This window comes from Odontesthes bonariensis, chromosome 13, assembly GCF_027942865.1.
Source record: "Odontesthes bonariensis isolate fOdoBon6 chromosome 13, fOdoBon6.hap1, whole genome shotgun sequence".
NCBI lineage: Eukaryota > Metazoa > Chordata > Actinopteri > Atheriniformes > Atherinopsidae > Odontesthes > Odontesthes bonariensis.
In genome coordinates, this window is record NC_134518.1 from 20,795,529 (window position 1) to 21,083,886 (window position 288,358).

Here is a 288,358-nt window from a genome sequence, read left to right on the forward strand (position 1 = left end):
GTCATTAAAGGAAACAACAACCAAATTATATTAAACCTAATTCAGAAAAGAGAGTGAAACTGCCATTCAGAAACAATAGCCTCTCACTCAACATGCTTCCAAAGTTCTTCAACGACTCAAATTTACCAGAATTATAAAAGGAGCAGTCATATGACAGTAGGTTAACCCTTACCACTGTTTATAAAAGTTTACCCGCAACTCAGGATTAGATTTTTTTATTTCCTTTTTAGAACTTAACTTCAAGAAAGGTTTTGCTCTTTTCTACCATCCTGTCAAATCAAATTTTAATGGGACTAACAGGACAGAATTGGTGCCAGCACTCTTATAACGAGACACTGTTTGTTTAAAATTCACTTTGTTGTGGACTCAAGGACAGACAGGGCCCTAACATAGAAAAAAATATATGATCCTCACATTGCCGATGCACAGTTAAGGAGAACAGGATGAATCCTTTCTGTTTAAATACACAGCAGATTTTTACCAATAACACATAAACAGTATACATTTATAAGATTTGCCTTTAGAATGAGACGAGTAGGGATGCAGGACACCTGGCTGCTGGATAGATTTGTCTGAGGTAGTGCCCAGCTTGTTTTTCTGCTCACACAACTCACTGTGCTGACTTAAATAGACTGATCAAATATATTCCAATACATTTTTGTCAAAAATCTGCTGTTGTGATGCTTAAAAGCACCATAAAGCTGTTGCGACCAAACACGTGTATTTGAAAAGTTTTTTTTTTTTTTGCTGTCAAAGCAGTTTGTCAGCATCCAACCAACTTGCAGCCATCACCAAGGAAACCAGCAACAATAATGATGAATTTAATATACGCTACTCCGGATCAAGCAGCCCGTCTTCGCACTGACGTTATGTTCTTTCATGTTGTATGCTTGATCATTGGAGTCTGTTCTAAGAGAAATGACTTGAAAATGTATCCAGTAATAATTTCTAAGGTGTGTAATAATTTGTCACTGTCATACTGCGCACGTCTGTCACTGCTGCTGATATTAACGGGGTAAAAGGTGACCTGTGCTGATGCAGCTGTATTATTTTCTTTCATCATTGTTGAATCAGTGGATGGCGGACTGAAACAGGCCTTCTCTTTTTCCTCCCACTGGTCAGTCATATTCCTTCACTTGTTGAGTTTTGTCCTATAGGAAGGAACTGTGATGGGACCTGATGTCTTCCAAAAAAATATCAATAAAGGGAAATGAGCGCAATAAACAGTTGTGATGAACTGCACGCTCATTCTTTGGTAATCCAATCCTGCAGCCTTTTATTCAACAATATAAACACTTTCTTTTGTATATAACCTGTTTCTGCAATAGTCTCTTTAGAGGCACTTCACCCTTGCTCTTATTTGGTCTACAGCAGCAGGTTTGTATGTGTATCACCTCGAGTAAAATGAGAGAGAAAAAAAGTTGAAAAGACTTTATATAGAAATTTCTGGAGAGCTGTGTATGTGCTTTTGTGCTTCTGTGTGGGTGAACTGTCTGAGTCTTAGTCAGCTGACTACAGATTCATTGGACAGTCTTGTATCCTCAGGACTTGAAGCCTCACCTTCTGTTAGTGTTAGAAGGCAGCAAGGCCTGCGTTATGATCCTTCCCCCTCTTTCTCGTATAGGCAGCTGCTTACTGAAATATGGCGTAAAAAAGACAGGGTGAACATCAGATGGAGCTTGCTGTTTGTTGGCTACATGCCACAGATGATCACATTTCACATGATTTAACTTGGAGCTTAACTTTCGACCTTAATTATTGTTTTCCTATTTGTAACAGTTATTTTTTTTAATCTTTTCATTATTTAGATACATAAGCAGTAGTAGGAATAATTAGGATTGAATCATAATTTAACACAATTTAAGTAATTACAGCTCCTGTAAGTGTTGGTATGGACATTTAAGGGTTGCTGATTATTTGGTCTTCTAAAACACAAGAAGCACATTTCTGATTGGCAGCAGCTTTTAAGGCTTTCAGCTGATGTATTACTGCATTACAATATTTTTTCCAGCAAACATAATGTCAGGCATACACACACACACACACACACACACACAGTTGTGTTACTACTTAGAAGCCCAAAACCTAATACCTATAACACATATTTGCTTAGACCCACTTTTTTTCCAAAAAGAATTGAATGGTTTTATGGTCGAGGGAATTTTAATTTTTTTCCCCCATAAGGAATATAAAACAAATGACTGACCCAAAAAACAACCTGATTCTACCCTGGACCTAAAACCAGGTCTAAACCCTCACGTGGCTCCTTGAAGCTGTATGGACCAGCCAAATCCCCTCACAATGCAGAGCAATCACTTAAAACAAAATTGCGAACACACATACAGAGATGGACCAACACACACAGTGACATAATCCTATCCATGTTGTGACAGCCATTTAACTGGAGCTGGGTTTAGCAATTATTGCTCATGCTTGTGCTCCAATCCTTGTCTTCAATGACACATGAATTAGATTTTTGACATCTTTATCAAAGTCCGCTAAGAGAGCGGCTGCATGTGTGTGAAGAGGGAAGGAGAGATTGAGGGCTGTGCTGAAGAGCCAGACACCAAACATCAATTTATTTTCTTTTTTTAAATTGTTTAACTTAATCAATTTTGTATAATTGTTGCCTTTCATTTTCTAATTAGTTTTATGTTATGAGGTGTGGGAGAGGGTCATAGGTTACTGCTTTTATTCATACTTAAAACCTTGACAAATATTGTGGTCCTGCATGAGAAATAATTGGTGAATGATTAAAGATCTATAATTAACATGTTTACGACATTTGCTGTTCAACGGCGATGTTCCTGCACGCACAACCTTTAATTTAGTCAATTTCAGGGTCTCTACAGCATCAGTTTGCTGCATCCTGCACTTAGCGATGCACGTTATGATTGTGAGTGGTTTAAAAAAAATTAGAATAAGCCAAATTAAACATTTTTTCCCCCAAAGTAAAAGTCATGACTGCAGCCAGATTATTTTCCAGCACTGACATTTGCACAATTTTACCTTTTGTGTGTCTAATATTTTTACCTCCTCAATTTAGTGTATTCCTAAAATTTTGCTGACAGTTTTTCTGATCTGTTTACCTTCCGTCTCCTGTGTGAATACAGTTATGTTTGTACTTTTTCACTTTGCTTTCTGTCTGCCCGGTGACTTACTGCACATCCCTTTTGGATTTTCTATTTTCTTTGTCATTACATTCGCTTTCGCTGGACAACTGCTCCATTTGGCTTGTCTGGTCACTGCAGCCAGTTTAGTTAAAGTTTTATTCACCCTCGGACAAATTCACACCTACCTAAATGGTCTAAAAAGATTTTAAATATTTCACCTTTTAATTGTCAATTTGAGGCTCTCATACTAAAAACAAAAGAGCTGCATGTACAAGTAGCGTGACAAAGGCATGATCCTCTCCTCTGCAGCACATTGGTCTTGCATAAAAAAAAACCCTTAAGCTAAAACAAAGCTGAAACGAGCAAAGCAAAGAGCCAGCAAGTGAAGCTTTCTCCAGTCTCATCTTAAATCCACCCCAGTTCTGCTACGTGACCTGGTAATTGTGCTGTTGTGGCTTACCTGTCTGAGCCAACAACTTAAAAAAATGGATTTCCAGCAGACCTCAGATTAAACCCACCTGCCTCTCCGACTTCATTCTGTAGCATCAGCACCCAACACAGCAGCATCTTAGATATGGTGAAGGTGTGTATGTGCACGTTTGTACTCCATTTGAAGGTGTACCCTTGAAAGATGGCACAGGTGCATACGAGCCCATTTTTCAGAGGCCAATCATTGACAAAGAGAGGCAGACAGAGCTGTTTTTTTTTTCCTGTGTAATCTCCAGATGTTATCATGAAGAGTGACCAAAGAGATGAAACTGGATAGGTGGAGGAAGAGAAGGGGGAGGGGGGAGCAGCAGACGTATGATAGAGGATAACAGAGATGATTAAGGTCAGTCATAAATAAGGTACACAAGACTTTTGCTGTCTGTTAAATCGGCAGAGGAAAATACTGTTAAAGACCATTTCAGGCTGCAGTTAGAAATCAATAAGCATTTCATCTGCTTTGCCAGACAAACCCAGATGAATGACTACTGTATTACGCCTACATGCATTGTCTGAGAACATACGCTACACATTACAACTGAAATATATTTGATTACATTTACTGTATTTGTAAAAAAAAAAAAAGAGAGAAAACATTCAGATTTATTTGGCTTTTGCTGCAAAAGAAAATGGAACCAGATTAGAAAAAACCTTGACAAATTTAAACACATACAATTCAACACAATACAGAAGAACAGCAGAAAAAAAACTGGCCATGAGTAGCTGACATTATCCGATCTAAATTTGATTCGATTCTATTTTCTATTCTTTTATATTTCAGCGCTATAATCAGCCTCTTGTTCCTCGATTCTTCTTGGTGAGTGTCAGCAGTTTGATCTGTTTCCTGTTGCCCTCCATCTCCCCATCATCCTCCGCAGGACATTCCTTTAGGATTTATACCTGCCATTTCAGCTCTGTGATCGATATTTATGAACTACATTAGTGCATTATAGAACGTGTAGCTGCCTTGCTGTTGAGTCAGGCTGCCATCAATCCTTTCCTCTGACCCTCTGAGCCTCTGAGACAGAGTTGAGGAACAGACACATAGACGTGGTCCAAACCCTTTAAAGGGATTTAAAGAGGGATCAGGGATCACTCTGCAATGTACCTGCTGGAGGAATAAATATCTCCTCAAGTCTGTTCCCTGCTGACAGATTAGAGTGCCTATTGCTGCTTGCTAGTGGCCAAAATAAGATACTGCATAGTTTTCCATCAGCAATTGTAGGGGTTCGAAGGTTCTGGACAAGCTGCTGGAGAAACGATTAATTTCAAAGTCTAAAATCTTCAATCATATGCAGACTTGCTTATTTCAAGGCCAAAGAGAAAAAATTGAATCGACATCTAATGAGGATATAATTACATCACTGTGATCATCAAGCAACAGTTTGTTCCAAAAATGTCACCAGATATCTGATAAGAGGGACATAACATGACGAGATAGAGCGTTTGGACATTTGCCTTAAGGATGCTAAGAAGACTTTCAAGGGATATTGATTAAAATCTTCCAAACACATTTGAAACTGATTAGAAATGCCTTGCAGCTATGGTGAGCACATCATCTCTGATGGCAAAAAGAAACATGGACAGCTGTGAGGATTTTATCTTTTTGACAAACATGAGTGGACCAGATGACAAGAAGGCTTTGCATGGAACAGTTCGACCCCCTCAGGCTGCAGCGGTCGAACCGAAAATGACACTGGTGTTCATTAAAAACAAGAAGAACAATAAAGTAAAGATAATAAAATTAAAGTAGATTGTAGCTGTAAGCAAATTGTTATGGTGTATCAAGTGCAAGATGTTCTCCATTTGTTTGTTAAAGGAATGGGCAGGAGCGTTCTTGGCAAAAAAACATGTCACAGAGAAATGGCTGTCTAATTAGTAGCAAGGGCTTTAATCAGATAGCTGTGATTCGAGCAGTGAAGGGATTTAATTAGTTGCTAGTGGCTGAAACCAACCACAGCATGACCAAGCAGACTGCTTAGTATAGTATGGTGGACACTGAAAGGGAAGCAAGCAGGAACTCTGTGGCGTTAATGGGTCTGGAGCAAGAGAGAAGAGGAAGGAGCATCTTAAACAGTGGTGATGATGAGGGAGAGATGCATTTGAGCACAAGTATGCTGAAGGGCTGTGTGGGGTCACAGAGTGTAGCGTGACTGGCATATCTGTACAAGCTGTGGGAGAAAAGGGGATGCTGAAAGCTTTTAAAAAGGGGTTATCGTAGGGGGTTGATGGTCGAGCAGCGTATTAGATAGAGCATAAGAAGAAGGGATTTATGGGAAGAAGGCTCTGTTGTTAGGTTTAAGGATAAGTAAAAAAAAAGATAACATTTGAGGTTTTATATATAAATATATGCATAGAAAATGTTTCTAAAAAATGCTTGACACATCCAAGCAGTTTTTAGCAGTATTATGAGGACAATCTTTCTCTTGCATTCACCAAGTGAAATAAACATGTCAACATAAGTGCATCAAAATCAGTATTGTTGTACTTGCTATGAATCTATTGTATTATTCTGTATTGCACTGCTAAATGACTGGGTAAAAAACAAATTTTGTAAAAATCAGTCAAAATTTTCAGCCATGTCAAGAGTGCTATATTGTTTTACTCAAGAAAATGTACCGTTACCATGATGAAATTGGGTCAAATAACAATAGTGGCATGTGTAGTTTGATTAAAAGCTACTTTTATGGTGGCAAATTGCAAACTAATGCTTCTGATTCAGTGGGGCAAGATAATGACACAAACATCCATCAATTTTCTATACCCGCTTAATTTGATTGGTCACAGAGGAGCTGGAGCCTATCCCAGCTGCCATTGGGCAAAAGGCGGGTACACCCTGAACAGGTCTTCCGTTCATAACAGGGCTAACATAGAGACAAACAAGACAAACAAATCATGCACGCTATGGAAAAACAAATACTCAAATTCAGTATCTTTAATTTGAAAAGCTTTTTCCTCTGGGCTTTTAGGGATAAAGTTATTATTCTGTAGCTACAGTTATTACCTGCATCTGTCTGTGTTTGTAAGATGAGTTTATATCAGTGTTTTGGAAAACAGAGCAAACACTTCATGTTGTGGTTGGTGTCTGTCTTGAACTTGTGGGTGAATTTGTCTCTTGAGCGTGACAAAATTCTTCCGAGCTCCCTCAGATGAATGTGAATCAAAGGATTAATCTGTACTGAGATGTCACCGTGTGTCTATTTTTCCAACTTGAGCGGTCGCTTCTCTTTGAATTAACAACTGACCTCGTTGTCTTTAAATAGAACATGTAACATACCAAAAAAAGCATATTTAAGTAAGAGTCGGATTACAGTAAGATAAAAAAGAAAAGAAAAAAATCTCATTGCACTTGGAGGACTGACTTTTCTATTTAATCAGAGCAGAAAACAGCAAATAGTTTCAGGTTGTTAAATCAAAAAACTGCATCAAAAAGCTTAGTTTAGTTAAGAGGAGATCAAAACCGTACCACATAGTTACTATTGCGGCTTTTAATACACTTACCAACCGCACTGTTTTACTTAAAACGTGTATGTGTGCCAAAGTAGTTAACCCTAATCCATGGTTTAAGATGGTACTAAATTTGCGTCTGACCAATAGCACTGACTAAGGATTACGCTTGCTGTAACATCAGACAACAGGTTGTTTATAAATGGACATCACATCAGTGTTGATGCTAAATAGGCTATATTGCAGCTGGAATTTTCATTTGTCATAGCAAAAAAAAGTTGATCTAATTGCATTAACGATAGCTCTGCAACAGCAATTTAGACAGTCAAGCAACAGTTTGTGTAATTGGTAACACATGGTAACACGTGTGTGGGGAAAAGAAACAAAGCAGAAGGGAGGCTGACATAAAACATGTAAACTTGAAAGGTACAGATGAGGGTGGCCTGCAACATAAAATAACAAGTTACATTCAGCCAAGAGGAAACAGAACGTTGATGTGGATGAGGCTGGACAGTCCCTTCTGACACACACTCAAGCTGCTTTGTCTTTTTCCTTTTGGCTGAAAGCAACTATCTGGATTTCACTGCACTTACAGACAAGCAGAATTGTATTTATTTCTGAAGACAGTTCCATTTTCTTTGATAACTTGGTGGTGAGTTGTATATTTCATATAGCTCATAGGCAACAGAAAACAATGGATTTATTATAAACTGCAAAACCGAATGGGCAAGGTTTTCCCATCTATACGGATGAATATTTTTACAGTCTTGTTTATCATTGGTAGCTGATGTAAAGGGAAATTTGCCTCTGAATTCTGATCACACATGAACGAACTGCAGGTGACCTGCATATCACGATTGAGTACCCAGTATTAACATGGAGGATGAGAAGCTGAATTTAGACATACAACCTGCTGTGTGCATACTATATGTACTCAAAAGTAATTACCTGCACTCACTTAAAACTTAAGCATCGACAAAAAATGTACTTTCATAGGAAACTTCTTTGAAATGGATGCTCACATTTCTGTAAAAGAGAGGGGTTCATTGTGCTTTGTACTTTATTTACAGGATTTAAAACAGTGCAAAGCCCGTGGTATTCTTCATAAATAAGATATACTTGATATTTTATAGACTGATCAGATGATCATCTGCAGAAGAGTCTAGAAAACATTTAATCCAGAGACATTATTTTGCCTGACGCTGACACTTGCTCTTGTCACTACAGTTTTTGTACCCATAAAGTCAGTATTCTTTTTTTTTTACTGATCAAAATCCTTTTCAATGTGAACTCAGCTCAAATAAAACATACTGCAGTTTAAAAACAGGAAAATATCTTTTCTCTTTGGCCATAAAATCTGAAAATTCTAAATAAAAAGCTACATATTAATCATTCCATCAGTTAAAACACAGTGATCAGTCATTTTAAGGAATCTAGTAAAAAATAATGAAAATTGAAGTTAAATGCTGGTTCTAAAATGCAACAGTCTACAACAGTCTCACATACAGCATATCTGGGAATATACTCACTGTTTTAAGCTGCTGGCGACAAACTGGAAGAGAAAAAGAAGAAGTTAGAAGAAGAAGATATATTCATATGAAAAAGAGAGCGAAACAACAAGAGAGGACGAGTAAAAGAAAAAGAATGATCTGTTTGTCCCCACTCCAGGCCGGTGGGTGGAGACTCCTCCTCAGCTTTTCTCTCCCTCATGCTAATTCAGAAAAATACATTTTTGAAAACAGATTCACTGGCTCTGCCACAATGAAGCACATCAAGCCAGAGTTTAGTCCTGCCCGTCTTTTCTTCTCTTCATGTCTTATCAACTGTGGAGCTTTTAAACACTTCATGGGTCAGCTGATCTGAGTGCACTATCTGTGCCACTTTAATTTCACTGATCACCGTCTCTCTGCATCCCTCTCACCCATCCCATCCCTACCTTGCCTTCTTTTTCTCCTTTATTCTTTCAGAGTCTCCTTTAAGACCACGAGGACACTTAATCATGACAGTTTCCACCCTGCAAACTCCAACAACCCTCCTGGTTGCCTTCACTGCCCTGTTATAAAACTAATTGAGCTTAAAATTGAGGGCTGAGCAGTTTAACTTATCATCAACCTCTTGGCTTCTGGCCTGGCCACTTCTAGCATGCAAGTGGGACGATTTCCACTCTTCCCAGGTGCACACACCAAAGCATGAGCACACAGTTCTTTGAGTGTTTACATGAAATAAGTCCATGTATTTTCTAAGTTCAGAAGCACGCATAATTGCAGTTTTTGCCAGGTAAGGGGCCGTAAGTTCTTGCAGAGCAGATACAAATATAACTAATCCTGCTAAAAAAAACAAAAACAAAATATGCTTTTGAATACAGTCGCGCAAGTGCATGTGCACATGAACACAGTTTCATAAAATATTTAGAGGCGAGTCAACGAAAAGCTTCTTTATGTACATTCTGTTCTTTGTTGGCTGTGGCATGTCTGACACAAGTTTTACAGAATACAAATTTAGGAAATTTGCTTGAATGTGGGTGCGATGTTGATTTCGCTGATAGATTAGAAATGTCCCCTGACATGAAGTAAAACAATCTTAAAACCAAAACTCAAGGCATTGTGCAAAGTAAAAACTAACAAATTAGTTCTCTTTTCTTCGGTCTAAAGCATCTACAGTAAATTTCCTTAAAAAAAACTATTCTAGATTCTCTTGTTCCAGATTGTTTTTAGTGCAACTCCATACAGTGCTGCAATGCATCAATAGCTTTCCATTATTTGAAATGGGCAGACACTGCGACTCTCAAAACTATCATGGAGCAGCTAATGCTTTAAACTGTCTGAGCATTGATATGCCTACAAAATCAATTAAGTGACTAAATGGGTCATACACAGCTCAGTACCTAAAATATAAGATCTTACTGTGTGTGGAGGTGTGTGTGCAGCTCATAACTGTGTGGAGCAGATGTGGGGATACTTCTTTGGAATTGAGTTCAACGTTTATTTTGTTCTTTTTCAGAGGATTGTTGGCAAATGCACACAAATCTACATAACTTGAAACTGCTTTCAGCCAGGAAAATCCAAAAGATGTTCTTGCTGTGGGACAGAGCCCCGAGAGTCCTGGAGCCATATTTTTGAAAATATCTTTATTTTACAAACTAATCGCCTCTGACTCATTGTGAGTCAGGTCGCTAGGTTTGGCCCGTGGGTGAGAGGGAGGGTGTGATGATGAACAGGAAGAGAGGTGGTTGGGAGAAGAGGAGAGGCGGGACGAGCAGAAGTTGTCCATGTCGGCAGGGCGCACCAACATCTCCATGCTCGGGAGCGCAAAGGGACATGTTTATCTAATCTTAAGGCTTCACAAACGTCTGCTGTGGGTCTCTGACGGCAATCCGCAGTTTTGCATCACCGTTTACTCACAAAAAGCACCACCAGGCGCCGATGTATAGATGAATTTCTCCGAGAAACTAACCGTACTCCTGCTGGTGGTCTTCGCCGCGCAAGGTAAGACACGGCGCGCATTGTGGATACGAAACGCCAAAAAAGTACTGTTTTAGCATTGTGTTTGGGACATGGTCAATTCATCTATTTAATTGCTTGTTATAAAGAGATGAATCTTAGCTGCCAATTTCACCTCAAGGCTCTTTCAAGCGCTTCTGGAGTCAAAACAAACTGCATTTACTCCCCTTGCAGAGACGAGGCTGGATAATTCCATTCAGAAAGCAATTAAACTTTACTTCATGAATTTACCTTCATGCTCTTTTTGCATTTTGATAATGATGAAAAGATGGAATGCCAGTAAGTGGAGGGCTAGAAATTTTGAGGTTATTCTGGGAGTTCACAAGCTTACATTACGTAGTAAAATAAGGGCTGGTCTTCTCATTTTAATGTAAGAATATGTTGTGCATTACTCTACAGAGATATACTGTCTTCTTCTCTACGTTTTTGTGCTCAACTAATAGCCCACTTTCCTGTGAAATCTAATACCATACATTCTTTTAAAACTTTTAAAGTCATTGTTTTGCTGTGGGAGGTTGCAGGAATAAGGAAATAATTCAGACATGATATTCCAACTCGGACATTGGGTGTAATTTTTGATTATCACGTGTTTACATGTTACAGTTACATGTGGCAGTAAAGTTGATACCTCAGCCTTTGGAGTTACTGTCAAGCAGCAGTCACTGAAAAGCGAGCAAACACATGGGTGACTTAAGTACTTCTCTACACCAAAAGCTCAATAACTGTCAGTTGCAATTTCCTCCCTGGATTTTTCAGATACAGTAGGCACGAAGGCTTCCATAGAGTCAGGGGTCATGGTTAGGAACTGTAAATCTTGCTCAAGGGTCATGGCAATCAAATGGATGCCAGCGGTAATTTGGGCACGTTGTTGACTATCTACTGGTGAGTCTTGAATGAACCACCATTTCCCTTGTGATTTACATCACAGCTTAATGAAACAATGGCTATATATGTTGACAATGTGCTTTTGTTCTGAGATTGTGCTTCTTTAAGCCTAAACATGCGGCAGTAAAACAATGTGAAATGTGCCTTAGCATCTTCTCATGCTTATATTTTCTGAAGATGAAGTTTCTATACTGCACATCAAAGACAGAGGGCAGTAACTATTGACAGCAAAGAGGTTTTTGGCAGAGAAACTACCGTATGTGACAAAATGTTGTAATTTCTTTATTTTATTAAACAAGAAGAAATATGTGTTAAGATTTCTCTGTGCTGTTTTATTTTTGCCAAAAGGTAACTGAAACAGTTAGATTAGTATTGTGTCAATCTGGGAACCAACTGATTATTGTCTCAGCCTCCGGAGTTATCGTCCAATATTTTGGGGGGTATTCCGGGGAAGCCCTTGGATATCGAGATCATGGTTATCTGAGCAATTACTTCCTGTTCCGCTTCTCATTCAGTGTTTGAATGCAACTCCTCACCTCCAAAAAAAGCCCCCCTGGTTGTTTGTTCCAGCAGGAATTATGAACTATGTTCATATTTTTTCAAAATATGCAACTTTTTGCGGCCGATCAATCAAGCTCAAGTGAAATCTCAAATTAATGTGTCAAATAGGCTACTAATGAAATTACGTTCTGTAACTTATTAGAGCTCTGAGAGGATGCATTCAGGCCCAAAGCGTGATCTTTATCTGACCCCAACAAAATAAATGTGAACAGGGAAATTAAAAAAGAGCAAAAAAAAAAGAGAAAATAAGTCCCATTGTGGAAAGTGTTGCATGTAACTTGCATTGGTTAGTTTTGCACTACATTAGTATATTAGAGATTTAGCAGGTGCTTTAATCCAAACAGACTTTACATGTGAAGAACACATTGGGTGACAATGTTGGGTTCAGTATCTTGCCCAAGGAACTAATGGAAGTTGGGGAGTGAATCAGCAATCTTTCGAACCTAAAGACGACCACTCTACGCCCTGACCTATGGCTGCCAATTTTTATATATGCACATAAACTTTAAAGAGCAGCTGCAAACTTCAATAGATGTATTTCTTTCTTACAAATATTAGTGAATGCAATTGTTTACAAGGTGCAAAACTGTGGTTGGTAGTCACAGGATTTTGATAAACTTTGTAAATTGTAAATTCTTGTTGACTCAGTAACTTAATGCAAATACATAATTTTATTGTTCAGTGTAAATAATATACACTTGGAAAATGTTAGTTTATAATATTTCTTTATAAACTTATGTGGTCGTTGGTTTTGGTTCCGTGTCCCTCCTTTTCTTATATAGCAATATTAGCTATTTGGTGGTAATGTTAGTTCACTGGGCTCACTAGTTCACTCCAAGGCTACTTTACACTGAACAGAAAGTACTAAACAGACTTAGCCAATAAAGTGATAGTCAAATAGGCTAAGAGATTACCAGATTCCACCACGTGACAGTAAATGGTTAAACATTTCCAAGTGATGGCTAATTATACATGCAGTATGTCATGACAAAGACAAAACTGTAATCCCCTCAGACTACTGATCAGTTTCCATTCTTTTTTTGGTGGTTGGTAGAGTTAATTTTTTTTTTCAGTGCTTAGGATCTTTTGGAGGGTGAAGTCTGTTTGAATCTTTCTTACCCTTTCTGCTAGCATATACTGTATTTTAACAAAGCTGAATTCCCAATACAGTGACTCTCATTGAGATATTGTCTTTATTTTTCTGTCAGGAGGCAAAATTAGTCTGAAATTCTGGCTGAAAAAAAGCCCATTTGGATGCTATGGTCAATAACAGAGCATTTCCAAACTACTGCTGTGCTCAGATAAAATCTTGATTTTAAAACCCCTGTCTTATTTGAAAGAATCAGGATCTACAGAAGTTAAAGATAGGTGTGTGAAAGGATTTTAGCTGTATTTACATGTACAGTGATCAAACAGACGAAAAGTTAAAAGAGTTTTTTGTGACACAGGCTAAATGTTCCCATCTAACCCTGAGGACAATATTGTGCATGCACAAGAACCTCACAGGCGCTGCTGTCCATGGAACTAGTTGCTGCCTTTTTAAAGGCGCAGAGGCAGAAATATGTGTTCCTGCAGTAGCAGGGAAGAGACTTTGCTCTTGCAGGGCAATACTGGTGACAAAAAGGCAAAACAATTTTAGGTTGCAACATCAACCTGGAGTGAGAGTCAGCTAAGCGTGAATTGTAAAAATCTCACACTCAGTCTGTGACACTTGAGGACGTTGGTTATTGAAAACAATGGCCTACTAAACTATGATGTTCAAAACTTGATCTAAACAACTCTTTGGTTTACTATGTTTGCGCTTCATTTCAGCATTTTCTTTTTATTCATTTCAAAAAAGTTTATGACTGTTTTTTTTATAGTCCAATTGAAGGTATTCCTGCCTTGTAGAATCACATGTACTCTTTTAATGTATTCTTTTTTTAAAATATGTAACAAGTTAGACAATCTGTAAATTAATTTAGCTATAGCTTCACCTGAGGTTGGCTTAGCTGACATTTATGTTTGTGCAGCAGCGAGTTTATGCTGCTTCTTCAAACAATGGCGACTGAAAACAGGTATACCTGACTTGATAACAGTGCAATTCTGAGTATGTTGGAAGCTAATAGATGTTATGCAACAGTCGGGTTTTCTGAAATTACTGAAACTCAGACATGAAGACGGATGTTATAGATGAAGGTGTGAACAGCTGTTGAATCAGTTCAAGTCTATGCATGGGCTGGAAGATCCTTGAACATGCAAACGGCATATAGCTTATATTTGAGCAAGCCAGTAGGCCATGCAAATATAGATATTAGAAAATTGTGGGAGCATTAAATAAATAGGCAGTAGGTTCAATCTAAATAAGGAATGAGTTCTTTCATTTCAAGCACCAATTGCAGGAGCGAGTTTGTTCGGGATGTGATTCCTTGAGGCCTCCCTTTGGGAACAGCATTAAGTGCCTTTATTTTGTCACACCCCAGTTGTCTTGTGAAAGATGCTGTCTTCACACATCCTGTAACCTGACCCAGACTCATAGCTGAGGTGATGGGATGTGTTCCTGTTTGACACGTGGGAAGAACTTCCTTAATCCTTTCTTTTATACCTCTCACCGCCATTCTCCTCAGCTGGAGAGATTTGCTACAGCTTTGCTGCTTTGCCCTTGAACTGAGGGAATTTAAAAAGAAAGCAGAGTTTGAAACGCTGTCAGTGCTCTCACGGCTGAACAGATTTTGCTCAACTCAGAGGAAATCCACTCTGTGTTTTCTAGCTAGTTAGAAGTGTTTAACTTGGCACTTTAAGGATAAAAAAAAAAAAAATTAGAAAAGAGAGGATTTTGTCCTCCCCTTCCCTTTTCCCCATTCTGTCATCTTCTTCTCATCAATCTTTCTTTTACTGTGTGGACTTTTGTATAAACAGGGACTGTGCATATAGATAAGAAAAACACACTGACACACACACATACATTCCCATTGGGGGCCTTATTGCAGAAGCTACAGAAGGTATTGTCAACTGCCATCCAGGATCTGGTGATTTGTCCCCAAAACAGAAGAAATGCTGATCCTGCAGTCCATTGGATTTGGGTATTTTAGTCAGAAATAGCACCAGCTGAACGAGCTTGGAGGTAAAGAATAAGAGATCAGTACAGCAGGGGGCTGTTTGTTGGACAAATGGCATTTTAAAATAAAGTCACAGCCTGTGGGATAGATTGTGGTGCACATTACCATATTATAGGATAGGATGGGCTCTTTCAGGTTGGAATGGTTAGACGAGTGAAATTGCATAACGCATTTCCCTGCAGCATCATGCCTGCAACATCTCCAGCAGAAAATAGCTGAGAGAGAAGTTCAGCCACGCCTGCATTATGCTCATCTGAATCGCATTGCATTTCAGGCTTGACCTCTTATCTCACTTTGTCGTGCATTTTAATGGGCTCTGACAGAGTAAAGAATTCCTGCCCCTGAACTAGCTCTGGCCAAGAGAGCAGCCAGCGCAGGTTGTTGATAATTTAAAAGATTGTTTGCATTTTAAATCTGCTGAAGAAACAGTGATACGACAATCAAACATAATGGGTACCTATCACCAGTTGTAGCAGGGATTTACGTAGGTCATGTCTCCGTCACACTTATCTGAATCTGCTCGCATGGCTGGATCATCAAGAACATTTACTTCTCAGACTTTTAAAGCCCATCTCAGCTTTGCTTGGAACTACAGAGCAGCTCTCTGGTTTTACTCCCAGAAGCAATATAGTTGTATTAAAGTCTGACAGGCAATCAGTGTATATGCGTGTGCCAGTGTGTGGCTTAAGGACTGTGAGGCAGCTTTAGGATCCTCTTAACGCGATTGTCATGTGATTATTGCTACCAAACTCTGGCGCACACATGCTGTATAACCACCAGAGGCGGAAGCCTTATTCCACCCTCTTATAGATTGGCTTAAAGCATCTCCCTTCCAACATACAGACACAAATACACCTCCTCCTCTAAACAGCCCCAGTGCCTGATTCCTTAGGGAGCACATCCTGGCTTCTTTGCTGGCTGTGATCTGAGTAACACTTCAGGATGGAAGGATAGAAGGTGAGAAATAGAAGAAGTTCAGTAATGGGCCCATGATGGAGCACAGGCATTTTTTTCCCCTCGCATTTCTGGCCCAGTTCCTCCTCTTAACCGCTTGTTATTTTTTATCGAATGGCCTTGGTTGCTCTTGTGAGTTGTTACCTTTTCTGTCATGGGTTTTTCTCAACAAGTCCTCCAGCTGGAACGGGTCATATAAGTTGTACGTTCATACCCTTCCATATGGCTCATAATCATGTCCTGTAAGCTACTGACCCTGCAAGTGGTCAGAAGGGAAATAGGACTCACATAACCATTTTCACAGTAAAGGAGATTTAATTCTCAAATCTTTTGTATGACAACCTACAAAGTTCTCGAGAGGAGGAGAGGGTTTGGGCGGGTTATGATGCAATTAGGTGCTGCAATTTCAACCATGGGCCTTTGTGTGATTGAGAACATTCTTTTTACAAATTACCATCACCTCCCCCATTATGTTGTTTATCTTAGTTATATGTAAACACAACATATTAGGATGAAACGTGTCATTTTCTGGAAAAAAAACATCACTTGGTTAGGGATAGAAATAGTGTTAGAAAACAAACATGCATGAACAAACACCATGCAGGCAGATGTACCAAAGTATTTCCCCAAGGTACTTCCCAGGGAGAATGACACTCATTTTTTCAATAGCCCCGGGATAAAGGTGAAGGTAGAAATACAAACACACACCCCAGGCTATTACAGTTCACAGCAATACTCGTATTAAATATCTGTTAGAGAACCTTAAAAGCTGATCTTCTTAAAAAGCGGAAAACCAAGCCTAGGTATACATTAGAGAAGAGCAAGATTAAAGTATATCATCAAGCTTTTCCCAAAGATGACAATCTCTTCTTACTATGAAAAATAAATTGTGGAAAAAGAAGATGATCATAAATGATAATGTAGCAGACATTTTTATCTCAAAGGGCTCGGAATCAGGAGGAAACGTTGTGTATTTAGGGCATAGATGTTTACAAAATTTTTGAATACTGATTCAGTCAGTGTTGCTGACATGGATGATAGACAAACCAGAACAAGCATCACTTCAAGAGAGATAAGCAAGCACTGGTAATGATTCCCTGTAGCTGTGTCTTTCAGATTTATCTCTCAAGGTAAGAGTGTTGCAGAAGCACACTGTTATAATTTCACTTTCTGCTGCAACATGTCTCATAGATATGTCTACCTGCAGGTACCTTTCAGGTAAACTTTTGACAGTCCCAGATGTAAATGGTTATTATTTCGTAAACTTACCGCTTTACAAACAACTGACTAATTCATTTAAAATTGGCATAGTTCACAGACACATTCATCCTTTACATTGAGTCCAGCTGCAGATGCAGTGTCCTGAATCAAATATCATGCAGTGAAAAGATGCTCTTTATGCACAAATCAGAGTACAGAGTTGGAAAAATGTTAAGCCATGAACTACAACAATTTCCAACACAGACAAAACAGTCCTGTGGCATTGTGTGTGCATGTTGATGCACTGACTTACGCAACCATTATTTCAGCATATGAACATGCTCTTTATGATTGTATATACATACTTACCAAAGGAGTTTTGAACCACTACATGTCCAGCTGCTAGGACGGGGGGGGGGGGTACCTGATGCCCCGATGTTGAGTGTGCTTCTTCAAAGGGATTCAGTGTCAAGGAGCTATTTCCAGGGGGAAGCAAACAAAAAGTTTTTGACTGTCAAGGGACACGCTGCTGCACCCAGACAGGCCAAACACACAGGCTCAACATCATTCAGCTCTACCTTCTTGTCAGAGACTTCAGCGCCTTGGAACAATAAAACAGAAGACAGTAACAGGCTGTCACAAAACATCATACCAGACATCCCTGAATTGTTCAAGCAAAAGACGACCATTAGTTTCGTCTGCGCCAAGCACCCTATGCACTTCCCAACAGCAAGCATGAGCGCAACATCAAGGTTTGCCAAAACATGTTCTTTCTATTTGTTTCCACTTATTTAAAAAGCACCATTTTGTAGGTTTTCTTGGCGTTTTCGCATGCCCTTGTTTGCAAGACTGCTCGAGACTGTCAGATATATTTGAAATGTAAACATACCTGTTTGAGAAATTATCTCATTATGTTTGGTTTTTTTGTCCTTTTATTAGTATTAATTCTTAATGTTATTGCATTGATTCTCTTAAAATATATTGTTGCCTAATTTGAATATTCTTCTACCTAAGAAAATGGGTTTACTTTATAAAATATGCATAGAAACACACAAACACCAATATACATGACAAGCTTTCATGCAATGACAATGCACATACTGTGGGTTAAGCACAATATGCTTCATGAAATGACCACAGCAAATGCAGTTACCACTATGGATCCTCTTGTGTGTCATTCATGTCAAAGTTGGGCCACCAAAACCCCCAGAGAGTAGGGACACAGTATCTTACTTTGCTCTACTTGTTCTTTCATCCTATCTCCCATCTCCCCTCCCCACTGCCTCTCTTCCTTTGTATCTTTTCTTGATGCACTCATATACACGGTCAGTGGTGTATTTTCAGAGGGTAATTAGTTCTTTCTGAGTGTCCACCATTGGCTCCCAGGCCCATCCTCTTAAGCACTTGCCTGATCAAAAAGTCTACCACAGGCCACTGGTTTTTCTACTGATTTAGGTTCCTGAACCCACAAGAGAAAAAGACACACTCACTGTTTGCCTTCCTAATTCGCAATCATTGTGGCTTTTTAAGGGGGAAATGCGTGACCTCTTGGCTTGGTTTAATGTGCATCAGTACAAAGGCTTATTACATTACAAAGGGAGGCTAAGAAAAAAGATACACATCTTGTAAAATGAAATATCATATCTCTATTCTGTTCTATGACCATCAGGCTTATTTCCAATGGTCCCGTTATCAGGGACAAAGATAGTCCAGACAAAGGTGATTAACATTTTTACTCTGAAGACATAGAAACCTGAGCTGATAAAAGAAAAGATTTTCATGGTGATGACTCCTGGAAATATTAAAATCTTTTAAATGCACATTTAGGTATAGTTATGATTAAAGCTCAAAGAGGTAATTTAGATTGGACTTCTCTCCTTATCCCATCATAAAAGCAAGCTAATTAATGACTGAAGTAGCTCTGACTCTGCTGCGATACATAGTGATAAATTGGCTTTCAGCTTGTTAGTGCTGGGCTTTTTCTGGTTGACCCATTATGTAACAGACAAAAACAATGGACAAAGAATTTAGCTGGTGGCAAATTGGTACCTTGTTCAGCTTTGAATTGGATGGCTTTACAGCTTTCTTCCATTTAGTATGTCATGTATACTTCACATTTCATACAACTGATATCCATGCTATCCATTGTGGTTATTCTCAGTTGTTTCTGGTTTCTTCTATTCTTCTATTTACCAGCTTCCTCTGGGTCAAATCCTGGGAAAGGAACTGTGGAGTAAGCGATTCTGAAAATTTGATTTCGTACGATACTAGCTGGACCAACATGTTTACATTTAATTTAAATTTCTGGTTTTAGTTGTCCTGCGATGGACTGCTACCCTGTCTCTCGTCCAATGGCTGCTGGGACAGGCTCCAGTTAATTTAGCTTGAGTTTAATGTGCCCTTTTTCTTGATTTTGATTAGAATGGTTTAAACACAATCTAAGTGTTGGATCAAAACTTTGCAAACTTAGTATATTAGGAATATAATTCTACAGATAGAGTTTTTAGCTTTAAATGTATTTATGTAAGAGGGACGTATTAACTCATGGAAGAGTAACTGCAAAACATGAACTCTTACAGATTAACTGCTGCAGTGCACATTAAATCCAGTGATGTGGTGAGCTGTAAAGGTATTGTATAATCGGCGGAGATGAAGGAGGGCAAAGGTTATAATTAGCCTAAAGGCTACTTGAGATCTTCATTGGCAGAACAAGTAAGGGGAATTGAGGGAGGGACTGTTCTGAGAGAGGAAGAATAAAGTATTAGCTTAATTTTTTTTTTTGTGGCAAAGAACAAAAGGTCCAATTAACTGACTGATTATAATTGCTCTGCTTTTCCCTCAGCCAATTAGAGGCTTAAGCAAGGTTATGGCAGCACAGCAAATCAGTGAACGGCAGGAAGTTTTAAGGTAGGTACCAAGAGCGTGAAATTACACAGGCGTCTCTAGAGGAAGGCCTTTTTATCAAGTTTTAAGACACAGCTCGCCTCAGCCAGTGACCTCAGAAAAGTTATGAGTTTTCAAACCCACTAAGCACTGGAAGTACAGTTGATTCAGTTTTCTTTTAACCTAACCTAACCTAACCCTGCTTTGTGATATTCATCAAATTCAAACTAAAATAATCAAGATCAAGGTGGTGAACCTGATGAAAGCAAAGCGGCTGAAAACATCTGAAGGATTTAATATGATTGCAAATGTACTTTTTAAGTCAGTGGACATAAATTACTTCTTTCTTCTTCTTTCACTAATATAACTATGACTCTCACCTCACCATGAACTGCAGGAAATGATTTAAAATCAGTGTTGCATGTAAAATATGGGGACAAATTTAGTCACTGCACATTCGACTGTTTTTCTGCAGAATGCTATTTGTGTTTTTCATTTTGACCTTAACATGGGACTGAATTTAAGCTGGATTCACATGCCTGTGTTCATTTTCTAATGTGCACTGCATGATGCCATTACATTAAGTGTTGCCTTAGTGATTGAAATCTAAGCTCAGTAACCCGAGTCTACCCGTGTGTTCGCCCTGTCGTAATGCATTTCTGTATTGTCATTATTAGACTCTTACATTTATAGGCAGGTATTGGATTCATACAGCACCACCAATAAAATAACTTTCATGTCTTGACAAGTTAGAATAGATTTAGCAAACATGAGCAAATGAAGCAGACTCTCAAAATGAGAGCTGAGACACGCTGTGAGCTGAGACGTCTGGAAAATATTCATCACAGTGTACTCCCCATGGCAATGAATGGAAGAACAGATTTATGACATTACTGTATAGATAGTGAATGTGACATATTTGTTTCAACGTAAAGTCTCTTAAAAAAAATTGCAAGCCTTTATTAACGCATCATCCCGACTGAAAGTCGATTGTTATCTGTGGGGAATGTGGTACAATTTTCTCATGTATAGAGGAGACATCGCACATGTGAAAAATAATAAAGATGCTAACACCTTTGGGAAAGGGAGCAAAGACTGCTGGAAAAAAAGGGATTTGTGGGAAACTCTGCTGCCAAATTTTTCAAACCAGCAAAAAAAATAAATTCACCTGGTGAAACAACGTCAACATCGGAGTGGGAAAAATGAAAGAACGCCTCTAAGAAGTCAGATTTTCCCAGATGGGATAGAAAACATTAAACCTTGTTCTGATAGAGCATTGGTACCTCATTTATTTTATAAAGTTACGTCAGCTATAGAACTGCTGATGATAATTTGCTCTTGATAGCAAAGCAAAGGAGTTTCAACTGTCCTCTGATTTTTTCAGAGTGATTCAGGGTGAAAAAAGTTCCTTTTTTCGTTATGTCTTTTTGATAGTCCTCTTAAGAAATGGCAAGATAAAATAGTAAATAGAAGAGTGTCAAAGTTAGGTTGTGAACTAGTTTTCTGTTCTTTATGGTTTGTTTAGGGTTAACTGACTTGGATTGAAAGTTAGCCATTAAATATCCATGTTTAATTTATTTTTTGTCAAGGAAACAAATCCTTTTAGGGAGTGTGGCTATATGGATTGTGCTCCACTTGCCCTTTTGGTGAGACACATTCACCTCCATCTCTGGGATGGTTCATGCAGCAGTTCACTAAGTGCCAGTTTGATGGCTTTGTGCTGTGTTAAATATGTGCATCGCTCTCTGACTTGAAAGCTGTGATGGAAGAGGTCAGTCTAAGCGCCTCAAAGCATTTGTTCTTATTTGCCTCAGTGATTATTCTGTCAGTTTGTAGAGCACGGAAATAGACATGGTCAATCTCTGTTGTCATGTGTTTGAGAGATGAATGTAACAAAGGAAACCTGGGATGAAGATTAGTTAAGTTAGAGTATTTGCATTTTAACAGCAATGCATAAAGGGTGTCAAGCTCATTGTAGCTACTAGACACTGGAGTAGCCTGTAGTGTTCCTTAGGGTTGTTCTGGTGGCGTGAGTGTGTGCTGTCTCAAGTGGGGCAACATTTTCTGCTTGGACAGGCTTTGGTCTATGTGCCATGCCAAGCACCATGTGTTACTAGTGCCAGTTTTCCACAATCTGACCTCCAGCACACACACCTCTGAAAACACTCAAAACCAAAGACCAATGGACACATCTTTTTTTATTTTTTTCGTAAAGCATTCTGTGTGGTTTTGAAATACCCGTCATAACGCACTTCATGCTAAGAAAGGCTGATTGAAAAACTTAAAATTTCTAAATACAGTCAAGTTGTTTTTTTTTTTTTAGATTTGAATGAGGTAGGTTTTCTTGTGCTTGTCTTTTTCTTTTGGTTTGAGAAAAATCCATTTTGTAAAATGAAGGTTGGAAACACCTTGTTCTTACCTTCTAAAACACAAGCTCTCAAAACTGTTCACATGGATTATCTGCTGTTCTCATGTCAAAAAAAGATGGTGATAGATGCTTACAATAAAGAATAATATATTTTTTTAATTTGCCAAAGACTTTTCTCTCGTATGGCAAGTGGAACCATTTTATTTCCTTTTTTATTTTTATTATGTTTTTCCACCCAATACTATACAGTCCAGGTTATTCTCTACAAATAGTTTCAAATTTTATTGCACTTTTATGTAACATTCGAAAAGATCACTTCAGATTTGCATGATACATGTAGGGCAAAATGGCTAATCACTGCACAGTTTGAATACAAATTTCCCAAAATCTAACTGAGACCCCCACTTCTGTGTTGACATGCAGAAAGGTTTGACTTTATTTGCTTCACAACTGCCATATTTACAAGTATAACTGAGGTGATTGAAATTTTTTTCTGTGTCATAGTAATCCAGTGGGACTGGGGTATCTCATAAGAGAACAAGTGTATTATGGCACAAAGAAAGATTTCTGTGGACCTCAGAAAAGACTGAGGTTCTGAAAGCACCCACTTGTGTGTATTACAGTCTAGTGTAACATAGCCTGTATTTTCACCTCCTGACAATACTATACGTATTTCTTTATTAGCTTCAAACCATTTAATGTGGCTTATTTGCTAAATATTAAGAGTTAAACCTGTTCTGTTTGTGGAATGAGCTATAATTCTTCGAGGTTGAGATGCAGGACTGATTAACCATCACTGCAAAAGTTTAGTTGCAGTTCTTGCTGCTCCACGGGCTCCCAGCAGACTTTGCATACGTAAACATTCTCTTTTCTATGAAAAATAACAAGTATTATCTCACATTTGTTAATTTGGGTTTTCTCTATCCTCTGCTATAACTCAAAGTAGAAATAGGAAAATCTTTTAAGGGTGAACCTTCAAGCATCACAATTTGCGCCTTGTAATTTCCTATGCTTCAGTTTGTGTGTCTTACTCTCTCTCTCACTGTTGTATTTTAGCCTTGATGTGACAAGGCATTAATATTTGAGTCTCTGTAATAACTTTTTTAGCAGACACTGACATTAAGTCCCTCTGAGTTACTGGCCTTTCAGAAACCGTGGAGCCGTTATCATCTTGGATGACTCCACAAAGCCACATATTAACACAGTCAGTGTAAAGTAACAGTGTTTTCACGTTTCTCAATCTGCTAATCTTCAATATCTTCATCCTCTTCCTCTTCTTCTGCTTCTTTAGGCTGTTCTTCATCCAAGGGAGAGGACAGATTATTTCGAAGGCTGTTCCGAAGGTACAACCAGTTCATCCGACCAGTAGAGAATGTATCTGATCCAGTTACTGTGGAGTTTGAGGTGTCCATATCACAGCTCGTCAAAGTGGTAAGAACACAGATCCACTGAAACAAACAGCCATTCTGAAATATACACTGTATCAAATGTTTCAAGTGATAATGTAACAGATCTGTTCACCAGACGTATATCCTTGTTTGCTCTTTTAGGATGAGGTGAATCAAATTATGGAAACCAACCTGTGGCTGAGACATGTTAGTACTGATTGTGTGTCATCTTTCATGAGATGTGTTGCGTAACGTGCACGCTCATATTAAAAGCTGGTTGTTTCTACTTTGTCCTTCTGTCAGGTGTGGAATGACTACAAATTGAAATGGATCCCCGTTGAGTATGATGGGATTGAGTTCATACGAGTTCCATCCAATAAGATTTGGAGGCCAGATATTGTCTTGTACAACAAGTAAGTTTTATTGCACAAAGGCTGAGAAGTGCAGGTTCCCATGCTCAGATTTCTAATGCAGATGTCTGAGAGACATAGCTGATTTCAAGTGATCATAGTGTTTTGATTTCCACGTGTACATTTTTTGTAAAAACTTTGAGGTGTGCAATGAGTGCTGTTTTCTGCCTTTTGTTTTGCTAGTGTGCCAGATAGTGCAAATACTTTTAAACACTAACCTTTCCTCAAAGGAAGTACGCATGTCCCACCTATTTGTATTACATCATTTATGTTACAGCTGGCCATCAAATAAAGTAGTGTCATGACATCAATGTAGCTTTTTATTTTTCTCTTTCATTTTTCTATTTCTTCATGGATCCAGTCTTAGATCAAAATGTGTTCGTCCACAGTGCAAAACTTAATACTTTTACCACAAAGGACGTCAGTTTATGAGATGGCATTTTGTTGGGATGGAACACGTCATCCTGGCATTGTTTGATCTCTTTGGACCAAAATCATGTTTTATTCTCTAAAATGAATCTGGTCATTTTTTAAGTGTATCTTTGCAGTACCGTAACAAAAGCAAGCCTTTACTGAAAATAGCAATATGTATGATAACAATAGGAAACTAAGTCTAAAAAAGCACCAAATACTTGGTACTGATAACAATGTTTGCTCTGAATCCTATGACCTCTTGAGTTTAAATGTAAACGCTCTCTCACAGTGCTGTAGGGGATTTCCTGGTGGAAGACAAGACCAAAGCTCTGCTGAAGTTTGATGGCACGATTACTTGGGTTCCTCCAGCTATATTCAAATCCTCCTGCCCAATGGACATCACATATTTCCCTTTTGACTATCAGAACTGCTCCATGAAGTTTGGCTCCTGGACCTATGACAAGGCAAAGATCGACTTGGTGCTCATTGGCTCAAAGGTCAGAGACTGTCGGGAATCCTGTCTGTCTAGAACTTTTTCACATTTTAAATTTTCCTGTTATTTTCTACCTTTATTGGATATTTCTTTCAAGTTTTTGAGAAGAGGTGATGAGTTATAAGCAAAAAAAACCTAAGGTTTTGTAACTGTTGTCAGAGCTCTTTTTCAGGCTCCCTTCATGAAATGCGTTAACCCATGGATTCCACTGTGGCGCATTTTAGAGCTTCTCAGAAGCAGATTGATGCTCTTCCGCATCAAGCCACTCTAAACAGAAAATCCGGGGAGGAAGTCATGCGCGGGAATAACACACAAAATCAGGCCAAAAAAAGCCAAAAACCCATGCAGATCACTGCATTAATGCATTTTTTAATGCAACTATGGTAAAAGCATAGCAACAAAACCATTCCCATAAAATACTAAATTTGGGGGTCCCAGCATCCTATTTTCTTTAGATAACCTTTAACACATATTTCAACTCCAAACCAGAACTGTGGGTTTTGCCTCTCATTACTTACAATGAAACTGATTTAGGAACCAATGTGTTCTCATTTTGCAAGGCAGTTGGACTTTCAGCTGATTCATGCAATCAGTCCTGAGAAAATCTATCTTGCCAAACCAAAGTTGTTCCAGACCAGTCAGTGTCTTATACTACCGGACACATGAAGGCATTATTTATGACAGTCAAGAATCAGCTCCTAAGGAGGTCAGCATAGGTTTGAAGCATAAGTGGAATTTTATTTCTTTTTCACATGAATCAAAAATAGACCCAGAAACTTTTTTGGGAAAATATTTCCATGCAAAATTTTTGCATTTTTAAGAACGGCAATCTAAACGAAGCTCCATTTCTCTTAAACCTGTCTTGATTTTAACCTTTTCATTTTCACCTCACCAGGTGAACCTGAAAGACTTCTGGGAAAGCGGCGAGTGGGAGATCATCGATGCACCTGGATACAAGCATGACATCAAGTATAACTGCTGTGAAGAGATCTACCCTGACATCACCTACTCCTTTTACATCCGTCGCCTGCCGCTCTTCTACACTATCAATCTCATCATCCCATGCCTCCTCATCTCCTTCCTGACGGTGCTGGTCTTCTACCTTCCTTCGGACTGTGGGGAGAAAGTTACCCTGTGCATCTCGGTCCTGCTCTCCCTCACTGTGTTCCTGCTGGTCATCACTGAGACCATCCCCTCAACCTCACTCGTCATCCCTCTGATTGGCGAATATCTTCTCTTTACAATGATTTTTGTAACTCTTAGCATTGTCATCACTGTCTTTGTTCTGAATGTCCATTACCGCACTCCCATGACTCACACAATGCCGGAGTGGGTAAGGTCAGTCTTCCTTGGGGTGCTGCCCAGAGTTATGCTGATGAGGAGGCCTATCGACCAGGGCTGCTCATCACCTGCCAGAATTACAGGAGGGACGGGAGGAGGAAGCACAGGAGGTAGCAAGAAGAGAAAGAACAGCATAGGAGGAGGAAGTAGCTCGGGAAGTGTAAGTGTTGGTGGCATAACTGGGGGAGTAGCATGTCCAGCACTGGATAGTGGCTCAGGAGGAGGAGGAACCTCCTCAGCTGGCGGCTCCATGAACTGCGTGGAGTATGGCGAGATGAACCGCGACTTAAACCGGGATATGAACAGGAGGTGTCCCTATAGAGGCAAGGAGGTACCGACTCCTGTTCCACCCCCGATGGTGCCGCCTCCTCCCCCGGCACCTCAAACCCAGGGCCCCCCAGAGTCAGAGCTGCCCAAGGTGCCAAGGCCCCTTAACGCATCGTCACCGGTCAATGCTGTCGTAGCCTTTTCTGTGGTGTCGCCGGAGATCAAGCAGGCCATTGAGAGCGTGAAGTACATCGCAGAGAACATGAGGACCCGCAACAAAGCCAAGGAGGTACAAAATGTAGCAAATAGTTTGAAGTGTTCGTGTGCGTGTGCGTGAGTGTGTGTTGTTTTTTGTGCTTTGTGTGCTTTGTCTATTTGGGGTGTCTCTAGAAAATAATTAATAATACTAAAAAAAATTTATTATGTATCTCACTGAAAATTCCAAAGTGTTGAGTGGGAGAAGAGTCTCACAACATTGTATGAAAATAGTTTTAGTTGCTACTTTAAAGTGAAGCTGTGCCTAGTTTTTCCTCAAATGTCAGTTTGGTCACAGCAAACCCAGTGATTTACAATAAAAGATGAAGGTTTAAGCTTTTAACTGGCTGTTATTATATAATCCAATAGGTTTAGGGTGGTTGGTATCAAACACTGCGTGGGCTTTAGAATACTTTTTAAGCAGCGTCTTATCTCTACAGTAAATGGGTTGCACCTTTATGGAACAATTCCACCATTTTTACAGATCAGTCTACAGGTCTTGTGGAGCACTAATGAAAAAAGTTGTGGCATCAGCCAGAGCTGCGCTTTAAGTGACATCACTTGAGAAAAAAATAGGTTTTGGGGTGGATTCAGGAAGAAGTGAGTTTACTTGAATGCTGTCGCTCGACTCTTCCTGCTTGACACAGAACAACTCCTAGCACAACAAACAATGTGAGGACTTTGATCAAAGATTAATACCAGATTAATACCAAAAGAGGCAAAGTATTTTAACAACGCATACGTAATTCTAAATCAGCAAATCAGTGGTCATTGCAGGTAAATGTGTGAGTATGTAGTGTTCTTTAGGTAAATAAAAGTTTTTCAAAGCTTAACAAAACAAGAAATATAGTAGAGTCAGTGACAGACTGATGCAAAACTAAATATAAAGGCTTTATACAACCTTAGAAAACCACTATGAGTACCCGGAAACTCATACAGCATAAATCTCCCTAACTTTGATAAAACTGGCCAGACAAAAATAAATCTTACATTCTTACTAGATTTATTTTTTTCCGTTGGTGTATTCAATGGAGGAAAGACTAAAACTACGTTTTCTCCCTCCCAAAAAACCACGTGCTTTATAGCCGGTGGCCCGGCGAGCATAAACTATGGGCTGTGTGCTTTGATCGGAATATCAATACATTGCTATATCTTGAAACAGCAAGTTGTTGTTTGCTACAGTATCAAGATTTAAAATATTGTACTGTATATTGGAAAAATTTAATGCATTCATGGCTGATCTGACCTAGTTTCACTGCTGTCTTCTCTGCCTACGGGAAACTAAAGAGTGATACGAACATACGTGCAAAATGAGGCAAAGACAGCACCTTCTGTCCACAACAAAGACCTATCCATACCTTTAACTGTAACTAGATGCTGACTGAACCCTCAAGGCTTATTCTAATCATAACTTAGTCCTAAGAGCAAGAACTTGATCTTGAAAAACATTCAATTTTGTGGGACCAGACTTAGTTTATTTAGTTTAATTGAGTGATCAGATGTTGTCCCCACAATATACACAGCATACCAATGAGCAGATACACATATAACAATGCTAACTGCATGTGTATTACATCTACATAATGGGTTAATTTCTACCTTGTTCAGTAAATAGTGTAGAAACTGTTTGAACATGTCTATTTAGGGAGTGTAAATCTGCTTGTTTGTCTCAGAACTGGGGCTTTGTGTACGCCTTCCTCACACACTGGACAGTTCTGATATGTTTGTTGTGTCAGCTCAATCTTTTCTTAGAACCACTGGAATGTTTCTTTCATGCCTGCAAATTAGCCACGCTTCCACCTCCAACTGCACAATAGCATTATGGTCACTGCAGTCATGATCTTATTCTCCACACCTGATTAACTATATACAGCACTGTGCAAATATTCAGAGCTCCAAAAAGGCAGGTTACACCTCATTATAACTATGCCTGTTTGCTTGCCTGTTCAGAAACACTTTAAATTTAATCACACACCCTTTCGATTGCGCTATGTGATATGAGGAATAGAAACATCTAAAGTATACTAAATGTTTTCACAGTAGTGCACGTGTACACGTAAGCTTCATTCCCGCAGCAGGAACTAAGAAGTTTGGGGAAACTGTGAATTTCTATTTCAGGAACCAGGGTCTAAATTAAGTTCCTGAGACATTGTTTTACTTCTAAAAATCCCCTGCTTCGGAGGTAGTGCTCTCTGAAAGTTCAGAAACATTGAGTGCATGTACATGTTATACATATTTAATTTCAGTATTTACTCAATGACCCCATTTGCAAAGAAAATCAGTCAAAAGCAGTGAAACTTGAATCTCTGCCCACCCAGTTGTTGTTGCAGGGTTGCTTGTCCCTTGCATTATATGCCATTGCTGTTGGTTTAGTCTTTTGCATTACGGCCATTTCAGTCTGGCCAGGAGTGGAGCAGGTTGTGGCAGTGGTGTGCACAAAAATTCAATGTAAAAATAGCCAACGCATTTTCATTTTCTTCAGCAGGCTATTTTGCCTAATTTACACAGGCCTTTAAACCGTGGGAGAGCCTCGTGGCTTATTTAAGACAGTCTTTGCCTTCTGGAAAGACACCAGACAGCAGCAGCTGGCAGATACTTTCCAGCAGTCTGCACAGGAAGACACAGAAACATCACATCCTGTTTGATCTGATTTGGATTTAATAAAGGTTTGCCACTACATGTCTATATTGGTGTGTACTCATCTCTTCATCTTGTAATATTTGTCGGCGTTGCCAAATAAAATTCTGTTTAGGATATTTTCGATCAATCTGTTCGTGGCTCATCTTCAGTTTTACATGGATTCTTATGTAACTAGTATTATCATCACTCTGCAGCTGCATGAAAGTCAGCTGAACAGGCTCATTTAAACACATATTGAACAAAATATTACACAGACTATTAAACAAATTAAAAACATTGATCATTTGTCAAATATAGAGGAACGAAATATAAAACAACTACTAACACTGTTGGTATGTTAGATATTGGAACTGCCAGGGTTCTATATATAAAAACACAAAGTTTTTGGTTTAAAAAGTTAAATAACTAAAATCAGTCCAACAGTAATATGCTGTGGACGAGAACTATAATGTATTGTATATAGTTCATGATCTGATATTGATGGATTTAACCTCTCTGACTAAACAGTCATCAAATACTCAACATTTTACTGTGCTGACCAAATGACATTTTGAAAATAAAACAAACATAGTAACTCAGACTAAAAACAAAAAAAGCCAGTCAATAGCAACTTGGTATTGTTGAGCCAAATAATCAGCTGTTTGATCAGAAGAGAGATGTTTGCCATAATGTCCCGAGGCTGTGCAGATGGTGGAGATCAGCTGTTGCCACAGTTGCTCTCCACCATCTGCGCAACATCCATCTGCCACCATCTGGAACTGCAGCACCTTGCTCCAAAAACCGCAGTTACCTTGATCTTTAGAGATTACTGTTGTCTGTGTTTGCATGACAACCCGGCCAGTCGGAACAGAAATATATCTGGTATGCATTATGTGGAAATGGCTACACTTGGCCTATATTTTTAATAAACCCACAGACAACCAACCATCTGAAGAAACCAATTGATTCCCTAAAATAAAGTTCCTGGGACTAAAGGTTTTCAGTACATTACGTGGAATTACTGTTACACTGTAGAAATATCTCCAATATTGAAAATAGAGACAATGATGATAAGCATTGTTGGTTTTCTTACACTATACCTTACAGAAATACAGAAACATGGACCACCCCACCCCCACCCTAAACAGCTAGAGTTAACAGGAAAATGCAGTGAACTATTGCAAATGAATTTGTGTGATTTGGATATTTTGTGTTCGCTTTGTTTATGTACACACTGAAATTCTCTCCTTGCCTCTCTTCAGGTGGAGGATGACTGGAAGTACGTTGCCATGGTCATTGACAGGATTTTCTTGTGGGTTTTTGTGACAGTATGTGTGCTGGGAACTCTGGGACTCTTCCTGCAGCCACTCATCAGCTTCTTTAAATGAGTCACTTTGTCCCGACTCTTTTACTCTCTTCCTGTTTACTTCTGTTTGTCTCTCTGTATGTCACTTGAATTACTCCGGGAATTATCCCCCTCGTATTTGTTTCACATGAAACACCAGTGTGTCGCTGTCCTCCTTTTCTGCCTTTTGTCACTCCTCTTTTGTCTCTTGTTCCTCTCTGGTAGTCCATCATTAGCTTTCCCTTTTTCATTCCTCATACATTTTGCCACTACAGCCTGATAGCAATGCTGTTATCTGGTCTCCTTCTTTCCGTCACCATTTTTTTCCAACCTGAAATAGCACATCTTCTTCCCTTTGTTTTTCTCCTCTCTTACATGCTTTGACCTGATGCTGCTGACATTCTTTCACTGTCATCTACTGTCTCTCAATATGGCTGCTTTTCCAATATTTGTGTTGTACTAAAAATGTAGAAGAACCTCTTAAATAGGTTTATCACTAAAATAGAAGAAACTGAATGACTTTGCAGTAGCAAGTACAATAAAAACATTATGTTGTTGAGGACCATGACACCAGTCTCTTTAAGTTTAAAAGTCATTGGCATATAATTGACTGATTTTTAATGTTCATGCGTTGTTGTCAAATAGCAGCAACAATGTCTTTCTTTGTACATATCTTTGTAGAATATAGAAAAGTGAGTCGTGCATGGCTTCTGAGAAGGACACTGGCTATGGCTGTACACCTTTAATGATGATATGTTTTCATGAATAATCATGCATCGCACATGCATTCAGAACATCAGTGAAAACTGACAGTATATAGAAGCACCTTGAATAGCACAATGTTGATTAAACTTCTAAAGAAACTTGAAACAACAAAACAGACTCTTATCTTTTCTTAAGGTCCCAGTGTTGTCTTGGGTTTTTATTTTGAAAATGTAACTTTTTTCTCTTAGTATTAAGTTGTTTTGCCATATCTGTGATTTTCTGTTCATTCCTAGTTGCTGCCATCTATGTCTCATCACCCCGTTTGTACACATAAACGGGATGTTTTATCTTACCTCCTCCCAGAAAGCGGGAATGAGATGTGAGAAAGGAACACTTTGATTGACAAACCAAAACTACCAAATGAGAAATCCTTGGATGCTTTTTGTCACTTTAAAGTGATTCCAAAATATGTTCTACATATGGACACACAGGGTTTACACCACTTGATAGACACTTCTACACAGGAGAACACCTGAGTTCCCTTACTCTCACTCCTTCAGAAGCTTTCTTGCCCCTCTTCCCCTTCTGAATGGTTATTGAGGACAATGGAGGGATAATGCTTTTCTTGTTGAGAGAAGTGAGCAGAATAGATGCAGACATCAGTAATATATTTAAACTTTCTTTTTGTTTAATACCTACGTGCTTGTAGGATGTTTCAATAGAAAGGCCTCTGGTAGCTTCTGCGCGGGGACTAAATGTGCAGGTTGCGTATTTTCTTATGCTCAGGACCACAGTACAAGCAAAAGGTAAGCAGAGTAAAATCAGGTTAATCTTGATCTTTTTGTTATTCCGCAGGCTGAGGAAGCCTCTATTTACATGTCACATTTTAAAATAAGAGGTTTTAATCTAGTGCTGATCACCCATTTGCCTTTTTCACAGATTTTCCTTTGACTGCCACCAAAAATGAATCAATTTTACGCATGCAACAAAAGTATTGATCATCTTTCCCCTTTTTATATTTACACAACATCCAATTATTTGGTTGAAAGTGGAATGAATGAAAATGAGTGAACAACTATAGATAATACACATTGCTGAGTCGCTCACTCAGTACTGACTTGAAGTTCATATACAGCTGTGTCTAACCACTGTGTTGCAGGTGGTCATGATTTTGCATCAGTTATGGCTCAGTGAGCTTGTAATTGGGGTGAGGTGTCAGGGGACGTAGCCAGCTGTTGACCTATCAGATGTGATCTGATATGATATGTTTTGTCATACATTAGAAACACATAATTTGCCTTTTGATAACAAAAGCTAAAAAGTAAAAAAAAAATGAGATGCAAAGAAAGCAAAGAAAAGGATCAAGGGCTTCTTCTCGATTATCAGAAGTATTAATGTCTACTTTTTTAGATTGAGTATTGCATACTGCTGCCTGTACTGCACATGAGTCTTTACCCCTGATATAGGAACTACAATCAACTGCATGTAGCAACTGTGAATGCTACATTTTCCCATTTCACCCATCGTGTTGTTTTTGTGGGGACAAGTTTTATAATGCTTGTCTGGAAATTTGATCTGCAATGGTATTTTTGAAAAGATGAAACAGTTTTCCCCAGCGGCATGCACACTGAAGTACACAGGTTACGCACGCTACGAAAGCATGTGGGTTGGCCAAATCACAGAATGTGCAACTTTTCAACTTGCATCACAATATGAATAACAGCCAAAGAATCAAAAAGCCAAATTATTTCTCAAGTACATTTATTTATTTCATCTGCGGTTTGGCCACAGACTGCTGGCAACCTAACACCATCATTCCTAAATTTGATACTTAAACATAGGGGAATGCATGTCCAAAAAAATATTAGATAGTCAGCTGGTTGTTATACCACATTCTCCACAATATCAACACAAAGATGAACCTATACTATACAATAGCTTTTGTTTTGATTAAAATTATACATATTCAACATTTGACAGAAGAATTATGAGTATTCCAGCAATCTTTTAGGGAATTCAGGCCAGTGTGGTAAATGGGTAAAAATGATCTGTCTGAAATGTGTGTATACAGTGTCATATAAATCAGTGAGTACTCACTATAAAACTGAGTGAGTAGAGGTAAATTTTGTACTTTGTATTTTTATCTCATTCCCATCTTAAAGGTCATGGATGAGTTTGAGAGTGCCCGTCAGCTCTAGCACACTGAAAATTCAGGACGAAGGCGCAACGTACAGTCCTCTCCCCCTCAAGTCACATCAGAGTGTGACTGTGGCTCTGAGTATCCCACCCAGTGGCTCCAAACAGCTCAACCGTTGAGACTAATCCCTTGTTGTGTGTACTCAGTGAGCATGTAGACATTGGTGCAAGTGTGTGTGTGTGTTGAACAGGATAGTTACACATGTCATCTCAGGACGTGAGAGGGGTTGAGACGGTGACAGAGTGTGCGTATGTGGGAGATCATTTGTGCAGTCGGCACCGGAGGTCTCACGACACGCAGATTATAGGATGGAGGGAGTCTAACCATGGAGATGCAGCCGATGCTTTATCACAGACACATATAGTAAACTATCTGGCTGCCACAGAATGAGGAGCTCAGTAGAATATCAACCAGCATCTCCAACTATAATTGAAAGCAGTTGTGTGCTGCATGCAGTTTTCCCAACAGGCTTACCCCCAACTTACTGCATTGCCCCTCAAACTAATAATGTTGATGATGAAATGGTGAACAAGTCTGGACAAAGATGTTCTTCTTTGACTTCGAAGTTATTTTGAGAAAGACACTGAAATTCTTCTGGAAACTACAGCCACTTTAATCTGAATCTGAAATAGTGTTATTTCAAAGCTGTGGATCATTGAATAATGGGTCTTCAAGAACTTGGTTGCAGTCAGAGCAAAGTAGAGAAGCTGTAAGGCTCTTAGTGGAAATTTGAGGGATAATGCATTATTAAGCCAGAAACATGGATGAATATTTCACCTGATTCATCACTGCTGACTACAACCCTTGACTCCTGCTATCCAGAAGTCATGGGTGATGGACCTGCCACAGCCTTTGGATCTGTAGGAACTAATTTCGTCTTATTCATTATTTAGCATCAAACTGTTTGACGAATCGAAATAAATTCTGTTTACATGCTTTGTTTTTCATCTTTTACACACAGCCATTTCCATCTCTACACAGGTCTTTCTCCATCTTTTATTCTTGTATTTCTCTTTCTATATTTTTGTCCTTTCTATCGTAGTTTTTGGAACCACAAAGAAGCAAGCATGCTCTGTAAAGTTAGGGTGGAGTTTTACGATGCGATGGGGTCATACTGCAGACTGCAGAGGGGCGAATGGTGAATTAGGCTGCTCTCTTGTGTCATTGGGAGCAGAACGGTACACGCCTGCAGCCAGTCAACCATGGATAAGCAAAGGAGACTCTCAGCTAAATAATTCATTCCAATGGGAGCCTTCTGAACGCATGCACACACAAATGCAGGATGCTCTCCTGTTCACAAGTGGCTGCTATTTGAGGCAGAAAGCTGCACACTCCCACTACACAAAAAACATACAGTCACACAGGAATGTAAAAAAACAAGCTTCTAATTTTACTCTTTTATGAATATTCATAGAAAGATGAAGAAACATTGTCTTGGAAGTACAACCCCCCCCCCAAAAAAAAGAAAAAAACATTCTGATGGAATAAATGTAGCATCAATCCCTGATAGAGAAGGACGACCTGAAGAGATCTGAGGCAATTAAGTACAGACAAGCAACTGCACACAGCTGTAGGCTACAATATTCATCACATATTTGAAGATTAGAATGACAAAATTACAAAAAGGAGAAAGACACAATGGAAAATCAGAACAACGATCCTTGAGAGAGAAGTTTGAAGATTTTTTTGGATTATTGCTTTCAGTCTGTGACTGTGGGTCACAACGCAGGACGCTGCTGTCACATAAGATCCGATGGCAAAAACTACAAACAAACAATGATGATGATGAGTATGGAACAAAAAAAGCCTAAATCATTCAACCATCCCACTTTGTTTAATTCAGGGTCACAGGGAAGCTGGAGCTTGTTCCAGCTGGAGGGAACACCCTAGACAGGTCACCAGTCCATCACAAAGACAAACAAACTAAACAATCATGCACGTACACGCTCACTCTGAGGGTTAATTTAGCATCCCTATTTAGCCTGACATGTATGTTTTTGGACTGTGAGAGGAAGCTGGAATACCCTGGGAGAACCCACACACACACAGCAAGCGCATTCAAACTACACAGAAAGGCTGAGATTTGAATCAGGTACCTTCTTGTTGTGAGGCGACAGCACCACAAACCAATTTGATCTGTTTTGTGCTTTACTGGTCTGTTTTTGTCAGCTAGAATTGCTGGTTCAAATTACTATATTGTCAAATTGATTTAATTATACTTTCTTAATATCTTGTATGCAATCAACCTGTCAGGGACAACAGCTTGAAATGAGCTTGTAAGGCTTTTATCTGGTTCATTTATTCTTCAGACTGATGCACTCATCCCCCTTTTGAATAAATAAACATAATCCTGTACATAAGTATCCATTCCAAAATAGAACAAGTTTAACTCTGCCACTGACATTTTAGCACACCAAACAACCGCAAACACAGAAAAGATGAGCTAAAAAACATGCCGGTTCATCTGATTGTTTTCTGTATCAAACTGTTTAGAGCTTTCTTGACTGGTTATTTTACTATAGCCAGCTCAAATTCAGGGTCAACTCAAACATTACATACACCATTATTTGTCATATTTCTTGCTTGAATACACCTCAGGATTGTGAGACAGGTGTGGCGAATGAGATGACAGCATGATTTGTGAGAACTCTTTCACATTTGTTGTTAATATCGTGGCATGAATTTTCGCAGTTTAGTTTAATTTGCTTGCAACAATTTGAATACAAATATGTGGATCTGCTTATAGACTGAATATGCCAGGATCTTGGGGTCATAGCTTTTCTAGTGCTGTCAGTTAGGATTTATGTGAATGTGACACGTATTGCACATGTGGGTACACAAGAGAAGAAGCCTTATTATTTATCTGACTTGTCTGAAGGCAATTGAAGGTTGCAAAACGTTCTTGCAACTATTGATAAAAAAAATTAAGAATTTCTTATCCCCAGAGCCGTAAAAGCAATGAAACACTTGTGGGCAGTGACACTCAAGGGCAAACATATGGAGACTAGACACAAACCCAGCCGTCCTCTCTGCTGAGACCCCAGGGTGCACATCCCTGAGGGTTTCTGCATCAGTGGAGCCCCCATACATACATGTATATTTGCAAATATGCAGGGCAGTCATAACCAGTGTGTGCAAGCTAAACACATACAAAAATATGCAAAAGCAAATTTGCATACATACATAGTGGCACATATTTAGGTAGGAAGACACAATGTTGCAAATGTGCACATGCATTCTCATTTAACAACACACCAAACACACACATACATAAAAACATACATTGGACTCATTCACAAACACACAAAGCGCAGCTGACTCAGTTCATTCCCCCTCTGCCAACTGGCTCTTGATGGAGGCACTCTGACACACTCACACACACACACACACACACGCACGCACGCACGCACGCACACACGTACACACACTCACATGCAGGTATATATCCTGTTGTAACACTGAAAATGTTACTGTCTTTCCAATTATTTCTTCAAAATGAGATCAATTACTGCATAAACATATTAGATGCCAGGAGAAACAATTAAATAATGTCCATCAGCACAGGGCCAAGTACATTTGTTGTCTATCCTAACAGGAATATTTAGCCAGGTGTTTTATTCATCCTAAAAGTTACGTCCAATGCCAAAACATTCCATATAAATTGCTGAAACCCTGAACACTGTGTTTACTGGGAAAGTTTATCCCAGTTCAAAGGTACATGTTCTTTTATTCAAGTATGTACATGGAAATTTTGCTCGTTCTGAGTTGCCAAATTTTGAAGGCATCAGCTTTAGCGGTATCTGTCATACTCAATAGTAATGTCTGTCCGGAATCCGCTCAACAAACAACTGGGACCAGTTTCATGAAGGAACTATTTTCTGTCTGTCTGGTTTTGGCTCAGCTGCAGGAGCAGAGCGGTTCAGGGAACAACACCATGTGACACAGATTAGTTGAGCTCCAAGGCATTTCGGATCTTCTCGTCCTCTTTCTTTATATTCTGTAGCATGCAGAGACCTGGGACAGCTGCAAGCCAGAAACACAGGTGAGGTCTCCGGCCTGAAAACACTAAATTGTTCATATTTAGGTTTGCCTGGGGCTTATGGCCCGCCTCTGGAAGGTAAATATAGGTTGTTGTGAGATAGTTGTGGTCAATTAAAATGTTTATGTGGAAAACCCAAAGGCTGTCTTGCGCTGAGAAAGAATCCAAAGAACCAAAGATTTTTGTTACAAAGCATTAACCATATCACTGCACAAAGAGATGTATGTATTTACTCATTGTTTGAGGCTCATACTCGTGTCAGTGGGAGTGAATGTCAACGTTAATGTCTTTCCTGAGCTGCAATTTTGGCTAACAGTAAAACCACCTACTTTGAATCAACACTAAATGCTTCATTGTTTTCTTTATTCTAATTTCACTTGTAAAATGGCAAAAATTATGAAATAATGCAGTAACAATACTAGAAATGGTTACTCATACAATGGATATTTGGTCATTTTGTCACATAAAAAAGTCTTCTTAACTGCTCAACTGAAAGGGCATAGAAGTCTCCGTGATTGGTTATGCAACTTCAATAAAATCACTATGATGCCTGAGACGTCTTCAACAGAGAGCATTAAGCTTAAAAGTTGAGCAAGAATGACTTGACATCAGATGGTATTTGTCGGTTTAGAGCTGATGGTTGTTTTGCAGGGAATGCTGTGCCAAGGTTGAATTCATTTAAAAGAGCAACACTGATATTTAGCCAACTACATGCCATTAAGATTCTTAGGTCAAAAATATCTCTGCTCACCTAATGTGCTGTGTATTTATCAGCAGCAACACACAAGCTCGCAAACTTGTGACCTGTCCAAGGTGCACACTGCTTTTTGCCAAATGGCAGCTGGGATAGGCTGGAATAGAGCTTTAACCTGCATTTGGGGATAGTATTGCAGACTTATGTTCACAGGGAATTATTTTCTAGGTTCCTGAGCCCATAAAACAGCCTGAATGCCGATATTGATTTTCAGCCGTATCCCTTGCATAATGAACTGTTTTCTCTGCATCTTTTGGGTGATATTATGATTATGTAGATTATGTAATATTCAAAGTCTTCAAAATTTTAGGCCGAGGAGCATCATTTAAAAATTTGTACACATCGTTTTTTTTTGCAGATTGTTGACCCTCTCCCTCTCTTTACCTCTGAGACTCTGCCTCTGTAAAGAACTTTTTTTTCAATATCCAAATATGTTTCTGACCTGTTGCCAATTAACACAGTTAGTTGCAACATGTTCCTTCAGTTGTTTCTGTTTAGTGCCATTTACTCTTCCAGCCTTTTTCGTTGCCAACTTTTTGGAGACATGTCTTTGCCATCAAATTCACGATGAGCTCATATAAACTGGCTCACGTTAAACATTTAAAATGTGTTTTCTATGTTCTATTGTGAACAGAGATTTAGAGATGATCATATTCTGTTCTTATTTACATTTTACACAGCGTTCCTTTGGGAATTTGGGTTGCTTTATGTATGTTCATAGGATTGAATTTTACACATTTATTTATTTTGAAGACAGCTTTTACATGTCTTGAGGTCAGCACCATATCTCAGCTGAGGTTCAGTGTGTGTTCTCTGCAATGACACAATACAAAGAAGTACACATGAAAGAAATAAATAAGAAATTAGACTGTGCACTTTGCGCACATTCACAGATTGCGCTGGCTTTAGCCTGCAGACTACGCTTTTAGAGGACAATGATTTGAAGTCTGGAAATTCGGTTCCAGCTCTGAACATCTCGCTCACGTCTCACTAAATGTAGAAAACTTGTATGTCTGTCTTTTTTTCAACAGCCATTTATCTGACCTACTTATTGGAAGGTGTTCCTGGGCACTCGAGTAAAAAGTAAAAACTTGCTGCTCTATTACAAGTGTTTCCGCTGCGCTCTCTTTTCCACTGCCAGGTGTGTTTGCACAGCATGAGAGCAGAGAGCAGAGGAGAGAGATGTAGAAACACATTTTCTCTTTTGTCGCGGTAGATGAGCTGTCGATAGTTTCTCATGTTGTCTGGATGAGCTGAGGAACATAAAGAGAGAAAAATCAAACTACACTTAGTGACGTCAGGCCTTGGGTGACTCATCAACATAATTAATGACATCGACAACACCGCCTGTGCTTCAACAAGGCATGGATCTCAAGTGAATTAGCGGCAACTAAATACCTTGCTCACAAGCATCTGAAGTGTGGAAACATTTTAGACTGAGACTCAGCAACATGGTGTTTTTAAGCCCTATAAACTGAAAATAGTTAGTTACAGCAACACAGGAACTTGAGGTGAACGCGTCGTGTGTAATTTTGTCAAGTATGCTTCAGACTTTTTTCTCGAGAGCTTAATTTGTAACAGCAGATGTTTTTATTAGATTTCCACAGTTCCAGCTGACTACATGGGTGTTAGACTAGTAGGGAGTCCCAGGTATCTAGCACCTTGACTGAGGTCACACGTGCATCACTGCCTGGTGAAGATGGGTAAATGATACACACTGATTGTTCAGTGATGGTCATGTGGGCCTTGGCCATCAGAGTAGAAATTAACCTAAAGCATTGGACCTCCTAACAAACAACATGCAACTGAAGATTCCTCTTGAAGAGGTGTAACATCTCCAGGAAGCTTTCCACTTCCTTTTGCTTTCTTTTGCTCTTTTGATAACCTTAGTCTGCCTGTCTGACAGCCTACACAGTCACCCTGAACAATTATTTTAAAGGCTGAATATTTCGTAACACTTGACAGTCACTGATCACTCTATTTGACCTTGACATTTAATCTTTTGCTTAGATTAAACAAAACCTTTTTTTGTTCAAAAGTCAGATATTAAAGCAGAGGCAGTCATGGGAGTCAGATTCCAACTCAACAGTTGAGGCTTTAGAATAAATTACTGACTTTATTCTACTCCATAAATGTTTGTGTGACCACTTTTAACTACTTTTGAGATATTTCAGTACAAAACAATGGATCAACTGACTGAACACCAAAATGCACCCAAATTGCATCCTTAATATCCATGGAACTAAATGAAGGTATCTCATATCTGTCAAAGATTCAAGTGTAACTTGTTTTGTTCTACTTATAACTCATTCAACCTAAGCTAGTGCTTCCGAAATTTTAACATAACCCCAATCTAGGGCTTTGATCATTTAATCAAAGGGACCTTCTTTTATGTTGTTCCCGAAAGCAGGTCTCCTTATAGTACCTTTATAAGAGTTGATTTCTCCACAGCAAGAATAGCAGAAGTAAACACACATACCCACAAACATACACATCACATTACTGTTTTGATTACTTAATTGGTCTTTATCCGTTGTACATTATCTTATGGAGACAGTATTATAACAGTGTCTCATGGGCTTGAGTTTTGCTGTCAGGTGCTTTTTTTGGTTTGTACCACGTCACTTAGACAAAGTCAAAGGGAAAATCAGTGTGAACTTTCTAAATGAAATATCATGTTCCAGTGAATAATAGGGAAGCCTTTTCTTCCCACACATCCCACATGCGTTAATACTGAGCTGATATCTGAGTTTAGAACACAAAAATCATCCATGACCTTTTGCCTCAAGAACTCTCTTGTTTTCTTTTTTGCTCCGTCTCTCTCTTTTTTTTTATGCTAGCAAAATATAAAGCCTTTTATTCCCCAGATCTGGCCAAAATCTTTACTACTAGCTTTCTCTGCTGTTCGTTGGTTCTTCTGAGAGTTGAAATATCAAATGTCTGAAATGAAACATTATTGATGATTGGGGGAATTTTTTTGATCAGACCATTTTGAAGTTTGGTTTAAGAAAAGAAGCCATCCTAAACTAACTGTGGGCTTCACTGATAAACTAAATCTCACAACATTATGAGGGATTAATTCAAAGTATTTGTGGATGCATAAAAAAGCTAATAGTATGGGCATGTGGGAGACCACTGACTTTGTGTTTCCTTTGAAGCACGAGTGAGATTTTAGTTTTCTTTTCCTGCATCCCCCTCTATCCTTTAAAATCCTTACAAAAACAAACAGATTAAGATGAAACCCCCAGGCCTGGAGAGACAGGGCTGTTTCTTCTTATCAATTAAATATTTCACACAAGCGAAATTATGCAGGCTTTAATTACAAGCTCAACAACGACGAAAACAACACCAAACGGAGCCGCAAAAAGAGCACACACATAAACATGCAGAAACATTTGATAACCTCACAGATGCAGAGACTGCCCACTGTCATCTGTGAAGGGACAGGCAGGTTTCCAGCTACCGAGAATTTCTGTTTCCGAATGATTAGAGGCGAGGCGGATGGGACGATCTTGGAGGCAGCAGCTGCCCGCCCCACGGCTCCAAGTGGAGCAGAAAATCAGGATAATTTCATTGTGATAATCAGCCTCCTGTTATCCCTGTCACTTTCACCCATGAAGAAAACTGAAAGGAGGAGCACAAGGGAAAGGGAGTGTGCGAGAGAAATGTGTATGCACAAGGAGACAAAGGGGGGAGGAGAAGAAATATAAATACAGCAGATAGAAAATATGTGCTTGGTGCCTGGCTAGCTGCAGCATATATGCGTGTGCCTGAGTGAGTTGTGATTCCATGTTTGCTATACTTGTGAAAATCTTCTTTCTTCCCTTCATTCCTCCCTCAGTCGCTTTACTTTCTTTTCAACCAAAAACACAAAATGTTACCGGGCAGTTACTTGAGCCTTGTCTTTTTTTGTCTTGGATTTCAGAGAACCGCTGCTGATATTTCTGCTTAGATTTTGATTTTAAGGTGTGAAACTCCAACTGGGAAACGTCATATCTCCACAACACCAATATGCGAGATTGTGTGAACATGTATATCTGCTTTAGGTGCTCAACTCAGCACAGTGAATATGGTTTTATTACAGCAGTCAAACTTGTTTGCGTACGCTTAAGCGACAAAACTGCAATGTTTCTATAAACCCACATAGAAATCAGGTGGTGTAGCTCAGTTCAGATTTCACACATTTCTTTATCGAAAGTGTTGTTGCCCGCAGCTGGGAATTATAAGCCATCTCAGTTTGGGGGAATGTTAATGAGTTTGTGTTGATATCAACTCTCTTTTTCTCTCAGAAAGACGGTTCTTTTTATTTCCCTTGCCGCAACTCTATGTGAATCAGATTATTTTTCATTGTTTGTTGTCCTTTGTGCTTGGATGAGTTGCACTGTCACTTCTCCTTAACCTGCTTTCATATAATCTTCCTTTCCTTTCCTTTCCTTTTCTTTCCAAATAACTTACAGATCACTATCTGATAATAGAGCATATCTTACACACTGGCAGCATTTATTGTTCAGACATTGACATTTTCCTATAAAGTAGTTCCTTACTAGATGTTTAGCAAATATTGTAACATCCCTCTGTACTTTTTTTTAAAATACTGGGCTCTGGAAAAGCATGAAAGCATGTTGACAGTGTAGTGTTCATTAAGGTAAAACAAACTGTTCACATCTTATAAAGCTAAATATTCCATAATATTCCATCAGTTTGATTTAGATGAGATAACCTTATTCACCCCACAACATAGGCCTACCTGGAAGATAATTTTCAAGAACATAAAATCGTTTTTTTCTGTATATTTAATCTCTACATCCCCGGTGTGCTTGTTGAGGCTTCTCAGTGGAGAGTACCGCAAATAAACTGTGGGCTGTGGAAGCTGTTGTAGCAACCCTTTCATCCTCACCACTATCTATAGAGCGTATGCCATTTCTATAGGCCTGTTCCTAAAAATGTAAATAACAGAAACGTTGTTAAAAAACCTATAATGATTGTTTTTTTTGTTTTTTTTTAGGACTTTAAGAAAATGTGCCGTGGACAGTTTAACGTGTGAGCTCTTGGCTTGCAACAGCCGGTGGTCTTCTTCATCCTGCCCTGGATGCGATATATGTAGGTTAATGTGTTACCTAACAAAACTTTTCACTGTGAAGCAAAGTAGCGCGTCAGAAGCTTTATGGTTTATGGTTCAGGGCGCCTTTAAAACTCGCATCATGCACTCACCCGCCCTCTCCCTCCCTCCCTCCTCCTCCTCCTCCTCCTCCCCCTCTTCTCCTACAGAGAGCATCCCCTCTGCTTCCCGTAGCGCTTCGTCCAGAATTACATTATATGGACACCGGCCACATGCACCTTCACTTCCCGCTGGAAAACAGCAGGAGCGCGGCTAGTTTCTGAACTGTGTGAAGCACTTTCACTGATGGGGACCTCGGTGTTTTTCACACCAGTGAGTTATCCGCTACAGCTGAGCAGCGGTTAGAGACAGAAGACTGCAAGCGTGCACATTAGGACCGGGACACCATGAAGTTGTCGTTCCTCCTCCTCCTCCTTTTGTCAGTGTGTCAGCTGTCCTTCGCCGCCATCGCCGGTGAGAAAACTCTTGAAATAGATCATGTTGAGCAATATTAGCTGATAAAGATGAAATGAACTCCGCGTAACCTTGGATGAAACCAATAAAAAAGTGAACTACTCACAATGTAATTTCCGTTTCTATCAAGCAGGCGATTGTTTGATGAGGCTATAGCAAATGTTTATATCTAATAGAAACTGATTGGGATTTAGAGAGTTCAGCAGCCTATTCAAGTTTAAATCCACTTTAAGAGAGTGCTTTATTAAATATTATATTCATTTTATTTAATTTACAATTACAAGTTCACTGTTTCATTGCAGTGAAATTCACTATTTAACATTGATGAAAATATTCAAATTTGCTGGATGAGTTGATTAACGAGCCTTTATTCTACTCCTACATCAAACAGATATGTTTTTAAGCAGCACAGTAGGGTGAAGCCTCTGCCATTAAAGTTGATATGTCAACAGACGAACAAGAGCACAGGAGTCAGGTATCAGTGTCCAGCTCTCTGCGACTGTCCTTGAAAGTACTGATGGAATTAAAGTGCTCAGCAGTGTGACTTTTTTTGCTTGGCCGATAATTTACATTTGTTCACAAACGGTCCAATCAGTTTATGTTTCTGAGGTGTGGTTACAGGTTAAAAGTGCTTCTTCTTTTGATCAGCACAGTCATTAAGTCTCTCACTTCATGCCCCCTGTGTCTGACATTACAGCTTTTGATTATCAGTTAGCACTTTGTTCCATGTAACTTCAGTCTGACTGATGTGTTGATTTCCCAGTTTCTGCACACAGTTATCTTAACCAATAATTTCACCCCTATTTGAAACCTCGGAGCTTCTTCTCTCCTTTATAAACATGTTCGTGTTGATCTTACTGCTACTCTTCCTGCTCATACTACCCTCCCCGTTGTCAGTATAACACATATTCACTCTGTTTTCCCTCCATTTGATTTACCTTATTAGTCATTTGTGTCTCAAGAGGGTCAACCTAAAATGTGCTTGAGTTTCTGCCTAATCTGCAGTCAGTTCAAGGTTCAAAACTTCTATTTAGTAGTATTGACAGTGGTACCACTAAGGTTGCATTGTTTAAAATATATTACAACATAGTGCACCGACCTTCATCTACAGTAATTGATGAGACAATAATTGGGTAAAATGGTCCAGTTTTCACCCCTGTCTACTGAAATGGCAGATTAAACCGATGAAGGTGAGGGACTGTTAAAGTGTGAGGAGAGCTGTGAACCCACCCTGTTCATTCTTGCAGCACAAAAGGAATTTGTGTCCTTGGCGGAGATGGAGGACGCTTTGCTGAAGAACCTTTTCCAAGGCTACCAGCGCTGGGTGAGGCCAATCCAGCATGCAAACGATACCATTAAAGTTCGCATTGGACTCAAGATCTCTCAGCTGGTTGATGTGGTGAGATTTGCTTGCAACTCCTTGCTATTTGTTAGAGTCACTAGTTGTTGCACAAGTACGTTTTCCCACAAAAATTAAGAAATGAACAGTCTTTGATGCTATATAAAATATAATGGTAGCTTTCAAGGCTTATTAATGCTGTTTATCGGAAATAACTCTGCTTTTTAATTTCAATGTCTTTAATTAAATGCAAACTACTGTTTGCCATAAAGAATACTTTTGTAAAAGACACCATTGCATTGAATGTCATGTCATTCAATAGTCCCCCAACAAACTAACTTTTTTTTCTGTTTTGCTAAATAATTTGACATTACTTTGAAAAAAAAAAAATAATAAATAAATTTTGGTGACCTACTTTTGGAAATCCAGTGTAGCGGTGTTTAACTGGGAACTGCAGCCGACTGCATGCCCTCCACCTACCCCCAAATTAAGGTGGCCATGAAAAATGCAAAATACCACCCACCCTAAAACCATATAAATAGCTTGTTTAGGTTCTCATTTTTATTGTACTCTCATGTGAATGGCAGAACCGATTGGTCATTTCAGGTAATTTGTTTTTAACTGAGAGCTTGACCAAGTCTTTCATTTTAGTCTCTCTTAGATTTGTTGAGAACAACAAATGTGTAGAATATTTCCCGACAAACCCTTAAACAAAGCAAACCTTAAGTTTTAAACAGAAAGATTTAAAAAAAAAAGTGTCCTACTAAAAAGAAAGGAATGCGTTCAAAGTTACATAAAAAGAACAAAAACAAAACAAAACTTTTTGAACTGAGAACAGCTGCAGAGTGAGATGTTTGCCCTTTTGGTTCAGCAGTATCGCTGTCCGTGGTCCTGAAGCCAAACACACCACTGGCACCGTCACAGTATAGAGCTTTCCATAGTCCTGAAATAGATTAGGAACACTCAAGTCATATCTGCAACTACACAGGCTCTCTCTGGAGTGTTTTTTTAATATTTCAGAGGCTGTCTGTGATAGGCGGAGATGGTTTAGGTGTTTAAAAATGAGAAAACTGAGAATGTTAATGGAGGAACCACTCTTCTTGGCTTGCAATATTTATCTCAACCAGTTAAGATTTTATTCTTTATTCTTCCTCTCTCTGCCAGAGAGAGCTAATACTGAATAAAACAAGGCCCCTGTGTTTGCACCAAACAGGCAGAAACATTTTTATCTGGTAGAGTTTAGATAGAGAAATGACAAGAGAGCTGACTGTAAACACAACATCTTGGTTAGGCTGACTCTCTCTGGGCTGCTGCATGGCTCTCTATTAGATTAGGATTCACCTCTGGTCCATGTGATTACCAAACCATCCAACTCACTCTGACAGCTGAGGCCTGGGTTGGATACAGCTAAATGATTCAGCTTTGGATACATCTCCTTTACTGTTGCAGCATTTATTTCTCAACTGTTATCTCTCCTCAGTCATCCCTTCCTACTTTTCAAACCTTTTCAAACCGAATCTTATGTCAGTGGAAATAAACCTGAGCTAGCTGCTCTCCATCTCTCTGTTCCTGTCTTCCTCTATTTACCACTTAGCTATTGGTCTCATGTTTCTATTTCTTGTTTGTTAACGAAATACAACAGATGGGTAAATTATATTTGATTTGATTTTCCAGAAAAGGAAAAGCAGCTGTAGTTCAATCAAACTGCTTATGCAGTATGCTGGTCAAATGAAGGGCCTTGGTGGACCACCACAATTCAGAGGATGTGAAATTGTTTGTGCTGTAAAAAGCCAATGTTATTAAATATAGAATCAAAACTATGGTTTAGATAATCTACACCATCAGGACTTCTGATTATTACATTTTCTTAAAACTACAATGTTGTTATTTTGCCTTTTGGAAATCCTCTTCTTTTAAATGTAAATATTTCTTTTTTCTGTTTCAGGATGAGAAAAATCAGCTAATGACAACAAATGTTTGGCTAAGTCAGGTAAGGCACACAAATCAAACAAAACAGATAAAGTCACAGTGAGTTATTTGCAAAAGGAATAGAAATCAAACAATCAACACTAAATGTTTGATATGGTGTACTTGCAACACATTGAGCTCATTTATGTAATTAATCAGTTCAGATGCATTTAATTGCAAACACTGTTGTTTATTGTTCTGTATTGGCCTGATCATATCGTGTGTATTGCATTCATGTCAAGCAGGAGTGGATCGATTTCAAGCTGCGATGGAATCCAGATAAATATGGTGGAATAACCTCAATCAGAGTTCCTTCAGAAAATCTCTGGCTCCCAGATATTGTCCTATATGAGAAGTGAGACTGCTTTGCTTTTCTGATAACGCTAACTAACCAATGCCTCATGTGAAAATCTCACATTTTGCCAGTTTGGGAAGTTCACTGATAAATATTGTGTATTTTTTACATGATTTTTGTAAATATTTTTAAGATGTAATCAAAGTTTGACACTTGAATGTCACACCGAAGGAAAGGCTATATAATTATGAGCTATAATCCTACACTCTACTGTCATACTGTCAACTCCTTTTCACCACGTTTTTGATTTTAAGTGAAGATCACCAAATACATAAACACGGTGTAATTATATTTCTGATTAGAAAAGCAGATATTTCCTGACTTTGATTTGGTATCTCTTCAGTGCTGATGGACGGTTTGAGGGCTCCCTGATGACTAAAGCCATTGTGAAGTTCAATGGCACCATCACCTGGACACCACCTGCAAGTTACAAATCTGCCTGCACCATGGATGTCACCTTTTTCCCCTTTGACCGCCAGAATTGCTCCATGAAGTTTGGTTCCTGGACCTACGATGGCAACATGGTGGACATGGCTCTGATGGACATCCAGGTTGATCGGAAAGACTTCTTTGATAACGGTGAATGGCAGATCCTCAGTGCTACTGGTGCCAAAGGAAACAGGAAGGATGGCTTGTATTCCTACCCCTTCATCACCTACTCCTTCATCCTGAAAAGGTTGCCGTTGTTCTACACCCTCTTCCTCATCATCCCCTGTTTGGGTTTGTCCTTTTTGACTGTCCTGGTGTTTTACCTCCCATCAGATGAAGGAGAGAAGCTGTCGCTCTCCACCTCTGTTCTCGTGTCGCTCACTGTGTTTCTCCTGGTCATCGAAGAAATCATTCCCTCTTCCTCGAAAGTGATCCCACTTATTGGAGAATACCTGCTCTTCATCATGATCTTTGTCACCCTGTCCATCATCGTCACTGTCTTTGTCATTAATGTGCACCACCGCTCATCAGCGACCTACCACCCGATGTCTCCGTGGGTTCGCAACCTCTTCCTGCAGAAACTCCCCAGACTGCTCTGCATGCGAGGACACACTGACCGGTACCACTACCCAGAGCTGGCCCCTGAAAGCCCTGAACTGAAGCCTCGCTCCGGAGGTCGGAGAGGGGGCCAGAGGACAAGTGACGGAGCCCATGGACAGACGACATCTGAGGGCAAAGAGGAAGAGGCCTGGGCCACCATGTTGGAAAAAGCCATCTTTTCAGTGCGCTACATCAGCAGGCATATTCGGAAAGAACATTTCATCCATGAGGTGTGTGTAGTGTTAATCAACAAAGAATAACGAGTAATAATTAAAACAGCCTTTGGATTTATATGTATGTGTGTCTCTGTCATGTCACCTCTAATTTCTGTTTTCTGCAGGTGGTGCAAGACTGGAAGTTTGTAGCCCAGGTGTTAGACAGGATCTTCCTGTGGGTTTTCCTCTCTGTTGCAATACTGGGCACCATCCTCATCTTCACTCCAGCTCTGCATATGTTCCTGAAAATTCCTCCACCGACTGCAAATGAGGATCCACCCTCAGACCACTAATAATAAAATTCCCCTTAACAGGCAACTGACGATTCACCTTCATGATCAATCAAGCAGCTGTACAAAGGGTGAACCGAGGAAAGCACTACAAGTGTATTTAAAGGAGTACTTTGACCTCTACTTCTCATCTGCTGTGTACAACGTTGTGTATTGAATCATCAAGTCAGCATATGTATGTTTTATGCACATATAATGCTTAAATTACAATGATATTAGTAAACTTTGGTTTTGTAGATGACAAAGATAATCTGAGAGAAAGTTAGAGCATCTTATCACAGTTAAAAGACATTCTAACACAAACTGGTATCCAGCCCTGTTTGTCACACATGCTAAAGAAATTTATTTCCACTTAACGTAAATAAAGCTTGAAAGCAAAGAGTTAAAACCCAGTCCAAGTCACGGAACGTACAACCTAATGAATGCGCTAAAAACGTTTTGGCTGACTTGATTTATGTATTCAACTCTCCTCCTCATAATTGTTCATCTTTAATTTGATGCTTTTTTTTTTAGACATATTCAGCTTCAATAAAAATAATTTGAAACCCAATGTCAAACTATTACTTCAATAATCTGATGATATGATAAAACATGATTTTATCAATATTGACTCAACTATATCCTGCCTAAGCCCAAAATACCTCTTGTTGTAGCTACTTCTTCGTAGCTTATCATCCAAAAACTAATTTGTTCTCTCAAGGCACCAACAACATGTAAACTACTTTTCTGTTCCGCGACACATGGAACAGGTGTTTCTCATCGTCATCGAGTGCAGAGTTTGTTTAATTTTTTTTTGCCATTTCCATTCTAAAAACTCAAATTATATTAAAAAAAATAGTAGTGGAGTACTGAACATTTGAATGATCTAGTCCTCACAGGTACAGAATTTAAGTTATCAAGGACTTTACCACATTAATAAAGATGGTTTAAATAAACAAGGCTTTAAATGTTGTGATTTATAACATTTTTATTCCTGTTCCATTCAGGACATTCATATTAGCGTTGCAGATGTTGGAACAAAAGCACAAGAAAATAAAGGTAAATGGTGAAAAATGTGTACAACTGATAGCGCCACCCGGTGGTAAAGCAAAATACATTCCTTGTCCTTTCGATCTGTAAGTTTGGCCTTCCCTTCGGAATCTACTTTATTTCTGTCCTCATTGTGAAGCCAAATCTCCTTCCTCTTTGTTTCCTATCTGTGTTGACTCGACTGGCTGTTCAGGTGAGCTTGTGTATTGCGCAGCATCTCCATATAAAGCCTGGTGTTATCACTGCAACATGGCCAGATAAAAGGAACAAAAAATAGACAAATAAATATTTAACAAAAATCTTTTTGGCATCATATTTGGTCACGATACAAACTTTGAGTTAAAACAAATTATTAGAAATACATTTTTGTATGCAAACATGTTTTAAATCAATATGCAGTTACTATGTGGTGAACCAGATGGATAATGTCCCATGTAAGCAAGCTCCAGTAAAGTATAAAAGAAAAATAGAATGAATGTGCCGCACTATGAGCAACAGTGGACAAAAGTTATCTCACTCACTCTGCCACAGAGCGATCAAACATCATGTTACTCATGTCCATGTAGTATTGAGCATTTGTTCGAAGGGCTGTCCACTGCTCATTGACCTGAGGAGGAAACACAAAAGTCTTGTTTGGTATCTCTTGTATGACATTATGTGACTTATTATATTTATTTATTACACAGCATAACGTTACCACTTCCTGAAGGGTGTAACCCCACTGGTTCTGAGAGTGGTGTGGATCCCAGTATCCCGCCTGCCTTTTCAGCCTGATGAACTGCTTTGCTGCCTCTTCCTTCATTAAAGGAGCAGCAAAAACCCCTGAATAAAAGAACATAGACTTGGATTTCCAAAAAAAGGAGGAAAACTGCCACTAAAAGTCATGATTTGAATGAAAAACATTCTGTAACATCTAAAATCTCACAGCTTTAGAACTGAAAATATAGAAAAAAACAAAGTTGGATGGGAAAAAAAATAGTTCAAAATGTGATCATCTCGAGTAGCTCTTAATGAAAATGTAGATGATGAGAGTAGGGTTTACGATGTGCTTTCTGACTGTTTGAATGCGTTTATCTTAAACTAAGATCTAGAACTTTAAGATCTAGAATATCAGTACCTATACTGAAACACATCTGAGATAGAAAATGAGTTTTGACTTACCACTCACAAAGGCCAACAGGATCGCACACTTCATGTCTATTAAATTTTAGATTCATCAAATAATTTAGAAGAAAGAAATAATCCTCTTTTCACTGAAACAAAAAGAAACAAGTCGCAGATAGTTATATTTACCTGCAGCATGAGCAGTGAGCTGCTGGTCTGAAGCTCTGACTCTCTCATATAAACGTGAAAGTGAACAACAGTTTCTTTCTCTGGTTCTTACCAGGAACCAGAGAGGAATGAATGAATGAACTCTATCATCTGGCTGGGCTGCTCCATCAAAGTGAACATTTATCTGGTGCCAGTGCTACACCAGCCCATCCAGACACACACAAGCACACACACGTCAATAAACAAGACACTGGCATTCACCGCCATGGGAACACGTCAGGCTGTGAAACTGAGCAGAAAGGCAGCACTGTGTGGACAAATGTCAGCAAATAAATACAGTGCTGAAGTCTTGGTTTGAGAAAATCCAAATTTGAGCATTTTCCTCTCTAGATTTTCAAGTCTTAAAAGAAAATATTTGATCAAAACCTTCATTCAGTGCAACTAAAAATCAGTTAGTGCACAAAGTTAGCTCATAAGTTCAGTTTGTTTCTGTTGGCTGATGATTCCCTGAGCTTTGTTGGCTGCATTTTAGAAGTGACCATTGATATTCAAAAGCATTTTTAATAGCAACAGGTTTTTACAGCAGCATTTTTAAGAGCTTTCTCCATCTTGTATTGTTAACGTACTGAAACTGTTTATTGAAATCCTCATGTTTTACAGTCCAGATGCAGGGCTGCAATTATTATCATCATTCATATTAAATAATTTGGTGTACATCAGCAGTGCTTCCACTGGATGGGGTCAGAGCCAAAGCTGAATGCACTATGCGTTAACTCTGAGTGTGACATGTGGGGGGTTAGAAATAGAACTTTGCTCAGCAAACTGAGATGGAGAAGACTACCTGTTATAAGAGTTATTCACAAAAAATACATAGAAAATATGTCTGAGCACATTAGACATATATCTAGCAAATTATAAATGTTAGGGATAAAAGTGAGAGAATTAAAGATATTATCTAAACTACAGGTTTTTGTGTGCTTTTAGGATAAGGGAAAGCTAACAACTTACAAAATATATGATCACCCAAGAGAGACAAACGCTGAGACTTCAAAAAAACAAAGCAAGTCCAAGAAGTGGTCATTTGTAATTCTTTCTCGTTGAAGTGCAGCATTAAGTCTCTCCTTCAAAGTATGTGCATTGGCTTTCATGTGAATTTCTTTGTGTGATGTAATATTTACACGCTTTTACAAATGCTGATGCAGTCACATGTAGACGAGCATAGAAAAGCTGAAGTGGGGGCCAATACAGTTAATTCACAGAGACAATAGCCAGAAGTTCAGAAGAACAAAAATCTTTAATAATTCAAACTACCTGTGAACCTAAGCATTTCTAAGCACATGTTTAGATGTGGGGTGGGACAGCTTTGTGCATATAAGTATGTTGGCCCTTCTTTGAAGATATATCTTTTTCATCCACCCACATAATGTGCTAACTCTTGTATGTATTGCTTCTGTTTTGTTTGTGTTTTCCAAACTGTGGGACTTTCTGTCTTCTTCATATATGACCTTTTCCACAGTAAATTCCAAAGTGGGTTCGAAAGGTCTGATCTTTTGTTGATATCCCATAATAATATGAGTCACCACCTGCACAGTGTAATGGAGACAAATGGCAGTAAGACAACAGAGGAGGAGCTGTTTCAAGAAGACCAAAGCGCACTTTCAGGCAGGTGAGATCTGCAGGTGAGATCTGCAGGCAGCAGAGACGCCATCTTGATTGAGCTTTTCAGGTTGAAAACATGTTCACATAGTTCTGAAAAAATTATAAAAGATCACACACACACACGCATCTACACAGAAATACAGATTCACAAATGCACATTCACACCTTTGTGTCTTTCGCATATCAAAGTGTAGCAACTCAAACCAGAACTGAAACTCATTTGACCCCATTCTATCAAGCACCTGCTCATACTGGCACCCCACAAGGACAGGCAAATATTTCAAATATTTCATTTAGAAACAATGGAATGAGTAGATTTAATCTTTAAAAACATGCAAATACAAGAGGGAAATGTTCAATTTTGACATTTCTTAAGGGGATCATCTGAGATAAAAAGAATATGCCTGTTACTATTAGTCCTAACCTCAGATTTTGCTGGTATTGTGCGGTTCACAGATGTCCTCAGAAGAACATACTGCAGCTCTGATTCTGTTGTCAGTAATTATGTACGCTAGATTTGTTTTATGTACGCCAGGTTGACTGTAGAAAAATACCACAGGGGTGTAGAGAAAAAAAAGACAGAGATGAGGGAGGGGAGGAAAGATGCAATTCCACAACATTAAGTGCATTAACAGAACATTTCTCATTTATGAAATATGGATAATCAACGGCTTGCCATTGTCTTCACACTGATTTATGTGCCTACCCTTTCTTCTGTGGTGCATTAAAAGAAACACACCTTGATGCATACTTCTGTTCTGCACCAGCTCAGAAGGTAGAGGCTGTTTTTTACTAAGGAAGTAAAAAAAACTATGAAAGGAATTTACAGTATTATACTTATCGTTTTGTGCTTTAAAGAATTTGCTAAATGAAACTGCATAAGTCTGTTAACCAGGCATTCAAGTACAACAATCTTCCTCTGCACTCCATTAAAGTCGTAGTTAAAGTTTAGTTTACCTGACTCGACAGCAGAACAATGTTCTAATTATATATGAAATAGTTTGAGGGGAAGGAGAGTCATCCTACCTTTGTCCCCAGAACCTTTCCTGCTGCCACATCATGAGCTGACCAACCAAAAGAACACCTAATGAAATCACTTTTAGCAGCTCCCTTCTCAAGTGTAAGATCTGTTATGTTTGCTGTGTGTTATTTAAGCAATAAGTTTGCTTTCCCTGATGAGAAAATTTTAAATTCAGAGATACTCGGTCTTTGCACACAGACAATTTGTAATGGGGAGAAAATCATGCTTTTCTTTTTGTTTTACTTGATAAAGATGTGTTTTAAAAAGATGTGGGGGTTAAGCTCGGTTTCCTTCCTTGTTTCTGCGTCTGTGATGTTTGGCTGAATAAGTTTCATCAGTTAGCAGTTTGCTGGTGGCCAGACACACTCCGAGAAGAGAGATGTTTTTGTTTGTGTGTTTGTGCCGTTGCAGTGTGTACAGCGAGCATTTGCTCACAAGCTCTCCCTCCAGGGGTTCGAAATTATGTATAGGAGGCAACAGACACAATCAGGCTGGAAAAATATTCCTGCGGTGTAATTCATCCTCAGACTCAGCCTGTATAAAGCCACCACAGTGCTTGAACACTGTATGCAACTCCTCCAAACATAGGAGTTGCTGTGATGAAACAAACCTGTAAATGAGATGCAACGTCAGACAAATCCACGTCACGCTTTCAGACTTTTGTAGTTCAAAGCCCTTCTTGAATTTTGACGATGGTTTGATATTGTTTATCTTTCATGTAGTTTTGTTGTACATGTCATGTTGTCACACATGCCAAACGAATCTGATCCTTGAAACCATGAGCTGCGAGATTAGGTTGTTGAACAACAAAGTATCACCTGAGTTTTTGTCAAGCTTACGAATGGAAATACTGTGATTTATTTTATTTTCTTCCATTTTTTGTTATTTTTCACATTTTGATACCTTGAAGCATCTGCACACTTCTTCTGGTGATGTTAGCACTCTGGACAGATCTTTCTTAAACTTCAGTAAGATGATTGAAGTAAGAACACTTAGGTTTTTTTTAGTTGGCAGTCAAAATACCCTCCGTGTCACTGCCTTTTAACAGACTAGAGGCTTGCCCAATGAGAAAGAAAACTTTCATAGAGCCCACTGTTTCTTTTGGTATAGATATGAAGATGTGGAAAGCTACACCAAATCAGATCTAAAACCATAAATGTCTTCGATTGAGCACCAAAACATTTCTCCACTTGTTGTGCAAAGAAGAACTGGTCAGCACAACTAGCACAAGACCCCTTTCTAGAAAATACTCCCTCTTTTCATTGGGAGGAGAGGGGAAACAGAGCCAGACGGTAAGAACATTTGGAGAAATATTTCCCCTCATTCCCTGTTGGATCCTATTTCCAAATGAAATTATTTATGGACTGGAATAAATAGGTCACTTGGTTATGAGCCTGCTTAGCACCAAAAGGAGACAAATACAACAAAATGCGTAACACTGGAAGCAGGAAATTGCTGTGCGACACATGGCACATTCATAAAAGCCAGTCGACAGCTGTGAGAAAAAGAGGGTTGACTGGTGATCTGTGCTCTCTTTATGGGCCAGAGAAGCTATTCCTGTCCTGCACTGAGATACACAGCTTGGTAAATGATGGGTGTCTTTCCTGTGTTTGGCCTTGACTTCAATTCATTCGTAGAGTGACTGTTTTTGTTTTATTTCTTGGAGGAGTTAACACATTTTTCTCATTATATTTAGCAACTTAATTGAAAAGCCATGAAACTGAACAGTTTTAATAGATAAGCATGCAGTGATACGCACTATATTTAAATGTAAATACACCCTGGATCATATGTGTTGCTCTCTGGTTGCAGTGTCATTTTTGTGTTTGAATCTGTTTTGAAAGGAAAACTCTTAAGTTTCTGGATTGCACTCATTCACAAGTGACCTGAAAATATTCACCCCAATATGTATATTAAAGTACACATCGCCAGCTGTTAGTCACCTAAACCTAATCAATACAATATAAGAGATTTTGTTCAACCTGTCCAGACATACTATGTAAAAAGATGCTTCACTTGGGGTTTTATCAGATTGTTTCTCAGCCAGGTGCAGAGATTATAAAGATACAGTTTGTTTTGTTCATGTAATTCGGTTTTCATGCTGAATAAACTCACAACACCTAACCAATTAGGGAAGAAACAAACTGAGCCACACAAGCTGTTCCCTCCTGCTTCCAGTCTGTAAATCATCCCCTGGCTAAAGCACACATTTTCTAACCATATTCTGCAAGCATGGAAATGAGAAGATCTCCCAAAATGTTTAACCACTCTTCCCTAGGAAAAACAGTCCTCTGGCATCACTGAATGAATCACAAAAGTATCTAACACTGCATGTAGGAAATTCTTATCGATATCCAGAAACTGACTGAGTTTTCTTCCTCTTCTAGTGTAATGGAAAGAAAGCATCCAACGCAAACATCTCTGTCTTTATTTTAGTTGTTCTGTTGGCTGTTTGTGTAAAACTTTTTATTAGATACGATTTCATTGGTTTATCAATTGTTAATTCAAGTTAATTTTTTTCAAAAGGCTCAGCTCATGGGACTGCAGCGTAAAATGGAAATCTTCCATTTGTTTTAATCCAAGCAAAACTCCCTTTTAATTCAAAGAGACCTCCAGTTGAATCAAACTCAGGGATGATGGCGATCTGCTTTGACTGATTTGATGGTTGAGAGGACAGAGCAGTGACTCAATCAAAGAAACACCAGGGAAGGAGTGCCTGCTGTGGAAGAGAAAGAAGGACAGGAACAAATTGACAGCAATTATGGCATGTATGGGTAATAAAGAGAGCAGAGTGAGGAGAGATGCTCAGCACATCATCAGAGATCAGCAATAAGCAAAAAGCAAAAAGGAACCAGCTCAGAAGAATGATTTCATTAGGTAACAGCTACACAAATAATTAAGTTTATCCAAAAGGAAAAGGTGTTAGTTTTAAATGGACTGAATGCACAAAAGCACATCATCACACTAGAAAACTATATAAAATTTATAAAAAAAGATTATATCAACTATCAATTTTTTTTAAACCAGAAGTCTGATGATGATTGTGACAACATATAATTCTATTGCAACAACTTGAAAATGTGTGTAGATTTTTTTTAACCAACTCTACACCATTTTGTTAAATGTAAAATAAAAACAGGTTCAAACAGTTGGCTACATGACCATAAATACTAAACCTGAGTTCACACAGTCGTTTGTGAAACCTGAACTTTTAATCAGTCATATATTCTTTTATTTTTTATTTTTTATTTCAGGCAGAACTCAGTCTGAGCATGTCTGTTAGCGCAGGACTGTGTGTACCTGAAGCTGCGTGAACGCGCCAATCTGAACTCCACACTGTCTGTCTGTCTCTGTTCTCCACACAGTGTCCCCCTCCTCTTTGTCTCTCCCCTGCTTCGCGTTCATTCCTCCGCTGAGCCGCAGTCGAATCCTTGCGTTGCCGACACGGAGATCCCACTGGCGGGTGGAGTTCACTGAGCTGCGCCAGCATGCGGTGCCACAAGTTTTGGGAAGCGTGTTCAGTTGGATTTTATATTTGGACATCCATCCTTTTCAGAGGTATGTTCGAAATAAAGTCGTTCTTGGTTATTATTGGAGGTTGATTAGGGTCTATCAGAAAGATATATTGTATTTTTCTATCATGGCACATTCGCAGATGGATAAGTGAGCTTTGATGCAGTTTTGCAGAAATTGTTCAGAATAATGAGAAGACGCAACCCTTCTCACGTCATCATAAACAAAATCAAGTTGGTTAAATGTTTCATTTTAGAAGACTTAAATGTAACTTTTACATTTACATTATTATTATTATTATTATTATTGTTATTATTATTATCATTATTAATAATTATGAAGGTCACAAAAGAGTTTGTGAAAGCCTGAATAACTGTAATTTGTTAGTTGCCACTTGTTCGACTGAACACTTGCTGTGAAACATTGCGTGTGATTTAGAAAATCTACTCCAGTCCGGTCTTTTGGACTTATTCATGGAAGAGCAATTCATCATCTAAATAGCTGTTTTCAAACACAACACATGTCTGCATGCATGTGTGGATGTGGATGGTAGAAATGTGCACATTAGTGTTTGTTTTTCATCTGTGAAGAAATGTACATGCATGGCTCTATAATTCTCCCCTAAGCCCTATCCCATCATCATCATTATCATCAGTAGCAGCAGCAGAATCAGCAGTAAAGGCATCATCTGTAACATCTGGCCTGTGTACTTATCAGTTTCTTACATTGAAGCTTTGCTGAAGCTATGCTTTCAAGCCTCAGACTTATGTACGAATGTGCATGCACACACAGTACTTTATAGCCACTGAGACCAAAAGTAGACCTGCAACCTTCCACTGACCTCACCTCACTTTGTTCAACCAGTCAGTGGTCATGCTGTGGGGGGGATGTGAGCGGGGAGGAGGGGCGTCGGTGACTGAAACAATGACACGGAAACCCATGACACGAGGCCTCTGCTGTCTGTTATTGCTTCCTCACAGTGGCACATTAATTGGTTCCAGTCTAGTGGCAGAAACACTGCAAAGGATGTATTGAAAGCTATACAAGTTGTATAATTTTTCAAGTCTTTTCTCTTTAGTAATTTCACCAGAAAAAATCTAACAAGGGGAGAATTCAGCAATCTTTAAGGGTAATATACTGACATCTATGTGAAAAGAAAAAAAGGAAAGCACAAATTGATCCAGAGATACATAGATAGATTTGTGGTTATAATTTGGTACCATGATGTTTCACTTTTGGAAGCTGAATAGAAGCTTGTGAGACTTTGAGCTTGGGGATTGAAGAACGAGCTTGCCTCTTGTAAATCTTGTGTGTGCACATTCATTGTACCATTGATAAGCAGCTTTAGTCTGTCAAGGAAAGCGCAAGACAATTCGTAAAACTGGAGATAAAGGATATGGCAGCTTTCTTGAAGCTGAAGTGGGATTCTTGTAACGACTTGTGCTCCACACTGCTCCACACATTTGTAAACTCTTGACAGGGTGACTTTCATTCACTAGTTTCTCACCATCTGCTGTTTCGATCATCACTGAATTCATTTACAGCTGAATGGCTTACCAATTTTAAAGAATTATCAGTGATTCTGTGTTTAAATGTTCAAACCAAAAATACAACCAGATTCGGCAACAATGAGCATCTAATTAGAGGGAATCTGCCTGGCACAGATGCTTCAATAATTTCTGCTTGAGTTAAAACCAACGCCTCATCTCCCTCAATGTCTTCCTCCGCCTGTCTTGTTGAAGCCTGTTTGTCTTATGCAATCTTCTACAGTTTAGTGCTTTTCTTGTGTTTTCAGCCATACACACACTGTTAACTCATGGACTTCATGTAAATTTGATATTGTCAAGCATTTCAGTCATTGTGTGTATGTGAGAGTAGACACAAGTTGTAATCATTATTATTATTTTTCAGATGGTACAAAATGGTTAAAGGCTTTGCTACCTTTAAGTCAACCCAAGCTTCAAACCATTTTTGGACACTAGAGACTGACATAAAAAGACACTGCTGAGAAATCGCAGGGCCTCCTTTGAGTTGAATTAGTTGTATATAGCTGAGATGTGGGAGTCATCCACTCAATGTTGCGAGGCTCTAGCTCCTGGATTAGGATTAAACATTTATTGGTTTTAGGACCATAGATTATAAACCTCTCCCATACAAATTCATCCATCCTAAACTCCATTAACACACAACGCCCTTCGCTCTCATCCCCACTCAGTACGGAGGCCACTCACATGATGCTGGAAATGATGTGTTAATGGATGAGACCATGGCTTGTCAGTTGATTTAAACATCTCACACAAAATGCATGTCTGTATGTGTTACACAGAGAGACATTACTAGTCAGTTCCTGAAAGTGTAGATGGTTAAAAGCCCTTCTGCTAATTGATGTTTTCAGTATTAATATTATCCCTGTGGTCTACTTTATTCCTGGTTTCACTCATCTGTCCCTTTTTTAAGACCATCGTTACTGATGTCACTATTACTTCTTGTCATTGACATACTGTCCTTGCCGTCATGCATTTGTCATGCAGCCTTACTCAGAGCTCAGTAGAAAAGGAGGGATTGTTGGGTAAGTAGAAAAGTACAAAGAGTGTTAAAGACATTGTACAAGTTGAGTATTGAACCAGCAATCGTCTGCGTGAAAATGTTCAGAGCATCACTAATGTCTTTGGATTAGTGCCCCCTGCCGTCACCTCCTCTCCTCATTATAAGTGTTTGTGGCCATATACACACTAGTGAGATGTGGAAACAGGATATCCTCACATAAAAACAGATATGGAGACATACAATGACAATGTGCTGAAGAATAAAAACTTTAATTAAATATGTATAGTGTACAAACTAAGCAAAATGTAGTACTCCTAAAGTTTTTAAGCCTTTATTGTGAACGTGCAAAGTTTGTGCTGTGGACCAAAGTGGATGGATCAATTGCTTACACCCCTTACTTCACTGTTTGGTACCCCTTAACACTTTTTTTTAATCAACACAGGTCAGACTGATTCATTTCTGGGACTGTTGTCTCCACTCTGTATCTCCATCTGTATTTTGAAACAGTTTATGTAAGAGACTAACCACCTGGACCAAGAATGGAGCATCTGGATTCTTTACTGCTGACCTCCCCTGACACACTCATTCCCCTTCCAAACGGCTGATGATGAAATAATGAGGTGTAACACCACTGCCAATGTAGATGTGACCTTAATTCAGATCACTGCATACTTTAATCTATCTAGAGTGTTTTTTTTAATTTTTTTTTACAAACACACAGTATATGTGTTTGTTGAGGCCCTTAGGACATAATAGCGTCAGGGTATTATCGTCTTTTCCTTTCACTATTGGGTTTCAAGATGAGCCATATTCCAACTGATATCACGACAGAATGTAAAACACCACAGAAGGACTATGTTTCCCTTACTCTGTTCCTGTTACAGGTGCAGCTTAAATTTGGGTTCATCAGTACGCTGATATCCTACCTCTCCATATATGTTTTGCTGTAATGATGTCCACATTTTCTGTTTTGGCAGTGTTGAACTGATCATGAATGCTGATAAAGAGGAAAGACAGAATTGTGGAAATATCTACTTTACGAGCTGTAAAGGTGCTCTATGTAGAAAACATCAAAATAGATACTGTATTAAAAAAAAGAAAAAAAACAACCAATAACTATGACTTCATGTAAAAAAAACATGTTTTTTATACGATTCAGCTGAATATACAGCTTTGAGACTTCGGGTATGGACTTGCATTTAATTGTAATATCACTTTGTACCACTAGATGGGATATGAGTCACCGGTTTATAGTATGCGATGGAGCTGATATAAGAATAAGAACTGCCATAACAGAGCAAAGAGCAGTGTTGCCAAATCAATTTATCATTAGATTTAGCTACTTTTCAGAGCTTTTTCTTTTTCACAAAAACTTGTTGGTCTTTCGACAAAAACCTTTGCTAGTTTGTTGAGAAAAAAGATGCTAATATTTATCCATTCAGGTAGGATCCAACTATAGGCTGTGTGTTTTTAAAATCAAGGTTTTGTAAGGGCAGAACTCCAGCCAAGTGACTATGTTCAAACACTTAGTATAAGTGGCTTAGTATAAAGAAATACCATAATCTAATGTATGGAAAAACATTTTTAAAAAAAATCACAAATATGTTAATCTTGAATCTTGAATAGAAATAGGAAAATACACCTAGTAAAACCCTTTACTACACTGTCCTTTTGTGGTGATAATTTCTGAAAACCACAACTGCAAAATTCACTATTAAGTCTTCATGCAAGACATCACTGGTTGGAGTAGGAGTTAACATTACATGGTTTGGGATAAAATAAATGTACATTGTTAGGTTTACATTTTATACTATATATGGCCATGATTACTGTTATGTCACCTGAATTCTACCTTACAGAAAACAACAACCTAATGGCATAAGTAGGATGGTGACACTTCTGCACCCTGGACCTGTCATAACTGTTCCATATTTTCTGGTGATAGATTATTAGACCAACCTTTTTGCTTTGCTCTGTTGTTCTGCCGAGACGGAAACAAAAGCAGATGTATGTGACAGAAGCAGCTTTTCTGTCTGTTAGCATGATTATCCAATAGCTACGGGGTCGGATTTCATATAAGCTAAAAGCTCATTAAAGCTGGTGGAGAGATGAGACATGGACAGTCAGAGAACCCTTTACATTTTGAATACAATTTGCTCAGACAAACAGTTATCTCATTCCACATCACAGTTTGATGTTGTGCATGCACAACAATTTTTTTTTTTTTTAGTCTTTTTTTCTTTTAACATTCACACTGACAGAGGACATTTGCATCAGAAAGGCTGAGAAAGGCTCTAGATATGTAGCATTTGTCATGGTGTTGACTGTGCAGGCTCTCATGGGCTGGTGTCTGTCAGTGAGGTCTTTGTGCTGCATTAGTGCCTACCCTCAGGTATATAACTCTGGTCCTTGTATCTCAGAGCATTCTGGAATCAGAGCCTTTTTTTATGTTCCAGACCACGCAATAGATTTAGCTTTTTGTTTAAATTTCTGACATGTCATGCATGCATCTTGTATAAAATAAGATTACTCGCTTGTAGTGAGGGAAGAGATTTGTTTTTTATGTATTGTTTTAGGGATATGCCTAAGAAAAGATCTTCTGGCAGAACATCCACAAATTTTGAGCTAAACCAAAGTGAACAAGCGTTTTACTCCTCACATCTTTACAGCTCTGCAGTGTTCCTAGGGTAATTACTCAGGATTCATGTTACATAACTTGGAACCTCATGGGTCCCATGTTAATCCTGTCTACAAAGTCTTACTAGCAGCAACAGTCGGTGAGGTCAGTTACACTTGAGGCATTAAATGTCTTACAGCCTGGTAACATTTTGTAGCCATTTTAAATTTCTAAATAACACCAATAATACATAATCAGTATGTTGGTACGTCCTATCACACAGTAGTTAAGCCTTATCGGCGCAAAAAAAAGGAGTCTTTGTTAAGCCACCCCTATAGCTGTCTGAGATTTCACATGGACGGATCCAAAGTGATCCAAAGTGCCTCAGTGGCACTGACTGTGTGCACACATATTGCAAGTTGACATCGTGAAAGTGACAAGGCAAGGCAAGGCAATTTTATTTGTGGAGCACAATTCGCACACAAGGCAATTCAAAGTGATTCAAGTGACAACAGCTGGTTGGTTAGAGAAGTGTGTTTACATAGATGCACAGGCCGTTTCATCAATGAAAAGAGCCAGAGAATATGTATGAGAACAACTTTAACCTCCCATTCCGTCTCTTTACTTTCACACAGGATGCTGATGTGCAACAGAGGCCTGTCTTGAAATGTACTGTGTGAAAAAGGCTTGTAACAGGACTTATCACAGTCAAAGACGTATAAGAAGAGGTGAATCTTTTTATATGCTTGCTTGAGTTTTGAATTTCCCCCATTGGGGGATAAATAAAGTATTTTTCTATTTCTATTCTATTCTTGAAGAGGTTTTTGCTTTTTAAAAAAAAGAAAAGAATTGATGTGTATGAATGGGAATCAAACATCTTTGCGATTTAAGTCTGATCTGGCAAAGAATAAACTGACATGACTTACCAGCTATTTCTGGTTTTAGCCTGAGAACAACAAACTCACATGACTGACCAGCGTCTGCCCATTTATGATCTAACATCCAAGATATTCCCAGAGATGGAAGAGATTTCCTGAGGAGAAAAAACTCGTCCTGAAGCTCTCTCACTGTTGTTGTAGTTTTTACTCAGCAAGGTTATTTTCTGATTAGGACAACTACTTCTTCGACTGAATTTCATGTCCCATGTGTTATCCCACCACCATCTAGCAGTACAACACAGCCAAGTTGATTAGTTTCAAACTAGTTAATTAAGATATGTGTGATTTACTTTTCTTTTTTTTACAGCTTTTAAAAGAGCACTTAAGATTTGCTCTCTGGTGAATGGAATAAAAACATGGTTACCCAGGGTAAAACAATAGCTCAAAAACAGTTTCCTTCAGAACTTCGTACTTGGATCTGTTGGGTCTGTCCTGGAATGAGCACTTGTTTGTTGATTGATGAAGATGACATGTGACAAAAGTTGTTCAAAATATGCTCCTAGCGACTGGGTTAAGGTTTCTCTTTCAGAGAAACCTGTCAATTAAAGGAAAATGTTTAAAACACTAAGTACTTTTGCAGGGATACAGAGAAGGAGTTTCTTCTTTTAAAGTTAATACCAAGAATAGACTAGACTGCTGAAGCTTAATGGGAGCTTAAATTCTATAAGCGCAATTCAAAGAGTAAGGTTTGTAGATTTTTTTTCCCTCCATACGTCTTGCATTGTACTTTAGGAATCTCTTTGTTGTTAGTCCAACGAGTTGGGATTTCTCAGTCTACATGTGTGCAAGTGACTGGATAAAGACTAGAATAATCCTACTTGTGAGAGCTTCTCCATATTGGCCTTCATCTTGAATTTCTCACTGAATTGTTTCTGTTAATCTGATGCTCAGACATTTATCTGTATTAGAAGTCTGGTGACATCATTTATGGATCTCCCCAAAGTGTAAGACAGACCCTAATGGATTAGCTAATTCACATAAGTGTGGCAGAAAGCCTTGGCACAAAGAGAGTTAGGAACCAATCCACTGTCATTTTTCTGCATCCCCTGTTTTTGTGTGTTCGAAAGCACCTCTGTTTGGATGGGTTCAACAGAGCCGCTTCGAGGGCACTAAAACACCATAATGTACAAGGTGGTCATTTCATGCTCTACCTAAAATAGCATTCCTGTTTTTTTGTTTTGTGTTTTTTGTTTTGGTGTATATCTATGATGTGTGGTGTGAGAAAAAGAGAGAAAGAGAACGAGCCCCTCAAGCTTTTTGTGTGTGGATAGGCCATCCGATGAGCATGTTTGGAAGACTCATCTGCATGGACTGACCCAGTATAAATAGGCCAGAATTGCATGCTCGAATTCCTTAGTATATGTTAATGTTATTCATTTTGGAATTAGAAACAGATCAATTTCGGTTGGTCGCCTTCTACCCATTATTTGGCTTCACATGCCCTCTTGATTAAGTGACTTTCTCTGCAGAGACAATGCGAAATCACTATGAACGTTTATAAATCATGACAATATCTTTATTTTTTTTATTTTTGCTTGATTCTTCGCAACCTAATCAGCTGTAGAACGTGCTCATTCAATGCAAATGAGAACTGAAAGGGAGGACAAAATCTTTTGACAAGATTGGAAATGCTTGTAAAGAAAAAAGGGCACTGGAAGAGGGGGACATGGGCAGTCCAAACAAAGAAGAATTAGGAATGTAGAGTAGAGCAGAGGGTAAAGGTGGGAGGCAATAAAGATGGATGTAATAAAAATTAGATGAGAGATGGAAAACTTAACAGGGAGTGAAGGACAAATGAAGGATGGGGATAATCTACTACTGATTTTTCCTTTATTAGTGCACCTAACATTTTAAAGTGCTTAAGAGTGCACTTATTTCACTGAGATGTGTATGTGTGAGCATTCATTTATCCATCCATCTACTACAAGCTAAACTATATCTCATTTTACCAATGAGTGAAGAGTCACACACACAGAGAAGTAACTGAGCAGTAGCTGTAAAAGAGTTGTATCCTTAACTTCGACTAGTCTTTACATTCAGGCTTTTGTCAAGTCAAACTGAACATTAAACTGGTGTGTGCTTTACAAGCTTACACCCATGACAAAACATTAACTTAAGGTCTACTTTTGGAGGTGTTGATGTATTTGTTGGTGCTTCAGAAAATAACTGCTGTGAAACAATTATCGTGCCCGACAGTTTGATTTTTCACATGTACTGCTTTGTTCTGCAATTGCTTGCAGTCTGTACTGTATGTTACTTATGTCTTAAACTCACTTGAACGCCACAGAAAGGCCAAGTTTCATTTCTGTGTTTGCAAACATTGATTAAAAAGAGTATCATATATTAATTTCAAAGCATCTAACTTCGTTGCTACTTTCAACAAACCACGTTCAGTGGACTCAAATGCAATATGAGTCTCCAGGAGTCTGCTCCTTTTCCCATCTGTTCTTTGTGTGAAATTTGATTCTATCATTTGTTTGCTCACACTCAGATCTCCTTTAAGCTGGTGATATATACAATTATATCACCAGTTATCACATCAGTTACCATTGCTACCTGCATCAATTTGTCGAACCATATCCCTCTGCCGCTGGTGCCAGATAAGCAGCCTCAATCTCACAGAGATATAAGAAATAAGCACAACTTCTGTAACAGTGCTTGTAATTGAGTTGTGGCATGTAGCATATTGAAATTGCATTCTGGCACCACAGGAACAAAGTCAATAGGAAGTCAGTTGGCAGATTAGTCCGGTGAGCACACAAATCTCGCTCGGTTGAGAAGTGATAAAGCCACAAAACATTAGCTTTCTGGGGGAAAGTGAGGACGACGGTGGTGCACAGGAAAGGACCCTGCTATATATTTAAAATGGAAACATTGTTCCAATTGGATCATTATTCTCATCTTTTTGTATTTGAAGAGCTGTAAAATGTTATATCTGGTGCTTTCAGAACAGATTTATTAAAAGATTGATTAAAGGAGCACAGGACTCAGAATGCAAATTGTCCAAATTCACACCTCTCTATGTCTCCGATTTTGAACGCTCACTTCCACTATTCGTCATTCAAATGTATATGTTCACAAAAGACACTTCATTAAAATTCAACTGGTATCAACGGAAAATTTTGTGAACATGTGGTAGGTTTTATTTTTTATCGTCTTGGATGTTGATACCTTCAGGGATCAGCGAGGGTAGTTAACATGCACAGAGGTGTATATGAGATTACAGATACATGTACAATATCAAAACCATGAATTACCTGTTTCTGTGGAATTTTCTGCAGAAGTAATTCTCTATGTGATACAGTGATGTACATACATTTAAAATACATGAAACTGTCACTTCAAGAATGTGTGCCACATTTAACATCCATCAGTACACTTGTTTGGTGAGTCGAAGAAAATGGCCTGTGACGTATAGCTCTAGACTGTTAAGTTCTTTCACCCTCTATGTTCGCTGTCACTTGTGATTGATTAGATTTTTGGTTAATGGTTGGAGTTTGTCCCATGAACGACATGTCCAAAACAAACGACAAAACTTTATCGTCTCTTAGTCTTAGAGATGTTATTGTAACACTACTATTCTTTCGCTATTCCGTTTTTTTTTTTTTTAAATGACATGTCTTTGCCACAGTTTTACTGAGAAAAACTGTCACAAAATCCACAATTAAGGCTTATTTAATGTTACTTATACTATGGTTTACATTTTTTCATCATCCTTCATAAAAAGTGAGTCAGCAGCAATCTGTCGGATCATTCTGTGCTACCCTTTGTTTAATACCCATCCCAGTCAGCAGTGCACTTTGTGAAACATGCAAGTTGAGCTGTTATGTTTCATGGTGCATGAGCTATGTAAATTTCATACGCGTTTAGCAACAGCGGGGGTGTGAAACACTAGGCTATTTGAAGGTAACTATGAACTGAAGGTAACATTTAACCTCAGTTGTTTCATTCATGCTTCACTGACTCATTTAGCAGTTAACTGTTAATGTCTAGTCATATTTATGCAGTTGAGAAGGTACCAACTAACTGTAGATTCCCTCACCCCTGCATGCATGTATAACATACCTAGCGTTTCCTATAAATAATCAATTCATTCAAGCTAATGGTTCTGACTGAGGTAAGTGTTAGGGTGAAGTAACTAAAGTCTGTCCGCTTCTTTTCAAAGATAAGCATACAACTAACTTTTAACGGGGACGAAATGACTTAAAAACTTCCCTTTTTTCACAGCAGTGCTCGGCAGCTCTGCTGTGATGTCTGGGTTATCAATAAGAAGGATTTGTGACCTTTCTCGGGGAGTCAGATAAAGCCATTTCTTTGCATTTTCTAGTAACACTGCTGGGCTCGACATTTAGAAACATTTACAAACTCAGCGTTTGGATGTAGACTGCGAAGATTGTTTCCTGGTCTTCTCTTTTTCTAATGATAACCACTTTGAACAGTTTGGCTTTCATATACTGAGATTTTAAAAGGCCATAAACACATTCTCTTGTGATTCACTCATTTTCAGTAATTTGGATTGAATTGCTGAGATTCTTATGGTCCTGATCTGGGCACGCAGGTATCCTGTGACATTTCCTGTAATGACTCAGATGAGGTTGAAAATAATCTGCACACAACATTTTCATTATCTTAATTTAGCAAGTAGACTCGCATGTATGTCATTAAATTTTTTTTCTTTTTAGAAGAAAAACGATTTTAATAGTTCTTGTAGACGTTGACCATCACATACTTCTTTATATTTTAATAAGACAAGCAAGACTTGTGACTGCTTAAGAGCATGTTTTCCATGTTTTCAAGATAAAAGTAAAAGAGTGGACAGAAAGATAAAGAGAGAAGGTTCCTATGTATGCCTCTGCTGGGGCTTTTTAATGACTCCTCTCTCGGTGTTCGGAAAGTGAAGTTCTCATGCCAACATGTAATATCAGCTTCATTAGTGAGATGATTAAAAATGAAACAAAAAGTACTCCTGGATATGTCCCTTCATCCTGACTTTACTCTACACGCAATATGTTTAGAAATTGAACCTGGTTCAGTGCTTTATTTCATGTGATTATTTAATTCCCACTGAATACATTTTCATGAAACAAGCAGCTGCAGAGAGTGAGCTTTCAATTCTTCTTCACTGCCTTTATTAGTTTAGTTGTGTTCACACCTCAGTTCAAATTTCACAGTAATGAAACATAAAAGACAGAGTTGGGATGTTGGCAGGATAGCAGCTGTTGATGAGGCTGCACTCTGAATTTGTGCACTCGCGTCTATAAAAATGTCATTGTGCATGTATGGGCAGAATTATGATTTTGCTTTTCTGTCTCTTGATTTCTTGATATTATGTATTTATTATGATATTATGCATTTATTTTCCTTTAACAGCTAAGTGACTGTAATAGAATATCTAATGTTCAATACCTTGGATGTCCTGGAAAATGTACCTATGCGGATTGAGAACTGAATAACATTCAAATGGATATAAGCTAATTCCATCTGTGGAGGAACATGACATTATGTTTAAAGCTCCAGAAATTGTTTTAGTAACATTACAAGTTAAATGCACCCACTTAGAAACATGTGACATGTGATTAAATCTTAAAAAAAGCTAAGTGTCATGTCTGTTAGTTTTGTTATGTTTTAAGTTCCTGGTTAGTCTTTAGTTTTTCCCATGTTTTTCCTCAGTATAGTTACAGTTCCTCATATCGGCTTCACTCACGTCACCTGTGTTTCTCAGCTGCACTCCATCACTAATCACCCTCCTCAGTATTTAGTCTCCAGGTTTTCTCATGCACATTGCCAGATCCTCACTGTCCCGGCAATCCTTGTCCATGTCAGGTTTCGTTACATAGTCAGGTTTTGTTTTTTCATAGTTAGGTTCTTTTGTATACCGGCTAAGCTGCACTTTTTGTTTGAATTGTTTATAATAAATCAAGTATTTTCATTTTAAATATTTGCATCTGGGTCCTCCTTCCCCATGCCACCACAACCAACGTGACAGTGAGGGAGTGAGTTAAGGTTTTTTTGAGTTTTAAAAAAAATAATATTTACAGTTTTCAGGGGTCCTTAGTGATTGTCCTGATGTTGCAGACCCCCCCCCCCTGGAAGGCCTAGTGTGACAGTTTTAAAATGTGACATCTCAGAGTCTCTTCTCTCATCTCGCTTCAGAGTTTTTTGATTTTGTCTGAATTTAGAAAATATAAAGTAACTGATAACTGATATTATCTACTATATTACCCCCCCCCCCCTTGTATTTTTAGTGTAAACTAAAAATACAAGATGTTGTTGAAATACTTCACAGACCCCACAGGATAAACAGTTTTTAGAACATTTGCCTCGTACATGATAGTTTATTCAAACGTGGTTACGGCCAGAAAAAGACCAAAAAGTAGCATGGTGCAAATACGTTTATCCTCCATGTCTAATGTGTGGAGTCATAAATCCAACATTACAACTTCCACAGAGCAATGTGTGGCTCCATAGAAGCACTGCAAAGAGTTTTGCTCTGTTGAGCAGCTTCTCAAAATGCTTCTGCCTCTGACCTTAGGCTCAGTTATACCATAACTCTCCTCATTACGGCATAAATGGCCGACATTCAGGCCGATGGCATACGCCTCACGTCTTCACGGCTGTATTTTTTATTTCCTCTACCCATATTTCTCATTCCTATTTCTGATAATCACCCCTCCCCCCCCTTTTTTACTGGTTCCCTCCATCCTTTATTTCTCAGGGAATTAACCACTGAATGTTACTATGTGAAAATCATTATGCTTTTCATGTCTGGATGTGACTTGCTTAGCTGTATCTGCCTGTCAGTTACAGTTTGTGTAGGTGTATAATTGTGAGTGGATCAGTGGCTGTCACCTCACAACTGGCTTTAAGTCCATTAACAATATTGTGCGTTTGTGTTACATGGAGTAGTAGTGTGTGTGTGTGTGTGTGTGTGTGTGTGTGTGTGTGTGTCTGCTTTTTTTTGGGACAAATGGATAGGGCTAAATGTATGTGAAAAAGGAGATAAAGAGGATCGATAACGGTGATGAAAAATGGGCCAAAAGACACATCATCCTAATCAAGATATTAAGACTACACCGATTCTCAAGTCCTGCCACCCTGTATGTGTCTGGGTATGTGTATGTGTGTGCTACAGTCAGCAGATATTAATGCAGATGTCAGCATGTGTTTATTTATTCATTATTCATAAAAACTTCTAGCTCAACAAATACACACCTCTTATACACTGTTCTTAAGTTTACAGTATAAGCTGCTGGAAACAAAGTCAAAGCCAGCTTGGCACAATCCCAACGGAGTGTTTGGGCACAGTATGTGGAAAGGTGCTTGCAACTCCTCCACCTAAATTATAAACTGGCTTCAGGCAGGTGCCAAGAAAGGAAGGGTAAAAGGTTAGATGGCCATTAAAGCTATTTTCTGGATTAGAATTCAGCCTCAGTGCTGTTCAAAGGAAATTAATGAGTCCAAGCCAAAACTCTTGTGGAGTTTTACATTTATTTAAAAATCATAAATTAAGGAATACATTAAATAACAAAATAAAATGAAAAACAATATTTTTTACTTTACCAGATTATTTGTTAGTTTGTGCTGAACATGCAACAGATGTTTCTCTGTATTCAGTATTTAATACCCTTCCTTTTGCTTGTTTCCTCCAGGATCCTTGCAGGGAGAGCACCAGAGGAGGCTGTACAAGGAGCTGATGGCTAACTATAATCGTTTAGAGAGACCTGTTGTCAATGATTCAGCTGGTATCCTGGTGGAGCTGGGCCTCACACTGCTGCAGATCATAGACGTGGTGAGGGAACTGCTTTCATTTGTATTCAATTTGTGGGACACAGTCAAGACACCTCAAGCAGACATGCATCGCATTTGTCTTAGCAGCTAAAGAAACTTTCTGACTATTCTCAGATCAAGCCAGATTGTATCAAAACCTTTTGTTACACTTCACAAACAGTATGTGCATTTGTGAGTCTGCCCCTCCACTGGAAGGAGACAGATGGAGGAAGTGCTCAGTGCACCGTGTTTTACACCAGCCAAACGTCTGGCCTCATCTATCAGAACAGTTTGTGTGTGTTTCGCCCACTTGGTTGCATGTTTTTCACAGGGAGGAAATGCCTTGAATGGCTTAATGTCATTGTTTCTTTTAGTTCTCTCATGAAATGGTTGAAAATACAAGAGTGGTAGTCAAATTCTTCCGAGCTTCTAAAAGACTCGATGTGACAACTAACTTTGTTTACAAGCTGGGGTCGTTACTCTGTTGGAGAAGGGTAGGTAAGACTGCGTTTGCACATCTCCTCAGTTGCTGGGAAGAGTATGGAGGGGAGTTTAAATAAAGAGTTTTCACACAAGATATTAAGAACATGTTGAGCCCTGCCTGTTTAATCGTGCTGTTGTCTGGTCCAACTTTACGAGAGTTCACCCAATTACAAGAGTGCAAGAGCTGTGTTTATCTCAACAATTAATCTCATTACATTTGTTGGGCCCCTGTGTGGATTTCTCCTGATAGAGACTTGTTGTGTGTTTTTTTTTTTTTTATCTCTTTGCATTTTCTTTACACTTTTTACGTTTTTAACTGACACACTGCTTTGATTTATATGCCGATCTTTGCCTGTTGCAGCAGTTTCTCCACCACTCACACGTTCTGTTTTCCAGAAGTCACTCTTCAGACATAAACCAAGAGCTCTTGTCCATACTGCACCCTCCAAACTAGGTCAGCATTCTTGAGTGGAGTTTTTTTTTTCAGTTGAACAGACTCATTTGGCCAGAATGTCCATCCTACTGCTGCAGTAGTAGGTGTAGTTGTCTGGATTACATTAGTGGATTCCAGAGGAATCATCTCTTACCTCACCAAATGCACAAATGCAAATCATTCTGCAACTGTAACTCTGAGTTTCAGGGATGCTACGTGATACAAATAGATACTCAGTCTCAGAGACCAAATAATAAAGGAACTGACTACCCTCTTTAGGTTTTGAACTGGAGAAACAGGAGTATCAAATCCAACCACATGGCAGTTTTTACTGTATTTGTTAATGACCTTGTGGACCTCAATGGTCTCTTTTCTTTTCATTTTGATAAAGTTTATGTCACTGTGATCTGCATCTTTCTACAGCCCCAGACTGTTTACGGGGTTATGGAAACATTTGAGGTCAGAGCCATAAAAGTCTACACTCATTCCTGAAAAAATCATTAAAACTACACATTCTTTTAATATTATTAGCCCTATATTTGTCCAGGTTTTTTTCTGTTTTGGAATATGTTTCAGGCCTTAAATGGATATATGTTAACAAATTAAATGAAGTTTGCCAGACAAAAAAATGAAAAATCTTGGCTTTATGCTGTCTGTAGTGAAACAAGTCAAGAATCACTTTGACTCAGCATGCAATTCTTTTTCTTATTTGAGATTGTATGTGTTGAGTATGCATATTCTGTTATTATGAATACCAGTTTATGTGGACAAAAAGCTTTTGCATGTTTTTTACCATAGACATCAGTCTTAAAAGTGTTCAGAGAAGTTCTTGCTTTAATTATATCGCTCCATTTAAAGCTTACTTTCAATTTATCTTCTTAGTTTACCAAAATGCCTGAAAAGAGCCAGTCAGAATAGGATTTTCATCACTTCTTGAAACAACCTAAATACGTGTGACTGGGAAAAACTCAGTGGTGACATCTAGGAAAAATAAAGAACCGTATACAGTATACCCATTTCTGTATGACACATTACATGATTTATAAGCTTGGACATTTGATGCCCAAATCTCCATCTCCTTGCATGGAATAATGATGGACTATAGAATATTTTGTTTCATGTGTGTTCCCTTTTCACAGAATGCCACAGGCTTTCTGGATCTCAATCAACAAGCAAAAGTCCTATTTTAGTTATGTATCTAAAACCTATAATTCCAATGTCATCATTTTATCTTTGATATACAAACAAACTGGACATTTCCAAATATTACTTTCACCTGTGACCTTTGCTCTTCTGGGTCCTCTCTTTCCAGAAAACACTGTAATGGAAAAGTATTTTCTAGATGTGCCCTCATCAGGTAAAGGTAAAAAAATGAAGAGAGATAGAGATAAATGGATACCCTGTGTGTTTCAAAAGGAAATATCCTTTGATCCAATACAATCCTTCCCTTTTCCCTTTTTTATCAGGGAATTCACTCGGGCTTTCCTGAATTTTTCCTCTGCACTGGAAGCAGAATTTCTGACCTGAACTTCTGGTTTCTTCCCACAGCTAGAAACAAAGCATTATAATTTCCTAAAGGCTTTTTCCATCCATCCATCCATTTTCTATACCTGGTTAATCCAATTTAGGGTTGCCGGGGGGCTGGAGCCTAGCCCAGCCGTCATTAGGCGAGAGGCAGGGTACACCCTGGACAGGTCGCCAGTCCATCACAGGGCCACACAGAGACAAACGTGACAAACGACCACACACACGCTCACACTCAATCTGACTGACTCACTTCTGAAATTTATGATTAATTTAAGACATAGACCTCAGTGTTCCAACTGCTTTTTTTTGTGTGTGTGTTTGTTAAAGGTGAATAATAATGAATTATTATATTCAATTTTAGTTTAACTTTCTCTAAATTCCAAACGTCACAAATCTGTCTCGAGAATAACGTTCCTGAATGACAAATTACAGGACTATTTTTAATTCAGCATAGCCGTTAGGAGCCAAATACATACTTCAAATGTGCAGTGGCAGGAATATCCTTAGTACACCATAATAAATGCCAGTTTGCTTTTTGACACTGAAACAAGAATCCATTGTGCTCATGGAAGTGCGTTTTCAATGTTTACTCTCTGTGCAGATGTTGGCATGTGTCTTAATGAAATCAATAAACAGACTAATGAACCTGCTTCAAATGTGACTGTTGTTGAGTGAACAAACAAAAATCCATGATTAAAACTTTCGTTTGATTGTGTTGCATTGTTTGATTTTTATAAGCACCAGCATGACATTTTATAGTTCATCCCCGCTGCTCAAACCTACAAGGATCTGCAGTATTTCTGTTGTTTTAAAAGGGCTTTTTAAAAGTGTTGCAAAACTGCGAAGCCCTTAAACAGAGCTTCACTTGGTTACACTGAACCAGTCCTTCTGCTGTTTTGCCTGATGTGTTCTTCTTTGGAAATTCAAAACAGCTGCACTTGCTTGCTGATGACAAAGGACTTTTCCACTTTATTAAATGTAAATTGGTTTGGTTTTCTTAAGAAAATAAAACGTCTGTATTTTACTCTCCCTCTTCTTTCCGTGTCAGGATGAGAAGAACCAAGTGCTGATGACCAATGCCTGGCTGCAGCTGGTGAGTCAAAGCTTTAGTGGGACACATTGTCACCACTCTACTGTGATTTTATTATTATATCTATATGATAACATTAAAATTACAGAGGCTTTGTTTGACTGTGTTTCTCAAATTATGACTGCCACAATATGAAGTGGATGTTGATGAATTAGAAGAAATATCTATTTCTCCATTAATTCTTTAAACTTACAAAAAAAATTCAAAAGCTCTGTTTCTAATCTAAGTCTAACCGTTTATACAGCTAGCTCACACATCTGGGCCATCTGAAATCATTTTGTCTTATGTCCCCTGCTTTTCTGCTACATATACGGATCTTTGCTGCACTTTGTTTCCCACATTTATTCTCTGAAAGTATCCAAAAAATGCAAGAAAAACCTTTTAAAAAGAGACCGAATGCATTTATGTGTGTGTGTGTGTGTGTGTGTGTGTGTGTGTGTGTGTGTGTGTGCGTGTGTGTGTGTGTGTGTTAAATGCAATCATTACCATACTCAAGACTCAGAATACACAATGACAACAAAATGCCAGAAAAGTTGGCACTCTTCGTGTTAGATGTGAGAAAAAGGAGACATTGGCAAGTCGGAGCACGCTTTTGATACCACAGGATGATACATTCCACAGACAGATTCACAGCCTCGAGACAATTTAGTCGGCGCATCAGTTTTTTCAACAGTTTTTGTTCTGCGCTCAAATGAGGCTTTGGGAAGTCAAGATGGCATTAAAAAATGGATGGGTTTTCATGAAGCAGAGAGAGACAACATCTCTAGCATAATAACCAACAGTGTTGTTGTTTTAAGGTGTTTCTGTTTAAGTTTGAAATGAAAGCCGCATGAGATAAACACAGCATGAGATAAACACAGCATGAGATAAACAGCAGCTGTTTTACTTTTAATGTAGCTTGGGGTCTGACAATGTGGACCACAATTTTATGAAACACAATTTTAATCAGTTGTCTTATAATTATGAAAACTTTGAAAATGTGCGGAACTGTTTCTTCTTGGAAAGATAAACGGCCATCTTTGTTTGTGACACTTGCATGGTGGCCCTTCAAAGATGTGGGTTTCGCACAATGAATTCCATTGTGTTGACACCGTATCCTCTCAGAGTCTTTTGTAAAAATATTCTCTTTTTTCTCAGTACTGGACAGACGTCTACCTGAGCTGGAATCCAGAAAACTACCCTGGTGTTCAGAACCTTCGGTTTCCCTCAAACCAGATTTGGACTCCTGACATCCTCCTTTACAACAGGTCAGAACTGCCTCCTCACACAAATCAAAGCCTTACTTAAGATAGAAGTATAACCTTGATCATTATTACATTGTCCGTCCTCGTTACCAAATAAACACACCTGTCAATACTTATTTTCCTGCAATGCATGTTTAGTTTTTACCAGAGTGAATAGAATATCAGTATAATCATTTATTTATAACACTATTTTTTTAATTAGATCTCTATCTTCAAAACCCAGTGCAGTATCAGGAATGCTTTGAGCCTAAAGTGATAATCGATCACACCAAATCAAATACAAATACAGTCACACAGACAACACTTTTCACTGCATTTGCTCATCCTGATGTACACATAGGATCCTCATTTAAAGAACTATACTCAATTTGCACAATCAAATTCAATTTGGAAATAAAGAAAGAAATATAAACTGCAGTAGTATTATTCAACACATCAGATATTACTTAACACCCCTTCCATCGTTGGTCATTGACTGAGAGCTGCTGTCCTTTTCACATTAAAATAAAACTAATCAAACATACCGAATAGAATAAATTCAATATGAATTATTAAGTCAAACAGTAAATAATGAGATCGAAATCTCAGTTTTTCTACACAAGACTGTGCGTACTGCATTGACTGACTGCATTTTGGAATTCAGGTCATGTTGGTGCTTTTCTTGAGGCTTCTTTGTGAGGTCAATTACAGATTCAGACTGGTTTTTCTCCAAAACAACTAATTGCACTGCATATGTATGCTTTATTGCGAGACAGATGTTTGGGTCTGAGTCTGTGGGACAAGATGAAACCGTCACAAAGACAGAGACCATTGCATGAATTCAATTTGAGCTAAACATTGTAAAAGTGGATGAAACAACTGATTTGAACTTTTCACATTGATCTGAGAAAGAGACAGCTTTTTAGGCAGGTCCACATTGATGTCAATGACGGATTGGCAGACAAGCTTTTCAGGTTTCTCTCTGTGTCTGATTTTACCTTAGATGACACACACCAACACACACTCTTACAAACATGTCAAATGGAACACATGGACAAAACAAAGGTTGGCGAGTATTAACCCAAATTTTAAAAGCTCAGCTTGCCAGGATTACCCATCTTAATCTCCATGCTCTCACCCCTCTTTTTTCTCGATCTCCGCCTTTCACCCTCAGCCTCCGCTCCTCTCTGTCCCTCCGCCCCACCCTGTTCCGCCATCACTCTTTTCTATTTTTGTCTCCCTGCACCTCTCTTTCATAACTCACCCTCTCACCATAATTCACTCTATTGAATCAGCTTTTTTTCCCCCTCCATATTATATAGTTCCCAGCCCTCTCCAACTTACCACTATAAATCAATCTACCTGTGTTCGTCAGAGTGTCAGCATTTCAGTCTCATGGTCTACCTGTCTTGTTTGACAGCTGGCTTCTCCACTACCTGCTCAAATGTGTAAAAAGAGCAATCTGATCTTTCCAGAAAACATAAAAACATTAGTAAACACACTGTTTTTTGTTCTTGTAATAAAAAGTGTCTACTTCCTTGAGGGCAAATTGTTAAGGTTGGTTGTTGTACACAACTAATTGAGCTATGTAGCAGTTATGTCATCAAGAGAACATAACTGCCAGTAATTCAGGTAATTGTTCCTCTGTTACTGCCAGAGCAGAAGACTTGCTCTTCCTCTGGTGCTTTTAGATGCTCACTCATGCAGATTACAGCAGTCCAAAACTGTTTCAAAATTTGCCTCAAACATACAATAATGCTTCTACAAAGCACTGAAGGATCCTGGTTTGCAGCATGCAACATGAATAAGTCCATATTCACAATCTTTTATATGTGGGATGAAAGGTGATTAAAACTCCATTTTTATGTTGATCTGATTTTACCTGCTGGTGCATGTTAGCTTTCTGAAAACGCAGTGATGGGGTGTCTTTCCCCCTGCAAGCATTAATCATAATGAAATGAGCCACGCTGAGTTTCAATGAAAAGAAGAAGACAATAGCATCTTTTTGCATATTTTCTCTTTTTTTTTTGTAAGTAAGTAAGTAATCTTTATTTGTACAGCCCCTTTCACAGTCCAGGGTCACAAAGCGCTTTACAGGTACAATAGAAACACACAGTTAAGAAGTACATAAAAGTATAAGTTTAAAAGGCCAAGGCAACTCAGTGAAAATAATAGCAGCCCTAAGACAAAAAAACCTGAACAAATAAATATGTCTTAAGTTCCCTTTTGAAGGCGTCAACAGACTCGATCGAGCACAGAGAGAGCGGAAGATCGTTCCAAAGCCTGGGAGCAACAGCCTGGAAGGATCGGTCTCCTCTGGTCCGGAAACGAGTGCGTGGCACCAATCAGAAGATTCTGATCCACAGACCTCAGATCCAGAGCTGGGGTGTAAGACTGGATCAGATCACTGATGTAGGGTGGAGCCTGACCATGCAATGCTCTGAAAGTTAAAACCAAAATTTTAAAATTTATCCAAGAGGAAACTGGCAGCCAATGAAGAGCTTTAAGAACAGGGATTAAGTGAGTCCTCCTATTAGAGCGGGTCAGAATTCTCGCTGCAGAGTTTTGCACCAACTGCAGGCGAGACAGCTCCTTCTTGTTCAGACATGAAAACAAACTATTACAATAGTCCAAACCACAAATGCATGAATAATCAGCTCAAAATAATTTTGTCTACATCAAATTTATGTAGCGTATATCAATCATTATAAGCTGTAATGCGGGCAAGATGTCACGATCTGATGAAAAGCGTGGACCCGGAGCGGAGACACAGAAACGGGTGAAGATGATAGTATTCCAAAAAAGTATGTTTTATTGAGGACTTGCACTCACAAACATCACCTGTGGAGTGGACTGAAGTAGGTAGGCAGCAAACTCATAGGTGCGCACAGGTAATCCAAATAAACACTTAAGGATATATCCAAAAGGTAAGGCGTAGTCCAAGACAATCCAAAAAACACAAGATAAGAAGTTTAACTATGAAGACCCAGAATAACCACTGTTAATGCTAACAATCTGGCAAAGAAATGGGGAAGCAAACCAAGTATTTATAGATGGACGATAATTAAGAAACAATAGAAAACTGGTGTGTCAGGGCAGCATGGCATGCCCTCCTCCAGCTGGTGAAAGGAAAAACCAGGAAAAGAAAATAAACATTAAGCAGGGCCTGGAGTAGCAGCTGTGGCTGTGACACAAGAATGACCTGCTGTAATGTTTTGTGTATGGATCCGTCTCAATAGACATCTGTGTGAGACATCAAAAGCCAAGAAGGTACAGTTAAATATTTCTTATAAGTTGTGCTGTCATGTTTGAGTATGAATGACGCACCTCCTGCACAACTCTGTCATTTTCTCAGTAGCACCACCTACTTTTTTAAAGTGAAGCATGCCATGAGCATGCCTCATGTGCCAGTATGAAGCCATACTTTTCAGTATCAATGGAAAATTTACAGTTTCAGCAGCACTATGGATTGTTCTTAGAAAATTACCCAACTGCGTATTGAACGCAATGGCGCACACTGTCAAAGTCACTTAGTGCATACGCGTGCTCTAAAGTTATAAGCAGAAGTGCCCAAATTGACTTGATTTAGGCGGCAAACTCTTTACCAACCCACCTCATGCGCGCACATTCAATATCATGCAATTACAGGGAGCAATGGTACAACACACATCATTACACAGTGAGTCATCAGTGTGCAGTTAATAACATGCGGTGTCACAGTGCTGAACAACAACAGATGTAGTCAGACTTATTATGCTGCTCGGGCACAAGTTCCAAATCCATTTTTCATTTCTACGGTTTTAATATAAAGTTAATGATGTTTAGGAGAGCTTAGGGTCTGTGCAGGAAGTAGTATTCATCTGCTGTTGTTCTCGTGTAATGGGAAAAATCCCAGATTAGGGGACATTGCCTTATTTCATTGTGTGAATGCATATTAATGTTGATGTCTTTGAGCATGTTCCACAGTAGTCGTGCTGCCTTGTTAACAGGTGTTGATTGACGATGTTCAATGCAGTTCAGCATTAAGTAAAAATGAAACGAGGATGAACTATGTAGTTTTGGGTCTTTTTTTTTCTGACCCCCTTCACTTTTACAGGAGAAACGTGGAACAATACAAAATACTGGGGGAGATATTAGACACTCAAAATGACCCTGGTTGGGAGGTAGTACTTTTAAGAGCACTGGCGTACTCAGTGTTTTATTTAAATCTGTCTGTTTCCTCATTTATACGTTTATGACTTATGTGCATGCAGAACATGTGCTGAGTGATAATCCTCCTGAAAGATTTTTATTTATTTATTTATTTTTATTCCTGTTGCCCATTTAAAAGAGAAGACGGTAAACTTGGAGTATTTTTTGACACATTGGAGAGCTTAGCAGAATAATTGCTGTGACAAGCTCGCCAGCAATACAGACAAAGTTGAATGTGGATTCAGTTATGAATCTTTTCTATTATTTAGTTGAGCTCACTTTAAATTGACTGCTGTTCCAGAACATGCAACTTTTACTTTCAGTGATAGCTTTCAGGTTCTTGACTTATTTTATGCGATTTACTAAGGATGACGATGGAATAAACTGGCTCTTTATGGTCCGCATATCTTTTTTCAGTGCATAATGTGGGCTAAGTTTTCATTTGGTCATAACCAACTGTTGAAGAACAATCTTACAGATGGCAGCATACTGTATGTTTACATTTGCACAAATAGCAAAATTATCCTAAATAACTATTTCACTTTTACATTCTACACCATGTAAAACTGCAGGTAAATTATACCCCATGTGGTGACCACTTCAGATGCCATCTCAAAAAAGAGGATGTAACGCTATTCTGGAAATATCATCACAATGGGAAAGCTCTTTCTTCCCCTATATATTTATATAAATCACTGACTCACAATGATGTTTCACGCAAGGCTGATCTATAATGTTAGTCATGCATTTACCATCCACACTGCGTCCCTGCATGTCGCCTGGGGAAAATATCTTGTTAATCACCATCTTTGCAGCACTTTTGCTTCGGGATTGGCAAACAAAAACTTCTAGATGGCTAATTACTGTGTGTCTAATAGCGTAACAGACTGACTCCGACAGATAAGAAGAGCATTACATTTTTTTTTTCTTTCTTTTTTTTTTTTTTAAACTTTCCCTATTAACCAAAAAATGGTCAATAGAGTATTGAGATTTTGATTTAGAGAAGTTTTACATGATGTTATTTAAAGAAGCATTTTTAGTAAAATACAAATATATTTGGCTCTTATTGTGACACGTCCTACCGTTCTTTTATGAGATCCAACTGTAAACTTTGTTGGCTCCTGCTCGTCTGCCATGATGTCTGAAAAAGGTGAATGTGTGTTTATAGACGTTTTGTGTATGCTTGTGTGTATATCAGACCAGCATGACAAGGAGTGTGTGTTTGTATACAGACTATTTATCTCTAAATCAACCTTACAAGCCAATGACCTCCGCTTTCGTTCAAGGGAAAAGTCAATGATCTCACTTGACTGGGGATCAATGAGTCACACAAAGGACACCCAGCTCAGGTAAACCCCAGACTGAATGTTAATCCTGTCAGAGGGTAAGGCAGATGGTGCATTGTGACAGGCTAAATAGATGAAGAGGAAACTAACGGAATGAATAAATCTGGGTTTTGAATGATTTCTTTGGATGGACAGACGATGGGATCATGGATGGACAGACGATGGGATCAGTCACAGCGAATGAAAACAAACTCTGTAAAATACTGAAATGAATCACATCTTCAGGGCTGATGCATGTTCACAAACGTTGGTTTCAAACATGATTAGTGAAGAACTCAAGAGGAGGACATTAAAATCGAGATTTTCTATGAGTTTGTGATTAAGGTCAAACCTGAATGTGTTTGTGAATTAAATGAACAAGTGAGCAGAATGACAGCATGGGTAGCAAGAAGCTGTTTGTGCATGTGTGTGGAAACATGCACTGAAGTGCAATTTTTGGATCAAGTGAGCGGACTGGAGTGCCTAATCACACCTGAAAACCTCACAGAAGTTCTGCTAATTAACATAAAGTTCTCATCATGCACAAGAAGTCACGTTTGATGAATAACATGTTTTCCTCTGTTTATTAAAATTGACATAAACAAACATGCAGTAATTTGTTTGTTTGTTTTTTTAGCCAAAAGAGGAAAATAAATGTGATTATGTAAGTTATCCTGACATTCCAAGTCTTCTTCTCCCCGTTTTTTCCCCCCCTTTTCTTAATGATGTGAAGATGAACACAGTCCATGAGGTTCTGCTCACATATGTTCATTTATATACGCCTCTGTTTTCCTAAAATAAATATATCCCACTGTAAATTGGAAACATGTTGAGGATATCGCGTGCAGTTTCCTTGTCCAGCTAGTTAGCTTTCGAGGCTTCAGGCTGAGAAACACATAACGCCTGATGTCAGCATTCTCTGAGGCTGTTTAGTCTGTGGGGTATGACATAATGCACATGGATGGTAGGTTTACTTGTTATGCAGTCTTGAGTCTGACGCTCTCTCCTGAAGTAGCTCTCAGCTGGGAACGGCTGAAAGCTTCAGAGAAGCTGTTAGCTTCCTCCTCTGGAGAAATACATATTCTTCGACACTCTTTTTTTCATCTTTCTGATTTGACAAAAGCAGAGAAATGAAAACAAGAAAAGACATATTGCTGAGAAAGTATACTTATGTGCGTGTTGTTGCTTTTTCACTCCCTTTAATCGAACGAGAGGCATTTATTTGTAAAAGTAGTGACGTGAAATCTGCATCATGGTTAACATACTGAAGTCCACGTGAAGTACATGCTTATATGCTTTTGACTGTAAGTTCTAACTTGTCACACTCCGCAGTTCTCTTATTGCCTCGTGTCCGAAACATTGTGACTTCCTTCTTATTATTGCTGTGTTTGTGTATGTGTGCTTGTGTAAGGATAGCTTCAGGTGTTGAGAGAGTGGTGACTCATGTCCCATGGTGCAGGAACCTGTCACTGCCACCATTGTCACTGTCGTTCAGTGTCTGGTTCTTTCTTGCTCCACTCCAACATGTCCACAGTGCCCTTTCTCCTGTATGTGTGCAAAGACAACCGTTTCCCATCCTCCCAGGGATATCACTTGCCCAGCTGCATTTTTAATAATCATGATGTGTACATTGCAAAAAGCACATTATGCACATGCACATGCCCTGTTCTGTAAATTTGCATTATGCAAGATGTGTTTGTTTTAAATTAATAATTCCACGAGAGCAGGAATGGGTGTATGGTGAAGGTGGGGAAAAATGTAGCAAAGCTCGTGTCTTGGACCAAATGTGCAATTACACATTGCATTAACCAGCCGGTCTTCCTTACATAAACTCTTACTTCGGGACATGTTCTGCTTAGAAGGGTGTAGCTCGCACATTCAGATAAAGTAAAGCCAAAGCCTGAATAATTTATTCATGGGTCTACGCACCTATCCAAACGCCAGCACCCGGAGACACAGCTGATAGCAGCACACAGGGTAGAGAAATAAATTTAATCACTTAACCCTCCAGAAAAAACATCAATCTGTCAATCTGAGAAAAGGCCCAGACAAATAAAATGTGTCCAGTCTACAAATTCTGTCAACATGCAGACTGCGTTTCTTTGTGAGAGCTGAATGAGACCCCGGGATGTTGCAGACATGTCAATGTTATCTCCCTCTTAGGGGACTGAGATGTGTGTGTGTGTTGATATATGTGGATGTATGGATGCATTGTGTGTGCCTTTTCATGAAAGTAGAATTTAGTGTGTGGTCTTGAGTTTGTGAGGACTATGAATCAAGGGAGTTAGATTGCAAATAGTCATTCATATTCCCTGCATTGACAAGACTTATGTACAGTACTTAGCAAAAGTTTATAGTTACCTTTCATTTCTGTATTTTTTTGCTTCCGTGGAATCAAACTCGGTCTTAAACAATAGTTTTCTAGACTTTTTTTTTCCAATAAATTTTTTGGCACGAGTGGCCTTTATTCAAAAGTTGCTTGATGGGAAAGGGGGTGGAGAAGGAAAGGGACAACATGTGGCACAGACCCCCAGCTTGGATTCAAACCTGGGCCAGCCGCATTTATGAGCTTCAACCTCTGCACACGGAAAATCCTCTTAACTAATTGAGCTACTTGATGTCCATTCTCCAGAGTTTCTGAAGGTCTTTCAGAGTTTTGCCTTCGGCACTGGTTGCTTTTACTCATTTTCAGAGGAATATTTTTTGGTTTGTTTTTCTTTGTTTCTTTCCTTGCGAAGCTATAAAAAGGCATCTAACTCAAGGGATGAATCAGTCAATACAGTCAATTTAGAAAAGAACCAATTTAAAATGGCATCTCTGGTCGCTTTGTTACAAGCAGCTTCTCACAAAGACACACATTTAGTTGCATGAAAAATGTGTTGACAGTGGAATATTTATCATAGAGTTTAATTACTTATTCTTTCAGCAATCTGTTTTGCAACCGAGGAAACCAACTTCTCCATTACTCAGGGTGAAATGTTTTCTCCATTATTGTTATTCTATTTTGTCCTATTTGACATTTTATGATACTCCAAATGTTTTCAGTGGCTGATGAGTCTGGAACACAGGCAGCCCAGTTAAACCGCTGGACTCTTTTGCTACCGAGACATGCTGTTATAAAAAAGGTCTGCATGTGGTTTTGCATTGTCATACTGAAATAAGCAAGAGATGTGCTAAAACATATGTTGTCTGGATATCACAGAAGCCAGCTTTTGGACTGTGTTTTAGCCCAGATACGCTGAATTTCAGGTCTTTGTCATACTACTTAAAAGGTTGGAGCTCAGAGAAGGGAAGCGTTTCCATATCTTTTTCCGTGCATGACAGACTTGCATTTGCGAAGGCATCAATAAAAGTCACTGACAATAATTTTCAAAAGATTCTCTGAAACGTCGAAGGATGTTCTTTACTAAAGAAATTTTTGACCTTTTCCGTTGATGAATATTTTTAAATTGTTGACCTATTTGCCAAAATGATCCTTCACAGAGAGGTGAACGACTCTCCACATTTACCTCTTTTAAAACACCCAGTCAGGTCACTGACCTGCTTTTGCAACATTTATTTTGATTCTGTTTTTGTCATTTTCATGTAGATACAAGGTTATAATGAAAACAATTCATTTTATTTAAAGTAATACTATGTAACATTTCTACCTTAAAATAACAGCTTGAAAAAAGTTTTAATATTACGATTGGCCTGTCTCCTATGCCCTTCGGGGGTCTGAGTTGGAAAAACTGCGCTATGTAACTTTGCTGGACCGGCCCGGTAGCGGCCCGGGAGCTGAGCGGAAGTACTTCGACTTGCTTTCTGGCACACCTACCGCAAAAATAAATAGACCCCTCTCACGCTCCCAGGTACATTTGATTACTCTTACCTTCTCGGTCGACATAGCTTGCACCTTCTGACTCCTCGCCGGTTCGTCAACAAACGTGAAACGTGAAAGTGAAAGGGTGTTGTATTTACGACAGTGTAACCGTACATTACCTCCAAGCCTGTAGGGGGAGCTCCATAGTGGGCTTTTTGAGAAGTTACATTGTATTGCTTTAATGCTTTACATGTCCTGTCAACTTCTCCAGAACTATGATTATAATAAGTTTAAAGTCAATAATACTCTGACCGTGTGGAAGTTTAAGATTTTAGAGGGTTATGATGCTGCCTTTCTGTCCTCAAAATCTCATCTTACTTTGTTGTACCAATACATTTTGCCTCTTCAGGCTTCACAATTTATTTTCATTTTTTTCTTATCAAAGTTCCATTTCTTACTCGCAATAATAATCACACATTTCTCTCCCACAGCAGCCTGGGGAAGTTATTCAAATGTGAACATATTAATTTCAACAATATGAATACACAAATGGGTTTAGGGCTGATTGTGTGTAGCTGCCTCCTCGTTTTTTTTTATGTACCATTGTCTCGTTTGTTTTCAGATAATCTCTGCATCATCAGTTGAAGTGCACTGCAGGGCATAATCAGAGGTCTTTTCCCTTCTGCTGCCAACGTGTTAAAAATCAAGGGATGTATATTATATTCTACCTGCAAGTGACTGCAGCGAAAAGAAAAAAAAAGTTTGTTACTTTGACCTCGGCCACGTGCTGTAAGTTCCCTGAGAGTTTCGACTCTACCTCTGGCACTTGGGAGTTCACACTCCTGTATGATTCTGACAACTTTTTAATTCTTAATTTGAGTTCAACCAGAGTTGAAGTGGATCTCAAATCATGTGCAGGGATTTTCTTCAGTGTGACAGGCCTGGTGTTGACCTGCCAAACCAAAACGATACAAATGCAACTTTGTTAGCCTAAATTATTAATACTTGCTGGTTTTTAGCTCCAATTCTTATAAGTTAGACCAGTTAATCTTAAATTCTGAATGTTCCAAACATCACTTGGATAGCGTTGCATAAAGACAATGATTAGGACTCAAATCATTTATTAAAAATAATAATAGTTACCTCCACTTTTACAGTTCATACTGAGTTGCTCCCATGACCACAAGAGTTCACAGTTCTTTCAACATAGATATAGATTTATTGCCCTGCATTAAACAGAAGACTCACGGGGGCGTTTTAGGTTGGGCAGTCTCATGGGAGCGAAAGACGCACACAAGCAGAAACTATAGTGTATCTGTGGACTGACTTCACAGTTTAACGAGTAAGACGTTTTCTTTATTAGCAAAGACCAATGACCTTTAAGAATAGCTTTCTTGATTTAAAAAAAAAAAAAAAAAAAAAAATCCCTTGTAAATCACCGAAAGAACTTTGAAGTCACTTCTAAAGCTCCATGTGATAATCGACATGCTTGTCCAACAAAGACTTACAATCAGGTCAGTCACAAAATTGTTTGTTGCTCTCTTTGTAGCGCGGACGAGCGGTTCGACGCCACATTCCACACCAACGTACTGGTGAATGCGTCAGGTTACTGTCAGTACATCCCCCCTGGCATCCTGAAGAGCACCTGCTACATCGATGTGCGTTGGTTCCCCTTTGACGTGCAGAAGTGTGACTTGAAGTTTGGCTCCTGGACACACAACGGCTGGCTTCTGGACCTGCAGATGCTTGATGTGGACACGTCTTCTTACATACCCAACGGGGAGTGGGATCTTGTGGGTAAGAGAGCTTCTATGTTTATAGCGCAGTAATGCCCATGGGGAGAGATGAAAGTGGTGATAGAACACTTAAATGATCTCTCTATGAATTGTATTCTTCATAATTATATTAAGTAACAAACTGCTTTTGCAGTAGAGAGGCTGATGAAAACTAACGCCGGAAAGGATTGTTTTGGAAGTTTGTTTTTCTGTTAAGTCTGACCCCAGTGTGTGAGTCACTGCTCTCCTTAAATCAATACATTCCATATATTTTATGTATTAGACATAACTAAAACATTCAGGCCCATCTGACTAAGAGGATGTTTCGAAGACTATATAGTAAAACTTTTCTGAAAACATAGATTACCTCTCCACTTGTGCCCTGCTGCAACAACACTCAAGCCAGGCTCTACTAAATCCCTGTGTGCAAACAGAAATTGAATTAATTTAGGTTATTTATAGTTTTCACTGTGAGACAACATTTGGATGTATATAGCAGGAGAAGTGGATAAAATGACAATTTTTGGAAAACCTCCCATGGCGTGTTTCCAGCTGGGACACTGTAGAAGAAAATCCCCGAGTCGAGGCCCCCTGGGTGACAGTTAGCTGGAAATGGGTGTCAGACAGGACCAGATGGCATGAAATTGGAATGTTTGACACGCTGGCAGCTATGTAGCTATTCCATACTCGAAGTACCTCAGCCCATTTTTAGTCTTAGAGTTGAAGGACAGAAAGCTGTAACATTAAAAGATCATTCAGCTTTTCTTCTTCTTGGCTACAACTTTTTAATATAAAGTTGAGATAAGGGCAGGGCAAAGTTCCAAGACTGTTCCGACTCAGGTGCAGTCCAGTGGAAAGTGTTCAGGGTAGAGGAAATAAGACTGAGTGAAATATACAGACTCGTGTTTTCTTTCTCTCATCAATGTAGTCACCACATGGACAGACATAGCATCCTTGTACTTTTGATTCCAGCACCTTTTTAGGTGGTATTCATGTTCTAACATTTCAAAATCTTCAAACTGATTTTCCACTAAAACACACCTGCATGTGCGTTTCTCCAACAGGTGTTCCAGCCAAGCGTAATGAGTTGTACTATGACTGCTGTAAGGAGCCCTACCCTGATGTGACGTTCACCGTCACTATGCGCCGCAGGACTCTATATTATGGACTAAATCTGCTCATTCCGTGCGTGCTGATATCTGGCTTGGCTCTATTGGTCTTTCTTCTACCCGCAGACTCTGGAGAGAAGATCTCTCTGGGTAAGAGAAAGATGCTGTACATATAAAAAGCCAACTTTCTTAATGAGTTTCCCTCCAAATAAAGCAAAGCTTTTTTTTACTTCATTCAGTGGGATAAGTTCCTGGACTTCCAGATAGTTTTACAACTGATTCCAGGCAAAGGGAGCAGCAGACCTTAACGTTTTTTTAGTGTATTTTTCAGTGGATAGCTGTACCAAGTATGAAAGTCATACAAAAAATAAAGGAATAGATAAATAAAAATGTATTTGTTTAAAGTCTAAATGGCCACGGATTGTTGATTGTACTCCAAAACCATGAATACATGCATGTCAAATCTCTTTAGAATAATGACATTGCAAAATAAGTCATTTTTATCAGAGCAGTTCTTTCTGCCTGAGACAGGCAGATGTCTTTGGTTGTAGTCACGAGAACTGATGATATACATAAGCAATAATTTCATACCCTGATCACATCATTACTTACAAATATGCTCTTGTTCTCTCTCCCTGTGTTTCTCTTTCTTTATGTCTGTCTCAAGGTATCACTGTGCTGCTTTCACTCACTGTCTTCATGCTTCTGGTAGCAGAGATCATGCCAGCCACATCTGACTCTGTGCCCCTTATTGGTGGGTTATGTTTCTGTGTCTGTCTAAGTGCATGTAACTTCTTTAAGTGTAAAGTCAGAGAACAGAATGGATTCCTAAGATAAACCTCTGCAGATGTTCATTTTCTCTTGAATGAAAACTGATACACCTGATCATTTATTACCACTCGCTTGTTATCGCTTGCAAAAATACTCACCAATTATAAGCACAAAAAGTTCCTTAAAAAACACTAAGTGACAGTAATATCACTTCAGTATATATGCAATTTGTTTTTAGTAGTTTTTCTTTTTTTTGTCCTTTCACTCATTTAAAAAAATATTCAGTGCTTTCAGTGTGGGAAACTGCTTGATGTCTGTAAATGACGTACTATACTGTATATTGTCTTCTTTAGAATGCTAAAAATCCCTTGACAGCCTCTGGGGCTAAGATTTTAAGCCACCATAGAAGCGCCACAGACTGGAGCTCTTTGAATGGCCACTCGCTTCAATGGAGCAGAAATAATGTTTAAAGTTTCTTACAAAAATAGTTTGTCCTCTATAGCTAATTTGTCCTTTTATGAGAACTGCACAGATTGATTTTTTTATGTAACTAATTAGTTGAATTGTATCAAAACTCAAAGTTAAGCATTAGTATGGACATCTCTGCTTTGAGATATTGGCTGCTAACCATTGGACCTCCATAGTGTCCTTGGGTTCTGGCTTAGATCCACCCCTTTCAATTCCCTTCTGGTTGCACAAGCACACACTGGTGATGGCTAAATGCTGAAAGCCCAGAGTTGGGTAGTTCACAAACTAATTGATGGTTTCACAGAGGCTACATGTGTCTTTAAAAAATAAAAAACACTTCAGACTCTGGCTGGGTTTTTATTGATGTATTTTGAGGGTGTCTACATCATTTCCAGTACCTTTTGTATGGGTGTAGACTACTGCATATCCATAACTAAACCTGTCAAAAACACTGATGTATATATCAATATCAGCTTTACTGGATTTAAGTACCATATATTTTAATGTGACGTGATGTACAGTGTGCAGTCATGTTAATACCCTCTTGATTCGTCCATTAACTGCCCTCACTAAGAAAAGCTTTATCAATTCTCTCCTATTCAGCTGTTGCTTTTGTTTGTGTATTCATATTTTCAATATTCTGTATACAGTTTTGTTCTACTTTTCCTCACTCTGGTTGAGTTCAAAAATGCATCTTTTCCCTTTGGCATTGTATTGCACACTGAGCAGATTTACTTTCCTTTCATGAACAATTGCCTATTTATTAGGATTTCATTCAATCCTGCTAATTGAAAGCCTAAAGGGATGCTCAAATGAAAAAAAAAGAATACAACAAATATTAAAGTGCATAGCCTTTTATGTAACTTTTAAAAAAAAAAATTAAAGTTGTTGATGTTTCCGTGTAATCAACAGCTCAGTACTTTGCCAGCACTATGATGATTGTGGGGATGTCTGTGGTGGTGACCGTCATAGTCCTGCAGTTCCACCATCATGACCCTCATGGAGGCAAGATGCCCAAGTGGGTTAGTGACTTCAGCTCACTTATTCAGATGATTATGATAACATTCCGCACAAATGCATATGAATATATGAAGTTTATGCATGTGTTCTGACACAGCCTTTATCTTTTCAGGTTCGGGTGGTTCTTTTGAATTGGTGTGCCTGGTTTCTCCGTATGAAGCAACCTGGCGATGATCGCAAGAGGCCTCATTACAAGTACCGTCACCGCTCCCAGCAACACTCCAGCACCAGCTCAATAGAGATGGGCACGATGCCGAGCCTCACAGTGCCTCTGTCACAGATGTCCTGCCCACCTTGCCCCACCGGCACTTCCAATGGTTCCATGAATTACTATTTTGGCAGCTACCATCCTATAGAAACTCCACACTGCCCACCATCCAGTGACTCCGGAGTTGCACTCGGGGGACGTGCTCATGGATCCCTCAGCGAGGAGGCTGAGCCACCTGGTGTTGGCGGTCTGGGGATGGCAGCTGGAGCTGGAATCAGCGTAAGCATACCCCCCCCAGAGATCAAGCGCATCTTAGAGGAGGTGTCGTACATAGCCCAGAGATTCCGAGACCAGGACGAGGCTGAAGCCATCTGCAGCGAGTGGAAGTTTGCAGCCGCAGTGGTGGACCGGCTGTGTCTGGTGGCCTTCTCACTCTTCTCCATCATTTGCACATTCACCATCCTCATGTCAGCACCCAACTTCATTGAGGCTGTGTCCAAGGACTTCACATAACTTGCTGTAGTGGGATGGAGAGATAGAAGAAAGAGCAAACGATCAGGGACACAGAAGAGATCACTTAAGACAGTGGAGGGGGCCGTGAAGAGCGTAGTGCGTAGTCCACAAACAACAAACTGAGCACCCATTTGATAGGTGGTAAGTTTCATAGTCTTTCATGAGCAAAACATGAATTTTGTCAGAAACTTGGTGCAAATAAATGGGAATACATATTGGTACTGAGTCCTGCTAAAAGTAAGAAACAAAAAAATAATAATTCAGGAAACATATGAGATAATAAAGTAATTACAACTCTGTATACAAAAAAAGTCAAGATGCTTTGTAAAATGTAAATTGTAAAAACACTGTTAAATTATTATCAAATAATTCAAGTCCCATATTGAAAATAAAATGTTGACACTAACACAGTAAAATTGCGAAAAAATGTAATGTTTTTCATAAATTCTTTCATTGGTAGTAAATATCATTAAAAAGACATTTCTCTGTACCCAAGGGAGAATACCAAGAATGCATTAAACTGAGACATTATTGGTTTAGTTTAAATCAGCGTTTCCCAATCCTGGTCCTTCAGACCCACTACTCTGCACATTTTAGATTCGAATCACTGCTTTCTGTTTTTATTTAAATGCAAAAGAGTTTCCACGCCTGTTTGAGCGCTCTCGGGTTATGCAAAGACATGTTACTGCATATAATGTGTACACATTCCAAGTTAATGTAAAAAATGTGATTAATTTTCTCAATTTATCTTGATGTCTGTAATAAATGAGTTATTCTTTGAAGCTGAAAAGAGGTTGGGCATACAAACCTAACAACAGAGACTGTGAGCATAGCAAAGACAACATGTTAGGAACTCAGCGAGGACAGTGATATATAGATGTATAAATAATTTCTCAGCACAGGGAAGGTTATACAGCTACTAATCGTTTCATAGTTTATAGTGTTTATTTGCACTCTTAATTTGGAGAAACGTTTTGATTTACTGTGTAAAGACACATACAGCACCACCGTCCACCTTGTTGTTTCCTCCTGTTAGCTGCTATCATGTATGTAGAAAAAAAGTCTGAGATGAACCACCAAATGTTCCCCTTTCAATCTCCTAATGTGGAAAAAGATTCTGATATTAAACCATCCATATTAGGCTAGTTACTGATTATTAGCAAGACTTGTAAGGCATTGTAGCATATGTGGGTTTTTTTCACCAGCTTTTGTCATTTTATTACTGTCTTTGCTAAACCAGAGGGTGTCCTTAGAGGAAAACAAAAGGTTTGGACATGTCAGAGAACGTCACCAGAGCCAGACAAATACAACATTTACCAGGTTATAAAGAACATCCCCATTCATTTTTTCAGTAAAGCTCATGGTTTTCCCTAATAGTGGTTAGAAACTGCCTCACATAAGGCAGGGGAATAAAAAGGTTAATGGGAGGATAACAGGCTGGTTTCTAAAATGAGATGTTTCGATGGTTTTTGGATCCACAGAGCGCTGGACAAAACATTATTGCTCTGAGACAAGCGTGGCAAATTTCGTTTATTATCTATATCAGTTTCTATTTTGGATCACGTCTAACTTTCTTTTGCCTGTTCATTTCAAAATGTGGAATCTGTAATGTGATGAGAATTGTTTTGGTTGGACTGTGTTTCATGATAATTTAATTTCCTGTTTGAAAAGCACTGTGTAGACTGGCATTTTTGAGTATTGACCAGTAACACAAGCTGCACAGATATTTTTCTGATGGGCAGTCAAATATCATATGTTAAACTGTACAGTACATCTTTAAGCCAAGAGCTGAAAGCAATAAAAGTAACAGGTGAAATTATATTGAGTAGTGGCAGCAGTTTTCAATAAAAACATGCCCTCCTGCTGTGAAAATGCTATGATTATGAATATTTCCAACTAAGTCTCACTTCAAAAGACCAATTAACTATATTATTTCCACAACACAAATCATATATTGGTTTTATGATAAAGATTATAACTTTCTTTGACACGTACATTTTTATGAGCAGATTCATGGGAACTCACACAGCCAGCAACTTTTCAAAAAACGAGATATCAAGCTCATTAAGCCCATTGTCGTGTATTTAACGTTGTGAAAGAATCAACAGGGATCTTTTTTTTCTTTAGATTCTTTAGAGTCTGTAATGATACAAAAATAAGTCAACAGCAAATTGAACAGATTTTTTTCTGATAAACAAACTTGATCTAAATATGACTTGGAAAACGTAAAGATGAGACACAAACCTCAGTTTCCTGTATTTTTTTCATTTTTTTTTGCAAAGATTTAGAACCTAGACACATGCAAATAAAAAATAAAAGCTTTTAGGATTCCATAGTGTGGATTCATAAAATGCCCTACTGTCAATAATATTCATCTGTTTTGTAGAGGCAGCTGGTATCAGGAAGGTTGTAAATGTGTTTACATCCACCTCAACCTCTGAGTTTTTGTTGTAGCTGCAGCCATTGTTCTCTTAATCTCTGTCACTCTGTGAGTTTTTGACTCTTTCAATAAAAGACTATTTATTCTCTGTACAACAGACCCTGCACATATCTGTGAGGATATCGTGTGTGGGGAGGCGAATGCTTATTTCTGTCTCGTTCAAGGCAAACAACACAGAAACACGCACAAACACAAACAAAGCAGTGTGGTGAATAAAATAGAGTTATCCCAAACTCAAATAATTGCTAAAAACCTGCTTTTTAATCCAAATATACATGTTACAGGTTCAACGATATACTGATCTGCTGCAAACTGCTGAAGGGAAACTGGAATTAGAAATATGGCTGTGATGATAATAAAACGTGGCAAATCTAGAGATCAGCACCTGAACAATGTCCATAATCGTGTCCACACTGAAAATTAGTGAGGCGCTACAAGGTTGTTTTTTTTTTCACAATTGGCTATTATGAATTAGATTTTATCATTATGCCACAAATTTGATGGGCCTGGATGTTGTTATTGCACAGATTCTACAGAAAGGCAAAAAGTGAACCTGAAAACAGTTTTTAAGAGTTAATTTTGTCGACCCATTTCGAAATTTGAATGGGGTGAATAATTAAAAGCTAATTTAGTAAATACAAGGTTTTCCCATTAAGAAGCCAAAAAGGGATAAACCTTTCTTCAAGTAAAAATCTAGTTTTTTCCAAATTGTAGATAGAGGTGGTGGGGGGGGGGGGGGGGGGGGTCTTAGATAGGCAACCAAAACGGATTAAAAAAAAAAAAAGTTATTTTACTGAAATCTGAGGCAAAAAGTATACATAAAATGAAACACAGAAGGAACGAAAACATGACCAAGAAAGTGGGGCATGTTTTCCTTCTGTGATTTAGGAAACATGCTCTGATTTTGTTTTGTGAGGCCAACAAAGATATCCTTCCAACCTCCAATTGTCTGAAGTTTTGCAGATTAGCTCCAATCGGACCCATGGCCCGAATTGCAGGCAGAGTAGTTGCTGCATTAATTTCCTGAAGATGTTGAATTTAATTGCAACGAATAACCCAGACTGGAGGAAACTTAAAAACCTCTGCTACTTAAGGGAGAGAAGACTCTTTAAAATGGCATCAGCTACGCTCTGAGCAACGTAAACCTCTCCCTCAACTTTACATATGGTAGATACTACAAACTCTCAAAGGTATCATGACATGACAACCATTGTGTTATTTGTCCTGCAGTTAAACTTTTTCACGCTGTATTGCACCATATCTGCTGGGATATAATACAATTTTATATTGCACAGAAACAATATGCAGAATAGACCTATCCAAATGTCTGCCAAGTACAATAATTTTTAAAGAGAACACGTCTGTTTTCAAGTTTTTGTTTAAATTTGTTTGAAGACGTACCCAAACTGTTTCAACTCGTAACATTCAGGGCAGCTTAAGCTCCAACTAAAACAATTTACCATTTACCATTGACCTCTCAGAAATATCAGCTTTACTGTGGCACGAGAAGGTAACTGACTTTTCAGAGTCTTCAGTGTCTGTTACCCATAAACCAGAGGAATTTCATTGTAGCTGCCTCGTGCAGTGTGTCAGTGTTCTAATAATTTATTAAAAAGGCATGGGAATACGAACGAGTGAAACAGTCCACGACAGAGGCAGATGAAAGCACGGCAGTTCTAAAGCAGCACTTTGAACAGGTTTTCTAAGAAAGAGAGTCAGTAGATTTTCCAAATCTAACCATGAAAATATGAGACATGAAACTCATCATCAGGCAGTAGTTAGACGTTATTGCAGCTGAGGTCTGAATGAATCATTTGCTACTGCGCACATAAGCAGTTCCAATAGTTATGTGTCAATATCCTAACAGTATCACACTGTGACGCCCGCTTGAATTCACAGGAGATTGTGTTAACCATTATGTGATTTTTATGGCCCATGATAAACTGCCTTTTTGTTCAATCCCCACTTCAGATACTGCACATGCTCTAAAGTATCTTCAATTTGTGACGGTAGATCATTTTACCTTTTGTTGAGGAGTCAAACATCTAAATGTATGTACGATCTGAATAACTTCAGGATTAGCCTAAAAGGACAAAGAGGAGAAAAAAAAGTAAGCTGACAAAAAACAGAAACCCCAAAAAGTAAATGGATGAATAAGTGGATGACTTGCTAAATATAAGAGTTTGCTGTACAAGACTGAGTGTGATTTAAATGGTCACCTTAACATGAAAGAGAGAAGACGTGATGCTGACGGTTAGGAACAAGTCACTGCACCACAAAAAAGGGTGCAGAGGTCGGATAAGAGAATGGAAACACCATGTTAAATAGCAATTTTCATTTTTCCATATTGATTTGGTCTTGATTTGGCAGCAATAACTGCTTTGATACTTCAAGGAATAGAGTCATAAAGGTTTTGGAAAGCAGATCGGGGGATTTTAATCCATTCCTCACACAGGACTTGTTCCAGCTTCTTTAGAGATGATGGCAGGATAAATGGTTCCTTACTTGTTGCTCCAAAACACACCAGATGTTAGATTAAAATTTAGACCTGGTGATTGCTGGGACAATGTTCCACGTCACAGCTGTGTTGTTTGTGCCAGGTTTAAACCAGAAAATGACAACACCATGAGTCCTTGACAAATTGAAGCAAGTTGTTGGTTATACTCTTCAGTCCTTTTAGTAGCTGTTGCTCCGTGATTTCTCAACACAATGAGATTGCATACGCCGCAGTCTCTGTCTCAGAATTTTACCCTCTGTGATGGGCTACCCTTTCCATATGGAAAACTTGTCCTCATATTTTAACCATCTAATACCGGAACCACACAAAAAAAACACAAGGCAAGCTAAACTAAACAGAGGAAGGCCTGTGCTGCAGATATAGAGAGTATGGGATTGACCTTTAACATGCCATATGCAGTCAAGACAGGCTGCTCGTCTATCAGCCAAAATGCAGTAAGAGCCTCCATCCCAAAGACGCAAATGTGCATGCGTGTGTGTCTGTTGAACAACAAACCAAGCATCCATACACTGAACACTGGAGCTGATGGTGCTGAATTTATATGGTAACATGGTTGTGAGAAAGTGTAGAATCTGGGTTTGTCAGAATCGTACATGTACAAAATTACGGCCACGACTAGTGTACACCCACTAAAACAAAAACACAAACATGTTTGAGCATCTTCAACATAAATGTTGCATTCACACATACTTTGCACAGTGGGGGCCTCACTGAGAACAGATTGTATGTTCAGGGTGTCAGACTGCGTAGCTCGAGGTGAAAATGATCTCAGGGAATCAACAGGGAGTCCAGAACTTATGAGCCAAAACAGATTTTTTTCTGCATGATACAGATTGGAATATAACTTGTGAGGGCTAATACCACACCACAAATATGTAGGAATATATATCATGTAGGTAAATTATTTGTTGGATCCAAATCATAAATAGGTCAATAAAGTTAAAGGGAAAAGGGAGAAAAGGGCAGGAAAGTGATGAAGTCCATGAAAACGTTATAGAATGAAGCTCAACCTTATTACCATCTAATCTGACGATGACCTCTGCCGGCTGAACTGCTGGCCCAGCATTATTATTTCAAAGAAAAACAAAACAAGCTCTCACTGTGTGGGTGTTTTGTCTGCGGCAGATAGATTATTGGTTGTTGAATTTGTAAGTGTTTATGGTGGGTGGGTGGGGGGGGGTTCGACTGCCAAATGTTATTGCTTCCTCCACACATCAGCTTTAAAGCATAGTTGCCGCACATCGCCTGAGGCCATTACCACCTCTCTCGCTTTCTCTTTGTTTTTTTTATTCCAACTCAGTCCACCACTCCCACAATCCCTTGGAGGAGGAGTGAAGAAACAGCCTCGCTGGGTGTTCTGGTCCTGAGGTCCAGAACATCTCACGCTCAGTTACAGTTAATGAGTCGGATATATTCAGTTCCCCTCTGTTCTTATTCACTTTTGTTGTTGCTCCTTTTTTTGTGTGATCATTGCTGTGGTGCAGCTTTGTTGATGTCTGTCAGCATTTTCTTGGTCAATCAGTGTTTTAGCACAGCCACAGATCAACGTGGCTGTGGTGTACATCGGCTTACTGTTCTCTAAGATGGTCTCTATGATAAAAAGATGTAAAATTGCCTAGCTTCGCTGGTGTTTTTAAATTCTAACTCCTCCCTTGTAACGATGACAAGGACACTTATTGCATTTAAGGATTTTCAAAAGTGCTTGTTATCCCAGGCCCATGCTTTCAGTTGAGCCCATAGTTGAGAAGACATTATAGCTGAATTTGGGGTTTATTTTCAGGTGAAAATCTAATAAAAAAAACATTAGCTTTGCACTTTAAGCGTTAAGATAGGATCTAATTATTTCTTTCATGACACTTTCATTACTTTAATAAGCTTTGATTAATTTCTGAGGATGGGGGGGGGGGGGGGGGGGCACAGCTTGAATGCTAATGTGATGCGTTGCCAAATAAGAGAGAAGAGCTGACTTTGGTTGATCAGGGATTCCTGTCATTCATCAGTCTCATTTACTTTAGTTTGCCTTGTGGTTGTCCTGACAGAGGACAGATAACTCCTTTCAGGGCTCTGTTGCAGACTGGAACCAAAATCAAGAACTTCCACATGTGAGACATTTAAATCCCCCTGAAAAGATAAGGCAGCCATTAAATAAATTATTATTCATGGCACACTCAAACAAATGAGCTCAGCCTTTACAAGTGCAGACATCAGTCTGCCAAGTGATGATCTTGCCAAGTTTCAAGGACAACCCCAGAGAAGATAGACCTCTGAAATGATTACAGGCCAGCTGTAACCAAAATCTAAATCCTAAACTGTGTGCGAGTGGGAATGGTACCAAAACCACAAACAAAATGGTGATTAAACAATCTTCAGCTTGATATTAGAGCTGTTTTTCCAGAGTCCCCATCAGCTAAGAGAAAAGGCTCGAGCCATTTTCTTTGTCACCACAGATGTAATTTCGCCAACAAAAAAACATGAAACTGCACAGGTACAGATGAGAAAGCAATCAAAAAGTAAACCCAAACAGCATGAATTTGTCTTTTCCTGCGATAAACATTAGGTGATGCATGACCCATTATCAGCAGACATGAAGTAATCTGAGTAAATGTACATTTGGATTATGAGTCTGGAATGGTCTAATCTGAAACACCTCAGCTGGTTGCCTGCGAGGTCGTGACAAAGCTTGATGTTATTTAATAATAATAGCTTCAGTGTAGTCATTGTGGTACCAGTGCTTTATGGCTGCTATTTAGAGTTCCCTTTGGCTGCTGCTGCACCTTTATCTGTATGTCAGTGACTTTCATCATCAGGATACATTCGGTGCCAGCTGCTATGACAGGGCTACCAGACACACCATCAGATTTTAGATGCGCAAGCTGACATTTCTTTGTTACCTCCACCTGCTTGCATCATACTTCCTTTCTTTGAATAGGTCCTTTCAACAACTACAAGATTTTACAGGATACTCCAAATCTGTTGTTTACTCCAAGTTAAAGCTGAATAAAACCAGCCCTTGTGTTTCAGAGGTTTCTCTCATTGCATGGCTCCGCAGCATGTGAAAATGCACAGACACAGACTTTCTTTGCATCCTGGATATCGTGTTTTGAACCTCTTCCATGTGTCATTTGAGTCTACAGTTTCTGCTGTGCAGCATTGCTTAAAATTATTTGACTGTAAATCTCTCAAGGTAAAAGTACCCCAGCTGTACACACGTGGTGTCATTGCCTCAACTTGTGCTCTGGTCCCCTGGTAAATTTCTGCTCGGCAACAAAACTGTACTTAATGCATGAGGTATGTTTTCAAGTGCTCATCTATGTCAACAACTTCGGATAGTGCAAATGCTTGAAATCCTCTTGGACTCTGATTTTTTGCATCTATTTTTTAAAGCCGTCTTCTCTATGTGGCAGCGGTGTGATGGGAGTGCATGCTGTCCGCTGAAGACTTTTGTGGATTGGAGCCCCAGATAAGTGAAAAGTAGCCATTACAGGTGAAATTCCATCAAACCAAAGTAACATGTAGACGATATCACATGGTACATGACCTCAGCAGAACGGCTCATATTAAAACAAACATGAGAACACACCCAAGCATGAACAGAAACACAGGCACACACTTTGTTAGAGAGTTTAATGCGCACATGGAGACTTGCACATAAGCGTGCTTGCACATTGTTTTAACAGCAACTGACATTTGCTTAACAAGGACTGTAATGGTCCAGCCCTTGCGTGCATCCATTTGCTAATGTCCCATATGTGCTTGCCCCTTCTGCCAGTCCATATTCTCTTCAATGGTTCACAGTCTGCGTCCTGTGAGTGGGAATAGAGCATCACAGTCAAAGAACAACGCCGAGCTGATATGGTCACTCTGGGCTCAGGGTTTATCGGGCATTAATCCAATATTGCAGGAATATTAGTGTTTTGTATAGCAAAGAAAAGAAAATAATTTAGTAATAAGACTGTCCTCCCTAAGACGTGCCCATGTGGCATTTGTTCATGCAGGCAGATGAGGCCAATAATTACATCCAAAGAATTTGCCCCCTCGATGTAACGTCATACAAAGTCACACTTGGTTGAAAACTCTGCACTTAGCTGCTCCAGCTACGCCCCTCTCTCGTTCCTCTTTATGAGGACTTGTGTGGCTTCTTGACTTGAGAATGTCGTCTGCTCTGATGTGGACTTATAGACTCATATCGACCGTATTTCTCCTCTACCGCTTGTAAGGGCAGTGCTTTCCAGGATGCCATTTATGAAGAGAATGAACATATGCCCTATATAACCATTTCATTTGAAAGACTTGTTGGTTCTATCTCTGGTAACTATTCGAATGCATTCTGCTTTAGTAAACCCGGATTTAAGCTGTGAATGTTGGTGGTGCTGTCGACCCGATATCTGTGCGCTCTGCTTCAGTAGTCTTGTGCCTTCACAGTCAAGTGACTGGCTTGGAATTGGAAATTATGAGCAAACAGTGCACTGGAGTGGGATGAGACCACCAGAGTAAAAACCCAATATGGAATTTTGGGCAAAATATCTTATAACTATTTATATCAATTAATTTGTCCCACTTGGAATTCTTGAGCTTCCTCCTCGAACCTCTGAATGTGTAAACATGGGAAGCTCATAAGGCAACGTTAAAAAGTTTGTTATATTAAGGTGGACATGTCTTGAACACTCAGAAGAGGCATAAAAGATGAGAAGCGACTTCTTCCAAAAGGGCCCCTCTCATCCTTCCTCAGGCTACAGGGCTGGACTCTAATGATGTCTGGAGGCTGCGCTCGAGGAAACAGCATTTACTCAGCCTGTTGCAGAGTTAACATTGACTTATAATAAGTAATAATAAGAGAACATAACTCTAAAATGATAAGTGATTTTAAAGATTCCCCATGGAAAATATTCCTGGGGATGCTTCTAATGCAAACTACAATCAAAGCAAAGCACCTCAGACCAGAATTGACAGCCCTGCTTGGGAAATTGAACAACTTCGTGTATCAGAGCAGAAGGTTTTGTTCAGAGTTCATATGAGCATTTGTCACATTAGAAAATTCAAATAATTCTCATCTTGACTCTTGAATGTGTCTTTATCATCATGCATTTCCAAATCGTATCGTAAAGCAATTCATATGCATCACCTACGATAAAAAAGATTCTCTCTTTAGTTAGCTTAGTATATGAGATAAAAGATTTAGATTTTTTTACACAATCTTCTATTATTTGTTTGCATTTGTGTGGCTGTTTGAAGCAGGTTTATTTATTACATAAACATACACCATACAGCCATAGGCTAGTACTTGTAAATGTATTTCTATATCACATTTAAAAATAACCTCAGTTGACCAAAGTGCTCCATAAGCACACAACCATAATCAAAAATCACTAAATCAGTAATGAAGTCCTGCTCAGTCGGGACTTAAAGCCAGTGAGAAGAAACAGGTTTTCAGCTCCTTTGTGCACAAGGGGACTTTTTCCACAGATTACGGGCTGCCATTGATGTCCCCTGTTTCTGATCTTGGATATAGGAATTAACCAACCAAAAGCAATTAGCTTGCACACCGCAGCGCTGTGGCTGCAGTGTGAAACTGTAAGAGTTCAGACAGATAAGGTCTTAAAAAAACGAGTCATACAAAACTGGAATGGAGTAGAAGCCAGAGCAGGGAGGCCAGTATGGGTGTGATCTATTCTTGCCAATTCTTTACTGTCAGAAGACGGGTTTATTGTGTGTGTCACAACTTGTTTTTACATCCCCCAGGAGGATAAACAGCGTTGACTGGAACCCCCACACATGGAGGATCATTTGGTCATTTTATTTTGTAGTAACATAAACAAAACACCGAAATGACACAAACACACACACACAGATATTCTACAGCTGCGTATTCTGGCTTTGCGAAACACATCTAAAAATGTTTTTAATAACTGTTGCTTTTGCTGTTCATTTTCTCATGAAGTATAGGGAAGAAAATATGGAATCACCTCGTAATTTACATGTCTAAAACAAGCCTAAATGATCTAAATCTGTTAATGAGTTCGTATTGTTTTTCCTTGATTTCATCTGAAAAACAAAAAAAGCCAGAAAGTTATCAGGTGAAATTGTTTTTGGTGATTCCATCATTTTTGCCAGGGGTTTGCGAAACCTTATGAATCAATGTACAGACTAGTGGAAGAAAAAGGATAAAAAAGCCTCCATCTGGAGGCTTTTGACCTCAATATCAGATGAATAATCGACACGATCAGATTTTCTGTTCTTTTGTATTCTCTTCTGAGTGATGCAGGACACCTGCAGACTATAAATTAGCCTTGTCTGGAGGCTGTTTTCTCCTTTCACAAGTGATATGAGACATGGAGGTCACGAGGGTTGGTGCTTAACAAGGACCTGTAATAGTACATGAGCCGATTCATATGACACTTTATCAAGGCAGTGAATACAAGACAGGCCAAGCGAGAAATGTGTCTGCGAAATGACCTTTACTATCATCAGTGGGCTGATGTTTTAATAACGTCTCATACTCCATGTGCGCAGGCGTGTACATAAAGAATCCCTTAGCGGTAAATATCCAGTCTGAGTGACTTTCAGATCATCTGATACTGAGCCACAATATGGGATTCTACACACTGACGAGCTATTCACTGGAGATCTGTTCACATTACACAGTTTTTAAAGATTCAAGTTTTTGAGTGCAGAAGCTAGCATTCACCACAGTATGTTGGACTCATGGCTTTAGATGGGTTTTAGATGTTTCAGTTAGCACAGACCTGAGATCAGGGACAGTTATTGATCACATTAAAAGTGAAGAAATTGGCAAAAAGATTTGAACGCTATGAACGACCCTCTTTTGCAAGTGAATACTGCAGATGTGTGTCTTAAGGAGTTGTTTTTGTTTTTAGTTCTTTGTGTGTGGTCATGCTGGCTGCTGTCTCCCTCCTGTGCAGCTTATTGGATAGATCATCATCTTGTCTTCAACTATCCTGTACGGGGAAATAGTGCTACCTGGTGGACACACAAAGTACTTCACCAGGAAGGTCACATTTGTTTTCTATAGTGGAATTAGACCACTTAATCCCAAAAGAAGTGAATATTGACTTTTTGTCAGTAAAATTCTGAAAATATATGTGATTAATTTCACTTGGTATCAAGATCTTTGAGTTTTTTCCTTTATTTATTGAGAAGCAGCATTTATCAAAGGCTCGGGAAGGCTGTTCATTTAAACTTTAGAGCTCAATCTTACAAAGCTGAAAAACACAAAAGGTTTTCATGCTCTCGTTGACCAGCTCAGAAACATTCAAAAACAAAACATGTATGAAAACATAGTGCACTTTCAAATGGTGAACAATAAACTGAAGGGCTAGCTTAAAATGCAGAGAGGGATTTTTTATATATATATATATATATATATATATATATATATATATATATATATTTATATTATATATATTATATATTTCGAATACACAAAGATTCTCAATTAAAAAAAAAAAAAAAAGAGAACTCAGGATTTTTTGTCAGTCAGTCTGATGTACTGGATCTCTTCAAACGCATCAAGCCATCAAATAAACCACAAAATCTCAAAACGGGATGATAAACTAAATGGACAGAGCAACTTCTGTTAAACATAGTGGGAAATTCCTTAAATGCAAACCAATAAATCCCACTCTAAATCCCAACTATATATAAAAAAATGTCCCTACAAAACACACACACAAAGAGAAACGGCTCACATCACCACCTCATTCTTACGTGCTCATCAAAGTGCATCAAAGTATCTGTTAAACGATAGTCATTCACATGGACTTTACATTTGTACACGGGAGGATTATCAAGGCAGTTTTTAGGGCTACGCTCAAACACCAAGGCTGTAATGTTTAAAAAACAAAGCAAAAAAAACCTTCTGACTAATATTAATTTATATTAAGCGTTAAATTAACTGTCAATAACATATGTTTTAGTTTATTTCCATGTTAGTCTGTTTAAGTTCTACAAGCCAACGCCAGCTCTGTCGAGCTGCTGGAGAACCTTGATTCTGATCTCAGGACTTCTGCTTTTTGGCTGCACACCTGCGGATCCGACGCTGCGTATCAGTTCATCACACATCAGAAAACAGAGGGAGAAAAGAACAACAACACACAACTGGAAGATTTTGGCTGCGGTGCAGACAGATTGTGCCATGCTTGACTTTTACCATCAGACAATGCGTGTGTAACACTTTTGTCCTGCTTTTCACTTGCCATCTCCTGCCTTGTCCTTGCTTTTATCCCGAAGCACGCGGCCCATATTGAAAAACTCCAGGTTTGGCCTCATGTCGGTGAGGTGGGCGAGTCGGTTGGACATTGCAAAGAAAGCAGCGATGGCCGCAATGTCCCAGGCGTCCTCGCGGTCAAAGCCAACTTTCTCCAGAGGCTGAAAATGCTGCTCTGTGATGGTGTCGCAGCGGCACACAGCCATCGCAAAGTCCAGCATGGCTCGCTCCCGGGGCGCGAGCTCCGCATTCTCATAGTTAACAGTGACCTGAAAGTAGGGAGAAGGCTCATTAGACAGAGCCAAAAAGACAGGTGTGGCTCTGATTGCACTGTACCTATCCAATGAGACACAGAAAAAATAAAAGGGTAAACACAGACAATCGGAGAAGATGGAGAAATGTGCTTTGCTTCGCAGGAAGGTTTTAGAAATTCCCTTCACTTCACATTTAGCATGTTTTTCCCCCCAATACTTCAAAGAATTTATGTCAGAAATTACACGAATACCTTAAATATACTTGCATTATGACTACATGATAATAACATGTAGAGCAGAGACAAGCAGAGGAGATTACTTGAAGGTCATACCTGATCAGAAAGAGTGGGATTCTTTGAGTAGATGCGGTGCAGTGCACTGTGAGACACCACGCAGTAAAGACACCTGTTGTGAATACTGGTTGCCACCACTATCAGCTCACGGTCTGCCTTGGTTAACCTGCCTGAACGTCAATATATGCCAATTCAATGCGAGATAGGTTTAAAGAATGTAAAATACACACATTCACAAAGCATTCAGGTACAAGGTAACAAAACTGACTGCTGTTACACACAGATTTATCATGAGCAGCTGCCACTGTGTGATCATCGCCTGAAACACCGTCAACATCATACCTGCTACCTCTTAAAGAAAAGAAAAAACACACTTGCCCTCCAACAAGGGATCTCCAAACTCCACTGAGTGCAGTCACTGGAAAGAGCTGCCGGCAACGCAAGGATGCCAAATGAGTGAATTACTGTGCAAAGGTCTTGAATCACCATTCCTGTGTTTACATATTGCCAGAAAGACAGAATTTGTACAATTTTGACAAGACTGAAAGTCAGTATTTGGTATGACCACCTTCATCTTCCAACACAGCCTGGAGCCTCTTAGACAAGCTTTGTTTTCATTTCTTTACGTAGACTTCAGGAATAGTTCTCCAGGCTTCTCGAAGGGAAATTCCAAAACTCTTCTTAGGATGTTGGCTGCCCTTTTGTTCCGTTCTCTGTCAAGATGATCCCAAACTGCTCCAATAATGTTGAGGTCCGGGCACTGGTATGGGGAGGATTCATCCCTCCACAAGACCTGTTGCCACTGACTTTCAGTCCAGTTATTGTGTTATTAGGCCCTTCCTTAAGAAGTCCTTCTTGACAGCCACTTTCCCATGGACACGGTTTCTAATGAGGCTTCAGTGGCTTTAGTTTTTTTTTTTCATTTCTCGAGGATATCATGTTCAGATACTGTTCAAGTGATGTATGGAGTTTTTTGGCCCGAAACTTCTTCTTTTTTGCCCTTCACTTGTCCTGTTTCCTCAATCTTTTTTCACTCACCGTACAGCATGCCAAAATATGTCAAAGTTTTCAGCTAAAAGCTCTTTCTCTTTGCTGGTGCCTGTGAAATAGTGCTCTCTTTGGCATCTTTTCCCATAAATACAACGCGGAGAACTTTCAAGACCACTGAATTATCCATCAATTGTTTGGGTCCTTGGAAGTTCAATATAAAGAATTGAGGAGCGGCTTCAAGACTTTTGCTCAGCACTGCAAGTGTGAATTATCAACTGAACTCAAGAGGGGCAGAGGGTCCCTGAAAGATACAAGAATTACAGACTTTTTACCTGTTGGGTGCCCAAGAGCAGTTTTAAGGTTGCTTCCAAATCTCGAGACTGTTTTTTTGAGCCTTGAATTACAGTAGGGACTAAACAAAAACACACCTGTCTCCTTGTTCATGAGTTCATTGTAGTATGCAAAGAAGGCTCTGAACTCTGCAGGTCTATGAGAGAGGACTTTGAAGACATTGGGCAAAAAGCCTCCCTGTAAGAGAAGGTTTGGCAGATTATCATTTCGTTGCGTAAAGAGGAGTCAACGTCCCGTATTTTGTTTGTTTTTGTACCTTTGACTGCACTTCCTCCATAAGCTCCACTATATCGTAGGGCAAGTCCTTCTTGTAGGGAACAGGATAGCGACCGATTTTCTCCGGAGGAGGCTCGCTGGAGGACTTTCTGGTGCCTGTCATCGCCGCTACAGCCGCCTTTCCTCGAAAAAAGTGGCCCGGCCGGAGAGACGCCTGCACGGAGGGCAGGGGGACAAAAAAATAAAAAATAAAATAATCACATGAACCTCCCAGACACAGAACCACAAGGTAGAGTACAACCCCCACAATGAGAAATGCATTTGACAACTTACAAGTTGTGAAAACGCAGGAGGACCGAACAACTTCGAGACAAGATTCCTCGCCATGTCAGTGAACCGAAAGGAAGACGGGCTGAAGATTAATTTCGGCTCAGATAGTTCCCTGTTTTCCCGGAATAATAAAGGCAGTCAGACAAATCCTCACGAGCATGTGAATATTGCTACAGATAAATTAGTCTTTTCGAGATACTTGCGACTGGTAATTCCACTCTTGTGCAGGTTATCGTGAAGTACTATGACAGCTGCATTAACAGTAGCCGTTTTGTTTCCCGTCATGAAGATAAATACGCTGTTTTAGCTTCGTTATCGTCAGATGTTAAGCGTCTAAACAAATCATCCAATCAAAGTGCAGCATTGTGTCACGCCCGTTCGGGTGCACTAATTCCTCCTCATCGCCAGGGGGCAGGCAATGCATCGACTGACGCTGTTACCGTGGTTGTCATAAGGGCGTTTATGATTTTGAATTAGATTAATATCTGCCAAATAGTCGCACTGATGTAAATTTGACTATAAATTCCATATAGTAAAAGTATTATGATGAAATTAGCAAGGGAATAGGGTTTTCAAATTTTGTTCATTCCATGAAGAAGAATTAAAGCGGAACAAAAGTTTAGCTGTCGCTCTTTGACCCGGAAAAAGACTGTGCTACAAACGAACGCTTTCATGATTTCCATTCAATCCAGTAAACTGTTTAGATAGAATAATAGACAGGAATTAAGGAGGGGTTGAAGGTTAAGAGAGACATGTTTTATCACGTAAGTATGTATATTATTCCCTGCTATGATTTGGTTAATAATTCTGTTAGCATGTTTTGTTTTGCAACGTTTACCCAGCGTGGTGATGGCGATAGCTTAGCAGAACATTTACATATCCTCCCTGTATCATAACGTTCAATGTTGTAGAGCTCAAGTAAAAAGAGAAATGCTTGCTGATAAAGCGCATTAAACTGTGTTTACAGATTTCTTTGGAACATGAAATCTTACTACATCCGAGGTATTTTGGTCCCAATTTACTCAACACTGTGAAACAGAAGCTCTTCACAGAAGTGGAGGGTACCTGTACTGGCAAGTGAGTGACTGCACATCCCAGTTCTTTTGATAATATAAGCTTAATGTTTTCGTTGCAAGACGGCACATTGCTAGAATGGACTGTAATTAAAGTAGTGGCTGATGGAAAAAAGTTCGGTTTAAGTTGGCAATTTAATATTGTGACTGTATAAAGTTGCATGACAGTGTACTTAATTTGTATTTATATTCCTTCCTGCAAGGAAAAGCTTAATATAGTCATTTGTATCTATTATATATGGATATTTTTTTCTGTTTTGCAGGTATGGCTTTGTCATTGCAGTCACCACTATTGACAACATCGGGGCAGGTGTGATTCAGCCAGGCAGAGGTTTTGTCCTCTATCCAGTCAAGTACAAGGCCATTGTGTTCCGCCCGTTTAAAGGAGAAGTGGTAGATGCTGTTGTCACGCAGGTTAACAAGGTAATTAGTCAGCACACTGCAAGTTTACCTGCCACTTTTTGTTTTTTCAAGCTGGAACATTTTAATGTATTTCTTTTTTTTTTTTTACTAACGAGGCCACACTGGGTCCGCTCCTTTTCTCTTCGCTGATGCACGAGCCAGTTAGAAGCGATGGAAAGTGGCAAAGGTTTAGGGTTTATCTCTCAGGGCTTTTAAACAGCAAACATGCGTTAAGAACAAGTACTGAAGGCAGAATCCCTGTAAGGATAACCTCCAACTGCTGACTCTGATGTACAATGTATGACAACTTTGCTGAGCTGAGGAGGAGACTATAGATTATTTAAGAAGGTAAAAAAAACAACGTTTGCATAAATTCATGTCATTATTACATCAGTTTTTATCATCCAGCATTGTTTTAGCTCAGTGATTGGCTGGTTTTAATGTGTTTAGACTCAAAGACCTGTGTTTCAATCTAAACTAACGCTTCATGTGGACTGTACATGTATGCCTTTATTAAACATTTAAGCCTTATGCATAGAAAAGCCACTGATTCTCATTGTGATTGTACTGTCATCTCCGACTCTGCTGAAATTGATGTTTGCAGAGCTGGTTGTCGGAATATGTAGACGTGCCAGAATTATTGCACAATCAGCTGATAAGTTATTTCAGCATCCCACGATCATTGTGTAACTTTTGTTAAGATTGTATCCTTTCACCTGAATGAAATGAACAGGATTGTCTTCAATGCGCCACTCTTTCACTGTCGTTTTTCACAGTTTGCATGCTCTTCTCCTGCCAGTCAACTTTTGATCATTTTGCATAAAGGCAAAGAAACCGGTTGCAAATCCTTACACCAAAGCATTTCTGGTGGCACATTTATCCTTTAGGCTAATAAAAAAAAAAAGTTTGAGTTGGCAATTTCCTGTATTTGTCGCAAAACTGTAATAATCAAAGGTGCCAGTCTCTGTGATCTAAAACTCACGGTGGAATAAAAAAAAATAAGTTTAATTTTTGTTAGAACAGTTTGTTTGTTTTTTTTGTTTAATTTTACTTTTTTTAAAGATCAACATCAACGTAAATTGAACATATTTGAACTGCATGACAGTAAATATGCTTCCAGTGACACGTTGTGTTCCTTCGTAGTGGTTTCTGTCGTATATATAATAAAGGAGTAATTCATGCTTCATCTGAACTGAATTTTTCTGTTGCTTGCAGGTTGGATTGTTCACAGAAATAGGTCCCATGTCCTGCTTCATCTCTCGCCATGTGAGCCAGTTTAACATTTATAGCTGGACTTAGTTTGTTGCTTCTGACAAACACTTAAGTTTCTATTGTTTATTAAATCTACTGTAATTAACCAGAATGTCTTTTCGCAGTCCATCCCCTCGGAAATGGAGTTTGACCCCAATTCTAATCCGCCTTGCTATAAGACGGTTGATGAGGTATGAATATTCATTGTTTCATATTTGTGACGTACTTCCACTAGTTAAAGCATTAATCTACCAAACCGTGAAAAAACATCTCTTTGTGTCTTCTTAAGTATCCAGACACTTTGTATTAGTAAAGGTGAATTTTTTTTTTTTTTTGGGAAAACTGAAGCATGTCTGCACTTAGTTTGGGTGCTGCCTGCTCTGCTCTTGTTTTACTGTTGATCAGTTTGGCATTTTAGAATTTTTTTTTCCTCTTGTCTTTGAAAGGACATTGTAATCCAGCAAGATGACGAGATCCGGCTAAAGATTGTAGGAACAAGAGTGGACAAGAATGACATCGTAAGTTTTTTTTTTTTCTCTCAGTAAGGATGCAGATCACTTGCCTATGTGTAAATACCAAGAGGCTGTCTCTTATTCTCTGACTTACTATGTGTACTATTCCAGAAAGTTTCAAAATAAATTGTCCCTTTTGGTTTTCAGTTTGCCATTGGATCTCTGATGGACGATTATCTTGGTAAGTATTAGAATTAGACTGCAATTCATTGCCCTACAGGTGAAAGGTCTGCTTTCTAATGCGGGGTTGGTTGTTGGACTTATCTTCTTTATTTCGTTTTCAGGTCTTGTGAGCTGATTGGTGTCGGTAAAGCACGGCCGCGGGAGCATCTTATGTCATGGCCTCGTGAAGTTTTTGTTGATATTGATATTTTTTTACACTTACGTGGTATGCTGACAGTTAGTGGAGCACCACAGTATTTTCTTCATTCTAATCCACAGCCTACATTTAATTTGGTTTATTTTCTTGATTTGTTGTAATAGTTGAAACAAATGTCTGCAGTTGGGTCATCCAACTTTGCCCACATACAGTTCTGCTGGTTAGGTTTAGAGGACAGGGTTAGGGCATATAAAGTAAAGTGTGGCAGAGAAATAACTTGTAACTTTTTGTTTTGTATATGGCTGCCAATAAAGCTTTTTATTCCTTCTTACTTCTTTGTATTCTTGTCTGAGTGTCACTCATCAGTCCTCCGCAGCTGTTGGACTCACGTTCCGAAATGCGATATACTTTCTATTTTTTTTTTTTTTGTTTAGGATATTTCGAGCCCGTCGCCGTCACGCAAAATGTGAACGTGGACATTTCGAGGGCGCGCACGTCTTGTGGCCGTAAATACGTCAGAGAAGCACGCCGTCGTTCTTTCTTTCTCTCGTCCTGAAGATGGCGGCAGGGGTGAGTAAGATGGAGAGATGTGCAGTCATGGGGCTTTCTTTCAATTTCGCTGCCGCAATCCGCATTAAATCAGAGCCATCTGCACTCCTACATAGTCTTTTCGTATCCAAACAACGTTATCTTAATGTCTGGCGGTTGTTCTGGGGTTTATTTACGGATGTATCTTTAAAAGTAATATGGTTCTGTCTGGGGTTAGCCTTGCTAACCTTACAATGCATTGAAATGGCAAGCCCAGGGTTGTGCCACGTTACCTTCTCTGTCGGAGATCTTTCTGCTCGTCCTTTACGTTTTCACGGCTTTTCTTCCAAATTTTTAGCACCAAAATCGAGTTTATATAAGCTAAACTCTGGCCTCCGTCAGAGCTTAATGGAGCTTTTCAGTATCCGGTTTTGACAGTAATGATAGCTCGTTAGCTTTCAGAGCAGGTTAAAAAACACGTGAACTGTGCTCGTTTAATGTTAATTGTTGCTCGGTGAACGTAGATCAGCCCGTTTCAGCCTGCTGTTCACTGTTGCTGGCGTTTCCAATCTACGCTGCGTCCCATCTGCACAGTCATCTTTAAATGGTCGAGCATCTCGTTTGGGTTGGCTTCATTCATTAGTCAAGAGCACAGATGCTAAGCTACTCGGTGCTCAGCTTTTGCTGTTGTATATTTTATTGAGACGTTTCATCAGACTTGATGACAACCAACCAGAGTAAATGTATGAGGGCAGAACGACTATTATGCTTTCTTTCTAATGCTCTCTTTAAGTCAAACAAATTCAATTTAATTTTTAAATTTTTTTTTTTTTTTTTTTAATGCATTGGCCAAATGCTTTTGATTGTGAACCGCTATTGTTTTTGTTTTCCCTCCTTCTAGACTCTGTACTCATACCCAGAGAACTGGCGGGCCTTCAAGGCCCAGATTGCAGCCCAGTACAGTGGTGCCCGCCTCAAAGTCGCCAACAACCCCCCTGCCTTCACCTTCGGGCAGACGAACCGCACTCCTGCCTTCCTCAATAACTTCCCTCTGGGCAAGGTGAGTGGTAAACTCAATGCCATGCTATTGTTCCTTAAATGTAGTCAATATTTGATTATATATTTGAACGGAGAAGAGGAGCTGTAACTTATGTTTTCAAAATGAAACCGTCTCTCTTGGCGGTACTTGCTTTTCTGCTAAAAAATCATTAAAAGAAAAGTGAAATGAAGTGAACCTAAATTGTGTCATTGTTTGTAGGTACCGGCCTACCAGGGAGATGACGGCTTCTGTCTGTTTGAGAGTAATGCCATTGCTCACTATTGTAAGTCTCATACTTCCAAATGACTTATTAACATCTTGTACATCGCTTTGGTGTTCATCTGATGGGTTCTGTACTTACTAAAAGAAGTGAGTTTGAATGTTTAGCTATCCCAGCTGTTGTTGGGTGAAAGGCGGGGTAAACCCTGGACAGGTCGCCATTCCATCACAGGGGCACACTGTTACAAATGAGAAAAACAACCATACACGCTTGCACTCACTCCTCGGGGTCAATTTAAAGACACCGAAAAAAGCCGGAGGAACCCACGTGTTGGTGGGGAGAACATGCACACTCCACACAGAAAGGCGCTGGCTGGGTTTCAAACCAGGAACCCTCCCGCTGTGAGGCGACGGTGCTAACCACCGTGCAGCCCAGCATGTTTACATTAACCCTGAAATCAATGGTCCGTTCCGTATCGCCACAAAGTGTGGAACGGCAATGAGTGAAATTACTGATCTTGTGGTTTTAATGATTTTATTGCTGACCTTGAAGGAAATGACCTACCTCCTGTCCACAGTGAGCAATGATGCCCTGCGTGGTGCCACTCCTCAAGCAGCAGCCCAGGTGCTGCAGTGGGTGAGCTTCGCTGACTCTGAGATCATCCCTCCAGCCAGCGCGTGGGTCTTCCCCACTCTGGGAATCATGCAGTTCAACAAGCAGGTATGCATGGAGTAAAGACTGCAGTAAATACACGGTCGGTGTTTTGGAATGTGCCCGACGGGTGGCGACTCGGCGTCAGGACACGACCGTAGTAGTTTGTAGTAGTTTTTTTTTTTTTTTTTTTTTTTTTTTTCTCGTTTTCTTTCAGTGAGATTCTGAACATCTACTTGAAAGGAGTGCTTATCATGTTGGGGAAAGAACGACTGTCCGTGGTACACTTGAAACCTTTCTTTTTTTTCTTTTCTTAAAATCGGGTGTGTGTAGTGCAGATTGCTAGAACAACACAGGATGTCGATTAGAGAACTGGTTTAAACCCAAGGGAAAGAAACGGTCCCCTGTCTGGGCAAGGCTGTGTCCTGCGATGGCACCGAGTCTTAATCTGACGGGGGGAGAGAAACGTATGACCATTTTCATCCCAGTCATCTCTGATTCAGTGAGTTTAAGGCTGGTTCATGCCATGGCCACAAATGGATTTGAAATTCAAGAGCGCCGAAGCCCTTAGATGGCTCAAATATTGTTCTTAGAGAACGCACGCTGTAGTTTAATTACATCTGAATACTTCAACTAGAGCCGTTGACATCGTTCAAATCTGAATTTAAGACGCTCGTAAAGTTGTCGCCTAGACGCCCAAAATGTTGTGGTTGTGACGGCTATTCCACAACTGTGCTGTGAACTGTTTTACTAACTCAAAGTCGACACCTGCTTTAAAGTCCTGAGGTGAATTCAGCGCTGGGTTTTCTGTTTGGGGTCATTTCAGGCTACAGAGCAGGCCAAGGAGGATGTGAAGAAGGTCCTCACAGTGCTGAACCAACACCTGAACACCCGCACCTTCCTTGTTGGGGAGAGGATCAGCCTCGCTGACGTTACCGTGGCCTGCTCCATGCTCTGGCTCTACAAACAGGTTCGACATTCACACAGCAGACACACGGCCGGACACTGAGAAGCTCATGACATTGCTGACAGCAGCCACTCATCTTAATGATATTCGAGTTATGATGCCCTCCATAAGGCACTCAACTCTCTTTGTCCTCTGCAGGTCCTGGAACCTTCCTTCCGTCAGCCTTATCCCAATGTGACCCGCTGGTTCGTCACCTGTGTCAACCAGCCTCAGTTCAAGGCTGTTCTGGGAGAGGTCAGGCTCTGTGAAAAGATGGCCCAGTTCGATGGTGAGTCACCAGCACGGAGAGCAGCGCGGGCACACGCCTAAAGCCTTATTGTAAGAGAGTTCTTCAAAAGAATTAGAGTTGACGTGCTTGTTTTTCAGAGCATAACTGTGCTGGAGCCTTGGTGTAAAGTGATAAAGTGGCTTGGCAAGTTCAGACATTTGTCCAGCTTTTCGTCGACTTCAGTAGACCCCACAAATTGCTGAAGCTGCTTTTTTTTTTTTTTTTTTTTTTTTTTTTTTTTTTTTTTTTTTAAATTTAGTTTGTCTGGGTTAAAGTATCTCCTTTTGAAACACGAGTAATTTTATTCAGCATATACGACGTTGCAGTCATTTGGAAACGCTGAAGTTATTTCTGTGACGTCGGTTTGAGAAGTTTAATATTTTGCAACTTTTGTCTCTGAAATCCAAGCCAGAGGATTTTTCCCAAAGAGAAACGTTCTCTTCAGTGGGCAGCTGCAGCTTAGTATAGAGTGACCATCCTCCGACCGGAGCAGCTGCAGCTTGATCCCCGGTCGGGCCACGTGTCAAACTGTCCTCAGGAAAGACACTGAATCCCCACGTTGCCCCCCTCATATGCTAATTTTTTTGGGTAAATCTAAAATAAGAGCTGTTTTTTAGTGTTTGTGTAATTAGAGGCATAATGTAAAGTGCTTTGTGGAACTCCTGATAAGGTCAAGCCACTAGTGGACCGTCGGGTTTGGAACAATGAAAACGTGTTTTGTTCCGTCTCTCCAGCCAAGAGGTTTGCTGAGATGCAGCCCAGGAAGGAGGCCCCTGCCAAGAAGGAGAAGGGAGGGAAAGAGGCAGGCAAGCCCCAGGAGAAGAAGGAAAAGAAAAAGGAGGAGAAGAAGCCTGCTCCAGAAGAGGAAATGGATGACTGCGATGCCGCTTTGGCCGCAGAACCCAAAGCCAAGGACCCCTATGCACACCTGCCAAAGAGGTAAACATTTATTGTAATGCCTTGTTTTTTTTTTTTTGTTTTTTTTTTGACGGCATTGAAACTGTAACGCAGAGGGTTAATAGTCTGAAACTTTTGATCGTAGGTAATTACCGTAGTAGTTTTTTTTTTTTTTTTTTTTTTTTTTTTTTTCTCGTTTTCTTTCATTGAGATTCTGAACATCTACTTGAAAGGAGTGCTTATCATGTTGGGGAAAGAACGACTGTCCGTGGTACACTTGAAGCCTTTCTTTTTTTCTTTTCTTAAAATCGGGTGTGTGTAGTGCAGATTGCTAGAACAACACAGGATGTCAATTAGAGAACTGGTTTAAACCCAAGGGAAATAAACGGTCCCCTGTCTGGGCAAGGCTGTGTCCTGCGATGGCACCGAGTCTTAATCTGACGGGGGGAGAGAAACGTATGACCATTTTCATCCCAGTCATCTCTGATTCAGTGAGTTTAAGGCTGGTTCATGCCATGGCCACAAATAGATTTGAAATTCAAGAGCGCCGAAGCCCTTTGGTGGCTCAAATATTGTTCTTAGAGAACGCACGCTGTAGTTTAATTACATCTGAATACTTCAACTAGAGCCGTTGACATCGTTCAAATCTGAATTTAAGACGCTTGTAAAGTTGTCGCCTAGACGCCCAAAATGTTGTGGTTGTGACGGCTATTCCACAACTGTGCTGTGAACTGTTTTACTAACTCAAAGTCAACACCTGCGTTCTCCCCTCCCTTCATCTACTGACACCACATTCGTTTGACCCGATCTTTCTACTAATGCTCAATGTATCTTATCTGAAGCGCATTCATCATGGACGAGTTCAAGAGGAAGTATTCCAACGAGGACACCCTGACAGTCGCCATTCCCCATTTCTGGGAGCACTTTGACCGCGAGGGCTACTCCATCTGGTATAGTCAGTACAAATACCCAGAGGAGCTCACGCTGACCTTCAAGAGCTGCAATCTCATCACAGGTGAGACTCCGCACGGACATCTTGATCTGAAGGGTTTGACTTGTGGCATTTATGTGATGTGTTGAAGATCTTTTTGTATATATTTTCTTTCTTTTTTTTTTTTTTTATTGTTGCTCAGAGGTAGGAAGAATCCAGTAATGTTGGCCATGGTCCTGCACTTCAAGGTTTTTAGCTGGTTCGTACGTTGGCAGCTCAATGACGACAGAAGTTGGGACCAGCTTCTGCCAGCTTAAAACTACAAGCTTTCTGTTAAGTTAAGCAGAAGAGTTTGTAGATCCATATTTCAGTGTGGCACAGTTGTTCACTGAAGATATTTAAAGAAAGAAAAAAAAAAAAGGATCTTTTTAAAAGGAAAGCGTATGAGGACAGGAGGTTTCTAAAAACCAGTGCTTGCTTTGAAATACCTTCTTGGCAGAGATTGAGGGAAGAAGAGGGGAAAAAGTACTTTAAATAGAAGGTACACAGGAACACGATAATGGCAGTATGGTTTGTGGGTTGCCATTTTGGAGCCTGAAGATTCTGGATGTCGACTGTCTTAGTCGTTTAGAAGCGAGTTTGGCTGAGGGCCAAAGGGTGGACCTGATCTAGCAGCTTCTCACAAGGGTAGCCGCACCTTAGAAAATAACCTGCCGTGTGATATATTTTACACGTTACGAGGCAGTATTTTGGAGGGCAAATACTATACCACTGAGCATTAACAGGTCTATTAAAGTAAGGTTATTGTCTCACTGATTTCTAGGCAGTTTGAATTAGTTTTGCAGCTAGTCACTGCCCCCTGCTGGCCAAGAGAAAAACCCCACATATTTATGGCACTTTAGCTTTAGCAGTCTGAAATGCATAGATATGTTTGACTTCTCGATATGTAACATGTTCGACATATCACCTTACCATCAATGGAAGTGTTAGGTGTGCACTGGGTTCGAGTGAGGACAGTTTATCAACCGATGCATATCTGCACTTGATTCAGAGAAAGGTAGAATTTTCCCCTGTCTTTGGGCAAGGCAGTGTCCTGTGATGGCACTAAGTCTTAATCTGACGTGGGAAGAGAAACTCAAGACCACATTCATCCCAGTCACCTCTGATTCAGTGAGTTAAAGGCTGGTTCATGCTGTGGCCACATTGCACCACACATGCTCTGTAAAACTGAAATAATGCACAAGTTATTTTGTTCTTGGCAACAGGATCTATGGTTGAGTTTGAAAGGGTTTGCCAGGATCTTTAAAAAACAAACAAACAAAAAAAAACTCCACCATATCTGAAGCCCCTCACTGGTCTTCACAGGTATGTTCCAGCGCCTGGACAAGCTGAGAAAGAACGCCTTTGCCAGCGTCATCTTGTTTGGCACCAACAATGACAGCAGCATCTCTGGCATCTGGATCTTCCGAGGCCAGGACCTGGCCTTCACTGTAAGTATACGAAGGCGCGAATACAGTTTTCCCACAATATTGAGATTTGATACCGTCTCCAGCCGCAATCACTTGGCTGCTGCTGATTTTGGCTTACTGACGCGGACAGTCCCTTGTTTGTTTCAGCTTTGGAAGAAAAAAAGGCGTCAGGCTTGTTTACGTTGGCCCTTCCCATACGATAAGGGTTAGAATGTCATGCAGTAACCAATGAATAGGATAAGAAGTTATTATAAACAGGAATTGACAAGTGATAGGGACTATAAACTAAATTGCCCTTGTCCTTTAACCACCCATTTTAAAAATCATTTCACTTTGATTTTAACAGACGACACTTTATTGCAGACCTTAGCTCATGCAGTAAATGATTGTAGACCTGAGTAACTGAAGGCACCATAATCTGATTTAGGATTTATTGCAGGATACAGTCAGAAGGCCGTTAACTTGATCACATAAATCTGCCCACTTTGTATTTACTCTAACTTTGAATATCATAACTGTTGAAGGTGTGCAGGTGCTTGTTTAGTCAGATTTCCCCTGTCATTGGGCAAGGCAGTGTCCTGTTATGGCACCAAGTCTTAATCTGATGGGGGGAGAGAAACTAAAGACCACATTCATCCCAGTCACCTCTGATTCAGTGAGTTAAAGGCTGGTTCATGCTGTGGCCACAAAGGAGTCATCTCAACAAACTGTAGTTTTCTCTGTCATCTTTAAGTATGGAGCGGAATGTGGGTATTAACAACTTAGTTGGCAATATTGGCATTTTAAACTGTGATATAGTTGCACTACTAACCCCCCATTACCACAAATGTATTATTATTTTGTAGTCAGCTTTTTCTCGGGGGCAGGCTATACCAAATTTCAAAATCTGAAATTCAATCTTTAGATATTGTATGCAAGAAGAGTAGCCATCCGCACTGCTGTCTACCATGTTTTGGTGGAATTGATCCTTGAGCTGATAACGCATGGTGCAACAGCACAGGGGGTACTGTCCTCTAATGCTGAAAAGAGGACAGTATCCAGACGTGTTGGGGCAGTGAGCTGGAGTGCTGCCAACTAGTGCTGGTGTGGGGGCTTTAAGGGGAGCAGCTGCTTTGCTGTGTCATTTAGCGGCGGTGTGTTTTGAGATGCTTGGCGTAACTTGCGTTGCCTGCATTTGAATGCAAGCCATGTGATTCAGCTACTCCGTGCAGTATCAGGTGGAACGAGTAATAAGGTGGTGGTGGTGGTGATGATGATGAACGCTCCAATCATATAAAAACTGAGTGTTGTATTCTTTTTTCTTCTTGTTTCTCCTCTTAGCTCTCTGCTGACTGGCAGATTGACTACGAATCATACGACTGGCGCAAGCTGGACCCGAACAGCGAGGAGTGCAAGACCATGGTAAAGGAGTACTTTGCATGGGAAGGAGACTTCAAGCACGTCGGTAAAGCTTTCAACCAGGGCAAGGTCTTCAAGTGAGAGGACGAGGCAGTCGAACTAACGCATTCTGTGCTCCCTCTCTGCAACACTTAAAACAAAGGACTCTCGGCCACATGTGCTTACCTTGCTGCAAAAATGACTTTGAATGATGTTGTTAGAAGACAAGTGAATTTTGTCTCAGTGGCCCACAAACTGGTTTTCTGATGTTTGACCTGCGAAATAAAGAATTTCCCTCGATGCCAATTAGGGGAATTTAATTCTGTTGTGTGACGTGTCTGAATGTTTTTTTTTTTGTTTGTTTGTTTTTTAACATTGGGCTGGATTCAAACAATGCAGTTTAAATTCCCAGGCTATCGTGCAACCTCTTCAGGTTGGAGATGAGGATTTTTGGTGAATACTCAGACATCTGGTGATGGAACACTTTGAATTACGTTTTTAACAGACATGCAGAGTTTAAGCTCTTTGCACTGTTCTGAGTTACCTGCAGGGGGCAGGCTAAGACTTGACAATTGAGCATGTGGAATGGAGCACATCCAACAGAAAATGACTGGGTTGAACTCTGGTTTGCGCAGACCAGACTGTTGCCTGCTTTTAAACTACTATGGAAGAAATATAGATGAAACTTTTGGATCCCATAATTTAAGGATCATTGCAACAACAGCCTGTAAAAGTTATGACGCAAGATGATTTTACAAACTTGAAACTTTGCCTCAAACTTGAAGGTAGAACTGGATTTCATCTTACGAGTCTGCTCTGAAAATCTGATTTAAAGATCACTTTGGCTCTAGCAGCATGCATGTTTTCATGGTATTCCTCTTAGTTTTACAGTCTTACATGTACACAATTTAGATTTACTTCTGAGAACCCATTTATTTGACATGGATAAATAAAACTGCCGACTTTGACCACACCCAGCTCAAATACTGAAATGAAATTATTTTAGATTTGAATTCTGCAAGTTGAAATCCCCAAAGAGGAAGAGCAGACTCCCTTAAGAGGTACAGGTCATGCAGACCCTGCTTTGTTTTGTGTTTTTTTTTCTTTCCCTCTCTTCTTGGCCGGGCGAATGCTCGAGTTAAAGCTTAAACCTTCCTTTTGTAAAGGTTATAACTGCATGTGAATGTTGTCCATCAGAGTTCATGTTTGGATTCACAAACAAAGCACTTGGTTTAATAGACACACCCAGCAGACCATATGAAAGTTTGTACAACACATCTTATCATTTGATGTTCCCACGCCTGCAAGTTGACTTTTCCTTGATCTGTTTGTTCGAAGCGTCATTGTTTGTACGTAGCCGCAGGTGAAATGGAACATCAGCCCGCACAGCAATTTCAGTTTGTTTAAAAAGTCACTTCAGCTTTGAGTGACAGTTTTTGTAAGGTTCATTAGTGTATCCATCAAGGTAAACTGTAGCTTAATCACCGTGCTAAATTCTAAAGTTTTGAAATGTTTGGGTGGGGCCTTAAGGCTGATTCGCACATCCACACACAGACACACACGAGGGATGCACAAGAGAGGACTCTCATCCCACAGTGAGTCAGTTGGGTCATTTTTTCCTACTTACTCAGCATGATTCAAGATCATTTTGGCGCAACCATCTCCCGCTGTAATGTTGAATCAGGGGAGCCATTTTAGTTTGTTCTGTGGTCTCATGGAAATCAGAAAATGGAAATGTTCCCACAACAGTCAAGCGCCCAAGTCCTTGAACACATGACTCACCCATCCTGTGGATCACGGTGGAAGAGGGCTGTAACTCGAGCAAATAACTTAGACTTTGCAGCGGTTACAGCACTGCTGTTGAATAACCCTTAAACTGCCGAAGGAGCTCTGTTACAAAAGTTTTGGCATCATGCAAACAAATATAAAAATGAAGGTGAGCAGAGCACATGGAGCTTGAATCGTTTTCAGGAAAGTTTCTTGCGCTGATGGTAAATAAAGCGTACAATAATCTGGCTGTTTTTTTGTATTTAGGAACTTCACAGTTAAGAGGCTAAACCAAAGCAAGACACAAGAACAATAAGCAGTTCTATGCCAACAGCAACATTTTCTCTCCAGTCCTGCCAACCTTCCTCCCCTGGCCTTTATTTTTCTCGTTGCCACACACTCACTAGTTTTTCCTTCCTCCTTCTGATCCTTTCTCTCTGGACATTTTTTCTACGTCCTTCCAACAGGAGGGCGTGGGCGGGGGGTCTTAAAAGTAGTTGCAGCAGTGAGGAGTGCACTGGTGAGGGTTGAACACAGTGAGAGGCTGTATTGTTTCGCCACACAAGGTTCCTGTGTGGCTGTCAGCCCTCAGTTAGAGCTTTAGGCATGGTATGCATATGCTGAGCATCTGGTGGTGCAGGCACACATCTGGAAAAGGGTGAGGAAGCTGGTGCAGCACTCGGAACATTTTTTTATGAAAAGACAGTGGATTGTGCTAATTCATTTTTGTTGTGATTGCTTGAAAGTTGGCTTAAAAAAGGGTTGAAATTAGGACTATTGAGCACTCAGCAGAGGCCATGTCCCAGTAGATGCCTATAGTGATGAACATTCCAATTATTTTCAGGGATCCAGACTTTTTGAGCAAAAACAGACATTTTTGACTCCCACATATCTATAGGCCTATACCACTTCTAGCTTTTGCAATTAAACAAATTTATATGTATATCAGGGCTCTCAAGTTTTCAAGTTTGCTTAGAGTGAGATTCGGGCAGGGCAGGGGCCGGCCGTGTGCGTGGGGGGGGGGGGGGTTCTTTCGTTTTTTGGCCGGGGGGGGGGGGGGGGGGGGGGGGGGGGGGCTGGTACCTTGCAGTATCCCATCGCCATAAACTAGCTACTTAAAGAACAAAGAAATTGTTTTATTTATACCAAAATCACAAATCTTCACTTTTACACTAAATTCTACTATATTTTAAAATAAATTGTTTTAGGCATGCAAAGTCTTAACTAACAAAAAAAAAAATATGAGTGTTGTTGTAAGTGTTTGTGGCAGATTTTGATGCTTGATGACTGATATTGGAGACTCCCATTTAAAGCACAGCCATTTTCACAGTCATGATGGATGACAGAGTTCCATTCAGAGCCAACGTGTTCCTGGTCTTGGTTTTATTGGGCCCCACCATGGAAAAAACCCTCTCTGCATCAGCATTTCAGTGCGGCAGAACTAATACCAGTTTGGCAATTGTAGATAGCCTTGGGAATCTGCTCATACCGGTCACCTTTGAAAAAAATTAACTACAATTAATTACACTCCTACATATTTTTCATTTTTCATTAAGTTGCTCATGTCAAAGGGTGTGTGCTGAATATTTAGGCCCACTACTCCAACGAACACTTTAATCGGCAGGTATTGGTCTTTTACAAGGAGTAGGAAAACTATAGTAACTAATAAAAGATTCAAATAAATGAAGATATGACGTGCTGATGACCTGACGGTTCTCTTCCACCTCCAGCTCTTCTACAACTTCTGCACGCATTCAGAGCATAATAGGTTATGTCCGCTGTGCATTCATGGAACGCGTGCTTGCAGCTGAAAGCTATTTCAGACCTCACCCGGCAACAAGAAATTCTGTTTTCTGATTGGCTGAGAAATTCTATTTTGTGATTTGCCGATGGGTTGCTAAATCAAGACAGCTGTACCAGCGCTATAGTTCTGAGCTGTACAAGCGCACAGTAACCTGCCATTGACTCATTTATAGTATAGGCCATTAGAATTTCTGTGCGACGAAGATGATCATTTCTCAGCGTGAGAAATGGCATGTGTGGCGTGTGAGCGTGTGAACTTGTTGAAATGCGTGTGTTTCACGCTCATTGCGTGAGACTTGAGAGCCCTGTACTGTATATGGCCAAAATGATCAAGAATAACCATACTAAAACTTATGCTTTGTAATAGATAAATGAAAATGAAAAGCAGCTCTCAGATATGAGCCAGAACATTACTCTAAGCGAATGGTTCACTGGATTAGATACTCCTACAGCTGGCCATTAGCATGAAGAGGCTAACCATTAGTATGAAGAGGCTAACCATTAGCATGAAGAGGCTAAACATTAGCATTTATAGGCTACTAAATAGTCTACTATGTTGGCTATGTTAGCATGTTACAAATAAAACAAATTACTAGCATGAAACAAATTAGATTAGCTGCTGAGTAGGCTTATCCTGGCTTATCCATCAATAAGTTAGTGATCAGTTTGGCAATAATTTAGCGTGCAGTTTGTTTGCGTGTAAGCAAATAGTTTTCCCAATTTTCCTGGCACTCCAAAATTCACCACAAAAGTTCAAAATTTTTTTAATACTCAAGGCAATGTCTGGACAAGTGGGAAACAAATAACACAGAATGTTTTGCAAACATATCAGAGATCACAGAGTCCCATAGGAATGACTGGCCCACCGGTTGACACATACCCGTAAACAGAGCTATGTGGAAATAAACCCTACAGGCGATTCAAGAGTGTCGCTGATATCAGTAGGTTGGCGGGATGTCTATGGGCAGACAGAAGCAACGTACCGTATCTATAGTCCCGTTTTTATGGGGTTTCTCTTAAGCCCAATTCTAGTCTTGAGTTGGTTTCAAGTCCTTCAAAACACGCACGCAAACTTAAAGAAATGCACCCTTATTGTCGACTTCTGAGAACTACAGGCATTTCTGGCAGGATTTTAGATGCATCTGGGAACATGAATGCTAAACCGAAGTTCAAGAAAGGAAACATATGGGACACAGAGGAATTCTGAAACCTTTACTGTTGATCCTAAAGCATATCTGCATGCAGTGTGTTCTGGTGTTTTCATTTGAGAGAAATGATGTTAGACATTTCTTCCCATTAGTTATTTAAAGGGTGTGAGCTGCACATTTTTCTGTCGCACTGAAACATAGCAAAGTAATTCAGTACTGGAATGGAATGAAGGGGGTCAAAGGTGAGTCTGCTGAGGGGAAATAGCTAAAGAAGGCAAGGAAAGAAGAGATGGTGTAATGTCAACAATACCAAGCAGAAATGTCTGTACAACAGTTCCTGCTAGTTAACATTCATCAGCTGAAGTAGTCATCATGATGAGGCACGAGTATTAAATAGTTATTTACTGGTGAGTTTTTATTGCCCTGCAACGGAGAATGTGAGTGTGAGAGTGGAGTGTCGTGAGGGAGCAGAGAGAAGTGCGAGCACAGAGAGAAAACGCACAGCCCCTGCACTTTTGAGCATGAAACCCCACAGTTGCATCTGGCTCATGTTACCAGAATCCGGAGGTGGGGCGTGTTGTCAAACTCAAGCAAAACTGTAACAATGCACTGCCATGACTACCAAGGGCAGAAATACTGACTACTACCCTGAAGCAAAATATGAACTTTTTCATAAAAAATGTGTTCCGTCCTACTTGTTGAGCGCACAGCACACACACAAAATTTAAAAAAGGGAAAAATTCAAAAATAACTTTTACCACAGCTGCTTTTTGGGTGTGTACTGAACCTTCAGTGTCTGAAATAGCAATCCTTTATCGTCCCATAAAATGCAAGTGGCACAGGTATACGTGCCTCATTTCGCTTCTTTGCAAGACCTTTTATAGACGTCCTCTCGGAATGTTCTGGGAAGAAAGAGGCAATTCAGAGCTAAATGAGCTTTTCTCAACAAACAGGTACCCCAACCTGACTTCATGTATTGACCTGCTGGTGGTTTCTATCTTGCTCATGGTAAGAACCGCAGGTTTGGGAAATTCATAGCTATGATTGGAATGTGCAGTTCAGGAACATATCTGCTTGTTTTGAAACACAGCGCACGAGAGGTCACATGAAGGCGAAACGTCTTTATCGCTCAATTTTGATCAATGATTGTAACGAAATATGGATTGTTAAGAACACCCCCCCCCCCCCCATTTATTGGTGTGCAGAATGGAGGGGTGTTGTTCCTCAAGCATATATGGCAACAACAGTTACACACAAAAAGGAAAAGATGAACTGTAAGCCACTGTTTCATAAGACCAGGCTCGTTAAAACAATTGACCAACAGGAACACGCCTGTAATTAATCAGTCTGACTGAACGCTGTGGCAGCAATAGCAAGACCTAACCTGTGAAAGGTGTTTCAGCACTGAGTGTTGTATTTACCGTTCGAAATTGCGAAAAACAGGAAGAGCTGTCAGTCCCAAACTTTGTGCAACAATGTACAGAAATTTTCCTTACTACGATATTTATCCATAAACACACAGGAGCCATTGCTATGGAAACATTCACGGCTCTCGTTTATTATGTTGCTATAGCAGCCATCTCCATCCCAGAATAGTCCTTTTTTTTTTTTCTGTCCCTCCCTCGTGTTCGTGACTCACAACTCGCTGTGGAAACCACAATTCAGTCTGCCTCTCATTCCCCTTTTTCCACTCGCATTCTTCTCTGTACCAAAGGAGCAGCCTTGCCTTTATGAATCATCGGCATATGTTCATTTAGACGCAGGATATGTGTGTATGAGTTTGCAAGGGAGCACGCGCAGTGGGGAATTCCAATAAGATAAGCAACGACGAGTTACTATGGTGATGGAAAATATAAGGCAGCGTGACCTGCGTGTTGTAAGATAGTGTCCTGAGTATGCTGTCTTTAGCTGGCAGGGATTTCTTTGTAGTTGTAATCTCTCCATGGATACACTCCGCTCTCAGTGGTTACTTTAGGTCCACTTTGTTTTGACAAGTTCCAGCTCGTGGTCTGCTTACTGACAGGGTTCCAGGGCCAGGCTGGCACATGCATCACACGCATGGCAATACCTTGCAGGCAATGCTATGAATAATGCATGAGGTTGAAAAAGTTCCAGGAAAACTTTTTCATGACGTGGGGATCATGGGACAGCATCTCTCTGGGTTCAGTTTTACGGGCTGAGATGCTGAAAATGCAATTATCAGGGCTAATTAAATTCATTCATTTAGATTAGATTGGAGGGCTGTGTCGGACTTTCGACCTGTTCCCGGATATTCTCAGCTTCCTTTCCAGTATCAGCACCAGTCTTCTACAATTCCATACAGGACAAGCTGATGCAAGATTATATAGATAAGTTCAACTGAATTTTTTACAAGTTTTTTTTTAACTCTTTTATGTCTGCACTGAAAAAAGCAATAGAAAATTGTTTCTTTGCATTTTCTTTCCCATTTCCTTGGGGCAGTGATAATAAGAATAGAAACTCCGGAGTACCCGGAGAGAGCATACACGGGGAGAACATGCAAACTCCTCACAGACAGGCCCCAGCCTTTAACCTGGAACCCTCCACGCAGGCACAGTTTGTTTGATGTAATAGGCCTTATAAGCATGAGCCTACTTACCAGTTCTGTTCGGTCTACTTTGATAATAACCTCTAAGTTTTACAGGAGCGTCATTTGACTTAGCTCTTCAGTTGAACTCAATTCAAATGACGTAATGTTATTTCATGGTTCTGGATCTAACAACATTTGTAAGTGAGGAACATTCGGCTTTAACGAATGTGGCCAAACACCAGAACTAAAGACAACCTTTTGTAGTTAGCCAACAACTCAGCATCACCGCAGCCTTCTGTCCACCTTGGGTTATGTTATATCGAACAGCTACCGTTTTAGACAATGAAGGCATAAACCTGCTGGTGTGTGCCAAAGTCAACATCACGTAGCTATAGTTGTAATATTCATCAGCACTCAGGGACAATGGCAGTGAAAATGTGGACAATATCGTCTCTGCTATAAGTTATGGAGTGTACTTTAAAACAAAACCCACAAATGTGAGCTTGCGTGACTCTTTTAGTTCGAGATTCCAGGTTGACATAGATTTCCCTCCAGCCAGTTAAGAGTGACGCTGCTTGGCAGTCAATATGTTTCTGATGACATCTTCTTCTGGTATTCCAAATCAGTTGACCCATATGGAAAATATCCTCTTTCACACACTATCCTTAAAGGGACACCCACACAAAGGATATGCAACGGGGCGAAACAAAATAAAAGTCTCCACACCACTCCGTCTCTAACTTCCCTTTGCACCTGGAAGTAAACACCAACAGTAATTTCCAAAGGGACTGTCAGGGCTTGTGCCAGGCGCCACTAACTTAATGAATTCTTCTATATACCCACAACTGCTACTCACTATTTTACATGTGACAAATTGTTAGGCAGTGTTGTAACTGTATTGGGTGTGTACTGGCATGACGCCATGTTAAACTTTTAACATAAGTAAAACAGGGACGATGTAGCTCTGTGTTTTCTTCTTCTATATGCGATTTAAACACAATGAATAATGATCTCGCTACTATTGAAGCTGTGAGGGGGTTTAACAACAATCGGCTCATTTTTTTACTGAAGAAAAATTGTATGTGAGAGGGGTTTTTCCCTTTCTTGCTTACATGTGCTTTGTCCTCAGGGGACTTACTGCAGTAAAGTGAAGTAAACAAGTACCAGCAGCAAATGTCAATGTTGAAGGAAAAACAAGTAGAAGTTGCACGTAGTATTGTTTATACTGGAGAGAGCAGTGGGGACATATAGATCACAGGTTGAGCTGCTTCACACCGCAGCCTTTTTGACTGACCTTCTACAATCGGTGCATTCATTCATCAAAAACCTGAGCCGAATTCTTGTACATTTCCTTTGACGTTCTTCGATGTTGACAGTGCCTCTTTGACAATGTTTGTACGACTGTGTCAGCGTTGGCTGCCGAAAACCCTTGGCACAAAAAAGACAATGACGCATTGTGTTAAGAGTAAATCTAATGAATGTTCGAAGAATATTTCCTCTGTTTGCGCACTATTTGATTTGTGTGTTTGTGAAAATTACTGCAGATGCAAGCAGGACCGTCAAAGTCTGTCAGTGTCCGTACACATTTTTATGAAAAAACAAAGACAACAAACAAGACTAGTTTCAATACAAGCAGATACTTTGAATTCTTTTTTTTTTATTGTTTATGCAAATGACAGCCTGGCTCGGGATCACCGCCAATGAAAGTTTCCTTGGCTCTTCACATTGTTTTCATTTTGGAACAAAGGTGATAAACAGATTGAGCAGATACCATCATTTAAAAAGATATGCACCTGGCGGTTACCGAAGTTACTTATGAAAGCTTTCTTATGAGACACATTTCATAGTTACCGGTAAAAAAACATAAAAAGTAAGAAAAAATAAGAAGGATTAAAAAAAAAAAAGAAAAATACAGTCGAAGCAGCAAACATTGAATTACCGTCTTAAATGTGTTTTGGAATAAACCCTTCTATTGGATCTCATGTTCTTCATAATTATCTCAATGACTCATACAAACAAGCCCTTTTTTCCCAGTACACTGCCCTCATTGTCTGAATTTCGGAAAGAATTTTAGTCGAATATTGTGGCATTTTGTAAGTTTCGTCCAAGAATTTTCTCTCTTTTAGACGGATCTTCAACTTTATCAGCTACTTTCACAACAGTTGCTAAAATCTTCGAGTTGAAGACTGAGATGAGATTCAAACCTAGCTAATTCAGATCAGTCGTTTGTGTCTTCTTAAAGCTGTATTATTTCTTCGTATTATCACAATACTGCACAATATTGCTATTAAATGTGCAACTCACACAAATTTAGCTGTTGTGTCTTCAGATAAAAGTTGCTTAATGACGTTTGATCAAATGAAAATAATCATTGGAGCCGGGTGTTGTGCCACATTTCTTTGATCATATCACAAGTTACAGTTTCAATCAGGCCAGTACCATGTGACTTCCCTGATCCTGCAAGAGACATCAATGACACATTCATTCGCAGGCACTCATGCAATCATATATTCAACTGTCCATGCTCATCTAATCCTCTGATTAAGGTCCCCTCTGCAGTCTGAGCTGCCCTGTTTTCATTGTTGGATTGTGACTCATTGAGCGTCTGAGCCAAGCTATTTGCGCTGGTTCACACTGGCTGACACACCTAGGGCCAGGGAACACCCATTCTCACATATCCTTATATTCAAACCGAGTCATCTGCCACAGAAGGATTCAGTTTGTAAAAACATCCAAAATATTCAGCACATTTCCCTCGTGTTTCATTTCATCACTTATGTGAAATTTAGTCACTAACCCCAACTCTCCTGTTTATCCTCAGCTGCCTCTCTTCTTCAACTCAAGCTGTAAACTGATTTAGACTGGAGTCCTACCAAAATTCACCTCGTCAATATGAATACAGGTTCTCAAAAAAAAAAACAAGTAACAATTATGTTCATCATGGGCTCGGTTGTAATGTTTTACTGTTTGGTCGTTATGGGACCATAAACGTTCAACGCCTGCTGAAAACGTCCTGCTGTTTACATGCGGACACGTCACAGAGTTCTCTGTCTGGAAACAGCGTCTGTTGTAAAGTGAAACTTAAAGGCATTAAGAGCCTCGCCTCAGTGGCAAACATACCCCTAATGGAGCAAAAAGGTGCCGTAGAAGGACAATTTAGAGAAGATATATGTGTTTAAAACTTTAAATTCAGCAGAGAAGCAGCATTGCATGTGATTTCTACTGTCAGCATGTTATATAACATGTGCGGTTTGTGCCATGTGCTCATTGATCTCGAAACACTATGACTCCTATAATTACATGTTTTACATTGCATCCTATGAACATGTTTAGCTGCTCTTCATCTTTGTTTGCTTAAATCATTGGCACAGTCCAAACTGTGAGGAAATTCCTCATTTCATACACAGTTCTTCCAGACCGTTGCTTATATTCCACAAGGTTGGAATTACAGAGAGCTGCACACACATAGTGGGTCCTCTTTTTGGGGTGGAACTGCACCCTTTTTTTTTTTCTTTTTTTTTGTTTTTGTTACGAAACAAAATCTGAGCTCGCTTGGTTCAGGGTAGTGTGGTAATATTAAAATATGTGTGTGCTCACGAAGAGGCACGTGTGTGTGGGTGTGGGTGGGCCACTCCCTGTTCGCTCCCCACAAAGCAACACTTCCTCTCCTCCTGTTCTTTGCATGTTTGCTGTTTTACCTCGGTGAACATGGGAGCGACACAAAGAGGAAGATGAAAGGTCTATCTCAAAGACATTCTCAAAAACATCTCTCAAAGAAAGTTTTGTGCGAACACATCCGTAACCCACGTGACGTTGCCATTGCAAACTTGGATTTACACATAAACAAGAAGTCAACGAGTTTTTTTGGCCTGAAGGCACTGTACGTGGAAATTTTATAGATTAACTGAAGTAATGAAAGAAAAAGATATGTATGCATGGCATTTTGTTTAAACATATACAGTACCATACAGAGGGATGCAGCTATGGGTAATTGGTTGATAAAATTCATTAAAAAGTTTCTGTAAACACGAACAACACAAATGACGAGAGCTCCAGTGTGTGAATAGCTACGGGAACAATATCTACCTACAGCACTGTTTAAACAACGTCAGTACGGTAGTGCAGCACAGTTTATAAAATCCCTTTAAAGAACACAGCAGGATGGTTGTTTGAGTAAAAGGGCACTTCAGGTCATCTGATATTGCTGCGGAAAACATCTGAAAAAAAAAAAGAAGAAAGCAAACAGGTTAGGAACAACACTCTTATTGCATTCCTTTAGTTACTGAACTCGTGTTTTATCAAACATTTTCATTTATGAGCCGGTTGCTGACCCAGTTATGCCCATGACCCCAGGCTGAATTTGTCTAAGGCACCACCCAGTGTGACTCTTACACAAGCCATCCTGTCGTGTCTTCTGCACTGGATAGTCATTATCCATTTCAGTGATTCTAGTTCAATATTGGATCTATTTACTGTGGTGGGTCCTACAACAGAGCTCAAAGACAGACGGACGGTAAAATCCTTTGAACACACTTGAAATGACAGCAGGTCATTGGAGGTGAAGCCCCTGTAACAAAGACATGTTTCACTCTAAATAAAACCTTTGGAAGACACCGGCCATTACAAAATAATAAAACAACCCCGTGTCATTTCAATAGCATTGACGACTCCTGTTTATTCCTGACGAAAGCACGGTTAAAACAAAAGAACCTACAGTACGTAAATGCAAACTTTTTAATTTGATTGAATATGTTTTCTAAACCATAACTGAATGAAATAAATGTGAAATCTGCAGTTTCTCCAGTTCAGTAGTTCAGGGTAGGCATTCTCAAAACAAATGATTTTAGTAAAACCTCTCTTATAAATAGACTCTTTGCTTTTGGTATGTCAGAAAAGGACTCCTGAGTCATTTTGTAAATGATAGTTTGTGTGCTGCGATTTAAAGGCGGTAATAACATGTTTACATCATTGTTTATCATATGCTTGACTTTGTGGGATGTTAGTCTGTGTACTTCAGTGTCATTCTGAGATCAGAGCTTAAAACTAAACTGATTAGAAACACGTTTAAGTAGATTTACTGCGTTCACTACATAAAAGAATGTTGTAAGATCACAAATACTGCTAAATTGGTTATCATACATGCAGTCATCAGACAGTAAATGAACTTTTTCCTTTTTTCAAAGTAGAACTTTCCTTGTTACATGTCTTTGCAGCCCTCTACGTGGAGCAGTGGGTGGTCCACTGCAAAGGACCACTCCCTCGCACGGGTTCCCTCCCTTGCATTCCCCTCCCTCTGCAAATCAGGAGCCATACCCAGCTGTCTGTCCAACCACTCTGCTCAGCCCAGAGGAGCAGCTACACAGAAAAAAAGAGAGGTTTAAATCAACAGTGGAAGGAGGGGGAGAAAACGCCCTGAAAAATCTGTTTGATCGAGAAATAGGAAAAGAGCAACAGACTCCTGACAGACTGCGAAGGTGTGACAGTGAAAGTGCTCTTCTTGGACTGGGGAGAAGTGGAGAAGACACGTTTTCAAGGATGCTCGAGCTGTTGTGAGGCTTCTTGGCCGCAAAGATTGCGCAGAGGTAAAGATGCAAATTTTGAAGTGAACGTTGTTTTTCGTTAACTGCTGAGCTTTTCCAGATGTTCTTATAGAGAGCATAACACATTTGACATCTCGGACAAAGTTTAGATAACTCAGATCCAAAAGTGTCAGAGTTATCTGTCCAAAATTCCTTAAGTATATCCAGGAAAACGTGTGGTGACTGTGTGTATCAGTTGTAAGACGACAGTAACTTTGTCCCACTTTGTTGCATGTGCTTATCTGCTGTGCTGTCCTGTGTCTTTTTTTCCCAGAGGGCAGCTTTGGAGCAGGAAAGTTCAGTATGTTTGTTTGCTTTTTTGTATGGTGCTGCTTCTGTGTAAGTGTAAATTGGCATTAGATATATTTGGAAATCATTACATCTCTCAATACTTCAAAAATAGTGCTGGGCATGAGAAGTGGGTGTGTACCCACAGCCAGTTGACTGGAGTTGCGCACTTCATTTCTCCTTCAAAAATGGCTATCAACCAATGCGTGTAAGCATTAAATGAGATTTTTTAGACTGGAAATGAGAGGCAACATATAAGATCAATATATATTGTTTGGTTAATGCACTATTGAACATATTGTACTTTTTGGGAATGTTAACTGATCCACAGGGCTGAAATTTCTCCCACACTAGATGCAAGTTGAATAGAAGATAGAAATAAAATAGTCACATTGTGCTTGCTGGTGTGATGATTGATCTGTTTTTCTTATCTGTCCACTGCCCTTTTCTGAGACTTGGAAGTTTAAAAAGTAAAGGTACTTCCCTTGGAGAGCCCGTAGCAACAAGTTTGGGTGTGGATCCTTCTTGTTCACCTCCCTCCGCCTACTTCTTTTTTCCTTCCCTCCCTTCTTGCTTTGCTGTCTCCTCACAGAGGCACACCCTTTACAGCCAGGAAAAAAAAGGAAAAGAAACCTATACGCACACAGTTGTCGCTGTAGGTAGCTCCTTGTACTTAATGTTATGGGTGTTCAGGCAAAATAAAAGGGATTAATCTTAAGTTTCTCTGCTTAGTCGGTGTGTTGTATAAGTGTTGTTTGGAAAATCTCATATATGGTCACTTTTAATGCAACAGCTTTTTGTGAACCATGTTAAACGTGATGTTAAACGTGTCTTTTACACAATAGAAAGTTGAAAACTGTCGTGGCTGCTTGGCTCTTGGGCACGTACATCTTTCGTGTCTTACTTTTCTTAAGTCTTGGACAGAGGGTGATTTGTCTTTCTCTCTTTCACCTTGGGTTTCTTGACCTGGGCTCCCTGCCAGGGCGTACGGGGGGAGAAGATGTGAGGAAGACAGGGAATGAGAGCCAGGGAGCGAGTTAGAGAGGGGGGATGGGCGGGACTGGGGTGAGGAGGGGAGTTATGGAATGTAGTGGTTTGGAAAGACAAGCTAATTGAAACCAGGTTTGAGGCATAGAGGGGGGAGCTGAGACTTTGCACTTTTGGAGGAAGAGAAAAACGTATTTCAGACACCCAAAATTTGAGGGAGTTTTATGGCTATCTGCAGTTAAAGGACATCCTTTAAGGTTTGCTTGAGAGTCGTTACATCGCTACATCTGAGTATAACGTGAATATAATGTGTTGAAGCTGTGAAAAAAAGCAGATCAAAAGATCATACATAATCCCTTGTTGAATATCAGTTGGAAGTCAAATTTCACTGTGTGGAGTTCTCCTCCACCGCTCCCTTCTGCCACACCCAAAAGTCTGAGGTGCTTTTTTTTCTTTTTTTTTGCCCGTCTCTGTACGGTGATTTTCACAACTTAACCCACATTTGGTGCCCTGCAGCTGAAAATGTCTGGCACTCTTTGAAATTGCTCTTGTCAAGGTGATTGATTATAAAACATACTGCCTTAGGGTTTAAATTATCATGCAGAGTTAAGAAGTATTTGAGTAGCTGGTTTCAGCTACAGTGTCAGTTTAATTTGAAAACAATATGTTTAAGGTTATAAAATTGATTTGAAATATTTCAAGGGTGTGGGCTCTGAAATGCTTCAGTTCGGAGCATAACTCACACTTAAAGCTGTTAAACAGTCGGTTTCTAACTGCCAGTACCTGAAATGCTCGTCAATTTGCAGGGCCTCAACTTGGCTTAGGGCGGATACTGTTTGTCTAAATACATGCACCGTCTACAAGTGCGGCAGCACAGAGTCTACATTATGTTGTAATGTAAACTAAAGTAAGCCATTTTGAATTCCAAAAAGTGCACTGTGAATTTTTTCAAAAAGCTTAACTGGCCATATTTTGCTTAGTCATAACAGTTGACAGCTGCAGGTCAAAGTGCCCCTGGAGTTGTTGCACTTGTCACCTGTGTGACAAGCAGCATCTTATAGGTCTGAAGAGAGGGGCCTCTTGACTGTTTGTAGTCTTAACTCGCTTTAAAATGTTTATCACAGGGCTACACCGTACCCAGCGACATAATCTTGCAGTGTTGAGTGACAGCAAGGACTAGAGGAGTGGCGTTACCCGTACGAGCCAGTGTTAAACTTAAGGAAACCGGCCTCCAGCACACTTCCTCTGCCATTTCCTTATGGGTTTGTATAGTGAGTGGTTGGAAGAAGAAGGGATGGCGCGGGTTGATAAAAAAAAGGGGAGTGGATGTATTGAGTAAGATGAATGTAGAGAAAAAATTATTGAGATCAAACCATATAGCTGTTTTTTTTTTCAGACCTTCATTTTGACTCAAAGCCGGGCTCTCTGACATTTTCAAACCAGCAGACTGAAATCCCACTTGAGAGACTGCTTAAACTTTGGTTCCCCTCCTGTTGCAAATAAACGTTTAGCTATAGTGTGCGATTTTACAAAGTCTTTTGAAGGAATCCAACACACAGCCACACCCTTCTCACCCATCTAGTGCTGCTTTGGAATGTTTCAGCTTGTCCTCTGTATTCTCTGTGAAGTACCTATCATTACTGTTACTTGCCTTGTTGGTGACAAATAGTGATTTGATTGCCATGATGAGAGAGTCATAATGAATCATGATACCTCTGTAAGCCCCACCCATGCACGTGCATGCAATTCACACTTGTTTATCGTATCTTTTTACGCTTGTTGGAGCTTTTGCAAGCAGAGAACTGAAAAAGGGAGCGGATTATTTCACACACACTGCTCTTCCTAATATCTGAAATACAGAGCCAGTCAAACACAATAGACCTTACAAATGCCGCTGCACTGTACAATCTACCTGCCTTTCACTGGTTGACTCATCCACTTGCCCCATGCGAGGAATGACCGGCGGCATCTGTTCACAAAACTATTTGGAGTGGGGGCCCAAAATGTCAGGCAGTAGCGCTTGGAATGCAAGGTTGGAAATACATTCAGCTTTGTTTAGGTTTTCTTTATCTGGCACGAGATACCCAAGGATGGTACTCCTCACCATCTGACACGCTATCTTGTATTAAACAAGTCTCAGAATGCTCTGCTTGTGCTTAAAGTAGGTTAAAGTTTTGTGCTAGTGTAAACATTCTGCCACTATGGTTGCAATCTAGTCTTCTACGTTACCTTCTTGTTCCCTGTTTCCCTGTTCAAACAGCATCTGTGGAATGCTAAAATAAATCCTGAATTATTGCCAAATTAAACTGACATTCTGTGACGTACATACGTTTGCTAAGGATTCTCTTCTTTCCCCAGTGGGTGCAACTAGCTATGTCGGTTTAAAATTTGCATGCTAAATGGCTCTGTGTCAAGGGAACAAGTCAGGGCTTCTCATCATTTTGTATTTTGCTTTTCTTAGTTGCTCAACATTCTTGGCTCTGAAATGACACCAGCCCAGGATCACTTCTCTTTTTTAGAAAGTAAGAGTTAAAACGTTGTGTTTCATTTTCGCAAAAATGTTATGGCTCTGGTCTTTTTGATACTAATCAAGCTTTTGTACACCACAACACTACATAGGCTGTAACATTGTGATTCACAGTCTCACGCATACAGGAATTTGTGATGCAGTTCCTAAGGAGGATGGAAGAACTTCCTTTAAAGTCTTTGCCTGTGTGGAAAAAGTGGGAGAACTTTTGTAAGAGGAAATTCAAAGTAAGATCATCCCCTCCTGCATGTCTTGGGCTGTAATGGACAAAATCCTACCAGAGGCAATGAGCGATCTTGTACCTCCTCATACAGTGTAGAACCTTTCTGTTACTGTCCTTTTGAAAGCACACTATATGGCTTTAATTCGGATCTGAATAACATGGAAGGCAGAATTGAAATGTGCTTTCAATGCAACCCTCGGTCTTGTTTGTGATCTCGTAAAAGCAAGTGAGGAGAAATTTTCTTCAGTTTTTCCATTTGTTGCCTGACTCCTGCCAAAGTCACAATGGTTTAATCAGGAGCTGGCCAAGTTGGCGTCAGTGGGCAGGCTTTGGTCTTAAGCAGGACTTGTGGTTTGGTTTAGGACTATGTGGACATGGGGAGCAGAAAAGAACCATTTATTTTGACGCTCATTCCTTTTATATGCGTCATACATGCATGCCCTATCTGCTCCTTTCAGGGAGGACTGAAGGCTGGGGCCTGCTGCGTCTCTTTCTGTGTTTGTTGTACTTCATGTGTCAAACTACAGTGGGGTGAGAGGAACAGAGGAATCTATTCTGTTTTGACAACAAGACTGATTTGGTCACTGCTCTTCTTTCTTCTTAGTTGCCCTGCTAGACTGAGGTCTTTCTATTTGCTCATAATCAAATCTTATCAATTTCCAGCACCACAGTGCATGATACACTTAAGGGTGAGACGTAATCATTGTCACACTGCTCCTCTTCTCTGAGCACCAAATTACTAAACTGATTGGATTTGGCAATCAACTTGGTGGAGTAACTTCAACCACTTTGATAAGTTTCTTTTGCGCTGTGACCTACTTAAGAATAATCCAGGACAGTTAAACAGTCCAGGTTTGTGCCCTCAGGCGCCGTTTGTCATATCAACAGAATGCACATTTAGAGCCAAGTAAATTAGCAATCGTTACGTCGATGAAAGCAGTGTGGGCACTGAAATTTGTTCACGGTATCCACTTTCACTTTTCACTATTAAATGTTCTTATCTGAAGTAATGTGGTGTTCTTGTTTGTTTGAGCAGAACCTGCTGGAGGTGGTGGTGGTTGGTGGGGGGGGGGGGGGGCGGCACTCAAGCAGGGTGGAATAGAGCGAAGCTGGAGACAGTGTGAGAGAGAAAGAGGACATTTCTTTGGAGTTAGTCACTGTGGGGAGAGGCTGGGCTCCCTTCCAGCTGGCCTGACAGCTCTATCAAGGAATGTGTATGACTGGAGGCCTGGGTGGGGTTGTGCAGTGGGCTGTTCCCTCTGCAAGTAAGGCACAGGGGCAAAATGACCTGATCTGAGTCATGGAGTGTGTTGTGGTACCTCTATACGTACAGCATGTGTTTCTGTTTGCCTTCCCCACTTTGGTGACCACATTTCACCTTACTGTAATACCTGCATGTGTTCATGTATGGGGCCTCACCAAGCTCCTACGTGCAGAGGGTGGGGCAACCTTTTTCTTATCCTTTAAGTTATTTCAATCTGATATAACCACTGTCAAGAAATACTTTATCAAAATGTAATCACTACAGATCTTGTCGTTTGCTTTAGGCATCAGTGATACAGGGAAATTCAGTCTCACCCTATGTTTACACAGCTACTCCTACTTTTAAATATGTCTATCAGCTGGTATCTGAATGAATCCTGACATGGCGGTCTGTTTAACATGTCTCTGTAACAAGAGTATGAGCAGGAGAGTGTACACAGCTGCTGTGGTGCAAGTCTCCCCATACAAACGTAATGGCAATTATCTATTAGCTGGCATTTTTCTCAGCTATTTCTGTGTAAAACCTTATTCAAAAGGGTGATCAATAACGTTGCATTCTTTAGAAAGAAAACATGCAAACATAAAAGCATTTAGCAAGCTTTACATAACTTTTTTTTTTTAAGCAAGACGGTTGCTCACTTTCTCTTTATTATATTAGATAGATAAGAAACTTTGACTGTTTAGAAATAGTTTCTGTCTCACAAACACTATAATTTGGGATAATTTCCATCCAAGTAATGAACACTTTAGCTTAATAAACATAGGGTATTGTTCATGGGGAAGATAATGATAGAGTTGGAGAGGCTGTCGCAGAAGAATTTTTTTCTGAGGGACATGTTCACACCGGCAGATGCCTGTATGCGCACGCATCAAGTCTAGTTCTGTTTGTTCCCTCACCAACAAAGAGAAGGCTTTGTTTCACAATACGCCGCTAGGTTGACACAATAAGCCTTGTAAGACTTAGAAGAAGCTGGGCTAGTTACAGCGGATAGAAGTAAGATTAACTAAACATGTTTACTGATAGAATCCAAATGAGGAATACTGTTGCAACAATAAAATGTTATTACTGCAACGGCTTTGTTGGCTGCCTGTCACTGGTTTTGTACTTCTCACAGAGTTCATGAGCATATGCAGTTGTGCATTTCCTTTTTGAATTATTTGAAACTGATCCTGTGTAGATGGAGTGAATACGCCCATCCCATCTTCTTTTTTGCTTAAGTTTGAGCTACACCACAGAAGTAGCTGGCTTTATTTACTAAAGGGAGTTTTACACCTTTACTTAACAGGGTCAAAACTGCTACCACTAGATGGTTAATATTAAAGCATCTGAAGGCTCTGATTGACAATCAAAGGTCCATTGCTTTTTTATGCTAAAATGTCATGAAGGAATGAGTTGAATGAATGCTTAGTGTATTACTGAATTTGTTTGTCATTCGGAAACACTCCTCTTAATGTAAGAATGCCTCATATGCGAGGAATACATTTCATCACCTGTCAAGTATGGACGTGAAACATGGAATGTCGTTGCATAAGAGAACATAGTGTTGAATTCAGAACAGGTTTCTTTTGAGCCTCAACAATACTTGTATGTTTTTAAAATAACGTCTGTTAAATCCAAATTCTGTCTGTTTTTCTCTTTACAGAAGTCAAGAAAACAAGAAAACAAAGAAGCACACGGAAGCCCTTGGCTTTGCTTGAGCAATCCAAGGTAAGTGTCCTTAAAAATGACTTGATGCCAGCGATCCAAACAGCACTGTAACTGGCTGAATATAAAAAACCAACACATCTACACATCCACTCACTCCGAGACCATGTGGTCATTGTCACGTCAGAGCAGAAAGCTATTATGTGGCTGGACTCCAAACTACCGTTGGAATGTCTGTTGCATGTCTGTTGAAGCCCTCTGAAAGGGGCTTCCTTGGGGTAACCTGACACTTGGCTGTCTCGGCTTCCCGCTCATCCTTTTTTTTTTTGCACCCCTCGTTCCATCGTGATCGACCACCTGTTCCACTCCAGTCCTTATTATAAAACAACCTTGTCAAAAGCCTGCCAAGCTCACGGTTTCTAAATGTTTGTTGGCAGTTGTGGGTTATTTATTTCTGTTTGGTCGAGAGAAAAGCCGGCACAAACGGCAATATAAAAATGTGTGCAGCTTCTGTATGTCAATGACAAGGCTTGAACACCCAGAAATGTTCTGTGGTTGCACTCTAGTAAGAGAAGCTTTTGTCTGGCTTGCTGTCCCCACGCCCCCCTTTCACACACATACCAGGCCATAATAAAACATAACAGACAGGCAAGCTTGTCTCCCTTTACTCTTATTTTCTTCCAGCCTCTATGCCTTTGAAGCTTTGAGTAAAAATCCAATTTTCTTGCAATTTTATTCAACTGAAGACATCCATAATCAAGTACACAGACATGTGGCATGATAACTGTAACACTATGGTATGTGGGGGAAATAAAAGAGATAGAATATAGGACTAGCCGATTGTAATGTTATCTGATAATTTTGAGTCATAGGCTGCCTGGCTGTCTTATGATTTCAAGAACATAGGCGCATTCATTCAGCATCTGTTTACAACATGGCCCATATCTAATCATATGATCTTTTATTATTGAGTTAATTGTTCATTGCTGTACTTCCAAATGTGGTTTAAGCAATGTTAAAACTTGTACTAAGCTTGTCTAGAGAGGGGTGCTGAAGGGACAGAGTTAGGTAAGGAAAGAAAAGTGAGAAATTAAGGGAGAACGTCGAGTAAGAATGCAGTTTGCCCTTTGCACAGTATCGTGTTGTTTCTGAGGAAGCTTTTATGTTATAGTCCCACAATCTAATTTCTACTTTGATTCCTCTTCATTTCTTAACTGTTAATCTGTAGGCAAACATCCACATAACGGTCTCACAATAATTCCTCTCTTTTTTTTCTTTTTAATACCCCTCCCCCCTCAACACCGCTGCATGCCTTAACTTCTCCCTGAGGTTTTGCCACTAGAAATGTGCCAAAACTGTGAGAACAGCAATGGCCCAAACAGCTCATTCTCATCAACTGTCATGGAAAGACTATCTATGAAAACAAATGAATGGGTTTCTAGGAAGTGCAAAGAAAGTGAGATAGCGTGTTAGCTGCTTCCAAAGGAAAAATCAACAGAAAGTAGATTTTATTTTTTGTGACCGCGTGAACGCTTCACAAATATCATTGAATATAGTTACAATATCAGTAAATCTATACATGTTGAAAAGTAAGAACAAAGTGTGGGAACCATGTGACCAGCCTCAAGCTTAAAATATACAAGCCGATCATTTTATTATTTTTTTTCTTTTTGTTTATTTCTTGTCAATTTTTACTAACGGAAGGCAAAGAGGACATGTTTTGTGTAAAGTGAGCTTTATACAGACCCATGGGGAAAAAACACAAATTCCTTTTAGTCCGCTCAATCCAAGTGCTCCCAGGATGGGTTCAGAAGCACGCAGTTAAGAAACCATAAGAGGCAGTATCAACTGACCTGGGGAGAATTTGCTCTACAAAAGTTAATTGGGTAAAGCTGGGTCTTTGGCAGTGCAAATTCCTTTTGTTTGTCCCCCTCGATTCACACACATTTCAATAATTGAAGCATATCGTGTTGCAGCTTGAGGTATTAATAGATTCCCATCGGAGTCACACTGACAGATACAACAGAATAGAATACGTGTGGAGGAAAAATAGAGAATGGAAGAAAAGAAAGATCAGGTTGTTGATGCCTGCAAGTACTTGTCGTCATCTCTGGCATAAACACCAAACCGCTGTTTGGTGTTATCGCTGTCAGTGACCCTGGTGTGTGTTATTCAGTCTGCAAAAGGTTGCTTAGAGGGTTTAATATTACCTCAAAGCATTGCAGGCATTCCGCAGTATTCTCAATCACACAAAACCAGTCTATTTATTGACTTGTGATAATTAGTGCCCTGCCTGTTATTTGTCCTTGGAGAGGGTTCAACAAACTAGTGAGACAAGTTTTAAGTGCCAATTTGTTGATGCTTCCTCACATACACAATGTTTATATGTATTTATCTGCCAAAAAATACAATTTAATGAAATATTTCTAGGACTATGTTCAACGTGATTACATATCCAACAGTATAAAATGCATTCCCATATCAGCCTTGGAACACTACAATACTCTGACACATAATTAAAATCAAACATAAAAGTTTTCTTTTTTTCCACTCGCAAAAATCCACAAAAAGGCTAAAAACAAACTTTATTCACCACATACATTTATTGACTATTTCACATTCTTGTGAATTCCCTAGGCGATGTTGTTTTGGTCTCACCTTCTTTAAAAAATGTACCTTAGCAGCAGGGGAAAGATGTTGAGGGAGTGGTGCTTGTTACGGATCCATTTGAAACAACTGTTTCTTTGTCTTTGCCTGTGATTCATTTTACATCCAGAGCTATAGTATTCTTCTTTTTTTTTTTTTTTTTATAAAAGCAGAATCTACATTTTAGGCATTGGAGCAGGTTTTGAGGTTTTACAGGTTTCACCTTGCAATGTAATGCTTTCAGGTATATGTTAACCACACTAGCAGCTGAGATGGTGTCTCTGGTTATGAAATCCATTCCATGAAAAGGCAGGCAGCCAGTTTTCACAATGACTCATATCCTGTTTCTTTTGTACCACCTGTGGGTAGGCTTTTGCCATTTGTTTTGGCAGACTACAGGCAGAACCAACTAAAAACCAACAGAATAGATGCTGCACGCTGCAACAGAACAGTTCTTTAGTTGGAATGACTGTAGTAACCGTTTTGACAGTGTCTATCAATGGAGTACCGTTAACTGAATTTGAAAAAAGTACTTAACAAACACAAATATTTCCTACAAAGTTTGCAGTCTCTATCCATTTAGATTTGTTGCATTATTCACTGAAGCATTAAATAGCTAGGCAGTGATAGTTGAAGTTGTGGTGAGGGTAATTTGTTCATATTAAAGCTGACAATTTCCCTCACGTGTCTCCATGTAAACTTTTAATTTTGAGTAAATAATCAATTCACAAGTTACTCTTAATCCATGTATAAATATAAAAAAAAAATGTGAGTGTTTGTCAGTGTTAGTTTGGAAAATATTGCATTGTAAAAGTATGAAAAAAAGAATTTTTTTGCCAAAATGCCACAAACAATTACTCTATTGGCAAAAGCTTTGCATAATTCAAGGGGTGGATCGTAGAGAATTTGGCATTATTGAAACAATAAGCTGTTTGTTGTAAAGATAAGAGTGTGTAGGACTAGTAAGCATGTCTGGGAATGATGTAAACACATGTGGTTGTTGCAACAACAGCAAGAAAAAAAGTGGAAAAATACTGTGCTTAGAAAAAGTGGACATAAAAATAGTCAGCAACAGTCATTTTAATTTCTAAACAGGGGAGGTGGCCCCAGTCCCACACCCTCAGATCCAATCAGCACATACATATAGATGGCATGTTAAAAAGACATTTTGGATCATTTTACAAACAAGGGAGATGACTAACCCCCTGGTTACAGAAAGCCTAAGCATTATTTACTTTTGCTTGATGTTAGTGGATATAAATATTGTGAATTTTGCATAACTGTTGCTTAAGGGATACTGTATTGCCAGTAGTTTTCACACTGAAATTCAAAGGATGTCATCATAAATATGTAACCACTGCATTTTGAAACTCATCAGTCTTGGGATATTTCTCCAGCAGCAGTCATAAACAAAATATGGATTTGCTAGACTGTTACCAACATTCATACCTGCCATTAATGAAAATACATCAGTTTGAGGCAAACCGTTTGTATGGCTATGTGTGTACTTTGTACTGTTTAAACCGAGGATTTCTGCAGATCTGCGTGTTTTTCTGAGGCTGGGCAGCTTTAACTATCATTGTTCCCTCTATTGACTTTCGAGTTGGGGTGGAGGCGCAGGATTCGGCTGCTTTCCTTAGGGCAGGGTGTGGTCTGACTTCAACCAAATTTCCAAAACATAGAGAGTCAAAAGAGAGAGGGAGCTGATGGCACGGTGTTTGGGGAGATGGTGGGTGTGTCGCCTGAAAGAGTGTTAACACCATCTAGTGTTCAACTTTGGACTCCATAAGCTGCTCTAACTACAGAGTGGTGTTAGTAAAAAAAAACAATCATTTAGGAAAAGAAAAAAAAAACATTGCATAAAGACTGAAAAAAGTATCTTGTTTATAACAAAATATCTTCCATATTGTTTTTTTCATAATTGTTATTGTATTTTTTTCATTCAGGAAAACAATAGTAGCGTTTCCATCACACCAGGGCTGAAATAGAGGAACGCCAGAACAAGGTATTTTATTGAGTTAAGGTTATGATATGTAGTATTTTCCATATTTAATTCTGTAGTAAAATCTTGGAGCTATCTTGTGCTTTTTCTGTTGAACTCATTAATTTAATTGTTATGTTTACAGATGGCTGAGGAAGAGGATACCAGGGAGGTGCTCTTTCCAGATTGGGAGGGTCCAGACCAAACTGGCTTGACCATTGAGCACACAAGTGGAGGAGAGATGTTCGTCAAGGAGGTCAAAGGAGAGTCACCTGCAGGACGGTCTGGGAAAGTATATGAAGGTAAAAAGTCCTTTGCTTTTTTTCTCCTTTGAAACAGGGGCTTTATTTTAATATAAAGCCAGATTTGTTTTACCTTCAACTATTCTTCAAAATTAGTGACTGACTTTCCGGCTGCTGTCTCCACATCGTTCATAGGTGACCAGATTGTGGGTGCCACTATCTACTTTGACAATATGAGCTCAGAAGAAACAGCAGACCTGCTGAAGACTTTGAACAAACACAAGGTTGGACTGAAACTACAAAACAAAGGAGACAAATCACCTTGCTACTCGCCCTTGAGCACACCATGTCGTTCACCAATGGGCACCCTCACGTGGGAAGGAAAAACCCATTTTGGAAGTTCCAGTCCAGATATCGTTCTTGTAAGTTCCTTTTTTTTTTAACTATTCATATTGTAACTGTTTCTGAGCTAATGCATAGTATTCTAACAATGCCATGTTGTGTGGTTACTCAAATTTTTCAATCAACAGAGTGGGGATGATGAGGACTATAGGAGGATATACACAAAAAAGATTAAACCAAGACTGAAGTCTGAAGACCTTGCAGAGGGTGTGGATGTTCGTACAGAACGGCATAGCAGCACAAGCAGCGATGGCAGCACAATTACCACCATCACTCGTCGCATCACTACCTACACAGTAGACATGCCAGGTGGCATAAGTGAGAAATCTGAAATTTCAAGTCCAGACTTGAAGAGGCTACGGCATGACTCTGGAGATGGCTCTCCTCATGTCAGAATTTTACATGGGAGCCCATCAGGTAAAGTGGAATTAGAAGAGGGAGTTTTTGAGTCAAGTAATGTGAGTTACACTGGGCCACAAGTCAGCTCTACAGAGACACAATGGGGTAGTGAGGGAGGACCCAACTTTCGAGTTACAGGCCAAGAAAGCACTGAGATCTCAAGAGGGGGTGTGAGGCAGGGAGGTGAAAGCATTCAGGTTTCAGAAAGAAATGTAACACTAAGAGACAGCGCAAACACTGGGAATAGGCATATAACAATAGGAGGGCTGGAAGGTGCAGGGATAACCTCAGTTGATGAAAACAGAGGGTCAATTAGTATGTCTTTACCAGGAAAAAGCATGCAGATTTCAACCACAACTATGGATAAAACACAAGTGGGGGGTTCTGACACCAGTTTAGGTGAGAGGACTAAAGCGAAAGTGTCTGAAATTACCATCGGTCACCAACAGAAAAAAGGATCAGGCAATATTGATGTCAGACTTGGTGGAGTTTCCAAAGATGTTGATAGTGACTTGAGATCATCAGTCACCTTGTGTAATATTCCATCTGGAAAAGTCACAGATATTTCAGGATATGAAGCTGAGGCAACTATGAGTGACACTAGGAAGGCAACAATCAAAATGCCTTCGCAACAAATGAAAGGAATCCTTGAGGAGGGAAGTAGATCTGAGGTTAAACTCACTGGTGGTGCAGATATGTCAGTACCTCAGGCAAATGAAGAGGTGAAGAAATCAAAAGTGGACATCAAATGGACAGATATGCGGGTCAAAAACATTGATGTAAAAGTTCCAGAGGTTGGAATTAAAGCAACAGAATCTTCAGTTGAAAAAAGTGACGTGAACAGAAAAGGACTTAGATTTAATTTGCCATCCATGCCAGTTCCAACGATTAAGGGAGACTTAAAGGATCCTAATGTGGAAGTTGAAGGAATGCAACTGAACACCACAGATATCAATGTAAAACTTACAAAGCCTGAAATTGACAGTGCCGCATCAAAAATTGGCATTAAAACAACTGAGGTTGATGGTGCAGGCCCGAATTTAAAACTTAAAGGGCCGACATTCACATCGCCTGCTAAAACAGTTGATGTCAAGGCACCTCAAATGAACATAAAGGAGAGAGGAGAAATTAATACTGAGGGCCACAAAGGTGGGATTAAAATGCCAAAATTTAAAGTTCCATCATTTGGTATAAAAGGCGCAAAAGTTGAAGGTCCTGAATTTGATATAAACATTCCCAAAGAAAATATTGACGTGAAAGCACCTGATGTTGACATGAAAGGGACAAATGTTGATATTGAGGGATCTAAATTCAACATGCCAACTATATCAGGACCAAAATTGTCCATGCCAGATGTGGATTTGAACTTGAAAGGTCCCAAACTCAAAGGTGATGTGGATGTTTCCACTCCGAAGACAGAGGGAGACATAAAGACACCTGACATTAACATCAAAGGTCCCAAAGTTGACATTGAAGGGCCAAAGGGTGGATTTGAAAAACCAAAAATCAAGATGCCATCACTGAACATCAAAGCTCCAAAAGTTGAGGGTGATGTGGATGTTAAAGTTTCAAAACTTGAAGGAAATGTAGAAGTTCCTGAGGTGGACATCGAGGGATCTGATATTGATCTTGAGGGCCACAAAGGTGGGTTTAAAGTACCAAAAATAAAAATGCCATCATTTGGCCTGAAAGGTCCAAAAGTTGAAGGTCCTGAAGTAGATATCAACCTTCCCAAAGCAAATGTTGATGTGAAAGCACCTGCTGTTGACATTAAAGGGCCAAATGTTGATGTTGAGGGACCGAATGCAAAACTTAAAGGACCCAAATTCAACATGCCAACTATATCCGGAACAAAACTTTCCAGGCCAGATGTGGATTTTAATTTGAAAGGTCCCAAACTCAAAGGTGACATGGATCTTTCAGCTCCAAAGATAGAGGGAGACCTAAACTCAACTGACATTGACATCAAAGGTCCCACAGTTGACATTGAAGGGTCAAAGGGTGGATTTGAAATGCCTAAAATGAAGATGACATCACTGAACATCAAAGGTCCGAAGTTGGAGTCTCCTGATGTGGACATCAGTCTAAAAGGCCCTAAACTTGAGGGTGATGTGGATGTTAAAGTTCCAAAGATTCAAGGACATGTCAAAGCTCCTGAAGTGGATATTGAAGGACCTGATATTGATATTGATGGGCACAAAGGAGGGTTTAAAATGCCAAAATTCAAAATACCCTCATTTGGCATGAAAGGTCCAAAAGTCGATGGCCCTGAAGTTGATGTCAACCTTCCCAAAGCAAATATTGACGTGAAAACACCTGACACTGACATTAAAGGACCAAATGTTGATATTGAGGGACCAAATGCAAAACTCAAAGGACCCAAATTCAACATGCCTTCTATTTCAGGACCAAAATTATCCATGCCAGATGTGGATTTCAACTTGAAAGGTCCTAAACTCAAAGGTGATGTTGATCTTTCAGCTCCAAAGATAGAGGGAGACATAAAAACACCTGATATTGACATCAAAGGTCCCAAAGTTGACATTGAAGGGCAAAAGGGTGGATTTGAAATTCCAAAAATCAAGATGCCATCACTGAACATCAAAGGTCAAAAAGTGGAGTCTCCCGATGTGGACATCAATCTAAAAGGCTCTAAAATGAAAGGAGATGTGGATCTTTCAGTTCCAAAGATCAAGGGGGACATAAAAACACCTGACATGGACATCAAAGGTCCTAAGGTTGACATCGAAGGGCCAAAGGGTGGATTTGAAATGCCTAAAATGAAGATGCCATCCCTAAATATTGAAGGTCCCAAAGTGGAGTCTCCAAATGTGGACATCAATCTGAAAGGCCCTAAACTTGAGGGTGAAGTGGATGTTAAAGTTCCAAAGATTCAAGGAAATGTTGATGTTCCTGATGTGGACATTGAAGGACCTGATTTCGATATTGAGGGCCACAAAGGAGGGTTTAAAATGCCAAAATTCAAAATGCCATCATTTGGTTTGAAAGGTCCAAAAGTTGAAAGTCCTGAATTTGATGTCAACCTTCCCAAAGCAAATATTGATGTGAAAGCACCTGATGTTGACATTAAAGGACCAGATGTTGATATTGAGGGACCAGATGCAAAACTCAAAGGACCCAAATTCAACATGCCAACAATATCAGGACCAAAATTATCCATGCCAAATGTGGATTTCAACTTGAAAGGTCCCAAACTCAAAGGTGATGTTGATCTTTCAGCTCCAAAGATCAAGGGAGACCTAAAAACACCTGACATTGACATCAAAGGTCCTAAAGTTGACATTGAAGGGCCAAAGGGTGGATTTGAAATGCCTAAAATGAAGATGCCATCCCTGAACATTAAAGGGCCAAAGTTGGAGTCTCCAGATGTTGACATCAATCTGAAAGGCCCTAAACTTGAGGGTGATATGGATGTTAAAGTTCCAAAGATTCAAGGAAATGTAGAAGTTCCTGACATGGACATTGAAGGACCTGATTTCGATACTGAGGGCCACAAAGGAGGGTTTAAAATGCCAAAATTCAAAATGCCATCATTTGGATTGAAAGGTCCAAACGTTGAAGGTCTTGAATTTGATGTCAACCTTCCCAAAGCAAATGTCGATGTGAAATCACCTGATGTCAGCATTAAAGGGCCAGATGTTGATATTGAGGGACCAAATGCAAAACTGAAAGGACCCAAATTCAACATGCCAACAATATCAGGACCAAAATTATCCATGCCAGATGTGGATTTCAAACTCAAAGGTGACATGGATCTTTCAGCTCCAAAGATCAAGGGAGACATAAAAACACCTGACATTGACATCAAAGGTCCTAAGGTTGACATTGAAGGACCAAAGGGTGGATTTGAAATGCCTAAAATGAAGATGCCATCCCTGAACATTAAAGGGCCAAAGTTGGAGTCTCCAGATGTTGACATCAATCTGAAAGGCCCTAAACTTGAGGGTGATGTGGATGTTAAAGTTCCAAAGATTCAAGGAAATGTTGAAGTTCCTGATGTGGACATTGAAGGACCTGATATTGATATTGAGGGCCACAAAGGAGGGTTTAAAATGCCAAAATTCAAAATGCCATCATTTGGTTTGAAAGGTCCAAACGTTGAAGGTCCTGAAGTTGATGTCAACCTTCCCAAAGCAAATGTCGATGTGAAAGCACCTGATGTCAGCATTAAAGGACCAGATGTTGATATTGAGGGACCAAATGCAAAACTCAAAGGACCCAAATTCAACATGCCAACAATATCAGGACCAAAATTATCTATGCCAGATGTGGATTTCAACTTGAAAGGTCCCAAACTCAAAGGTGACATGGATCTTTCAGCTCCAAAGATCAAGGGAGACATAAAAACACCTGACATTGACATCAAAGGTCCTAAGGTTGACATTGAAGGGCCAAAGGGTGGATTTGAAATGCCTAAAATGAAGATGCCATCCCTGAACATTAAAGGGCCAAAGTTGGAGTCTCCAGATGTTGACATCAATCTGAAAGGCCCTAAACTTGAGGGTGATATGGATGTTAAAGTTCCAAAGATTCAAGGAAATGTAGAAGTTCCTGACATGGACATTGAAGGACCTGATTTTGATATTGAGGGCCACAAAGGAGGGTTTAAAATGCCAAAATTCAAAATGCCATCATTTGGTTTGAAAGGTCCAAACGTTGAAGGTCCTGAAGTTGATGTCAACCTTCCCAAAGCAAATGTCGATGTGAAATCACCTGACGTCAGCATTAAAGGACCAGATGTTGATATTGAGGGCCCAAATGCAAAACTGAAAGGACCCAAATTCAACATGCCAACTATATCAGGACCGAAATTATCCATGCCAGATGTGGATTTCAACTTGAAAGGTCCAAAACTCAAAGGTGACATGGATCTTTCAGCTCCAAAGATCAAGGGAGACATAAAAACACCTGACATTGACATCAAAGGTCCTAAGGTTGACATTGAAGGGCCAAAGGGTGGATTTGAAATGCCTAAAATGAAGATGCCATCCCTGAACATTAAAGGGCCAAAGTTGGAGTCTCCAGATGTTGACATAAATCTGAAAGGCCCTAAACTTGAGGGTGATGTGGATGTTAAAGTTCCAAAAGTTCAAGGAAATGTAGAAGTTCCTGACATGGACATTGAAGGACCTGAGTTTGATATTGAGGGCCACAAAGGAGGGTTTAAAATGCCAAAATTCAAAATGCCATCTTTTGGCTTGAAAAGTCCAAATGTTGAAGGTCCTGAAGTTGATGTCAACCTTCCCAAAGCAAATATTGATGTGAAAGCACCTGATGTTGACATTGAGGGACCAGATGCGAAACTCAAAGGACTCAAGTTTAACATGCCAACGATATCAGGACCAAAACTGTCCATGCCAGATGTGGATTTCAACTTGAAAGGTCCCAAACTCAAAGGTGACATGGATCTTTCAGCTCCAAAGATCAAGGGAGACATAAAAACACCTGACATTGACATCAAAGGTCCTAAGGTTGACATTGAAGGGCCAAAGGGTGGATTTGAAATGCCTAAAATGAAGATGCCATCCCTGAACATTAAAGGGCCAAAGTTGGAGTCTCCAGATGTTGACATCAATCTGAAAGGCCCTAAACTTGAGGGTGAAGTGGATGTTAAAGTTCCAAAGATTCAAGGAAATGTTGAAGTTCCTGATGTGGACATTGAAGGACCTGATATTGATATTGAGGACCACAAAGGAGGGTTTAAAATGCCAAAATTCAAAATGCCATCATTTGGGCTGAAAAGTCCAAAAGTTGAAGGTCCTGAATTTGATGTCAACCTTCCCAAAGCAAATATTAATGTGGAAGCACCTGATGTTGAAATCAAAGGACCAGATGTTGATATTGAGGGCCCGAATGCAAAACTCAAAGGACCCAAATTCAACATGCCAACTATATCAGGACCAAAATTATCCATGCCAGATGTGGATTTCAACTTGAAAGGTCCCAAACTCAAAGGTGACATGGATCTTTCAGCTCCAAAGATCAAGGGAGACATAAAAACACCTGACATTGACATCAAAGGTCCTAAGGTTGACATTGAAGGGCCAAAGGGTGGATTTGAAATGCCTAAAATGAAGATGCCATCCCTGAACATTAAAGGGCCAAAGTTGGAGTCTCCAGATGTTGACATCAATCTGAAAGGCCCTAAACTTGAGGGTGAAGTGGATGTTAAAGTTCCAAAGATTCAAGGAAATGTTGAAGTTCCTGATGTGGACATTGAAGGACCTGATATTGATATTGAGGGCCACAAAGGAGGGTTTAAAATGCCAAAATTCAAAATGCCATCATTTGGGCTGAAAAGTCCAAAAGTTGAAGGTCCTGAATTTGATGTCAACCTTCCCAAAGCAAATATTGATGTGGAAGCACCTGATGTTGACATCAAAGGACCAGATGTTGATATTGAAGGCCCGAATGCAAAACTCAAAGGACCCAAATTCAACATGCCAACTATATCAGGACCGAAATTATCCATGCCAGATGTGGATTTCAACTTGAAAGGTCCCAAACTCAAAGGTGACATGGATCTTTCAGCTCCAAAGATCAAGGGAGACATAAAAACACCTGACATTGACATCAAAGGTCCTAAGGTTGACATTGAAGGGCCAAAGGGTGGATTTGAAATGCCTAAAATGAAGATGCCATCCCTGAACATTAAAGGGCCAAAGTTGGAGTCTCCAGATGTTGACATCAATCTGAAAGGCCCTAAACTTGAGGGCGATATGGATGTTAAAGTTCCAAAGATTCAAGGAAATGTAGAAGTTCCTGACATGGACATTGAAGGACCTGATTTCGATATTGAGGGCCACAAAGGAGGGTTTAAAATGCCAAAATTCAAAATGCCATCATTTGGTTTGAAAGGTCCAAACGTTGAAGGTCCTGAAGTTGATGTCAACCTTCCAAAAGCAAATATTGATGTGAAAGCACCTGATGTTGACATTGAGGGCCCGAATGCAAAACTCAAAGGACCCAAATTCAACATGCCAACTATATCAGGACCGAAATTATCCATGCCAGATGTGGATTTCAACTTGAAAGGTCCCAAACTCAAAGGTGACATGGATCTTTCAGCTCCAAAGATAAAGGGAGACATGAAAACACCTGACATTGACATCAAAGGTCCCAAGGTTGACATTGAAGGGCCAAAAGGTGGATTTGAAATGCCTAAAATGAAGATGCCATCCCTGAACATTAAAGGGCCAAAGTTGGAGTCTCCCGATGTGGACATCAATCTGAAAGGCCCTAAACTTGAGGGTGATATGAATGTTAAAGTTCCAAAGATTCAAGGAAATGTAGAAGTTCCTGACATGGACATTGAAGGACCTGATATTGATATTGAGGGCCACAAAGGAGGGTTTAAAATGCCAAAATTCAAAATGCCATCATTTGGTTTGAAAGGTCCAAACGTTGAAGGTCCTGAAGTTGATGTCAACCTTCCCAAAGCAAATATTGATGTGAAAGCACCTGATGTTGACATTGAGGGCCCGAATGCAAAACTCAAAGGGCCCAAATTCAACATGCCAACTATATCAGGACCGAAATTATCCATGCCAGATGTGGATTTCAACTTGAAAGGTCCCAAACTCAAAGGTGACATGGATCTTTCAGCTCCAAAGATCAAGGGAGACATAAAAACACCTGACATTGACATCAAAGGTCCCAAGGTTGACATTGAAGGGCCAAAAGGTGGATTTGAAATGCCTAAAATGAAGATGCCATCCCTGAACATTAAAGGGCCAAAGTTGGAGTCTCCAGATGTTGACATCAATCTGAAAGGCCCTAAACTTGAGGGTGATATGGATGTTAAAGTTCCAAAGATTCAAGGAAATGTAGAAGTTCCTGACATGGACATTGAAGGACCTGATTTCGATATTGAGGGCCACAAAGGAGGGTTTAAAATGCCAAAATTCAAAATGCCATCATTTGGTTTGAAAGGTCCAAACGTTGAAGGTCCTGAAGTTGATGTCAACCTTCCCAAAGCAAATATTGATGTGAAAGCACCTGATGTTGACATTGAGGGCCCGAATGCAAAACTCAAAGGACCCAAATTCAACATGCCAACTATATCAGGACCGAAATTATCCATGCCAGATGTGGATTTCAACTTGAAAGGTCCCAAACTCAAAGGTGACATGGATCTTTCAGCTCCAAAGATCAAGGGAGACATAAAAACACCTGACATTGACATCAAAGGTCCCAAGGTTGACATTGAAGGGCCAAAAGGTGGATTTGAAATGCCTAAAATGAAGATGCCATCCCTGAACATTAAAGGGCCAAAGTTGGAGTCTCCAGATGTTGACATCAATCTGAAAGGCCCTAAACTTGAGGGTGATATGGATGTTAAAGTTCCAAAGATTCAAGGAAATGTAGAAGTTCCTGACATGGACATTGAAGGACCTGATATCGATATTGAGGGCCACAAAGGAGGGTTTAAAATGCCAAAATTCAAAATGCCATCATTTGGTTTGAAAGGTCCAAACGTTGAAGGTCCTGAAGTTGATGTCAACCTTCCCAAAGCAAATATTGATGTGAAAGCACCTGATGTTGACATTGAGGGCCCGAATGCAAAACTCAAAGGACCCAAATTCAACATGCCAACTATATCAGGACCGAAATTATCCATGCCAGATGTGGATTTCAACTTGAAAGGTCCAAAACTCAAAGGTGACATGGATCTTTCAGCTCCAAAGATCAAGGGAGACATAAAAACACCTGACATTGACATCAAAGGTCCCAAGGTTGACATTGAAGGGCCAAAGGGTGGATTTGAAATGCCTAAAATGAAGATGCCATCCCTGAACATTAAAGGGCCAAAGTTGGAGTCTCCAGATGTTGATATCAATCTGAAAGGCCCTAAACTTGAGGGTGATATGGATGTTAAAGTTCCAAAGATTCAAGGAAATGTTGAAGTTCCCGATGTGGACATTGAAGGACCGGATATTGATATTGAGGGCCACAAAGGAGGGTTTAAAATGCCAAAATTCAAAATGCCATCATTTGGCGTGAAAGGTCCAAAAGTTGAAGGTCCTGAATTTGATGTCAACCTTCCCAAAGCAAATGTTGACGTGAAAGGACCTGATGTTGACATCAAAGGACCAGATGTTGATATTGAGGGACCAAATGCAAAACTCAAAGGACCCAAATTCAACATGCCAACAATATCAGGACCAAAACTGTCCATGCCAGATGTGGATTTCAATTTGAAAGGTCCAAAACTCAAAGGTGATGTTGATCTTTCAGCTCCAAAGATCAAGGGAGACATAAAATCACCTGGCATTGACATCAAAGGTCCCAAAGTTGACATTGAAGGGCCAAAGGGTGGATTTGAAATGCCTAAAATCAAAATGCCATCACTGAACATTAAAGGTCCAAAAATGGAGGCTCCAGAGGTTGATGTAAATCTTTCCAAAAGTGACATTGACACAACACCAGCTGATATTGATATTAAAGTGCCAGAAGTCCATCTTCAAAGTCCTGATGCAAAACTTAAAGGACCAAAATTCAACATGCCATCACTATCAGGACCTAAGTTACCAGACTGGGATATTAACCTAAAAGGACCTTCGATGAAAGGGGATGTATCCGTCCCAAGTATAAAGGGAGATCTCAAAACCCCTTCAGTTAAAACTGAAGGTCCTAACGTTGATTTTGAATCACCAGAAGGAAATGTCAGTGGGCCAAAAGTGAAGTTCCCAACAATATCTGGACCCAAAATATCACTGCCAGATGTTAATATCAATCTGAAAGGACCAAAATCAAAGGTAGATTTGAAAGGAGATGTTCAGTTACCCAAGGCGGAACTTGAGGGACCAGATGTCACCATTGATGTCCCAGACACTGCCTCAAAGAAAACTAAATTTAAAATGCCAAAATTTGGATTCAAAGGACCAAAGGTAAAGACCCCAGAAACTGATGTGAAATTGGAACATGGAGATATAAATATTAAAGGAAAGACTGGTAGTTCTGAAGGACTTGATATTGATGCTGGATTTACTGGTCCAAAAGTAAAAGGATCCAAATTCAAGATGCCAAAATTTGGTTTCAAAGGTCCCAAGGTTGACATGCCTGACATTGATATTAATGTTCCAAAACCTGGGGTTGAAATAAAAACACCAGAATTCAATATTGACAGATCAGGAGATGACATTGAGAGTCCAAGTGGAAAGCTCAAGGGACCCAAATTAAAGATGCCAGCTATCACAGGACCAAAATTGTCTTTGCCAGATGTGGATTTCAATCTGAAAGGTCCAAAACTCGAAGGTGATGTGTCAGTTCCAAAGACTGAAGGAAAAATATCACCTGTAGAAGTCAACATCAAAGGTCCAAAGATGGACATTGAAGGGCCCAAGGGTGGATTGGAAATGCCCAAATTCAAAATGCCATCATTTGGACTAAAAGGTCCAAACATTGAAGGGCCAGAAGTTGATGTCAGCCTCCCTAAAGCTGATATTGAAATTAAAGGACCAGAAGTGGACATTGGGAGTCCAAGTGGTAAAATCAAAGGACCCAAATTTACCATGCCAAATATTTCAGGACCAAAACTTTCCATGCCAGATGTGGATTTCAATTTGAAAGGTCCAAAATTAAAAGGTGATGTAGATGCACCAAAAATAGGAGGAGATGTGACATTACCTGAGATTGACATCAACAGTCCCGAAATGGATATTGAAGGCCCAGATGTTAATATTGAGGGCCACAAAGGAGGATTCAAAATGCCGAAGTTCAAAATGCCATCATTTGGAGTGAAAGGTCCACATGTTGAAGAACCTGAAGTTGATTTAAGTCTTCCTACAGCTGACATAAATATCAAAACACCTGATGTGGACATCAAAGGACCAGATATTGACATTGACAGTCCAAGTGGAAAGATTAAAGGACCCAAATTCAAGATGCCAACCATAACAGGACCTAAGATTTCAATGCCAAATGTGGATTTCAATCTAAAAAGTCCCAAATTTGAAGGTGATGTGGATCTCTCAGCTCCAAAAATTAAGGGAGACCTAAAAACACCTGACTTTGACATCAAAGGCCCTGAAGTTGACATAGAAGGACCAAAGGGTGGATTTGAAATGCCAAAAATAAAGATGCCATCTTGGAACATTAAAGGTCCAAAAGTGGAGGCTCCAGATATAGATATAAAACTAAAAGGTCCTAAAGTTGAGGGTGATGTGGATGTTAAAGTTCCAAAGCTTGAAGGAAATGTAGAAGTTCCTGACATGGACATCGAAGGACCTGATATTGACATTGACGGCCAGAGAGGAGGGTTGAAAATGCCAAAATTCAAAATGCCATCATTTGGCTTGAAAGGTCCAAAAGTCGAAGGCCCTGAATTTGATATCAACCTTCCCAAAGCAAATGTTGACGTGAAAGCACCTGATGTTGACATTAAAGGACCAGATTTTGATATTGAGGGACCAAATGCAAAACTCAAAGGGCCCAAATTCAATATGCCAACGATATCAGGACCAAAATTATCCATGCCAGATGTGGATTTCAACTTGAAAGGTCCCAAACTCAAAGGTGATGTTGATCTCTCAGCTCCAAAGATCAAGGGAGACCTAAAAACACCTGACATTGACATCAAAGGTCCTAAAGTCAACATTGAAGGATCAAAGGGTGGATTTGAAATGCCAAAAATCAAGATGCCATCACTGAACATCAAAGGTCCAAAATTGGAGGCTCCTGATATGGACATCAATCTAAAAAGTCCTAAGCTTGAGGGTGATCTGGATGTTAAAGTTCCAAAGCTTGAAGGAAATGTTGAAGTTCCTGACATGGACATTGAAGGACCTGATTTCGATATTGATGGCCACAAAGGAGGGTTTAAAATGCCAAAATTCAAAATGCCATCATTTGGTTTGAAAGGTCCACAATTTGAAGGTCCTGAATTTGATGTCAACCTTCCCAAAGCAAATGTTGACGTGAAAGCACCTGATGTTGACATTAAAGGACCAGATGTTGACATTGAGGGACCAAATGCAAAACTCAAAGGACCCAAATTCAACATGCCATCTATATCAGGACCAAAACTGTCCATGCCAGATGTGGATTTCAACTTGAAAGGTCCAAAACTCAAAGGTGACATGGATCTTTCAGCTCCAAAGATCAAGGGAGACATAAAAACACCTGACATTGACATCAAAGGTCCCAAGGTTGACATTGAAGGGCCAAAAGGTGGATTTGAAATGCCTAAAATGAAGATGCCATCCCTGAACATTAAAGGGCCAAAGTTGGAGTCTCCCGATGTGGACATCAATCTAAAAGGCCCTAAAGTTGAGGGTGATGTGGATTTTAAAGTTCCAAAGCTTGAAGGAAATGTTGAAGTTCCGGATATAGACATTGAAGGACCTGATTTTGATATTGAGGGCCACAAAGGAGGGTTTAAAATGCCAAAATTCAAAATGCCATCATTTGGCATGAAAGGTCCAAAAGTTGAAGGTCCTGAATTTGATGTTAACATTCCCAAAGGAAATATTGACGTGAAAGTGCCAGATGTTGACATTAAAGGACCAGATTTTGATATTGAGGGACCGAATGCAAAACTTAAAGGACCCAAATTCAACATGCCAACAATGTCCGGACCAAAACTGTCCATGCCAGATATGGATTTCAACTTGAAAGGTCCCAAACTCAAAGGTGACATGGATCTTTCAGCTCCAAAGATAGAGGGAGACCTAAAAACACCTGACATTGACATCAAAGGTCCCACAGTTGACATTGAAGGGTCAAAGGGTGGATTTGAAATGCCTAAATTTAAGATGCCATCACTGAACATCAAAGGTCCAAAGTTGGAGTCTCCCGATGTGGACATCAATCTAAAAAGTCCTAAACTTGATGGAGATCTGGATGTTAAAGTTCCAAAGCTTAAAGGAAATGTTGAAGTTCCCGAGGTGGACATTGAAGGACCTGATATTGATATTGAGGGCCACAAAGGTGGGTTTAAAATGCCAAAATTCAAAATGCCATCATTTGGCTTGAAAGGTCCAAAAGTTGAAGGTCCTGAATTTGATGTCAACCTTCCCAAAGCAAATGTTGACGTGAAAGCACCTGATGTGGACATTAAAGGACCGGATTTTGATATTGAGGGCCCGAATGCAAAACTCAAAGGACCCAAATTCAATATGCCAACAATATCAGGACCAAAACTTTCCATGCCAGATGTAGATTTCAACTTGAAAGGTCCAAAACTCAAAGGTGACATGGATCTTTCAGCTCCAAAGATAGAGGGAGACATAAAAACACCTGACATTGACATCAAAGGTCCCAAAGTTGACATTGAAGGGCCAAAGGGTGGATTCGAAATGCCTAAAATCAAGATGCCATCATTGAACATTAAAGGTCCAAAAGTGGAGGCTCCTGATATGGACATCAATCTAAAAAGTCCTAAGCTTGAGGGTGAAGTGGATGTTAAAGTTCCAAAGATTCAAGGAAATATTGAAGTACCTGACATGGACATTGAAGGACCTGATTTTGATATTGACGGCCACAAAGGAGGGTTTAAAATGCCAAAATTCAAAATGCCATCATTTGGCATGAAAGGTCCAAAAGTTGAAGGTCCTGAATTTGATGTCAACCTTCCCAAAGCAAATATTGACGTGAACGCGCCAGATGTTGACATTAAAGGACCAGATTTTGATATTGAGGGACCGAATGCAAAACTCAAAGGACCAAAATTCAATATGCCAACAATATCCGGACCAAAACTGTCCATGCCAGATGTGGATTTCAACTTGAAAGGTCCCAAACTCAAAGGTGACATGGATCTTTCAGCTCCAAAGATAGAGGGAGACCTAAAAACACCTGACATTGACATCAAAGGTCCTACAGTTGATATTGAAGGGTCAAAGGGTGGATTTGAAATGCCTAAATTTAAGATGCCATCACTGAACATCAAAGGTCCAAAGTTGGAGTCTCCCGATGTGGACATCAATCTAAAAAGTCCTAAGCTTGATGGTGATGTGGATGTTAAAGTTCCAAAGATTCAGGGAAATGTTGAAGTTCCTGACATGGACATCGAAGGACCTGATGTTGATATTGAGGGCCACAAAGGCGGGTTTAAAATGCCAAAATTCAAAATGCCATCATTTGGCTTAAAAGGTCCAAAAGTTGAAGGTCCAGAATTTGATGTCAACCTTCCCAAAGCAAATATTGACCTGAGAGCACCTGATGTGGACATTAAAGGACCGGATTTTGATATTGAGGGCCCGAATGCAAAACTCAAAGGACCCAAATTCAACATGCCAACAATATCAGGACCAAAACTTTCCATGCCAGATGTTGATTTCAACTTGAAAGGTCCCAAACTCAAAGGTGACATGGATCTTTCAGCTCCAAAGATAGAGGGAGACATAAAAACACCTGACATTGACATCAAAGGTCCCAAAGTTGACATTGAAGGACCAAAGGGTGGATTTGAAATGCCTAAAATCAAGATGCCATCACTGAACATTAAAGGTCCAAAAGTGGAGGCTCCTGATATGGACATCAATCTAAAAAGTCCTAAGCTTGAGGGTGAAGTGGATGTTAAAGTTCCAAAGATTCAAGGAAATGTTGAAGTTCCTGATGTGGACATTGAAGGACCTGATATTGATATTGAGGGCCACAAAGGAGGGTTTAAAATGCCAAAATTCAAAATGCCATCATTTGGTTTGAAAGGTCCAAACGTTGAAGGTCCTGAAGTTGATGTCAACCTTCCCAAAGCAAATGTCGATGTGAAAGCACCTGATGTCAGCATTAAAGGACCAGATGTTGATATTGAGGGACCAAATGCAAAACTCAAAGGACCCAAATTCAACATGCCAACAATATCAGGACCAAAATTATCTATGCCAGATGTGGATTTCAACTTGAAAGGTCCCAAACTCAAAGGTGACATGGATCTTTCAGCTCCAAAGATAGAGGGAGACCTAAAAACACCTGACATTGACATCAAAGGTCCCACAGTTGATATTGAAGGGTCAAAGGGTGGATTTGAAATGCCTAAATTTAAGATGCCATCACTGAACATCAAAGGTCCAAAGTTGGAGTCTCCCGATGTGGACATCAATCTAAAAAGTCCTAAGCTTGATGGAGATCTGGATGTTAAAGTTCCAAAGCTTAAAGGAAATGTCGAAGTTCCTGAGGTGGACATTGAAGGACCTGATATTGATATTGACGGCCACAAAGGAGGGTTTAAAATGCCAAAATTCAAAATGCCATCATTTGGCATGAAAGGTCCAAAAGTTGAAGGTCCTGAATTTGATGTCAACCTTCCCAAAGCAGATATCGACGTGAAAGTGCCAGATGTTGACATTAAAGGGCCAGATTTTGATATTGAGGGACCGAATGCAAAACTCAAAGGACCCAAATTCAACATGCCAACTATATCCGGACCAAAACTGTCCATGCCAGATGTAGATTTCAACTTAAAAGGACCCAAACTCAAAGGTGACATGGATCTTTCAGCTCCAAAGATAGAGGGAGACATACAATCACCTGGCATTGACATCAAAGGTCCCAAAGTTGACATTGAAGGGCCAAAGGGTGGATTTGAAATGCCAAAAATGAAGATGCCATCATTTGGCTTAAAAGGTCCAAAAGTGGAGGCTCCAGATATGGACATCAATCTAAAAGGCCCCAAAGTGGAGGGAGATCTGGATGTTAATGTTCCAAAGCTTAAAGGAAATGTTGATGTTCCTGAGGTGGACATTGAAGGGCCTGATATTGATATTGAGGGCCACAAAGGTGGGTTTAAAATGCCAAAATTCAAAATGCCAACATTTGGCATGAAAGGTCCAAAAGTTGAAGGTCCTGAATTTGATGTCAACCTTCCCAAAGCAAATATTGATGTGAACGCGCCAGATGTTGACATTAAAGGACCAGATTTTGATATTGAGGGACCAAATGCAAAACTCAAAGGACCCAAATTCAACATGCCAACTATATCCGGACCAAAATTATCAATGCCAGATGTAGATTTCAACTTGAAAGGACCCAAACTCAAAGGTGACCTGGATCTTTCAGCTCCAAGGATAGAGGGAGACATTAAATCACCTGACATTGACATCAAAGGTCCCAAAATTGACATTGAAGCGCCAAAGGGTGGATTTGAAATGCCAAAAATGAAGATGCCATCATTTGGCTTGAAAGGTCCAAAAGTGGAGGTTCCAGATATGGACATCAATCTAAAAGGCCCTAAAATGAAGGGGGATGTTGATTTTAAAGTTCCAAAGCTTGAAGGAAATGTCGAAGGTCCTGAGGTGGACATTGAAGGACCTGATTTCGATATTGAGGGCCACAAAGGTGGATTTAAAATGCCAAAATTCAAAGTGCCATCATTTGGCTTGAAAGGTCCAAAGGTTGAAGGCCCAGAATTTGATGTCAACCTTCCCAAAGCAAACATTGACGTGAAAGCACCTGATGTTGACATCAAAGGACCGGATATGGATTTCGAGGGACCAAATGCAAAACTCAAAGGACCCAAATTCAACATGCCAACTATATCAGGACCAAAACTTTCCATGCCAGATGTAGATTTCAACTTGAAAAGTCCCAAAATCAAAGGTGATGTTGATCTATCAGCTCCAAAGATCAAGGGAGACCTAAAAACACCTGATATGGACATCAAAGGACTAGATGTTGACATTGACAGTCCCAGTGGAAAGATCAAAGGACCCAAATTCAACATGCCAACTATATCAGGACCTAAGATTTCAATGCCAAATATGGATTTCAATCTAAAAGGTACAAAACTTGATGGTGATGTCGATCTTTCATTTCCAAAGATAGAGGGAGATATAAAAACACCAGACTTTGACATCAAAGGTCCTGAAGTTGACATTGAAGGGCCAAGGGGAGGATTTGAAATGCCTAAAATCAAAATGCCATCATTTGGCCTAAAAGGTCCAAAAGTGGAGAGTTCAGATGTTGACATAACTGTTCCCAATCTCACCGCTGATGTCAAATCACCAAACATTGACATTAAAGGGCCAGAAATTGACATAAGAGGAACTCATGAAAAATTCAAAGGACCCAAATCCCCAGATTTAGACATCAGTTTGAAAGGGCCAAAAGTGAAAGGAGATGTTGATGTGTCGACTGGAAAACTTAAAGGGGACATAAAAGGCCCACAGATGGACATTGAAGGACCAGCTATAGAGTTCGACAGTCAAGGTCGTAAAATTAAAGGGCCCAAATTCAATATGCCAACTATTTCAGGGCCAAAGATCTCTCTACCAGACGTGGATTTCCATGGAAAAGGTCCTAAAGTGAAAGGCGATGTTGATGTTTCAGCTCCAAAGATAAGAGGAGACATAAAGACACCTGACATTGATATTAAAAGCCCAGAGATAGGTATTGATATAAATGATGCTCATGCAAGTATTCATAATGATCCTGAAAAAACTGGTATTACATTTCCCAAGTTCAAAGGTCCAAAGTTTGCAATGAAATCTCCAGAAATGGACATGCCTGAATCCACAGTTAAAGCACCTGTAGTTAGTATAGGAGCAAAAGGTTCCAAAACAGAAGTTAGTTTTCCAGATGCTGAAGGAAGTCTTGATGCCCCTGACATAGACTTTCATGTAAAGGGGAAAAAGGGAAAGTTTAGATTTCCTAAAGTGAAAGGAAAGGCCAAGAAGCCAGAAACTGACATTGAAGCACCAGCAGTACACCTCGGTGAGAACACATCTAATATTCATGTCAAAGGAACAAAGTCAAAAAAGCCTCTTTTTGGCAAGCTTCATTTTCCTGATGTGGAGTTAGATATCAAATCCCCAAAAGTCAAAGGTGATGGATCTTTATCTGAAATAGATTTGCCATCTGCTAGCTTGAACACTGCCATAGATGGTTCTGGTGGTGCAAATGTTCATTTGGAAGGGCCAGATGTGAAAGTAAACACCTCAAGTGGGAAAATGCCAAGTGTTTCAGGAAATGTAACTGGCGGCCTTCAATATCCAGAGGGTACAATCACATTTCCCAAAATCAAGGTACCAAAATTTGGCATTTTATTGCCCGAGTTGAAAGGCCAGGAAGGTATGGGAAAAGTTGAATCAAAACTTACAGCCAGTGGAGACATAAACGTACAGTCTCCTTCTGTCAGTTCACAAAATATTGAGATTCCAAGCCCAGAACTGAGGCATAACGAAGGCAAAGTAAAGGTAAAGATGCCAAAATTCTTTGGCAAATCAAAAGCAAAAGTCAGTAGTACAGGGGATCTTCGTGGACCGGATGTAGAATTGAGTGCAAGTGGGAAAGGGAATAAGGGCTCTAAAGAACTAAGTGTACCTTCTGGTGAACTATTGGGAGGGAAGTTAGAACTGGAAGGTAATTCTGGACTCAGCGTGTCAACTAAAGGCAAGTCAGCCTCACTGGATTTATTTAAAAAATCAAGACACCGGTCCTCCTCTCTGAGTGATGAGGGGTCGCTTGCAGTTGGTTCTCCTTCTGCTAACTTAGAAGCTGAGGGTGGTGACATTTCATTAGACCTGGGACCAAGCAAGGTCAAAGGAAAGAAAGGCAAGTTGAAGTTTGGCACGTTTGGAGGATTTGGTGCAAAGTCAAAGGGCTCATATGAGGTGACACTTGGAGAAGACAGTGAAGCAGGGATGGAGGGGAGTGCAGGTGTTTCTGCACCTCCTAAAAAATCTAGATTGTCTTCTTCCTCAAGTAGTGACAGTGGTTCAAGAGGTGGTTTCAGGTTCCCAAGAATTGAGCTATCAGTTTCTCCAAAAAAGTGATTGTGAGACAAATTAAACTCTCATGGACACTCCAATACATTCTCCTAATACAGAAAACTCTTCAAAGTTTGGTTCTTTAAAATTTATTTGGGACATGCACAGTCATCTCAGTTTGTTAATCACAAGTTCTTTTTAAAAAAAATAATTAGACAGGTGTGCATGAGATTGTTTAAAACTACTTCAACATGTAAATAAGATTAATTTGTATTGTAATAATAAATATTGCTTTTGTACATAGTACAGATTTATTGAACATATGCCATCTTACAAAATGATCAGCGATAGTTTGTTACAAAGTTTGTCACTGTCAGGTTTCATTCTGTTAAATGAATGTTTTTAATGAATGGGTGTGGTTTATTTGTATCCAGGGGTCTATGCACAGAACAGATACTTACAATAGTTACTTTGAAGGAAAATGTTCTTATACTTCCAAATACACATTTAAGCAGTTACTTTTTTTACTTATTAAATGGTGTTATTTTCAAGCTTTGTTAATATATAATCATTGCAGAAGCATATTTTCACAACATAGAGCTGGCCCTTTATAACACATTCTAAAGAGTGACAATGTTGTATATAGCATAATTGCAAAGACAATCATTTGGTTATTCTCTGAAGTGCTGTGAGTACCTTTCTATTCTTTTAAAAGAAAAAGTATTTGCTTGAATTCAGTGCCATTTACCACAATACAAACTAGCTTTGTTTATTTTAAACAGGTTTTCTAAATCCTGTAATTTTCACAGTTTACTGATTCACTGTATTTTGTTGATTTTTTTTTCATTCTCTTTGTATACACAAAACTATTGCTTACATAAAAAAATTACACAAATACACAGTCACTTTTTGATGTCATTTGTTTGCAGAAAAGTTCTGTGATTATAGAAAGTTGCATAGAATTGATCAGATATGGTGGAGAAATGTACTCTTTGGGTCTATTATTTTGTGTGCATTCTGCTAAATAAACTCAATAAACAGATTTATAGAATTTATACTCTGGAGTCTACTTTTTTGCATGTGATCCATTGAAATTAGGATACGTGTTTTTGAAACCATTTTGAGATCACTTTTTCACTATAAACGAAGGGTCATGAGGGATACATTAACCCCAGTTAGCCCATGAAATACAGAAAACATACAAAGTATGAGGTGATACATAGGGCGGTATCACTGCAGTTATAAAACACTGAACAGGTTTACCATGAACTGCAACATAGAAAAGCATGCAGTAATGTTGCAACTACAAGAACAACAATTGGACTTAAATGAAGGATAACTACTGTATTAGTATGATAGTATAGTATATATAAAAAATATTGAGGACCAATAATCACCAAAATATAAATGTATGATTTCTATAAGTGTACACTGTTGATATTCAATCAGTGAACTAGCATAAAATGAAAACTAGAAAAAGAAAAAAGGTAAACAATAGTTGATGATGGGATAAAAGCTGTTTTCTGCATTTGATTTTGAGATTGTCTATCCCAATGAATAACTGAGTGCCCGATTTCTTTTTATTTCTTTTTATTTTTCGTTCTTCTATGAACTAAACTCATATCTTATTAAAACAAAACTTTTATTTACCACACTATTTATGCATGACAGGGAGAACCATACTACAAAACCGATCATAAAGGCTTTTTTGTGTCTTGTGACTTGAAATCTTTACATTAATACCCAGCTCTATTAGCAGTTTTGCATGATATGTTTTCACTAAAATTACCTTTGTGAAAAATGTGCCCGACCTGCAGATTAAAAGATTATGGCTCGTTATGCAGCCAAATAATTTGCACCTTACTAAATAATAATTTTTTTGACCTAATTGCACCCGTACACGCTCGCCATGCCTTTAAGGCATATAGGTATAAAGGAGGTGTAAACATAAATACATTTTTTTTACTTATACGTTAACCGTTGTTACAAATGAAATAAATGTTAACACATCTTCTAAAATGGTTTCCAACATGGTTTCATTGTTTCAGTCCATGGAATTTAGATAAATCTATGGCATCATCAACCTACAACATGCAAGAATGATCAAGAAATAGAATGTTTCCAATATCTTACATTGAAACACTTCCGTTTTATTAGGAATGAGGAATGTGGGGGACTAAAAAAAGTCTGCTAACCAAAGAGCTGATTTGGAAGGGTATTCTAAAAATAATTAAAACGGTGCTAGAGGCATATGCATCAAAGTGTTGTGTTCCTGCTGCTATTGCTTGGACAGCAGTGACATGGGTAAGACAAACAGCAGAGATGTGAGTGAGAGAGAGCCCCCCCCCCCCCCCCCCCCCACAATGACATGACAGGGCTTGTTTGGCCGATATTTCTGGGTTAACAATAATAAAAATTATAATGAATATGTGAAATAATTATAGATCTATCTATTTGACTGTACATAACATTTTGTTAATAAATTGAAGCAGTAAGATCAGTCCAAATACGTTTTCTTTTGTTCTTTTACAAAAAAATTAGACAGTTGTCTGAAAAAGAAAGATCTGTATCTTTTCAGAATCATTGACCAACCTCTATACATAACATACTGCATGTTGCATTCCAGTCAGGGCAAAAACAGCTAACGTAGTCCCTTTTATTACACACAATTTTACGAGGCAGATTTTGCTCATTTTGTGCATTTTATCCAGTTTGTGCTTTCCGGTTTCACCAAAGTGAACCTAAATGTCTGCGTTCACCTTCTGCAGAGCTCTGTCAAAGACAGTAATGTTAGCATTACATTGGAGCTACATGCTTCTTTTCATTCTTCTAATTCTTCTTCTTCAGCTACTGTTTATTCTTCTCCCTCTTTATCTTTTTTTGTGTTTTATGGCAGTTGAAAGTAACGTTACAAGATGTGCAATTTTATTGTTCCGCTGGAGCAAAAATCGCCAATTGTTTGTCTCGTGATAAAACTTTGTCTAGGCTTTAAATTTTCGATTATCAGATGCTTAAGACCATCTGTTGCTGCATCGATGCTGAATCGTTTATGCATGCATTGAAATGCATCTTAAAACTGAGAATTCCCCTCACATCTAATACTTAATACTCAAATGTTGACAAAAATCAAAGGTCAGTGCACCTTTGAATTATTTAATTTCGTCAGATAAATTATGTCTGCTTGCAGTTTATTGCAGTTATAACAAAAGACAATGACATTGGACCGAAAAAGATGTGAAAACATGATTCTGTCATGTATCTGGACATTTGATTACATCAAATTATAAACTAGAAATTTGTAAAGTTATAAATTTAGTAGCTTTCGAAAACAAAGACATATACCTGTTAAATGAATGAGACAGTGTGATAACATTAAGGAGAACAATAAATCAGAACATTTCAAGCACCTTTTAGACATTTTAGTTTATGCATCCTGAAAACTACAACTACTTATCAAACTTCTTGTTGGAACCAAGTAAATATGAAAGCCCAGACTCATTCTGTATATACACTTTGGGATCCTTTATGACAATTAATAGAATTTTCATTTGTAAAAACACATTTTATGAGACTATTTAGAGTGAATTCGCCGTCATAGATGAAAAATTGTGTACTCTGATGAATGAGTTTTATCAGCACTATGAAATTAGCCCATTGTCTATAACTGACGTAGAAGTTGAGGGAAAGGATGTTATGGCCCTGTTTAGAGGTTAAAGATCGAGCTTCCATTTCTGATAAAAAAATGTTACGTCTGATCACAGAAGTTAAGCAAATAAAGCCCTTTCTTCAAGTGCTCCATCCTAAGCTGTGCGTCGTTTATTTATGCATATTTCCACAGATCTCACATTAACAGCACAGTTTACTGACCAAAGCATGCAATAGGTGTTTCAAATTTTATTAAACTAACGACGCACAAGCACACAAACAGAGCTTCCGAACACAACAATTTAGAATATAGCTCGTTTTAATGGTTTAGATTTGAACAAAACTGCAGTCAGAAGACTGGAGGCATGGGTAACGTTACCCAGCATGCTATTTCTAAGTGTGCATCAATCCATATAATCCCACTATGCTAACAAACTGGATTCTTTAGGTCTTTGTGGCTACATAATCTTTTGCAGGTGTTGTAAACTGGAAATGGATAGACAAAACAAAAGTAACCAACTTGTACTCGGAATTAAAGTGAAATTAGTATCCTACAAACATAACCTCTGCATATTTCTTTGGGCCTTTCATGTCCTCAAGGTTTCAATGGAATTCATATCACCCTGTCTGATGATGCCCTCACATTCATTTAGCATTCTCCTGACCCTCAGTTTCTAATGTCTCCTACCATAAATATGGAAAATGTGATTATGTTAGGAGTTTCCGCACAACCACACCAGAGTTATCATACTCCTATTTACTACTGGTCACTTTCTTCCATCTTTTCTTCTCCTTTTTCTGTGCATAAGCATGTGAACCCCTTACTGGTTGACACAGGAACACTGATATCTTGCTTGGGCCAAGCAATTTTGTGATTTCTCTTTGAGCACAAACACAGAACACACAGAATGCAAAGCTGTCTAGAAAAAGTCTAGAAAACTTCATGCATTTATTGGACTATAGTTTTTTCCTTTTTTTATCAGAACGTCCAAATAAGCCTTTAGAAATTAAATTAAAAAAAGTAAATTCAAATATTTTTCTGGAAAAACAAAAGTTCTTGATGATTGACCCTCTCTTCACCAAATATTCTGCATGTGGTGTCTCAAAAACACACGTTAAACATGCCACACAGTGGCTGAAATTTTAAGCACAATCTTATGAGCGGATTTTAAAAATCTTAAAATGAAAATGAATCAGCTCTCCCATCTTTATGTTGGCATATGCTGTTTTAAATCACTTTTTTCCCCCCGTGTTACTCAACTGACATAAAGAAAACTTAAAGTGCCTTATCAGTGCACGTACACAAGCTAGTTTCTGTATTAACGGCTGTAACAGGTATCGTTTTCAAGTCTCGATAACAATAGTGCTGGAGAAACAGTTTGTAGAGTAAGTCTTTGTGAAAGCAGTGTTTTGCTTCAAAGACAGGATGTGATTCCAGTTTTCCTGGTTGCTTGAATGCAATTGTTCTAGTGCGGAGGAAGGAAATTAACAGGAGTTTCCTTTAAAAGAGGAAAGTGCCCCTTTCCTCTCTGGAGGAGCAAACATTTTTGTAGTGAAAGAGGGACAAAGGAGAAGAGAGTTAGAACAGTCATGCAGATCGTCTTTGTTGGCCATTCATTTTAGAAGTTAGTTCCACCATTTGAATCTTTGAATGCTAAGGAACACATAGCCTTTGTTTTTTAAGGTAAGAGGAGAGATTACTATTATTTCAGAGGTTTTGTTGCAAGTTAACAGTTATTTCTCCTTGCCAAAGAAGAAAATTGTGTGATTTTTTTCTGTCTTTTAATTTTTTGTTACATCATGCATTTTGACTAAGGTTTGTCAAATGTTTCTATTGTCTCTGCTGTCAATATAGAGGCTACCCTTGTCTGCTTCGTCAGCCACAACTTTTTATCTTGTCGTATTGCTGACTCTAGTTTGTGAATGGCGACATCCCGCTTTTAGGCTATGCGTTGATAGCGAATAATTAGACAACCCTCTATTTCAAAGTATTACTTTATACTGTGACGGAATAGCAATATAGAAAGATTTGAACATAGTAGGTGTGATAATTCTGCCTTTTTTCACGAGTTTCATTCCAGCATATTCATTCAAAGGCTACAGTAGACCTTTTGAGGTATCTAACAGGACATGTATGTTCACTGGGGAAGCAAATTAGACTTCCCCAGATGATAATGTAGTTTACCACATAAAACTGACATCTCACATCACGTGTCCTGCAGAGAACAGCCAGATGGTGTCCTTGACTCTTGTAAGAATGAAATAAGTTACACAGAGTGATTGCTTGTTACTATACATTAGATCATATCGCACTAAAATAGACTTTTATTATGGTATTACACATAGAATTGACATTTGGATAGTGTATAACGGGAGTGCTTTCATTGAGAATCCATTTTGATGTGCTGGTACATGTTGCATTAGTGCTAATGGAGATTTTGAAAATGTGCTGAATTTCAGTATGAGCCGTCTTTTACTGATAATGAGAGACTTTAGGTGCATGGCCCTCACTTCTCTGACTTTTATTTTTCAAATTAATTCTTTCTATGTTCCACATATACAGCTGAATCTGCATTAATTCGATTCTTATAAAAAATGAACGTAAAAATGAACGTGTACCTTTAAACCAAAATTAATGCATGGAATAGAAAAATATTTGTCTGGCAAAAAAAAAAAAAAACAGGAGATTTCTATTCTCACAGGGTTCTGGCTTTACGAGTTTATAAATCCAGATAAATGCATGGAGTGTTAATTACATGCAGTGATAAACACCAACAGATCTGTTTGAAAATTATGATAATCAAACCAAGGAAAAGCTCATTTCATTAGCTTCAACATTTTTTGGAGTCATTTTGTGCAGTTGATTAAAATCCCCAAGTATGGTCCATTTCTGAATAACAGCATAGTGTAGTTAGTGAAATCTCAACCTGAAAATAATGTAGTTAATAGCAGTTAATAGCATTGTAGCAGTGCAGTGCCACAAAAGATATTTGCCAAATTCTCAACCGTATCATTTCCAAATAACATAATATGTATCTCTTTAGAAAAATTAAATATACATACTGTATATATATATATATATATATATATATATGTATATATATTTACAGAGAAAGCTCAATATATCCGTGTCTTCGTCTCTTGATGGTTTGACATTATGTTCTAAGCTCTTCCACTGCTATAGTATCATTAACATAAACACTTCAGTATAAGAAGAGGGTGATCCCCATGCTTAATGCAGTCTGTCAACATCCTGTAGTCCCTGCCATAGAGATGATTTGAATAATGCATTCACCAGACCATCTTTAATTTAATGTCCTAATTTCAATAGAGAACCCCCCCCCCCTCTGTAAAAAAACCCAAAATTAATGCCCTTATCATAACAGGTTTTTTTTTTAAAAACAAACAAAAAACATTTTTTTAGCACAGAGAAACATTAAGACTATTAAAAGAGATAAACTTTGGAAAATGTAGCGGGAAGGATTAAGATTAGCAATTCATCAACATTTGTTAGGAGAATAACTACTAAATAACCACTAATAATACTAATAACTACTTGGACTCTAATTGGCTTGAATTGGATTGTCTCTTTCAAGTGCCCTGAGATGACATTTGTCGTGATTTGGCGCTACATAAATAAAACCCAATTGAATTGAAAAAATAACGCATTTTATTCATAGCCAGAGAATGGATTAAATATATTGCAAGTTTACCCCAGAAAAAAAAACATGGGCAGTTAGGATTTTAACAGGTGCATATTGACGCTGTAGCCGGTTGAGGCCAAATCTACAGTGGGAGGTGGTGTAGGCGGATGAGAACAATTGAGTGCCAGGTTCTCCTCTCACCTCTGTAATGGGGGTGGAAATTAGAAAAAACAAAGACAGCGCTGCCTTTTCATATCCATTTATATGCACAGGAATAGAGGTTAAATTTGGTTTGTTTTTGTTATTCATTATTCCTAACATGAAGGTATGGTGCAAAACATTACTAGTGATGCACTTATGTGACCACCGCTATGGAATATTATGCTGGTAGGATAACGACTGTTGAGTTTCTGATTACTTTTGTATCTTACAGTTAATGGGGCATATACATTTCTTTTGACAACAGGATCACAACAAATTACTTAAAGGCTCTTATACACCTAAATTGTTTTGAAGAACCGGTGTCGACGAGAGGCTCCCTGCTGGGTCTCCTCACATCGCCATAATCTAAACAAACAGAATCTGTAATCTGCACCTGTGCAAGAAGATCTAGCTTGCCAGTTGGCATACATTATATAATTAGCCGAATTGGGCACACAGGTAGCACCGTGTGCTTTGTGGTTTTCTGTAATTTCAAACAGAGCTACTCTCTGATGACTCGTGGTTATCAGATGGTCTTAAGTTTTTTTAATTCTAGATGTCCACATTGCTGTAGCTTGCAATTGAGAAATGAAGATGACAAATAAGGGAAGATTGTGGTTGTCATGTTAAGGTTGTCATTAGCTTTCTGTCATCACTTCAGCCGCTCTTCTTGTACAGCCATTCACTACAATAGACTGCCAATAAGAGCAAAGACTCTTACTGACAGCTGTGATGCCAATTCTTCAATTGGAATCAGCTGAAAAATATGAGATGGATGTCCTCTGATGCTCCAGATGTCTCCAATGGGGATTGTTGGATTGGTGTATAAGGCCACCTAGAAAAGATCCATCCTAAACCATGCTTCCATACCACAGTTGTCATATGTAGCTGATGGTTCCAGAATTAACTAACTGTGCACCCTTTTTCTGTGCTTTTTACTTATAATAACAATAATGTAACAATAATGTTTAATAGCTTCAAGTTAATGCAGAAGCGAGGTCTGATGATAAAAGGAAAAGAGAAAAAAAACATTTTTCAGATGCTCTGACTGTGGAATAGGCAGCTTACTGACCTTGAAGGTTCATCAGTATGTACTTTTTCACTTCTAATCGCTGGGGGCTTTCAAGACAGTTGACTGAGGGAGAATATTTTTTCTGCGTGGCTACCTACATTGAGACATTCCCCCATGGGATTCTGTTTGATGTGAGAACAGCAGACTGCACAGATGTGTGCTGGAGTGAAAATAATTTATCTTGCCCTTGTTGGTGTGAGTCGTCGTGTGTTTTGTATTAATGAGAGATATTAATGTATCCCATCTCCGTTTGCTTAGAGTACTGTATTTGCAAAATCGTGTATTTAGTACAGAGGATTTAGTAATAATCCTCTGTCCCTCCTTTAGTAAGCAGCGATTTACTTTGTTAAGGTGTGACCTCATCATCCTGGCTCCACGATACCCCACCTCCCCCTCGCTGCAAGAACAGGCAGCCACCTTATCCCTCACACATACAGCAACATACACCTATTCATACAGAGCAGCAGCAGAGGGGTTTAAGAAGGGCTTGTGAGATTTTTTTCATTTTGATTTCAGTGTATATATGTCTGGCTCTTGGAGAGAGTGTGTGTGGTGTGTGTGAGTGCACATGAGAGACAAGCTGAGAGGGAGAGAGAAAACGAAACAGAGGAGGCAAAGGGGAGGGAGCGAGGATCATGCATGTGCATTAACTCAGCTCCAGCGGCACAGCAGCAGCAGCAAACAGAAACAGCAGCAGCACAGGAGGAAAAGAGAGAAAGAGAAAGACAGAGAGGGAGAGTTGGAGGGAGGGTAGTACTCTCAGGCACAGGAACAAAAGCTGCAGAAAGCCGCTTTCTATCTCCACTAAAAGAACAACGGAGGAGTGATTCAAGGAGGAGGAGGTGGTCATGATAGTATTGAGACAAAAACGGAAGAGAGCAGGCATATTGTAGTCAGTGAAGACTGAAATCAAGGCTGTTCTCTTCTCTGCTCTCCATGTTTTTGGGCACTCAACGTACCATTGCCTTCGTCTCCAAATACAGAGGAGGATGTCTGTGTCAGGGAAGAAGGAGTTTGACGTGAAACAGATCCTCAGGCTCCGCTGGCGCTGGTTTAGCCATTCATCTCAAGGTTCTGCTGGAAGTGGAGGGGGCGGTATTGGTGGCGTGGGAGGCTACATCCAGCAGGATGGCCTGGACCACAGAGGAACGCCTGTCCAGGGACGGCTGAAGAGCCACTCGCGGGAAAGAGGTGTTGGAGGACTACGGAAGACTAACAGCCCGGTCCACAGCATTTTGGCACCAACACCAGGCCCGACACCAGTCTATGTCAGAACGGGTCATCAATCATGGCATCATCAGCCGAGCACCATCCAAGGCCTCCAGGTTAATGAGGAGTCTTCAAAGAGCAGCTCCTCTCCCAGTGCTACAAGGAAAGAGGAAACAAAACCTGGCCAGGAAGATGTGAAAAGCAGCACAGAGGAACCTGCAGAGGTGCAGGCCAGAGAAAGGTATGGCTATTAATGAGACTGAGAAAAGTCAAATACTGTCATGCCTCATTGTCAATAAGTGAAAGTAGCAGCTAAATAAAAACAGAATATAAGTCTGATGGCTGAGGCAGCACCCCAAAATTACAAGATAAGTTTTTGTTTTATTGATATGTACAGCACTGCTCTAAACCATAAATGTAATTTACATAGTAAGAAACATGATGAAAATCTGCTTAGATTTTCTTAGAATAAATACACATAAAGAGTGCATCTGCTACATTTGAACTTAATATTTGCAGTGCCATCTTGCATACTGATCCTTTAATTAAGCTAAGATTAAGTTATCTGCACAGTTTTCATTTCTACAGTTTACTCAGCCTCGTCAGCTGCCACCATGGCTCACTTGGGGACAGCTCTATCTCACTGTCGACAGCATGTCAGACAGGATAAACAAATAAAATACATTTTCAATCATTTAGTGCACTGAAAGCCCAAATCATCCACATAATATGTATTCGCCTGATTCCTCTAAGTATAGCGTTTTTATGTGGCAGACTCATTAAGTTAAAAACGGATGACAAGAAAAACTCACAACATCACGTCACAGAGCCTGGACCTAGAGAAAGAAGCAAAAGTGCAATCACATGAATTATCTCCTGCCTGGTACAACTATGTCCACTTTGAGCTAAAACTGTCATCACCAGTGGTTGGCACAGAGTCAATTTTTTTTTTAGCAAATCCTTATGCAGAACTCTCTCAAACCAGTTTCCCAGTGAGAAATCCCATCCCCTGCCACTCCATGTTGCGTCTCTCCTCACGTCATCCTCGTGTTCCTACATCTTCTTCCAGGTGTAAACAGGATTGGGTTGTGTGTGTGTGTGTGTGTGTGTGAGTGTGTGAGTCCGACAGAGCACGAGAGCACCTCAACATGATAGATGAAAAGACCAACTCTCCTTTTATCTTGTCTGTGACATTCTAAGGTGATTGGTCCTTAAGCTTTGCTGACTCCCCTGTGCTTTTGTTCCATGCACCTGGTGATGAAAAGAACAATGAAAGTAAACCTGTCTTTTTGTTTTCATACGAGGCTCACGTTGATTAGATATTTAATTCAAAAAACATAGTCTCTACCTTCAGCCAAAAATGTGTCAATGTGGATTAAATGAATGCCACAGGCAGTGGATGGTTGAGCTCCCTGAAGTGAACATAAATTATTCTGAGTTAAGATTCGGCTTCAGATTCAACTCCACATTCTGCTCCTCATGTTGGCATAATTGGCAGATGTTCAATTTTTGGAGTTCCTATGTGTGAAAACTACATGCATAAAAGATGTGCCTCACAGTAGAAATGTGTAGCTCTCAAGCTCTCTGGGACCTTGAGTTCATGCCGGCCATGTAAAATACAGCACATCCAGCATATTTTGACAATGATACTGAATTATTGAAACAGTTCTGCTCTATTGGATCAAAAAATCCATCCTTGACTCATATATCCTCTACTTTGGGGATATTGATTTATGGATTTAACAATGACAGATAATCAAAAAATGTTTTTTCCTGAAAACAAAAATGTAAACATTACAGTCTAAATGAGATTTAATAATCAAAAAAATTGATACACATCTTTTCCTCCTTGCATATGAAGACTTGCCCTGCCAGCAACTTTTCCTGATCATTCCATGCAAGAAATAGCAGAAAGCAGTTTCAGTAGGAGTACTTAGTAGGGAAAACCATATGTCTAAGATGCTTAATACCGTTTCTAATCAAAGGCATGCTTAATTAAAACACAGCCAATCAATAACTGTAACTTTGGGACAAGTACTGCATGTGTAGATGTACAACTTAGGCTGAATTATAACAGTGCTTGTGTGACACATCATGGCTCACACGTTTATCTGTAGCTTAGCAGATGTGTGGATGTCACTGAGATATGTACATTCATTTACTTCACCAGCTGGGTGGCCCTATTACGTCTCACATCATAAATCCTTGACATGTAATTTGTCACAACCCGTCAGACTTAAATCTAGAAAATCAGCTCTGCTGGTTGTGTAAAATACAAAAGTTTAGCTGTTCCTCTGTAGTTGGAAAAATACGTGCCAGTCATTTTTTGGTGTTTGCCTCACAGTGACAATCTTATTATACAGAGTTTTTATGAGGAAGCCCTCTCATCAATTGCTTAGTTTTTTTTCTTCTCATTAATTTGGTTTCTTGCTCCCCTATTAATTTTTCACATTGCTGTCAAATTTAATTAAACGTTAAGATAAATGAAAACAGCTCACAGCTTTTAGTTGTAACTTCACAAGAATGTAGAAGCCATATACATTATTTTCCAGTTGAAGATTTTAGTTCAATCAGAGGATTTATTTTTTCTTTAAGGAGAAAATGTACATTTCTATGATTTTTCTGTGAGTTTTGTATGTTCTGCGTTGATTTCATGATTACCCCAAAAGTTAGTGACGTGTTCATGTGTGGTCTGGGCTGTTATGATTATTCTCGCTCCATTAGCTTCCCTCTAAAATTTGAATGACCTTCTTGATCCAGCTGACTGCAACAGTACAAATCTACAGAGCAGTTAAATCAGGCATAGTGAAGAAAGTAGATGGATGTAATATCTCGTTTTCCATCTATATACACTATATTTGTATCGTCCTCATGACTCTCATCCAAATAACGTTTCGCAGAGAATATATGGAACAAGTTAACCCAAGTGGAATAGAAACCCTGACCTCCTCCACATAAACACTAACAGAGACTTGAGTCAGCGGGCTGTTAGTTTGAATGATATCTCAATTCCCTTTCCACTGCCTTGGAAAAGAAATACCACCACCTTTCCCCCTGTCGACAGCAGTAATTCAGATATTTATTGAATGCCTCATAACGCCACAAGTCTCAAATGGTCTGTGTGAGACACATCCAGCGGACACCTTCTTAAGATGCTGTAAATTGCAAAACTCCGTTTATCTATCATAATCCTCGAGAAGTTTGTAGATTTTATGGTTTTGTATGACAAATTTCACCTATTTTTCTTATCATGTCAGCATTCTGTATCACCAAGGCCATCTTACATGGAAGTCAAAGATAAAGCAGGAAGTAGAAAATCTTTGCGCTTCTGAACAAAGCTTTAAGTAGAGGTGAGAGGACATGCAGTCACATTAAATGCTGAACACATCCTCTAATTTCTGCTCAAATAAGGATCACCCTTTTTCTTTCAGCCAAATGGAGCTAATTCAGAGATAAATAATCCCTGACACTGTTTTCCATGAATTTATTAGTAAGGGCCATGCCATTATTCAAACTGTGTCCTCAGTCACCTTGCATACAAATAAAGTGAGGAGACATTGGTGAATGCAAATCAAAATGAATATATGACAATGATGAAAATTTTTTCTCAACACTGGCTGTATGAAAGGGTTAAAATTGCAAACTGGTTTATTAAAGTATGAAAGATCTGCGGCAGTATTTATGAAAATGCATAATTATTAGTATGGGTAAATTTGGAAATTTTCTGGTTGTACTTAGGCAACAGCATCTCTTAATGGTTAGAAATCCAAATGATTGGGTTAAGGTTTAAATACATCATGGTTAGAACTAAAACATATTCTTTCCATTTCGCCACATCACCATTTTAGCACAACCCATTTCAGTATGTAATTTCTTGTTTACTGGTGTACTGTTATCAATGTCCTTGTGAGGATCTTAACTGAGTTTGGAAGGATAGAGGTGGAGGATTAAATGATAATGAAATTCAATTCAGCAACGGACTTCATATGATTTAATTGTAATTATGAATTCCAAAGTAAGATGTAATCAAAACCGCCCTTCGAACTCTGAAAGCACTCTTGAAAGAATTAGAAACGAGAACTGAGGAGTCAGACGTAGCCCTGCTTTGTGTAAATATATTTCCATAAAATTAAATGTTGTCCGGGTTGTGTGGTTGTTGTTGTATATGTGTAAATATATGTTACATTACAACTGCAAATGCATTTTTTTTTTTAAATAGATGAAGGAACATCCATCAATGACATACACTCTGCAAGTTAACCTGCCATCAGTAAAGCAGTGAGGAGTTTTCTGCCAACATCTGCACATTTTTCAGATACACCCCCAAACCCCCAGCACATAAATACTCGCTGTATTGCTGAGGACACTCATCGACATAACCACATTCAGTGCTTGCATCACTTTGCAGAATTTGGTTGTTCGTAGTTGCAGCTGCTCTGAGGGCCACCATAGAGAAGATATAAGGTCATATATAATTCCCGGTAACAGCTGTGGCAATTTTCTATTACACCTACTGATATAAAGGGCCTGCTGACTGCACTTGGAGCAAATTTCAGAGGACATTTTCAGTATATGCTGCCAGAGGTCCTAAGTCATTATCACTGCTAAAGAGGTATAACAGTGCAACGGTACCTTCAGAAGAGAAATATCTGTTGTGAACTTTTGCGAGAAAGGAAAAGTGCAGAGAGAAAAATCAATTCTTGTATTCATTTCAGTCTCACTTTCTGGATAAAGTCCTTACAGTCCGTGAATGTACTTCTCTCAATACAAAGTCCCTATAGTAGTACAGTGCCTGTGAAAGTACGGAGGCATAAAGGTCTCATGGAATACATAGACTTGGCAAATGCTGCATGGAGCTTTGTTAGTTGTAAGTTGTTGGATTCTCAACCCGACTCGAGCTGCTCTGTAGCTTTCGGGGGAAAATAGCTGTTATAATCCATTTTGAAAGAAACATTTCCCATTTGGCCCAGGCGAGCACAACTTCCTCTCTTAGAGAGATGGAATTGACACTGGTCGGACTAAGAATGAAATTCTTAACATGTCTGACATTTACACTTAAGAGCTAATCTGGGCTGTAGAAGGCACATCTTGAAATTTCCAACCATTGATCTGCTTATCCTCACATAACCGCTGCATTGCTGCATTTGTTTGCCTCTTGTGGGAGAAAATAGCATATGGAAATTCAATAGAGCAGTCTTGATGAAACTGTGAATACTGCATAGCCTCCTCATCACCTGCTTGGCATTAAATATGCAGTGTCGCTGCACTGTCTTGGGGGCAACAGACACATTGTGGTGGGATAGCTCTGAGAAAGTGTGAGGAGCAAATGACTTAAGACTTAAGGTGAAATTGGCTTACTAAAGAAAATCTGCAATGGGACGATGTGTGATGATAAATGAAGCAGAGTTTTCTGCACTGGTATAACTCATTCAGTTTTGTAGGTAAATTTATGTTCTTTTTTTTTTTTTGTTGTTTGTACACAGTAAATTAAATCTATATGGTCCCTTCGTCTCTCTGTGAATTACTCAGTAATGTAGTATAGCAGCATTGTCCTCACAGCAGTTTTTCTGTCGCAAGGTGTTCTGGGTTTTTAGTGCCTCAATAAAATTGGGCTATACCACTGATGATCCAGCCCACTACAAGAAGTAAAATATACACCTTGGAGCAAATTTACTGCTCCCCAGAATGTGATATCAAAGCAATTAGTGTCAGAGAGATTGGTAGGCCTGAAAAATCCTTACAGCATGCCTTGGAGCCAATACAAAAGCAATGGATCTCAGTTTTATGGCCCGATTGCTTATTCAGTCTTGTTTGGTGTTCCTTTGCAAGACTCCAGAGTCAGTGGGGAATAGTGAGACAGGGCAATAAATTACTCTTGCATTTAGCATAAAGTCTCCCAATAAAGATTAGACTACGGGATACTGCTGTGACCGCAGTGCAATATAAACAATTCCCGGGGGTAAAATGTTGTTGCCATAGGTAAACAAAGAGGAGAAAGTTTCACGCTCTGCTGAAAACTTTATATTAGCGTGTTAAACAGGATGTCAATAAGAGCCATAAGAGCCACCACCCTCTCCGTCTTTCCTGCAATATCAATCTTAGAGTGTGCCAATACACGTTGCTGCCAAGCTGTTTATTTGCATTGACAAATATGTAACTTTACTTGTTAATGTGGCTCTGTCAGCATATGAGCAGCAATAGGAAGTGTTGCTTTAAATTGCAGCAACTTTGTGTCTTTTTTGAACACTATCAGTCTTCACACAGCAGAAGAACCAAGAGATGGCGTTGGATTCTCTTGGAGAGACGGCTAGGGTGTTTATATAGCTTAACAAACAGGCCTAAATGTCAGTGAACATACTTTCTCTGTGAAGGACACCAAAGTGACTGGGCTTTATTATTTGTCATGAGTGTGAGGGATTACTTGGATGCCTGTTTAACAGCGTGTAATCCAGCAGCCTGTGGGGACAGGGACTCGGCTTTGCCACAATGCCGCAAAAAAAACAGGCTGGTTGACTCGTTAAGTCCCTGTATTTTGGAAAACAGACATGTACACACAGATATGCAGATGCACGCAGCAACAGACAAAAAGCTGTGCACATGCTCTTTCTGGAAAGCTGTTGCATCGATTGTACGGCTTGTTTTTCCCACTGGACGGTAGTGCTTATTGAGCCACTTATGTATGGAGTTTAGTCCATAACAGTTTTAATTTCAGCTTAGAGTGGCAAGAAAGATGCAGATGCACCGCAGGGAGAAAAGGATTCAGGGGTGCCATGTGCCCAAATAAGCTCTTTTATGTCCTCAGTAATTTCTTGCTTATCTAAATGTGTACAGCTATTTTTTTTGTCTCTTGCTTTGTACTCGGGCAGGAAGAGTGAACACAATGAATTTGTTTAATTTAATTTGTCTAAATTAAGATTTACTGACTGAATTCACCTCCAGTTATTTGTGTTTTAAAGTCAGCGCTCATAGTTTGTTCTAAAGTATATCGAGTTTTTATTTTAACACAAGTGCTTTCAAAATGTATCACAACTAATAAAGTCTTCTGAGTTATGCACTTAGAAGACCCTGAATGCCATGTTCCAGAGGATGAAATGGGTGCTGATGCAGTCTCTCTTTTTCCCTGTTTCCTATCTTCCACAGGTTGGTTCTGAGCAATTTCTCCAGAATGAACTCCTCCGACGAGTTTTTCCAGGCCGCAAATCATGCAGAACAGACCTTTCGTAAAATGGAGACCTACCTCCAGCACAAGCAGCTGTGTGATGTTCTCTTGATAGCAGGAGATCACAAGATACCAGCTCATAGGTTGGTGTTTGTGCTTCTATCGACTTTGATTCCATTAATTACTCTGCATCTGCTATAGATTAGAGGTAAAGCAGCTCATCTGGATTCGGTTCATTAATCTGGTGACGCAGGCATTAAAGCTTTGGTTTGGATCACGGTTTGCAAAGAAATTTGTCGACTCGATCCTTCTGAGAAATAATTGGAAATGCAAATGAAGTATTTTCTGATTATCAGATGATAGCTGACATGCAAACTCCATCGTATCTGATTAGTTTGTAAATATCGACACTGCTGAGATCTAATTACAACACCGCCCTTCCTCATGTCCACATTACTTTTGATACCTGAAGGAATACTAATCCCCAGCATAGAGGTGTCAATATTTGGGCATCAAGTACCCAGTAGACTGGCTCAGGTGAACACATCACATGACATCTCCTTAATGATTAAAACCATTGTGCTCACTGAGTGCATCTGCTTGAATGCCAATTTACTGGTTCATCCAGACAGACTCATGAAAGACAAAGTGTCCTCAGAGACAGAAAACGAGCTCACTTGTAACCTCACACTGCAGCGATTGCCTGTTTTATGCGTGTCTTTATTTTTATTCATATTTGTGTTGCTATTCTCCAACAGTACCCAAATGTAAAGAAGTGTGAGGCACAATAAATGACACACGGTACATGCTTTGGAATTGTTGAAAAAGCCTCTGGTTTCCCTGCAGTGTCATATGATCTATCCTTTCCTTCATGAATACACCACTTTGTTATGGGAGTGAGACAAATGAGTTAACATAATTAGAAGTCTTACCATTATAGCTTTCCGAAAAAAAAAGATTTATGTGGGATAAAACCATTTATCATCCACTGACAAAGTGGAGTCATAAATTAGAAGGGATTACATTTCTTATGGTGACCTCAGATGGAGTTAAATCACTCAAGCAGCAGCACAGCACGACACATGAAACAGTAGCTGCATGAAATAATTCTTCTCTATAATTTGACTGAATAAATAATAATAAACTGTGAAGACATGCTGGTTATTAATGTGCAAAACTACATTTGAGGGCATGAAGCGCATGCTTGAAATGACCCCTCATCTAGATTATCTTATTAACATGTGAAGCAATGATAGGAGAATTTATCTTATGCATTTTTAATTTTATGGCAGACTGGTCTTAAGTGCTGTTTCAGACTACTTTGCCGCAATGTTCACCAGCGATGTGAGAGAGGCAAAGCAGGAGGAGATAAAGATGGAGGGAGTTGATCCTGACGCCCTCAGATCCCTGGTTAATTTTGCCTACACGGGTGAGTGCTCATCAAGAAATTCATTGGCTCTTGTAAGTCATTATGAGATTCTGAAATCCTGCATGATTAGAATGGATCAATAAGACAACTCATCAATGGGATGACTGAGTGGGCAACTCTTCAACAGAAAATTGCTTTATTTTACTAGGCAAAGTGCCCTTTGGTAAATCCACTACCATGTGTTGGAATTAGATTATGCTCTTCTGCAGTATTAAAAGGGAGACCTGACATGATAATCATAACTATTAAGTATGTTTTGCTGTCTGGTTTAACAACAGAGCAGCTCACATGTTATCCAGGCTGTTTTTTTTTTTTAAAGAAGAACCTCAACAGAAACTAATCTTCATTTTACATATGTCCACGTTTAGTACTTTGCTTGAACTCCTCTTTTTGCCATTTACTCGACTGAAATGTTGTTTCAAGTGATTTTTGCAGTTTTGTAGATATCTTCAGTCGTGTCAGGAAAAATTTATTTTCTTCGTCCTGACATTGCAGGTGTCCTTGAGCTGAAAGAGGAGACCATCGAGAGCTTATTGGCGGCAGCTTGCCTCCTCCAGCTTTCACAAGTCATCCAGGTCTGTTGTAGCTTCCTCATGAAACAGCTCCATCCCTCCAATTGCCTTGGAATACGATCCTTTGCAGACGCCCAGGGCTGTGTGGACCTGCTGAATGTGGCTCATAACTACACCATGGTAGGACCGTGAACATGGCCAGGCCACATTTATATGGTGGGCTAAATAATTTATTTGCAATAAGAGACTGTAATCCTCACTGGCTGAATGTACACTGGCAGCTATAACAATGAAAGCCATGATAGTAAGAAATGTTTTTAAAAATGATGTTTAAATCTTGAATATACTTCACATGAAAGTATAGCAACATTCGTGAAGAACTGAATTGACTTTGCTCAAAAATGATGGATAGTATACTAACTTCCTCTCTGGATGTATCTAAATTTTATCGTGCTTGCATCAGCTCTTTCAATCAACTCTTTTTCCTATGTATATTTATTGCATTTAATAAAGTCGGTAAGTAAACACAGATTGTATAGATAACATTTTTTTTCTAGACTCACAGTTCAAAACACATTAATCTTTTTCAGCAGTTCTCTGTTTTTAGCCCAGTTAATTTGAATAACCCGCCATGAGCTATAAAGGAATACAATATTGCTTCCTTGGTTATTTTTATTTTATCATTTCAGCTGAGATGATGAGCACATTTGAATAGAAATGGAATAGTTTCACGCCTTCAATTTATACAGTTTGATTGTGTGTTGTCAGAAGAGATACCACATTGCTGCACATTGATTAGTGCACAGCCATACGTGCGTTTTCAGTGTATTTCTCCAAGGAATAGTTGCACTGGTTTAAAATTCATCCGCATATTTGTCAGATCATTTTTTTTTGCCAGTCATGCAGAAGTGGCAGCGCGAGGCAGGCGTTATCTCCTGAAGGACATCTGCTCACCCAGTTTACATAGCCCCCATCCCGGAGCAGGAGGTTAATCTAATCATCAAACTGCACAAGAGGGCCAGCTTCCTGTTCAATCACTTCAGTAATGAAGAGGGAGAGCTGTGGGCTTCCTGGTACACCATCCGCTGCGTCCTGAGTGGACCGAGTTGTGTTTTGATAAGCTTGGTTTTCCTATTTGAGCGAGGCAGCCAGGATCTGCCTCTAACATCCTTTTCCTCTATGAAACAGTTGCATGTTTCATGTTGCAGTACATAGAAATATTTTGTTAGATTTGATTGATCAATCTGTATTTCAGAGAATACTATTAGCCGTCTGTTTTTGCTAGCCTCTGCAGATGTTAATCACAAAGGTTTAGTAAAGTAATCCTCCCAGCTGCAGACTGATTAAGCAACAGCTCTCCTCCTCAAAAAGCACTGATGTTGCTCAATAACTGTTTTGTTGTAGTTAAACCCGTTAGAATTCCTTCCTGCTGATCTCGTTTTCCAGGCAGTTAATTCAACAATGACGATCTGAAAACACGATTTTAAATGGAAATGACACAACCTTGGTTAAGCTGTCAGTTTTATTGTCAAATGTTTTAGAATGCTCACAACTAACTGATCTAAAACAATGCCAGAGTTGGATGGAATTTCTGCCCTCGGCTTTTACCAGAGATCGATAGATGTCCCTCATTTCATTAAGCCTCTCCATGTTAAGCTCTTAAAACCTGGCCTGATTAAGATCAGACCAAGACACTGTGATTTGTTGCAAGTTGATAATCGATAGCTTGTTTGTTTTCTGTAACTCTGGAGCTTCCACTCTAAAGTTAGCGCAAAGTTATTGTGATAGCTGGGTAATTAATGCTCGGCCGCTCTGTTCTAAGAGTACACAGGGCAGAATTACAGCCAAATATTGCTCAGCGTGTCTTTCAAGTGTTTTACTGCTGGAGATACTATAGATGCATAGAGGTAGGAGAGGGTTTTATACAGTATATCATCTCTAATGGAAGTGCCCAGAGACAAAGACCTTGAAGTGGTAGTCATGCAGTGCTGTCATACTGGCTGGGCCTCTGGCCAATAAATGGAAGATTAATCATTACTAAGGCAATAGAGAACAGCTTCCACATAGCTTAGAGCTGGACACAGCATGGCCATACTGTTTCTCCTCAAAAGGCATGCAAAGGCTTATCGGTATCGTGCATGATTAGCAACAAAAAATGTCTCATTAACTTTTAAAGAAGCTTTTTTAAAAAAATGTTTTATGGCAGATTGATTTCTGTTATTTGGGTAATTTTCTGAAATGAGCAAAATGAGTATTTAACAAATTATCAGTTTTTCAAGATAAAAGACTCCCAAATGCCACTATCTTACTACTTGAGGCCATTTTTCTTCACCTCCCTGTCCTTTTGCTACTTGGTCCTCACAGAGACACACACAGACTCTCTAACACACACACACACACACACACACACACACACTCTGATGCAGCGAGCGTACCATTCGGCTAATAACTGATGATTATCTGTCTCCTCTGTGTCTCCTCTCTGTTCCAGGAACACTTCCTGGAGGTCATTCAGAACCAGGAGTTCCTGCTGCTCCCCACGGCGGAGATTGTTAAGCTGCTCTCCAGCGATGACATCAACGTTCCTGATGAAGAAACAATCTTTCAAGCTTTGATGATGTGGGTGAGATATGATGTCCAGCTTCGACAACAAGACCTTGGGGTGCTTCTGGCTTTCATCCGCCTGCCTCTTCTCCCTCCACAGGTGAGTACACTGAGAAGTGAGCATGTCTCTTTTCTGCCACTTTTACTGTCTCTTTACTGCCACTCTTTTCTGACACTTAACCACTTAAAATCCATGGCCAGCTGCCACTTCAGTGACCGAAAAAAGAACATTCTTCCTTCACAGCTTATTATGTGACAGCTTTTCATTTATTTATATGATTACTGCCAGCCTGTACAAAAAATAGCACATCTTTTGCAAAGATATGAAGTATAGAAATATTCCTGCCACTGAATTATTAATTTTTTTCTCATAAGTTGCCTTCCAAAACTAATTATACACACGTGCATGTATGTTATTTCACTGCAAATAAATTTAGGAAGAGAAAAGAAACACACCCACGGCACTATTGTTTGAAAAAAAAACAAAAAAAACAATGAAGCAGCTGCTTTTCTAAATAAAAAAAAAAACCCTGGACAATGTGATCTCATACACGAGCTATTTTCTCCATTGGCTTGGAAGAGGCTGTTTTCTGTGAGAGAAATAAACAAGTGAAATTAATCATTGTTTTTGTCAAAGCTGGAACTGATTTCAGCAGAGCAGTGCTGCTGACGTTACTTGCAGGCATAGCATGAGCAGAAAATAGACTTTAAATTCATGAATATGAAAAGTGTGGGGAAATATTCAACATTATAACATTTCATAAAAAGACAGAATACATCAAAAGTCTTATTTTAAAAGTAACTTCTTCAGTGTAGCTTCAGAGTCCCAGATAAATGGATATTTTCTAAAACAGTAGAATTAAATATGATACAATCCATTTACTGAACAGGTGCAAAATGCTTCATGTTCGATGAATTAAGCTGCAATACATATTATTCTTACTATATCTTACTTTATGGTAATGTTTGGTTGTATCTCTTATTATGCTTTTCTTTCTTCTTGCCTAAAACCTATAATCCATTTGTGCACAAAAATAATTCCTTCAGTGAAAATGAAGCTTATTTCTGAGTTATTTTGCTCTTCAGTCAGATTAACAACATCATTTCTAAGATAGTAAAACAGCTTAATCGGATTCCACAAACTTCATAAAATCAGCACAACTTCATCCAGTAGTTCCCTGCACTCAGTCGAAGGTCATTTCCTTAAAATCTAAACACTACACTGGAAAAAATGCCCCTCCAAAAATAAGTAACAAAAACAACAAATAAAAGACGTTTTTGCTTGAAATAAGCAAACAAATCTGCCAATGGAACTAGTGAAAATCGACTTGTCAAGATTTCTTAAAATAAGACGGGATATTTGGGACTTTTGAGATAAAAGTGATCTTGAAATTAGCTTTAGAACCTCTTCAAATGTCAAAAAAAGCTTGTTTCATATGAAATCCGACTCAAAACAATTTGTTTACAAGACTTTTTCATTTAACAAGATATTCAAGATGTATTGTCTTCAAACAAGTCCCTATGTCTGGCTGAAATAGTACTTGTTAGGCAGTTGTGTCTTATATTAAGTGTAATGAGATATTTTAACTAGAAATGAGACAAATATACTTGGTAAGACTTTGATTTTTTCCAGCGTAGGCACTGTCTCTGCACAGAGCCTTTAATCTCGTTGTGCAGCTGATTAATGGGATTCCTTGCAATGTAGCTCCTCGCAGATCTGGAAAACAACAAGATGTTCTCTGATGATCTGGAGTGTCAAAAGCTGCTGATGGAGGCCATGAAGTATCACCTGCTGCCTGAACGACGTCCCATGTTTCAGAGTCCAAGAACAAAACCCAGAAAGTCCACTGTGGGCGCGCTTTATGCTGTGGGAGGGATGGACGCCACCAAAGGTAGAACTCATAGAAAGTGGTTGCCAGTATACCGGCAATGAGTTTTCTTAAAAATGTAACGCTTGCTGTGTTTTTTATTGCAGGCTCTACCACCATAGAGAAGTATGACTTGCGGACAAACACATGGGTCCAAGTTGGAGTCATGAACGGACGGCGGCTGCAGTTTGGCGTGGCGGTGATAGACAACAAGCTGTATGTGGTCGGCGGGAGAGATGGACTCAAGACATCCAACATGGTGGAGTGCTACAATCCTATCAGTAAAGTGTGGTCCACCATGCCCCCAATGTCAACACACAGACACGGACTTGGTAGGTGTCTATGTCAGACAACTACAGGAAGCGATGTAGACTAAGAATACAGCCTGTTTTACAGCATTATTTCTTTGTGCAGGGCAATCTTGCGCATTGTATCGTTACTTTTCAGAATAAATCAGAATTTTAATCAGAGTTCAGGAGAAATATTTTTTTTTTACAAATGTAGAACAGCTTTCACAAGTGGTAATTCAATTGGTGGTTTATACCTTCATTAACACATTAATTAATCTATCAGGTGCCAGAAATTCAAGTAAAGTAATCAAATATCTTGTAATGCTTTCAGATTTGAGCCTTTTACCAGGTGTTACGACTTTGAAAATTGGACGCATGCTCAGAAGGGTCACAAATGATATGCTGGTAAAGGAAAAAAAAATATCCCACATTTCTTTGACGCATACCTTTGATATTTTCCTATACCAATATCAAAGCCTGGCAAGCTGTGCTGGCCCTGCTCTCCTTTACCCTTCCCTGCCCAGCTCGTCTCATATCCGAATCGTTTTGATTTACAGTTGAAACAGGTCCTGCTAACTGTGCAGGGAGATCTTGTCAAACATTCAGCTCACTCACCCGGTGTGATCGGAGGTATCAGCGAGCCCAGGAGATCACACTGCACAGATTACCTGGGCTGTCTTTGATCTACACTGTAGCAAATGTCTCTTGCTGCTTTGCTTATCGTGTGCATATTTTTAGTCTGAATATGTTTGAACTTAGTGTCTGTGAGGATCCCTTTATGGACATTTCCTGCTGTGTGAGTTGTGGGTGAACACAAGAGAGAGATTACGCCTTTCATTCCAAAACCAAGTAATAAAAAAGTAGCTTCATTATGAGAATACCAGATAGCATCTCACTGAGCTTCTCTGTGAGTGCAGCCATGCCCTCATGTTCCCTAGAAATAACTGAACTCTCACCCGAGGAAATGAGGGTTGTAAAATAGTTAAAACACACCTTGCATTGTTGCTAGTGGAAACTGCTTTCCTCTGTGACCTGGGAATGAGGAATAACAGCAAATTTTATAGTCTTCCTGTTTTCTGAATAGATTTGGGCCGCAGCATGAGTCAGACTGCTCTAAAATGGGAACAGTACCTCTGCTTCAACTCTACCCTCAAGATCCACTGGAAATATTTTTTGTTTAATTTAATTTTCACCAGAATTTCATTTACTTTACATTGTGCCTTATAATCAGAAATAGAAAAAAAGTAATACATCATTTCATTCGGCCTAAGTGGAGGGTGTGGCTTTTTGGCTATACTATATTCTGGAATTTCCCCTTGGGGATTAATAAAGTATAATTGTATAATTGATATGATTAGCTATGATTTTTGTGTAATTACATGAGTCGAACCATCATAAACACACAATCTCACATAATCAAAGTGAAAATTGAAAATTTTCTGTGCTTATTCTTATTCTAGGCATTGCTGTGCTTGAGGGTCCCATGTATGCTGTAGGAGGCCACGATGGCTGGAGCTACCTTAACACAGTGGAACGCTGGGATCCGCAGGCCAGACAGTGGAACTATGTGGCCAGCATGTCGACTCCACGGAGCACCATGGGAGTCACAGCGCTCAATGGAAAGTGAGTTGCTCTGCTCCTTCTTTACTACACTGACGGAATCATCTGAACACACAAGCGACCCTTAAATATGGTATAAATTTTACTAGCTATAGTGAATTATAGTATAGTATTCTTCTGGATCATTAAAATATGCTTTTAATATGGTACTGTGTGCTTTACATTTTCCTTTGTGATTTAAAAAATAACATATTAATAATTTAATGGCCATGCATATTGTTTTGCATATTGTAGCAGGTCCAACGTAGTTTTATGATAAAATCCTCTCTATCCACTTCCTGCGAAATCAATACAATAACATCCTGTTTTTGCTTGTCAAAAATATGTTTATACTTATTTCCTTGCATTAATATTCTGACCTCAACTGAAAGAGAGGTGGATAAGTTGAAGTACTTGCTCACTTTTAAGGCACTAAATGGCCTTTGCACCTAAATATCTCTCAATTGTATCGACTTGCTATAAGCCCCCCTGAATCCCTAGATCCACTGGTTACTGGGGATGGGCTTTTTGTTGTTTGTGCCCCCGTGGAACTCTCTGCCCACAGAATCAAACACACACTCTCTCAAACCTCTTCTTAAAAGTTTTGCAAGAATTTTGGGGGAAAAGAAATCATATATATTTTATATATTTTTGCCCTTATTATGTTTTGATCTGGCTTGTCTGTATTGATTCTTTTTTGGAGTGCACAGCTACACATTAAATTCATGTTGTGAGCTCTATAAAATGTACTTTCCATACATTTCCATTCCGTACATGTCGTAAACTCTTAAACCCTCCAGGATACTTTGTTTTTGAAAGTCAAGAACATGCAATAATCCAAGTAGGGTTGTGTAACTTGCAGTGCACTTTTCCCAGGAAAAGCCAAAATGCAGCATGAACACTGAATCAGACTTACAACATTATAGTTGAATTCCTATAATTTTCCTATATAATTGAAGACCTGCTGTCTCCATCTAGGTTACTTTGATAAGCATGGCAATTCATAAAGTGTAATCTAAAAGCTCTCTAAAAGCAAAACATCTCATGTATATGTATGTATAAAATGCATTACAACACAATTTAACTGTAAATTAAGCAAAGAGGCTCTCAGCTTGATCCAAATATGTTTGAGTGCTGAAGGAGAAAAGAGCCCGCAGCTCAGCTACGTCCAACATTCAGTGTTGGGTTATTTTTTGCAGCTGGGTCAAAAATAGACAACAAGCAAACAGTTTCTCCAGCCTCTGCTCTCTTGATGTTGGGCTTGAATGCTCCAAGCGCTTAATGCACTGAAGTGATCTTTCTAGAAAAGAACGCTCTCAAGGAAGGCGCCTTTGATAGGTGCTCTCCACCGACTCAGTACCATATCTTTTAAATCTATCACACGATCACGCCATCGTGACTACTTTTATAAACAGCTTCTGTCAAGATTCAGAACCCTTTTGTTTCATCTCTCAGACTGTTTGCAGTCGGAGGTCGTGATGGCAGCTCGTGTTTGAGGTCGATGGAGTGCTTCGATCCGCACACCAACAAGTGGAGCATGTGTGCACCCATGGCGAAGAGGAGAGGCGGTGTGGGTGTAGCCACATACAACAACTTCCTGTATGCTGTGGGAGGACACGATGCCCCCGCTTCCAACCACTGCTCGAGACTCTCTGACTGTGTTGAGAGGTCAGTAAATGCTTTACAAACGCACTGTTGTGTTTGGATCGCTGTCAAAGGAACTCTGCACTGGGTCAACTTTCTCATCATGACAAAAGAGAGAGAAACTTGATCCCCACCCTTTTCCTGCTTCTTTAGACATGTCTGTATAGCCACATGTTACTCAACCGAGGAGATGAGGTTCCACATAATTTCATTTCATCGTGTCTGGCACCATCTGGTGGCCAGAGTGTCCACCAAAAACAAGGACACCCCCCTATCATTTTTATTTGCCAACAAAATCAAGAAATATATGTCATGTCACTTTTTTTTTGTGCTTCCCATTATTTGAACTGACCGTATTCCATACAGTCGTGGTGTATATATATATTCATATCAGACCACGTAGGATTTAAAAAATATATTACATCAATATTTGACCTAAAGCTGACTTTTTTTTTTCTAAATACATGAATGACTTCCTCGCTCATGAATTACCAATCATTAAACACGTGCCGTGACTGGTTCTTTGTTCACGCTGAAAAGACTTTACCTCAGACCCCTTCAGATATCTGTGACTGAAGAGGGTAAGAATGAGGCCGTGCCTGTTAGTGGGAATTGGGTTTGTCACAATTTCACATTTTGACAATGCACAACCAAAAGCACTTATGATATGATATTATTGTGATACCAAGTGACAGCTTGAAAAATGTTTTATCGTTTTTTTTAAGAATTAGCTTTGTCAACTTTGGTAACTAAATCACCCGCAAGACAGGAGGTAAGAAGCTGTAGAGACTGTACAAAACCCCCAATTTGCAATCAGTCATGTTTAATTAGCTGGGATCAAATATGAATATTACGAGTGCAATATCAACACAATGTTGAAATTTCATTCTTTTAACATCACGACTACGGTCAATACTAGTACATGGCGACGCCCTTTGTGGTGATGGGATATTGTTTCCCTCAGAATACTTTGGCTGACTGGAACAATGTCATTCAGCTCTGCTTTTTGTATTGCTTTTACAGGTATGATCCAAAGACGGACACATGGACCACTGTGTCCTCCCTCAGCATTCCCCGGGATGCGGTGGGGGTTTGCTTGCTGGGTGACAGGCTCTATGCGGTGGGTGGATACGATGGCCAGTCATATCTGAACACTGTTGAGTCCTATGATGCTCAGAACAACGAGTGGACCGAGGTAATCCCAGCAGCTCATAGTAGTTTTTTGGTTTTTATTGCAACGCAGTCCCGCATTCTATGGCTGTAATTCTTGTGTTTTTATGATGCAAAAAAGAAAATATCACAATTCAGATTTCATTTGAGATACTGTAACTTCTGACATTTAAAATGATTCCACTGAAATTGTACTTGCTCTGCAAGAGCTAGTATCATGTAAGAGTAAGGCTTCAGTTAAAATCCCTCAGGAGCATAATTCCAATGAAGTCACAGAAGCCTATCAATATTTTATCGTGGCGTTTCTAGTTTTTTTTTTTCAACCCATCTTGGCAGTGTAGCCCTATTATCTGCATCAAGGGAAATGGGAGTTTCTGAAGGCAGCCTCTGATGAAAAGCTGCATGTTAACCTCTGTCTTCCTGTAGGAGGTCCCTCTCAACATTGGAAGGGCAGGCGCCTGCGTGGTGGTGGTGAAATTGCCTTGAGCGTTTTGTCTCACGACAGCATGAAAAACAAATGAGAGAGCGGCGGCGAGGAGTGGACAAACAAAACAACAGATCGAGGACACATCCTCTGAGAGTCTGTTTTCATTTTTTTTCACCCCTTTAACTCTGCTCTCCAGTTTTTTCGGAGGAAAACACAGACAGGGCCTTGCCCATAAACCATTGTTTCTAACATTAGTGAACATATCTGCCCACTGGGGAGGACTGAAACTGGAATGAACTGCACACTCTTCACATTCTCAACTGATCGAGAACTTTCATAGACTTTACTAAGCCGGAACACATCAGCACAAAGGCTTTGTTGTACTTGTTGTTGTTTGTTACAGTGGTTTTAAGAAAACTCATTTCAATGTCCTCAACAATAAAAAGTAATTACATTTCGAGCAAATAAGCCCAACTCCAGATTAGTTTATAGTTATACACAAACATGTGTTATCAGTGCCATCTCATACAGTATATTTTTGGCTTTATATGTCCCTTTATAGCTACGATAATAAGAACTGCTGTAATAAACAGTGTCTTTTCCTAAATGGCGGTCTAAAAAAGATTTTTACTCCTTAGATATGAACATAGAGGGTGCTGCGTTTGCCTGGCTGGTCTGAAGTAAAAACAGTTTTTCTTTAGCTTGTAGCTACAGAACGCCAAAGTCATGCACCTTTCTTGGATGTCTTGTAACTCATTACGCAAAGGTTTACAAGTTTGTGAATCACATAAAATATATCATATTGATATTTCACACTGCTGTACAGATTTTTGTTAGCTTTCTGAAACTACATTTGTGTTTAAAGCATCATGCCTAAACCAGTGCCGTCTGGTGATTACAGACTGTGTTGTTTATCTGGCTTTACTCCTGGAGTTGTTAGCTGAGCAGTTCTTTTGATTTATATAATGCATAATCATCTCTTCTGTATTGGTTTTCTTTACAACACAATGCCTTCTTGTTCTCGTTTAATCATCCTAACTTACACACCTCAACCTTTGGACGACAATAGACCATGTGGAACCAGATGCGCCTCTCTGAGTCTGACAGCTATTGTTACACATTTTTACATGCCGCACAAAGATTTCCACAGCAAATTTCTACATTTGTAGTTCGATGACCTGCTCAAGAAAATGAAAGAATACTAGTTTGTTCATGAAGAAAACAATTTCTAACTGTAATTATAAATCGTCTGGGGGCCAAATGTTACTTTACATGATTTTGTACAGCACGCAAACAAATAAATAAAATGACTTCAGTCTTCTCTGCACGATCAAATCTATGTTTCCAGCTGTGGCCCCACAGTGGGCGTGTTTCAAATCCTTTTGTTGCTCTCCTTTTATCAAACAACACCGGTTTCAGAACTAAACATGATCTTAACTTACATGTCAGCATTAACCTTAGTTTTGTTCTCATTGCAGCACCCACTTCTTAAATCAAGTAAACAAGTCTGTTGATATCGTCCTGTTTTTCTGCTCTCCCTCCAGCAGACTGCGGACCAACTGCTTCTGCTTAACTTCGTTTTTTTGTTTCTTATTGTTTACCCTCCAAATCGGCTCTCTGAGTCACCCTCCTCCAGCTTGTTTGGTGAGAATTTGATTGTTTTTTCTGACAAAATAACAGATTATGTGTCCACACATAAGGATTTAATTCAGAAATCTGTTGTTGCTTTCAAAACACAAAATATTAGACAAACTGAGTAAAAATTTATCTCATACTCCAAGTTTCTAGTTGTGTTTGTCTGCCCCACCTCCCATCATATCTCAAGCAAAATCAATAAAAGCTTACCTCTTCAAAGTGTAATACAGACGGCCACAACATGTCAAATTCATCCGCAAACATCTCAGTGAAGCTCATGTAAAAAGCATAGCGTAATGACTGTAGAAATATGTGACCATCATGATGACAGTAGCTTTATTTATTTTGACCCTGGAGCTATTTTTAAGCTTTGGAAATTTCCATTCATTTGCTTTGCACTCGTCTAATGCAAATTAGCTCAGCAATGCCTCATCTTAAATTTCACATCGGCTTGGATAAACGGCTCTGACACATTAGTCAAGTCAGGGGTCAGCAGCTTCAGCTTAAAACACACGGAGATACTCGGAGACAATCAGGGCAGCATAATGAGGCCATGAAACACTGCCTCCAAGCGAAATGCATCAGGTTTTCGAGCCTGATTCTACATTCAGCGAACCACGATAAATTGATATATTACCAAACGCAGCTGGACAAATTAAAAAACAAATTACACGAAGTAAATGGAGTGATTACGCATTTACTAAGATCTGCTGGGGTTTCTGGAGATCAAAAATATGATACAAATAATTCAGAAGTGAGAGGGAGCAGCACTATCTCTAATCATGGCTGCTTTGTTTTAGTTGCAACGCTGATCTCGTTTAGAGCAACTTTTAATTGTTGTTATTTAATCATTGTAGGTATTCAAAGAAATTTTTAGAGATGAAACAATTCCTGTAATGTGTGATTTTCAGAAGAAAATGCCCCTTATGTAAATAATTTATTTTCCTTTTTTTAACACGCCATTTTTTAGCATGCCATCGCATTATGCCACAAAACACTTACTTCACACCTTAAAAGATGCATCCCCTTTGAAGTTAGAAACACTGAGAAATTACTGACTGAGCTTTGGTCATTCGGTGAAAAAAAAAATTGAGGCACATGTTTTTTTATTCAAATCTATTTAAAATAAAATCCTTTGTTTTTCGCTGATTTCTGTTTTGTAACACGAGAACATCTCAAAGAAGAAAAAAAGAAACACTTGTGGCTGAAAGAATAAGAAATTGATTTTGAGAGGATGAGAAATGAATTGTGTGCATCCTCTGTAGAAGGACATAAAACAAACGAGGATGTGGAGGATTTAGTGCAGAGGTCCTTGACGTGTACAGAGATATGACATCTTAATGTATGTATTTTGTAATAATCCAGTGCAAAAAAGTCTAAATATACTTCCCCTAGTTTGAGTCGTTATTTGTCTTTATTTCAGACAAACAACAGACACCCACCCGGTGATGTAATCATATCATAAATGATCAAAAGAGGGCGCTGTTGCACTGCAGAGCATGTACTCCCCACCCTATACAGCAGATCAAAATCTCCAATACTATTACTGTTCATAATAAATGTCAACCAGCATTAAGAATGCTAAAGACAAATACTTGAGCTAATAACCCTGCATAATTATCGAGACATGATGATGAAATGTTGGGAAATTGGATGTTGAGGCTTTTCATTCTGTTACTTTCAATGAGCTTCTTTCTGACTTTTAAGGGAAGCTTGAAGGCTGAATAAGATGAATTCTGACTGGAAAGATGATTTGTCAGGTTTTAAAAGGATTTTGGCATTATGATTTCCAATAATTCCATATAATTGTATGACAGAGCTTAACAGATTGTTCTTTTTTGTTATCCCTCGCTGTGCCACAAGCCTTTTCAGGGAGAAACACTCCCTTGTATCTTATTGTTTTTGTGACAGCGAACAGAGATGGAAAGCGATGGGAGAAAGATGCAAAAACACAGTGCGAGTGCCACAGTGTAGTGGTTATTGGTGGTAAGACAGAGGGCACGTACAAAAGTCCAAAGCTTTTTCATGTAATATGTATTTCTGGCTTTATCAAGGAGTTTTCGTAAACTATAAACAACTGAATAACAAAAATAACATGCTTCATGTGTGGAATTTTGGATTTCACTCCACGTTTTATTCCAGATAAAAGATAACACTGCACAATTGTTTGCTGTCAAAATACAGCCTCAGAATCCAGAACAGATCATTCGGCATAGTGCTCACTGAAGAATGAATGGAATTTTTTTTTTGCAAGGATTGGCATGGTTTACATGTCAAAACATGGTACTCTAAGAACGAATGAGAGTTTAAAAAAAAAAAAGCATGCAAGAGATCTTCGCCACAGGAAATAAAGACAAGTGCCACAACAAACTGTCAACTTAGAATAAGATTGTCTCGTCACGCCTGCTTAAGAAAGCCCGTTAAAGTGGCACGTTGACACATTGCAGACGAGAATGATGTGAGGCAAACCTACTACTTCTCACAGGTGATGGCAAATTTTTGCCCTGCAAGAATATTTAATAAGAGGCTGACTTCCGAGAGGCAACGTATTTAACGCATCACACGTATCTAACCAGGGAGATGTTTTCATTCAGCGAGCAATCCAGGTGAGCTCTGGAAAAAACGGCTGCTCGTGGAAGTACTCCAACAAACTGCAGCCTCTGAGTGACACTGACAGTGGGAAAGTGGTTGACTGAACTTTCATGTGTCCAGCACTGATACTAAAAATGACAGTCGCTTCTCCTGTCTGATCAAAGGCAGCGGACCAGTACGGTAGAGTGTTTCTCCCTCAACCCCCCCCGCCGAATCCTGTCTCTATCTAATCATAGTTGAATACATTGTCATCTCATTATCTTTGAAGAGCGGAAAGATCCCTCCCATATGAGTGGGCACTGTGTCTCTTGCCCTCAGTGGGGCCCAGAGACTGGTGAGGCGCATTCTGGACTCATTATGTTGAGTGAGCGATATCAGACACATCCCATCTGCCCAACGCCTTCCACACACATGCTTCCATGGTTCAGCCACACAAGCTGGAACTGTTCAACTGCAGCTCTATAACTCAGCAATGAGAGCAATGAGGCTGATATTCTAAGCCGTTTTGGACACTTATATTAACTATGTTGCTGCCTGATTAGATTATCTCTACTAGTAGTATAGACTTACTTTTGATTGGATTGGTACAAGCAGGGATGGTTTGCACCATAGAAATCATTATGGAGCACTGGACATTTCGACATCCATCTATGCTACATCTTACGTCATCATTAATATAGCAACATATCTTGTCGTTTATTTCTTCATACTTTCCAACTAAAACACCAAACATATTTCTCCCCAGCCATCTGAAATAAAAACCTGCTTTGGAATTTTCCAGCATAAAATTGGCCACAGAAAAACCACCAATTTCAACCTGAAGGAATCAACATGATATGCTTTGTGGGAGCAAAATAATTACATTGAAAATGTCCAAACTATTTTTGAGACTATTCCATAACGAATGTATTGCGCTCAAAGCCAAAAGCCAGCAATAACTTGTGACACAAATGCCAAATTGGTCCCAGATTCTCTTGACTGGCTTTAACAGATGTCATGGGCTGGTTGCCAAAACATCTTATTGTGGACACAGTACAGTGGAACCAGAATGCTGATCTACATGATGGATGTCAGATCAAAATGAATCCAGCCATGGTTTTACCAGCTTTGAATTCATGCATGGGGAAGCCTGTCAGGGGCGAGAGATGATGTGGACGCTGGCTCTCACTGTTTGTCAAGATTTTACATCCCTCCCCCCTGCTACCCGTTTGAAGCTAGTCATCTGCTGCCTCGCAGCTCGCTGCCAATACGCCAGAGAATCTAGTTTCAACATTTGTGCACTTCTCGCAGGAATGAATACAATTAGACTGCTTTGTGGGTGCAAAGCATCCCTTTGCGTACACCTTGCAATCTATCATTTTAATGGGCCTCAACTTTTCGAGAGGACTTGCTTAAATTTGGCAAGCACGCTTGTGTACTCCTTGTTTTATGTCTAATTCAGACGGCAAAACTTGTGGCCGATCAGTGAAGTGTTTCCTCACAGACACTGTGCATCTTTTGAAGCCTCTGTGGAAGAAAGAAATACGCAACTAAAAGCAGACTTTTGAAAGCATCAAAAAATGTTTTGACATCAATGAGAAAATGAGGAAACATCAAGACCTGAAAAAAGATAGCATGCATGCAAGCAGCCCAGTACTTTAAATGAGTGTTGTTTGTTTTATGACAGATACAGACATGACAACAAGGTTGCTGTCCGAGTCACTTTCTAAGTCTTTACGGCATCCTTATATCTAAGTACATTGTGTCGACTTCAATGAGACGAGAACTAACATGTTGAAGGACACACATAATGTGCATTTTCATTGCTTCTTTTCTATGATAAAACCTTGCAATGGGAGAAAAAAAAACATGCTGCTCTTGTGCCTGTTACTCCTCTTACCTTATATGATCTGTCTCTCTGGCACATTACTGCTGCCCGTGCAACGACTGCTTACGGATTGCCTCCAGAGCTAAATCACTTCCTTTGTCAGACACGACTGCCTCTCTTTCACAGACCCATGGCTTACTGCTATTGTTAGTGAAGATGAACAGCCCACGACAATTAAAGGTGTGGACCATTACTTCTGCTGTAAGGAAGGTTAGACCTGATTCTTTACAGCCGAAGGGAAAACACCAGCGTATCTTCATCTGTTATTCAGAGCCATAATAGAGGGCCTTGGAATGGATAAAGAGCCAACAAATGTCCACGGCTTTGTACACTTTGGGTCCTTTTTATGCAGCCATGTCGGAGGCAAAGGATAGAGGGGTGAGATTATAAAGACAGAAACCTTTGTGAAACTTCGCTAAAGCAACGCAGCCTTCTATAAGGGAACGCAACAAACTCCAGCAGATACAACAAAACAAGAATAGTCAGGAGCAGTTGAAAGAGAGGCATCTGCTACTCTTCACAAGTGGTAAATATTTAGTGGTCTGTCTTTCAAATCTAACATTGTGATTAGTTCATCTTGATATCATCAGAAGCGTATGACTTGTTTTGTTGGACCATAATGGGGTTTTAGCAGAGAACTTTGGGGTGTCCTTGTGATGACCTTCACCATTTAATGTCAAATACAATTTTTTTCCCCTCATGACTTTTCATGAGAGACAAATTTGTTACCCAATGGATGTGCATGAAGGTCATTTCTTAGATGTCACCTCCGGCAACAAAAACAAAAAATACAAGTGAGTAAATTCTACATATTTATATCTAAAGAGACAATGAATGATGCTACACCCATCTTTTAGAGACATAAGGGTGTTTGCACACCCGTAGGGCTCTTTTGGCAACGTTTTTGGTTTGTCCAACAATGAGGAGAAGTAAACGAGTGCAGTTCAGCTTGTTTCTGCAAAATTTCGGAGGGAAACGTTGGGGCTGCATCATGAGGAGCGAGAGACATACACACTAACACTTTTAGAGGAAACACAAATTTCTCCAGATTATATCAGCACAAACATGATTATCTCATTTCATATCTCGTTTGAAAAAAATTTAAGTATAAGGTAGATGTAATTACATTGTACTAATCTTATTGATAGATAAGATCTTGTTCTAGTTGGAGATATCGGTCAACATTGTACCTTATATTTTTCCTTCTGAGTGGGTACAACCACTGCCTGTGATGATCAGCTGCCATCTCCTTCCAAGAAGCATTCACAGCTTCAAATAAAGACATCGGATCTTTTGGCCAGTGGTCATGTTCCTACAACTTCCACACTAAGGGAAAATCTTCCTGAATCTGATGATTCAGTAATGGTGATTATTATGGAAGGTACATCGGTGGTCTTCTTTCATCCACTGGAAACCAGTTCCCAAGTAGGTAAGTTCTGTGGAAACTGACATTATCCAACACAACAACGTAATATGGAAAATGTAATCCTGCCAAGATTTTTTTTTGTGTCCTATTGTTAGGTGTCTGTAAAGTGCATTTAGAAAAAAAAAAACACACAAAAAACAGGAGAAGTTTGGTGATAGAGAGCCTAATGTGTGGAACACGTGACTTCACAGTAATGGCAGCTCACACTGACTCCCACTGGTCTGGTCTACTGCTGTAGACTGAACCTCGACTTCACCATTAAAAACAGAATGTGGGTGAAGAGAATCTTACTCATTTCCTGTTACCTGGCAGATAATTTACAAACTGAGTTGACACATCTTTCATAATTTCTCACATATACAGTATTCATGAAATATACATGTTTGGCTGACAATTTGATGACTCAAAAGATGATAAATTGGGATTAAATGATTGATATCATACCAAAATCACATCATATACAGCAGTGGTGGAAAGAGTACAAAAAAAAATCTTACCTTGATGAAATTTGACTTAAGTAAAAGTAAAAGTACTGGTGTAAAAATCTACTCAAGTAAAAGTAAAAAGTAGCTCATTTAAAATTTACTCAGAGTAAAAGCTACTTAGTTACTTATTTTTTTAGTTCTTTAAAAGCAGGTTGTTCAACCACAGCAAATGGATGAATACCTTCACAAATTAAGTTAATCAGAACCATGTCAACTTTTGCTTGCTGCACTGACAGCAAGTCAGTGCAGCAAGATATAACAAGATATTTTTGCTTGCTTGGGGTTTTTTCTGGTTCCAGGGTTCGCTTCCGTGGTGCCACGGGGTCAGTGAAGACCATACTCTTTGATTTAATTTTAAAGAGACCCAATAATAGAACAAAACTAGAAGATTTTTTATTAGCCAAAACTTAATAGCTTTTTGGTGCATTTTTCAATGTGTTATAATACACTCATAAGCAATTGTCAATGCATATCATAGCAATATTAGCATAAATTTGTGTGAAATTAAGGAATGAGTCAAATTTCATTGTTTAAAATGAAGCTTACTAGCTAACTACCAAGTTAGCTAACGTGAACTAGCACTATAAAGCTGGCTGCTAACACTGAGTTAACATACCATGATTGAATAAAGTTATTAATTGAATGGATCAATGATTAATTGCATGTAACGTTATTTAGCTTCACGTGAGGTTATCTTACCTGTGCATGCTTGCGCAGGTTGGAAGCAGAGTTTTTGTAGGTGGATAGCTTTGTCTCTTTCGGTTAATATCATACATCCATGTTTTCGGCATACAAAGTTGACACTGCATGATGAAATTGTTGTCATTGGCGGACTCTAACTCAAACAAGTCCTTTAAGTATGGCCAGGGACTGGCCTCACGTTCTCCATGCGTGTCTCTGTGTTCCAAATTTGACCCTTCTCCATCGATACACGTGTCTCCATCTACACACTCGTCTCCATCATCTTTTAGCTAGCTCCTCTGTGGCACCAACGTCTTTACGTTTCGCACTTTCTGGCGCTGCAGTTGTCCAGAGCCAATCAGATGGACAGTTACTGGTACGCAGTCAAAGCGCAAGTTCTACTTTTTTTTTTTTTTTTTTTACTTTGTAACGGAAGTTATTTAAAATGTAGTGAAGTAAAATACTTCCAACAATATTTACTTAAGTAAAAGTAAAATTACTGATTTTAAAAATTACTCAAAAAAGTACAAGTACAAAAAAAAACCTTCTCAATTACAGTAACGAGAGTAAATGTAATTCGTTACTTTCCACCCCTGATATACAGTATAAATATATAGCCTATCACACAGCCTATCCCAGTCATTGGGCAAGAGGGGGTGTACACCCTGGACAGGTCGTCAGTCCATCACAGGGCCACATAGAGACAAACAACCATCCAATTAACCTGACATGCATATTTTTGGGTGGTTGGAAAAAGCTGGAGTACCCAGAGAGAAGCCGCACGTACACAGGGAGAACATGGGGCCTTTTTGTCCATACAAAAAGGCCCCAGCTGAGATTTGAAGCAGGAACCCTCTTACTGCGAGGTGACGGTGCAAACCACCACACTACTGTGCAGCCCATTTTTATTTTAACAGAGTTAACTGTTGTATTTCATCTTTAACAAATGCCACATGGGGCATTTTGGGGAGGAGGACAGTCTCTACAGTAGTCACAACATTAACAACGGTGGAATTTATTCTGCTACTGTTTTGGTGACCTGCCTCTTGTCTGTTTGCACATCTCCTCCTATAGACTAAGCTATTCATATAGTTATTGCAGTATTAGTTGAAGCTGGTTCTAGTTTATTTTCTGTTTGCCTTTGTGACCAAAAGAGTTTTGGTTTTGCTCTATATTGTCTTCCTGCCTCGTTTACCCCCAAAGATAGAAAAATTCTCAGCATGCTCTCAAGAAAAGTCCTGTCAGACATGAACGGTTAAAGTAACAACAACAACAAAAAATTATCACAGACAAATTATGATGGATTGCTTTAATCTTTAAATCACTTCAAATCCTTTGCATGCATCCATGGTATTATGCTGTTCATTCAAATTCCCATAGAAAATGACAGGTCAAACTTTAAATTTAATTCAATGAAAAGAGACATGCATACAGCATCCCGTGCTCAAGGAGTAGACAGTTAAAAGCACAAATGTTCTAAAAGAATGGAAAGCACAACAAAGCAATTTGGCAAAACTGAACAATTCTGCCAGAATTTTCCAGCTGTGGGCGATAGTCCATACCTACTTACTGATGGCATCTGGACAGATACATACCAGGCTTGATTTAATAAATTTTTAGAACATGCTTGCTTAACCCCAGGCGATCAGTATCACACTGGCAAAACCCACACTGCAGCCATATAGCCAGAAGGATTGCCCACGGTGGACAAAAACTGAACCTTTCTTATCCTCCTATAGCCCAGTGTCAGAATCTGATAGAGAGTGTGTGCTGATAACAACTTCAAAAGATTAATTCTCATCTTCCTAAACACATTTTTACATGAAAATCTCTTGTACTCAAAGTAGCCCGAGTCTTTTCTCACATAGCCTTTAGCTTGATGAGAAACTTTCCCTTCAAATGCATCCTGAGGCTCATTCCTTATACGCCTGTTTGATATGCAGAGGTGCTAAATTATTTAGGACGAATCTGTATTTTGTTGTAGACAGGAGTTGGAATGAATACTAAAATACATTTAGTTAGGAGCTTTAAAGGCTACTTTGGGTGAATTTAATATGATATTGACCTTGTAAATTGTGTTGTTTTTTTTTTTTTTACACCTGATCATTACATAACTTAATGTTTCCCCTGACTGCCCCTAAGCAAATAATATTTTAGTCACAGAAAATGTGAGGCAATAAATTTACACTCCAGAGAGTGCTGCATGTGAGCTGGCTTTTAATGACCACAGTGTCAATGCATATACTGGATTTTCACCAAAATGGTAAAGTGGGATTAGGATAATATATTAATCACACTTTACAACAGTAAAAATCAGAAGATAGAAATAAATCAAATGAAAGATGCACATATAGTACAAAGGGAAAATAATGAATGTCACCATTTTAATCCCCCTATCTTCTCTCCCTTGCACCGTACTGTATGCCTTATGTCCTTCACAGCACAGGAAACTAGGCATCCCAGCATGCCTCAGGCATTCCAACATAGCTGCCAGCAGGATGCAACACTGCAAAAGGTGCTGCCTCTTTAAGTCTCCTGTGTGGCATGTTAAGCAATGGTAATCTGCCGCAGTGCAGACAATAAATTCCACTGCATAACTAGTGTCGCCATGGCATCGTACCTGGATGGAATATCATATAGGCAGATGGAGGGTTAGCTGCAGGGAGGCCATATCCCTTGCAGAATGAATATGTGTCTCCAATGTTGACACAGAAGGGACAAAGCTGGACCACCAGTCACAGTGTCACCACTTGTCTGTGTGCTGTGTTTGAGAAAAACAAGGAGGACTCCACATTAGATATTTCCTCTGGTTTAGTGCTGAGTTGGTCAGCATGCGATTCATCCATTCACTCCAACCACGCCATGACAAGTCTGAAGGTCTGGGCTATCTTCCCAGTGCCCAAAAGCTTAATAGCGTGCCATGTGGAGTGATGTAATGCTAAAACATTGCAATTCTTGAGTGCTTACCCGCTTTTGTGAGGGTGGGAGAAGGGAGAGACTGACTATAAACTGAGAGGGAGAAAGACAGTAGAGGACTCAGAGGGCCTGATTACTGCATATCATCTAGAATACAAGTTGTACCACAGAAATCTCCAGTGAGATCCCCATACTGTTAGAGTATGATAACAGAAGTGAAAAGCCAGTGTTTGTTTGGCTTTTCTTAATGCAGACGCCTTGTGGTGTAAAGGAAAGTGATGCTCACTGCATGACTTAGACAGCAACTCTGCAGTTATTTGACAAACTAAAAGCCATTTCGGGCTGTGACAGGCAAAATTATTTGGAATACCCTGTAGCAAGGACCTATAATCCTCAACAAAGAAATGATATTATTCACAACAGTATGAAAAAGAGACACACCAAAGCTGCCCTGCACTAAGTGTGGTTTCTGATAATTTTTTTCTCCCTTTTTTCATGAAAGATATTAGGCTGTCTTTTTATTCTTTTCACTTCTTTCGAAACAGAAGCTTAAATGGTGGAGCTCTGTAGCAAGCACAGTAGCACTTGATAAGACTTGAGCAGCATTGACATTGCTTGTTACATAAAGAAAAAAATGCCATTTTCACGTGTGACACTAAGCTGTCAAGTGGATGAGGACTGCAAAGTGAGATGGAGTGAAATACATTCACTGTTACAGACTATTTCCTGTTGTGGTCTAATCTGTTTGTATGTTTTCCTCCTGTGTGAATAGGAATCTTCGGAATGCCGTTATAACTACTCAGAATATTTTAAGAACGCAGCCTATGAACATAGAATCAGAGTTTTCCACTTGTACAACTACATTGTTGAAATTAAGCCATTTTTTGACAAGTATTTTGTTCCAATAAGTCCATGACACCAACATCAATGTGACACTGAAATGACTTTAAAATGAAAATCTGATATGATTATTTTCATCCACCAATCCAGTCTGTGGTCTTATCTCACACCGAGCAAAGCACGCACAAGGAATACATATCAGCTCTCGATCAGAGAATTCCACACATAAGCCACAGTTTGTTGTACATCAACACTGAAATTACATTATATCATTAGGAAGCATAATTGCAGTTTGTATTTTCAATTATGATCTAGAGGAAAACATTAAATCCAAGTTGTAATGAGGTCTGGTTGTTTAAAGGTCTCATAAGGGTACTTTTCTTCATGGCAGGTCTTTATTATTGCATAGTACAGAAATCAATTACAGTTTTATAAAGAATCTTGATCCCTTATGAGGAATTCACGAAGGAGCACTTAGCATTTTTACAAGTCCTCATAACTGAGAAAGGCAAAAAAAAAAAAAAAATGTTCACAGAAACAAGATGGTCATAAACACTTTAGTAATAAACACAATAGAGTGAAACTTCTTCTAAGACACTGCAGACTAAAATACTATTTTTGAAGCTCTATGGCAAACTTGCTATCAAAGATTCAAAGTTGATTTTCTATTTCTATTCAGGTCCCTGGCCAATTTGTTGCAGTCCGTAGAAACACGCTCTTTACTATGCATGGTGCTCTAATACCCTTGGCTCTTTTTTGGACAAAAGGCAGAGTAGAGAGCCAGGGGCATTTCATTTCATGCTCTGCCTCCTCAACCCCAGATGTTCACCTCAAAAAACATCTCCACTGGTACAGGTAGAAGCTTAATGGCCAGCAAATTGCCCCGAGCTCAGGTAATGAAATGCAACCTCTGTATAATTTTAATTGAGAACTCTGGATGGAATTCAAATGATAATGTGTTCCATGCATGGGAAGTTTTCATGCAACAGTGAAATCTGTATCTATTGTAAGACCAGCCAAGGTAATGGCTTTTTTCCTTGTGAGCCTTTCTTCCTTTTAATTGTGGATTGCATGGTGTAATAAACGAGTTGGTCATGACTTAACATCTGTTAAATGAGGCAGAGGATGTACACACCTCTGAATGCACAATGGTCTTCCATATTTACAATTCAATCTGACAGGGTGCCTATTAGAAACCATAAAGCTGCTCAACTGTTAGATACGATATCCTAAATAACCCTCACCCCTCTCCCCTTCAGTGCAGATACACACACATTCCCAATTCCTACACTTGTTCAGTGTGTGTCCTCATTTATATTGCATGGTTTCTCCAAGTTGCCGATTCCAACTATTTGCTTTACTTGATTAAGACCAACACAAAACAGTGTCTACACGTAACTGTCCAGTCTTTTTGTGACAGAGTTGCTGCAGCAAAGAGGGAAAGTATCTAAAGGTTACACTGTCCCAAAAGCATTGACCAGAGAATTTTACATCAAAGTATCCCGGGTTACTGTTTTCTGCTCAGTCATTCCAGCAGAGACTTCACCATATTTTATCATGTTGTTTTCTAAATCTACTCTGCAGTTCTTTGTGTACTTGAACTAGACATTTAGCATATTGTGATCATAGAGAAATAGAGGGAGTTTTTAATTGACAAATCAATGGCTGTCACATTATATTTTCAATGCCAGATTTCCAAAATAATTCATGATAAAGACAAAATTACAAAGTAATAATAAAAATTAATTTAATTAATTTCTCTCTTTTTTGGAGAATTGATAACACACACATTTTTGGTAAATCATAAACTAAAACTAAACTTATATAATGCCTAAAATCAACTTCCTGTCATTACCAGTATGCAATATATATATACATATATATACATAAACAGAGCTTTGCTATAATAGGGCCAGTCTCTATCATTTTAAAAGTGGTTTTAAAAATGTTAAAAACTGCTGCTACTTGTACGTGTAAAATTTCTCACCATTATTATCAAAAAGCAGCTGCAAAAATAGACTGTATTTAAAGATTAATGGAATGTTTGTGTTGTACCCAATGTCATCTCAGACTCAACTGAAATAATTGGGTGATGGTATTGAAGTCCAATATTTGTCATTTTGTTGGTTTTTTAAACCAAAAGTGATTGTAAGGGACAGACTTTACTGAGACTGAGTATAGTGTAAATTGTATAATAAAGAAGACTCTATACAAATCCACTGGCCAAAGACCCCAGCACTCAAACGTCACTTAAAGCAGCTCCATTTCTAATGATGAGTGAGTTTATTCCAGGATGTAAATGTTTGTTTCTGCTGCTAAGGTTGGTATTTTAACATTGAACTCCAGAGTTTATTCTCTTGGTTGCCAACATCATCTGTCAGTTTTTTTATTCATTTTTTTTGCTGGGGTGGTAGCATATGATGAATATGTCAGAACGTTTCACTAATAAAGTCATTTGTCTACTGCTGATAGAGGGTTGTATATGTACATTATATTCTTCTTAGCTGCTAAAACAAAAGTACAGCAGTGTCCCACTCAGGAGCATCTTTGATTTGACTAATTAAACGTGAGCTCCATCCTTAACAGTTGGATGATAAAAGTGGGTCACAGCCAACAGGTGTCAGCCTGCAAAGATGCTGTGGGTGCACTGCACCACGGGAAGTGCTTCAACGACTCGGGGCAAACCAGATGTTGTCAAACTGTCAAATGAATCCCCAACTGTGGCATCAAATATAGTATTTGAAGCCAAAACTTGAGTGACAGTAAAATGTTTTAAAAATGCATACGTATTGAAAAGTAATCTTTCAGATGTTGAAAGAGGCCAAAGCTTGCAAACTGTTTACCAAAAAGCAATTAGATTCAGCAAAGTTTGGGTTTTTCTTTGTCTCTCTGTAAATGTATGTATGTGTGTGACATTTGACATTGGACGCAGAATTGCAATTCAACCGAAGTGCTGGTATCGTCTCAGAACTCTGCTGCTTATTCGACATTTCTCAATTTTTCCAGATGTTTTTGAGAGTCCTAATGATGCGCCCTCTCATGGTCTCGCCACAGTTTTCTTCAGGAGGATGAAATTCAAAGTCTGCCTGAAGTTGACTTTCAGTTATTGTGCGCACGTACGAACGTACACACACCCACACACGCGTGCACGCGCTGTAGATTCATGCACTTAGAGCACGCATGAACCAAATTCGAAAGTCCTCTGACAGGCAGCAGGTGATGGCGCCAAGGCCAGCTGCTCCTGCTCCACCTCTGCTCAGCTGTCCGAGCCCAGAGCAGCCTTTGAACAGCCTATTACCCCGACACAGCACCAGGGGAAAGCAATCAGCTCCAGAGGTACACCGCTCTCACACCAGATGGCGTGGGAGATGAATCGAGCCATTATATTAGGGCCGGATAATTCCTCAGATGAAGCTAATTAAAAAGAAAAATAAGTGCTTTCCTCTCTCTTCTTTCCTCCTTAGTAATCTGAATAGAAACTCCACCTACATAAAAGACAGAAGAAAATGTGAAAGTGTTTCTTTAAAAAAAATTTTTTTTTTTTACATCTCCTCAACATCAAGAGATGAAAAGTTTCTTTGCAAGATGTGAAAAATACACGTTCTACCAAATAAGTGAAGATGCAGTCTGATCCTCTTGCTTTCAGGCAATAAAGAGTGCTGTCGACAAGTTAGATCGTGCTTTGCAGGCCGGGACCTGCGCGTTTTAATTGAGCTGAATGAGACTGTGATCTGATGAGAACATACAGTATTCTGCTGCTTTTATCCTAGTAACTTAATGCTGATGCAGGATTCAAAGAGACAGAGGTTTTTTTTTTTGTTTTGTTAAAATGGAAACAAACAAACAAACCAAACTTTTTCTGGGCTTCAGAGCATTTAATTGGGTGACTTGGACAGGAGTGACAACCAACTCAAGAAAACTCTGAAAAAACACAACTCTGTCACTTTTTTTGAGGCTGCCTATGTCTGAAAAAAATGTCATTCAGTGAGCTGTTACTAACCCAGCTCATAGTAGAATTACCCAGCCTCCCCATCTCCATGTTCAACCAACTTCAACATCAAATCATGCTGCATTCGCTGCACCTTGGAAGTGGGAAATCAAATCTCTTTAGCTGCTGCTTTTTGGTGTTGCCGTTAACGCCGTCGTTTTATAGGTCACTTGACTTAAAAAATACACAAGCTACTAATGCTTTGCAAGTACTTTGATTAGTTTTCCATATCTCAACTAGGAAATCTATCTTCTTTTCTTTGATTTTTTTTAAACGGTCAGAATTCCCATTTGTTATTGAATTTAACATCAATGGTGCAACAGCACGTTTGCCATTACACACACCAACTTGGAAACATCATTGGAACATTGGCCACATAAACAACAGCTCTTAATAGGAACTCTCGAAACGAGAAATGGGCCGACGGTTAAGGGTCGGGTTTATCAAACCAATATACAATGGACGAATTATGGGATTTTTACTGGTCTAATATCCCTGCCAGCGTTCCTACCTGGCCAGTTCAACATATTAATGTGAGATTAATACAAACTACCCATAGTTGAACTGCAAATGGCTGAAATGGGACTGTTTGAGAATAAAATTTCCAAGTATTATTCAGTGGTTTGGTAGTCTGGTAGTGTGTGGTCAGTGTTGTGTTTGTCTACAAGCTTTCAAACTTGGTTCTACTCAATAACTCAATACTTCAGGGGTTATTGAGGGCAATCTGTGTCCAAATTTCTGTCTACATGTTCACACAAAGCTGTAGCCCAGCACTGACCTCAGATAAGCCTCAGCCTGCAGAATAGATACGGTAGGTAGAATAAAGTGAAGTGGCTCACCTCACCCCCTAAAAGAGGCTGCACATTTTAAAAGTGGACATTGTTATTTAGAAAAAAAGTTTTTTCTTTCTATCATTCTTAATGCATTTCAAATTGACTTGAACTGACTTGAATTAAATTTCATTATTTGCAAATTGGAGATGCAACATTCTACTGTAGGCATTATTGAACTCCTTTCAACACTTCTGGATGTTGTTTAAGTTTACATTGCTTGATGGAAGAAAAAAAACTTCACTCCTACTATTGTTGCAACCTCACCTTTTTTTTTAAATATATGGATGAAAAACTATGTCAAAAAAGCTCTGCAAATACGGTGTTGGCTTAAACCTGAGCAGACAGAGACAGATGACACCAGAATATGAATCTCAGTTAGCTTCACAGGATTTAGGTAAACTCTGAAACAGTGCTTATTCCTCTCTTATCCACTTTTTTGTTAATGAAAAGCATGTCCTGAATCTGTCAGTGGAGATTAGGGAAATATCATTACTATTGTCCTTTGCCAATGTAGATTCACTGAATCCACAGGGATTATAGTCCATCCCATCCCAACTTGCATTACCTCTCTCTGCCATGGAAACTTAAGAAAGGTTGAGCTGATAAGGACTAAAAATCATGTGTCAGAGTAAATTCTGACTGGCTTAAATTCTGAGAGATCCTTTTTTTTTTTTTGCTTCACCATTAAGATCAAGTGTCTAGAAAGCAAACCCGTGAGGATAGAGGAGAGAACTTTTGGATGATGAAGATGTGTGTGCTCCTTATTAAAGCAATACAATTACCCAAACAGATAATTGTATCATGGTAGATTCTAATTTCACAGTTATCAAGATTTTCAGAAAGAGTGCAAACCGTTAACTGCACCCCAAAATGACTCTCATTTAAAAGTGCAACAGAGCAACAAGTGCGGTTTGGTTTGGGAAAAAGTTTAAAAATGTCATTTTGACAAAGATATTGCTGATGACGAGAGTCTGATGATGTTGTTTCAGTCACAGTTTTGCAGAGATCTCAAAACAAAGATTTAGTTTACAATAGGTTTTCTTTCTTTCATTTTTTCCTTCCAAAGTTAGGTTGTGGGGTTCAGCTCTTATTTTGCACTTATAGCTGTCATGTCCTGCCACAAATTTATTGTCAAAACAAAACTCTGATGCCACATACAGTCAGGCATTATGACTCTCATCTGTTTTAATTAATAAAATGTTTTTTTATTCTTTTCTTGACAATGAATAATAAATGCACATCACGTTATTTTTCTACTTTGCATTAACCAGCCATAAAAAAAAAAAAATAATAATTTAAATCTGTAAAATCTAATTTGGGTGGCAATAGCAAACAGAAAAAGCAAATGAATGAATAGATAACGAGTTAAACAAACAAATACATAGACAAGTATATAAGTAAAGCAGCTTAACTGTGGAAGTATGAAATAGCTCAAAACAGGGAATGGAGGTTTAACTAGCTCAAATTGTAGGCTGCTGTGCACATACTCACTGTCTTCAATGCTTTTGTTATTTTATTGTGGTGTTCGCCTTTGCAAGGAATGGTGAAGCAAGATCGAGTGTTGCTGGCGACTTATTAACAGAAAATACACAGGCTATTGTGGGCCGTCGCCAACCAACAGTCAACAGCCATACCCTCCACATGGATGACTAACTGATCCATATCACCAAAATACACAGCAAAGATATTTGATTGTCATTTGGATTAGATAAATGCTTTTGAATGGCATCAAAGACAGGCAAGATGATAATAATTAAGGGGTTGCACTACCATAAGACAACATAACAAATGTTTAGGACCGTGTCAAATACCTTTGGAGTACCACGGGCAGATGGCAACCAAAAAGTGAAGAGGCCACAAAGCAGTCAGCCACAGTTTACGTCCAAAGAGATGGATGGAAAGAACAAAGTCTTAGCCATCAACAAGTATGACCTGCCAGTTATAAGTAATAATAATAAGTCATCTCAGCCCTTGAGGTTGTGACTCCCAAAATGTGAGAGTGGATCCAAGAAATCCCAGGCAGAACCTCAGAAATCTGACGAGAACAGCACAGTCCTAGAGATACCTATAATACTAGGAACCTTCAGGCTCCCAGACCTCTTTTAGAGGACCCAAGCTTGATCAATAACAACAACAACAAAAAATTTCACTTTGGTGAGACATAAGTTGAAAATCAACAAGGGAATGACACTTTTAAGCAATAAAGTCATTCATTAAAAGCAAGCAGTTTCATGACAAACAGCTGGCAACTCCAAGTTAAATTATTGACTTTATTCAAGATACTTAAACTGCAGCGTGGTTCTGAAATGTAAGCTGGTTAGATACTTTGCCTTAGTGACAATCTATTAATGTGTGGCACTTATTTTAATGTTGCCGGCTGCAAGCTGAATCCCTTTCGTAGAATTCAATTAAGACTGGTTCAAGCATGAATAAATATATTCATTCTATCTCTAGTTGCAGCCAAACAACATCACCCGTAACATCAGTATCACAAGTATAAAACTAATTTCAAATCGATAGAGTCAAACATCAGTATCATACAGCGTGAGTTGAGCTGACTTTTAATCTTTTTTAGAAATTAAGTTTAAATGTACATATTTGCAATTTGCTGTTAAAAGTTACCACAAAACAGCATTAATGCATTAAAGTACTTTTCTCTAAAAACTGCTCCGCCTAATGCTCCCAAATCGGGCACAGCAACAGAAACACGGAAATCTCTTGTCTTGACCACATAACATTTAAAGTCACAGGTGAAAAGCTCTTAGCCTTAATTCCAAGAAAATGGACAGGTTCCCTTGTCAGTGCCTGGTGATGCCTTGAGGGCTTTTTCATTAAACATCGCAATAACTGAATCCTATTTGTACATTTGCATATCTTTATAAACTCTCTCTGACTTTGCTGTAAACAGAATATCTTGATGTAACCATTGCGAAATGATGCACACTCACTGTATTTGCAGAAGATATTGAATTTTAATATATATATGTACTTGACTTTGATTAAAGTATCTTTCAAATTCAAATGAAAAACACAGAAATATTTCTAAAAAGATCAAAGCACTTCAAAATCTAATGTCTTGCTTTGTTTGATTTTCCTCATTGCTGAAACACTTTGTTCGCAGTGGTTCATGTAAGGTCTGAGGATTGCATTGTAGTTATCAAACGTCAAACGTTTGGCTTCACACTTCCACTGTAGCCAGTGCAGTGCAATGTTTAGAGATGAGAGCTATGTTCCCCACACATATTCAGATAAAAAGATGGGAAAAAAACTTAAAAAAACTTTAAAAAGAGGCCATTTGAAGATGTCGGCTTTGAATAGCAAAAAAAGACACAGTCACAAAAATGCAAAGCAGCCAATTATGTAGTCTGTATAAGTTGCTGTTCATTGAAAATACATTACAGGCCCACCAGTGTCTGTGAACTGATACACAACCCAAACTTTATTTTAAGGCACATGAGCAGTGGTCAGAAATCAAAAGGATTCAACAGCAGAGTTGAGTTCAAATCTTCCCTTTTCTGAAGCTTTGCAAAACATAAACCTGCAATGCATTACTGCTCACTGCTCGCCTCCCATCTACATAAAATGGAGCAAAGTGAAATCAAATCCAACCTGCTGCTCTGCCATTTTATATTGCTGACAGACTTACTAGACCTTTTCTATAGATCCATCCCGTGCACCTGGTGCCTATTAGACTGAACAGAGCTCAGCGCTGAGAGGATTTGAGATATGAATCCAATGTTGCCATCTGCATGCAGAATGCCTAGTGCCGTTTGCTTTAAACCAAGACAAGAGACAGACAATCCATTTAGGAAACATAGAGCATGTTTTAAATGCTTGTCTTTCACATTATAATGCTGATAGACTGGGCACACTGAGTTTCACCTATTTGTGTTTTGTCAAGAGAAGTTTGGCAGTTCAGACTAAGTTCAGAGCTTTAGACAAGACTGAAGGCATAAATGAGATTGTCAGCGCTGTCAGTGCAGGTTATAAGCTATACCCGAAGCTAAGATGAGTTTAAAAATTCATAGACTATTGATCCCTTATACTGGAGCAAAGTAAAACACCACATATACAGACAATATTGATGTATCGTACCTGAAGTACAATGTTTAAGATACAAGTTGAGGAGACCACATATTGTTGATCCAGCAGGAGGTCAGCTCAGGTCTTAGCTATTACTCATGCGCTGAGCAGGTTCTTTAATCTATTTTGTTGTACAGCTTTTTTAGTTGACAGTAGAGCAATGGGGGGGCGGAGTGAGGTGTTTGCTCTCGTGCACATAACAGTGATGCAGTGCACAACAACAAACAGAACAAAGTCTGGGGAATATTTAAGTTAATCTGGATAGCACCAACCAGACAATCTAAGCTTTTCTTAAAAAGGCACAGTCAGAGTAGCTTTTTAAGGACCCAACAATCATGTTATTCTGATATTTTTGGGTTGTAAAAATAAAACACCTCAGTCAAAGTGGTCATTTATTTCACTCTGTACAACTGTAATTCCAGGGCCAATGCTGTGCCCCGTTCAGCAGTAGCAACTAATCATGCAAATGGTATCAAGAGTGCCACTTTTGTCACTCCCATAGGTGACAGTACGCCCGCACAGCACAGACATTTACACAACTGTTCACGTATACACAAAATCAAGAAACTTTCATACACAAACATATACTGTCAAAAACACAAGACAAAATCCATATACCTAAGGTGAACAGCTATTCCATCAAAATAACAGACATGACTGATATATAATCAGTGGTAAAAAGGATTCCAAAGATGGCCAAGCACTTGTCCAAGATGTAATTTCCATTTGAAGATGTGATTGAAAGTAGTTACTGAGTGAATTCAAATGCTGTTGATATTTCTTTTCTCCTCTGACTTTCTCATCATCAGCTGGACTTTGTTTTTCTTGCATTTTGCAACATAACTTCCCCAGAAAGGCCTTTTTTTTTTTAAGTGAAGCATTCAAGACTTTTCACAAAGTCAAAACATATGCTAGTGTTGTTTAATACCCACATAATTCTACTACCTAGAATCTCAACACACTGGCTCTGGTCAGGGACTTGAGCGACCGCACAAGTGTAAATTAAGAACACACAAAAATAGTATATGCAAAATAGACAAAAAATATGGTGTAAATGCTACCTTGAAATGCTAATATTTTGCAAGTCTCACGACTTTCTCTGACAGATATTCAGTAGAATAGTTTGATGTTTATGTAAATCATGTCTTGCTGACAGATGTAATGTTGTCTTTGGTGGTGCAAACAAAGGAAAACCGGGAAGGGGAAAGTAAGCACTGAAGAGCATGTCTATTGTTTCGACAGCTTGTGTCCCTTGCATCTGGCATCAAGCAGGAACAGCATGTCAAGATTAATGAAATGTTTCTGTTATTGATCTACATGCATGCGGTTTATAAATATATACTTCTCTAAAAAAACTGCAGGGACTCATATTGTGCCCATCAGTGGGTGTGCAGGCTCAGTTTGCAAAGTTTTAAAAGTTTTAGGGCTGCAAACTCAAAAGACAAGGCCTCAGCCATACTGTACCTCAAATTAAAAAACAAATGTTCAGTGCTAGGTTTAGGGAATTGATAAACTTAATGTCTTCCTTGCTCTATACTGGAGCTTTAAATTCCAATCAATGAAGTGAAATTAAAGACCATGTGAATGACTTTCAGCGCGAGCCGACTGAGCGGACTTGTTAGTGGGAGCAGGAGCACGGTGACAAGAGCGTGGCAGAGACTGCTCCCTCACTCTCCTCTCCCCATTTAATTTTCCAATCCACTTCCTCCACATAGTTAGGAGAAGTGAGTTTTGTTCTGGTTTGATACACCATCTAATGAGAGCTACTAAGAGCCTGTTGAAATCTTTCCCCAATAATACATTCTGAATTCTGCGAATATGGAATATTTTTCCTCTATCTCTCCATTCATGGTTTAATGTATTCCTTCATTCACCTCTGTTCCATTTCCTTTCCCCTACTGTGTTTCTCCACTTTCATTAACTGTACTTCTAGAAGGGGGGAAAAAGATGTTTTGAATCATTACGCTTTGATTTTATATGACTTTAACAAGCCATGCACTCTGGATTTACTGTGTGTGGTCATTGGATGCAGATGTATCAGCAGCACGTGGGTTTGGTACTTTCTATGCAGAGATTCAGCGTTATAAAAGTTCCAATAAAATTAACCTTTATCTCAATAAAGCCATCGGCTTAACTAGGAAACCTCGATACAATCTAAAATTTATTACACATCCACTGTGGAAACTTCTTCTGATCTTGTTTATAAGGCCTGCTCTATTGTGGAATATGTTTCCTATCAATCATTAATTATTCACTACTTCGTGTTACGGACAGATCCCCTGTTGAACTGATGAATACATGACAGCATGGCTTGTTCATTCTTAATCCATTGCACTTGCTTGACATACTTCATCTCTAACAGGAGCAAGTGACCTGACCTCTCTTGCTTTGCAGTACTCTGCCTGCTTAAAACTCTTTTGTGATTTCAATGTTATCTCCTCCAAAGATAATGCACTCTTCCCTCCTCTTCCTCTGGCTGTGAGTATTAGTTACTGCTGAAACACTAGTTGATATTCCGCCTTGAATCTCGGAATTTTGTCGGCACCTTGAGGTTTGATTGGATCTGCACAAATACATGTATATGCAAATTGACCAGACATCAGTTCTTGCTCAGGGTGAAATGGGAAACAGTGGTTGCATTCTGACGAGGCTTCTGCATGGACTTTCCCTCTGTGTCTCTTCAGAGAGCAGCATTTGGTGATCTATAAATTCACAGTAAATCTTAGAGCCTGGGTGCCTTGCCTGACATTTCTATGCTCCCACGTAGCATATTTTTAAGCAGGTAAAATCCATAATGTGTGTCAATGGTATCACACGGTGTATTCACGGGGGGGGCGGGGGGGGCTGTATGCACTATACTGGCCATGGACGCTGTGCAGAAGCTCAGAGGAGGTAAAAATGTTTGTTCTAACCTATGATGTTATACACATGCCTCAGGGCCTACAGCACAGTTACTCATACCCCAGCAAAGACATTCGAATACTCTGCTTACAACGCTGTCAATAGTGTTCATATAAGAAGACTAAACCTAACCATATTCAAAACAATCAGCATACAGCGTGACTGAAAATGAGTGGGTCCTTAAAATCTTCTCATTTCTACTTAAAGGATCCTTTCTTTTCTCTTTTAAATGTGGTTGTGCCAAGTAGTCTCTTCTGCAGTAGACAGTAGTCAGAGCCTTTTCAGTTTGGAGGATTGAGATACAACTCCTGAAAGGTGATTCAAACTTCAGACAGTTACATGGACTTGGTCCGCTTAACATGGCACATGTTACCATATGCGCAATCTGGACTGTGTTGCAATGGACCAAGGGCTTTGTTGTAACACATATGTTCTGTAGTTGGTACAATGAAATCAGACACTGTATGACGCAAAGGGGACACAGTATAAAAAAACACAACATAGTGCTCATTCAAACTGCTATGAAATGTTTCAGGTTTGGGTTGTTTTAGATGGCAAAACGTTTTTTCTTATCATGCCCCCCTTCTGAGTAGCTTTAGCTTAGATCAGGATTTGTTTCTAATTCTCCCAACTGAGAGTGCTCTGACCGCTGTCTGCTGCAGGTAAGACAATGACTACTCAAAAGTACTACACACAACCCCAACCTAAAAAAAACAACATAAGAAGTTTTTTTAATATGTTCTAAACGAGGGATCGGCAACATTAAACACTCAAAGAGCCATTTGGACCCGTTTCCCACAGCAAAGAAAACACCGGGAGCCACAAAACATCTAAAATGACGATAACACTGCATATATTGTTTTTTACCTTTATGCTTTGTATAAAAAAAACTATAGTGTGCTGCATTTGTGAAATCAATGCTGTGCTACAGAGAAAACAAAATTGTATTTCTGCATCCAACAAAACATTTTTAACTCCGAAAAATAGAAGCTCAATAAATCGCATGTCGGCAGGTGTCACAAATCAGTGGTTGTGACGCATATTATGAGCGACAAAAAATTAAACACGTTTTATTTTAATGTTACAAGATCGTCATAATTCGCATGTGGCTGATCTCTGTCCTAAACCATCATTAGACTTTTACTCAAGTCCTAGTAATATAACCTGACTAATGTCTAATTTCAGAGATCAATTTGGGGAGTCCTCTGAAGACAAGTAACTTTGAAAAAAAACAAAAAACATATCTATCTATATATATATGTGTATGTATGTATATATATATATATATATATATATATATATTAGTCATTGAGAAAAATTATACAATATTACAAATCTGTGAGAGGCAAAATATGTGAACTTTTGCTTTCAGTATTTTGAGTCTGTTTGCAACAACAAGCCAAATTAATAATTTTTAATAGTTGTTGATCAGTCTTGTATATCAGCATGCAGTTTAAGCTCATTCTTTCAAACAGAACAGCTTCATCTCTTGAATGTTGGTGGGTTACCTCACATGTACGATTGCTTTTAGGCTTTCCACACCAGTGCTGTTGGATTAAGGTCAGGACTTTCATCCGGCAGTTCTAAAACATGAACTTTCTTCTTTAACCATTCTTTTATAGGAGCACTTGTGTGTTGGGTTTATTGTCAGGTTGCATTTATTTATTTCTCTCTGTTAATTTCCTGACAAAAAAGATATTTTTGTCTCATTTTTAAATTATGCTCTCTTTATCTATGTCATAGGTTGCTGGCTGTATTATATTTGCGTGTTTTAGCTGAATCGCTTGACCCTTAAATGGAGAGTTAGAGCACAGAGTTTCCTGTGGAAGATTTCTTGAGTGGGGTCCCTCCTCTTCTGGCTGCTCTTCCCACCTGTGGAGCATCAGGCAATCAGAGATGGGCTTTATCTGGCTGGAGGCTGCAGCAGTTTAATGCCAGATCCGTTGCCACTGCAATGGTAAACATAAGCCACATGCTGTACAGAGTAATTTGTGGATTCCCATCCTAGTGATGATATTGTCTTGCTTTTCCAGAGTTTCCTGTACCCTGCTGTTGAATTGCTGCCAACCAGTTTTATTCCCGTGTAAGCCCTGCTAAACTCCCCCAACCAAGTCCCGTCTCAGACCTGTTTTCCTGGCATGCCTGCTTGTTTCCTCCCACTCCAGTGCAACCAACCCCCAAGTCCCCCTTCCCAGAACCTAAGATTCAGAGAACTAACCATCCCAAGTCCTGAATGATATAGAAAACCAGATTGTTGTGGTGGATTTCTTCTCGTGGACTCCAGTTCTCGCAGTCAGCCTGAGTTTTCCCTGATGACTATTCAAAGATTTCCTATTAAAGGATTTGGCCCACCTGATTGGGCCAAATCCTTCCTTCTTTCACATTCAATAAATTCCCTTACTCACGATGAGTTCATCGACCAATTCCGACAGGTGTTTAATCAAGATCTTATGGACACATAAGCCGCTAGACGCCTGATGACATTTAAACAAGAGAATCAACCTTCGCTAGAGTTCGCTATTGAGTTCAGACTTCCGTCTGCTGAGGCTTTTGCTACTACTTTTTGCTACTACTTTTAATTATGCGCTTAGTGATAAAGTCAAAGATGAATTGGTGAACAAGGAGGAGTCTAAATCATTTGAGGAGTTGGTTACTTTGTCCATTAGGATAGACAATCGGTTTTGTGAGAGAGCAGCTGAACAAAAAAATTTTGGCAGAATAGAATTCTACCTCAGGTTATCCTGCCTGCAGGTAAAAGAAATGTATATACCTCATATTTCTGAAGTTCCTGAAGATCCTATGCAAATAGCTCGGGCTAAATTGACCCCTGAAGAGCGTCTTAGAAGATGCAAAGCTAATGCTTGCATGTGTTGCGGCCAACTAGGCCATTATGACACTTCCTGACCAATTTGCCCAAAAGTCCAGCCAACCTGTAACTATGGGTGTACTGGTAGGCAGCTCTATTAGTGAGATTTTTCGCTTGCAACTATTTGTCTCCAGACCAAAGATTTTCCTGTCCACTCTCGTTGAGTCTTGAGACCTATTGATGTGGAATTGGTTAAACAAATAAACATCCCTGTTGAGCCATTACCCAATCCCCTTGCGGTTACAGAACTTTATTGTGAGTTTAACAGATCTCTTTTCAGACCACTCCAACTGAATTTATTCTTTCTGGTAACCATCCGGAGTTGGTTAAGTTTTTGTGTTTTCTGTCACCTCAGTCTCCTGTAGTTTTGGGAAATCCTTGGCTTCTCCGTCGTAACCCACGTTAATGGGGCTGAGAGCAGGATTGATTCCTGGACTGTTTTTGTCTATCTACCTGTCTTAGGTCAACTGTACCACTAGCTAGTACTAACTCTCGTCCAGTCTCTAGTGCCAGATCTTTCCCTGAAGCGCCGCTTCTCTCCAGTCGCCTCTTTAATCTGTCTTGTCCTGAGAGGGAGGCTATGGAGATCCTGAGGCCGTACATCGACTACCATGAACTGAAACAAATTACGGTAAAGAACAAATATCCATGGCCTCTAATCATCTTTGAGTCGCTACAGGAAGTAAAATTATTAAAGAAACTGGATTTGTGGAATGCGTATCATTTACTAACCCTAGGATGAATGGCAGACGGCTTTCAACACACATTTGGGGCACTTTGAATATCTGGTTATGCCCTTCGACTTTACCTACACACGAGCTGTCTTCCAAGCTCTCATGAATGACATCCTAGGAGATTTTCTCAATGTGTTCATTTTTGTCTATCTAGATAACACCTTGATCTACTTCTGAGATCATGAACATCATCTGCATGTTCGCAAGGCACTTTAATGCCTTTTGGAGAATCAGTTGCATGTGAAAGCGGAGAAATGTGAATTTCATTCTGAAACAGTATCTTTCCTTGGTTATGTGTTCGGGAGTGGGCTGGTGAGGACAGATCCAGGGAAGGTGAAAGCAGTCATGGACTGGCCCACGCCCACCACCCGAAAGCAACTCTAATGATTCCTGGGCTTTGCTAATTTCCCTCATTGCTTCATTAGAAACTATAGATTTATTTTGTTTATAAAAAATATATATATATATATATTTATAAGATAGCAATACCCTTAACTAACATGACCTCTGACTTCTGGACCTTTTCTTGGACCCTTGAAGTTGACGAAACCTTCTCTAAATTGAAGGAGATTCAGTGGAGTTCAGCTCCATGCCAGTGCTAACCCAATCTGACTCTCTGAGAGAGCTTTTTGTTGATGCTTATGTTGATAACAGTATGTGATGCTTCTCATACTAGTGTTGGAGCCGTCCTTTCCCAACAACGCGACCCAGACGATAAGCTACATCCATGTGCCTTTCTCTCGCTACGTCTCACTCCACGTGAGTGGAACTATGATGTTGGGAACAGGGAATTGCTGACTAGCCCTGGAAGAGTGGAGGCACTGGCTGAAGGGGGGTGAACAACCTCTTCTGGTATGGGATGATCATAAAAATCTAGCCTATTTGCAAAATGCTAAAAGAATGAACTCAAGTCAATCAAGGTGGTCTCTGTTTTTTGGTTGATTTAACTTTGTTATGATTTATCTTCCAGGCTCCTCCAGCCAAGTCCCGTCTCAGACCTGTCTTCCTCCTGGAGAATTGTACCTGGAATCACTTAACTGCAAAGTCTCTGCTGGATGTTTGCTCCACTTGGTCTGCTGGGACTTCACTGGCCTGCCCACTCGCCACCTGTAATTCTGCACTTCCCTCGAAGCCAGCCGCCTCCAGTCCGCCTTGGGAAGCTAGACCAGTACAAGTATTTGGATTAAGAATCATAACTCACATATCTTGGGATCCCACATTGAACCGTACTTACCAGTCTCTCTCTCTCTCTCTCTCTCTCTCTCTCTCTACAGACCATCCCGTACCTGTGAGCAGTAGTTTCACTGTACACTTTGTAAATGAATCACTTTTGCACCTAGAAACTCGTGTTTGTGGGCTGATTCTGCATTAGGGTCCAGTCGTCTTAGTTCAAATTATTACACAATAATGATTCATTAAATGACCCACTACAGAAGTACTGTGGGCTGAAAGAAGAAGGCAGGGAAGAGTGAATCATTTTATAACTTCCCAAATTCTAACCATTTGTGGTATTTGGATTTAGATGTGTCTCCGCTTTGATATTAATTCACCGAGAGAAGAGGAGATAATTGTATATGATACCCACTAAAAAGTAATTATACAGCTGTGTCTGTGCATCTATGCATTCTGACAGTGCTAATCATTAGTCTTTCAGGGATCTTTGCAATTAATCTATCTTGACATGATAATTTGTGTCTGTTCTATTTGAGGTGTTTTTGTGAACCTTTGCACAGCAGGATGGCACTGCAGTGTGCTTCTCCGAAAGAAACAAGAAGCAGATGCACTCAGTGTTCCAGCCTGTTAACACCACACAGGCTGTTAACAGGAAAGATCAGAACAGCCTGCCAGGTTTTATTCATTGTGTCACCAACTAATGTGACACGTGAAGGGAGGAATTCAGTGATTGATTAACAAAGTAATTCTTTACATGTAATTAATACACTACTAATGGCTGACCATTTGTCTTCCATCCTGCACAGTAAAAAAAAGTAGGGCAACATATTGTGATGAAGGCTCCAGACTAAGCTCCCTGTGATGTGGAAGATTGGGTTTCTTTCACAAGATTTTGTTACCTAATGGCTTTTTGGAAAGCCGCGGGGACATGTAATGGACCATGTAATGGATAAAGGATGGTATTGATTGGCATGTGTTGACTTAACAACATTGATCTGGAGAATTTTATATTGATAAATGTAAAATGATTTTTGTGTAAAAAAGTAATACAAAACTATGCAACAAAAAAAAGGCATCTCCATAGAAACAAATGTGTTTAAATACTGAGCAGTGGCATGGTATTGGATAACGTGAAAGCTCTTAAGCACCACAAAGATAAAGAGTGCAGGCGTAGAGGGTGATGCCTTGCCTTTTCTTCAACAGCACCGACATTTGCTTGTAAAGAAACATGAAAAAGACGAAAGAACTCAACATAAAAAGACCTAAATAATTGATATAATGAGCAGGAATACCAACTAAGGTTTAGAAGACAAAGGAAATAACTCTACATACAAGCACTCAAAAACAGTAAATGAATAATGAAAGAAAAAGATACAATAGAGATTAGCGTAGTGTTTGATTATGAAGATGTCTCCGGGGAACTAACTGTAGTTCAGGAACACCTCAGTTATCGAACAGGGAGACAACATACAACAAAACACATTCAAAGCAAAGTCTCTCATTTATACTGTAAAAGGAGCAGGATAACTCCATCAATTAAATAACACCTAAATGGACAGCAGGACAGATGAATAGATAACATATATCCAATCAAACTATTTGAGCTTAGTATGATGGTGGGGAGAGAGGGCGGGTGAAAGAAAAGTGAGGCGAAAGAGCAGTGAGATTGTGATGGATGACCCAACATCCAACATAGTATCATATCTCTGTGGATTAAATGCTCTGGGAAGCTGGCCCCGGAGTGTGCTTGTGCATCTCATTAAGCCCCATGAAGAGGAGGAGGAGGACACATTGGAGCTGCGGCTCGGCCAAGTGCACGGATAGGCCACATCTCACAGCTGGCTCTTAGACTCCAAAGGCAAGCGTTTCTAAGAAAGATAGAGTTTTAGAACTTGCATATATTTTTTTTCACTCAGTGTTTGAGACGATAAACATTTCAACTGGACAGAGGGAGGAAAATCAAAGGAGCCCTGCAGGACTCGGTTGTTTGTGTCTGAGTGTGTAGGTTGTGCAAGATTTTGCACATGCGTGTACACTGGCTGCAGCTTGTGTGTATTAACCTGGAGTGTCCGCAGTCTGTGTCATTCTTCCGGAAGGCTGTTTAAAAACACACTATGTCAGATATTGGAAGGCGACTGTATAATTTGATGGGTCTGTGCACAGAGGCCGGCTGTGGTATGAGTCATTGATTACATATCAGCTTAGTATGCTGCAGTGCAGACCCCTACATTGGTGGAGAGGCAACCTGAAGCCCCCAATCAATAGCTGCAGCCCTGTGAAGCTTTCCGTCAGGTCCCGAGTGAAGGACTCCCTGCCTCTCCTCTGGGCTCAGGCCTAACCTTTTGCAAAGAGAGGTGATGAAGAAGCTCATCATTTCTAATGAGGAATTAGTGATTGCGCAAAAAGAAATGACTATCAGCACCACATTTAGGAGTCCAAAAGGTCTTGGAGACTTGGAAGTGCCAAACATTATATATCAGTGTGCTGGAGATTGCTTGAGCGGCAGACGGCAGGGTTTAATGGCTGGGCAGGGAACCCTGGTGATAAAATATATTTTTGTGTTCTTTTCATAATTCTTCATGCTGTAAATTGGTAGAGAAATCATTTTGTTTCAGGATAACACTTTTGCAAAGACATACCAGGACTTATCAGAGACTCAAACTTGAATGGCAGAACTTTAAACCCAGAAGCCACCCTCTAATGCTCTAAAATCAGAACCAGTGCAGTCTTTTTGGAAACACATGATGCATTTCATGTTGAAGAGATGAATCACTGCAATTGACAGAAACATATTCACAGCTAATTAAAAACGTAATTGCGTGCACTTTAGCCATTTAGAGGAAGATGAATGTGAAATCATTAGGCATCCTCTGAAAACCAGATGTTCATTAAATTATGTCTATACAAATGCCATTGTTCGATAGATTACCAGAATATATGCTTACAGTAAAATGCTGGGTAATTCATCCCATAAAGTGTTTAATTGATTTAGGTCTGCAAAAATAACCCATTGCCTCCGCAAATAGGTCATCACTGTAGCACTATGACAGTTCACTGTTATTCCTCCTTTTCCCCGTAGCTCTACGTCTCATCCATTTTTAAGATCAATTTAAGAATCTGAACAGAATAGTCAATGCTTGAAGAGTTTGATTAGTTCCAAGAGAATGACCCTATTGCCAGGTAATGTTGCTTTTAAATAATTAATATCTGTAACTGCTAAACTTAAGAGTGTAATCTGCATTTGAAGCATGCTAATCACAGCAGAGACAAGGCGACCTTCTTCTTCTCCTGGCCTCTGACAAAACCATCTCTGGAGAATGGAGCAATCATGCCCCAGTCTCTCTCTTTCAATTAGCCCCCACTGTGCAATTCATTGGCTTTACTGTAACAGTCCCTTAACAATACTTACCCAACTTAGTCATTACTCAGTTCTACAAGATAGGGACTGCGATCTGCATATTTGGGAGGTATGAGTCTGATAAAGATGAAGTAAATCCTAGGTCTCTTAGTTTAGAGCAAGAGATAGAAATCTTCCAAAACTCCAACTAAGAATCATTCAATTCTCTGTAAAACCATCCACATAATGTTTACTTTTCCATGAGCACTTTTTAAGTACAGCGCAGATGTTGGCATGAACACAAAATTTCTGTTTGGACTGCCAATGAGAAGCAACTATCTGGAAACAAAAATCCCAACAATGTCTCACTTTCTTCTCTTTTATTTCTTTGTTTTTTCATTCAGTTTTCTTGGATTCTTTTCATCCATAAAAAACAAATAAAAAAAGAAACTTCACAAGCAATCCTAGCTTGGGCTGGATGCATTTTGAGTCCTCAGTCAAGATCAAAAAGGTAAGCCTCAAATGTGTCTCGCTGGTAGAAGGGGGCTGACCTTTCTATCCTCTGTCCCACTCCTGTACATCCTCCTCTTTCATTTGCCATCTTTTTGTCTTTTGACAATTAATATAGGTCTTTTTCAGACACACCGGGAAGCCAACTCAATGATGGTTTTGTGACTAAGAAAAGTCATGCTGAGTAAATTAGTCATTTAAATGACTCTGAAAGCTTAACAGCAGCCTCTGCTGCTGCTCTTTTACACGAGACCTCTTTTCTGCAGGCTGTGGGTTGAAGTAAAGGTAGTGCATGTGCTTTTTCTCTGGAACGATTGAGGGAGGAAAAAAAAGGAGGGAGGGTTACAGTACATGTAGCGGATCATAGATATGCAGACTACATATGTGAGTCTGTTCAGTACAGATTTGTGTATATCTCTACTTAGAAGAACCTTTGTTTTGAATTTTTTGAGTCATGTTAATTCAGACGGATAATCCACTTTATAACTCTTTTTATTCATTAAATATCAGGAAAGATTCACCAAGCAGTAAGGTGTTTGCATTCCTAAATGATCTGTGCTGATGCTGGAACCACTGAAAGTGTTGTTAACAAAAGAGTGTGTCAAAGACAAGCTTATATGCCTCGCTCAATGCAGCCACATCCATTAGTCTCTGCTCTTGTGGAAGCCATTGGGACTCTGCAACATTCACTAGGTGGCAGTCTAGTAACATAAAACCTCCTGGCTGACATATGCCTGCATGCATATATCAAGATAGGAGAGATGAGTAGATAATATGGATTAACAAGATTTGGCTATTTTACAGCTGTCAGAATATGTGATTTAATGTTGCATTTGAAAAAGGAAACTTGAAAATCAAAGTTCTACATCAAATGTTTCTAATTATGGTCATCACGTCTTTGTCTTTTTACATGACAGAGTTTGCTGACGCGGTTGGAATGGCTGGAGACTGGGCCACATTGGATGGGGGTTGGTGAGTCTCTCCTTTTTTACTTTAGGGATCTGCAAATTGTCCAAGCTGTGTTCTTTCCTCAGATATCTGCCCACCTGAAACTGCTGTTCCTACACTTCACTGAAGCAATTACAGAGAAGGACTTTGGCAGATCAATGAAATCCCCTTTAGATGAGAAAGCCATACAGGCATTTTGATCAATGCCAGATCAATTCCACTGTTTTTGCCCAAACTTTGGCCAAATAAAAGTGGGACTTCTTGTTTAGAAGTAGTCCATGCCAATAATGATAACAATGTCTTCATCGATTGCTGTTTGCTGGCTACAGTATACTGTCTGCACTGCTGGGCTTAGGACACACCTGCTGGTCTCTCTGTCTGCATGCTTGCCCATCTCCCCTCTTTCAAATGTCAAATGGTGACAGGTGCTCGAATGCAATCTGAGCTGGCAACCCACATCAAAGCTCTCAGTATATTCTAAAGAGGAGCTGAAAGTCTTCATTAAAGAGACTCTGCATGGCTACATCTGACAAGACTAAGTGCTGTGTGTAATTGAGATGGCAGCGGATTGATTGATGGAGTAGCCGTAATTTCTGCTAAAATTCACTGTCATTGTACAATATTTTCATTGTCAAAAAAATATTGTCAGTGTAGTTGATTGTTCTTGATGTAAGAGTACAGGACGAGAGAATGAGTAACATTTTGTTTATTTTCCAAAAGTTAGAAAGATGTTTACCACAGCTTTAAAAATAAAAGAAAAAGGTTACAGGAGCAGATTAAAAAGATACAACTGGTTCGACTGTCTTTTTCTGGAATGAGGTCTGGGTGCTAAGAAGTATTCGTAACAGCCCAGAATTTTTATATAGGCCAAATCACACTTTTTTCTTTTGGTGAGAGTGGGTCTGATTTCTTCAGTGCAGGGTCACTTTTGGATGATCCTGATGAGCATAGGTGCCCCTTTGCATCAAAAGCTGCCTTTATGCAGCTTAGAAATATCAACAACTACTGCAGGACATTCATTCATTCGCTAATTTTTGTATGCATTGCTTATGTTAGAAGCTGTTTTGTTAGCTGATATACTGTTTGCATTAAATGGTCATCCTCCTTCTTTTGGTACATTTTCTTTTTTGCTCTTTCCTTTATATTTGAACCCTCTGACCATGTCAGCCTCTCTACTCTTAACAGAGTTAACATAACAAGTGCCAATGATGAATTTACACACTTCAAACATAAACTCTGCTCTGATCAACACACAGACACACAAGCTTTGCCTCTTCTCCCGCACACAAGGGGAGCACAGCATGGCAATATTTGTAGAGTCAAGCATACTCATCCTGTGCTTTCCACTAGAGCAAGTCAGAAGCTGCTAATACATTTGTGTGCTTCTCCAGCCCTCCACAGCTTCATAATAATATATTACCATCAGTTGAAAACAAGAAAAACACATCTCAGGCCTTTAATAATGCAGACAAGAGAGCCACTTTGCCACACCCGCACAGTGCATCCAAAATTAGTGTCAAATGCACACATTGTCAGAAACAGCTTGGCTGCCAAAGCAGTCTGAAAAATAAATATGTCAAATGTATTGGCGTTCTGCATGAATAATGGATATCCTCATACATCACTGTGTTGTATTGTATTGCAAAAAAGCCATATGAAATATACATAATCTAATTAGACAATGTTCTCGGACGTGGCACGGCCTGTTTTTGATCAATATGTAATAAGATCTAGTATCAATTAGTAATGGTTGGGGGTGGAGATTTAGCAGCAGGAACACTGCCACACTAAAGGTAAGTAAAACTGGAGTAAAGTCACTGCAGCATAAAAAACAAACAAATCACACAATAAAGATTTGAAAGTACCATTAAGAACACACAGTATTGAAATCTTTAGATTTATTGCTTCATTATGCGGTGGTTCAGCTATGACCACTGTATCGATCAAAGGAATTAAGTTTGGTCTTCAGGTTCACATTCACTGTGCTTGAAGACTTTTCCATCTTTAAGAAGATAGCCTGAGAGAATGCGACCATAAATCTGTTAATTAAGACCACCCCCTCACGAAAGGGCTGTTCAAAATCTGCATTTACAAACTTTGAACAGTGAAAACAGCGAATATATTTGATTTGGGAAAACATGTGACAGTGGATGACAAGATATTCAACTTGTCACACAGAATGAGAGTGCATCATAAAGTTTTGTTGTAAGGATTATAGAATCCCCACATCGAACTAACTACTTTGCCTTTCACTCAAACTGGGAGATTAATCCAGAGTTATGTGCACATCTATCAATCCACTTGTAACCGCAAGTCAGCACAGCTCAAGGATCTCAGACAGAGAGGGACAGAAAAGCCAGATTGGGATCTAACCTGTTCTGCTGCTGCTGGTGGCGGCGGGCAGCCTATCTCTTAACACAGGAGAGGTGCCTGCTTGTGCCTCTGCAGGAGAATGTGTTGAGGGAAGTCACTGAAGCAAAGACAGAGCATGCACTTGAATGATTGAGGTTACCTGGGTGACCTCATAAACCAAAACCCGTGGCAGACTCCCAAGGTGAACGCTGAATTATGCCGTCATTAAAGGACAGGCCCAGTTGCCAAGGTTAGTATGTAAAGTATAATCATCTTCCTCCCTCTTCTTCCAGTCACTCATTAGTCCCCTTCACAGGCCAAGAGAGATTATACCTTGAACTTGCTTGACAATTGCTATCTGCCCGTTGGGAATGGATCCGCTATGGGCCATTTAGATACCCTCCCACTATCGGCAGCCATAGCTGGGCCTGCGATTCTGCAGTTGTGTTTGGATGTGCCTGCGAGAGTGTATGTCTTCTAGCCCTCACTCTGAACACAGCTCATCGAGTTTGTCCCATAAAAAATGAGCGATGCTTTGACTTACTGCCGATTTATGTCCTAATTTATAAAAGAACCACTGGGAGGACGCCCACTGACATTTCAACAGTTTGTTAGAATTAGCATCATCTGTTTTGTTTCTCTTGGCAGTGCTTCAAACCCTTTATGCTAAAAAAGGTCTCAGTAGCATTTTTTAGCACAACAACAACATCACATAAATGTTTGAAATATAACTTCACTCTTCAAGAGCCTATCTGTTCAAAGAGCTCTAACGGCAAACAAAACACCGATTGCAATCAAGCCTGGACACTTTTAAGGGACTTGGTCTCATTGGTATGCATGCAGGACGGCCAAGTTTAATCAAACCCTGCTGAACACATTTTAATTTTTGGAGGAAATCACGTGCTGCTGAAAGTAAACCTGCACCTGCACAACCATTTTTTATAATTTACATTTGTTTACCTGACACTGACCACACAAAAACAAGTTCCATTCAAAATCAAATTAAATTTTTGTCTTTGCTTTTAATTATTAAATGCAGGTTTGTCCGGTGATGCCCATTTTGATTATTTAAAGCAATTACTGAGATGAGTTGCAGTCTCATTGAATACTGGCACACTTTTGTGAACAGACTGTTTATGTTTGTATAAAGTGATAGATAATGTTTATCCACTTTCCCATTTACTCTAGCCAATTGCCTGCTAATGTTGGTATCGGACGCTAAGAGAGGGTATTCATTTCAAAATTGGCAGTGACACGCTGCACTCTTCGATCTACGAGAGCTTTTGGTTGGACGTACAGCTGCTAAAAAGTAACACATTCTGACTCAATTGATGTGTCTGCTTTGAGTTACTCGCTCATTGCGATTCCATTTAGGCAGAATAATTTTCGACAAGAGAGAGCTCGTGCATCAGGTAACCATTCTGTTGTAGGTTTATAGCATCAGAGACTCAGACAGCACATCTCATTCCCCTCAAGAGAGTAAAGAACTGCATCTTTCCTGTTTGAATTTAAAAAGGAGATGATCATTTTTTTTTTATTTCTTTTTTGCACGCATATAATAAAGAAGCAAAGAAACAGAAAGGAAAGTTGTACCACATAATGCACTACAAAGCTTAATGATCATGACGAAAACTATACATTTTGATCTTTCATGGTGTCTTTTAGAAATGCTGTTTTATGATGTACCATTTGCTGAAATGGATTAAAGGCAACAGACGTGCTGTAAGCACAGATGAGGGTCTCCATGGTTGCAAAAGGCTTTGATGTACTTCATGGTCTCGAATTTATTGCAGACTTATAGGCTATGCAGCTCAGCTATGTGTTGCACCCATTAAAATCGTTGGTAGACAAAGTATTCAGATTGCTAAAAGACCAATACATGTATGTATTAGCAGCAAAATATAATTCAAGAACTCTAAAAAGAAACACTGGTTGGGACCACTGACTTGAACACAACTGAAGAATATTTGAAAGTTTATGATTCCTTTAGTATTCCAATAATTCAGCACGAACATGAGCAAAGACATCATCTAATTTCCGTGAATTTACTAATACTAGATAGAAAGCCTGTCATCCGTGGTAATTCATTACTGGCCCACCAAAAAGAGGCAAAAGTATTTGAATCCTACTAGTTCATTTGAGGGTAAAATTGATGACAGGTGTTTTCAGCCAAAGAGATGTCAATTACATGATCAGGTGCCTTCATCTATTCAGAAAACCAAACAGGAATCTATCAAAAATATGATGGACTGGCGACCTGTCCAGGATGTACCCTGCCACTCGCCCAAAGACAGCCAATAGGATTAATCGGGTATAGAAAATGGATGGATCTTTATCATATGTTTTTGGTAGTGTGATAAGGGTTAATGTCAGCTAATGAGGCTGACAAAGGGTGCAAACAATTTTTCATGGCATTTTTACCCTTCCCACTTGTATCATCTACCCTTAATCTGTTATCACTCTGACTCCAATTTTTAATCCTACAGTGAACTCCAGTTTTTTTGGATCCCAATAATAAAGCAAAAATGTAAACACACACACATAAATGGATTACATGAACTAAAATTCACTGCAAATTCTACACCTGATAGTCGTTGTTTAAAGTGGCGTCCTCAGTTAACTTTCTTTCATGCCAGTCTTTGAGAAAAGAGCTGTTGGCTTTCCGTTTTTAACAAGTACAGTCAGGTCCCCATACAGGGACCTCTTAGGTGAAAGGTGTTAATACTTTAGTGTGCTTATGCATGCACAATCTTAACCTTTACTACCAATATACTTGTTTCAATATAAATGTTTCTAAATCTGCTAATGAGATTACACAAATGGAATTCATGCAATTATGATTTGAAATCAATTTGACCACAAAAATAAATACTTTCCAGGAAAAAAAGGGAGAAGATTTCAAGGTCTCGACACTGAACCCTTCAGAGATTGCAGTTCTCTGACAATGGAACGATTCCATGTTCTGTTTCGATAAAGTTATTTTTCGTAACTTGCTCACAGAATCATGTTACCATTTTAGCATCACAGTTCTTACAGACCCTTTTAAGCACGTTTGGCACATTTCTCAAATAGGTGGCAATTAAGATGGTATAATCACCTACTTTGACATCCACAAAGAGAGAAAGTGTTTTTCAGTTCCCTTCAGTGAACCTGCATTGCATGAAATGGCAGATCTGAGTAAAGCCTCAAACATAATCCATCCCTCTTGCTTAAGCATATTTAACTCCAACACATCAGCACAATGCAATCAATCCTCCCACCTGTACGGATGACAGGCACAGTGACAGATAGGTTGCATAATTTGTCCAGGGAAGATGGCATATCAAAATGGGATCCTCCTACAGTGGTGTGCAAGCATTCCTCAAGAGGCGTTCAGGCATCACGCCTTGTTCAGTGCAGCCTGTGTGTTCGAGATTTGTGCTTGATTCTCCTGCCCATTCATCAGTTTTACCTGCCGATGTCTCAGTGCTTCTTCAGGGCTGTGTTTGGCATTAAAGGATGTGTTAAGAGTTCAAGCTGCTGGCTACTGCAGAGGCACTTGTATGTTCAGCACAAGGGCCAACTAGTTTTGGTCTGCTTTTTCTGAGGCTAGGCGTAGCAAATTATTACCCGCTGGCTTGCTGCATTACATCAGTTGGGATTTGCTGTAATTTTAAAGCTACAAGTTAACAGGCAAACTCATATTTGCTAGGTGAACTGAGAGTAAACCATGTCAAAACTCACTTGAATGCCAGGGCTTTATAACTCCAATTCATGAAAGTGTAAAAAAAAAAAAAAGGAGATAAGGAAAGTTGTTTAGAGGAAAAACAGTGAGAAATATTGGTGGCAATATTTATCTGTATTAGCAAATCCACTGGAGGCTTCATATAGAGAGAGAAAATATCACTATAGTTTAGTTTGTCAGACCTTAGTTTTAGACTGCTGTGACTTAGTAACATTCATTCTTTCACTTTCCATCTGTATCAGGCAGGATACACCCTGGGAAAGTCTTTTTTTGTACCACATTATTTCAAATGATACAACTAGCTTCTTATGCACTTACTTGTTTCCTAAATTGTCTTTGTTTTCTAAATTGTCTTCCCATTTGTCTAGGTACCTAACTTACTGCACTTACTCTTGCACTAGTTTTGCTCTTAGCTGTTTGGTTTTGGAAGGAAATGCACTTATAATTTCTTGTGACCTGAAGTTCTTTTGCCTACCGATGTGGATCACACTTATTGTAAGTCACTTTGGAGAAAAGCGTCTGCAAAATGACGTAATGTAATGTAATATGTAATGTAACTAATGTCAATGGCATGGACCAAAATCAGAGCTCTTACGTGATGTAATCACAGCAATCAAGCACTTTTAGCATCTCTTAATGAGACCTCTACAATTCTTAACTGGTAGTTTGGCCTTCTGGAACAACTGCTTGAGTTCTCTCAGGTTTGTTGGACACTGTCTCCCAATTCTGCAAGTTTAAACTCTTTCCATAAACTATCAATTGAAATCTTTAGCTAGCTTCTTCAATTTTCTTTCTGGATACATGTGGATCTGTATGGGGTGGGATGGGGGGGAGTCATGATCAGTTTATCAGCTTTTTGTTTCTTTTTGCGCCACCGTATGAAGTTCTGATGACACAGAGACACCTTTCTTGTGTATGTAGTGGGTTCATTGTACTTGGTTCTGAGAATAAAAGTGTTTGACGTCTTTTCAAAGTGTGACAGCAACACATTACAGAGCTAAACTCTGGTCAGCAGTAAAAAAAAAAAAAAAAAAAAGGTTTACCTAATCATGTATTCATAATTAATTTACATGGACATGTTATCCCTGCACACAGATGAGATTGGGGGGCAGAAGACTATCAACCCATAAACATGTCATTTGTGCCTGAACTGGATACCAATAAAAAAGCCATCTGGTAGCACTTAAATGTATCGCGGAACAAAACAAGACAATGTGAAACAAGGGAATAACAACTGACTACAAAGAAAGGAGAAGTAGATTAAACTTAATCTCTTAGTACTCTTAAAATACTTGGTACATTGTAGGGAGTTGAGGACAACTTGCTCCAACACATTTGCAATGATTGCATTCTATTTCAATTGCTGTGTGATGAGCAATAATATTTCAGTGTGTAGAAAGAAAATGCCAGTTCCTACTTGTAGAAAGGAGTAATTAGATTTACACTGACAACTATTTGGTTTGACAGACGCAAAATAAAAATGTAATAACAAAACTAGCAGGTAGCTGACAATTCACAGGAGAAATATGTTCAGACTAAGGGCAATTATGATAACAAAAAACAAATAACATTTTGGTCCAGTCACAACATTAAAAACACGCAACTGCCTGAATGTTTTATGCTTCAGTCCTAGTAATAACAAACTTTTAGCTAGTTTTATTATATGTTGTAATATTCCTCACCATTTGAATGTTTTCTCTGTGTCACACATCAATATGACCTTACTCAACAGGTCCCAGAGTACAAAAATACATGGTTCATCACAGCTGGGAAAAGATTACTTTTAGAATATGTTTTGACCTGAGCTCAGTGGCCCGTTCTTTTCCTGTTCAGCAGCTTAACCAGAAGAACAACAAGAATAGGTTCACTGTGAAAGGTCACTGCTCTGAAGGCCAAAGAGGGGCGTGAGCTCAGAGTGCCATGCCAGTCAACCCAGTGCTAATGTGTGCACATACAGTAACAAAGATGTGCATACAGTACGATGTCTATTTTCTTACAGCCTTGAAAGAACGGAAGTAATAGCTTGGTCCTGTGCTGAGCCTAAGAAAACTGAATAATGAGCAGTGTGACCACCGTGCAAATAAACAGAGGGTGACAGTCCTGAGGATGCTTGAAACTGTAAGCCCGCGGAGGTGAATGTGTAGGTCCTCCAAGGCTTTGTTAGAAGTTCAGGGCAAGAACACGTTTTTCATTTTGCGTTTTTCAACTTGACTGCATTTATGAATATAGATAGAAGCAAACATTTTAACCTATATTAAGCAGTGATAATGGCAAAATTGCTACACATATATATTTGAAAACACAAAATTCCTATTTATGTGTCATACAGATAAAGGATATCAAACGACACATCTCTTTCTGTGTCTGTGCTGTTGTGGTGCAGACCTCAAGTATTGACTGCGAAAGGTATTCAAGTTCAGTGTTGTTAAGTTTACTGTGAGTGACTGGTGGCATTATTTTATTAATGACTTAACATTGAACTTTGCATTGTGCTGACACCTGAGATGGGCTAGCTAAGCTGTGTATTAAGCTCCAAATCCCTTTGATTCCCTCTGGCCAGAAGTCTGCTCATCACCATTACTTATTCACCAGAAATAAAACATTAAAAAAAAAGGAACTTCCAGGCTGGTGGCAGCCTTCTACTTATACTATATCCTCCAAGTCCTACCTACCTGTTATAATCCTGCATAATGGAAAACTGGAATGTCACCTTGTGTGAGAGGCAGCTGATATCTCTAAGAGCAGAAAAAAAAAGTCATTTAGCACAAGTGCAGATCACATTTAATTAGACGAGAGGATTTAAATTGCCATGCATCAAACACTGCAGATGACCAGAAAGGAAAGAACTTGGGCCACAGGCCAGATTCCATGAGCTTTTCCATAACCCATCAAAATCCCCACAGCTACGAGGGGTCAATAAGTCAGAACACAGCCACCTTAATTAACAATGACCATAGCTGGAAGGTGCCCAGAATTTAAATGCCTGCCAACCCGCACTCCATTGAAATATGGAGGAAATTCATAAAGTAACATCTCCAATCACAGGGCTGCCATTATTGTTTTGTGCAGAGAAAGCCTTCATTTTGATTGTCCGGGACTGTGCCATTAGTAATCCTCCTTGCATGAGTAACATCAGAGGATCACACTGCAGTAACTCATTACATATACATGTTTGATATCCTTTTAAGGCGTGGCAGATCATAGGAGTTTGATGCTTCTCTCTCACTAATGATTCAAGTCTCTGGGTAATTCTTTTTGTTGTACGGGTTAACCTGTCAGGAGTAGGTGAATATTTTCACCATTTAGCTGCCACCTATTGTTGAGGAGTAATTCCACTTTCATTATGCTTCCCTGAGACATCAATAATAGCCACACAGCTGTCAGAGTCCATTAAGACACATCTACATAAGGATGGGAGCAAATATTCATAGGCATATCAGTTTTCTGGAGACTGTTGGTTGAGATGGATTTGAATGACACAAAGATGAACTCCCTTATGAATCCATTGTGAGACTGGAACTGCCACATTGGCTCAAGGTAAAATATCACCCACGCCTGTACACACATGTTGAACAGCATATGCACGCACGCATCTATCACATAGAAATGTATCATGAAAATCCAGCACTGTTGGGGTGAATGTAGGCTGCAATTATCTAGCACATATATTCTATGTATATTTGCTTACTGTGTGAGGTTGATTTTGGCAATATCTTAACAAAAGACAAGTGAAAGATAAAATATGTTGTTTTTATAATTCTCTCAGGTTTATTTATACAGAACTTTTTTAAGCACAAGTTCAACCCAAAAGGGCTTTACAGAGCGAAAGCAAACCTTGAAAGAAACACAGGCATGGTAAAAAAGAAAGGAAAAATAGATGTAAAGCATTAAAGCAATTTTAAAAGATTAAATTGTATTTAAAGCAAAAATTCTAAATAAGTGCAAAACTTGTTAAAAGCATACAAATCATACAAGGACAAATACAAGAAAATTATAGAAAGTAGTACACAAAAAGTTCAATGAGTAAAAATCAAGCACTTTCAAAAAGTTCACTAAGCATCGTCTCAAAAGCAGAGAGGTTGTCTGAGCTCTGTACTCAAACTGGCTGCTGGTTCTTCAGCAGAATGAAAACTGAAAACTAAGGTCTCTGTCTGTACTAGTAGAAAGTCTTGGAACCACAAGCAAGCATTTGTGGGAAAATATGATCTTGCGTTGCCAGTTACTACTGAAATATTTTCAGGAAATCATTTGAAAACCCAGCTAAAATTGCTGTGATTCCAAACGGTCACTTTGGAATCTCAACCTTCTATGATAGAGGCTTGCACATGTTATTAGGATTGAAATAATTAAATTAGGCTGTTTTAAGTCATACCATCTAATAGATTTCAGTTTATTCGTGCAAACAATGATTCTCGATTTGGTTACAGAGTTCAGCAGGATTCTGTGCTTAGACCTAAACTTTTCACTAATATTGTTAGACAGCATAGTATACATTTCAGCCATACTTATCCATGAACCTAGATCAAACCAATCAGTTGGTTAGACTACAAGCATGTCTTAAAGACACAAAGTCCTGAATGACTGAATTATTTCCTTCTAAATTTATACAAGACTGGGGTTGTTGTCTTTGGACCTAAGCTTCTCGGACAGACACTCCAACGTAATTATTTCTTTCACCTTTGGAATATTAGGAACTTAATGTCTCAGATTGATCCTGAAAAACTTGTCTATGCATTTTCTTTACTAGATCGGACTACTTATAGGGCTATCCCAAAAAAATGCCTGAAAAGCCACCAGCTCCAGCCTCAGGCAGGAGAAATCATATTTCTCCAATTTTTCTCCTCATAGTTTCCTTGTTAAATCCAGAGACAAATTTTGAATTCATCTCCTCACATAAATATTCTGTATGGCCAAGCTCCATCATATCCTGATTTCATAATTTGGTATTTTCCCAACAGAGCACCTAGATCTCAGACTGCAGGTGTACTTATGGTTCCTAGAGCTTATAGTCAGGGATGGTTCAGGTGAACCATCATGTTACTATAGGACTTGACTTCTGGGGGATCTCTCATGATGCACTGAACACCTTTCCTCAGCTCTCTTTACCAAATCTGAAGCTTGAGTTTCAAAACTTAATCACATTTTAACTACTGATTTTATCTATTGTTCTTATTTCTTTCTTTTTTGTTTAAAATTTAAATCGTGCTTTTTATTTCTACTGTTTTAATGTATCTGTAAAGCACTTTGCACTTTGAACTTGCCTTGCCTTACTCTCCATGTATAAATATGTGACATTAATTTAGTAATTATTGTTATTATCTTTTTCAGTCTTGCGCTTGTTGACCATTCCTTCCTGTCCTCTCAACCCCAAACCGTTTAAGGCAGAGGAAGGCTCAAGGTTTGACTCTCAGCAAGAACTGCATCCGTGGATTCTCTCTGGGTAATCCAGCTTCCTCCCACAGACTGAAAACATGCATGATAGTCTACTTGGTGATTCTAAAGTCACAGTCGGAGCCAGTCTGAACGTGCGTTTGACCCAATGTTGGCCTTGCATGGACTTGCAACCTATCCAGGATGTACCCTGCTTCAAACCTTGAGCAAAAAGTCTGAGCACCTTGGGCTTGGGTAGCTCACTCTGCCCATGGGTGCTGGGCTTTCTCAAGAACACATGACAGAGAGTCAGGATGGGGGACCACACATCATCCACTCTGATCTGATCTGAGCACCGGAACAACAGAGGGATCCGAGCTCATTCTCTTCCTCTACTCTCTCTTAGCTTATCACTGGTCCAATAGACTTCAGGAGATCAAATGGGGTGGAGCACTCAGCCGCATGTATCAGAAGAGAGGAGGTAGAGAGACTGGACTGCTTTATATACTTTATGGTTTATATCTTGGCTGATCTCATTTGGTTCGGACACTTCTCTCATCAGATGGTAAAAGCTCAGCAGAATATACTTTATTAGGAAGCTGAAGCAGGCTCACCTTCCCAACACCTGCTGATCAACCTTTACCGGGCCACCATCGAGAGTCTCCTGTCCTACTACTGCACCGTGTGGTTCCGTGCACAGCGGACAACAGGAAGAGCCTAAAGCATGTGGTGAGGACAGCGAAAAAGGGTGATTGGGACCACATTACCCCCTTCTAAATGGAGCACCGCGTTAGTTCTGGCAGACCACGTAGTCAACGCGCCCTTTGCCTATTGGCTGACGCCGACCCAACCCTTATGGCCAGCTGCGCTCAATGGGTAATCAGCTGATGCTCGCAATTGGAGGCTGGCATTTGGGGCACTTCATTTAAACTTGGTTTGCTGTCACTGCTTTTTTTTGCTCTCTGCTTGCATCCACCACCTCCCCTGCTCCACCGACTTCTTATTGCCAAACAATGTCATACTGTGTTCATTGTTGCTTGCTCTGTTCTAGGGGGTTTGTTGCCTTTACAGCAAATGGAAGGCACTCCACCTGAGGATGCTGCTGTTCCCTGTCTTGGCTTCCATGGAGCTCATGGAAAAGTCGGGAACTTCCTCCGAACAGAGCCATACCGCCAAACATAAATTGTATGCATTCAGAATAAGCTTCTGAAATTCATCTCTGTTCTCGTCTCGTTTTGACGAGAGTGGTTCTGACAGAAATGAATTATATTCCGGCTGAATTTACAGGAAAGCCAGCTGTATCATAAAGAATGCTACCCACCCTGGACATGAACTGTTTACCCCTCTTCCATCTGGAATTAGATACAGAGCAACCAAAACACACACCAACAGACTTTGAAATAGCTTTTATGAGCAGGCAGTAAAAATGCACCACCCCATAAGAAAAAAAAAGATTAAGGACACTACCTGCTATGACAGCATACGCTTTACTAATAGACTATTTATTTCAATGTTTTTACACTATGAATGATTTACTCTATGAAGGAATGTTGACTGCTAAGACATCCGCTTAACTGCTTTTCATGGTTTTTATGACAATAAAGTTCCTCCTTGTGCTACCATTACTTAGTTTGTGCAGGTTTCACTCAGCACAATTACATGCACAGTTGAGTCGTGCTCTTGTTACGGCTGTTTTCTATGTTTTGACAAATACAATATTTTTTTAAAATTATTATTTAGGAATTATTTATCAACAGAACTACTGTTCAGAGCTGAGTGTCATCAGCATAATAAAATTGCATTTCTTGATGTTATTGACCAGAACACAAACTGAAGAAATTGAACTATTTTAATAAAAAGAAAAAAACAACTTTTGAAAAAGCCAGAAATTTTTTTCAAAAGATCAATTACCTTTTTTTCAGTTTAATGTTTAATGTCAAGATTTTATAATTCAGTCAATTCATATACCAAAAAAACCCAAAAATATAACCCATAAAGTGATGTGAGATTTTTCTTTTGACAAATCTTGTCCTAAATGATAGCAAAAATTCAAACAACCTATAACATTTTGTTTTCTTCACTGGTATTGCATTTTACCATTGCAATGCATTCACTTGTTTTGCATTAGGTTTTGTATTACTTCTTACTATTTTTTTTATTTCTTTTGACAGATGAGAGAGAGGAGTTTGTTGGTCCAATCCAATTATAATATAACATCAGTCGAGAGAAACATTTTGCAGATCAAATAAATGACTTCTATATAAAGAAATCAGATGGGACTCTTGAAGGTAGCCCTGGCCTGACTCTGTCCCTAATGAAAGCCAGCTAGTTTAAAGCCCTGCTTAGGCTACCATCTTTTCTCTACCTCACTTCCTGTCTTGCCCCTGCTGTGGCTTTGTAATTGTGGCCTCCTGGTAGGTAACTGCATCATTTTGCATGCTATGTATTTTCCTTTTAAGCAGTTGTTTGCTGAGCATCCTCCTTTCCCCTTTGAAGGCTTTGACATTGGAAGCTCCTGAGCTCAGGCAGTGGTGACTGGTTGTCAGCCCTAGTTATCTGTTCAGTACTGGTGAGCCTGGCTAACTGAAAATTTCACCTTTGCAAGTTTCCTGCTAGGCCAGGTCAGCTGCTGTTTTGTCCAGCTACTGTTCCATTTTCTCTTGCTACTGCTCTATTTGTTTCTTTGTCCAGTTCTGTTTTGCCTTTGTTCGTGTTAATTTTTTTTTGCCAGTGTTGATTTTTATCTTTTGTTTAGTTGTGCATCTGTATTGGATTGTCTTGTTTACTGCCAATCCCTCTTGCTTTGTCATTGTTTCAGTGGCAATTTTACATTAGTAATTTTGAATCTTTGGTTCATCCAACTGGTTTAATTATGTCTCAGTTCACTGGTTATGTTGTTCCATTGTATTTAATATTCTAAATTTATTTTAGGAGCAGGGTGTTGGGTTGTGGGGAGGCTAAGCACTTGTGGTGTGGTCCCTTCACGTTGTTGCATGAATATTGGTATTAATTGCACCTTGTGACATGAGGACTGTTGTGTAGTGGTTGTACCCCTGGGCACCCCTCAGTGTAGTCTGCTTCTCCACAGGCAGCCTCCGCTTCCTCCTTCTGTAGGTTTGAGGCTATTTCTTTGAAACTAAATTTTAATATTACAAAGGCCTTAATCTAATTCTAATAATAAAGACAGAATTCTAACCTTTATCTCCTTTTTGGTGTCTTTATTACTTTATTTTTTGCCCCCCCCCCCCCCCCCCCCCCCCCCCCCCCCTCCTACAGCCCAGGTTGATTTTATTTTCTTTGGAATAAAAATCTTAATTTTATTGTGAAAAAAATCTCTGCCTCTTCGGTGCTAGCCAGTGTGTTACATCAACAAAATTCAAGAGTATTTCCTGGGGTTCAATTCCCCATGTGGTGTTGTCAACCCTATTCATTGTCTCCTACAGCCCCTCGCCTCACAGACATGATGTGACAATTTATACTATGCATTTACTGATCAGTCTTTCTCTGAAAAGGCTGGACCCTGTCAGTTGACAGCCACTAGCCGTGAGCACAGCAGAAGCTGCTTTGCCTTTGTGGCTGCAGATGTGGTCATGGTAACTATATTATTACCACTCTTTTCTGTTCCCATTAGCAGAGAAAGGGACACATGGGATTTGACCCACTGTGGTTGCGTCATGACACGTGTCACCAGCTTGTCATGGGTGTTCATGAGTAGAGTAGTTTCAATGCAACTCTCAGTCACATAGACCATCTCTGTTTGATGCAAATGTATAAACCTTGTATGTAGTTACTTTGACAAATTAAGTGTATCAACAACAAGCACACAGCAATGGCTAATTAAAGCCACAGCATGAATAAAAGCTGTTATACCATGGTTAGTCATAACAGCTTCTCCAATGGTGAAAGCTTTGTTACCTTCTTTCAACACTTCATTACCTGCAGCTTTGAAAAACAGCAACACGTATTGGTGCGTATTCTGTTTAACACAAAATGTTATCATGAACATTGCCTGCATCTCTGTCTTCCCAATGTCTCCTCCATAATTACAGACTGCATTGTTGATTGTTTTTTAAAAAAAATTGGACAACATATAATGTAACTAGCCCAATACTGGTGTTTGTTAGACACAGGGCCAGACAGTAAGCAGTAACTGTTCAGAGTGAGGTGGCTGCAAGAGAACCAAAGAATGACATTTAAATTTGATCTGCAGTCAGATCAGATAAAGTATGATGATTCCAGTAATTAGAAAATTCTAACAATAGCCCTAATGGAAGTTTTTCATTGCATTTTACCTCACTATCTACAATCAAAGCATGCCCTTAAAGGGTCACTGATGTTAGCCACTGATTTGAATCCAATGATTACAATTTAGAGAACTTGGAAGCTTCAATTGGATAAAAATAAACATATCCAATAAGTTATTTTCAGATGGGATACTGATCAGAGGTCCGTTTCACGAAGCAGGTTTAGTGAAAACTCTGAGTTGATTAACCCTGAAATGAGGGAAACCGAGTTTTCCGTTTCACAAAGGGAGGTAACTCAACCCCGAGAAAGAGGGGTAACTCTAGCCTGTTTCACAAAGAGAGGTAACTTAACCTCTCGGTCAGTTACCGTAGTAACAGACTCTCTGAACCTAACCTGGTCGGGACCAGGTTATATTCAAGAAACCTCAAGTTTATCTCTGTCTCCGCCCTCTTTCAGCCACACACGCCATTTAATTTCCTCATTCATTCAGTCAGCAGAGCGAGTTCTTCTACTTCTAGAAGTCCATTAGGCACAGTAGGAGGCAACTTTTTTCACCAACATGTCCTTTTGACAACGATCCCGTGGATGAAGGTACAGCATTATTGCGCAGAGAATTAAATATTCGTCGGGAGATGGTTATCAGACCGCGCATAGATTTTTGCATTTATGGACAATTATCTTTTTGAGCGGCACCATCAGAATGTGTTGGGACAAAAGAAAAAAAAGACATAAAAGACAAATAAATATTTGTATGAATAGGCTTAAAAAAGATATATATAGGTCTATTATATTTTATAAAGGCACTTGTGTCTTGGGGGTGGACTCCCTCAGCCACTGGCCTTCAGTGTTCTGGTTTAGGGCCAGCTCCTCTGCCTCCGTTAGAGGTGGCGGTACTGGGCACCACCCGTGTTACGGGCATCTGCCTTCTTTCTGTTGGCTCAGTAGAAGTCTGTGTTAGTTTAAATAGGCTTAATTATTTAAAAGAACATGATATAGATGAGAAGACATAGTTTATGTGTGTGAAAACAGCATTATGTTGGGAATAAAATAACTGCACAGTCAAATAGCCACTTAATATTTATTTTACAGTGTAAAACATGATCAAAATGAGGTAGCTCCATGCCGAGGTCTCACCTGTTTGAACAATGTTTTTATATTTCATCTTAAACTGCTGCCAAGTGCGCTTCTCGCCCGCGAGATTGCACCTAATTGAAATAAATGAATGGTTACCATTCAAGCAGTTTCCCCTGTAATATTATTGTGATTGCAAAGGACTACATTTAAACTTACACTTTTGCTGCTGCAGCGGTGTTGCACTTATTTCTAAAAACGTATTGAAACTCGCCGTATGAGCGCATATCAAGATTTTCAATTCGAGGTTGGTAAAAACGTAGCCCCTCCTCTTCCCCGTTGCCATGGTGACTCGTCAAATCGGGGCTCCATTGATGCTGGCTTTTTAAAGTTGTGACGCACACGCAAAACTCAAGGTGAACCTACTCAGACTTGATTAACCTCACTCAAATCAGCGTTTCTGGAACCGAAAACTCAGAGTTTTCTATCTCAGAGTAGATCAACTCAGAGATCAGGAATAGACTCAGAGTTGGTTGAACCTGCTACGTGAAACGGACCCCAGAACTGAAAGTGGAGAACTAAACAAATCTTGAGGTTTATGCTACATGAAAACCCCTCAGTAATGACCCAACAGAAGCTGTTTGTGCTTATCAACAGTATTTCACAAAAAAGGGAGGGTTTGTATCCAATTAAATTCAGAAGGAAACTTAAGTTGAAATGGTCCAGGAAGTGTGTAGGCAAAGCTTGTCAAGCTGGTGGTTTATTAGCATGCTCTCGTCTTTGTTTATCCAAAATTCCCCTCTCACAGCATGGTCTTTCTCCACAAACCATCGCAGAAGTTAGATGCGCTTAGATATCCAGGCCTTAATGAAGATATCGAGTTTAAATGTTTTTTATGATATTTTGTCTGTAGGTTTTTCTGATGTTATTATCTGCCCATTTGCTATTTTGTATATCTAAAGAGTTTATTGTTTTTGTCATGCTGGTACTTTAACAACAATTATTGTATTGTGATCTATGCCCCCCCCCCCCCCCTCCCTCCCTCCCTCCTCTATGACAGGTGCGCCTTACTCTTCCAATTGTTATTGGTGGCACACTAATTATACACCTGATCCAGGTGTGGGGTTTAATTGTCTTTACCGTTGTTCATTCTGTGACTTCTGCTTTGCCCTGATGAAGACCACGGTGGTGGTTGAAACATGTTGGTATTTTATTATGATTAGCCAAAGTCATTAAAGGCTTTTTATTTATACCTTCTTCCTTTTCTACTTTTGAGTGCCTGGGACTTATTCCTTTTCATATCGTGGATTTCCCTACCCCAAGAGCACCACTTTGGACTGTTCGTGATACACCTGAGCGCCGGGTTGATTTCTCTCTTTTCCCATCGCAGAAGTTGATGTAAATTCCAGAGCCAAAACAACAGTGAAGTGTTACACACTTACAGAGACTTTGATGATTCCCATAGGAATGAATGATCTTCCTGTTGACATAGGTATGTGTAGATGACGCTTGTTTATGTGCCCCCATTCCAGATTTAGTTTGAGGCATTAAAAAAGTCATATGATGACAATTACATAAGTAAAGACTTGGCCCTAATACACCTGTGGTATCCTATTTGAGGATAAACAGTATATGTGGAGACACCCTCCAATGCTAGTGTTTCCCTTGTCTCTTCTTATGTCAGGACAATTTTGAGACAACAGTGTCTATTGTTTTTGAGTTTAACATTTAACTGGTCTGCCGCTGATCTTGACTTGATCTTGACCTCTCAATGTCCTGGTTTTGAGACACCCTGGTCTTAGTACTTCTTTGGTTTTGCTGTAGGTGGTGAGTGAGGTGTTTATTGTGTCTATGATATGATAGCATTAGCACTTCACAAGGCAAGGCAAGGCAAGTTTATTTGTATAGCACAATTCAACTAGAAGGCGATTCAAAGTGGTTTACAGAGACATTAAAACAGTAGGAATAAAAAGCATGATTTAAATTTTAAACAAAAAAGAAAAAAATAAGAACAATAGATAAAATCAGTTGTTAAAATGTGATTAAGTTTTGAGCTTTATTCAAACGCTGCTGAAAATAGGTGTGTCTTCAACCTGGACTTAAATACACTGAGTGTTTCAGCTAATCTGAGGCTTTCTGGGAGTTTGTTCCAGACATGTGGAGCATAGAAGCTGAATGTAGCTTCTCCATGTCTGGTTCTGACTCTGGGAACTAATAAAAACCGGATCCAGATGACCTGAGGGGTCTGGAAGGTTCATACTGGGTCAGGAGGTCACTGATGTATTTTGGTCCTAGACCATTCAGAGCTTTATAGACCAGCATCAGAACTTTAAAGTCTATCCTCTGATGGACAGGCAGCCAGTGTAAAGACCTCAGAGCTGGACTGATGTGGTCCACTTTTTTGGTCTTAGTGAGGACTCGAACAGCAGAGTTCTGAATAAGCTGCAGTTTTCTAACTGACTTAGACAACTGGACATACTCAATGAGATTTTTGAAAAACAACAACATTTTGATTAAAGGATGTAATAGAAGAATAGAATAACAACTTAGCTCACATGAATGCACTGCAAGCTTGATGCAATGTTTTTTCATTAGGAATGTAATGTTTTGTACAATTAACAAGAAATAGACTTATTGTTCTTGATTCACATCTGTAAGATATCGAGCAAAATGGCCAGAGTGAGTTATCCTGCACTGGCATTATTGCCATGATGGTGCCATAGCCCCCAGCAGTATCAACATAACGACCACAATCTACTTGAGGGTCTAATGATTACTGCATATTGCTTTGCATATACAAGGCCTCAAATAAGCCACACAAGTAGGCTTACGTGCCTCATACTTGCATTAATATTAAAGGGCTATTGCTTTTATTGTCTAAATTAAAAAAAAAAAAAAATGAAGAGGAAGAAATAATGCGCCGCTCCATCATTAAATGGGATCAAATCCCAATGGAATGATACCGTTACAGTGACCGAACATCCCAGCCCACTTCTAGATGTCTCTGGAAGCATTGGTATTGACTATCGGAACACTGCTGGGGTGGGAACAACCTTCCCTGTGGGGCCCAGATGAGTAAGGAGCTGTCAAGGTTGGTTCCCCAAAGTGTTAATGGACCTCCCGCCTGCAACAATCTCCAGGTCTACATCTACCCTTGAGCTGAGCTTTCCAACGCTCTAGCTATAGAGCCATGTTTCTAAATTGACCTACATCTCTGTCTATGTCACTGATGAAGAATTTAGTGATAGAGGATTGTTAAGTAAAGTTGTCGACAGTGTGCTCATTTCCTGCGTTTCACTAACCCATATTTAGTGCGGGTGGGACTCTTTAGGCACTTCACGATTCGATTTCATTATAATTGAGAGGGTTGTGATGCCATTATAAAACAAGAATCAATACATCATAATTTGTCTGACAGGTAAAATGCTTGAAAGCACAAGATGGACTGAAGAAAAAATAAAAGGCCAAAATCTTATCAACTAAAGATTTTGCCTTGAACTCTTGTGTATGAATTCTTGATGAACTGTATTTTGTGCTTCCTTGGGAGCAGCTGAGTTATCTCTTCAAACAGAATGAATAGCTCCAGTCAACGCAAAAAAGATTCAGACATTGATGAATGTGTAAAATGTGAGGTTATTGTTACATGTTTTGTATAACTGTTCACAGTCCACTCTGGTAATGGATCAGAACTATATTACCCAAATACACAACATTTTCCACAGTCTTAACAATAACCTTTTATTAAAGGAGAACTGCGGTATTTTCAACATTAAGCCTCTTTTCTGAGTCGTCTGCAATGTTTTAGAACCCCCCTCACCGCTTTTTTGATGTTTACTGCTGTCTCCGGTATTTGCCTAATTTTGATTCATCTCAACCTGCTTCAGAACGGCAAGTCATGCGCATGTCCAAAAAGGTCCGTAAAAGCACCATAGACGTCCGTTTTAAAAAAAATCAACTCACCGGAGTGGTTACTGGTGTGCACTGGTAATCCATATCAAATTTCGTTGCGAAAAGTTGCTTCTGTCGTGTTTTATTTGACATTTTGTACTGGATCTTCGTCGATATTACTCCGCCACCGCTAAGAAAATAGTGCGAGCATGAACATATTTTTTCTGTTATGTTGCCTTGGTAGTGAAACTGGGTGATGAGTGATTGTGTTGACAAACTGACATTATGAACCTCATTTGCAGATCCTCATGTCAACCCTTGTACCCTCATGCCATAAGATATGTAGGCTTTTGTTCAGAAAACGAATCAGTTGGTCTCTCTCCCCTTCAGTACAAGATATGGGATGTCCATGAGGGTTTCAGGTTCAAATCCCAACAGGTGCCTTTTTGTGTGGAGATTTCATGTTCTCCCCATGTATGCGGGTACTCCAGTTTCCTCACTGCTCAAAAACATGCATTTTAATTGGTGTCTCCAAATTTACCCCAGGAGTGAGTGTGAGCGTGAGCGTGCGTGGTTGTTTGTCTCTGTGTGACCCTGAGATGGAGTGGGGACCTCTCGCCCAATGACAGCTGGGATAGGCTCCAGCCCCCCGCGACCCTAGTTGGTTTAGGTGGACATAGAAAATGGATTTGTCTGACCACAACACAATATACCACTTTGCCGCAGTCCATTTTAAGTGATCTTTAACCCAGAGAAGACAGCAGCTTTTCTAGATCATGTTCACATGTGGTTTTCTCTTGAAGTTGAAAGCTTTAACCTGCTTTGGCAGATGCGATGGTGAACTGTGTTCACAATGATTTCTGGGATGGTTCCTGAGCTCATACAGTGAGTTCCATGACAGAATCTTGTCTGTTTGTCAGGGCCTGAAGATCAGGGGAATCCAATTTGGATTTCCAGCTGTATCCTGTGTGCACCAAAATTTGTACAGGTTGTCTGAATTCTTTGATAATACAATGGGCTGTAGATAATTGGATATTCAAGGTCTCCATCGTTTTACGTTGAGGGACATCAATCTGAAATTGGTCCAAAATTTGTGAAAATGTTCTTTTGCAGATTGCTGAATGTCTGCTCATCTTCACTTCTGAGAGACTGCCTCTGTAAGGTGCTCTTTTCATCTCAATCACGCTACAGTCCTATTACAAATTAACCTTATTGGTTGCAGCATGTTCCTCCACCTGTTTTTTTTTTATCTACCCCTTTGTCAGCCCAGTCTCTATCCCAACATTTTTGAAATGATATGTAATATTATTCATGAAATAGACAAATGTTTCACTTTCAATGTTTGATATGTTGTCTATATTTTATTGTGAATAAAATAATGCTTTATGAGATTGGAAGAATTATTGTACATTTCACACATCGTCCCAACAATTAGCACATGCCCTGGTTGACCGTGCGTTGCTAAATTATCTACCTCAATTCCAAAACACACTTGCATTGATTGATCTTCATTCTATTGGTTTTAGGAGAAGTTCAGTAAACCTGTGAATAAGGAAAGGCCAGAATTCATATACACGTGGGAGCTTTTAAAATGTTTTTTTTTAATCTATATGGAGCTAGTAAGACTGAGATGGTTGGATTGTGGATTTAGCCGCTACTACTTTCACACAGTGTCCTCTTTGCGCCTCAAGCATTCTAGCTTTCTCTAATGGGTGCAAATTGGAGGTGCACTTATCCAAGTAACTGTTGAACCACATACCCACTTTTTTAAAATTGAGGTTACATTTGGAATTATTGGATCAAGGTGAGTTTAAAGCACCTCCTGACTTTGATTTTGTCATATTTGATTTCTCATCACACTTTATTTCATGAAGGAGTTTGAAAAAAAATCTCTCTCTCTCTCTCTATATATATATAACCTGGATTTACATTAGCATGTAAAGTGCATTGTGGGTGTTAAACAAATTAAAGCAGGCACACTGGCTGAGTAATACATCTCAACCACAGCTTGATAAAGTTTTGGTGTAGGGCATATTTTTCACGAATAAGGTAAGCAACTGGGACATTGTTCTCACTGAAGATCTCTAATCAAAACATTTGCAAATTTGTTGCTGATCATCGTTTTGACTTCATATCAGCGACAATGGGGGCTGCACGGTGGTGTGGTGGTTAGTACCGTTGCCAACCCCCCCGGTGGGTATAGAAAATGGATGGAAGGATAGATGGATCAATGACAATACACCAAAGTTTCAATGCATAGGTAATATATCACAGACATAAAGCATTTTCATGGCAAGTATTAGACCTATTTTTTTTCTTTATCTGATCAAGTTGCCATCACTACTGTGCTCAACTGATCTGTTTTACCCACTAATTGCAGCTTGCAGCTATATATGGTCCTATGTTCGCATAAACTGTGACCATAGATGCCAAAGTAGCTTTCCTGTCATTCCATATTAAATCTAATGGTTAAAGATTAATTAAAAGTAATTACATAGTAATGATGCGACCATAACATTTTCTCATACTGACACCATACAGCCTTAAATCATGACATTAGCTTATAATCTTCACCACATGATATTTCCTTTTATTTTCTGGGGTGCCATTGTGGAATATATTATAATCTATTTTTGGAGCCTGCAGTTTTTTTTTAAAAGTGCCATCCTGATGGTGCTAACATATAGTAAAACTGAGAAAAAAAAATCAATTCTTGAGGGTTTCTTTCTTAAAAAGATTCCGTACATATGCACACATTCACATACTTGCTAAATGCAAAACTACCCTGATCTGCCCATTTTCACAATTTGCTCAACATACAGTCGTTTAGTCACTCAACGACTCATTCTTCAACAACAGCTGAATGAGGTCAAAAGATACCCATCCTTGTTCGGAACGTTTGTGATTGAGAGTGATGTCACCCTGTCACTGTGATAGTGTTGCAAATCAAGAAAAGGCATCATTCATCAGCTCTGTTCTAGTACAGCTATGTTTTACTACCAGGAGAGACCGTGGTGAATACCATCAGAAGTCTGTCTCGCAGAAAATGACGAGTTCAAAAATTTAGGTAACAATGGGAAATGCAAGAGGTAAAAAGGTTTCCATGGGAACAGAGAAAGCCTTAAATATCTCTTGGCGTTGAATGATGAAGACAGAGACAAACTGTATAAATTTACATGTCCCTCCTCCATTAGAATTTCTGTCATCTACAATGAAACCTGAAAACCTGTTGAATATAAACTTAAAACATATTTTGCACTTGTGAATGAAAATGAACCTCAGATGCAATCATATTTTGCTTAAAGCTACCTAAATACTGCAAATACATTGCCTCGATGAGGCTTAGCAGCTGACTTTAGCAGCTGGCTTTATCTATATCAAATGCATATTGGAACCACAGAGCCTTTGTAGGGTTAAAAATAATCATGAATAATGCAAATTATTTTTGAAGGGTGTCTGGTTACATTTCTTAAACTTTCTTAAATTACATGCCTTTTGTCATTCACTCTAGGTCTTTATTAAAACATAAAAAAATACTTTTTTATAGGACTGTTATTAATTTAAAACATATCCCACCTCTTACTCAATGCCATGCTGATATGTAAGAATGTCTGCCACATTTTACAGTCGGCCCGTCACGGTGTGTTATTACAAGCCGCATTGGTTCCCTGATTTTCATTTAATCTGCCTCTGAGATGCATTATTGCTCACCCTTTATGATCTCATATTATTTTATTGAACGTGCATTGTGCCTCTCTGGTAGTGCTTGCTTTTATGGAAAAGCAGTAAATTCCCCCTCTTTTAAGATGAAATCTTTGGATCACTTTAAGAAGTTGGTACAGAACTGCACAGAGAACACAGGCTCAATGTGGAAGATGTGGTTTGGTGAGACGTGGTTTGATGACAGGTTCACAGAACGTAACAGCCAACTACAGTGGAGTGGGATGCCTTTAACTGAAATCTGCTTCCCAGCCCAGCCCGTTGAGCTTCAAAACAAGATCAAAGTGCTTTCACCTTTGGAACTCTTCATATTATTGAGATAACATACAGGTTATGGCTTTAAAGATTTCATGCTCACCTGAAATTCCAGGTTACTGTGATGAGTAGAAGAATTTAAATATCTGGTGAGGTCTGATGAAATAACATGATGAACGCATCCCAAATTCTGAAAACAGTTTTATAAATAACAGCAGTAAATATGTGGTGGGATATTCTTAACAAAGCCTAGATCACTTTCTGAGCAACTATACATCTAAATGATATGCTGCTCATTAGAAACCTAACTGAGGGGACTGCACAAGAACAGTCAGACAGAAGAAAACAGACATAAATAAGCATCACAACTGCTTCTTAGATTAAATATATCACAATACACAACTTTCTTGCACAGTAAAGGAGAATTGTAAATTCCAAAAAGAGTGATGTGGGCCTATACTATATGCTCCATATGTGATGGTGGGCACATATCCTGTCAAAGTATACTGTGAAAGTATTCATATTATTCTATATTTGATGTTATTATTAAATAGAAAATACAACCTTTGAGATGTTGTTAATTTGTCGGTAGTCCTGGTCTGTACAAATGTACACACTTTTACTCTGACAGATGGAACTAAATGTATGAGGAAGGGAAGATTATAGATGGAGGACTGTGATATCAGGTGTGACTTTGTGGAAATGGCCAATGCTCTGCATGGCTCAGGGGTCCGATATGAGGGACGCTTAGCAGTATTTCGCTTGGGGCCCCAGGGAGTACAGCAACAGCTATTCAAGTGAAAATGTTAATGGAATTGATGACTTCTAAGTTGTACCTACTGCTCATTAATCTACAGGAATGTTTTTAAGTTTTGATATGTCCTGTGCTGTTTATCCTGTCCTACTCCTCCTTTCCAGCTTATTGTTTGCTGTGGCTGTTAGCGGGGTCCTCGAAGCCAGTCGCTGCTAAGGAGTGGGCCATATTACAATTGTGGATCTGCACTTCTGGGCCTTTTTGCCATTTATCTGCCATTATATCATGGATCTGTTTAGGCCTTCAGTTTTTGGTTATGATACTTGTTTCTAACCTTTTGTTTGCCTCATTGGACTAGTGGAGAATTATCATTTTCATTTTTTCCAAGCTTTTCTTCACTTTTGTTTGTAAAGTTAGGAAGCTCTGTTGTTCATTTGTATGTGAGCTTTGTTTTCTCTTTCCTTTTTTTCTGTGGTTAGGTTAGTGGAACTTTCTATATTTAGGGTTATTTTGTTTGTTGTGTTGGCCTTGGCTCTCCCTAAGGTCTTTTTGTCTTTTTGTTTCAAAAGCAAAAAAAAAAAAGTTTAAAAAAAAAGGTTATCTGCAAATCTTTCACTCATATTTCTTCGTTGAGAAGTTTTTCTTTTTTTTGTGACTTTTACTCTATTGTCTAACAGAATGTGGTTGCATCTAAATGCTTCTGCAAGTGTCATCCATGGACTTAACATTCCAAATTCATGCTATCGTGTACAGACAGTTACACTTAAATTTCCCTAAAAATGGTAGGAAATCGAGTATCTTCCTCACAAGTGGAAAGTGAGAACCAGCTTTCAACACCTTGTTCAAGATGCACAGGAAGCGTTGGAATGGTTTAACAGCCAACAAAAATGCTCTTTGCCAGAAATGCAAGAACAATGCTATAAATATATCGACTGATGTTCTTCAGCTAATACTTATTTGACTGATTCAGTGGTTTCAAACGCATGTTCCAAGTGAAGGGATTTCTTTGAAGGAGAACACATACATAATATAAAAGAGGAACACAAGAAATACCACTAACAAGCTCCCTGGTTTTCACTAGAATTGGTTTGGGAACCCATAAAGCATGGCTAGTTGTGCTTTATGGGAATTATCAGCTCAGCTGGAGCACATCTTTGACCAAATTGCTTGGCTCAAGCCACACATTACTTAACAGTATATTAACCGCAAATTGTGATTCAGCAAAATTTGGGCATTACTATCTCCTTTATTCTGTCAGTGTTGCAAAGATATTGCTTTATTAGACTGTCTGTGCAGTGAGGTGGGTGAAGATGCTTTGGCCTATTGATGCGAAAAGGATATTAACCAGATTTGGGGGAGTAAAACTTGGATTCATGCAATTTAAAACATCCCAGAGTGCATCCACAATGCATTTACAAACCCATATGTGGGTCTCAAAGTAATTTGGTAGTACTATGTACTATTTTGGTCCTACATGAATCCTCTACCGACCTTGAAATACCTTGTCTAAATGCAAATCGATGTAATATACATATGTTTCCATTTCAGAACATCTAAAACACTATTTTTTTTCAAATGCAAAATTTTCTATATCTTAATCACTGTACTGAAGTCTCGAGAAACTACTTGGGTGATACCATTTTCATCAACTTTGCAGAGACCTGTTAATATTTAGCGAGACATTGATTGCAACTATTTCTCATGCTGAGCTCTCACCCCAGTGCTGCACATGGGGGAATTCTTCACAGTGAAAAGAATCATATGGACGTATAAATCAAAAAGTGCATTCTAAGCTGATAAAGAGGAAGATAAATAGGCTTAATCCAATAATGCCTCTGGAAGGAGCTGCGAGCTTGAGGCATTCAAAAGCAGCCCACCCTCTTCAATAAGCCATGAGCAGATGAATGGACTGTGCACCCATTCCGGGCTGATTGGTGCTGACAAACTATAGATCACCTGTGAGGGAGCAGAACCCTATTTTACAAGAAGTTGTCTCACTCTATTCCTCAGCCACAGGAATCACTATACCCAAGACAAAACGGCAACTCAGGCCTTTTGTGGGACTTTGTGATTTTTACCCCTAGAGCCATTTCAAGTTTAATAGAGGCCACTTTTTTTGTGGATACGCGGAATTGGTAGTGCCAGGGTCCGGCTTATGAGACTTAAACCCTGAATATTTTCAGCACAATATTTTCACTGCTCAGAATCTTTTACTGTTCATAACTTGCAGCATTTTCTCTTTTAAATTCCAAACCTTGTTCATAGCCGCAAAGGAATCAATGAGTTTTAAGTGGAGTTGTCAGAGCGAAGCACTATCAGTATGAAAGACAGAGACCCTTCCCTTAAGAAGGTATTAGCAGCTCCTCACAGGCGGAACGCCATCAAGAAAAGTATTCAGTGGGCAGTTTTTATGTCCTGACAGTCAGACCGCTTTAGAAAGTAAATGAATATACTCAGCAAGAGCAAAAACTCTTACATATTATCATCTCATTCAGTAGATTTAACAAAAATCATCAGCAAAACATGCATAGACAGAAAACACATAGAAACATGCAAGACATACATCCAAATGTAAACATGAAAGTAGGTCAGCCTGACCTTCTGAACTCTTTAAAATACATCGTATCTATAGGACATCAGAAACGCTTTCACGGTGAATGGTACAATTGATGCAGCACATTCTCATTCTCAACTCATCACATACTGCTACTTATTCAAGAGTCCATAACACAGGATTTGTTTTGGGGTTCATCTTAACTTTTCTTTATTATTTTGACTTATTTTACTGTATAACTTGACAAATGAATTGAACATTAAAAGTACTTGGTTATGTTTATGAAAACTTTATGGCTTGGCCTTCAAATACACAATGAAAAACATTGGATTACATAAAGGTTCACCAACATTTCTCATTTGCCATGGTGGCGTGTCTTCTGACTGTTATCTTACCAGCTTGTCTCCTGTCCTGAACTGAAGCTTTGGGGATACCCTATGGTTCCAAAACGGACTCACTGGGCTTCTGAATGCCAGTGGTGATGATTTGGAGATGAGAACGGGTAAATTCTGGTGCAACACAGCCAAACTATTAATTGGTGGCCCGATAAGAAGATATATGTCCACAATACCTTCAAAACCTTTTATCTACTCTATGCTTGTTGTAATTTTCCTGCAAAAGAATAACTAATGCAGTTGTGTTATATACATATATGCCATATGGTATGAATAAATATTAAAAACTCTTAGACATCAGTATGTGTAGTGATAGAAATGATAATGATGACAACAGTTGATAAACTGAATAAACTATTTTCATATTAAAGGAATATTTTAGTTTATTTGAAATAGGTTTCTGTGAAGTACTTAGCAATAGTATCTTACCAGTAGTAGACTCTTAGTTTGGAGAATCACACCGTTTTCTGACACGTGAGCTGAAGTTAAAATTATAAATGATAATATATATTCAACATCAAAACCATATGTATATATTTTTTTCCTTCTTTACTTTATAACTACACTTTCTCAAATGCAGAACTGTCAGATTGAGGCTGACAGGGTGTAAAAATCCATAATACAGTTCTCCCTTGATCCGCTCTGAAATATCTAAAACTTGCCTTGGTTAAGATTGTGCAAAATTAGCTATTCTGGTGGCCCCATTCTATGTTCTAGCTTTTTAGCGTGCCCATCAAGAAACAATCTGATCCTGCAAACTAAGAGGGCTCTGACTGTTGTCTACTGCTGGTAAGACACCGATTACTCAAAAGTACTTCACACAACACCATTTAAAAAAAAAAAATACACGTTTAAATATCTCTTCAGGGCACTGGGTTGCTCAGATGGTTGAGCACCCCGCATATAGAGGCTTAAGGTATTCGTGCACCTGGCCCAGATCGGTTTTTGAAACTTGTGACCCTTTGCTGCATGTCATTCTCTCTCTGCTGAAGACCACAAGAGTGTCATGTAATTAGAATACGTCTTATCATCTGGATTTATTCTTTCCTTATGCGACTTTAGAGAGATACCCAGATATCTCAGCTGGTTTACACTTGGCATTGAATATTGGGTGATAGCTTTGAAAAAAAAAACAAACACATGCAGGGCGAGTTGCCTAATTATGCTGATATACAGTTTATATGAATCCCAGATGTAACATACAGTACATTTGAGAACATTCGACAAATGGTGTAATGAATCTACCCCCACAGTGACTTTTATTTTGAGAAACATCTCATTAGAGTCAGAGAAAAGTGGATCTTCCCAACCACAGCAAAGAACAATTGGTTTAGTTGCTATTGGAGCATTATACATGTGAATGATGAAAACAGCTTGTGAACTCTAGGCAATGGTGAACTTATCAGTTGAATAAATTGTGTGATTTATATCCTGTTAATACATCCTTTAAACTAATTTTTGATACATGTTTTATCACCTTAGGCAAAACTCGGCTTCTTTGATCCTCTGCAAGTCTGTGCATAAAAGGATCATAAGGAATTGTGCCATTAGGATTAGGGGAACAGCTTCTTTTATCAATTACATCAAAGTTTCAGCTGGTGCCCATTAAATAAACGGTCACACAGACACACGGTAATATACAAACACACAATTTCTTATTCTGGACCTCCAAAAGATTGTTGGTATAAAATAAGGAAGAAGCGTTTTTGAACATGACTTGACTCAGTGTTTGCATAGTAATCAGCTTGTAAATTTGGGTTGAATCACAAGTCAATCCTCAAAGCATCATGCTTGTTAGACCCACAGGCTTGAGGCTGAAAGCTTGGAAGAAAGCCAGGGGCATTTAAAAACAGTCTTCTATCCAAAGAAGGGATGAAAGCTTACTTTTAACTCCTATGCTATCTGTGTTGAAAGTGTACTGCTGACACAGTAACTGTGTTCTCTGCAAACATTCTGAGATGTACACCAACTACAGATGACACTAATGATAATAAGCAGCAGGGTATATTGTGTAGAGCCGAGACTCTCTTATTAGCAACTTCAAGTGCAGCTTTTAAAGTGCAAAAAAAAAAAAAATTCCAAACTTGCCACTGCTCAAGACAGGAAACATTTTCATTTAATTCCGGTAATTACAGAAAAAAGTTGAATTATCATTCAGCTGCAGGAAATGAAAAGCACAACCTCTAAAACGCCCTTGTGAGACAGTAAATTTTATGATGGAGCCCTCTGTGTTGGGCATTCACTGAATAAAATCCCTCATGACTTGTTATATGGCAGCCAAGAGGAGATGGATCACCCGCTCAAAGCAGATGTTGTCGGCACACACAGGGCACTCTGAAAACAATGTGATCCTCCCAGACTAACTAAAGCACACGCAGAGGCAGACACAAATAAAAGTCACAGTAACACACGCTGATCTTAATCTATTACACAAGCAGCCTGTGGGCTATGCACAAGCACACACACACACACACACACACACACACACATACACACACACACACACACACACACATACATACATAATCGCCTTTTATTTTACAGTCCACGGACACACCACTACAGGTACAGAATTTCAGTAGGATTTTGTCACCACACAAAGCACACATCACCCAAGCTTTATTTGTTTGAGTTTTATCCTCAGAGCCGCCACAACAGAGAGCACATCACACTGCGAAAAGCTGTCAATAAAATCCGTGTGCCCTATAGTGTTTGTTTTAGAATGAGAGGTAAGGTCACCATGTTACAGACAGCAAATGCCTACAGCAAAAACACATGCCAAACACTGACATTGCATGTAATCTTCTTGAATACATATCAAAGCACACAATCTAGAAGCCAAAGGTAAATGCTCAGGCAGGAGGGCTAAATCACAATGATGGCAACAAGACAGTGTGGCGAGTCTCTGTTTTAACACTGATGCACAACATCTGTAAGAAATGGCCAACGTGGGAACAATTTAATTATTCAACATTTCTTGCCAATTTATTTCATCACCATTCATTTTGTTTTATAAAATCTTTTTTTCAAAATAATTATGTCAAAATGTATTCGACATTTACCTACCAAAACCCTCAAGGTAACAATCTAACCTTTCGACAAGCTTGTCTTACTGCGTGGCACATATGCTTTTCATCTTAGATTATACACATCATCCGCACAAGGCTCTGCACATCTGTCTATGGTTAGAGATGTGCGAGAAAAGAACAGTTAGAGTTGCATTTTCCATCATGATTGATATATCTGGACATAGTGTGTTACAGATGATGACCAATGGTGGTTCAATTGCTAAATTTGACTTATAACAAATTGCTGAAGTGTAGTATTTTCAAATCTTTGGGAGAGCTGCAGCTCAGGAGGAAGAGCAGTTGTCTACGGTTCGATTCCTTGCTTCCCCGGACCACATGTCAAAATGTCCCTCGGCAAAAACACTGAACCTCAAGTTGCCTTTAATGCACCGATCTGTGTTTGAATATACATACGCATACATAAAAAGAAGCACTATGTAGTCTGTTATGTTGTGTAGAATGAGACATGCTGTATGATTGGGAGTGAATGGATGAATGTGGCTTGTAGTGTAAATGCTCGTTGAGTGGTCAGCTCGACTGGAAAAGCAGTAAGTAAAATCCATTTAGCATCTAAATCCAAGTACAATATTTGCTTTCAGTTAAAAAAAAATAAATAAATAATAAAAATCAAGACATTTCAGGTGAGGACTGTAAAAAAATTCAATACATTCGAGGATATGATTGTGTGGCGAAACTCAGTCTCACTGAAATGTTGAAACTGAAAATGATTTTTTTTTGGTGCCTGTTTTGTTTAAGGATGCATTACAGGGACATGATGCAAACGTGTAACCATATATGAGTTAATCAAACTTTTTTTTTTTTTTTTTCATTTTATATCTAAAGCAAAGCCAATACTTTGACTGTTTCACATAATGCAAAACACAAGAATGTTGCGATTTGCAAAGGAAAACATCGACATGTACCTTTTTTTTTTTTTTTAGAAACCCTCAAAATAGTCATTTTACTATTTGTGATTATTGGAACACAAAACATTGGGATGGTAAGAATTATCTGCCTAAAATATGCAGTGACTTTGAAGCTCTGCGAGCCAACATTTTACACATTCTGCTGCGAGACGGTTGTGCACAGCGGAGTGACAAAAGGGACTTTTAGGTCAGAGAAGGCACAATAAACTAAAGACTGTCACGGCTAGGTGCCTAGCCAACTCACAAAAAGGACCCAAAAGCAGATGCAGACACTAGGAGTTAGAGTTAAGACAGAGTTTAAAGGTGGGTGGTGTTGGAAGCCAAAGGGTGGATCCGCATAGTCAGGGAACTCAGAGAAGAGGGAGACGGCGTGAATCCGAGAGCGATTTATCCAGACAAGGGGTAATCAGCTGTTCTTATGGAGTCCAGGTGGATATCCAGAGTGGAGGGGAGGATGCTGGCTGTGGTGCATTGGCGAGCAGGCAGGTAGGTGAGACAGGTAGGTGTCCTGGAATCCAGCAGTGAATGCTAGTCCTTAGCATGGGAACCCAGAGCGAGGATAACAACGATGGGCTCGGTACTGAAGAACACAGGAAGGCAAGGCAAGTACTGGAAGGAATACTTTCTGAGAAAACACAGGACTCGGACTAATCACCACTGGTGAAGTGAGACAATCTGGCGAAGACTTGTTGCTCCAGACCCTTAAGAATGCGTTTTGATGAGGAGAGACAAGGAACAGGTGTGAAGGCAGGAGCAATCCAGGCTCCGCCCCGGACTTCCTGGAAACCTGCTCAGCCCCTCCTAAGGCCCAGAAACCACAACAACAACACCACAGCCAAAGCAACCTTTAGAAAATGAGTCCTATTCCACTTCTTTGTTGGGGATCTTTTGCAAATTGCAAACACAAGACAACACTGAAAATTAAATATCGCATGCTCTCTAAACACATGGTAAATTTACAACCTTCCTCTTAATGAAGAGAGCGCACACGGGGGACCGTTTTCATTCCTTTTTGATATCTTGATTCTCCTTGATTAATTCTGATGCTTGCATCTTTTCAAAAGTCACCATTATCCTGGGAATAAAAATGGAGCACATGCACACGCAGACCTAAATGTCAACATCCCTCCCGTGGGTACATGAATCACAAGGTGTTTGAAGACTGGAGAGGAAAGGTGTGAAACAGACTCAAGCTAGACCCAAGTGAAAAATTGGTGGTCGCTGTCCTAATAAAAAATTCAGTTTAAGTGTGCCATTCATGTTTCACTAATTATAGAAAAACGTATAACATAGCAATTTCAGCGCTCGTTCAAAACGAAGACAGATGTAATAATAGCACACATGAAGTAAGCAACTTAAATATTGCAGTTTTTGGTGAAAATCCTTATTTTATCTAATCCTTTTGGTGAAAATCCTTATTTCTTCTCATGCGTTGAAGCTCAAATTCCCTTCATTGTCTCCTTTGTCAGATCTGTAAGTGAGAGACAATTTATATTATGTGCCATTGGTAAAGGGATTAGAAGGCATGATTTATGCTCCAAAGACATTTATCGTTCAAAGCAAATGAGTTTCTTTTCTCAGAGGAACAATGGGGGACCGCCTGACTCCTCCCTTAATCTCTGTGAACAAAAAAAGGCTCACCGAACTGGAACTCGGGGTCCATGTAATTCAGGCCTTGATTAAACAATTTCTCTTAATTTTACATGAGTCCTGCTTTGTATTTCACGAGTTATGAACACAAATTACAGCTTCACAAGCCAATCAGTGGTTGAAACAACCTGATATGTTACTTTTTTTTTTATTGGTTGGCGTACGGACAGAAAACCAGAGGCTGAAATCAAAGGTTTTTCTTTGTCTTTGAAATAGTTGGAGAAATTGGAGAAACGAGAGTAAAGAGTAAAATAGTTTCTTTTGTTCTTTCTCTTTGTCCGGAGAGCTTGCAGTAGACTATGAGCTGAAGGTGCCTTTCCTTTTTATGAAAAAGGCTTCTGCAAAAAAAAAAAAAAAAAAAAAAACTCTACTGTTTACTACTGTCCCTTTTGAACATGATTTGTTGGAATTGGCTTCTGACAAATCTCAAGGATATTCTGTCTTTAACATTGCAGGTCCAAAAAAACAGCACACCTGCAAGACTGAAAACACATACCGTAACTCCTGTTTGAACCGTCGTCCAACAACTACAGGGTAACTGGGTTGAATGGAATGTTTGCTGTGTTCTGCTTATAATGTGTTTTTCACAATCATCAGAGGTTTGTCCATAATCTTGATGAGCTCAAGGGACCATCAGAGTCAAAGAAGTCAATATGATTGGCATGACTTTGAACCCCGGCGGTGGTGCTTGGCAGTGAAACGGGGGCTGGGGGGGTTCATGGCTGTTAGCACATGGCATGGTACTCAGCCAGGGAGATTAATGGTTGTGACTGCATCAGGCCAGTGACTGGGGATCAGAGGATGTAATTGGGTTGAATCCAAATATGGGCATTTTAGACAGCTGCTCATAGCAGGAGCCAATCACACGCTCTCATCTCCATCATGCTTCCAGTTGTTCACCACCTCAGGTAAAAATACTTGAATCTCTTATGCGCCAGCGAAGCTGCTCTGAAACTCTTGATTACTTGTCTTATCCTTGAAGAGGTTCCTTCCAAAATCAAACATCCATTATTTCAGAGACTTGACAACTCCTCAGAAATAGAAATCACTGATGGGATTATTATTTCTCTCATCTGCAACTTGCAAAATTTTATGACAATAGCTCCTGTATCTTTTTATGTTCTAAACAGTGACACTTTTGAAAGTGCAGAAAGCTTTGCTTGAAGCACAACTTCACATATTTTGAGCCACGTAATATCCATTGCACAGACTGATTTTTTTTAATACAAATGCAAAGGCCCTTGATGGTCACCTGATTTAGAAAATGTAAGTACACAATCAAATTCATACAAAAAAAACCTAAAAAGCTTATTACGACCTAAATCTTTTATCAAGGAAAAAGGTGTGTTGTACCCTAATTTGTCAGTTGAAAGATACTGTACTCCCAAGTTAGGGGTATTCTTGTGTCAGCACATTGGGAATTAAAAGTTTTATGTCTACAAGTGTTACTAAAATGTAGTAATAAGCTTTACCTAAAACTAGCCAACTTTAAAAGAGCTGGTGTTGCTCTTTTGACATTGTCATGCTCTCCTGATTCCAGCAAAGTCCCTACTCTGATCCCAGCTGTAACAGGATAGATATCATGTAAATTTATTGGTGACATTGAGATGGCTCTTTGCTATTCAAATGAGGCCTGCCTCATCAGACGCTAAACTGTACCACGTATTGGCTTGTAGCGGTAACCTCCCCGCAAACAGCTGTGACCCCATGCAGGAAGTCAGACATCCCACTTCCTGTGGCAAGCTGTGCCACTGGCTCTCTTAGCTGCGGATGGCTTTCTAATTGGTGTCCTCTCACCTCTTTACTTTGAGATGCTCCTGCCTGACAGGCCCTGGCAGCAGGAGGAGATGTCCTTGGGGGTGGGGGAGAAAAAAGTCAGATCTATGAAAATGCCAGAGCACGAGATTTTCAAAAATGTCCCTCAAAGTCTTTTCAGAAAGTAAACTGAGAGGGAGTTTTATTAGATCTAAAGAACAATGGAGAGATGAACTAATGTGAGCATGTCATGAGCTGCCTGGCACTGACACATATGAGATGCTTTGGGGGGGCAAAACTTTTTTCTTTGTATCAACAGAGATAAAAGTTTTAGTGATTCTATTTGGTCAGTTTACATCTTTGCCTGAGAAGCTGAATTGCTGTTTATGTAATATGATCTAGTGATTAATATATACTATTCAAAGGATTTAGCAAGGAGAATAGTATACGTAAGTATAATGAAGTATGATCCAGCTTAAAAACAAATTTTTTTCTTCATTTACTTCTTTGACAGCAAAGTTTTAAATAATATCTTTCTCCATTTTCAAAATCATATTCTAGATGTAAAGAGAATGTATGAATTGTGTTCAAAACCACAATAATGCATTTCATTTTGCATTAAAAAGAAGACAGTGGAGAAAGAAAGGAAGTGAACACAAAGTGCCCGTAAAATAAATTTTAACAAAATCATTGATACACAATCTTTACAGATGTTGAATACATGATTGGTTATTTATATAGGAAAAATATATTGTAAAAAATTGAAAACTTTATCCATACTTTAGACTAGACTCGCACAAAACTGTATTTAGAACTTTCATAAATGAGGTCCAATGACCTGTATGGGGCCATTTCAGGCTCATAGTATTTGCTCATTTGAAACAAATATTTGAAATTGAAAAAATATGTTTTGAAACTGAAAGTCTGATCGTGAACTTGAAATTTGAAAATCAATAATTGTATTCAAAATAAAAGTAATTTCAGTTGAAAGTTTTTCAAATATGTTTTTTTCAGATTTGACATTTTTCCACATTCAGATACTTTATTTTCAGTTTCAAACTTTTGGCACTGTTCTGGCGTCAGGGGTGGGGCATCAGATGTAGAATAATGAGTGACAGCTAGCTGAAGGGGATCCCTATATCACGTTGAACAGAAACAACTCGTTTGACGAAGACCCTACCCTTTTATACACAGTATCATCGTGATTCCTTGCGAACATAACATATGGCACTGGCAAAGTTTGGTTATTTAAGCCGTTTGGGTTAATACCAGACACAAATCGCAGTGTAAGAGTAATATAATATGCCATATTGATCAGGATTCTCAGCCACACTTCAAAAGTGGTAATTTCTCACACCCACAAAGTATTCCACACAGCAGTTCACTTCAACATGAAATCCTGCCGGTCATCCTACCTGTGTTCAATCAGGGGATCTCTCAGAATCCACCCTTATCTGTATTTTTGTGTGTTTGTGAAATGGCCTTAGTTGCAGCCTGGCTGAGGCGGCTGCTGACCGCCTGTTCAACGTGAGGCTCCAGGCTCCAGGCTCCAGGCAACCACAGCCTCGTCTCTGCGAGTGGTTGTTTATTTGCCTCACGTTTTTAAAATTTTGAATACAATCTTTTGATTTTCAAATTCCCGGTTCAAAATCAGACTTTCGTTTTAAAAGCAGATTTCTTTTCAATTTCAAATATTTGTCTCAGATTAACGAACATTATGAGCCCGACATTGGATCCATACATTGGATTTCATGAAACATGCTTTTTTTTTTTTTTTTCAAATTCTCCTTTAGACCAAGCGTCACAAGAACTCTCATATTGATTTAAGCTTTTCTACAGCCTTAGTCTGTCTCAGCCAAGTGAAAAACTAAATTCAAGGTCAAATCTCAGCAACCCTTTTAAAGATTAAAACTAAACTTGGTGTTTGGACTGTGGCCCCAACATTTAGGGAGCGCAAATGGTTTTGTGACTTTTTAACACTCAGGGTCTTGCAATAAACAAAACTGTCTCATGCCAGGCGACTGGTGATGTTTTCACCTGAAAAAAAAAAGAACTCTCATGTCTGTCAATACTGTGGGGAGGTCCAAGGTGTCAACTTGACAGCATAATTCATATGCCTGCCATATTGGATTTATCACAAAGTTGACTTTTTCACCCTCCTATGCGTCCTCTTATTTTACAATACTCACAAAAACTGTCATAGATGACGTTCTGACCAGGTCTCAGTAAAGGATTCACATGGGAAAGACAGAATTTTTAATCAGGTTTGTTACAGCCAAGCACAAAGTAAGCTGTGAAGTTCTTTTTCCACTCATCCAGCTGTCCCCACATATCTCTTCCCTCTCCTTCCCCACCAGTTAATTTTGTTCAAATCTGCACTGCAGTCTGTAACATTTCAATCAAAAGCTAATTTTCCAGCATAAATATAAATTGCTGTGTAATGAGTGAACTTTATCTTCCTGTTTATTTGCAATTATTTATCCATTACTGATTTCTAATTGTTTTGTCAACTTTAAGCTGATTTAATGCATTTGAATATATCAGTATGTCTGTTTCAATAAAGGCATTACAGATTACGAATAATCAGTGACTATTCATCTGAAGATGGTGACTAAAATATGCCGGAGGGGGGGTTATGGTAGAGTGACTACACACCGTTAAACTTTTTGCAGTGCATAAAAACAACTTTGCTGATGTAACACAATTTGTTCAAATCCAAATCTTTATCATGTCTGTCCTTAACAGGTTTAATCAGAGGCAGAGCATACACAGGTCTTTATTGCAAATTAGTGTTTAAAGAGCATTTTTATTTACATTTATGGCAAACTGGAGTTGAAAGCCACGTTCATCCTGTTGTACTGTGAAAAGATAGAAAAAGAGAAAACTAAGGGAGGGTTTGTAAACATCACAACCATATCCATATTATGTTTTAAACATTTTGGGGTAATATATCTTTAGCCTGTGCAATTACATAATGGATTAGGCAATGAATTGCACAAAACCCAATAAATCCTTTAATGGTTTTGTTATGTGCTTCTCAGCCATAATTTCTGCTGTCGATATCAAATGTGTATGCTTTGCATTTGAGTAAATAAATTCAGCTCAAAGTCAGGTCATCTAATATAACCTTTCGTGCATTCTCAGTTTTATATGCATATATGTTTATGCATGTGTGTGTGTGTTTCTTTGATTAGAAATTATCAAGAACAGTTCACTATCATTTCCATGATAATGATGAAAACTACAGTGTAGAACAACTTTGAAAAAAATCATTGTGAACTCCGGTCTTATCACTATGTTTAGACAGTAATTTGAAGTGCAATATAATGACCTACATTATATCCTCAGTGTATCTGTTGCTTTTTAATTGGCATATCTATTTGCATCCAGCTGCATAGATAAATAAAAAAGGGAATTACTACCCACTGAAATGCACAAGGTTCACTTTGCTTCATGATTCTCTTGTTGCTCTTATGACTTCCGGTTCAGTTCTGGATCTTGCACCCTCCAGCAATCTTTTGATGATTTTGTTATGGTGTGAGTTAGAAGAACCATCTGCAGTAAAAAGGCAGTAAGATCAAGGGGTTGATGGGGGATTTCTGACAGACTGAGAAGCTACTGACACATGTCATTATTCAGGGTGAACAGGTGGAGATGGTGCAGACCTTCAAGTAACTCTGTGTGTGTACATTGACAAACAGGCAAACCTAAGATAGGGGAATGTAGACTACAGACTGCTAAAAGCAAAAAACAGCTGCGCCAGGCTTATTTCTATAAATATAGGAGTTGGATTAATATAAACTGTATTGAAAAATAAATTAGTGAACGTTTGCCACTCATTCACACAAGGACTCACACACCATTTGGCACAAACTGACATGTATGTGCTTATTTCCGTCAGGAGGAACATGGGGTTCTATTTTTGCTTAAGGACCCATCAGAAGGTGGACTAGGAGGTGCTTGGAACTGTACTGCCATCCTTACAATTTGTTGGTTAAATCAGTCTTCCTTTGAGACGGTCCTTCCCACAAAAACAACCCCTTGGGTCTTTGTTCATTCAGGCACTATAATTACCTAAAAAAATTTGCAACCTCTCATGGTCATGAGGGCAACTGCATGTGAAGTGTAAACATTATGTCCATTAAGACCATGGCAGGATAATGCCTAAGAATGTCTTCTAGCCTGAACCATTCTGCTCCATCCCGACCATTTAAAAAAAAAAAACTCTATCAAGTAGTCTTGATTTGTAACTATTGCCTAAACTCCACAGGGAGATGAAAAAGGGTCTTTGTGATGCGTTGTGTTGACATTCTCCAAGGCAACTAGCAAAATGGCATCCATTAAGAGGATGGTTGTGTTGTAAAAACAGTCCTAGCCTTGACAGTTTTCTAACTAAAAAAAAGTGATGCAATTGCTGGAACTCAACCAGGAAATGTTGCCAGTAGTAGAAATCAGTTTTGTCTGGGTGTGTTTGAAAATGCTGAGAGTAATTGTGACATCCACTCTATCTCCTTATTCATTAAAGGGATATTCAGAGAGTTTTGATGTGAGACTGTGTGTAGTATTTAGTGTTTTCCCTGATGTATACACCAGTCAGAGTGCTTTTGGAGAAGCAGAAACTTTTTTGGGGGGCAAGCTACCGCAAAGATACTCTCAATAGGGCCACCTGAAGAAGTATTTTTTTTCCAAAACAACTCAACCTCAAAAATTTCATAGCGGTTCCACTTTATTACACTTTATTAACGACTGAACGTCTGTGTAGCAACAAAATCTGCTGTGTATATAAACCTGTGTCTAAGGTTATCATTTTTTCTTCACTCTTAAGTATTTCACACAGCCCCACTACAAAGAAACTGAAATACAGTTTGCTGTGTAGCTCAAGTGGTTGAGGGGGGGCGATTGGTGCCAAAAGAATTTGCACATTTTAAAATCCTTTCAAATCTCTAATTTTAGTCCAATTTCTGATGCTCTTTTAAGACTTATTTCTAACCCTAAGCAGTGGTTTACAATACTCCTGGGTCATATTTAAAGGGATAGTTTGTCTCTTTTGACACGAAGCTGTATGACATCCCATACTAGCAATATCATGCTATTGGTGTTGACGAGGGTAGTCCGGCTAGTTGGCTGGGGTCAAAAAAAATAAAGCGTCTTGCTTCTCAAAACAATATGCGTTCAAAAGAGTAATACATTTGCATCACAAAATCGTTGTCCAGGAAAAAGTCAGACCTCACAATCGCTTGGCGCTATTTTCTTTCCCTTCGTATCACTGCACGCCGCCGACAGCCGCGCCTGTTTCTCGGTGTTTACTGCTCGGAAGCAGGGGACTGCTCGGTCTGGACTCACGGTCTACACTTTGAAACAGGCGCGGCCAACTAGCCGGACTACTTTCGTCAACACCAAAACGAGGCCGGAACTCGGCTCACAGGACGCAGTAGGGGGTAAGTCAATGTTCATGCACTATATTGCTAGTATGGAATGTCATACAGCTTCATGTCAAAAGAGGTGAACTATCCCTTTAAGTGTAGGAACAAATTGCCTGTTTAGTCATTTCGATTTAAGTACTTGTTGCATCCACCTGAAACCCATCTGGTCGCCTTTTTACCCAATAAAACACCCCCTTTCTGTCACTTGGTGTTGTTTTTTTTTACCCCTGCTGCCATCTTGTATTTATACAGATTAATAACATTTGTACATAGAGAATCAAATCTATTTTGTGCCATCTCTGTATGTTTAAATGGCTTGCTTTTGCTTTATTTTTATTCTTTGTTCATATTTAGCGTTAATGTATTCTGCTTCTATTTGATGGTGATTATGCAACCTTCTATTAACTTCTTTTTTTACCTGAAATATCTTGAACCTGCATAGCAACCTGTTGTATAGGGAGATATATCCCAGTTATGAGTTAACAAAATAGCAAAATCTAGAGTGAGGAACATGCAGCATTTCTGATACCCATGGTTTTGATATTGAGTGCACTAGCTGTGCTTTCAAACTTTATCTGATGGTGCACAGAGGAAAGGAGCACTATCTATATTGTTAAAGCCAAAGCCTGTGGGCATCACACATGGAAATGTCAGGGCTGGGCTAAATTCAAAGGATAAATTATTCATATGGCCCTAGTAAACGCTGTGCTTGAGGTCACAGGCAGGCCTCACAAGCAAAGGAGAATTTGACAGGGTGCGGCATACAAGTAGTCCTCCAGTCCCTGTTAGGAAGAAGGGGGGTCATCACTGAAGCAGCTGTTCAAGCAAGCAGGGGAAATGACCTGCTCAGTAAACCATAAACAAGTGTGAAGAATATGCAAAAAGAAAGCTTCTTCACTCTACATTCAGTTGGGCTTGGCATGATAGCACCCTCACCTTGTGGAGGTGATGAAGTGAGATGAGAAAGGCATGCCAAGATAAATACACTGATGTCATTGGAAATTTGGGAAACCATTTGATCTAGTTGATGGACCTGCACTGAAACATCATGACAGGAGTCTTTGCCCCTATCGATGTGATGACAGGAAGACAATTTTGGGTTAAATGAAACACAATGTTGTTAAACAAGTGTTTATTCTAGGTAATAGAAGACATCAAATTTTATTCTTTTACTGAGTTAAAGAAAAAAATGGACGCACAGCATGACAAACACCTTTGATTGACATTCATTTTATCTCGCAGAGCACTTACTAGAGAGTGAGTTCAGATAGATATGATGGCTTAAGAAGGTGGGGGATTCTTCAAAGGAGAAAAAAAGCGAGTTTCATCAGCTATTTCTATTTGCCAGCGATGTTCAGTTTTTGTTGAAAAAAAATAGATTCTTCACGTCGACAAAGATAAGACAGATGTTCATATAGTGTTTCAAATCTGCTGCTGAACAAATTAGCACCTTTATTATGTGCACACCTTATTCATACAAGACATATCTTGCACTTGCTGAAAGCTCTGCTCTGGAAAAAGGTTGTATTGAAACAATTAATCCCCGGAGACCAAAAAACAACTTATTTCAATCTTGCAAGACCTCTTTCTTTCAAATACATAGATTGCTATATTTCAACTGGATCTCTGTAGCAGTGACAAGGAAACCGATGCTGACCTTCATTTAGACAAAAGAATGACAATACCAGAGGGAGATAAGAAAGTGAGGGGGCAAAGAAAAAAAAGGAAAATCAATAGCTCATTTTCTGCTTTTTTGTATAGGGATTCTCATGTTTGCTGAGATAAAGGTCGACTAGCCTGAGAGATCTCTCACACCGTCTCAGCTTGAACGACCATGAAATTGCTATTGTGTCAGCAGCAATTCAAAAGTGAGAAATTTCATTTTGTCTTATGGCCTTTAATGTGGATCATGGAAATATGGTTTTGTTTGCAACCATGTGCATTGTCTTAATTCTCTTTCCATAATACTGTATTACTTCTGTATTTCTATTACATGCAAAATGAAGAAAACTAGCTTCATGTTTGCAGATCTGTAGTACAGATGTCACAGCAATAGAACAAAAAAAAGTTTAAATTACAACAACATACTTTGGAATCTTTTAACATAGTCCAGATGTATAAATGTGTTATAAACCATATTGATTGATGAAAAGTTTGGATTTAAAAAAAAGAAATAAAGCATCAGCTGGTAAGGTGTGTCTGCCCAGTGAACATGATGAAAGATGCGTGAAGTGAAACATCAGAAACGGTGAAAACAGCTTGGATGGGCGGACCACCAGATGCTTAATTCTTTTTATCATACATCATGGCTGACGAGGACATATCAGTGAAGCAGAACCTTAGACTTGACTGACATGACATGTAGTGTTTGTAAACACAAATATGCCCATTAATCAAAACAGGTTCCTATTATTCTAACCTGTATCAGTCTGATCCTCCTGCAAATAAGACCACAATGGATCATTTTCTGGATAACATAGATATACCTACTATAGATCCTCATATTAAAGAGGATTTGGAAAAACATATACAGTTGGAAGAATTAATTTCTTGTCTTAAATTAATGCGAAATAACAAAGCTCCAGGGCCGGATGGTTTTCCAGTTGACTTTTATAAAACGTTTTCCCACCAACTTGCTCCTTTGTTATTAGACATGTTTAGCAATTCACTGAAGCAGGGCTTTCTACCTCCAACTTTAAATCAGGCCTCAATTTCACTCATTCCCAAAAAAAGACAAGAACCTAGATGAATGTAGCAGCTGGAGACCAATAAGTTCATTAAATTCAGACGTAAAACTTCTAGCCAAAGTACTACCCAGATAGCAAATAGACATTGAAACAATGTTAAATCAACATCCCGCTGTCAACGATAAAGCCATTGAATCAACTTCGAACTCTGATGTTGATTCAACAACATTTTGCACCCTCCATTATCATTGAAACAACGTTGAAATCATACCTAGAGATCAACAAGATTTCAATGATATTTCGATTACAATGGATATTGAAACAATGTTGAAATCATCAACGAAACTTCAATGGTATTTTAGTAACCTATGCCTATACCACAGGTTTAATCTAAAAAGGTCTAAATTAATATATTAAAAACATTATTATTAGACTATTAACATTATTATCTTGTAAAGCGACCTTGAGTACCATGAAAGGCGCAATATAAAACAAATTTATTATTATTATTATTATTATTATTAATCCTGCTCTCTACAGCCAGGATGGGCTATGAGCAAAATATAGAAACTATAGCAGACTAAGCCTGTAGGCTATATCGCCTAGCACAAATAACACCCCATGCATTTTTTTTTTTAAATCAAACAATCGTTTTTATTGCATTTTTCTTTTTTTTCTTTTAATGCGCGAGGCTATCTCCTGCAGTGGCCGTCGTCCAGATCCCCCCGCCCGGTCTGGAGCGTAGCGCAGCCACTTCTGCACAGCTTGTGCGAATTCATGTATTTGCAGTACTCAGTCGTTGAGTCAGGGAATCTAAAATAAAAAAAAAAAACAAGCAAAAAATACATTTCAGTTTAGCATAGCAGACTTCTGCCTGTGAAGGATATAAGCATATAGGCCATGTAGACAGAAACACTATGTGTGTGTGTTTGTGTGTGTGGTAGCTATCTTTCCCTCTCAAACATTGACATAGAATATCCTATCCATATTTTAAGATGAAGCTTATTAAATTGAGGACTTGCTTACTTGACGATGTGGATTAATGATCTGAAAAAAGAGAAAAAGTAAATCACAATGTCAGTAAACAGCAATTTAATTCTGAATCAATAAACCACTAATTAAAAAAAAACGACGAGAAGATAGTAACAGCCACTATCCAGGCATCACGCAAGCTGACGTGTTGCTAGCGTATGCTAACTTATTCATCCAGACAACGTTGAATTCACGTCAATCTTCTGATAGTTGTGTAGCCTATTCAATCGTTTTATTAAACACCTTGCCTCTTTGATCGCTGATCCTAGCTAAAGGTAGGGCAAGGATATGCAGATATACTGTAACACCCCGTGCTGGGAAATAAACCGGTGAATAAAGCATTGCTAGCTAACTGACTATTTCGTCAGGGTGTTTATGAAGCCTGCAGTTAACTTGCTTTTGACAACTGTAGTGTTGTTGATCGGAGGAATTCTGCTTGATTTATAACAGAATGCTATGACAGTATCTAGCCAATGCACCATGTAAACTATACATTTAACTGTGTAGTGCAGTTCAGCATTCAAAAGATTAAATCAAAGTGCTTTCTTACCTGAAATTGATTCCGAAATGAATGGGATGGGGTGCAGTACCGCCAGTCTACCACATAATGGTCTCCCGGTCAACTATAAATCCATGACTTTTTGATCATCTTTCCCGGTCAACTATAAGCCGATGGCTTTTCGACATTTCCTGATCACCCGGTAAATGTATCAATGTTGTTTCAATATCACTGCGGTCAACATTATGTTGTGTCGGGTTTTCATCAGTTTGCCAATATTGATTCAACATTTATTTTGCATCAAGATTTCAATGTCAACCATTCTGATGATTCAGATGGAAAAACAATATCATTTCAATGTCAGCTTACTATCTGGGTAGCATGCCGTTTGGATCCTTGTCTACCAGACATAATTTCCTTAGATCAAATAGAGTTTGTGTGACAACCACAAAAGTGTCGCATTTGTGTGGTGGGAAATAAGAACTGTGGTGTTCTCTAAATACAATATATAACTGTATTTAATTTTGGGGGAAAAATATCCTCAGAATTTATGCATTTAGAACTCCGGGCCAGCAGGGGGCAGAGTCGGGTGACGGATTTGGCTGCGCGCATTGTGGGTTGTTTGTTTTCATTGCTGCAGAAAGCTTGAGAACCTGAAACACCGTCTCATCATCTCTCTCCTGTGTTACAGGTGGGTTAAGGTACAAAAACATCACAAAACTATGATTTAGCCGGGTATAAATGTGTTTGGGAAAGAGGTGAATTGATTTAGTGAAGTGATTTTCGTTAGAACCTGTTTTTGATGTTGTTTGTGATAAGTTGTAATGAGAGAGTAAAAGCCGACAGAGTCGCTGTCTGATTTTGCCCGCGCAAATCATTAAGAGTCATTTAGCTCAACACACACACCTTCCCAACGTGAATGTACACACCGAAATGTTTTACGACCAGGGCCGTAACCAGGATTTTTCAAATACCGAGGTCAAATATTGCGATAAATCTTATTTGACAAAAAAACCATCCTAATATGGTGACTTTTTAAAATACAGTTTGGAAATGTGAATAAACAGAGGTAAATCACAAGCCCATCAAGGAGGTGAATATGTAGGTGAACAAGTTTATTATAACAATGTGATCACAAAAGTAGAGTATTTGAGTGAGTGAGTGAGACTCAGTTCTTCCCCTTTCTTCCTCTACTGACTCTCTCTCTTCAACTCCCTCATTCTCATCCTCTCCTGTGTCATCTGTTTTAAAATATCAGCATCACCATTAATATTATTGTTATTATTAATATTACATTATTATTATTATTACTATTGTCACCATCATCACCATGCATGTGCATGACCCACTAAAAGGTCAAATGAATGAGTTGGGTTATTGGTCTAACCGATGTGCAAAATTTTAGACACCATTTGCAATAAAATCCAAATGGTTCATTAGGAAAAATGCAATCATTTCACCTAAGTAACTGGTTGAATCCACCCACTAAATTAACATCGTAGAATGTGCCAAACAGACCACAAGATGTTGGCTGTATTTTAGATGTATAGTCTCAATTCAATCCATTCACTCAACACAGAGAAGACATAGGTATCATGCTGGGCCTGACAACTAGCTAAATGCTGGTAAAACTTGGCTTCATAATGCACCATGAGCAGCACAACTAACCTCAAGATTGTGTCATATGAGAGAGTACACGGGGTATTTCATTCTGTTATTTTGCCCCGTGTGCATCATCAATTGTTTTAAGTAAAATAAAAAATATAAGTTTCTGACCCAGTTTCTATTAGTCTACTTTATTTACATGTAGGAAGCCATATAGCACTGAACAAAACTGTAGCTAGTGAGGCTGAATGACCACTAGCCACAGTTGGCACAAAACTGTCAAGCCCTGATTAAAAAAAAAAAAAAGTTAGCTTAACAGCCCAAGTCACGATTCCCAATAATTTCATTACAGGTCGCTACTTTTTTTTTTGGAAAATCGAATTGAGAGAGAGATTTGTGTGCAGTGTGTTTGTGCCGACTGGAAAACGAAATCCTAACCAAGGGGCTTTGTGCCTGTTGCTTGAAATGCTGAGGACAATGATCTAGCATCCTCCTATTCCTAGCCGCGCTTTGAACAAATATGAACATTATGAACTGTCACTCATTCTCACTGGCGATTGGCGAAATGAACTCACCTCCTTCTCTCTTTCTTTTCCCCTGCCCAGTTGGCTTTCAAAAGCTGAGTTTAGTTTGTTTAGTAGATTTCTTCATCTTGCTTCCATTTCCTAGCTGACTTTCGCGTCGAAGCTGCGTAATATGATAAACATGTTTCCAATGTCGGGTGGCGTAAAAAAAAAAAAAAAAAAAGTCGGGTGGCGTTTTTCCGCTCAGTTTTAAAATATAACGTGATGATAAAGGGATTATGTGGACTTTATTTTCAGAAAAACAAATGAGAATGCATGCTGATCTTTCCACCAATCAAAGTCAGAACGATTTTCATCTTATATCAATCTGACATTTCTCTGAAAAAAAAAAAAAAAAAAAAACGGGGAAAATACCGAGGTCATGACCTGTGTGTCCTCAATGCTGGTTACGGCACTGTTTATAACCTATTTTGAAGTGGACTTGTTAGCTTCTGTATATTAGCTTTCCACCATCAGTTAAAATCGTTTTGTACTCAGTTCATATACGAATGTGTATAAGTTAAAAAGGAGATTTGAATTGATTTAAAACATTTTATCTAGTTCTGAGCACGCCCTGCAGTACTGTATTGACTTAATACTGGTAAAATACTGTGACTGGGAGTTTATAAGGATCGTGAACATTTAGCTGGTTAAGATTACCATTATTTATATATTTCATTTTATTAAATTGGATACAAGTATGAAGAGTATGTGAACTTTGCATTTGACATTATTTGATTTGATATGATATTGTACGGATATGTACACTGAAACATTGTGATGTCTAGAGGACATTGAATATGTAATATGTGAAACATAAAATTAGTCTTTTTGAAGACGATTTAGATAAATTGCTGCAGAAAGCTTGAGAACCTGAAACACCGTCTCCTCATCTCTCTCCTGTGTTACAGGAGTCAATCTGTCATTACGGTGCCGTTGCCACGGTATCCGTTACATTTGTTAGAGGTCATCAACTTTCATTTAACATTAGAAGACTTTTAAATATTGTGTTATCTCCTAACATGTCCCAAACTGCTGAAATGGTCATATCTTTAGATGCGGAGAAAGCCTTCTAACGGGTTGAATGGGATTACTTGTTTTCTGTTTTGGGAAAATTTGGCTTTGGGTCTAAATTCATTTCTTGGATACAACTTTTATATGCTGCCCCTTCTGCTTGTGTGACAACTGACTTTCAAAGGTCTGAATATTTCCCTCTATCAAGAGGGACCCGCCCAAGGTTGCCCAATGTCTCCCCTGCTTTTTGCCATAGCAATAGAGCCTCTTTCCATTGCTCTCAAATCTTCTTCATGTTTTACTGGTATTTTTAGAACGGGACTGGAACATCGAGTATCTCTCTATGCTGATGACCTGTTGCTATATGTCACGGACCCAGTTAGCTGTGTAGATAATATTTCACACAGTGGCGGGCCGTGCATTTCACACATGGGCCTTCAGTATGGTCGACAACTGTAATTAGGGACACCTCATTCGTGCGGGGGGTCAGGGGGTCCTGCCCCAGAAATTTTTACAAAATTGTGTCCCGTTTCAGCTCAATACACTCCCAACAATACAACTTGCCATTTTCCTCGGAGCGCGTAAGCCAGGGGTATCGTTCGTAATTTGCTGATTGAAAGTGGCGTACAAATCCTTTACCGGCTTGTGTCAGTGTAGCAGTGAAGATAAAGCCTGCATATATATTTCTATTTTCTTATTTTCATGTCATGTAAGATGCCACATTTTCTTTTATGTTGGTGTTTATTTCACCAAAATCCTATCCCTTGTATGTAGTTTTGTTCATTTGCTGGTCTTGGGAGTTTTGCTGTCTTTTTTTGTGTTATAGCGCCCTCTGGTGGCGTGCGTGACCTATGTTTTGTTTTACTCGCGTTCCCTCTCCAGTCACTAGTAAGCTGAGCTGGGAGAGGTACGTATTTCACGGAGCTCCAAAGTGTATTGATTAATCCGTGTGTTGCAATGCCACTTCAATTGCATTTTTCGTTTCTCAATGTAATATAATGATAAGTTTATGTAAAAAACTGTTGTCATGAGTGTTTTGTTTTGCTTGGAAAGTGAACTTTGAGAGCACAAGTTAGCTATCAAGCTAACCACCTCGTTTTAGGCACTGACTAGCCTTTTGTCCTTGGACTTGGCGCCTGTATATTTACCGTACTGTGTTTTTATGTTAGGCTGGTTGGACAACGCGTGATATGTGCCTTATCTCCCATGTGTGCTCTCTCCTTTCTTTTTGAAGCTATGTGTACTCCCAATGCCGGTGAACTGTTTTGAGTATGTTTATATGTTTATGTTGTAATGAAAGGCTGTATTTTGGTTATTATTATGAAGTAGTTTTACTATAGGAGTTTTGTTATAAGGCATGTTTCAGCCTATGAATATATATTGTGATCGAAGTGCATTATTTTAATGCAGGAGTTTTATTTTTGTATATACAGTAGTTTTACACTGTTGTATTTTGTTTTATTGAGTCACTAGTAAGCTGAGCTGGGAGAGGCTGGTTGGACAACGAGTGATATGTGCCTTATCTCCCATGTGTGCTCTCTCCTTTCTTTTTGAAGGAAAATAAAGAAAATTGCTGAGGAATAGTACGGCATTAGTGTCTCTTCTTTGGCACCGGAACACAACGCAGGGGATAGCCGGGACAGCAGTGCGTTCCGGCTACATCAGGTTCGCTAACTTCGGAGTTAGCTGACCTTTCTTTACGATGTCCAGCTTCTCAGTAAAAGTCCTCCGGGCAAATGGCTGCAACAATAAATTTGCCACCAAATCAACTTCTCCTCCTCCTTCAGCCATTGATTTTTTTGTATAAAACGGAAATCAGAAGTCATGTCAAAATCTACCCAATCATCGAATGTGATTAAAATGACGTTTCCATATGTCTGCTTAGAGCCAATCAGACCTCCTACGCCTGCAATGGGCTGTTGAGGGCCATCAGAGACAGTCTAATAACATTGGTTCGGGGTTCGCTACACTGTCTTCTACATTCTAGATGTAGTTAGGGCCAGCAGACCCGATTGTTCTGGCCTCCCAGCAGATTTGTTTGCCTGGCAACCAATGATAGCTGAAATATGATTGGTTAAATGCGTCAATATGAAAATACACGTCTGGCAGCAGCGCAGCCAGGGGAAAGGAAACGGACAGACAATAAAATAGTAAGATATAAAATGAAATAAAATAACAATTAAGAAAATCACAAACAGATGTTCATTTTATTTTGTTTAAGATATTGTTTAGGCCAGCAGAGAAGGCCTGGCAGGCCCTGACGGCCCACCACTGATTTCACAAGTCTTGACAACTTTCGGATCATTCTCAAGTTATAAATTAAACATCAGTAAAAGCGAGTGCTTTCCGGTAAACATAGCAGCTAAACAGATCCAATCAGATGCACTACCATTTCGATTAGCTCATAACAGCTTTCGATATTTAGGTATCAATATTTCTCATTCACTCCCCTTACTATACAAAAATAATTTTTCAAAGTTGGTTATGGAAATTAAGACTGTTCTGGCGTGCTGGGAATCTCTCCCTCTCTCTTTGATAGGCAGAATTAATTCTATTAAAATTAATATTCTTCCAAGATTTTTGTTTCTTCTCCAGTGTCTTCCAGTTTTTTTTATCCAAATCATTTATACAAATGTTAGACAAAATTATCTCAAAATTTATTTGGGCTGGTAAGAACCCAAGAGCACATCAAAGAACACTTCAAAGAAGCAAATCAGCTGGGGGCCTTGCACTGCCTAACTTATTATTTTACTATTGGGCTGCCAATCTTAAAAAAAATCCTTGCCTGATGTAATTCTCCCAACTTGGAGTGGTGTATAATGGAAGATGCTTCTTGCCATCCCTAATCTCTGGCTGTCAGGTTTTGGGTTGACTGGACGAGGATGCGGACTCAGAGGTGTAAAAAGCAAACTTGTGCATAGATTCAGCTGGCTCGTGTTCCGATTGAAAAGATTTACAAAGTTAAGATGCTATCTTTCAGATGCGACTTCTCAGAAACGGCAAAGACGGCTTTCACACAAATTGCGGACCTCCTTGTCTCCCCAGTTGGCCATATTAAAAAATGTCTCCAACTTGATGTAGGCTAAAACAGAGTAAAACTTGTCCTCACCTGTCGCTGTTGTTCTGAATCAGCTGTCCATTCTGTCTTTTAAACTCCTCACGTCACGCCCACGTCCGACCCGCGTCGATTGTGTTCACATCAAACTCGGCTCGGCAAAAAGACTAGGGTCCGACGCGGGTCGAAAGGCGAGTCGAGTTGACGCGGCAGCCCGGGTCGGCAGTGTGAACACATCAGCGGACACGCTAAATTCGCAAATTAAACGCGGGTTATTCGGCAGTGTGAAAGGGGCTACTGTTTACCTTCCCCCCTGCGCAGTTAGTGTAAGCTTTCCCCCTGCGCACCCCCTCCTACCCCTCCCTCAACGACAACGAAACAACCAAGCCCCGCAAGATTGCAGCACGAACAGACGAACATCCAGACATCCAGACAAACCAACAGACAAACTCGGGCGATCACATAACCTCCTTGGCGGAGGTAACTATGGGATAAAGACATGAATTTAACTGTGGCAAAACAAAACAAAAGACTTGACATGACATAGAAAAAGCACTTTTTCTGAGGTATCACTGAGGTACTCTCTCTTCCAATGGCTCATAGTAAGATTTCAGTATTATTTGACCTCATATCATCTTCGAAAATGTCCTCCCCTGGGAGGGTCAGGGATAGTTGAGGCACTGCTCAGGGTTAATTCCACATGTTCTTGTGCCCGTCTTAGTTTAATCCAATTCAAGGTTCTCCATAAAATTAATGGATTAATAAAAACAGACTCAGTAAGTTATTTCCAGCCAGGCACCAATGATATCTGTGATAGATGTGGTTTATCTCCAGCAGACCATGTTCATATGTTTTTTTTTCTTGTCCCAAATTAATCAATTATTGGTCTTGTTTTTTTAAATCGTTAAGCAAAGCCCTCAATATCATTTTAGAACCCTGCCCACTGATATCTATCTTCGGGGTACCTCCTACTCCAACTAATCTCACTAAGAAAAACTGATGTTGGTGTTTTTGACTCGTTCATAGCCCGTACTATTACATATACTATTTCATTGGAAAAGCCCAATTTTGTCTCCCTTAAATTATATTTATTATATATCTTAGTTTATTTTCATTTATCATTTATTTATTTTCTTATTTCTATTTATGTATGTATTTATCTTCATCTACTAATTAATTATTTTTGTATTTATTTTTCCTTATTTGTTTACTTTTATTTAACTTTTCCTTATTTTTTACATTTTTTCCTCTCCCTCATTGTTATTGGGGGATGTTCTTCTTTTTCTGGTTCTTTGTTCTAATGTTCCATGTAAAAAAAAAGAAGAAGGGTGGAAAACAGCTGTGGAATAACTCTTTATCTTGTAATGATACTTGTGAAATGCTGGTCTCCAATAAAAAAAAAGAAAAAAAAAAATTCATCAAAACAGGAGCGCATTGAAATTGTACCAAAATAAGAGCTTGAAATCTGTTATCCAACAACAAGTACGAAACAGAAAAAATTAAAATGACTAACTGGGTAAAACAGCATCTGTTAATTATTTGTAGCAATTTTACAAATCACCTAAGAGCGTGTTCCCTTTTTTTTTCTGTTTATTCGTAAAACTGGCCAAAAATCTTTTGTTATCATGATCATCTACCTAATGTCAATAGATCCCATCTGCCCATTTCAGCTGAGCTAGCCATTCATCACTATGTTCCCTGTTGTAAGTTCTCTCAATCATTTGTAGGTTCTGAAGGTGGTCCTATTAAATCCACAGGAGGCCTTCCCACTCATCGTCACTTCCATCATTTCCTCTATTCAAAGGGGACGAGTGTCAAGTTCACATCCTCTTGCAATCATGATGTCTTTACTAAGCTGGATGGACATTTCGAAATGGGTCACGGACCCCCAACTCAACCTTGTTTTGGCCCACCAGTGTCAGGATAACACATTAATCAATAAAAATTCAACAGACACATTGTGATATATTCAGTTGTTAGTGTCCCAAAATTGGAACACTTCTGAATACATTAACCAGCCTCAGCAACACTGAATTGTAAACGTGATTAAAAAATCATAAACAGTGTGTTGTTGGTTGGTTGGATGATTATTTCACATATTTTGTGTAAAATCCTATCTAAAGCTGTTTTTGGTGCTGTGGAAACTGCATTAGAAGGCTGGAGAAGTTGGAGGGGTTGGAGGATGGGACTCCAGACACGATTGTCTTGTGAAAGCCAAGACTGATTCCCATGTCAAACACCATGGTTTTCAGGTGTCTCTGCTTTGAAATGTCATTTTTTTTCCCACTCAGTTTTTGTTCTCTTGTGCTTCCACTCATTGTTTTGTCTCTGTTCTCCACATTACACAATACTTGGTCATGGTTAGATATTTAAAATGAAGGGAAGGTTAAAAAAACGTGATGGCCTGCATTAAAACAGACACAGTAATAATGTAGCGCATCAAAATACTATTTCCATAGATTACTTGCAGATGAATCAGATTTCTACTTCATCAACACAAATACAAAGTTTTCTTATTTAGGACTCTTTCACGTTTTAGCCATGACACTGGGCAGAATTTTTATAGAAAATACAAGTCTACTCAAACACGCTCTCATTAATTTTGCTCATTTGACCTAGCAATTAGTGCCATTGAAGCCGTAATTGGTTAATCCCTTTTATTCTTCTGCCTTGAAACAAATCACAGGAAAGAATGAAACTAGTAATGGTTTCATAAGCGACTGATATTTTCAGATTCAAAAACTTATTTGTGCTACTCTCCATCAAACCTTTTAATTTCTATTGCAGTTTTTAATCTTCAAAAAATACTAGAAATACCGTATGTAGTTCCTTACAAAAAATGCAAAAAAACCTGTAAATGTAAAGTACCGCTCCTACAAACTGTAGATGGGTAGATATAATTCCTCAAATGACATTCTTAGGAGGAAAGAGGGGTGGTTGGATGGAGCAGCTCAGTGCTAACTGCTGATCACGACCAACATCCGTTCCATCAGGAACGCTATGAAATGTTACCAAAACATCTTTGTCAATTCCTGGGCAGATCAAGGCAATAACCATACTTGGTTAGTTAGGAAATGGTGCAAAACACATTTCTTCACAACTCGACCATCAATATCATGGATGCCATTAATCGGTTGCCTTGATTGCATGTAAACACAACACGTTACAACAAAATATTTCCACTTTCTGGTTGCTTTTAGACTTGACTTGACAAGATAGATATATACATGGATATTCATTTTAATGTCTGACAACATAACAATGACTATTTATGTAATTATTGAAAAAAAACATTTTTTGGGGGGTAATGATGGAACATCTAATCAAATACCACAGTCAAGCTTTCTGGTCTGATTTCACTGGTTTTCAGCTAACAGAACTGAACATGAATCAGGCTTTTTATATATGTATATATATACATATATATATATATATATATATATATATATATATATATATATATGTATATATATATAAAGCCTGATTCATGTTCAGTTCTGTTCCTTCATTACCCCAAAAAATTTTGTATATATATATATATATATATATATATATATATATATACTGTATATATTGACAGGGATCATTTCTATCATTCTATTGTTTTGTTGAAGAAATATTGCTCTCCAACCAAATCCTTTAAATGAAGTGAAGTGATTGAAATGGTCCATAATGCAGCTTTCAAATAAATGGTATCTATCTTTGAGGCTATGAACATAGTGAATAATGAATGATCAAGTTTTCTAACAACCATCCATCAGCTATTTGTTTGCAGAACTGATGGCAATCCATTGATCAAAGTTTTGTCAATAACAGCTCAAATTCCAAGCCAGTCAGCAGTGAGGCAAAATTCCTGCTTATTAATGTATTCATGTTTAAATCATTCTTGTATTCGTGTTTAAATGTTTAATGATTTATTGTCAAGGCTAATAATAATGAAATAGAAACACAAAACATCAAATATTTCTCACTTTCGACTTTCAAAAAGAAAGCACACCAACTTGTATAGAAAAAGAATGTGTTGCAGGAGGCTATATGTTACTTGTGGAACGTGTAGAAGTAAACCACCTGTTGTATGTGATTATTTCTGACATTGATGGCATAAGGACTGGAACCAGATAACAGATGCTTCTATCTAACCAGTCTGCTGGGCCACTAATGAATCACAGAGTCCTTGAATGCTAAGTGGCATTTGAGAACTCCCAGGGTAGGCATGTGTTTTTTAGTCAGAGTGGCTTTCCCAGTGCACCTGCACTATGACAGTTAAATGCCTCTCCAACGCCTGTCTAGCATCTAGTTAGGGATTTATGCCCAAATGGGGAAACCAGTCACAGTAATGTTTAAGAAGTGCACAATGCGCACGCTCGTGTTTGACTTAGATTTAGCTGTATTTTTTCGAAGAAGAATCCTCCAGCCAGGTTGATTTCTTGTCAGTCATGTAGGCAACCTATCAATGAAAGTGACTGGTGAAATACCAGAGATCTTTTATCTGAATAAGCAGCATCCTTTTTGCCCCCTACAATTGACTTGCACACATCAGCTGGTGTCTGGTGTGATCAATTACCTCAGATAAAAGTGACAAGGCTACTGCACCTTCACAGTGAAGCATTTCCTGTACTAGCCTCAACACAAGGAGTGATGGGATGTCTCTGTCAGCAAATCTATCTCTTGAAATTCAGGCTTCTCGGCGGTGACATGTGCTCAAACAGCAACAGAGATGTGAGTATGGTATGGAAGAGAGGTGTCAGTTATTGAATGACCCCCCCCCCCCATATATTGGTTGAAAAGAATGAGGTGTCAGAACAAAAGTGGTAATAGACTGGAATACATTAAATGATGTGGAGTGTCCATCCAGCTGGAACCAATTCAACCCATTTCTTTAAAGCGCACAAGGTGCACCCACCTGTGTGTGATTTGGGGGACTATGAGAGAGAAAGGAACAAAGATGAAAACTGAAATGCGAACAAAGCTCCATGAGGTCAAAAGTTGTCTTTGATTTTCTGTATTTGGCCTGCATTTGTATTTGGGTGCAGATGGCAAAAAATGTAAAATTGACATTTTCTTTATGTTGTTGTCAGTGAGCAAAACGGTAGACTTGGAATCCACAAGCACACATTTCCATGTGGTGCAAAACACGGGACTAAAAATAATAGGATTTCAAAAAGGTCTCTTGAAATGTTATTCACTGAGATTCATGAGATGCTTCTCTGAGATACTTTCATTTATGTTGATTCTTTTGGGTGTTGTGATACTTTCTGTTTTTTTTTATTTTTTTATTGTGCTTTGAGTTTTGTGTCTTAGCTCAGTCTCACGAGAACACCTGTAATAGGCACATGTATCCAACACAACTTAGTGTGGTGTTCTTTGTGGGGCAGTTTTTAGACAACATGAACCTAAACTGTTACCACAATTTGTTAATATTTATATTTGATGGCCTTTTTTTTTAATGCAAACCAACCCTGACTGTCGTTTTTCAAAGGAGGAAAAGTGAAAATTTCCTGGATAATTTTGGATCAAATGGGGCTCAAACGTGGCTCGAGCAAACCATGATATGATGCAACACCGATCCCCTCCTACCTACTTGTGTTTTTGAATAAGTTACAGTTGCACAGTAAGGCTTTTGTAAGTATTTCATGCAATGCAAAATGTATCAATGCTACTGTTTGCGTATTTTCCGATTAACTGTTTTCTGAAACCTTGTTTTGTTCTCTGAACTGTCGTGCACTTGAGTTTTCTGTCTGTTTTTGGCTTCATTGTTTTCTTTTGGAATTCATTTCTTAATAAAAATGAAACAAAATCCCATCACTTTAAAAGACATAATAAGTTATATCATGTCACTGATTAGAAATTGAGACTACATCTACAATATCTGTCCAAACATCAAAGATTTAGTAATTTATTGTGTGACATTAGATATTTGCTTTGGTTACAGATGTTTAAGAAATTTGCCACATCTTTTTAAGCTTGACACTTCAAAGTGCACATGGTAAAGGGAAAAAAAAAGTCTTTAATCTATTTCATAAGCCTTTCAAAAGAAAATATGTCACCAATTTATTATGATTTGCATTTTCATGTTGAAATCATCCCTAAGCTTCGCTGCATCATTTTGTGGAAACATAATACCTCTTGTGAATCTTATTTGTGTGACATTTCAAATGATTTCAAAGTACGTCTCCTCCCCTCCCCATCTTGCTTTCTTTGACACACACATACTCATATGTCCACACCCTCCTCCCTTAGTCTAGTAAATCTCGTAGCATTGGCTGTGAAAGCTGCTGGGATCTGCTATTTTGCTCTCTTTGGGATTGCTGCCTCTTCCCACTTGATCCAAACAGTCAGCTTAGGGAGCTTGTGGCACACGGGCGCAGAAGTTGCCAAGGAGCTGTCACAGAGATGTCCGCACAAAGGATTTCTGCTGCAGACTTGTGGAGTTTGATACACAGAGCAGCACTTTTCCTCGTTATTTCAATGTACATATCGGCAGGGAGTTGATCCAATTGCAGCTCCAAGAAAGGGCTGCATTTTCTACCACCAACCCAGTTTAGTGACAAAATGACAGCTTGCAAAATAAATGAGTGTTGATGAGGTACAAGATGCAACTTGACAACACTGTCAACAAGAATATTTTTATTTAAAAAAAAAAAAGTCTGACGGCATGCAAATGAGTCAGGCAGAACTAGGAGAAGGCAGTTGGGAATGATTATCACGTATTTCTCAACCAAGTACTCCAGACAGTGTGATGTAAAAAACAGACAGACAAATAAAATACACATTCATGCAGGATGTCAATGTTTATTCTCCACCAGAGCTACATTTGTCCCTTTTTTTGTTTCATTCTTCTGAATATTAATGATTACACAGCCCAAGTGTTTCTTGTTGATGTTGTTTCTGCCCTCATGATGACTGGCACGCCAGTCCCATTCAGTTTGGTTCAAGTGTTCAAAAACTCTGGAGTGAATCTTCAGCCACTGTCCATCTAATGGCATAAGAGACTCCAGTAAGCCCCTGACCACAGACAGCACTCAATCAGTTTGAACCTTCAAACTGACCTTGCTCTGCAATCATCTAGCTACAGGGGATTAGGCAATCACTCAAACTACCTGGAAAAGACTGTTTGTTCACATTTCACAGCCTCCATCATGTATACCAGATATACATCAAGGCATTTTTCATCCCTTCTTAAGCCCTTGGATTCATCAGTGACCATCTGATTAATGAGGAACCTCAGTGTTTTATAAAATCACAGTTACAATGTCTGTTGAACATTTTTTTCCCCTTCATATATATATATATATATATATATTTTTTTTTTCATGGAGGCATGCCTATGGACACCTAATTGGACATTGTTACTTGATTATATCTATTATACAATCAGGATAATGAGGAGCTTCACAGGAGACATTCAGCTTCGCCTGATTTTAGCAATAACACATTGAGAATATCAAGTTTGCTCATTACTACTCTTCTCTTCTTTTTGTACTTTTTCACAATCGACTTTGTCCTCGAAAGCTTGTCTGTTTAATTCTTCGTTTGAAAAAAAAAAGATTCCCATCAGGAGAAGGGTTACATGGTGTCCTCCCCTTGTCCCCTCAAGAGCATACCTTGGTCCCTGTGTGACAATTATCCCCCTCCCCTCCTCCCTGTGGATTTAAGAGTTTGTTCTGTAATTGCAAATGAGACGACCAAAGAGAGATCATGATTGAAGGTCACTGTGATCTTGTGTTGTCTTTTCTCGTCTTTGTGGTATTGTTTGGTGACGTTAATTGGCTTATTTCAGAAACCCCATTAGAATAAAGACTAAGCAGGGGACATGTAGCTAAGATGAAAGCACACACAAAGAAATCCATTTCTCTTGAAATTTTGAAAAAAAGAAGACTGCTACCTTTTATTTTCCGCGTCTGTAAATGCCATTTGTTGAGCAGAACAATATTTTTTTGTCAGAACTGACACGTGTCTGTCAAAATAAGCACTTAATCAGCACAGATTTGGAAAGTGCAGCTTCGGTTTTTTATTCAGTCCTTTCATTAAAACAGTTGTTCATGTGATGTAGCGTTTTAACAAGGGATTACTGAACAACAGAGTGGAGCCATATCAGGGCCCGGCGCATAGCAACACTGCAGCTTGACAAAGTGAGGACAAATCTAGAGCAACTGACACTGTGATATGGGAATCAGGGATGTTGAAAATATATTCAGGACTTCTAGTAACAAAAAAAACCCCCAAACATATTGTTTGCGAAGAGTCAGATTTTATTCTACCAGAGCCAATTCGTTAGAACTCGGTGCCCCTGAGAAGTGAATTTGCAGTTTTCGTCAAAACACTCAGTGACAAATGTCACGATAACGGTGATGCATATTCATTAAACTGTGATGCCAGCTGTTGGAAAGGAACACCCAAAGCACCTACTCAATGTCAAGTCTTCGAAAAATGCTAATACTTTTGGTAATCATGTCTTCGTATGGTACATGTACAGTTCATTTTGAAGATTCCCTGCCATCCTCGTGTTGAAAGACTGCTGGTAATTAACTTCAGAAATATCAACAATATGACACGGTGTCTTCAATTGCGGTGTATTATTTAAGTTGATAAAATTGCTTTGGTCTAATATAAGGTGTTGTAATGTATTAAAACCCAGTCTTTTTGCAACTCATTTTGGCGACATCCCACATCAATAGAAAAATTTCATCTGTTTTCCCTGTGACAATTACAAGTTGATTGTGTTTTGCTTTGTTTGTTAATACAGGTAAAACTCATTACATTTCCAAACAGTTCCTATTATGGTAGGTTCTCAGCAACAGCTGATCGAGCTATTTTACTTGATTGAGCTCGTGTCCAGCTGATCGAGCTTTTCTGAGTCAGTAGGAAAACAGATAAAACTTCTCTGTGGCCCAGATGTGGGATTGTAACATTTTCTTTTGTGTGTAAAAAATGGAACAAGACCTCCGACTCTGTTTCTTCAAATTACATTTTCTGTTATTTTCTGTTCACCTCTGCCAAGTGCATATTTTTTCCCCTACAACCTCCCTGAACATACAAACTTGTGTTTTAGGCAATCCATCAAGATAAATCCTGAGAGAGGCACCAAGGCGAGGTAAAGTCATGTCAAAGAAGATGGGCAAAGTCATCCAGAAAAAGATTTCCGCCAGCCGGCCAGCAGGCTGTCAAATCCTCAAAAGAAACTTGGACTTTGAGTGGGACTTGTCAGTGATGTCAGTTGTATAAGTCAGTGAGCTCAGTCATTCACACACATAGACACAGACATACAGCCACACTGCTCTGTCAGTGTTAATCACTGACTCACTTATTCTGCTTCTAAGTCTTTATTATTTTTGCATTTTCACATCACTATTTCTATAATCGCTTTAAAGTGTTTCATGAGATGATGTTTTAGGCTCGAATTCGTGCTCAGGACATGACAAAATAACTTACTTATTTACGGCAAGATTGCCAAGAAGTGGTTTGTCAAACCACAAAGTCAATCCAAAATCGAAACAAAAGAAAACAAAAAAATCACGGTAGTCCTTTTTGCCATAAGTCAGCAACCGTAGGCAGATTTATTTTTAGGCAGGTTAAAATAATATGCGAGTCTGTGTCTTGGAAAATGAACTGATCAGTCCATTAATGATTTACTGTAAAAGCTAAAAATAACTGCTTTATGCATAGCAACATACATTTACTTTAACCTGGAACCTCGCTGGCTGCTATTTTTTCTTTTGCTAACAAGAATATATCTAACAGGTTGTGGCACAGCATCTAATATACACCTGATGTTGTGCCAAATCTGAACGAACAGGAAAATGATTGATATGTAAAATGAGGGAAGGGTCTTCTTTATGGTAAGAGATTTCTCCCCTCAAGGTATAAGTCATTCCCTCTGCTCTCCTTTAAACAAACTGTTTCATAGCAATGAGTTTCTACGAACGAGGAAGATCCGATAGCTGTCATTTTAACCAGTCTGTGGCATCTATCTGCTCTCTGCAGTGTTTTCCTTAATGAAGACTTGGTTCCGGAGCAAAATGCCTTATCTTCTTGTTGCTTTGTAGTACTTTCTGCAACCAGTTACGAGTCATATCAGGGACATTTCGCACGGTGCTGCATTTGCATTCTGTATGAGACAGGCGACAGGGATGTCAGTCATTAATCATAGAGCAATGAGGGCTGTCAGAGCATTGTCATGCTTGTCAAATGTCTGCTCTCTAAACTCCCTCCAGTTATCAAATCCACATCAATGACCCACCTGGAAAGCTTGACAGAGCTGGAGGTGACCTCTTTTGAGAAGGTAAAAGCAAGCCGGATTGGTGTGTGTGTGGGGCTTTTGTGTGGTTATCTTTCTCCTGTCCTTCCTCCACTTGTGGTCGCACCATGGCTTTCTCTTCTCGACTGTGTGTGTGTGTGTGCGTGTGTGTGTGTGTGGATTTTGTTGTCTAAAATCTCAATTAGGTAATTGTAGTGTTTGTTGCCTGTGTTTTTCGCAACCAATAAAACATAATGGGAAGCTGAGTTTTAACTGAGGCTAGTGATTGTGTACAAACATAAAGAAGAACCCAGTGATTAGATGGTTTTAAACAATGCTAATTCAGCTGTGGCAAAGATGGAAAACAACAAAACCACCATTGGCTTCCTGGAGTTTGATGACACTAAATCTATGCCAGAAGCACCAGATCTGAGCCAATGAAATGTTTGCACTATTAGAATTGGCTTTATGTCACCTCTTCTTTTCTGTTACCCCAAATAACACCTTGATGTCCATTATCTGCACACGTAATTGCTATATCGATTTTCCTTGTTGGTTCTTTTTTTTTGATCCAACTGCGCTTTCACCTGCCATTGTGCAAAATGTGTTCTTCAAAGTAAAGGTTGATTGCTTAGAATAGCACTGCTCTGGAATGATTAACCATATCAGTGCCTTTTTTTTGCATTTGGTCATATCACACACCCATTTCTCAGAGACCATAGTATTCTGCTAAATCACTGCAGAATATCATATATTCTAGATATTACAGACAGGCAGACAGATAGATAGATAGATAGATAG

The 288,358-nt window shown here is 39.3% G+C and overlaps 10 protein-coding genes across 14 annotated transcripts; 8 read left to right on the top strand and 2 right to left on the bottom strand.

Moving 5' to 3' along the window:
- Nucleotides 1-10,336: 10,336 nt before the first annotated feature.
- Nucleotides 10,337-31,860, top strand: LOC142397322 (neuronal acetylcholine receptor subunit alpha-3-like). Its single transcript, XM_075480666.1, has 7 exons — nt 10,337-10,531; nt 23,787-23,926; nt 24,046-24,090; nt 24,187-24,296; nt 24,997-25,204; nt 26,096-27,097; nt 30,945-31,860. The coding sequence occupies exons 1-7, from the start codon at nt 10,477-10,479 to the stop codon at nt 31,068-31,070; spliced, it is 1,686 nt and encodes a 561-aa protein (XP_075336781.1). The 5' UTR covers nt 10,337-10,476; the 3' UTR covers nt 31,071-31,860.
- Nucleotides 31,861-44,034: 12,174 nt separating this feature from the next.
- LOC142397802 (neuronal acetylcholine receptor subunit non-alpha-3-like) lies at nt 44,035-50,384 on the top strand. Its single transcript, XM_075481518.1, has 6 exons — nt 44,035-44,294; nt 45,542-45,693; nt 47,579-47,623; nt 47,847-47,956; nt 48,300-49,215; nt 49,326-50,384. The coding sequence occupies exons 1-6, from the start codon at nt 44,228-44,230 to the stop codon at nt 49,491-49,493; spliced, it is 1,458 nt and encodes a 485-aa protein (XP_075337633.1). The 5' UTR covers nt 44,035-44,227; the 3' UTR covers nt 49,494-50,384.
- Nucleotides 50,385-50,469: 85 nt separating this feature from the next.
- Nucleotides 50,470-51,836, bottom strand: LOC142397803 (uncharacterized protein C3orf85-like). Its single transcript, XM_075481519.1, has 4 exons — nt 51,681-51,836; nt 51,217-51,341; nt 51,041-51,126; nt 50,470-50,761 (listed from the first exon to the last, which is right to left on the bottom strand). The coding sequence occupies exons 1-4, from the start codon at nt 51,712-51,714 to the stop codon at nt 50,683-50,685; spliced, it is 324 nt and encodes a 107-aa protein (XP_075337634.1). The 5' UTR covers nt 51,715-51,836; the 3' UTR covers nt 50,470-50,682.
- A 5,982-nt stretch (nt 51,837-57,818) lies between these two features.
- LOC142397801 (neuronal acetylcholine receptor subunit alpha-7-like) lies at nt 57,819-94,267 on the top strand. Its single transcript, XM_075481517.1, has 9 exons — nt 57,819-58,029; nt 71,736-71,875; nt 75,345-75,389; nt 76,524-76,633; nt 87,477-87,724; nt 88,767-88,961; nt 89,479-89,565; nt 90,963-91,072; nt 91,183-94,267. The coding sequence occupies exons 1-9, from the start codon at nt 57,960-57,962 to the stop codon at nt 91,789-91,791; spliced, it is 1,614 nt and encodes a 537-aa protein (XP_075337632.1). The 5' UTR covers nt 57,819-57,959; the 3' UTR covers nt 91,792-94,267.
- Nucleotides 94,268-104,284: 10,017 nt separating this feature from the next.
- Nucleotides 104,285-107,757, bottom strand: LOC142397805 (uncharacterized). Its single transcript, XM_075481521.1, has 5 exons — nt 107,411-107,757; nt 107,118-107,291; nt 106,939-107,038; nt 105,560-105,690; nt 104,285-105,242 (listed from the first exon to the last, which is right to left on the bottom strand). Exons 1-5 carry the CDS (start codon nt 107,462-107,464, stop codon nt 104,955-104,957), a joined length of 747 nt encoding a protein of 248 aa, XP_075337636.1. The 5' UTR covers nt 107,465-107,757; the 3' UTR covers nt 104,285-104,954.
- Nucleotides 107,758-108,016: 259 nt separating this feature from the next.
- Nucleotides 108,017-111,295, top strand: polr2g (RNA polymerase II subunit G). The gene is made up of 8 exons (XM_075481522.1): nt 108,017-108,171; nt 108,375-108,484; nt 108,744-108,903; nt 110,098-110,148; nt 110,259-110,324; nt 110,580-110,651; nt 110,793-110,826; nt 110,930-111,295. Exons 1-8 carry the CDS (start codon nt 108,160-108,162, stop codon nt 110,941-110,943), a joined length of 519 nt encoding a protein of 172 aa, XP_075337637.1. The 5' UTR covers nt 108,017-108,159; the 3' UTR covers nt 110,944-111,295.
- Nucleotides 111,296-111,447: 152 nt separating this feature from the next.
- eef1g (eukaryotic translation elongation factor 1 gamma) lies at nt 111,448-119,631 on the top strand. Its single transcript, XM_075481520.1, has 10 exons — nt 111,448-111,534; nt 112,394-112,552; nt 112,751-112,814; nt 113,329-113,471; nt 114,229-114,372; nt 114,508-114,637; nt 115,372-115,576; nt 116,377-116,549; nt 117,831-117,955; nt 119,255-119,631. The coding sequence occupies exons 1-10, from the start codon at nt 111,523-111,525 to the stop codon at nt 119,411-119,413; spliced, it is 1,314 nt and encodes a 437-aa protein (XP_075337635.1). The 5' UTR covers nt 111,448-111,522; the 3' UTR covers nt 119,414-119,631.
- Nucleotides 119,632-131,873: 12,242 nt separating this feature from the next.
- Nucleotides 131,874-145,044, top strand: LOC142397163 (neuroblast differentiation-associated protein AHNAK-like). The gene is made up of 7 exons (XM_075480507.1): nt 131,874-132,159; nt 139,088-139,152; nt 143,682-143,740; nt 143,862-144,018; nt 144,154-144,380; nt 144,489-144,929; nt 145,021-145,044. Exons 4-7 carry the CDS (start codon nt 143,862-143,864, stop codon nt 145,042-145,044), a joined length of 849 nt encoding a protein of 282 aa, XP_075336622.1. The 5' UTR covers nt 131,874-132,159; nt 139,088-139,152; nt 143,682-143,740.
- ahnak (AHNAK nucleoprotein) lies at nt 144,878-164,482 on the top strand. 3 transcript variants are annotated; one of them, XM_075481525.1, is made up of 3 exons: nt 144,878-147,981; nt 148,525-156,840; nt 157,399-164,482. In XM_075481525.1, the coding sequence occupies exons 1-3, from the start codon at nt 145,077-145,079 to the stop codon at nt 163,491-163,493; spliced, it is 17,316 nt and encodes a 5,771-aa protein (XP_075337640.1). In that variant the 5' UTR covers nt 144,878-145,076; the 3' UTR covers nt 163,494-164,482. The 3 variants fall into 3 exon arrangements, with proteins under 3 accessions (XP_075337640.1, XP_075337639.1, XP_075337638.1); XM_075481524.1 differs by having other exon boundaries at nt 148,525-153,315; nt 153,853-164,482; XM_075481523.1 differs by having other exon boundaries at nt 148,525-164,482.
- Nucleotides 164,483-168,638: 4,156 nt separating this feature from the next.
- klhl4 (kelch-like family member 4) lies at nt 168,639-193,235 on the top strand. Of its 3 annotated transcripts, XM_075481528.1 has the most exons (12): nt 168,639-168,756; nt 172,973-173,439; nt 180,339-180,500; nt 181,650-181,786; nt 182,282-182,478; nt 184,790-185,002; nt 186,608-186,794; nt 186,878-187,102; nt 188,521-188,683; nt 190,115-190,327; nt 191,327-191,498; nt 191,900-193,235. In XM_075481528.1, the coding sequence occupies exons 2-12, from the start codon at nt 172,979-172,981 to the stop codon at nt 191,957-191,959; spliced, it is 2,190 nt and encodes a 729-aa protein (XP_075337643.1). In that variant the 5' UTR covers nt 168,639-168,756; nt 172,973-172,978; the 3' UTR covers nt 191,960-193,235. The 3 variants fall into 3 exon arrangements, with proteins under 3 accessions (XP_075337643.1, XP_075337644.1, XP_075337642.1); XM_075481529.1 differs by lacking the exon at nt 172,973-173,439; XM_075481527.1 differs by lacking the exon at nt 168,639-168,756 and having other exon boundaries at nt 171,741-173,439.
- The last annotated feature ends 95,123 nt before the right edge of the window (nt 193,236-288,358 follow it).

Bases quoted from the DNA above. Each gene is read 5' to 3' on its own strand.
- LOC142397322 (XM_075480666.1), top strand. From the start codon at position 10,477: ATGAATTTCTCCGAGAAACTAACCGTACTCCTGCTGGTGGTCTTCGCC. The intron at 23,927-24,045 runs GTAAGAACACAG...TTGCTCTTTTAG, and splicing joins TATCACAGCTCGTCAAAGTG to GATGAGGTGAATCAAATTAT. The intron at 27,098-30,944 runs GTACAAAATGTA...GCCTCTCTTCAG, and splicing joins CCCGCAACAAAGCCAAGGAG to GTGGAGGATGACTGGAAGTA.
- LOC142397802 (XM_075481518.1), top strand. From the start codon at position 44,228: ATGAAGTTGTCGTTCCTCCTCCTCCTCCTTTTGTCAGTGTGTCAGCTG. The intron at 44,295-45,541 runs GTGAGAAAACTC...TCATTCTTGCAG, and splicing joins GTCCTTCGCCGCCATCGCCG to CACAAAAGGAATTTGTGTCC. The intron at 47,624-47,846 runs GTAAGGCACACA...CATGTCAAGCAG, and splicing joins CAAATGTTTGGCTAAGTCAG to GAGTGGATCGATTTCAAGCT.
- LOC142397803 (XM_075481519.1), bottom strand. From the start codon at position 51,714: ATGAAGTGTGCGATCCTGTTGGCCTTTGTGAGTG. The intron at 51,342-51,680 runs GTAAGTCAAAAC...TCTTTTATTCAG, and splicing joins CCTGTTGGCCTTTGTGAGTG to GGGTTTTTGCTGCTCCTTTA. The intron at 50,762-51,040 runs GTGAGTGAGATA...GCCATGTTGCAG, and splicing joins TTTGATCGCTCTGTGGCAGA to TGATAACACCAGGCTTTATA.
- LOC142397801 (XM_075481517.1), top strand. From the start codon at position 57,960: ATGCGGTGCCACAAGTTTTGGGAAGCGTGTTCAGTTGGATTTTATATT. The intron at 87,725-88,766 runs GTAAGAGAGCTT...TTTCTCCAACAG, and splicing joins CGGGGAGTGGGATCTTGTGG to GTGTTCCAGCCAAGCGTAAT. The intron at 91,073-91,182 runs GTTAGTGACTTC...TTATCTTTTCAG, and splicing joins GAGGCAAGATGCCCAAGTGG to GTTCGGGTGGTTCTTTTGAA.
- LOC142397805 (XM_075481521.1), bottom strand. From the start codon at position 107,464: ATGGCGAGGAATCTTGTCTCGAAGTTGTTCGGTCCTCCTGCGTTTTCA. The intron at 107,039-107,117 runs GTACAAAAACAA...CTTCTCTTACAG, and splicing joins TGGAGGAAGTGCAGTCAAAG to GGAGGCTTTTTGCCCAATGT. The intron at 105,243-105,559 runs GTATGACCTTCA...CCCTACTTTCAG, and splicing joins ATCCCACTCTTTCTGATCAG to GTCACTGTTAACTATGAGAA.
- polr2g (XM_075481522.1), top strand. The intron at 108,485-108,743 runs GTGAGTGACTGC...TCTGTTTTGCAG, and splicing joins GAGGGTACCTGTACTGGCAA to GTATGGCTTTGTCATTGCAG. The intron at 110,149-110,258 runs GTGAGCCAGTTT...GTCTTTTCGCAG, and splicing joins CCTGCTTCATCTCTCGCCAT to TCCATCCCCTCGGAAATGGA.
- eef1g (XM_075481520.1), top strand. The intron at 112,553-112,750 runs GTGAGTGGTAAA...CATTGTTTGTAG, and splicing joins ATAACTTCCCTCTGGGCAAG to GTACCGGCCTACCAGGGAGA. The intron at 114,638-115,371 runs GTGAGTCACCAG...CCGTCTCTCCAG, and splicing joins AAAGATGGCCCAGTTCGATG to CCAAGAGGTTTGCTGAGATG.
- LOC142397163 (XM_075480507.1), top strand. From the start codon at position 143,862: ATGGCTGAGGAAGAGGATACCAGGGAGGTGCTCTTTCCAGATTGGGAG. The intron at 144,381-144,488 runs GTAAGTTCCTTT...TTCAATCAACAG, and splicing joins CCAGTCCAGATATCGTTCTT to AGTGGGGATGATGAGGACTA. The intron at 144,930-145,020 runs GTGAGGCAGGGA...ATATAACAATAG, and splicing joins CTGAGATCTCAAGAGGGGGT to GAGGGCTGGAAGGTGCAGGG.
- ahnak (XM_075481523.1), top strand. From the start codon at position 145,077: ATGTCTTTACCAGGAAAAAGCATGCAGATTTCAACCACAACTATGGAT. The intron at 147,982-148,524 runs GTGATGTTGATC...TCAAACTCAAAG, and splicing joins GAAAGGTCCCAAACTCAAAG to GTGACATGGATCTTTCAGCT.
- klhl4 (XM_075481528.1), top strand. From the start codon at position 172,979: ATGTCTGTGTCAGGGAAGAAGGAGTTTGACGTGAAACAGATCCTCAGG. The intron at 181,787-182,281 runs GTGAGTGCTCAT...CTGACATTGCAG, and splicing joins GGTTAATTTTGCCTACACGG to GTGTCCTTGAGCTGAAAGAG. The intron at 185,003-186,607 runs GTGAGTACACTG...CTTGCAATGTAG, and splicing joins TGCCTCTTCTCCCTCCACAG to CTCCTCGCAGATCTGGAAAA.